Genomic DNA, 288358 nt, shown 5'->3' with positions numbered 1-288358 from the left:
AATGCTCAGTATTTGTATGCTGAAAGGTCAAAGTGCAAACTGCTCTACCTGACTGTGGACTGGAAAGAGGAAGAAAGTGTCACGGACTCCTCAACAGCTGCTTGTAGTTAGTCATTTTTACTATCAGACTTCTAGGGGATTGAATGGTGACCCTAAAATGATATGTCCAAGTCCTAACCCCTATAACCTGTGAATGTGACCTTATTTGCAGAAGTAATTAAGGATCTTAAGATGAGATCATCCTGAATTATCAGGGTGACCCCCAAATCCAATAATAAGTGTCCTTAGCAGAGACAGAAGAGAGTCCATGTGAAGACAGAAGCAGATACTGGAGTGATGCCACCACAGACAATGCCAACAGCCAGAAGCTGGAAGTGGCAAGAAAATACTCTTCCCTAAAGCCTCCAAAGGGAGTGCAGCCCTACTGACACCTTGATTTCAGACTTCTGGCTTCCAGAGCTGTAAGAGAATACATTTCTGTAGTTTTAAGCCACCCAGTGTATGGTGATTTCCTATAACAGCCACAGGAAACTAACATAAGACCTAACATGTTTCTCTAGCAGCAGCAACATCAAGAAGTGCTTACTAAGAGTTTAATTAATATAACTCTGTGTGGGTCCCACACAAACTAAATTAGATGAACCAGGCCCCAGCCCTCAGGAAGCTTCCATGGAAAGCCATGAAAATGCTAACATGAACAGCAGTAGGCAGGTCTTTGGAGTGAGACAAATCTGCATGTGAGCTCCTATCAGCTACTTATCAGCCATGTATAAATTTAAAAATGTCATAAGCCTAAGACTTAATACTCTCATCTGCACAATGGGAATTGTTATACACATTAAATATGATGAAGGACCTAGACTACCTAGCATAATGGCTTGCCCACAGTAAGCACTAAGAAAATGTCAGATATTGTTATTACTAGTGTAGGCACAAATGAATACATGTGGCCAGCTGAATAGAAACCCTAATCAGACAGAGAAGCTCAACTAAATTCAATTCTTTGGATCTTACTTCCAGCCCAATTTCAAATCTTCAGTTAACCTCTCTTCCTCGTCACGATGACAGCACCTATTGCTACCATCATCAAAAACATCCCATAGTTCTGAGACCCTGTTACTTGCAATGCCCAATTTTTCTCACAAAAGATGAGGAAATGTGCTGTCTAAAACTTGTTGTAAGATTATTAAAGTCCTTCAGTCCAAGACTTTATCCAATTCTCTTTTTCTAGCATGAAAATCTGTCTATGTCTATCTTCTTCCCCACCTCATGTCCTTCTGCTCTTTTTCACTAAAAACCAGTGCCAGCACTGTTGCTCACAAGTGATCACCCCTTCTTATGTCCATCAGCCTACCATTCTTGTATCTTCAAGTTCCTTTCCAGTAGTTCGTTCATCTCTACCCACAAACATCTTCCCTCAGCCTTGCAACCCAGGCTCTCATTCTATCTCCTCCAGGATATCTTGGCCAATCTATCCAAATTAAATTTACTACCTCTTCCACTGCCCAACCCAGCCCAAATCTACTGCCTAACCCTGCTGCACTTAGCTCTTCCAGTTTAAGGCAGATACCACCATTCAGACACTGAGCCCTGAAACCTGCTGGTCATTTCAGGGCCTTTACACTTACCTCTCCAAGTTGTCTAGGACACTTCTCTCAGACTTTCACTTAGCTGATTCCTTCTGATCCTCTCTCACCCAGACTCCCTTCTCTACGGGGATTCCTCCCCTGGCTACATTAGCAAAAGAACCTTCCTCCCAAATCACTCTCTACCTTAAACCCAGATTCATTTTCTTCATAGAACTTTGCACTATCTGATATTAATCTTTTGTATTTTTTGACTTATTTATCTTAATCCACACTCTGTGAGCTGCTTAAAAGCAGATACCTATATGTTTAGCATAAAACAGGTGCTTAGTAAACATCTTTGCATGAGTAATTTCCCTGGATTTCTATTTTCCTCCACATAACCACTGCTCTTGCACAGCCCTACAATCTGAAAAAAAAAAAATTTTTTTTTAAAGAAACATAGCTTGGACCTCAGCCTCTTGGTTGGCCTCCCTTCTGTCTGTTTCCTCCTCATCCAGTTCATCTTACATCCTACCTGCTACAGGATTATCCTAAATCACAGCTCTCAACTTGTCAATTACTTCTTCAAAATTCTTCAGTAGCTACCCACTGGGTACAAAATTAGGTACAAACTCCTTACCTAAGATTTACTATTCTCTTCTGGCTCTCCCCTATTTTTTAAAAAATTAATCTCCCTCTTTTTAACCACTTATTTTTGAAATAATTAGAGAAACAGTAGGTTGCAAAGAAATGTACAGGAATTCCCATGTACCCTTCCCCCAACCTCCCCAACATCAACAACTTAAACATAGCTCTCATACAACACCACAACCAGATCTCACTAGTTACGCGGACACTTGTCCACGCATGTGTAAGCATGTGCTCGCACTCGCGCACAAGCACTCAGGCATACTTGCATAGCTGTGTGCAGTTTTATCGTATGTGTGGCCATGGGTAATCACCACCATAACCAAAATACTCAACTGTACCATCACCCAAAACTCCTCCTGTTCCCCCTTTATTGCCTTACTCATTCCTTCCATCTCTATCCCTGCTACTACTATTCTTCATCTCTGTAATTATTTCACGAATGTTACATAAATGGAATTCTTTATTTTTATTGGTAAGTAGTATTCCATAGTATGGATGTGCCACCGTTTAACAATTAATCCACTGAAAGACATTTGGGTAGCTTCTGGTTTGGGGCTAATACAAATAAAATTGCTATGAACATTCGTGCACAAGTCCTGCATGGATATAGCCCTAATTTCCCTAGGATAAATTATTTAAATTTAGAGTGCAATCACTGGCATCTTACTTTTGTAGCCTGATTTCCCCCAAATTCCTTTCCTGTTCCCTTTTTATAGTCAAGTAGGGCCATTTGTACTGTTCTTCCTCTCTGGTTTCTAATCCTCTCATCATTTGCATATTAATAGCTGCCTAAATCACTTTTTGAAAGTGGATGAAGAAATAAAACAATGTAGAGAATAGGGACAAATGAGGGAATAAATAAGAGATGATAAATAAATAGATGATAGAGTATCTTATCAATCCTGCCCCAATGAAATGCAATCTCTTTCCTGTAAACCTACATCATATTTGCTAAACTTCTCTTACAAAATACATGTTCTCCTAGTCTCATGTATGCATACATGCCCTATACTTTCATTACAACTGTAAACTCCCTGGAGACAGGTCATTTCTTATTAATTTTATATTTACTTGGGCATCAAGAACAGTGCTTCTGTTAGAGCAGGAGCTCAAGCAAAACAGAATCTTCATTGTTGACTGAATGGATGAATTAAATATATCTGCCCTAAGAGGGCTCTGATCTAACCAGGAATCCAGGATGTTATATTTGTATTTAAAAAGACAACTAATAATATAAGTCTATACAGGCTAAATGCCAAAGGATAATAGAAGCAAGAAGTGTTAGAGAAATGCAGACAAGTGAGCAATTTTTTCTGGGATAGTTGGGGAGTGTTTCTTTTTTTTTTTTTTTTTAAAGATTTTATTTACTTATTTGACAGACAGAGATCACAGAGAAGCAGGCAGAGAGAGAGGAGCAAGCAGGCTCCCTGCTGAGCAGAGAGCCCGATGCAGGGCTCAATCCCAGGACCCTGGGATCATGACCTGAGCCGAAGGCAGAGGCTTTAACACCCACTGAGCCACCCAGGCGCCCCTAGGGAGTGTTTCTTAAAGAAGGCTACATTTGGGGGAACCCTTGAACAGATGGGTAGACCTCAGAAAATTAGGAAAGGGAGTCTTTTTTGGAAAACATTACGTAAAGAACAGTAGATGGGTTGATCTCCTCTGTAGCTGCTGGACAATATTCCATAATACAGATGTGCCCAAATTTTTAAACCATCCTCCTAATAATAGACATTCAGATGTGCATCAGTTAGGATTATGTTTGGATCCATGTCACGAAAAACCCAAATAAGAGTGTCATGAACACAAAACACTTTATTTTTCTTGTATGAAAGAAGCCCAGAGGCAGACAATTCATTGTTGGTAATGTGGACTCCATGGTCCTCAGATTCCACACTCCCTTTTTCAGCTCTAACACCCTAGCATGTGACTTTTTTCCCCTAAGGCTGCCCCATGGGCCTAGCCAGCTCTCTTTAGGCAGCCTTCCAGAAGTTTCATATAGTACTTTCAGTTCTAACTCATTGGCCAGAACTTAGTTATATGGCCATACCTAGCTGCAAGGGAAGCTGAAAAACTGTGGTCTTTTACATGAGTGTATCCCTGTCTCAAAGAAAACTTAAGATTTTAACCAAAAAAAGGATAATAAATATTGGGTAGCAGCCAACCGTGAGAGAACAAAACTGAAATCTTGCCCTGCCAATGAGTAAGCACACACATCATCTTCCATAGTCAGGAAAAAGAGAAAGGAAGCACTTCACACCCTGACCTTGAAATAAACAAACAAGCAAAAAAAAAAAAAAAAAATGGTGGTGGGGGGGGGATTACATCTGGTTCTACTTCCTAAAATAGAAGAAACCTTAATCCTGTTTGTATAAATTACTAACTCCTTAACAAAACAAAAATTTTCCCTGAAGTCTGCAATATTCTTTTGATAATCACATCTGATTTTCCACCATGAACAATGTAACTATAACCTTTAATCCTGTGGGTTTTTACTTTAAATACCTGTTGTATTTTTCAATCAGCAAGCCAGTCCTGAATTTGGACTCCCTTGCAGAATTTTGCAAGTAAGCGATTTTTCTTTTCTCAAGTGATTTTTCTTTTCTTAATAGTTTGGTGCCTCTAAGTCTTCCTTTCACACAGTCTCAGCCACAAGATTCTTTCTCATTTTCCCTATTATAAATCACACTGCAGTAAACAACTTGTAAATGTCTCCGTGTATACAGAGTGACAATTCCTCAAACACAGATATCTAAAAAAGGACTTGCTGGGACAAATGATATGCACATTTTTAATATAGTGTACCAAAACACTATGTGAAGAGCTGTGCTAGTTTATATTCCCAGCATCATTCTACGAGTGTCCCTGATTCCCCACACATCACCAACACATGAGATTATCACTCTTTTCATTTTTACCAAATATGACGAGCAAAAACATGTCCTGTTGTTTCAACATCCATTTCCCTAATTACCACCTAGTTAGTAATTATAGCCTATCTAAAGTTGAATATTTTTACTATGTTTATTGGCCATTTGTATTAATTATCCTTTGAAGAACTGATTCTCATCTGCCCATCTGGATTGTCTTCTTATGGATTTACAGAAAATATTTGTATATTCTGGTTATTAATCTTTTGTTATACATAATATTACTGTTTTCTTCTAATCTATCAGTTACCTTTTTACTTTGTTTATAGTATCATGTGGTTTACAAAGTATTAAACTGTGATGCAGTCAAATTTGTCACTTCTCTGACTTCCAGGATTTTGTCTTGCTTACAAAGACCATGCCACCCTAAAATTACAAACATACTGTTTTCTGTTACTTGTAGGGTTTGCCTGTCACATTTAAGCTAAACAATATTTATCTTTATATATGCCATGACATAGGATTTTTTTCTAATTATTTTGCTAAAGGGATAGCCAGTTGTCCCAACACTATATTCTGAATAATCTGTTCACTTCCCTACATTGAAATGTTATCTTAACCACATGTTATCACACAGAATTACCACTATTTGTAGACTTTACTTTTCTGTTCTACATATCTATCTGTCCATTTATACACCAATACTACAAAGTTTTAGCTACCAAATCTCTACTATTTTTTGGAGGTGCCTGGGTGGCTCAGTTGCTTAAGCGTCTGCCTTCAGCTCAGGTCATAGTCTCAGGGTCCTGGGATTAAGCCCCACATTGGGCTCCCTGCTCAGTGGAGAGCCTGCTTCTCCCCCTCCCTCTATTGCGCCCCCTATTTGTTCTTGTTCTCTCTTTCTCCATCTCCCCCGCCCTGCCAAATAAATAAAAATCTTTTTTTTTAAATGTAGTTATTTTTTGGTATCTGGTAAGTCAGGCTCCTCCCTATTGTATCTTTGAAAAAGAAAAAAAAGTTGGCTGCTCTCATAAATTTTCTCTTCCAGATGACTTTAAACATAAGTTTACTAAATTCTACTTAAAAATCCTACAGAGATTTTTTTTAAATTGAGATTACCTGATTTGTAAATTAGCAATTTTTCATTTGCTTTTTTAAATTTATTTCATTTATTTGAGAGAGAGTGAGCGAGCAGAAGCAGGAGGAGGAGAGTGACAGAGACTCTGGAGCCGACTTAGTGTCCAGCACTGGGCTCCATCTCACAAACCCGGTATCACCACCTCAGGAGTCGACCTCTTAACTGACTACGGCACCCAGATGCCCCCAGCAATTTTTCTTTTTAGGAGAACTTGCACGTTTTCAAGTAAATATTTTTAAGAGCACTTGCATGTTTTCAAATAAATATATGCTTTCAAAATCAGCATATATTTACCAAGTACCTACCCTGGGCTGAGTTCCATGGGAAATTCAAAGGATTTTTAAGACAGTCCTTGCCCCACCAAAATGTACAACCTGGCTGAAAACAACTAGTGCATTAAAGGACAAATATCTAAGAACGAAACTTCTGGCTCACTTATGGTCACTATAGTATGCACTCTGAGGCTTATTTTTGCCTCTCATCTTCTGTTTTTGTTTTTTCTTTGGCCTTACTTTTGCTTTTATTTTTTTCTTTTTAAACACCTGACAACTGGGGTAAATGTTTATAAACATAATCAATTTCTATTTTACAGTCATCCTAGGGAAGAAGTTCTATTATCATCCCCAGTTTACAGATAAGAAAACTAAAGCTCAAAGAACTTAAGTAACTCTCCCAAGATCACAGAACAAGTAGGTGGAGGATAGCTAGGATCTGAAACCCAGTTAACCTGACTTCCGTCCCCATAGTGTCACCTCTTCTCCCCCTCCCCTTTTAAGTTCCTGCTACTCTATCGAATCAAAAATCATCTCTGAAATAAGGATAGGAAATGAATGAATAACATTCAGCTTTCTTTCCTGTTTCATCCTCTCTACACATGTCCAGCCAATAATAAAAGTGCACATGGGGAATGAGGACACATCACCCTCTGCCACTATCCAGGTTGGACCTGTCCAAGTTCCTCTCCCTCCTTTCCCTTAAGCTAAGCACAGGACCCACTACATAATTTATAGGGCCTTGTGCAAAACCAAAACGTGGGACCCCTTGTTCAAAAATGATGACTACCTTCAAGGAGTAGAGAGACCGTTCAACGAAGCCCAGGGCTCTTCTAGGCACAGGAGTGGGGAGGGCTCAACCATACAGATCCTACCCCATGAAGCAGGCCCAGGCTAAGAGTTTCTTTTCTAACCCGGGTCTCAGGCTTTGCAGATTCACAGCCCTGTTCTGATGAAGAAGGCTGCTCAGAAGTCTTCCTCCCCACCGACAGCGACTACGACTCCAGTGATGCCCTGAGCCCCCGAGACCTGGACCTGGTGTACCTGTCATCACACGACATCGCCCAGCAAGCGCTAAGCGGCCTAAGTGGCAGTGCCCCCGACGTCCTGCAGGTGCATGACATGAAGAGTCCTCTGGGGCCGGGTCAGGACCCCCAGGGCCGGGTCCTGGGGCCAGACCCTGACCACTCGTGCGCCGAGGTCCTCCACAGCCTGACGCTGACGGGCTTGGCGTCCAAGAACCACGCCAAGATGGCGCCAGGCTCGCGGCCGGCGCTGGGCTTCCTGGGAAAGCGGAAGCCGGCCAAGCACCAGCACTATGGTGGCTTCAGCCGCCACCAGCGCTGGCTGCGCATGCACAGCGAGACGCAGTCGCTGTCGCTGTCCGAGGGCGTTTACACGCAGCACCCGTCCCGGGCCTGTGGCCTGGCCCACGATCCTGCAGAGGCGGAGCGGCTGGGACCAGCCCCCGATGGGCCCCGGAGCCTGATTCTAGCTCACACCGCGAGCCTCCCTGAAGAGGGGAAGAGCAGCCTCCAGGACCCGAGGCCCACCGTACGCCGCATTTACGTGGAGCCCTACTCTGCGGCGATGGTGAACGCAAAGCCCTGGGCTGCCTTGAGCCCGCCCCCGGGAAGCCACTCTGGCCTGCCCTGCCCCACGGGTCCGGAGATGAGCCCCGAGGGCCCAACCACATCCCAGATGTCAGAAATACTAAGCAGCATGCTTTAGGGAGGGTCCCTTTAGGGAGGGTCGCATTTTCCATCACCCTCCCTCCATCCCGCTCCCACTGTGTCCCCATCCCTTTTCAAATGGTTTGAATGTTAAAACTCCAAAAGTTACAAGTTCAAGGCCCTCTTTTTTAGGAAAGAGTTGGGTGGAGGTGAGAGTTGCCAGTGTTCTTCCCAGTTCAGGGCATAGAAGAGCTTTTGTGTCAACATGGAGCCGTAGACACAAGGGTTCAAACATGTCGACCGGTTGGGAGGCACTCTTGTTGGAGACAGGGCTACCTAAAAAACCACCCTCAGTTCTACAGCTGGATCTGTAATCTGACCTTTGGGTTTAGGTATCTTTCATGAATTTGTGATTGGTGGGGAGTTCTAGAGATGAAAGATTAGAATTATTTTTCCTTCCACTGCGAACCTTTAGAAGAGTGTAAGGGAAAGAAGCCCAGATCTTCAGGGCACAAGGTCAGGTGGACTTGTTCTAGGTTCCCAGTTAGCTAAACCAAGTCATTCTAAAGTGTAGAGTTCTCAGCTGGTCACCAAATCAAATTTATCCATCAGCACTAATATACGATTAAGTAGGCAGTCGTTTTCTTCATTTAGTGCTATGTGGAAGCCACTAGATGCAAAAGTAGAGGATGTTTTGCTTCTAGCTTTGTCGTGCAAAGGTAAAATAGGGCACAAAGCAGCCCTTCCTACACATCTCCCATTGAAGCATGGACATGGGCCTTATATTATTCAGGTGTAGGGACATAGCTAAATTAAGTAAAAACCTAGGTTAAAAACAAGACAAGGAGGAGTAAGAGAAAGATGAGCATTTCCTCTACAATCCTAAGATAAGTTAGTCCATGAGTCTTTGTCTCTGAAAATGATATTGGGTCTGCTCAGATTCTTAGGTGTTGGAAGGTCATTGAATGAGAAAGTGCCCTTCGGATACGGCACAGCAGTTAATGGAGTCCTTACAGCTACGCTGGTACATCTGTGCACCCCTACCTCAGTGGTTCCAAGGCTATACTTTGAAACACCTGAAATTCGTGCTTTGGTCTTAATGCCTCTCACCTGCCTTTCTCACAAATGAGAAACCCAAATCAAAGAGAAATCACACTGCATATTCAAAAAAGGCCTGAACCTTCTCTTATTTCCTGGGGCCAAGACTCATTCAGTTTACTGATATTCTAAATGGTCCTTTTCTGCTTCACAGGCATTTGGGTTAAATATTGCTCTTTACGGGCCCTACCCCTGTCCTCACAGTTCTACCATTCCTCCTCATGGGAGTTCATACAAAGTCCCCTGTTCACAATGTTATTCCGATCCCTTCCATTTTTAAAACATTTGATTTAAACATAAATAATTACCCTGGCGGAAAGGTACAGATTTGGCCCATGGCCTATGGTCATTAGAAAACTAAGGCCCAGAGCTCATTCTTTATTTTTTTAAGAGATTTTATACTCAGTGAAACCACCACCACCCCCCCCAACCCCCCCACCCCCCCGCCAACACACACACACAAAGATTCTTGAGCAGAATCACTGTGGCTCCTTTCCCATGCCTGCAAGGATTTTAAAATGCAGTTTTCTTCTGTTCTGAGTGAACTTATGTATATGGAGTGTTAGAGCTAGAAAGGACCATAAAATTAGTCTAAGTCCTTGTATTTACAGATGAGATGATTAAACCCAAGAGAGGTTAAGTGACTTGCTCAAGGTCACAGAGCTAGTTTAATCTCAGGGTCAGAACCCAGAAGCATTCCCTTTATAGTAGGCTGGCCCATTGGGAATCGGTACACACTAACAGTCAACTTTTGACTGCCTACTGGCTACTTACCTAGTTTGTAGATTATCTTTTAATTCCAAATTCAACTCCCTTTCTCAACTTTTACGTAAAAGATTTCCATTATCACAGAGCTCCTTGTTTCCAGGAAATACAAATTTCACATAGTTAATATCTAAGTTAATTAAAAAGCAAATTGGAGAGAAATGTCATTTAATATTACACACCATATGACTCCCCTTTAATAATAAAAATGACAGCATCATCTGCATTCAGTTTCTACTTATTTCTAATTATGGGACAGATTATATATGTTGAAAGCTGGAATTGTCCAAAACTAAGAAACCAAGTGATTCTCGGACCATGACCTTTCTGGTGGCATGGAAGGAAGCTTGTGACTGTTAATTGGATGAGAGGCATTCAATAGGCAGCAAAAGCAGAGACTGACCCACCCTTCTGGCCCCTCATTTGGTCGGCAAGTTCTGGCACTTTGCACCAAATAATGACTCATAAAGTAAAATTGCATTAAACCCAAACACACTAATTTATATTGAGATCATGGGTTATTTTTTCACCTTCTATGAGGAAAAGAGGTGAGTGCCCATGAAATGAATACTGCACATTTCTATTTCAGTGGGCACAATGAGTTGGTTTGAAAATGTATATTCCTAGCAATATTCCTATGTAGAAGTGGATGTTATATCCTCAGTATTTAGCCAGGATTTGTTCAAGTAGGTACCCTCCACCTGTACCTACACTTTGCAACATCTTGTGAGCCTCATTTAAATTAATAGATTCCCATGAGAGACAGTTATGTTCTCTAATTCACAATCCTTTATTTGTTATGTCCAGGCATGGAGACTTAACAATTTCTGAGGATTTTTTGGTTTGCTTTTTTGTTTTATCTTGATGGTTTTGTTTTGTTTTGTCTTGGATATGATGAATTTTTGTCTTTTTTTAAAAGATTTTATTTATTTATCTGACAGAGATCACAAGGAGGCAGAGAGGCAGGCAGACAGAGAGGAGGAAGCAGGCTACCTGCTGAGCAGAGAGCCCGATGCGGGGCTCAATCCCAGGACCCTGGGATCATGAATTGAGCTGAAGGCAGAGGCTTTAACCCACTGAGCCACCCAGGCACTTTTTTTTTTAAGTCCAATCTGGGGGCCTCTGGAGGAAACTCTCCTGTCCCATAATTTTTCTACCATGCTTAACTCTCACTTGTATTAACCCAGCTCTCATCATTGGTGAAAATCCCCAAAAATCAGTGACCAAGGCCCTCCCATATGTCTGTCTCTATTCCAAGTCCCTTGGAAAAACAAAAGAATCCAGAACAAAACACATTCCTGGGCCAGAAGGAGTTCACAGAGTATAGCCATTATCACTGTACATCTTCTCATTGATGTTTTAGAAGAGGTAAAAGCCTATCTCCTCAGTCAGGCCATCATAGGGCGTGTTGGGCTAGACATCACTGACTTCCTTCTTGCTGGCGATTCATAAAGGAAGACAGCCCGGAAAACACAAGTCACCAATGTGTATGCTTGGCAACCATTTACAAGGCTATCACATCCTCTTAATTGGTGAGGGGAACTGGGAAACACTAATTAAAAACATTTACTCTAGGGAATGGGTATTTTAAGAAGTGGATACTTAAAGATGAGACCCACTCCATTTTAAGAACATTCACTAATGCTCAAAGCAATAATTACACTGGATAAAATGGTTCCATTTGGTTTGAAAGTTGAAGCCAGTTAGTAATAATATTCCTCCAGCCCCCATTTCTGAAGGATCCCAAAGCACTTTATGAAAAGCAATGACTGAAGCCTTGTTGTACTCCCCTAAAAAGACCTTGTCTGGGAGCCACCTGGCAAACACCTACTCTATCCTTGCCAGGAGATCGTGCCAGACAAGTGGGAAAGAGGACTGGCTTCTCATTCATTGTTATCCTGCCATGCAAAGGTGCACTCTGGTGAACATTCAGCTCTTCCCTTGAAGATAGCAAATTTAGACAAAGAGGAGTACCAGAAAATCCCAACTCCTTTCCCTCCCCACCTTGTTCTTCATGCTCTACCCAAGACGTACTCACTTTCTCTTGGAGAACTATCAACTCGAGCTGTTCAGGGGTCTGCTGTGGATTTAAGTTCCCTCGTTCTGTCAACAGCACACAGAAGTCACTGGCTTCTTAAAATCGATCCTGTCGGAAAGATGATGGCATTACCTTACAGTACTCTCAAATTTGTATGTAGCAGAACCACAGCAGAGTGTGTGCCTCTCTTGCTGTATGTGTTGACTGAATTATAACAAACCAGCTAGAGAGGGTAGTTATAGGTTAACAAGAGAACACTCCCAGAGAGTTGCAAGTCACTTTATAAAGTCGAAATACTTTCCCAGATGATTGAGTGACTCAAGCCTGAACCTTTTGGGGTCCCTCCCCCCCCCCCCGGTTACACCTTGAAGGAAAACTGTAAGGGAGCTCTTTGGAAAGCAGCGATACCTCTCCACAGGTAGTAGAGGGAACAAGGGAAAAACTTGTTTCTTTGCGGGTCACCACTCATGAGATGTTCAAACACATGGCTTACGACTGTTAAGCTCAACTTCAATGCGGCCTTACAAACAACAAGGGTAGTGTATTTGAAGCTATGTTGCACAGCTTGGAAACTTATTCTAAGATCCTAATTCAGAGTTTTTCTGAGGTGTTGAACTTTGCCATTAGCAAAAAGTATTTTTAGAAAAATCCATTGACTGTTTATGAAGCACTGATTTTGCCATATTTTGGGTCTCTGGTTTCTCCATCACTTTTGCACCCAGTGGGTTATATTTGTTGTTTTCAATTTCTCCTATCTCCATTATTAATGAATTTGTAAAATGATCTTTCAAAAAGACAGTTGGTTTTGTATAACAACCAAATAGGCAGATGGTGAAAATATTCTATTTTGATAAAGGAAGGAGGAGGTTTGTTGTGGTTGTTTTAGATATAACCCTATGGTCCTTCCCCTCCAGATACATATTTTTTTTATTTTAGTGAAATCCAATATTTAACTTAGTGGCAAATGTTATCAAGCTATTAGTTAACGCTCTTTGGTCCTCTTCTTTCAGCCCATGACGTGGAAGTCTGAATATGCTTTCACAGTAACCACTATACAGTAGCTGATTTATAAAAACCAAGTCTGGCAAACTGTTGTGTTAAGTCAGTCTGAGTTGCTGTGTTGCTTCTTGCCCTGTGATCAACCGGATTTTGGGGGATATCCCGTATGTGTGGTCACAAGCATCAGTTTAATATTTGTGATGGAAAAAGAATTAAAGAAGTGTGTGTGCGTGTGTGTGTGCGTGCGTGCGTGTAGTCAGGGAGAGATGTTTCATAGAAAAAGTAATTTAAGTGGCATTCTATTAGGCAGTGTTTAATTGCTTCCTGCCTGATGTGTACATAGTGATTTGGCTGATTATTGGTTATTTGTTCAAAACTTAATGTATCTTGTTGCTATGTATGCAGCTGAGTGTATGTAAAAGTTTAGACTTCAGTACATTATCCGCACAATTTTGTGTGCTTTAAACCTCTGTAAATGTACAGATGAATCATGTATGGTGTATTAAATGTGACCTCCACTCTTGAAACAATAATATTTTGTAATATATACTTTTGCAAACTATTTGAACATTTTAAATGGATATTGTAAATGGCCAGTACACTCAATCATAAACAATACTGGTAAAACGCATGCCTCTTCAACCTCCCAGTTTATAAGAGGTCAGGGGTTAACAAGAATTAAGATAATTTTTCTAATGGCAAGTATTTTTGATAATTTCCTACCTGCCTAACTGTATTTGGAAGAAAAACTGTCAACAGAAGAAATCTTAGCTAGCAGAGGGAATGACTTTATTTCATAAGCATTAAAGAATACTAATAGGCTTTATATCCGACCTGATGTTGTCGAAATACAATTCATGCGAGGAGAAGTGAAAAATATTTTTGATTCTTCATAAGATCTTTTGCTGTTTCAAGGACAGTTTCCAAGCCCTCCGTCTTCAGTGTGGAGAAATGTCAATTAAATAAAAAACTAAGAGAATGGTCAGCAGTTGGCTTACCTGCTGGTTTTTCCAAGTCTCAGCAAAGCCACACGTTTTTCAGCCTGAGCTTTCAAAATCTTCTCACTGAAACTTTGGAAGAGTTACTGTTTGGGGTACTGGTTTAACAGTTACCAGAAATATCTCACCAGTTGGCCCTTGGTCGATCAGTGGCACTTGGGTTATTTCTTGGGCATAACTGCTTATTGCCAAGTACTGAAAATAGAGGAGGGGCCGCCATGGCAAGTGTTCTCACCAAGTTGCACCCAGGAGCTTGGACATCTTAACCTTGATCGTTCCTCCACTGCGTGCTTGTTTAAATGTCTTCAGTGCATCTCTGCATGTGCTGTCCTATTTCTCTATCCCTTTATTTCCACACTCACAACGCTCCTCCCTTACCCCAACCCCCTCCAGCTAAGATTTGAGATTTCTTCTGATTTTGAGAACACTACAAAGAGGTTGCTTCGATCCCAGGAACCTGCACGAAGGTTCTCCTGAATTCCCAAGGACAGGAAATACGCTGCTTTAGACCATGTTTTTGTCTTAGGCTATTTTACTGAATTCTCTTAAGTACACACGCGCGCGTGCGCGCGCACACACACACACACACACACACGCGCGCATTCAACTCTTCATTGGCATGTTTGTGGTCGGCTTTCCTGACAGCCTCAGAGGGCTGTTTTGTTGTCCTGGCCAAATGTGCTGTTTTCCCTATGTAAATTGTCATCTTTCTAAGCAAACCATTACTTTCTTTTCCTAATTCTGTCTTTGAATAAAAGTTTACCTTCTTTTTCAAACCAAACAGATGACCTTGCTCTTTAATATCCTCTTTCTTCTATGAACACTCCTGGGGAGGTGTTGGGGGAGGGACAGAGGGGGTGGCCTTTCTGAGTCAAGCTGCTGGGTAAGATGTGAGCTTCACTGAATGCTGTGCCTTTTGATAAGCTAGGCCAGGTAACAACACCCAGTATTTCCATCTGCCAATGAGAAATAACTCCTCCTTCTCTCGAACAATAATTTAAAAAATTATGTTAGGGAAGTAGGCAAGTAGGCAATATTGCCCAACATTACCTGTCTAGTAAGTGAGATCTTTGTCATAATTTCTTGACTATGAAAATGCATTTCTTCCTCAAGTAGCCTGTGGCATTCTCACATTTGCATTGTGCTCCTTGTTCTGTCAATAATAATAACAGTAATAATTACAATGCTGCTTATTTGTCGTAGTTCTGGCAATTACCGCGTTAAGTTACAGGCCACAGGAGGGAACTGACCCTGGTATTAGACACACAGTAGAGGAAGTTAGACACCGGGGATACACTCCTTTAGATCAGAGGCTCTAAGTCAAAGGCAACTGCCTCCTTTTTTCCGCCATTATATCCTCCACATTCCAGAGCTCCTAGCACAAATGCCCGTGAAAGGGTGAACAACTGATGAAGAGATCACTTAAAATCACGTTAATTTCCACACATCGTTCAATTGCTCTGTAAAGATGTGGACTCAAAGGCCTTTCCAAATGCCTGCCAGCCTAGGATTCCTCTCTTAAACGGCTGGGGTGAAGCTCAGTTTGTCCCTTCAGGGTTCCTCGAAAGTATTTCTTTAGGACATCATGCAAAGTTCCACCAGCTACCCGCACACCCATCTCCAGAAGGCTGGGGTTAAGGTCAGTCCCTCAGTAGAAGGAAGCGAAGGGCCTGGGACGAAACCCACTCTTTGCATGTGGGGCAGCATGTGCTTCCAGACTGTTCCAGCCAGCACTGACCCAAGTGTCACCAGAGCACGCCAGTGATGGAGCAGCGCAGAGACAGATGTGCACATCACCTATCCCGGCTGTACCCGCTGAGGTTTCCAGACCCACAAAACCTTCAAAAGTCTGGTCCCCATGCCCAATAAGGCCAAACTTTTGCACACACCCTTTCCCCATCAAGCTTTTGATAACTGCAATGTCCTATATGTTTATAAAACACTTTCCCAAGCACCATCCTGTTTGAGTTTGACAAACAGCCCTGTGAAGTGATCAGAGTGAGCACTTTTATCTCTGTTTTACAAATAAGAGACTTGAGGCTCAGTCAAGTGAGCTCTAGGGCCCCAGACTCCTAACTTCCCAGGATGCCATATGCCACTGACTTAGGAGCTATGGGAAAGGAATGCCCAGATTGGCCAGTAGAAGCTCTCTCTCTGGAACAGACCCCCTGCATAGACAGATATGCAAGGGAATTCACAGATAATGACAATCAAGCACAGAGACCCTCTCCTGTGAGGCCCGTGTTCTAGCTCTGTGACTGCAAGCAAGACACTTTTCCTCTCGGAACTCACAAATGAAAACATCCGTCAAATGTATAGGATCTTTTCCAGCTTTGAAATTCCGTGAATCTAAAATAGTCACACAGAGTCCCTATCAGGGATGAGCAGAGATTTTTCTGAGAGCCCTTCTGTTTTGTGACGTGTTTTGTGCTGTCCTTAGTCTTGTCAGTGAGGGCAGGTGGCCGCAGGTGGGTGGCAGGGAGTCCACTGTAGCTAAAGGAAAGTGGAGAGAGAAAGGGCGGGTCTGCCCTCAGCATCCCTTCCCAATACCACCGCTCGCCACAATTCCTCCTCCTGCCTCACTCTGACCGCAGTCGGTCTCAGAAAACGGTCCCATCTATTTCACTTCCTGTGTCCGTGGCTGTCCAGGCCATTGCAGAATCACAGTGGATGGGGTCTGGATTATCTCTTGGCCCTTCCCTGGCATCCTGACTTGGCATCAGCACCACTGTCCAGCTGTTCTCTCAGATCCTGCCCAATCACTACCGTAAGATCCCTTCCCTGGAGTGGCCCGGAAGGGGCCAAGGCACCGCACAACTCCAGGAGGCACTATTATTAAGTATAGCATGGACTCCATTAGCCATGCCCCAGAATGCAGGAGGGAAGCAAGCAGACCTTTTTGCCAGGCAGCAGGCCTGCAACGGGCATGTCTTTGGGGGTAGAAGGGCCAATGAGAGATTGGCAGAGGACGCAGCCTGCGGCCTCCCTTTGTGTAAGATGTTCATCATACCACCGTGGCGCCTGCTTTGAGGCATGATACTGGACACACATTTTACTCTCTCGAGTTTGGGGCAACTTGAGCACCAGCTTGGCCCTCCCTCGGGCCATGTTGGTCTGGCCGGAGCCACGTGCCAGGCATTGTTCTCCCCACGTTCTCAGAGAAGTCCATGAAGTCAGGGCAGCATCATTCCCTGACAAACATTCAGTACATTTCCTTGGGTCCCAGGAGGCCTGATATTGAAATGTTTTCCTCCCCATAGTTATATTTTCCTTGGTTGAAAAAGTTTTGTTTTGGAAGTTGCTACCCTGTCGAGGTAATGAGTCAGTTTGGGAGGCCGGTGCAGAGGGGAAAATGCACATCACTGGCAGAGGCCGAAAGGATGGGGGTGAGAGAAAATGGGAGATTCCGGGTGGGAGAGAGAGGTCCACACCCTCTGCCCCCTCCTGCCCTTTTAGGAAGAACACAGCCCCTCCTTCTCAGCTGGGGGCTTCTTCACTGAGGTCAGGGACCAAGCCCCACGGCTGCCTTTCGGGCTTGTTCCTGGGGAAGGATAGGCAGGCACAAAAGGAGCTAACATTGTGGGTCATCTTTGGAGTGCCGTTGTAATCTTCTACTTTCTGTGGAAGTTGGTAGCATTGTCATCCACATTGCACAGACTGGGAAACTGAGGCTCAAAGGAAGGGAAACTCGCCCAGTAGCCCACAGCCAGCAAGTGGCAGAGCTGGGACTGGAATTCAGAGTCCTGTGCCTATTATACCACATGGTCTCTCTACAAGACTCCTTCCTATCCAAAGAATCAGACCCAAGTGACTTGAGGGAGGGACGAGAAGACCCAGCTGGAGGGACAACTGAGATTATCTGGCCTGGAGCCAGGGGCATATTGTTGGGAGAGGGAGGAGGGGAGGTGTAGGGACTTAGACCACCCTTTCCTCTCCCCTCCATCCTCTTCTCCCCTCAGTTTTTCTACCCCGTACATTTTCTCTACATGGGGAGAAAAGTCCTAGAGATACAAAAACACATATAGACACACCAGCACGCTCAGATCCCCCCCACGCACACACTCACACCTACAACACAAACACACCAGTCCACACAAGCACAGAGGCACACACATCTGGAGGTAAAGCTCAGGATTCAAGGGTTGGCCTCATGCCAGCTCTGAGCCCCAAGTAGCCCACTGAGGAGCCCTGGTCTGCCTCACTTTGGGAGGTCAAATCAATGAAAGAGCCTGGTAGTTTAAAAAAGAGAAAGGGAGGGAAAAAAAAGAACACCAGCACCTCTCATGATGGGAGGTCAGAGCAAATGAAACCAGGAGGAGGGGGTCGCGGTATGGGGGCTGGGGCGAGAGCATGGGGGTGGGGAGCCTGGGGCTGGCAGCTGAATTCCTACCCTGGCCCAGCTCCAAAAGATTAAAATAGAGCTCTTAGAGTGTCCCCTCCACAGACTAGCCTGCCAGGGGCCAGACAATACGTGGGTTTGTGCTCCAGCTCAGGCCTCCAGAGAGGTGATGTTTTTACCCGGACAGCTAAAGGCACAGAGGCAGGTCTAAGCAATTCCAAGGCTACTTTGGCCCGCAGTCCCAGAACAGGCCACAGCAGAGGGAGCACAGCGGGCTGCTAGGACGCACACAGATCTGCTCTTCTCTCTCTTCACCCCGGGCAGGCCACCGCACTCACACGGCTTCATTTTAGCCACCCGCCCACCCCCCCACCCCCGCCCAGACGCCCAACTGGCAGGGCTATGTGGGACGAAGTCTTAGCAAATTTGTTATACTTTAATTGGAAAAAAAAAAAAAAGTCTCAGCACGCCTGTAAACAGACGGCTCTACTAATGAGGGACGGACAGGGCGTCCCTTGGGGTTATCTGAAGTGCTCAGATGAGTACAGACAACTCATTTTCCTACTCAAGGAACACTGTTTCCCCAGAAGGAAGCCCCACTGGCCACTTGAGGTTGCATCTACTTCCTTGGAATTCTCAAGGACTTTAGGCAGCTGGGAATCAAATCCAGTATTCTGGTCCCCTAACACGGAAGGAGGAAGATCGGTATATGTCAGCTAAGCACACAGCTGTGGGGTTTGCCAGACATGGGTTCTAATTCCGACCCCATCACCTAGCAGCTTATCGAACGTGGGCAGATTCGTCTTTCTGAGACTTCAGTTCTTTATTTCTTAGTAGCATCGACGAATGGTCAGAAGGGTTAAATGAGAAAAATGCGTAGAAAGTGGTCAAGCCCACGCCTGGCATGTATCTAACAAATGTTAGCCAAAAACAAAACAAAATAAATTCCTTCCTACCAGGTCCTCTAGAACGAGGATGAAAATATAATTTACCACCAGAACACTTTTGATAGTGAGGGTAGGCACTAAATGGACAGAGTCTGGGACACTGGCCAGCCAGGAGCTATCCCGAGAAAAACTGAGATGTGTGACCCCCACTTTGTATAACTTTCTGAAGGGTCCGTACATAACATTCCATCAAGATAATCCCTTTAAAAATGGCCCCGAAGTTTACTCTATATCATGAAGTCCACTGGGAGTCACGATACTTCAGAGTATACCTATGATACCCGTATGGAAAATTACCATTTAAAATAAAATTTTATTATATATCTGAAAGTCATAAAGTTGTAACCAAGTGATAAGACACAAGAAATGTTTGATCTGGACGGAGGTCTGAAAACTGGTAAAAATTCTATGGCCATCTCAATTGGTTCTTTTCTGCTTACTGGGCAAGGTAGCTGTTATTCAATTTTAGTGGAAAGACTCCTCCTTCCAGCTCACAGAACAGCAATATTCCACGATAGCAAAGTTTGAGAACCACAGCCTTAAAGAATCCATATCCCTTAGGGGGACTGGCAAAAACGGGCGAAGGGGAGTGTGAGATAACAGTTATGGAATGAATATGTCACGGGAATAGAAAGCACAGCATAAGGATATATGGTCCATGCCACTGTGGTGTGTTGGATGGTGACAAATGGTAGCTACACTTGCAGTGAGCATGGTGATGTGTAATGTATAAGCTGGTCAGATCACTGTTGTACCCCTGAAACTGAGATAATATTATGTGTCAACCATACTCAAATTTAAAAATAGTAAGAAGAACACCCAGAAAGTGAAGGATGGGGGCAACTTTCATGGTCATGACGTACCTTCTTTTCTTTTTAGCCATTTGAGGAGAGCTGTCACAATGTAGGAAACCTCAGTTTCTCACCTCATATCTCACCATAGGGTTGCTTGAGTGCCCTCAATGGGGCATGGCAGCTGGCTTCCCCCAGAGCAAGTGATCCAGGAGAGAGCAAGTCTATCCAGTGTGCCTAGGATTAAGGACACTGGACTTCCCGCTTTAAAACCAAGACGGTCCCGGGTGCACCACGGAGCCGGTTGCCTTGAGGGAAGAAGAAAACACCTGAGAAGTATCCAAGGGTTTCTCAGCAAAGGACTGCAGCCAACAGCTTCAGTCTGTCGAAAAGAATCTTTACACCCAATGCCAAAACCAGACAACTCTCTGAAAGAAAGCAATCATCATCAGTCAGGGGATATTTGGGTCTTCAAGTGCAGAAAATTCTTGAGCAGCTTTTTGTGTGTGGCTGTTTTAAAATACACCCTTGGGTGCCTGGGTGGCTCAGTGGGTTAAGCCTCTGCCTTCAGCTCAGGTCATGATCTCAGGGTCCTGGGATCGAGTCCCACATTGGGCTCTCTGCTCACGGGGAGCCTGCTTCCTCCTCTCTCTCTCTCTCTCTGCCTGCCTCTCTGCCTACTTGTGATCTCTATCTGTCAAATAAAAAAAAATTATAAGGGGCGCCTGGGTGGCTCAGTGGGTTAAAGCCTCTGCCTTCAGCTCAGGTCATGATCTCAGGGTCTTGGGATCGAGCCCCGCATTGGGCTCTCTGCTCACGGGGAGCCTGCTTCCTCCTCTCTCTCTCTCTGCCTGCCTCTCTGCCTACTTGTGATCTCTGTCGAGTAAATAAATAAAATCTTAAAAAAAAAATTATAAATACACCCTTAATTGTAAGCCTCTGGAATCTCCCATTCGACCCAGCCAGCCCCTCTCTAGTGGGTGACATTGGGATTTGCCTTCCTGGGTTTCTGAAGACCCCTCCAACATAAGGTCCTAGTAGTGTCTCTCTGACTGTGTATATCTGTTGGTTTGCTCTTTGTTAAAAAGAACAGCATCTTCCTCTAAAGTGTTTTTCTTGCATTAAATACATTTAAAGCACATTTGGAAAGCTGTACAGTTTACAATGTGTTTTCTCTTTTAATTCTCACAAACTGTAAGGTGGGCACTGTGATGGTGCCTATTTTTCTTCTGAAGACACAACATCTAAAAGAACATAGTTGGTAGAGAACCAGGAAACTCAGACCCAGGTCTTCTGACTTGAAATCCTGTCTCTCTATACTATATCACACCTCAGCAGGGCAAACCATTTATTTGATTTAACACGGAATGACACCTAGACACGGTAAGTCCTTGCATTTCAGCTGAGTCAGTTAAAACATACAGACACACATTTACACACATACTCACCAACACACATAGACCAACTTCAAAACTGGGTCCCTATAGATGAACTCACCCTACTTCCCCATCCAAACAGTGAATGGATACATCTTCTGGGTTTTACCTCAGCCACATTGCCACCTCGGGAAACCAGCTACTGCATAAACAAAATAGAATAATGGCTTAGAGAGTCAATTTAAGGGAGAGAGGACAGCACATTGCTTATCATACCAATACCAGCATACAAGAATGTAAAACTTGCTGTCAAGTAACCAATACCCCACTTTGGGAATCAATCTAATAGAAACTAAAGCACCAGTAAATAAGGATATTAGTACAAGATGCTTCATTGCAGCTTTTCTGGTTATGGTAAAACTACCTGGGAACACTCTGAGGGCCCACAAATAGAGAACCAGTTGGCCAAATGATGCTGCATCTATAGCAGTATTATAAAGGATGAGTGAGAGTCGTGTTTACTAACCTGGAAAGCTCCAGGATGGATTGAGAAGGAAGGAAGGAAGAAAAAGGGGGAAAGAGGGTGAAATGATAAAATGGATTTAATTATCCAGCCTGCTAAAGGTGATTTTTAAAAAATTCTATCAATGCATTGTATACAACCACTCTGTACAGATCCTCATAAAAATAAATGTGGAGGGGCGCCTGGGTGGCTCAGTGGGTTAAAGCCTCTGCCTTTGGCTCAGGTCATGATCCCAGGGTCCTGGGATCGAGCCCCACATCGGGCTCTCTGCTCAGCAGGGAGCCTGCTTCCCTTCCTCTCTCTCTACCTGCCTCTCTGCCTCCTTGTGATCTCTGTCTGTAAAATAAATAAATAAAATCTTAAAAAAAAAAATAAATGTGGAAAGAAACACAGGTTGTAACTTCAAAGTTTGGACTGGGAGAGGGAAGGGGGAGATTATTAACATTTTTGCACACTTCTGAATTATTTGACTTGATAAAAAAGAGTACATATTATTTCTATAATTTAAAACAATAATAAAGTAGATCAAGATAAAAATAAACTACAGCCAGAATTTTGCCAAGCCCGAGTTGAGCAAAGAGAACTCAGATCCCTCCCCTTACGTCTTCGAGTTCATCCAAATGCACTCTATTAATCGGCCTCAGACACTAACATCTGTTTGGAACAACTCCACTCTCTACTCTCTACATTGGTCTTCAAAATGGCCACCTCTGCGGGATGTTCCAGCTTTCGCTGAGACCAGTCCTCCCCACCCCCACATCTCCCTGCACCCACTCATACTCAAAAAAGACTTTGGTCCCTGCATAAAAGGCCAAGAATAAATCCTTTCCACCCCCATTATTCTGCCAAGACAACATCCACCCTACTCTTTTCTCCCTAACCTCCAGGCGGAGGCCTCTGGAAAAGGGGGACTGTGGGAGCCGTGGAATCTCCCTTTCTAAAGGTCTTTACCAAGAGACAGAGTCACATCTGTGGAAGATGGCTTGGATTTAAGTGCAGTTAGAACAAGTTAGTTATGGGTGGTTTGCCATTTGGGGAGTGCTGATTGCATGCAGAGCTCAGTGAGAGGGAGAGACAGGAAATCAGGAGCCCTGGCAGCAGAGCAGATATACACAGATGAAATAACTTGGTAGCCTGGAGCAATAATTCGTCAATTACATGTATGTACAACTCCCAGATTACATTTTTGCACCAATCTAGGAGAGAGAAATCTAGGTGAGATGACATACTAAGTGATGGGCTCGGGATTCAGAATGACCTTGACCAGCAGACATTATTTTGTAGGGATTCAAGTTTCACATCCAGGTTAAAAAACCCAAGAACAAAATGGGAGAATCTTAGCTGGGCAAAGGACCATAAAGAAGTTGACGTGGGCATTTTATTTAATAAGCTCCAATAGGCATAAGTATAAAATGCTGCTTGAAACAAAAAGACCAGGGGCACCTGGGTGGCTCAGTCGGTTGAACGCCCCACTCTTCCATCCAAGTACTAACCAGGCCCGACCCTGCTTAGCTTCCGAGACCAGTGAACGCCCCACTCTTGATTTCCACTTGGGTCATGGTCTCAGAGTGGTGGGATCAAACCCCGCGTCAGGCTCCATGCTCAGTGGGGGAGTCTGCTTGAAGATTGTCTCTCTCCTTCTCCCTCTGCCCTTCCCGGGCACTCTCTCTTTCTCTCTTAAATAAAACAATAAATTTAAAACAACAACAGAGAAAGGTAAACTAATGCAATCTCCAGGTATTTGAATGCAAATAAGTCTATCCATCTAGTCATCTACTTATTCATTCTTTCGGTAGCCAACATTAACGGACTACCTACCAGGTACCAGGCACTGCACTGGCACAGGCTAATGAGCTCTAGGATTACACAGTCCTCTGTATTCTTATTTGGAATCTTATGCCAAATCCGAGCTGCCACTTTTCAGCTTCATCAGCACACTATACAAGGATAGTAGAAAGATCGATACTGACTATGTGATGGAATAGGCAAAGGAATTGAGGATATCTAGCTGGTAGGAGGGAGGGGGCAGAGGAATGTGTTAAGATACCCCCTCAGTCAAATATCTGGAGGGCTCTGGTAATATCTAAATAAGCTAATTTTTATAGCACCATTTAGAAGAACTGTAACTCTGGTGGTTTCTGAATATGCCCGCAAATGCTTCTCTATATGCTTCCCTCTAAAACGTGGAGTCTAATCTCCCTCACCTGGAATATGGGCTGGACATAGAGACTCACTTCCAATAGAATGTGACAGAAGAGACAATGTGTGATTTCCAAGACTAGGTCATAAACATGCTGTGGGTTCCGCCTAGCGTGTGCGCACGCTCTCTCTCTCTCTCTCTCTCTCTCAATCACTCACTATGGGGGAAACAAGCTGCCATGCCCTGAGGACATGCAAGCAGCCCTACAGACAGGTCTACCTGGCAACAGCCAGCAACGGAGTCCTTCTGCCGATAGCCATGGGATCGAACCATCTTGCAAGCCGACCGTCCAACCCAGAGGACCGCAGCCCTGCGTGCTGGCTTGACTTCAACGTCATGAAATACTCTGAGCCAGAAACACACAGCTAAGTCATTCCCAAATTCATGACCCTCAAAAACTCAAAAGACATTAAGAAAATAAATGTCTGCTGTCTTTAAGCTGCTACACTGGGGAGTCATTTGTTATGCAGCAATGGATAACCAATAGAATGAGCAAAAGATCGATCTGGTGAGGAGATCAACTTAACACTTGATCTTAACAGAAAAAAATTCAAATTATCACCGTTGTCTAAGAGGAAATGAATGTGCCACCTGGAGCTGAAGCAGTGAGTTTCGCGTTGAACCAGACGGACAACCGCCTCTCAGGGTTAGTGTAAAGATGATGGTTACAAATTCTTCCTTTCTCATCTTTATTCCTCATATTCCAGCCAGCTGCTGTTGATTTCCTGACCTTTACTCACCTCTCTGGCTAAGAAAGTAAGATCACCTTCATACTGTGTCCTGGTGACTCGGGATGATTTTCCTCTGGGTGTTATTTGGGTCTCAACTGGCTTGTCCCCACCAGGAAGGAACCATCGCGGTGTTTTTACAAGGCCATCTCTGCCGTGATTTAGAGACCCACCAAATGGAAATTGGATTTAAGACATCATCAGTCCTGGATTGCACCAAAAGCACAGTAATCTCTTCAAAGCCCAGTGGCAGCAGCCAACATTCCCCCTGCTGCTACTGATAATTTGTACCATATTGACTAGGTCACTTAGCATTTGCAAATAGAATTCCATAGCGGCTGGACGTCAAATACAGGGACTAGCTCTTCATCAGCCTGGAGCCTGGAGCCCACCCTCTTCGCCCACCCTCTAGCCACCAGAATGTCAGGCAGCCCAGGCTGTCCTTACCACCCACAAACCCAGCTCCCTGCCCAGTTCCCACTAGGGGTAGAGACCTCAGTCGCAGTGCATGCTGCTTGCAGGGGGGGTGGGGGGGGGGGAGGCGGAGAAGGAGGAGAGTGCAGAACTGATGGGGACTAGGGAGTCCCAGAGAACAAACACAGGGCAGGTGAAACATGCTCGGGTCCTGAAGGATCCAATTAAGCCCAATTCACTGGGACCCAGAGTTTTCCTACCAAATTCCTGAGGAAACCAAATCGAATAATGCGTGGCTTATTCAGAAACACACATCCCGGTGTTGTTGGCCAAGGCAGGGGCAGTGTGGTGGGGGGCTTGGGCTAGGGGTGCAGGTGCACCAAAATGAAAACAACAGACTAAAACAACAAGCTCCCTGGCCTGTAAAGAACAGCTCCGTGTTTTGCTGGAGTCCACAGTCAGAGTGTGCGTGTATATAGGTGGGTTCTTGTGTGCGCGTGCAGCTGGGCCTGGGGCCAGGGAGGAGGGGGCCTTCCCCGGGAGGGAGCAAGAACATGTCTACATATTTTTTAAATGGCAATTGCAGAGAAAACTGTCAGAGGTGCTCTAACACACATTTGGCACTGCCTTTTGCCAGCTCCTACAATAACTTCTGAATCTCCTCCCTCATTTCATAAACATTTTATATACATTTTTAAGTGGGAATATTTTTGCTCATTTAGGAAGAGAGTGCCTTTATGCAGTTGAGTCGGCCCAGTTTGTGCCTTTCACATTTTTTTCAGGGATGGGAAGCTGGGTGCTGAACTGTGCGGTTGGGGGGCGGGGTGGGTTGAGACGCGGAGAGAGTTTGGGGACTGGCAGGAGGAAGATGGTTCTATGAAAAAGGAAATTTTGTCATTGTCCTACTTTGGGTCTGTTCCACACCTTTCCATGGAAAACCTGTTTAGCCTGCTTCAGGAAAAAAAATAAAAAATAAAAAATAAAATAGCAGCAATTGGAAGTTATGAGTAAGGGTTGTGTTGCCTTTCTGTTCGCCCTCCACTCCTGCAGACCCGAACAATTCAATCTCTCTTTCCCCGGCGTACCTGTGGCATGGGGGGCCTGCTCAGCTTGAATAAATGGCTGTTTATGGATGATAGCATCTGGTATGCCCCTGATGAGGTCACCTTGTTATGTTAAATATTTCTACCTCCTGGTGGAGAAACTGAAGCTGACTGCTCTCAGGACCACCTCTGCCCAGAACAGCAGCACAGGCGGGAGCTACACCTTTGAAAGGCTGGTTAAGCCCTCTGAGAACGTGAAGCACTCCTTTCAGGCTCCAGGACCAAAGCAAAGGCTTGCAGCTTTGGCCTAATAACGCCAATATTCATCTTCTCGAGGAGAACCTATCCATACAGGGCTCTGAACAGCTTGTCTGGTGTCCTTCTCCTGACACCCCTGGCGATGTTGCTATTGTTGCTTGGCTCAGTGTTCCACAGATGAACAAAAACCGAGGCGTGAACTTGCCCAAGGCCTCGCCTGAGGTAAGCAGAAGACCGTAACTGGAATCAGGTCTTTCTGGTTTCCCCATTTATAATTCTCACACTTTAGATTCTGGAGAAAGAGAAGAGTCAGAAGCGCTGTGTGGTCTGATTATTCAATCTCACAGTGCCTCAGTTTCCTTGGCCATAAAAAGTGAGGGGTGATCCCCCTTCATACGATGTCATGGGTCAGCTGAGGTCTTAAGAGATTGGACATTTACTGAGGACCTCATGGCCAGTTTGTTGACTGAAAAATGAACAGATGAATTAATACATGGATAAATATTTCTGTGCTTCACGTCTCAAATGAATGCCACCATTACTCAGAAGAAGAACCTAATGAGGCCTCCTGTTAGTCCGGAGTTCCTAAACAGAAATGGCAGACTTGGGGCTGTAAGTCCACAGAGTCTCCTGTAGGAGGCAGAGAACTGAAGCCCTCTCCTCCCCACAACTGTTGACCAACCTAACCCCCAAAAGACATGTTTTTCCAATGTTCTTTTAGTAGCTCTTCTAGGATGTGGAGGAACATGTGAAAAAAACCAAACGGATTTGTTTTTTAATAAGGTCGGAAAGGCATACCAAATATTTCAGAGCTCCAAGGTGTCCACTCCCGCCAGCTGTCCACGGTTTTCAGCTGGGGCTCAGAAATGGAGTTCAGGACACCCAGACAAGTAATTCTAACCAGCAGTGCCAGGAAAATATTAGAGTTAAAAAAATAAAGCAGAGATTCATTTACGTTTTAAATATATACATGTCCTCCTATAATGTCCCTCACGCCAAAGAACCCTGGACAAGTCTGCCTTCACCTGACTGGAATTAGCAATTTCAGAGCTAAATCTATTCGTGTCTTGCTCAACCCAACCTTACAAGACTCACCCCCAACCTCTTTTTGCCTCCTAATGCTCATCTTCTAGAGTTCAGTCCCCTGTGGGATGAATTGGTTCTATTCCGAAGATGGTGGGGGCGTTCTGCTGTGATGACGCTGTTGTGGTAAGCGAAGTCTCCAGAACTCCTGGTCTGAAATCCTCTCCATCCCTGGCCTTTAGATGGCCAGTTCCCCAGATGGGATAGCCATGGCCTGCTGCCTCCCGCCTTGACAATCAGCCCAGGGGTCGCAGAAGGAGACCCCAGAGAGCTGTAGTGTTAACCAACCAACCATAAACATTACCTCCTCTGTTGGTCTTCAAAGGCTTGGGGAAAGCAAACAAACCATGTAAATCTTTATCAGGGCTCCTTACAACTGCCCCGGGAGGTGCCTTCAAGAAGAGCTGGGTGGTGACTCTGTACAGAGGATAAAAATTATTTCAGTCAGCAGGGCCAGAGCCAGAAATGGATTTTTTTTTTCTCTTTTCTCCTCTTCTCGTTTCTTTTGCTCCTCGACTCCTCCTATAGGAATGACTTCTTTTTGTTATTTTCCACCCAGGAGCTCCATAGTGAGAATCCTCGATCCTCTGCTGGTTTCCTGGTTTGCATTCTAGAGAATCACCCGATAATTCATAACAAAGGGGAGACTTTAGAGCTACCATGTTTGGAAACCAAGGAAGGTGGTGGGGTCATGTCCATTTTAGAAGTTGACCAGGTAAGTAATGGGGTCACAAAGTAGGAAGTATGAAGTGGCCACCCTCTGCTGAAAATCTTTCAATAACACACCTTTCCATCTAGGAAAAACTCCCCAAACCCATTCCAAATTCCCAAGCAGATACCAAGGTGGTATGGCCCATGCTCATGAGCACAGGTTCCAAATCCTACTTCTGACTCTCTCTGGGAACCCGGGCAAGTCATTCACCCTCTCCAGGCTTCATCGTCTTGTTGTGATGATAGCAGTAGTCATATTTACGAGGCCACCAAGTCACCCCAACTTAGCCTGTTGCTTAGTGTGTTACATGTTTTTAAGCATGTAATCCCCACCGTAAGTCTCTAAGGTTTGACAAATCCCATTTTACAGATGAGGAAATTGAGTCTTAGAGAAGTAAAGTTAATTCATCCAAGGTCACACAAAAACAGAGATTATAGCACTTACTTCATAAATCAGTGAGGAATGAATGAGATAATGTCTACAACGTGCTTAGCATGATTCCTGGCACCTTGTAAGTTCTCATTCAGAGAGTGCTCCACCTCTGGAAACCTTCCCTGAACCCCTGACCTTCCTCCTCCCACAGCCTCCCATACCTCTCTACCAGGTCTCTGCTCCTGGACCCTTGGTGGTCTCCCCGCTGTAACTCAGGGGCAAAAGCGGGTCTTGTGTCTGCAGTGCTGGTCAGTGTCTGGCACACGGTAGGGCAGAGTATGTGAGAGTCAAAACAACGAATGATTCAAGGAATCAGTGAAATACTATGAACAAATACCTAGTTAAGTAGACAAATTATTTTTTAAAAGAAGTAAGAACAAATAATAATAAAATGACTTGTTATAAAGATGGTTGAAGATCCAAAATTTCCTGGAGGAGCCTGTGTACTAGTGGAAAAATGTACAAAAGGGAATGAAGAACGAAGTCATCCTCCTTTTTTTAAATACCAGCTTTCACCACAGTTTACGGGCTTCATAGACTTCCCCAGTATGCCCATGAATCATAGGAAGAGAACTCAAGAGTCCTGAGTCCCAGCCACTCTGACTAACTTCAGCAAACATCCTCCGGCTCCACGGAAGGCAGGCTGGTGTGGAAACCACACCCATGTCCACCTGCGCACACACATCCCCATGCGTGCGCACACACATGCAGAAAGACAAACACCACACCAACAAGTCAGTCTCTTGGCATTGACCGAGCACCTACTCCATGCAATGCCACTTACAAAAGTCAGAAGAAATAAAGATCCTAAAGACCCAGGACGCTGAGCATAAAAAATGCACAGTCTAGTTGTTGAATGGGGGCTACAGCGAAATGAGCAAGTTTATGGTGGTAATAATAATACTTGCTACCATTTTCTGAGTCGGTGCCAGAAAACCAGAATCCTCAGGGACATGTGTGTAGTCTGGAGAAGTATATTCATTCACTTAACAAATGTTTCTTGAGCCCCTACTACATGCCAGGCATTATTCTAGGTGAAGAGGATATAATGGTGAAAAAGACAAAGGCCCTGGGCTCATGGAGCTTCCCTTTTAGTCCTAGAAATTAAGAAATTAAAAATTTATTTGGAAAGGACAACAAAATATAAAAGAAACTTACAGAAAGTTAAGTGTGACTCAATGCTTCTCAGTTCATGAGAATTAAACAGAAGACGGTCATTCCGTGTAGGGAAAGGGCGAGGGGCCTTGGCAATATCTCCCAGGGGGTGGGGGGTGGGCAGGTTTTGTTTCTCAAAAGACAGGAATTGAAAGAGGCCTCCAGAAAGGTAGGACACCTATCTGCACCCCAATGTATATCCCAGGGATGTTTCCACTAGTAAAATCCCAATTTGTTCACATCCTAAACCTCATCAGCAGGATGTGGTAGGGAAGGGTCCACTGGCCTGGAAGCCAGAGGGCAATCTCAGGACAGTCACTCACCTCTCAAGATGGTTATGTGATGAGGAGCCTGAGCACGAAACTCCATAAATATCAGAACTTATTATTGTTGCTGTCGTGATTGGCATGGCCTTCAAACTCGCCCCTAGCTCGGTCTGTCTCTGCTCCAGTCCATCCTCTGCTTTGAGGTTTTGAATAAATGATGGCAGTTAACACCACTGACTGTAAGAGAGCGTTGGGTCCTATGCAAACACGATCTCATTTCATCCTTGCAGCACCCAGTGAGGTACTCTGCCTGATGACTGGCACAAGGTCCCACACCTGGGAGATGGCTGAACTGGGCTTTGACCCCAAGACTCCAAGCACTTAACCACTGGCCCATACTGGCCTCCTGGGCTCCTGAAAGCCCTGCCTTGCTCATGCTCCCCTCCAACTCCAGCACCTCCCCCAGCCCAGGTGATGGCCATCTGTACCAAGTTCAAGTGCTCTCTCTGGTTGACCATATCTCCCTATGAGCACTGCTACACTATTCTCCTTCCCATGTCTGTGCTTTGCCTGTGTGGTTTTCCTACCCTGAGTGTCCTTTCTTCAGTCCTCTCTCTACTGAAATTTCCAAGGCTTACCTCATTTCCTTTCTCTTCCATAGACCTTCTGTGGCCTCTCTCTCCCTCGTGGTGCTCCATCTTCTCTGGATGTCTGCTTCACCTTCATGGTCAGAACCAGCCAATGTAGCACCTACACGTTCTCAGTCCCACAAGCATTTACTGAGCCCGTTCTCTGTGCCAGGCACCATTTGCAGGCCTGTGAGGGACACTGAAGTGAAAAGATCCTCAAGGATCTACAGTCCGTCAGGGAATGATCAGGCAGCACGTGAACAGCCAGGCAACACCATGGTATGTCCATTGGGAAGACCCACGTGGTTCCACATCGCCTTGCTCAGCACCATCAGCTAAGTGTGTCTTATACGAAGTGAAGCAGTACAAGGTGGGGATTAAGAATGCAGATCTGGGGGCGCCTGGATGGCTCAGTGGTTTAAGCCTCTGCCTTCGGCTCAGGTCATGAACCCAGGGTCATGGGATCGAGTCCCGCGTCGGGCTCTCTGCTTGGCAGGGAGCCTGCTTCCTCCTCTCTCTCTCTCTCTCTCTCTCTCTCTGCCTGCCTCTCTGCCTACTTGTGATCTCTCTCTGTCAAATAAATAAATAAAATCTTTAAAAAAAAAAAAAAAGAATGCAGATCTGGGGGTTGCCTGGGTGGCTCAGTGGGTTAAAGCCTCTGCCTTTGGCTCAGGTCATGATCCCAGAGTGCTGGGATCGAGCCCCACATCAGGCTCTCTGGCTCAGCGGGGAGCCTGCTTCCCTTCCTCTCTCTCTGCCTACTTGTGATCTCTGTTAAATAAATAAATAAAATCTTAAAAAAAAAAAAGAGTGCAGATCTGGGAACCAGAATGTTGGGGTTCGGGCCACCAGCTGTGTGACTTTAGGTAAGTTACTGAACTTCTCTGTGCCTTAGTTTCCTCATCTGTGAAAATGAGGATTAAAAATACTTCCTGGGGGGTGCCTGGGTGGCTCAGTGGTTTAAGCCTCTGCCTTCGGCTCAGGTCATGATCTCAGGGTTCTGGGATCGAGCCCCACATCGGGCTCTCTGCTCAGTGGGGAGCCTGTTTCTCCCTCTCTCTCTCTGCCTGCCTCTCTGCCTACTTGTGACCTCTCTCTCTGTCAAATAAATAAGTAAAATATTTTTTAAAAAAATACTTCCTGGGGGTACTGATAATAGGGAAGCTATGTATGTGTGGGGGCAAGGGAGGTGTGGGGCATCTCTGTACCTTCCTCTTAATTTTGCTGTGAACCTACAACTGCTCTTTAAAAAAAAAAAAAAGGCAGGAAGGGATTAAGAGGTCCAAACTTCCAACTGTAAAACATGTAAGTCACAGGGATGACAAGTATAGCATAGGAAGTAGAGTCAATGGTACCGTAATCATGTTGTGTGGTGACTACACTGGTCATGGCGGACATGTACAGAATTGTCGAACCACTGTGTGTTTAGTGTGAAACTAATACGATATGTCAACTCTACCTTGGTTAAAATTGTTCTTAATTGTGTTAAGTCAGAAAGAAAGAAGGAAAGGGGAAAAAAGAGAGAGAAGGAGAGAAGAAAGAAAAAGAGAGAGAAAGGGAAGGGAAGGGTAGGAAAAGGAAAGGAAAGGAAGGGAAGGGAAGGAAGGAAGAGAGGGAGGAAGGAAGGAAGAGGGAAAGAGGAAGAAGGAAAAAGGAAAGGAATAAAGAGAGAAAGGAAGGAAGGAGAAAGAAAGAATGACAGAAAATGAGAGAGAGAAAGAAAGAGAAGGAAGGAAGGAGGGAGGGAGGAAGGTGGGAGGGAGGAGGGAGGGAAGAAAGGAGGGCTGGTTGTGAGGACTGAATGAATACATATACATGAAACTCCCACTTAGTTCTGTGCTCAGTACATAGTAAGTGCTCGGTAAATGTCTGCCTTGATCATATCAATATTATTACCCAAAGGGAAATTCCTCAGCTCCACTGTTGGTTTGTTGTCATTATTTTTGGTCTAGGAAGTTTTTTGCAGTCTTATCCACATGCTACCGTTTTCAGACTCTGTCCTCTGAAGCCCCAACAGAATTCTCTGGCCGGTGGCTGAATGGGGCTCTTACGGATTTCAATCTAGTAGTCGTCCCTTTGCTGCCCCCCACCATGTTAACAGATTGCTATTGTTTTCCCTGTCCGTGGAAGGAAACGCGGAGTGCAAGTTTCCAAGCCAATCAGTGCATAAAGCAAGGGGCCCCGGCTTCTTTCCACAGACACAGCCCTGCCAGCTGCCGCGCGTCCCTCGTTCACACAGGCAGCCCCTCTGGTTTATGCCTCCCAGCGGGATGGTAATTTTCGGTTCAGGACGAAACGCTTTGTTTAAATGTGGCGCTTATGTGGTAATAGAGCATATTGCGGGGGTTGTTTTTTCTGAAGGTCAATGTTGAATTTAGTCTCAAAATAAACAAGTCTATCCTCTTGCCTCCTCTCAGAGTTCTGGGTGGGATTGAAAAGGGGGCTGAGGAAGAAGTAAGGAAAAGAGGAGACAGGAGGAGAGTCCAAGGGAGCTTAGAGAAGGGGGAGAAGAACAGGCACCAGTGTCCTCTGCAGGCAAGACTAATCCACCTCCTGTCTGCCTGAATGATTTTCTAAACTAATGAGGGCAACCGTTCACTGAGAGTCTGTGGTGTCCCAGTTTAGTCTTTCCTAAAAGACCCTGTGGCATGTATATGATTGTGTCCATTTTACAGATGAGGACACTGAGGCTCAGAGAGGTAAAGTAAACTGTCTCAACTGCACAGCTAGGGAGACTGTCCAGCTGAGGTGGGAACCCAAGTTTCTTAGAGTGCACTGACTACGTTCTGTCTACCCTGGCAGCAACTGAGGACTGTTCACTAACAAAACTGATGAGAGGAGGGCGCCTGGGTGGCTCAGTGGGTTAAGCCGCTGCCTTCGGCTCAGGTCATGATCTCAGGGTCCTGGGATCGAGGCCCGCATCGGGCTCTCTGCTCAGCAGGGAGCCTGCTTCCCTCTCTCTCTCTCTCTGCCTGCCTCTCTATCTACTTGTGATCTCTCTCTGTCAAATAAATAAATAAATAAAATCTTTAAAAAAAAAAACTGATGAGAGGAGAATTGTGTGACTGCATATTAAAAACCAAGAATTGATGTAGAGCTTGACATGAACTATAGCAAAGCCGTGTAACATCTGGTATTGGGTCTGCCTCCAAATATGTCAAAGTAAATGGTTGCCCTATGGGAGGATAAGGCTGGGGCAGGAGGCAACAGGACAGGTGGGAGATGATATGGGTCTGGTAGAATGGGACCTGGGGAAACATGAGCCATTGGAGAGTGAGAGGAGGGAGATCCGGGTACTGGGGAGACAGGGGAGCTGATGGGATCTTCCACTGGAGAGTGAGAGGAGGGAGATCTGGGTACTGGGGAGACAGGGGAGCTGATGGGATCTTCCAGAAGTGAGCCTAGAACTAATGGAATATTGCACAAAGAAATCAAAGAAAGCCATGAACTTGTTGTGTTTGGGGTTGGAACAAGGGTGTGTCATAGGAGCTTTGTGGCTATTGACTGTCACAGCCACCCCCCAGGTCTCCCCAAGTGCTGGTAGTAGACTCTTAGCATAGAGGGGTCTGCAGATTTCCCAGCACTCCTGTAAGAAAAATTTTGAAGAGTTTACATTTTCTTTCTAAGAACCTTGCGTAAGACCACCTCTCTGCCTGAAGTGCTCTCCAGGAATTCTTCTTGCCCCGTTATTTTATGATGTGAACACCCTCATCTTGAAACAAATTGAACTGGGTAAAATTGAACATCTGGATCACCTCTCCAGTCTGTTTCTAGAGAGACTTGAAGAATGAGGAATTAGACAAAATTAGACAATATGGACACTCTGCTTCCTTGACTGGAATTTTGTAAGGACTTAAAAACCAGTCCTTTGGGGCACCTGGGTGGCTCAGTGGGTTAAGCCTCTGCCTTCGGCTCAGGTCGTAATCTCAGTGTCCTGGGATCTAGTCCCGCATCCGGCTCTCTGCATGGCAGGGAGCCTGCTTCCTCCTCTCTTTCTGCCTGTATCTCTACCTACTTGTGATCTCTCTTTGTCAAATAAATAAATAAAATCTTTAAAAACAAAAAACAAGAAACAGTTCTTTGTCACTTCAAGCCAGTGACATAGCTTTGGGCTTGTTGATGTATTATTCATGTTCTTGCTCATCCCATGTAAGTAGTGATATAAGAACGAAATAGCAATTCACAAGAAGAGTAATGGCTGGTGATTTAGTGTTTGCATAGCCTCACAACCATGATGCATGCCTAAGGAGTCAAAAGTCAACTCTTATTAAAGTACCACAATCCACATTAATATGACAGATCAGAAAAGCTCTGAAGGAGCCATTATCATCCATTACGAAAATAACATTCATTTGCAAAATGAGGAACATACCAAAATGCAAGTTGTTCCAGTTCTTTCAGCTAAATTACACATTAAGCAAGCAGACTTCCTCTTCCAACATTTTGAAATGGTTTAATATGCACTTGGGCTGGCCAAGGCATGGATTTTCTAAGACCGCCCCAAAGGTGAAGAAGCCTGGAAAAACAGGGACCCATAATGGCCAAGGAGACATTCTACCCTGCTGGGGGTGCTAATCAGGTGGTCATGATTATGCTCTGGAACTTCTAGGAGGATAAGACTGACCCCCACAAGAAGCTGTGAATCCCAGCTGACTTCATCCAAGAGCTTATTGGCTGCTGACCTCCAGTGGTTTGTTGGATAGAGCTTGGGAATGAACTATAGTGGACGTTTGTTGCTTTTGCCTTTCAAGCATTCATTCATACCCTCTTCTGGTAACAGTTCTGTGAGTTTCCTTTGGGACCCATCGCTTCCCTGTTCTTGGTCCATGCAATAGTAGTGAAGAATGACAACGAATATGCATTAAGCCCTCACCATGAGCAAGACACTGGTCTAAGCATTTTGCATACATTAACTTTCAATACTTATTCGAACTCTATGATGGAAGAGCTATTATTATCCCCATTTCAGAGACATGTCATCCAACATAGACATAAATATATACTTTTCTCTCAAGCGGCAGAAGCAAGACTCACAAATCCAAGCATTTGGCGTCCAGTGTCATGGCCCGCCACCACCCCAATTCCATGGACAGGACCATGAAGTAGGCCTGGTCGGTCCAAGCATCATATAGATCTCCCTCCATCAGTGATCGATTCAGAGAGGAACATTTCAGCCTTGCGAGGCCAAGCCTGTCACATCAGTGCAAACCCAAGGAGTGATGCTTCAAGAATCAGAAAGAGTTTCACGTTTGTTTTTTATGAACATGAACCCGAGAGAGGGAAGCTTTGAATGTCTGGGAACCACCGTGTAGACAGAAGCCAAATGAAGCCAATGCAGATGAGATCAAAGAGAAGGTCTTGATCATAACACTGGAACCCCTGAAGTGACTGTACTCCCTGGCCTTCTCTGCTATATAAGCCAATCAGTTGTCTTCTTATTTAAGCCAGTGTGAGTTGGGTTTTCTGACGTTTGCAACATAAATCGTCCTAACCAGTAAAGAAATCAAGTGTTTGTCTAAGAATAATATTTTCCATTTATGTAGCACTGTACAATTGATGAGCTTTTTCATATATGTTGCCTCACCATTACGTTGATTTATTCATCCATTCCATTAATAAATAAACATTTCCTGTTTATCTAATTACAGTCACTGACATAAATCAAGGGGATGCCCATCTCCTCCCCCTTCTAAATGTAGTTAGTTCCCATAATTTTGTGCCTATCATTCTTGCAGCATTTACCTATAATTACTGTATGTGCTTATGTATAACTTAGTAAAATATAAGCTCCCCTGAATTAACAATCTATTTATCCAGGAATCCCTGATGTCCTCCTGAGTCCTTGGCATATACTCATTCATTGCTTTACCAACACTTACTAAATACCATGTGTGCCTTCCTTACCATTCTGGGTATTTGTAACTGGTCATCTTTGGTAGTACCCAACAAAAAGCAATTCTAGCTAATGTCCACAAAAAAATGAAATTCCTGGAGGGATATCAAATAGCTCAGAGAATCACCAGCAAGTCTGGGGAACTAATTTGTAAAATGGATGGGCAGGAACCATGGGAAGCAGGGCGGCCAAAGCACAGACTTAGTTATACCTGAGAAGAGCTGGTTCGGGCATCCAGGCTGCCACTATTGGACACGAAAGGCTCTGAACAGAGCCAGGAGGATGAATCCTAATCCCTCCCTACTTCTCTGCATTACTAGCTGCAGGTTCAGAGACCCAGGCAGGAGCATCCAGTTGACTGGACTGAGGGCACATCCTGTGCCCCAGCTGTCTCAGAAACAGACAGGGAGTATTTGACTTTCCAGCTTTCTTGCCGGGAGGCAAAACCCTGCCTTCCCTGAAACTCATACCATGGCCGTATCCCCAAACATGTTTTGGAGGCCATGAAGTACCGACTGTCCACTCCAAATGGTGAGCCAAACAGAGAAAACAAATATACCAAAAAAGACATGGCCAAGATGGTCTTTGCCCTCATAAAACTTATAGACTACTGAGAAAGAGAATCATTAAATAATCAGGCAAGGAGCGCAATTACAGCGATGATGAATCCAGTGAAGGAGGGGAATGATATGCCGAAAGGAACATGATGCTATAGTGTGTTTCAGTTGTCTGTTGCTGTGTAACAAACAACTGCAAAACTTGGCAGCATAACACAAACAATTATTTTTGTGTCTCATGGTTCTATGGACTGACTGGACTCAGCGAGGTGGTTCTGGCTTGAATGCCATCATATCATATCGAGGTGGAGTCATGTGAAGGCTCAAGTGGGCTAGACATCCAAGGTACCTCATCTGCATGATTGTCAGTTGATGCTGACTGTCAGTGGGGCCTTAGGATGAGAACACCTACCCACTGCCTCTCCATGTAGCCTGGGCATCTCACAGCATGGTGGCTGGATACTGAGAGTAGTATCCCCAAAGCAAGAGTTCCAAAAGGCCAAGGTAGAAGATGCAAGGTTCTTATGATCTAGTCTCAGAAACTGTACTATGTTACTTCTGCCACATTTCATTTATCAAAAAGTGAGTTCCAGGGCCAGAGTAGATTCAAAGGGAGAACACTAAAAAAGAAGAGTGCGGATGCTAGGAGGTATGATTTATAGGGCGCCATCTTTGCTCCCACAAACAGTATGTACTAGAAGAACCTGACATAGTGCAAGGGGTTGGGAAAGGTTTCCAAGGAAGTGCCATTGATCTAAGATCTGATAGATGAGTAGACGTTGATAAGGTAAAGATAATACATCTGTCCGGAGCAGAGGAAACGGTATATGTAAATGCTCTGTGGCTGTAAGAAGTATGGCACATTTGGGGCGCCTGGGTGACTCAGTGGGTTAGGGCCTCTGCCTTTGGTTCAGGTCATGATCCCGGGACCCTGGGATCAAGCCCTGCATCGAGCTCTCTGCTCAGCGGGGAGCCTGCTTCCTCCCCTCTCTCTCTCTCTCTCTGCCCAGTTGTGATCTCCGTCTGTCAAATGAATAGGGTCTTTGGAAGAAAAAATAAAGAAGAAGAAGTATGGTACATTTAAGTACCTAAAGAAACTGGGTATGGCTAAAGGGCAGAGACTAAGGCACAATGTGAATCAAGACAAGACAGGAGAGACTGGGTAGTTACCAATTCTGGAAACCCTTCCATAATTTATGTTAAATATTTTGTTCTTTATCTTAAGAACAATGGGAATATTTTAAAGTGGCCCTCAGAAAATACTAACCAATGAAATGAATTAGTGAATGACTTCATTCAATCATCTACAAAAAACTGTTGAACATTGACTATGGGCAGAAATAATGAGTGCTATGAATAAAATCAACTTGATAAAAGTGGCTGAAAGCAGAGGCTGTTTGACTTCTTTAGAGTGGGTCATGAGAGATGACCTCTCTGAGCATTTGATATTTGAACTGAGATGAATAAGAAGGCACCAGTAGTGACAATTCTGAGGGAAAACATTCCCAATAGAGGAACATAGCACATGCAAAGGCCCTGTGGTAGAAGTGAGCTCGGTGTGCTCAAGGAACAGAAAAAAATGCCAGCACATCTAGAGCACTGTTGGCCTTACAGGGAAGAATTCAAAAGTGGCTTTCTAAAAATGGCAGGGCCACCAGCAATGCTTTCATATCAGGACAGCATATCACCAAGGCTGCAGCTTCGGTGACTCTGGAATGTCTCTTCCTGCTAGAATGTCTGGAATGCTCTTTCTCCCTGGCCTGGCTCTGCCTGTCCTCGGCTATGAGACTCATCTTTCATCATGTACTTCCAAAGCTCAACAACCCCCAAGGAAGCAATTTGGCAAAATGTTCAAAGAAGCTTAAAGATGTTCATGCCCTTTGATTCAGTGATTCCCTGTCTAGGGATCCAGCCAAAGGAAATAATCATAAATATGGAAGAAGATTATTACATGAAGAAGCTCATCTCAGCATGATTTATAATAATGAAAAATGATAGTAAATCAAATATTCAACCATAGGGGAAAGATTAAGTAAATTAATGTATCTCTCCTAGATGTGAGCATTAAAAATTATATTCCTGAAGGACTAAAATGACATCAGGAAATGCTTGTGTTATAATGGCAAGATTAAAAAACAGGATATAAAATAATATTTTTGTGATTTTTTTTCTTCCACAACAATTGTAAAAAATACATGCAGAAAGAAATACTGACAGTAATCAGTTCTTTAAGGGGAAATTACAGGTAATTTCTTCTTTTTCTTTTCCAAGTCTTTCTACTTCCCGTAATGAGTTATTACTTTTAAGATGGAAAATAGATTATAAATCTTGAAAAGGGGGGAAAAAAAAACCACCAATAGCTCCCTGCTGCCTTTAGGATCAGATACAAACACTTTAACAGATATTCAAGTCTTCTATAATCTGGCTACAAATTATATTTTCTACATTAAAAATGTATACCTTTTTGTGTGTCCAAAATTTTGTTTGCTTATTTATCAGAATTCAATATCCCAGCTAACACAAGTTTGCCCTCTTTGCCAGTGGACAATCCTTGATGGTAGGCATTTGGGCATGCTATCCTCTTCCAACTCCGGGCTTAAGAAGGGGAGCGAGGGACAGAGGGAGACCTATGCAGCCTCTGTTTGCTCTCATCTAGCTAAATCCTATTCATCTTTCAATGCGCGCCTGGAGTCAGTTATTCTCCAGAGACTTCCCTGAGCATACACTCACTGACCCCTTTTTCTAACCACTGATAGCATTACCATGTCCGTCTACACAGTTCACACCGGGGCCTGAACGCCCCTGGCCTCAACCTGTGCTAGCGTCAAGGTCTGTGTCATTGTCCCCATATGACTGCTCAGCTCCTGAGCGTCTCCCTGCCTTCATACACCATTCCACATTGACCGCCAGCACAGAATTATCTTGCCCATCTCACAAGAGTAAATCAGCGCCCCATACATGAAGGCATGAACAACCGTATTTGAACAAGTCTAAGAGACAAACTGTCTTTGGGAAATTTCCCACCACACCTAGCTCAGGCCTGGTTCCCGGTGGGGATGTCCTTTCTCTGGCGGCATTCCCCCTCCCTCCGCTCTACCCTGCTCTCCCCACACACCCACTCCCAACACTCACCAGCTCCAGCTCCAAAGGATGCAGAGGGCAGCGTCAGAGTAAACTCTGCACAGAAACTATGCACACGCCCGCCTACTCTAGAAAGGACCCTTTTGTTTTCTTCCCAATGGGCCCCCATAAATTATGAGTCACAGCCTTTCCTTTTTTAAGTGAGCCTAAGGTTTGTGTAGAGAAGCTGTAGCTCACCTCCAGGAGTGCTTTCCGTGGAAGCAGATTTTCCCCAGTTTTGAGACATCCCTGCCTTAGGGCCCGCGGCTGTGTTTTAGCAAACCACTCCGCTGCTGCGCAGAGCAAACCGACCGCCCGCCCGCCCAGCTTTGTGCTCTCAGGGCGCACACCTCCTACATTGCCTGCAGTCTGTGAGCTGCCTGCACCGACAGAGCTGAAATGACTCTTACTTCCTCTCCTTTACTCAGCACCAAGAACAGTGCCCGGCACACAGGGGCCCTGACTTGTGTGTTTGTGGAGCAGAAAGCAAAGGAATGAATGAAAGGCCTCCAAAAGCTCAGAATAAGCTGGTTTCCAAGGATGGATTTCCAGAATAAAATTACTAGCATGTGCCCTGCATTCGTTTCCTAGGGCTGACGTTACAAATTACCACAACTTGGTGGCTTAAAACAACAGAAATTTTCTCCTTGACGTTTCTGGAGGCCTGAAGTCTAAAAGCAGGGCGGTCAGCAGGGTCACCCTCCCTCCAAAGGCGCTAAAAGAGAATCCTTATTCGTCTCTTGCAGCTTATGGTGGCCGTGGCTGCATAGTTTCGTTCCCCGCCTCCGTCTTCATGTGTCCTTTCCCTCTTCTATCTGTGTGTCTCTTCTAGGGACACTGTCATTGGATTTAGGGCCCACTCGGAGAATCCCGAATGATCTCATCTTGAGATCCTCAACCCAATTACCTATGCAAAGATCCCTTCTCCAAAATGAGGTCATATTTGTAAGTTCTGGGGTTGAGGACACGTCTTTATCTTTTGGGGGGAGGTTACCATTCAACCCAGTAAATGCCTTTTTTATGGTACAGCCATATCGTATTTCTGTTTACCCCAACACCTACTATTTAGTCAATTTTTAAATTAATTTTATTTTTTTTGCACTTAGTCCATTTTTGAAATGGGACAGATGGCTGGCTGGCTGCCTGGCTGGATGGCTGGATAGATGGATGGATGTTCTGCCACAAACCACAACCCCTAGCACATTTAGTTAGTACCTGCTGCACAGTGTGGCTGGGAATGTCTTCTCCAAGCTGGAATGCCACCTCCTGGGAACTTTTCTCCCACTACCGAAGACCGATGCTCCTGGGTTCACACATACTATCCCTTCAGCATATCTCTGCTGACAAAAAACACTGAAACAGCCATCTGAAGAGAGGATACATCATTTTACAAAGACATCTCAGTGTACTAACTACACCGAAAGGTTTAGTCTGTGTTTGTTGAATTAGGTCGTGGCAATTTAAATCAGAAGCCTTAATGATGCACCTGAATTCTGCCCACAGGTTTTCCTGAATAAAATATTACAGGCAAACAACCGTAGATCAGTGACCCTGAGTTGCCCTCCACTATGTCTTGAGTTTTTCTTAAAGTCAGCCTTCAAGCAGAGCATCAGGCCCCACGTCCGCTTCCCAATTTGGCCAGCCCCTCAGGTTAACAGGTGCATAGCCAAAATCAAACCTCATTTGTACTCTCGTTGACCCAAACCCAGTGAGGTGATATTCAGTCTGTATTTTACTGTTGAGAGAGTGGAAGACAGCGGGTATGTTATGCTGTTCCTTAAAAATGCACTATTCTGGGGCAAGTGTTCCAATGAGCAGCACTCATGTAGACCCCAAGGACACAGGTACCCACAAAGCTTGCGTGTCACTTGGAAATGTGCGAGCAACGGGCATTTGGGGCTCGGCCGGACACACCCTGGGAACGCAGCTATTTTGGCAACTTGAAACCCGTTGTCGGTAGAGGACAGAACAAACTCAAGTTAACCCTAGTTACTTCCTTAGGCTCTGCTCTGGGGGAAGGAGTCAGGAAGGCAGACAGCTGCCACTTGAAATGCCACTCCCCGGGAACAATGCACTTTATTTTTGGAAAGAGGATAACACAAAGGAGAGGAGAGCAATGCCGACAAATATACATTTGCTCTTCTATTTAATGCAAAGCCCCTGCCTCTTCATCACCTCAGTTACCAGTTGTTTAGAGACGCATAGAATATAGAGACTTGTAAACAGTCACTGGCCCGCATCCCTACAGAAAACCACCCAGGTCAGCTTTCAAGATGTCACAGCCCACTGCTGTACAGAGCTCTGTAGAGAGCACGATCGTTTTCATGCCAGGCTGTTGGCCCACATGGTTACAATTAATGCTTCTATACACCAAATATTCTTCTGGATCCTTCCTATGTAAGAGTCACTCTCTATAGCAATAGTGTCCTAATTATGGCTCTTCATTCCCACAAGAAAAAAAGACTAGAGAAAGCTACCTTCCCATTATATTGACATCAAAGTCCGTATCTCTGAGTTTGCTACTTCCCCTACAATTTCAAACATCGCCTTAATCATGCTTACTCACTATAAAGCAAGATCCCACATGGAAAGCCCACTAGTGGAAAAAGAAGCAGAGATGGGGCGGAGGGGGGGAAGAGGAAGGGACAGAAAGGAAAGAAGGGAAGATGGAGGAAGGAAGGAAGGTAAGAAGAAAGGAAGGAGGGAGGGGAGGTAGGTATAGAGGGAAGGGAAGAATGACAGGAGAAAGGAAGGAAATGAAGACAAAAGACAGAAAAATTTACAAACAGTTCTATAGGGGCAATAGCCATGTTTACCCACTTACCACCATACGTCCCTAACCCAGCACACCTAGTAGCCTGGCATATAGTAAGACCTTAATTATTTAATGAATAACTGAAATAAGAGGGAAAATTATCTAATAACTGAATAGAGTGACAAGCTTAGTTCAAAACTGTCTAACAGTTTCCTTCTTCCATTATTTGGTTCAGGATCCATCTTGTCACTTACTTATTCATTCTTAGGGAAAGGATTGAAATTTTTTTTTAAGATTTTATTTATTTATTTGACAGACAGAGATCACAAGCAGGCAGAGAGGCAGGCAGAGACAGAGGAAGGGAAGCAGGCTCCCTGCCAAGCGGGGAGCCAGATGTGGGGCTTGATCCCAGGACCCTGGAATCATGACCCAAGCCAAAGGCATAGGCTTTAACCCACTGAGCCACCCAGGTACCCCTAGGATTGAAAATTTTTAATGAACACCTACAACGTGCCACATATTTTGACGTGTCCACTCCTGTAAAGCCACATAATAAGCCTAACTACTTGGTAAGTGATATGTACATGCCGGAGGAGACTGAGGAGCCTACCCATGGTAACATAGCTAATAAGCAGAGGAACGAGAATCTAAGCACGGGCCTGACTGACTACAGAACGGAGCAAATCCAACTATATCCTGTTGCCTCTCGGGAGATTACCGAAGGCTATCAGCTGCATGACAGCATCAGCTTCTACGATGGGACTGGTTTTACTAGTCTCACCATAACTGAATTTGACTGTGATAAACCCACTGGCCTATGTGGAGGAATTCTTCACAATGAGATCTCATCTGTAATGTATACAGTAAGAAGCAGTTTAAAAAAAAAAAAAGATACTAGCCCATCTGATTTACTCCCCCATGAAATTTCTAAGGAAAAACTGCCTAAGTTAGAATCTAATACTTATTACTTGTTTATTGACTGCTTTCCTTCCAGATTGTCAGCAACTGGCAAAGAAAAGGCCACATATTTTTTGCTCACTATTTTAAGCCTAGTCACTAGAATTATATGGTGGCACTCACTGTTTAATGGACACACGTGCTGGTGACGGATGCCCTATTGGATAGTCTTTTGCTTCCCTGGACTGGGGCTCCAGGCAGGCCAGGATGGTATGTGTGAAACTGTGGGGTGTTGATGAATCAGAACCATGGTCCTGGGAAACAGCTGGAGAAAATAAATCCAGGTTATGGAGAATTATTTTCTCCCACTCAGTTTTATTCCACATTCCTCCCACGTGAAAGATCCCAAATCAGATGGAAAGTAGCATTTACTAAAATTTCAAGCCCTTTTTAGCTGCAACCCAGCATCCTACGGTTTCTCAAACACTGCATTCGGTGGCTCCTAGCATCAGGAGATGGTAAAAGGGTCTTGATCTACCTCGAAGGACTGGGTCTTCAGAGGTCTGGGACCCTGAGCCAACACCAGTTAGCTTTCAGAATTGGAGAGAAGCTGAAAGAACCCTGTTTTCTTTGGGGCATGACCTTTCAAGACGGAAAGAAGCTTGCATATCCTTCTCATCTGTCACTTTAAAAAGCTGGCCTCAAGTCACCCATCTCATTGTGAGCAGAGATGAGACTTGATCTGAGGTCTTCCGACAGCCTCTAACCCAAAATTACTTTTACCACCCCAGAGGTAGATATGTGGCACAGGCCAGCACAACATGAAGAGTGGAGCAGAGAGCCCATGATCGCCACCCTCATGAACTAGATGGTCCCTGGTATCCGGAGCTAAGTGGAGGACAAAGAGAGGTGCACACATGTGTGTATCAGGCCAAGGAGGGCAGAAAGGAGAGTGTTTTGAGCTCTGTCTGAGCCAGGCATAAGTGGAGTTCAGGAAAGACATGAGAAGTAGGATGCTGAGAAAGAAATGGTAGAGACATGGAGTCAAAGACAGAGGTTTGAATACTGAGCCAGCTACTTGCTAATTCCTGACCTCTGGCAAGTAACTTAACCTCTCTGTGTCTCAGCTTTGTCTTCTGTAAAAAATGGACAATTCCTGTATCACAAGGTTTTGTCCTCATCCCATGAAATGACGGATGCAGAATATTTGGCAGAATTCTTGGCATATGGTGTGGACGTAATAAACCTCACATCTACTCTCCTCCATCACTCTGGGAAATAGGGACAGTGGATTAGTTTGTATGAAAAAGACTGGGATATTGGCAGGTGGATGACAACATTTCATTTGCCGTGATTGTGCTGCAGAATGAGAACAAGACTTTCTAAGTGTTATGTCTTCAACAATGAAGTCATGGTTCTCCCCCAAGGGAACCGGGTACACTGATTGCCTCAGGAGGAGAGAAAGCCTTAGGAACATAGGTGGAATCATATGAAATCTACCCAACCTTCCCAGTTGACTAGACTGGGACTTTTGAACAAAGACCCCTCAATCCAGCACCAATAACTATGGACTGTCAAAAAAGAAGACCAGGGACAACCATATTTTTTTCTCTTTAGAATTTGAGCTGAGAAATACCAAGAGGGGGAAGGATTTAGCAGCAAAAGACAAAAGATTGTAAGACAGAAATAAACCAGAGGGATCATGCTGTGACCAAGGTGAAGTTACGAGGGTCAGAAACTAGGAAGTCAAGAAACTATAAACAACAGAAGTTGAGGAAATCAGTCAGTAGGAAGAGGAAAATAAGCCATGGAGAAGAGATGAGTCATGAAAACGGTGGAACACCAGAGTCAAGGTCCATAAGCTCCTGAGGCCAACATTCCTGGAACCACACAGGATTCCAGATGACCTTACAATTCCACTTTCAGTCTCTGTGTGGCCCAGATTCTGGCTCTTCCCAAGACCGGCTGAATAGCTTTTCCTAAACTCCCAGGCACATGTAATCTTGTGACAAACTTATGAATAACTTGAATGAATCTGTTTTTGCACCCAAACAAGCCTGATGTCAGCCTGCTTGCTATATTCAACACATAGCATGGATTTCCTGGGATAAGTCCAAGTTTCATTAATTTGCCCTCTATCTTGAAAGGAGACTCATTAAAATCATAATGAAATGTGATTTAGCTTTCACATTTTCTTAAGACTTTTTCTGTAAATAAATTTACAAATCAGAGTGGCCTGGTTTCAGGTTTAAGAAATAAGGTCATCTTAATGCTACACCACACAAATGGCTTGGCTCTGTGGAGTAAGGAGGTGGGAAGGGAGGACATAGAGCATGATAAGTCTCCCTCCCTCCACTCAAAAGTGCTTTCGGTTGAGTTCATTCAACAGAATCCTACAAAAAAATCATAAAGAAGAATAAATAATGAAGTTCCATAAGGGTAGGTAATATTTCTGTCTTATTCATTCTATGTCACCAGTACCTGGCACCAAGACTAGAGCTTAAACAACACTCCAAACATCTTAATTGAAAAAAGAAAAGAAGGGAAAAAAAGGAGAAAAAGGAAGGAAGGAGGGCAGAAGCCATGAAATATGGCTCTCAGATCTCCTGCTACCAAAAGCATAATTGACTGATAGCTCCAGCTGCTGGGATCTAAATGCATCACTATGCAAGCAGAGAGACCATGCATCCCACAGCCGCTCTCAAAGAGCAAGCTTGGCAGGAGTACTAAGGCACAGTTCCCATAAATTGTGAGACTCTTCTGGTGGGGATCTCTGAAGGACTCCCCAGAGACCTAGCTGACAATTTGTTAGGACTGCACTGCCACCTAAGACTCTACCTAGCCAGCCTTCCTTCCTCTCCTCTTCATAGGTGTGAGACCTGTGTCGTGGTCTAACATCTCTCCCAAGATCTAATGGCCTCCTCTCCTTTGTTTCCTCACAGGTGTTTCTCCCCATAAATCTAAACCATCTTAGCATCTACATTCTAAAAACCTAATCAAAGCAGGGAGGGAAGACATGGAGCACGGCTATGTTTGGAACTAGCCTATCCACAGTTCTTGAGGTTGGAATCATGAGGCAGGTTTCACAGTTCTGTCCCCAGCAGTATGGCTGAAGTTAGAATGACCTGCTTGACACACACACCCACATCCTGTCTCTGCCCTGCTCTGCCTTACTCTGCATCCAGGGAGGCTGACCCATGTGGTCTTTGTCTTCTGGACTCTTCCATTGGCTGGCTTCAGGTTGGGTTTGGCCATTGGGAGGCCCCAGGAGGAGACTGGAGGTCAGGGAGAGAGGGTGAGCAGGACATTTCTTTCCTGCTCCTCCCTGCTTCACTTCTGCCAATAACTGCTTTCCTCATGAAGACAGCTCCTAGCAAGTGACTGCCATTCTGTTGTTCCAGCTAAGATTTCAGCAACCATTTGATAGAAAAGAGTTTGGTTTATTGTTAGGTTGATAGCATGAATGGTCAGTTATTGGTCTCCCTGTGTCCATCTTTTGCCGTGCAACTTCATGGTTGCCTCCCACGCTGATGCTGGTCATGGCCATGTAGTCTGCTTTGGCTGGTAAGAAAGCAGAAGTTTAAACAATAACACTGGGATGATTCTACTTCCTCTGTTCTTCTGTGCTTTTACCATGAGATGGTAGCAGCCTCACACCATGGCTGGCTTAGCTTGCTCGAGGATTACAAGAAGAGTCCAGTCTTCCCAGAGCTGGGAACCAGCCAATGACCAGCCAAACCCCTAACATATGAAAATGCTTGACCAAGATCAGCAGAGTCACCTATGAGATCCACAGCTGACTGCAGAACATGTCTGAGGCCAGCTGAGACTTCAAGAACTACCTGGTAAACCCTGGATTCATGAGCAATAATAAATATTTATTCTTTCAAGCCAGTGAGCTTTGGATGGCTATTTACATAGCATCATTATGGCAACAGGTAACTGATACAATTTCTTAATTGGTTTTCATTGGAGGAAGTAAAACTGCCCAGCCAGACTGGTTTTGGGGTTGGGGAGGAAGGGAACCTGGGGAAGGAGAAGTTGGCAAGGACTTCTTGCAGGAGACAAGTTGCTGGTCTCTTAAGAAAGACCAACTATCCAAGGATCTCTTCCTGACTGACCTTCCTTAGCCCAACCAGAACTAAGTCAAATGTCAGGGGCCCAAGGAAATGAAGGGATGAGATAAGAACACAACTCTCAGGCTATAGGACAGAGAAGCACTGAAGGCCAAATTCCAAATGAGGATAGAATTCCACCAATTCCAGAGAATCCCATCAATGCTAGAGCAGGATCCAGGGGGCTGAGGACTGGTAAGAAAAAATATAGTGGGTCCACTGGCTAAGGACCTAGAAAAACCTCTATATGGTCCGCACCCTGAGGAGGAGACAAAGCCTTGGAATTGAGAATCACCAGGCAGAATTGCACCTAGAACAGGGGCTACAGATCCAATCCAGCCTTAAGCCTGGGTATGACAGAATGGTCGTATCTCCCTGTGAGTCAGAGATCTGGAGTTTTGCTAGTGATGCTCTCTTCCCCCACAGAGGGCTGCCATAATCTATCAACGCTCCTGGGAAGTACATTCAGAGTTGAAAATGAAGCTAGGAAGGAATTCGCCACGAAAAGTCTAGAGGGACTACATATTCATCTAGCTGAAAAGGTGACGTCTCACGTTCAGGTTCTCTGTGGCTTTGTAACAACCAGCCTCCAAATGCAAAGTCCGAAAACAATACCATTTTATCATATCTCACATGTCTGTGGGTCAAGATTTGGGGCAAGGCACAGCTGGCTGGTTAGTCTGTTTCATGGGATATCAACAAAGGCCACTCAGTGGTATTCACCTGGTTGGCAGAGATAAGACAGCTTCACTTCCCCATCTGACCCCTGCATGGGGATTGCCAGCAGGCTGGGCTCAGCACCGCAGTACCGGGGTAACCAAGCATCCAACATGGCTGCTCAGGGCTCCCAGAGAGTGGATCCCGAGAAGTCTAGCCCAAAGCCTCAAGGCTTCATATGAATCAGCTTTCAAGAAGGAAAGAATTTGTAGCCCCCTTTAATTTACCTCACCGTGATATCTCCACGGTTGGTTTTCACATTCCGGAAGATGTATACAGTAATCCCTAGGATTGAGAGAAAATATTAGCATTTCAATGCATATTTATTTTCTCTTAAAACATAAATTAACTTTTCTATTTAATACCCACATCGTCACTGGCAGTATTGCTTGGTCTATACGTTACACGTCCCATAGCACAAACAGCACAAAGCACACTGAGATTGCATGGGGACTCCCACACCAAGGAGCTCACAGTGACACCCTCCCTGGTTTGCTTGATTTCAGAGCATCGTTGTGTATTATAATTTGCATGTGCCTACTTAAGTAGACTAATGCTTTCTATTACTGGTTTAGGCTGAATATTTGTGTCCCCCCCATTCATATGTTGTGATCTTAATCCCCAATGTGATGGTATTTGGAAGTGGGGCCTCAAGAGGTGATTAGGTCATAAGGGGTCCCAGAGAGCTCCCTCTCCCCTCCCACCATGTGAGGGCAAGAAGTCAGCAGGGTGCAACTTGGAGGAAAGCTGTCACCAGAACCCGGCCACGCCAGCACCCTCAGCTCGGACTCGCAGCTAAAGGTGGGAGAGAAATTCTGCCATCTATAAGCACCCGGTCTGGGTGGTACTTGGTTATTGCAGCCTCAACAGACTAAGACAATTATTTGATTTTAGCCAAACTCATCTCCACAAAGTGGACAGATGGCTTAAAAGAATTCTTGCAAAAATGTATAAATGGAGGGCAAGTCTGATAGTGCAAGGGAACAATCAGAACACGGGAGATGATCCCACTGATCCCACTTCTAGTAGGAGCTCTCCACCAGCTGCATCATCAAACATGAGGAAACTGTCAAAAAATCAGATTACTAAAGACACTATGTGCAAAATGAGTGGCTGTAAATCTACCTTTGTTAACAATGAACTTTATCCCAAAGGCATATTGGCTAATGTGTATTTAGCTAGCCCTATTAGCAAGACACATAAAACACGATTAATTTTATTTTTATTCGTAAATTTCCTATTTCTGAATATATTTCTATAATTGTGTAATATATTTGCACAGTGGCTATATATATACATACACATACATGTAATTTATAAGTATGTGAGTAATACACAAATGTGGTGATATACACAATTAAAAAATTATTTTACTGATAAAAGGATGATCAAAAGTATTTGAAAACCACTACCGGCAAAACCAGACGGGTAGCAAAGTTAGTGGTCAAAAAGAGTGGAGAGAATATGGGGGGGAATGAGGACAAAGGAGGTGAATTTTTTTTTTTTAAGATTTTTATCTATATGACAGAGAGAAGCATGAGAGAGAGAGAGCACAAGCAGGGAAGGGGGGAGGAAAGGAACAGAGGGAGAGAGAGAAGCAGAATTCTCCCTGCAGAGCAAGGAGCCTGATGTGGGTCTCAATTCCAGAACCCTGAGATCCTGACCTCAGCCGAAGGCCAATGGTTAACCAACTGAGCCACCCAGGCAACCCTGGAGCAGATGAATGCCCCTAGACAGATCATCTCCTGATAGGAATATTTGAAACTCTTTATGAACATCTATAGCTTCAGATGGGAGATCAGTGGTGGCTCCCATAGCCTCACTGGCTAATCACATGTTACCGTGATTTCTGGGCTGGTCTCATCCCCAGCCCCTTCCAGCCCAACCCCCGAACAAGAGACTCAGACCTGGGATCACCTACTACTCACCTCCACCCTAGCAGAATCTGCTTATAGCTTAGGCACTGCTTCATCTGGGAGTCTGTCCCCATCTCCCTTCACTCCTGGGCTGCCTGGCAACCTCCATGTTCCCAGAGCACTGGTCTCCCATCCCGGCACTGTATTCTAATCCCACTACTACACAATCTGGCACTGTACTTCCACTGTCTTTTTTCCAAATAGACTATGAGCTCCTTGAGGTCACCTTATTCATTTTCATAGCCCCAGGGCTGGCACCTGATGGGAGTCCAATAAGTGTGTGTTGAATAAACACACAAGAATGACAGAGGTGGGACTGAAGACCACCATCATGCATGATGTTCATAAAACGGTTGTCCCTGATTCCCTTCCTAGTTCCTGTCTTCTCCTCAGAAACACCCATTTGGTTGTCCAAGGCTGAGCCACGAGCCACTACCTTTATTTTAGAAAGGACTCTTTCAGTAAGTGCTCAAACTAGTTTAGAATTTAAAAAGAAGGGATAGCATTGGTGGTTCAGTGGTAGAGTTCTTGCCTGCCATGCGGGACGCCCGGGTTTGATTCTTGGCCAGTGCACAGCCTCACCTTTTGGGGCACGTGGTTGGCTCAGTGGGTTAAAGCCTCTGCCTTCAGCTCAGGTCATGATCTCAGGGTCCTGGAATTGAGCCCCAGATCGGACTCTCTGCTCAGCAGGGAGCCTGCTTCCTTTCTCTCTCTGCCTGCCTCTCTGTCTACTTGTAATCTCTGTCAAATAAATAAATAAAATCTTTAAAAAAGGGGGGGGGGGATGAGGGGACTCTTTTGACTTATTTAACCAGGAAATCTAAAGATGAACCTGGCTTCAAGCATAACTAGATCCAGGAATTCTGGCGTGATCCACAGGCCCCTTCTCCCATTCCCTCCCCCATTCCCTGGTGATGACACCGTGTGTCACCTTTATTCTCTCTTATTCTATAAATAGCTCTGCCCCAAACATAAAGAAGATGCCTATCAGCCATCCTCAATTCATACCCTTTCAGGCCTTTGACCTAACCACAAGCCACCTTCTCCACCATATCCAAAGTCCCAATGGGAAAGAAAGAAAATAAAAGTTCTAGGTAAGAATCCTGATAGGTCCAGCTTGGGTAAAACGTCCATGCTGTGAAGGAAATGGAGTTCTGTGATTGGCAGATAAGACTATGTCCCGCCCCTACATCCAAAGGCAGGAGAGCCTGCGATAGGCTGTGCCACCGAATCATGTGATTGGGAAATGGGAGCAATGTTTTAAAGGATGGACCAGCATGGAGGGCAGGGGCGGGGCGAGGTGAGGGCAGGGCGAGGGCGGGGCGAGGGCGGGGCGAGGGCGGGGCTGGTGGGGAGGAGGAGGATGTGCTGCTGGACAGACAGAAAAACAGATGTCTTCTCCAAAACGCTCTGGAAATTGACCTGCATAAACCCCACTACTTCCTGGAAAATTCAGGCCCAATTATTGGGCTAAGGGGGGTGAAAATCCTTGGGACAAACCACTTTCTCCCTGCCCCTGCCCATAGCCTTCTTCAAAGGGGATTTTGTTTCTCATTTAAGTTCCTACCAAAATGATGCTGGGTGGTCAAGCTTTCAAGCCCCCCTCAGAGCCTGCAGCCAGACCCTGACAAGCAAGCCCAGCCCCACTCTGGGCCCAAGAAGCCTCTTACCACAGGGCCTCAGTTAGCTACGGGATGTGTTGTGCCAGGCCCCAGGGCCATTCTGAAGGCCAGCACCGCACGGCTCCAGGGGGCCGTCTCCTGCCAAAGTGTGATCGGCAGGCCTCTGTTCCCAAACGCTTCGTGGCTGGAAGACGGGTCTCAGCCTGGCTTTGACAGCCGGGCCCCTAGCCTGGCTGGGGGCTGCGGATCAACAGCACTTTGTCAGCCCCAGCAGGCACACCTTCTAGAAGCTAAAGTGCATAGTGAATGGGGGCGTCTGCAGAGCTCCTGGCCTGGGCAGGCCCTCTGCGTGTTTGGGTAAAGAAATATGCAGCTTGAGCTGTAGCCATTGCTGCCTGAGCCGCCGAGCTGCAATCAACATCAACACCACAAGGACACAATATTTTCTCCCAATTTACAACACGTTCATTTATTTTGGAATTTCTGTGCCAGCTGAGGCTACAGGGCGGTGACAGTGGAAAAGTTGTCCTGGGGCCAAGCAAAAGAGAGGGTTGCAACTGAGCTCCTGTTCTGAAAAAGGGTGCTCGAAAGCAGCAAAAAGCAAGCACGGCTAAGAGGATGACCTTCACCAGACAGCAGCCCACAGACCACGGTGTCCAGGAGGCGGGGGAGACTACTGATCGCGAGCACCACTGTTGCTCCTCACCAGGAAGGTCTGCAGAGGGGTGACTGGACCTCAGGGGTCCCAGAGAAATTACTGACACCTCGGGGGTTTTTCATTATACAACGTGATCTGCCTTCTCTCTTAAAGTTCTCTAGGGAGTCAGAGATCATGCGATTTTGAAGGCCAGCCTGTAGCCTCCAAAAGCAGGCTTTGCTGGAAAATAGCATGGGATTTGGAGGGAGAAAGAAAGACTTGAGTTTGAACTGTTCACACTGCTCCTTACTTACGAAGCATCTTTGGCCAAATGTTTTACCTCTTGTAGCTTCCATTCCACATCTGTTTTTAAATGGACATAATAATATCTCACCAGCAAAACTGTCGTGGGAAGTTGGGTTAATTACTGAAGGACACAGTATAATGCCCAACTCTCTGTGGGCACTCAGCCCATGAGAGTTCTGACCCCTTGTCTTCCTGTTTTTAATTGACCTATTTTAGATGCTCCTCACTTAGCATACTTGTAAAACAGACAAAGATGTTCCCAGGATATAAGGCTGGTTTGCTGTGCTCCCTGTGATGAAGAACTTCTCCAGACTGCTGATGCTCCATAGAAGGAGGCAGTGGTGGAGAAGGGGATGGATTCCACTATGGTGAGCAATGACCTTGCCCCCAACAATGCATCCCTAGGAGAGACCCACTCCAGTTACTGTCACAAGAGCCCTCAACAGAAAGGTCAGTCTGAGACACAGGAAGGCTGTCATCTGGAGCTGCCTTCCCCAGAGAACCTCTCCAAGCAAGTAACTTGCTTCTCCTCAACTGAAAAGGGAAGGGCACCTCAAGGGCACCATTCTCAGCCTACTGAAAGAAAACTGATGTCTGCCAAGGGAAAGTGACTACTTAATGTGTTGTAGCTAGTAAGGAGCAAGGGCAGCTAAATAAAGTTGACTCTTAGTATCCATGGTAGCTGTGATCTAGAAAGACACCTGAATTAGCAAAGACTGAACCATCGCTCTAGAGGAAATGAGGGTTAGGTCCCTGTGAACCTCTATTCTGTGAACCAGTCAATCCCTAACCTTGTTTTATGAGTGTTTCTGTTTAACGTTTTATGTAATATACGTTGCTGACTCTTTAAGACTGAACTCATGCCCAACAGGGCCATAATTCATACCGGAACAAGGCTTATCCAATACATGCCGTTTCTCCATATGGCACCTCACAGCCTTCGTGTGCTTAGGAGCACGAGAGAACACTTGAGCACTATGCCTGAGGGCCATTTTAAACAGCACAATCACCAAAGAAAGGCAAGAGTGCAAAATGTGGCAGTAAACAGCCTATGGAAAGGACAGTCTCGAGAGCTAAAACAAGAAGGCAAAGAACCATCTTGTTTGACTTCAGCTAAAACATGTCCATTGGGCAACTCGATCTTCCCCTGCTCTGTGTATGTCCACGAATGACCACCAAAGTGCTGGAGTACTGAGACATTTTGATGAGCAAAAACAGTTGCTATTAACAATTACACCAGGACAACAGGTGTAAACTAGAAAGGTCCCAAGCAAATCAGGATGTGTGATCACCCTAATTTTAGCCTTTGAGGGCCCTTTGAGAATCTGATGAAAGCCATGATGGCACACATTCTTTGCAGACATTCCCAAAGAAATCAGACCTGAGGGTTCCTCAGCCTGAGAGAACAATTGAACAGAATAACACACAGACTGCAGTGTGGTAAAGATAGGCCTAAAACTTGAGGCCAAAGTAAGGATGAGATGAGCTTGAGGAAAGTAGCACTCCTCAGGGACCCTAGGCATTCACAGACGAAGTCACTATTGACATACATCTGTCAATCAGGGCCACTGTCTCTTTGTCCTAGATACAAATTCATTCTAAATTTGAATTCAGACACTAAGAATCTAGACAGGGAAGGGAATGAAAATAAGCCATGGGGAATCCTGAAAGCTCGACATGGGTGTGCTCAAAGCCTATCCATTATCCCCCACCAAAGGCTCCCTGCTCAGTACTAATGCAAAAGGTCAGGCACAGAAAGTGTCTTCAGCAGAAGGGGGAGCAGCCAGGAACTAGTTTGTCTTACTTAGTAAAGCACCCAAAGTGAATGCCCCCCCCATCACTTGGGACCAGGAACCAAGGGCCACCCCATTCCCATCCAAACCTCACCTCCAGGGAGGAAAAAGAGGGATCAAGAGATAGCTCTGAAAATAGCTCTGAAAACTGACAATTCCCCTGTGATGGGTTGTATCCCTGTGGGTTGATGGGGGCTGAGGGCTGCTACCTTTAATCCCTGGCCACACTCCTGCCCCCTTTGCTCACCTCCTCACTTGGGAGAGCACAGCTGCCCAGATGTGTGTTTCCCATTAACTCCGCTGGCTCTAGCCTGAGATGAAGGAGACATTTTCATGCCAAATTAAGAACGACTTGGAAATGTGCATTGTGTTGGGAGAATTGGCCTTTTCAAAGGGGTATAAAAATGAGGGAAGTTGATTTCATCACCCTGCCTGCAGACAGGCCATCAAAGCATCCTGCCTCTGTGAAGCAGGCAGGCCACCTCTGCTCTTTCCCCTTTACAGACTGTGTTAGCATCTCCATTATTTACCCCCAGGGTGGGATAAAGGCGCCATGCAAAGGCTAAGATCTTTAAACTGCCTTGAGTGCCCATTAAGCACATTAATAACATCCACCATCATGAGTCTTACCAATATAATTTCCGACTTCAAGCCGGGTGTGAAAAAAAAAAAAAAAAGAAGTCAGCTGAGTTTATCAACCGAGAAGTCCACCTTAAATTAGAAGAGATTCCATGGCAATGGGAAAAGGAGAGAGGTAGCTGAGAAGACAGGGAACATTCTTGGTCATTATTTGGCTACTATTTACCCTCCCCTGGCCCTCCTACTCCCTACCCTACCTCCCACTCACTACCCCAGCCTCCCTCACCTCCCAACCTGCCCTGTGTCATTGGAGGGAATGGACTGAGCCCATCTTAAAAGCATTTCATCAGTGAAGCTAATGTTTCCATGCGGTTGGGAGGGGAGGGGAGGGTACCCACACTAAAAGAAGTCATGGAAGGATCAATTTTAAAAGAAAAGGAGTGAACGCGTGTTGGGTGTGTGTCAGCCCTGAAATTGTCAACTCTCACATGTGTGTGTTGGTCAAATAGGTCAAGGGAAAAAGACTTCGAAAATAATAAAGGACACTACTTCCTGAAGGACCAGGTTCCAGGCAAGTCACATGTCTGAATTCATCTCTTTTTCACAGCCCTCTGAGCTGGGTGTCAGTGTGTCCATCCCACAGATGAGAAGACTGATGCTCAGAGAGATCAAGTGGCCCATCCCGGGACCCATGGCTCTCTGTGGACAAGCTGAGATGGAAACTAAGATCTCTGAAGAATGCATTCCTAAACTCTCCTCTGCTCTGCCTAATCTAATGTGGGAAAGTGTGTGTATGGAATCGAGGGATGGAGGTTTGAGAGAGAGATCTGTTTATTTACTACCTTGGAACAGATAAAATTTTAGAAAAGCTTGATCTACTGGCCCAGGGCATGAGGCCTTGGGCCTCAGAACTGTAAGGGGTCAGAGGAGGGCCTAGCCAGCCGCCTCCTTCTCCCCTCCTCTCAAAGCCCAAAGCCACAGGACACAGCCTGCCAGACTCCTCTCTTGCTTTCCTCATTAGCTGGGATTGGGACCAATTTGTGGATGCCTTTGGTGCCCTAAGGCAGCGTTTGAGTCATCTTCCCTGATGCTAAAGAAAAAAGAAAGGAGGAGACAGCCATCCCCCAGGAGACTGGAGACGCCGGGGAGAGGAGCAGTGATGGATGGAGGCCAGAAGGGAGAGGCGAGTGTCCGGAGGTCATCCTTAGTCTGGCTTTCTTTAACCTCACTTTTCCCTGGGGACCTGCTCCCCCATGAGATCATCTCCCACCCCAGACTTCAAAAAGATAGGCTCCTTTGGGGATGGGCCCTATTTTAAGGCTTGCTAACTTAAGGACTCCCCACCCTTCCAGCTCCCGGTCCTCCTCGGGCTCTAGGAAAGAGTGCAGGTGGAACTCAGCAGGATTAGAGCCAGTAAGGAGCCTAGATCTGCTCATACTCACCCAGATGATAGGTTCCATTGGCGTCAGAACTTGACAAATGCCCGTGGACCTGTGAGGCTAGAATAGGAGCCACGTCAGGAAAGCCCCCCAGAATTAGGCCCAGGGAGGTGGCCTGGGGCAGAAATGCAGCTCTGCCACTTCTTGGGGAAGCTACGTCTCCTCTCGGGGACACGGTTTCCTGACATCTTTTTTTTTTTTTTTTTTAAGATTTTATTTATTTATTTGACAGAGAGAGAGAGGGAGAGAGATCACAAGTAGGCAGAGAGGCAGGCAGAGAGAGAGAGGGAAGCAGGCTCCCTGCTGAGCAGAGAGCCCGATCCCAGGGCTCTGATCATCCCAGATTGATGTGGGGCTTGATCCCAGGATCCTGAGATCATGACCTGAGCCGAAGGCAGAGGCTTAATGCACTGAGCCACCCAGGTGCCCCCGGTTTCCTCACCTCTTATAGGAGGAATAGCATTAAAGGGGTTACAGGGGTTTGTAAGTTGGAAAGCACCAAATGTTAGCTGTTGCTGTCATTAAAGTTCAACTGAAATGATGTGAAGTAGGACAATCCAAAGCACGTCACTGCAGTGGGTCATAAACCCCGGAGTGGTGCCCTGCACCGTCATTTTACCGAAAGCTCAGAAGACCCCTAAGACTGAGTATTAGGTCTCTTCCCCAGGGGCGGAATGCAGTGCTGAGCTAGGGTGAGCACTCTGTCCGCTATCAGACCACAAAGGAGGTGGCAATGGGAAAATCAGAGCACGGTTGTGTCTGCCCGCAGTGATGATACAGGACTGTTCCCTACGCCACATACACATACACCCCAAAAGTGGGGGAGGGGCAGGGGAATCAATACAAACTATGCCACAAAGGGGGGCGGGTCCAGACACAGAGGGTGGAGGGAGCAAAACGGGAGCATTGACTGTGGACTCCCTGTAAGTCAGGCACACAGTGCTAAGCATCAGCATGCATCATGGCATGAAATCAGGGAGCAAAATATAGGGGGCTGGCGCATGGTCTGCAACTCAAGGTCAAAGGCGCGCTCATGCTGTTGGGTTGTAAGCAAGCACTGTTTATGCATCCATTCCATGTGCCTTAAGGGCCAACTATGTACCAAGTCCAGCAGACACAACCATTGATCTAATGGTCTTGGGCAATTACACACCATTCTGTCCTTCTCCCCGCAGCTGCCTCATACCATTATAAAGGAGCTCCAGAAGGTCCCCACTACTCATCACACTCTCTGAAGCTTGAAGAAACATGGTTTAGAAACTCAACCCAGGACACTCTCCCAAAACACTTAGAGTCTCTTTCTATTGCCATTTGATATCCATGCATAGACTTAATACTATCCACGTTGCTCTCTGTATCTGTATGGGGACAGTAGTCCTCCCTGCGGAGCACCTTCCCATACTATAGAGGATACGTTTGCTTCTAAGCCACCCTGGGAGGGCTGAAGAGTGCAGGGTGTGATCTTGCTCACCATGTTAGGGAACTGGGGTCCCGGGATTTCCAGGTAGTGACCTGCTCCAGGTGACACTGCTAGTTAGTGGCAGACACCAGGTGGGAGCCGGCCTTCTCAGCCCTCCTTCTAATCTACTTTTGCTGGGAATGATTGTTTTCAGGGAGACTTAAGAAAAGCTGACTTCTTAGAGCACTCTTGGTTTGACTTTCCTCCCCCACCGGTAGCTCTGTCATTGAGCCTGTCCCATTGGCCAGCTCCTGCAGCGACCTTCATGAACATCGTAATAGGTGTGGGTCGAGGTCACTCTTCCGTTTGGTGGACAAACTGGTATGTGTTTTAAGGGAAATTGGCAATATCAAAATTCAAAGGCATGAACCCTTCGATTCAACAATTCACTTCTAGGAATCTATCCTAAAGAAATATCCACATGAATAAAGCAGAGGACATGTATCAAAACTGCTCCATGGCAGCTTTGTCTAGAATAGCAAAAGAAGAAGTGGGGAAAACCCAAATGCTCCTTGTTAGTAAAACATTGTTTTTTCTAATCGTGATACCTCATGGAAGAGCATGCAACCATTAAAAAGAATGAGCTCTTCTGATGGTAGTGTGTCATGGACATACATCCACATTGCCAAATAAACAAATATATCCATGGTGCAAAATAACATGAATAAGGGGATCAAACACTTCTATTTTGTTTTGTTAAAAAAAAACAAAAACAAAAAAAAAACGGGAAAAGAAAGGGGGTAAAAAAATTAACTCAGATTGAGGCCCATCCTTTGGGCCTCAAGTAGAGGTTTAGGCTGTCCTGGACCTGGGATTTCAGGAAAGGTGAGTCAAGGAGAAAGGGCTGTAAAGTGTGCCTTGGGCTCTTCTTTTCTGAGCATTATTAAAATTCAATTTTGAAATTTCTGGTCTCTATGATATCCTGAGAGGCCTACAAAAGATGCCAGCAGGTGCAGACGACAAAACTATCGTTGTGGTTACCCTGCCCAATGACTGAACTGTTGCGGCAGCGTACCTCCACTTGAACTTAGGAGTATATACTACGTATTGTGTGGCCACTGTGGATGCATACCACAGGGGAAGAATATACACCACCAAACCATCAAATATGCTGGCCACTCGAGGAACAGATAGGGGAGACTCTCGTGGTTTTACTTTTTATACTTCTGCATTATTTTATTTTCTTACAAGGTATTACCTTGTAGTTTTAAGTTTAAAAAAAATTTAAGGCGAAAAATTTATTTAGGCATAATAGAAGGAAATAAGAAAACAAACAAATGAATGAAAGCATTAGATGCACTAATTGCCTCCAAGTTGGAAAAACTCAACTCAACTGGGCCTCTCTCCATCCAAACCTCACCAAAAATAGCAATATGGCACAGCAATACCTCACAAAACAAGTTAGTGGGGAGGAGAGTGGGGAATTGCCTGTTTTATTTATAATCAGGAATAGTGCCTGGCCCATACGAGGCACTCTATAAAAATTACGACTGTGAAATGAATGGAGAAGAACTCAGGTATACATAGAAAGGTGATTTTACCTGATTTAAGCGATTGAGATTAGCAGATCAAACTGTGACCAAACACTGACACTCTGGAGCTCACTTAACATGGGTCTGTAATTAACATTACAAATGTTTACCTACATGTTACCACTGGTAAATTGCTTTTACACATTCAGTCATCAAATATCTATTAAAGCCCCTAGAATCAGTCTTTGCCCTAAAGGGCTTCAATCAAGTTATACTAGCAGACCTATAAATCTAATGGTAGGGAATTCTACTTGCAGAAATGGTCCAGGGGCAGAGGTGTGATCTAGGTTGTGACTTCACCTGCCATAACTGTGTGACCTTCTTTGGTGCCTCACCTTGCTGAGCTATAAATGGTGAGGCTTGAGCTAGAAAAAACGTTATTCTGCTCCCAAGAACAGGTTCTCAGAAGTCCAGGGGCCCTGGACCCTAGTTTGTGACACCCTCCACTAAATGTCGCTCTCAGGTCCCTTCAGCTCAGAACTGTTGATTCTAAGCCTGTTGAATGAACTTTGTTCTCACAGTATCACCAGTATCTGTAGTAAGACTAGCAAGTCTTCAGACTTCAGACTTTAGATAGCCTTGAGACTTCCATCTGGTTCCAACCCCAGCTTCCCCACTTACCCACTGGGTGACCTTGAACAAGTCAGTGAATCTATCTCAGCCTGTTTCCTCTTATATAACCTAGACACAGTGATAGCACCTACCTCATCTTCAGCCCATGGGAAGCCCTCCACCCAGTGGTTGCTGGGTAGGTGTTGTAGAAATGGTTGTTCTTCTTAATGAGTGAGAGAGGAGAAAGAGACAAGGATTCTGGTTGTAGGAGGGGACACGAATTGAGGTTCGGCAAAGCAAAGGTGACTTTGTGAGCATCCTCTTAGGAACTGTAGTCCCTGTTTCCTCCCTGGGCTGGGGGCCAGGGGAGGGCAGGAGGCCTGAAGGTGCTTCCCCCAGACTGACTTCTCTCCTCTGATCACCTTGTACTTCTCTCTTGCGCCCACCCCCACACGCAGCACCTCTTGAATCCATTCCCCTGAACTCCTGTGTTGCAACAGTGAATGAAAATCAATACTGCCCTTGTTATGAATTCCCATCTGCATAAGGAAGTCTGAGGCCCTCCCAAATCCCAAACCAAAGCCTGACTGTGAAGGAAGGTCACTCGGGAATAGACCAAAAAAAGACTCTTTCCCAATAGTTTTATAACCTTGGGGTCCTAGGCTAGGAAAGCAAGTTGACAACAGAAAATGTGCAGAAGTATGATGACCCAAGTCACCAGCTCTAAACTCTGGGAAGCCCCAAGCCTGCCTTAGAGCATTGCCCCTCCCACCCATGCGTCTACCCTCACAATTTCATATTGCATCTAACTTACCCTGCAAGGAAATGGGTGTATTGGACTCAGGCGGCTTGGGAGCATTTGGAAAGACAAGATCTTTTTGCTCTGTGTTTGTTTTAATTTTCCGGAGCAGCTCAGATCTAACATAAAAAGTGTAATAAACTGGGAGTATCAGTGCACGCTGAAAATATCGCTTCACAAGTGAAAATATATCCAAACAGCCAGTTGTAGTTGGAGAGGCTCACCCTCCTCAAAAATGCAGCTGTCACCGAAAATATATTGGAAATGTCTCCCCCTCTCTCCTTTTCTCTCTCTGTCCCTCCCTCCCTCTCTCAATCTCTCTCTCTCTCCTTCCCTTCTTCTTACTCTCCCTCTGTCTTGCAATTTAGCTTTAATTGCCCTGTCAGCTCTAAAGGCTGCTAATTGACGCCTTTTATTCCGCGTTACAACTCCTGGGGAAGAAAGGAGCTCGCGGGCCCCCAGAGCTGCGAGCCCGGCCGATTTGGCACGCCTGTCTCCCTGCGGATTGAAGCTGGGTGCTTCCAGCGCTGGGGGCGGGCGTGGGGGAGTCGCGGAGGCGGGGAGGGGGCTGGGCAGGGGTTGGAGCGTCTATTTTTAGTGAAGGTTTTATAGAGTGGATCCCTGTGGCTTGGCTCCACACTGAAATATTGTCCTCGTCTCAATGACATAAACACAGGGCAACTTGGAGACCTTGGCGCCAGCCCTGGCCGGAGCCTGTGAATGGGCAGAACGCGATGGGAGCGAGAAGCCTACTGTAATTACAAATAAATCCGCCCCCCCGCCCCCTCCCCTGGCTCTCCGGGCTCACTTAATACCGCAAAAAGCCTCCGCTTTTGTGTAAATAAGATGAACTAAAGTCACTGAAAGATCTACCAAGAGGCAGCTAATGGAATAATGACCTGGGTAAGCTCAGTAAAAAGAAGGGGCATTGGAGAATTAATTAAACAGCCCTGATCATCAGATGTGTGGACTAGCCAAAGTATGGAAGAAGGCTCCTTGGGCTCCTGGAGGGACTCCAGCGCGTTGTTCCCTCAGACAGCATGGAGATTTCAGATCTGGCCCTGCTGCATGAGAAATTGGAACTGATAAATTGGAACCAATTAGCACAAGGTCTCAAAAATGATTCTTTGGAATGTCCCAGGCCAGGCTGGATGAAGCTGTGGCTCTGGACCGCCTCAGACACGGAGCCACACTTTCCAAAGCATATTTAAATATAGCCTTGCTTCCCTCCTAATGTAATCCCAACCCTCATTTTTATCCCTGGAAGCGGGGGGATGGGGGGCGTGGTGGAGGGGTAGGGAGTGCTGGGTGAGGTGGGATTTTCTTAACCTCCCTCCCCCACTCCCACAACCCTGTAAATAAATAAAAGATTACACCAAATTCCATTTGAAGTTGTCAGTCCCAGAATGGAACTTTTATCCCATTATGAATTTCATGGGTGAGACCGGTCCGCCTTTGAATGTGGCTGACACCTCCATTGAAAGGCCCTAATTGCAGTTGTAGGAATTGACGGCAGACACCACACTGTACACACCATCGCATTCCTGTGAAGAAAGAGCATCCTATGAGAGTAGCCCCAGGCCTCCCCTCAAGTCGCTAGGACTGTCAAGGTTTCACTTAAACTTTAAACCAAAGTTGCCCTATCGAAGGGCCAGGTGCTAATTTGGGATTCTGAGGTCGGACGGATTTGCCTTGGCTGACAGGGCTGTTACTATACTCAGGGGGCTGGCTTCAGTCAAGCTTCTGCCTCAGAGTCCACCAGGAAGGGAGTCTTTCAGTCCATATGGACCCCTGAAGGACTGGCTTTATTTTCAGATGAACTTCCTCTGAGCCTGAAAGTGCCCAGTGCTTGGTTGAGCAATGGAAGAGGGAATGGAGAAACGTGCTTTGCACCAAACTCCTTGCCCACTTGAGTCAAGAGAGCTGCCTGCCCACAGTCCCCCTGTCCCCGGGGGAGGGCTTCTCACTTCAGTCTGGGTCCAGTGTCCCCTGATGGGGACCAAGCCAAGGAAAGACTGTACACAACAGAGACTGTTTATAAAGTTCTTCTACTCGTCCCAGGCAGGACACCAAAGATTTTTATTTTTTTTTAATGGTAGAATAGACATTGTGTGAAAATCCCCATTTTAACCACTATAAATGTGCCATTTGGTGGCGTCAGGTACAATCCCATTGTTGGGCGACCATCACCACCACCCATCTCCAGAACTTTCTCATCTTCCCAAACTAAAACTCCATGCCCATTAAGCACTCCCCATTCCCCAGGCCCCAGCCCTTGGTACCTAGCAAGCTACTTCCGGATTCTATAAATTCTATTCTATTCTGAGTAGCTCATAGAAGTGGAATCATACAGTCTTTTCCCTTTTGTGATTGGCTTATTTCACTAAGCACAATGTCTTCAAGGTTCGTCCATGTTGTCACATGTGTCAGGATGTCCTCCCTTCTTCAGGCTGAGTCATACTCTGGTTGTCTTTATGTCCCACTTCTTGCTCATCCATTCATCTGCCAAACACGTGAATTGTTTCCACCGTTGGCTGCGGTGAAGAATGCTGCTGTGAACATGAGTGTTCAAGTATCTGTTCAAGTCCCTGCTTTCAGTTCTTTTTTTTTTTTTTTCAGGGAAATTGTTGGATCTTGCTGTAGGTCTATATTTTATTTTTTACCACCCTGTTTGTTTGTTTGTTTTTTCTGTGACTGTATTGTTTCCCACCAGCAATGCACAAAGCGGGGGTTCCAATTTTTCTACATTCTCATCAACACCTGCTACTTTTTTTTTTTTTTAAAGATTTTATTTACTCATTTGACAGACAGAGAGTACAAGTAGGCAGAGAAGCAGGCAGAGAGAGGAGGAAGCAGGCTCCCTGCCGAGCAGAGAGCCCGATGTGGGGCTCGATCCCAGGACCCTGGGATCCTGACCCGAGCCGAAGGCAGAGGCTTTAACCCACTGAGCCACCCAGGCGCCCATCACCTGCTACTTTTTTTTTAATAACAACCATTCTGATGGATATGACGTGGTATCTCACTGTGCTTTTAGACACCAAAAATTTTTATTTGTTTTATGTTTGCTTTGATAGCTCTCTCTGGAAAACAAAAGAAAAGAAAAGAGAAGAGAGACAAACCAGAAAACAGGCTCTTAAACACAGAGAACAAACCAATGGTTGCCCGAGGGGAGGGGGGCAAGGAAGGGTGTGTAAAGTAAGTGAAGGGTGTTAAGAGTATATGTATCATGATGAGCACTGAGTAATGCATAATGTTGTTGAATCCATTATATATCTGAAATAATATAACATTGTATGTTAATTAACTGGAATTTAAAAAATAAATAAAAATATTAAAAAAGAAATGTTCTAAAGACACATAAACATCTACGGAGTATTTGACTCTCTCTTTCCCCCAGAGGCAACCGCTGTCCCCCACCTGGTGTGTATAATTCCCATTCATTATAAGCTTTACCATGTATACTTGCATCCATTGATAACTTATACATTTTGTGTGTCACCTTGGATTCCAATTTTGTATCTCTCCCCACTCCCACCACCACCTTCCTTATTTGTTAGTCATATAAAGAACACAAGAAGCAGAATCCCAGATGAAACAGAAAGAAGCCATAAAGAATAGACCAGAAGCCTTGGGCTAAGGCAGAGAGTTAAACTGTAACTATGCCCCTGTCTGTTTGGGGTGACCTTGGTCAAGCCACCTGACCTCCCCAGGTTGTAGTGTCCTTGCTTATAAACTCGGATGTTTGGAGGGCTAAATGAGATGACAAATATAATGCCCTGTACCAGGCACAGAGCAAAAAAGTGTTGGTCAGAAGGAGGAGGTGGTTGGTAAGAAGGAGGAGGCTGAGAACAAAGAGGTTAACATTCGTTTTCTTGGAGCTGCTGCCTGTGCCCAGCTGTCCTTATCTTGCACTCAGTACTTGTACAGTGGGTACTCACTCATAGTACCCACGAGCTATTCTTGCCTGCACCTTCACGTTGCCACGGGGGAGGACAAAACCTGTACGGAAGTGTGAGAGAAGAAATGTGACTCCGTGTACTCTTTGCTAAGACGTTGATTGAAGTCATGGGGGGAGGGAGGGTCCCCCTTAGACCCTCCCTCTGGCTGGAGGGCAACGGAGACCTGAGCAAAGGAAGGAAGGAGGGAGGGAGGCCTATAATGTTCTGCCAAGTCACCCTACTTGGGGGAGGACATTCAGCCCAGGCCCTGAGCCCGGCTACAGAAACTGTAATCCAATACCTTAATCCATTTCTTCTTCAAAGCGTTGCCCTTTGTGCCAGGTGGACAGAACCCGAGTGATGTCGCACTGCCCCTGAGAAGTTCTTGCACTGGGCTGTGTCACTCGGGCTGAGAAAAGAATACCCAGAGGGGCACCTTTGACTCGGTTGTCTGGACAATCGTGACTAAGGCATGACAGCTTAGAGCACCAAAGGTTGTTTTCGGAATTGTGCCTAGTCAGTGTTGCCAGTGAGCTGAATCATTGATCCAATCACCCTGAGTGAGCGGAGTGTGCCAAAGAGTGTGCAAGGCTCTTTGACCACGCAAAGAGGAATCGTCCACCAAAGGAAGCCTAGCCCTCAGAGCGACTGGGGCTCTTCTGCCTTTTGGAAATGGCTTCTGAATCCCCCTTTCCAAGAAGACAACAGGGCCTGGGAGCCGGAGGGTGGAAGGGAGAGAAAATCACTCCATCGAGGACTGGATTCTGGGGTCTCAGGGATGGGGGTGGGGATTCCACGTCCTTTCCACGTCCAGGGGCTGAGGCTAGCCTGACGCGTCACAACAGCTGTGCCTCCCTAGAATGAACTGGGATAATTCGACTACTCACCGACCCCCACCTCAAGCTGCAGCTTCCTGGGAGAGAGCCCACCACTCTTCACCACCCCCCCAACCGCTTGCCCTGGCTTGTTTCTGCTGCCCAAGTCAGTGGACCTTGAGGTACAGAGCTGCTAATTTGTGAGAGCTCCAGCTACCGAGAGGGTTGGTAGACAACAACCAGGCCTTCTCCAGTTCAGAACGGGTAAGTCACCTGTGTGTACCAGTTACATTGTAAAGCATCTCTTTTGGTCAAATTGGTGTTTTTATTTTCCACATACCTCTAAGGGATCTGATTTCTAAGAAAAGATCCAATATTATAAGCTATCACTGTCTGGATCTGCATCAGTTAAGAGATGGGCATCGTTTTAACCACCGTGGTTTCTCCTCCCCTCCCCCACTACTTGCATCCCTGACAATCTCCAAAAGCAACTAAACAAGCTCAGGGATTCCTTCCTTCACTAGCCATCTGCTGTAGACACTACTAGGCACTGTATGCAATGCAAACACTGTAGACAAGCACAGAACTAGGCACTGGAAATGTGGAGGATTCCATGGAGAGCTTGCTGTCTGGTGGTCGAGAGAGACAACTGCCCAGAATGTAGTGTGGCCATTGGTCAGGCAGAGGAAAGTACAGAATGTGGTAGGATCTGAGAGGAGGGAGCAACTAATTCCACCCAGATGGAATCCAGAATGGAAGAGGTGATTAAATTAAGCAGAATTTAGAAAGTTGCAAATAATTTTGCAAAGGGGAGAGAGTGAGTAGAGAGAACACCCACAGGGAGGAAGGGCAGGCTCTGTGTAGACACCTCCCAGCAGTTCGAGACAAGCTAAATATTAAGGTGAAGAGCCAAGAGTGGAAAGAGGCGACGGGTGGGAAAGGTAGGTGGGAGCCACATTGGCAAAGGCATCCAACATCACACCTTCATCTTGAGTGTGACCGGGAGACTTCTTAGAGGTTTTTGACCAATTGTAAATAATCCCCTTTCTGTATACACATTTATTTTAGCCCTTTTCTCCTTCAGGAGTACTAAGATTTGGAGAGCAAGGAGGACACTCCAGAGCATGTCAGCTGGAGCTCTCTGGCCTTGGGCAGGCCAATACTACCTGCAAGCCCTGTTTCTCAGCGGCAAATTTAGTTCCCTCTGGTGAAAGATGAGGGCATCCCCTAGGACCCCAGTAACCACGGGATGAGAAAGCACTGCTCTCAGGGACGAGTCAGAGACCACACCAAACCCCCATCCCACAACCAGTGACAACCCCGTAGTCCTTAAGAGAGGACAAGTGCCACAAGGTTTGCCTGGCTGTCAAAATGTTTAGAAGCATATTGAAACCACCTCCAATAATAAGGCTGCCTCAGAAGTCAACATGCGTGCCTTGAAGAGGGCTAAGTCATAAACATTTAGTCTCAAATGTGGCTGCCTACTGTCCTGAGCTAGAGCCTTGAGAGAAAAGCAGAATTCTGTAAAATGTGATCTGCCGGGATTTTCTTACCCCCATGGCATGATAATTATGATGCCTCTTATTACGTTTAAAGGCTCATCTGTGGTGACTCAAATCCTAAAGGAGTCGAGGGAGGCAGCTTTGCATTTTTCTCAACGTATTTTGCTGAACCACCGCAATCAGTCACTTTTGAAACAATGCAAAGTGAAAATGAGTTTGGAATCACGACCTTGCTTCATTACCCGCCCACCCCCTCCCTGCCACCTCCAGGCACTTCAAGGGCCCTTCTCCCAGCATTTTAGGGATTATCTTTGCGAGTTTAATCAAGCTTTACATTAACTAGTTAACATGGTTAAGCCTTTGCGTGAGGAAAGAAACACTTGTCTGAAATTGTAGTGCACCGTGCGTGGGGAGGGGACCAAGGGGCCTCTTGTCTCTCACCTTATCCATTCTCTTTCTCTACCATGGGTGGAAAAAAAATTTTTTTTAATTTTATTATACAAATATATATAAAAAGAATACATATAAAACTATTTTGTTTCTAAAACTCCTACAAATAATAAATCATACCTTAGAAAAATCCTGTGGTAAAACACGATTACACCCGTCACCCGTGCTGGTAATGAGCTAATTGCTGTTACATTTACCTATATTTGTATTTCAACTAATACACTTCCTTATGAATTTAATTTACTATGCAAAAGAAAAGACTGGAAAAGTGTCCCGGTTGGACGGAGGGGCTGCCTGATGGGTTAGAGGGACTACGACAAGGATCGCCTTCTAGAAATTTAAGGTGGTTCTTTATCTAACTTTGAAGCCGCTTTCATTCTCTGATGGTATGTTTTGTGAATTACAATAATGAAATGCCGTGATTTTTTTCCCCCTCAATTGAAGACATTTTTTAAATGAAGCTGGGTAAAGACACTAAGGTGAAACCTTAGATATAAGAAAAATAAAAGCCATTGGGGGTTTCTGAGACATTGTTTGTCTTGAAAGTGATGTGGAGAAGCTTGATCAAAAGCCTCGTTTTACTACAGTCATGCTCCATTATGGAGGGTGGGACCATGGGCGGGGGAGGAGATGAAATGGGCCCTTGCCCAGACTTGACCAGGTTGCCAAAAGTCACTGCCCAAAGTAAATCTTCCTGGCCTGCTCGTGCCCACGACCTCTGAGGTAAGTCAGATATGAATTCAGATCAACAGAACAGTAAGAGACCAACTAAGATCAGTCCTTTCAGGAACCCCCTGCGTCCACACCTCTGAGCTAAAATGCCCCTCCCTGCCTTCTTAGATGATCCTTAAGTCAAAGAATGTGGCCCTGGGACGTTTCCTCCCCTCTCTGAACCTCAATTTCCCTATCTATAAAATGGGGAGATAAGTATCCCTTCTCCAGAAGCTCCCAGATGATGTAGATAAGGTAATGCTTGCAGGGCAGCCGGTGAATTTGTCTTCCTGTTTTTAAGTCTGGCAACTGGGAAAGAAAGCCCCTCCAGCACTTGTTTGGTGACCCCATCCCCCAAACCCTCGACTCAGGTGACTGACGGCCAGTCCTCAGCCCTACCCCAAACTCATTCCAGACTGCAGAGTTTTGATCCAGCACGAGATTGGTTTTTGATGCATTTTAGGTTTGTTTTCTTTCTCAGTTCCGTGGTGGGTTTTGACGTGGGTATCACTTTATTTTGAAAGCAATCTGGTTTCTCCGTGGATGCATAAGACGGGAGATTAAAGTGTCACGAAACCATGTTTGTCACATATTTCTAGGCATGCACAGCAACACACTCCCCCGCACACAAAAGCCCCTCAAGTGGGCTTCTCCCTCACCTTACAATCCTACAGGAGCGCTGAACCGATTCACCAGCCTGAAACAAAGATGCACTAAGAATACAGGTTGGTCCCGCCCTGCAAACCTGTGCTGGCTTCAAAACTCTCTTCCGCATGAAGAACTTTCAACACCATCTCCAGCCTAATGGTTACTTGGGGGCAAGTTATTTCCTCTCAAACCTAGGTTTTAATTTTTTGTTGATTTTTCCTTAAATATGAAAATAATGAGTGCTTAGTAAAAAATCTTTTTTTAAGATTTACCTCAGGAGAATGGACAGCAAAAAGTTATTTTCTCTCCCGTTTTCACCCCACCTGCTTATCTTATTCTTTGGGGTTAATCATTACATGTAATAATTAAACAATTTATAATCATCGTTTTTGGACTTTTTCCATGCACACAAAATAATCCCTGCACAGACATTAAAAGCAAAGGTTCTAGGGCTGAACGGCCTCGATTTCAGTCAGAATCAAGTTTTGTTTTGTTTTTAATAGGTGCTGTCTTAAAATATTGAGGACCTGTAAACAGCATATTAATATGGTTCCCCAGGTTTCTTTCAAGGATTTCTAAACTTAGGTTTAATTTTGAATTAGATTTCATAATGCTTAAGACCCTCAGGGGCCCACCACACAAGGGTCCCCTGGTCTTCTAGCCTCTAGACCTCAAGCCCTAACACAGCATTGCCAATTGTCTACAGGATTCGGGTTATGTTGTCTACTCCTTCCATTGCCCAAAATGTGATCTGGCCAGTGCCCCTTCCTCAACCCTCTAGCCTATGACCTCCTATGGAACACATCAAATTTCCTGGGAAGACTTTTCAGATCCCCACCCCCACCCCCCAACCCTACCCCAACATTCCTATGCTTCATCATGGCAACTGACATCCTAAATTGTAATCGTTGGCTTGTTTTTCCTCTTTTCCCCGGTAGTCATTGGGCTCCTCAAGAGAAGAGACGCCATGTATTCCTTGGCAAACAGGGCATCTGGAATCAGCGTATATGGCTGGTGAGTAGATGGAGGCATGAGTGATTGGTGACAGGAGCTGGTCACAGGGAGTCCGTTCCAAGCTTGCACCATAGTTGGAGGGCGAGGGGCCAGACTTAGTGGCTAGGAAAAAATTTCAGAGATGTGATAATGTTGCATTAGGTGGATTCAGTAGCTGGAACCTGCGAATCAACCCCGTCCGCCTGAAATGGGGTAAGGTGCTTTCCCCCCTCCTTTTCTATGCCATGGAGCTCCTATCTCCTTGTTCTCTTGAGTCTTTGAGGGGGTCAGGGAGACTAGACTATATTATCTCAATAAACACCTATGTGAAGTGGCAGGAAGAGAGGATGTGGGGGAAAAGTGAGCCTAGGCTGCAGTGGGTGCTTGTGTGTTTGGGGAAAGGACGGGGCTGTATGCGAAGTCCTCACGGCAGGGGGCTAAGGAGGGCTGTTTCCAGAAACCTTTACCACCCAGGTGGAAAAGGGAGGGGCGGGAGGGTGCGTGAGTGGTGTATCTGTGTGGGAGGAGGGGGTGTGCCTCCAGGTGTGCTTGCCACCCTTCCACCATGCGTTGCTGGGGGCACAGAGGGGCAAGGAGGCATACGTCCCAACAAATGCATCAGTATCTGTACAAGTGTGCTTCCATCCGGATGACTGGTGGGCAGTGGGAACAGGTCCCCAAGCGCGTAGAGTTTAAATTTCTAGTAACTTCGGTGACAGTTGTCTTTTCAGGGAACAGCCCTCCATCATTTTGGAGAATCCTTTCCCATGCTAGCAATCCTGGAGCTGCAGCATTCTGTTCATCTTCCTTTGGAGATACTGGGTCACACACGGTCAAGTCCACAAGTTAGAACCCAGTTTTGTTTAAATTTATTGAGAGAGAGAGAGAGAGTGTGTGTGTGTGTATGCACGCCCTATGAGCGGATGTTTAAGACAGTTGGCTGGAGAGAGAAGGACTGCAGAAAACTTTCCTTTCCAGAAGAAAACCTCGAGTCCACCCTGGCCCCAGCCTCCAGCAGAGGAAAGGCAGCAGGAAGCAGGAGAGCTGAGGGCCAAGCGCAGAGGCAGCGTGGGCCTCGAGGAAAGGGCGGAAGATCAGCCTGCCTGTGTCGCCACCCCCCCACTCCCAGGCCCCCCACATCAGGGCAGGCTAAACATGAGGAGGCTTCTGTCTCCACGGCTGGAAGAGAGGCGCCCTCGTTAAAACTCAGATAAACAGTTTATCAGGAGATGAATGAGCCACTGGGCTCCAGAGTCGTCTCCCCTTCCCCAGCGTGGAGCCGACTGGGGAGGGGGCCCGCAGGCGCGGGGGAGCCAGACCTGGGAAGGGAAGGGGCTGTCGGCGCTGGAACAAGCTAGCCAAGCGCCTTTCCTCCTTTGGTCTGTAGCTTTGTCTCTATTCCTGGAAATTCATTTCCCATTTATTTACCCATTTTCCCAGCCCATGACGTGGAGTTATGTCCCTTCCCTTCTCTTTATCTCCTCCTCTCCCCCCTGTCCCTCCTCCCCGTGCTGTGCCAGTTAGGACTTCACTGTTAGAATACCATCACCGATTGGACATGCCAAAAATTAGAATACAGTGTGAAGCTGAAGGGGCCCCATCCTGGCCGTGCGTCCTGAACTGGCAGGGGCTCCCTCAACCCCTGGGAGGCAATGGGGAGTCCACCACCCTGGCCTTGGGAGCTCACATTCTTCCAGCAGTCAGGAGAGGAAAGTGACAAGCCTTGTGGCTGATTTTTCCTCGCTTTGCAAAGTTGGGTCAAGTCCAAAAATGCCATTTTGGGTCTCACTAAGAAAAAGCCCATCAAATTTGACATTTATGGGACCCATGAGACAGAATCAGAGGGGGATGATTTTCATAGGCCTGGGATGATGCCAGGCCTAAACACTGGCAGCACTACAGTCGTCTTTATGATATGTCATGGTCCCCCAGCCTCTCGGCGTCAAGGAAGCCCAGAGAGGTAAAGTGACTTGCCCAAGGTCAAAAAGCTAGTAGGATGCAAGTTTTGTTTTTTTTTTTTACATCAAGCCATGTCCTTCGCAGATCACCGGTAGCAGCCTCAGGTCTGTGTTTCCAGGGCCAAAGAAGCAAGAAGATGGACTTGTTCTTAGGTCTGTGCTTAGAATCAGCTGGAAGTAGGAAAGATACATAAAAGCACCCTCAGGGTCCTCTTGCCCTGACCTGGAAATGCTGAAGCTATTGTTCAGAGGAGCACTTGAGTTTTCCTTGCCCAGAGCGTTTTGCAGCCACAGACATCATGGGATGCGAATAGCCCAAAATGGATCTACACACCTGATTCACTAGACTCTTCCCATGTGTCTGCCTGAGTCCCTAGCCCATCTCCACACAAGTCCAAACACCTCCCACGGCTAGGGCCTGATCAGAAAGCTGAGCATATAGCCATCCCTCTCCGTACAGGTCCATCTCCCTCCCCACCGCTTCCTTGTAAAGAAATACAACCCACTTTGTCCAGCTTGTCAAGCTCCTTGTTTCAATAGGGCCTCAAAGGTATTGAAATGGGTGGGTTTTGGAGGCCCCCAAGAATTTCCCGTCTCTGCCCCACCCCCAAACTCTTGAAGGCCAGCAGCCGCTGAGAATAGCTCAGTTGCACATGCTAAGTGGACAGAAAGCAGGCTCAAAGGTGCTGGAGTTATTTCCACAGCATCCCCAGTAGTTTCCAGCCTCTCTGGCCCAAACCTGAGATGGCTGGTTAGTTGAGGGCAGTGAGGTTGTCCTGATGAACTAGCATTTGTGGAAAGAATACTGCCCACTATGCACTCTGCCCCAGGTGCTGTGCTAAGCTAGACATTCTCTACCTCCTCTACGTAGCATGAGTCTCGGAGGTACTTGTCATCCCCACTTTACAGATGAGGACATGGAGGTTTGGAGGTCAGATGCCTATGCTAAGAAGGTAACACAGGTGAAAGGCAGGGCCAGCATTCCAACCCAAGACACCTCCCCCCCGCCCCCCACAGGGAAAGAGGCTAAGTATAGTTTGAAAACACGACAGTTTGTATTCTAATTCTTTTGGCTTTTTTTTTTCCCAGTCATCACAATATATTACAAAATTTGAAACAACAAAGGAGGCCATGAAATTGTTATATTTATTGAAAGTGGATTTGGGTTTTAAAAGTTGTGAAACACTGGTCTACAGTCTTATGGGAATTTATAGATTTCCCCCCCCACACACACACACACTCTTTGGATGTTTTCTTCATATGCTTGTCATACCCTGCTTAACTGGACTGCAAAAGTCTAGGAGGGTGGTGATCGACCGTGAGTTTCTCCCTTTTGTGTTTCTCCCGGTTGTCTTTACCCAGTGGACACTCTATAACCAGGTCACCCAATCTATTGTCTAACGTGGTTTGTTTTTCATTCCTGAGGGAACGTTTTTGCTGTTCAGTCAAACTTACCCAACCTAAATAAAGGACTGAAGGAAATGGGTTGGTTTTCAAACAAAAATAGGTGATCTGAAGGAGAGAAGATGGATGAAACAGAAAATAGAACAATAAAATGTCACGAAATTGGAGCCTACCATCTCAGGGAGACTGAACCAGAACTTAGGTTTTGAACTCTTCACTGAAAAATTATTTAGCCACTTAAAAAATCACAGCAGTGACAAAATCGCTCTGGTGACTGTTTCTTAGGAAAACAAACCAATACCAAGCCCCCATATTGCACACCAGAAAGAAGGGGGTACGGTGTACCTCCTACGTGCTAGCTTCTAGTCACACCGTCATTTCCCAATCAAATCAATTCAAACCACCAATGAGTTGTTCTTATCTCCAGTTCATGTGTCTCTGCGTGTGTGTTTTCTGGCTTGGAAGTTTGAGAATGTTTAAGAAAATGTTTTCAGCTGAAACTGGCCATCCCTCCTAACTGCTGAGGCTTTGCAGAAAGACTGTTCTGTGAAAGAAAGTGTGTTTTCTTCCTTAGACAGATTATAAATTCGGGGTGGGGGGGGCTGGGGCACAGACAACACAGGTTGAAAGGAAAAAACTGATCTTTGGGGAAAGAAAGTAGAGTGATTTAGGCTGTCACAATGAGACCTCCTAACTCCACTCCGTGGAATGCTGGTGAGTACTTGAGTCAGCTCCTCCAACGCCTTCTTCAGCTTTTTCCAGACTCCAATCACATCCACCACAAAGGAAACCAAGTTTGAGTTTTAAAGCTTAGATTCAGTTCTTCATCCAAGAGAAAATTAACCAGAAGTGTCATTTCAACATCCATCTCCCATCAATATGCTTTAGGAAGAGAAAACATCATGCAGCTTGATTTAGAATCACAGAAAGGTAGGGCTGGAAGAGGAAGGCAGCTATGTCACTAAGGCAGAAAGTAAGGAATATGGTGCCACAAAAGTGACTTGTCTAGGGTCAACATATGAGGGCAGACCCCAGCCAGGACTCAGGGCAGACCCCAGCCAGGACTCGGGGCCCCCTACTGCCAGTTCACCTTTCTTAAGCTTTAGGTCTCTGCTCTTGCCCACTGAGGCCGATTTAGCGGAAGCAGAAGGTGCAGTATATTCTTGTGACATTTGCGGGGGGGGGGGGGGGCGTCCAGAGGAATCTAAGGAAGTTTGTTTACACTGAGGGCCTGGAGACCTTGGAGAGAACGGACGGAACCAGGACAGGCGCAGCAGCGCGCTCGCGGACGCAAACACACGCACACACGCACGTCCACACAATGACAACGACACAGAAGCAGAAGCTGAGTTGGGCAGGGTGGACAGCGGATGAACCCACCTCAGAGGGCCGCCCGCGCCAGCGCCAAGTGCAGGACTTGCTGGGCGCCAGCAGAGGGCGCGCCGCCCCCAGGGAGCCGAGCAGCAGCGGCGCGGAACCCGGCAGGCTAGGGGAGCCCCGGGCGAGCCGGACGCGCCCCTGCAGCTCGGCCACTCAGGGTGCAGGACCCGGCCAAGGAGGAGGAGGAGGGTGAGGAGCGGACCCCCCTCGTGGGCCCGAGTAACAGACGTGCAGGAGTGCTTCCTAGGAATTACATCACGCCGCGGAACGCTGCGGCTCTCGGAGTCCTTCTGCTCCAAGTGTGTCTGTGTGTGTCTATAGTGTGTGTGTTGGGTGTGTGTGTGTGTGTGTGTGTGTGTGTACGCCCTGGGGGGAGGGGACTTAGACCAAGCTTGCAAGAGAGGAAGGCGAGACGCGCCCGGGGAAAAAGGTCCATGCACATGGAGAAATTCCTTGCGCCAGACTGCACGGAGAAACGAGCCCCCAGCACCTCCCCGCTGCTCCCCTCCCAGTGCAAAGCACCCAGCTAGTGAGAACCCTCACAGCCCCACCTCGAGCACCCCCCAAATCCGGCCCTGCACCCTCCAGCCCGGCTCCAGCGCCGCCGAGAGCTTTCCCCAGGACTGGCCCTGGCGGGGCGCCTAGAGCCCCAGTTGCATTGCTCCAGGAGAAAGGAGGGGGGCGGTGCATTTTGCAGGAGGAGGAGAAGGGGGGGTGGGTGGTGGGGGAGAGAGAAAATTGCGCGGAGACCTGCCAAGCGCCACCGCCGCCGCCACCGCCGCTGCCGCCGCCGCCGCCGCCGCCGCCTGTGAGCTCCGGCGGGCAGCCGGACTGTCGGCTTCCCGGGGCATCTGGGTCCGGCGGGGCACAGCCCTGGGCGCTGCCGAAGCCGCCGCCGCGGCGAGTGCAGGCGGCTTCCCCCAGAGCCTGTGCCGCTCCAGCTCCTCGGGGGTGGAGAAGTGGGGGGTGGGGTTGTTGTTTGGGGGGAAGAAGGGGGAGGGGGCAACGCCGAGAGAGTCAGTGGTTTCCATGGTGATGGAGCTGAAAGTGCAGGAAATTTAAAGGCTTGGACCCTGCGAGACAGACAAACCGGTGCCAACGTGCGCGGACGCCGCCGCCGCCGCCGCCGCTGGAGTCCGCCGGGCAGAGCCGGCCGCGGAGCCCCGAGCAGGCGGAGGGAAGTGCCCCTAGGACCCGCTGGGCCAGCGGCGCTGCACAGAGCGGCAGGACGACGAGCAGCAAGAGGAGGAGGAGGGGAGAGCGGTTCGTCCACGCGCCCTGCACCGCCGCCGGCCCGGGAAGGCAGCGAGGAGCCGGCGCCCCCCGCGCCCGCCGTCGCCCTGGAGTAATTTCGGATGCCCCGCCGCGGCCGCCTGCCCGAATAGACCCGGGAGAGGAGTTGCGGCCAACTTGTGTGCCTTCTTTCCGCCCCGGTGGGAGCCGGCGCTGCGCGAAGGGCTCTCCGGGCGACTCATGCTGCCGGCCCTGCGCCTGCCCAGCCTCGGGTGAGCCGCCTCCGGAGAGACGGGGGAGCGCGGCGGCGCCGCGGGCTCGGCGTGCTCTCCTCCGGGGACGCGGGACGAAGCAGCAGCCCCGGGCGCGCGCCGGAGGCATGGAGCGCTGCCCCAGCCTGGGGGTCACCCTCTACGCCCTGGTGGTGGTCCTGGGGCTGCGGGCGGCACCGGCCGGCGGCCAGCACTATCTCCACATCCGCCCGGCTCCCAGCGACAACCTGCCCCTGGTGGACCTCATCGAACACCCGGACCCTATCTTTGACCCCAAAGAGAAGGATCTGAACGAGACGCTGTTGCGCTCGCTGCTCGGGGGCCACTACGATCCGGGCTTCATGGCCACCTCGCCCCCCGAGGACCGGCCCGGCGGGGGCGGGGGGGCGGCAGCGGGCGCCGAGGACCTGGCCGAGCTGGACCAGCTGCTGCGGCAGCGGCCGTCGGGGGCCATGCCGAGCGAGATCAAAGGGCTGGAGTTCTCCGAGGGCTTGGCCCCGGGCAAGAAGCAGCGCCTGAGCAAGAAGCTGCGGAGGAAGTTACAGATGTGGCTGTGGTCGCAGACCTTCTGCCCGGTGTTGTACGCGTGGAACGACCTGGGCAGCCGCTTTTGGCCGCGCTATGTGAAGGTGGGCAGCTGCTTCAGTAAGCGCTCGTGCTCCGTGCCCGAGGGCATGGTGTGCAAGCCGTCCAAATCCGTGCACCTCACGGTGCTGCGGTGGCGCTGTCAGAGGCGCGGGGGCCAGCGCTGCGGCTGGATTCCCATCCAGTACCCCATCATTTCCGAGTGCAAGTGCTCATGCTAGAACTCGGGGTTCCCTTCCAGCACCCGGACAATTGATGGAACCCCACTGACGCCCTCCCCCCGCCCCCCGCACCGTCTCCAACCAGTTCCACCACCCTCTCGAGAGGGGATTCAATGAACTTTTTTTTTCTTTCTGGCTACAGAGACCTAGCTTTCTGGTTCATGTAATGCACTGTTTAACTGTGTAGGAATGTATATGTGTGTGTATATACGGTCCCAGTTTTAATTTACTTATTAAAAGGTCAGTATTATACGTTAAAAGTTACCGGCTTCTACTGTATTTTTAAAAAAAAATAAGCAAAAGGAAAAAAAAAAGAACAGAGCAAGAGAGACTTATTCTGGTTGTCGCTAATAATGTTAACCTGCTATTTATATTCCAGTGCCCTTCGCATGGCGAAGCAGGGGGGAAAAGTTATTTTTTCTTAAAGTACAAAGAGAGGGGAGAACTTTTGTAGAAGGACTTTTAAAAAGCTATTTTCCATTCTTCGGAAAGTGTTTTGGTTTTCCTTGGACCTCGAAGAAGCTATAGAGTTCAATGTTATTTTACAGTTATTGTAAATATAGAGAACAAATGGAATGACTAATCATTGTAAATTAAGAGTATCTGCTATTTATTCTTTATAATATCCCGTGTAGTAAATGAGAAAGAAGTGCAGAGCAGGATTAAAGAAAACCACTAAAATCGACTGCGCTCGACACTGCGATTCTCTGTGTTGGTGATTGATGGGGGGTGTGGGGGCTGGAGGGGGCGGGTAGGGGTGCCGCTGTGCTTACGATGCCTGTTGGGAGAAGGGGCTCATCTCTTCTTCTGGTGTGATGGAGATGACCGCTCAGTTTTTCATGGTGGGGGGGCGGTTATTCTCAAACCCCTCACTCGAACATCACGTGGCCTTCGCCCAGTCTCCCGGCTCTTTCTCCCTATGTCACCAAAGCTCCGGCCCGTCCTGACCTCGACACCCAGCCGGCCCCCTGGAGCTGACCCCAGGCTGGGCCAAGGGGCGGTTGGGGGGGGGGGGGGGTAGAGGGAGGGTGGGCGGCCGCTTTGTCCTGCCTGACAGGCCCTTCACAATGGGGACACGTGTCTTTCACACCTACCCTGGGGGCGGAGTGCCGCTGAAACTTGACCCCCGAGGAATGGGGGGGGGGGGGTGGGAGAGATCAGAGCGCGCCCACCCAGATCCCGCCACCCCTCCCGCCTCGCACTGCCCCCCCCCCCCCAATCAATAACCAGCCTATGTTAACCCTTTGCACGCCCGGAAGCTGCAGTGATGCAAGCTGAGGCGATCCGGTCCTTTGGAATCAACACTCAGGCTCCGGGATCCTGCAGGTCTGAGACCCCCAAACCCTAGGCCCTCAGCTGGAATTACTGGGAGCAGCCGGGTGACTTGACACTCGCCTCCCCCAGCACCGCCCGCGTGCCCCAGGACCTAAGGAGGGCTCTGAGGGTCAGGATTTCGGAGGGGTCTGAATTTGGGTGAAAAACGCCGCCACTGGGATCTGCAGTCGGGAACGGGGTGCGCCCCCCACCCCCACTCCGCTTGGGGGTGGGGAGGGAGGAGAACGCAGAACGGGGATCTTTGAGCTTTTGGGTTAGAGAGGGGCAGAAGACGTGTTACCCCTTAAAGGAACATGCAAAATATCACCCTCACCCCACCCCTTAAAAAGCCAACTTCTTGGGGCTGGCACTCGACTCGCGTGCGTCCCTCAGCCTCAGTCCGCGGTGGCGCCCATCCGCGCAGCTCCACGTGGGCCGGCTTCCTGACACTGCTCAGCGCTCCCTTTATTTATCTTGGACTCCAAAGTCGCTCTCTTTTGCTCCCTCCCCGCCCCCCTGCCACCTCCCCGAGCCTCCCTCCCGGCATCCCCCCCACCCCACCCCCGGGGCCGGAGTCCCAGCGAATCTATGCTAATTATTTCAAACCTGCGCCGGGTCCCCAGCGCAGTCTCAATGCCCCCGGCCCCGCCCGCCCTGTCCCTCCAGCCGGGCGCTTTCTTCCCTCCCGACGCAGCCTCGGTGGCTCCTCATTTCAATAGCCTGGCCCGGGAGCCCGGAGCCCCCTCCCCGGCGCTGCCTCCGTCAGCCGTGGGACAGACGTTAGGGTATTCATTAACTGAGAGCCGAGGAATAACGGCATTATTCCCCCCAGAGAGGGCACCCTGCCCCCGCGACTATCTGAGGCTTCATTGTAAAAGGATTAAAAGTTAAAGACCTCCATCTTATGATTCTTTCATTTAATCTTCCTGGCGCCTGGGAGACATGCTCGATGGATGATGGCTTTTAAAATATTCCTAATGTCGGCTACCTTAAGACTCCAAGCCCGGCAAACAAACGTAATTTATTTCCAGAAGAAAGGGGATATTGAGATGTTTAAGTTTATGAACCGCCGTCCCCATGTATATTTGTTAAGTTCTGACAAATACCCAAATAACGTTAAAATCAGCCATTCATCACTTATGAATTTATGCAAAACTTTCTGCGCCCCGGGCCAATATTTTTTTAGACAGAGTTTCACTCGCGAGGGGCGGAGGTGGTGGGGAGGGGGAAGGGGAGGGGGCTTAAGGGGCGGGGGGGGGGGAGCCGAAAGCAAGAATTTTCATGCCTGGTAAACACGCGAATTATGCGAAGAGAGTTATTCCCAGCTGGGCGGGCAGCCAAAACTCGGAGAGCGCGCTGAGGCCAGCGCCCCCACCCCCACGTTGGCAATGTCATTGGATTACAATGCGAGGTCTTCCCCTCCGCGACGCCCCCTCCTCCCTCCGCCCGCCCGCCCGCCCGCCAGCGCCCCTCCTCCCCACCCCTGCCCACTTGGAAAACCCGCTCGCAGCCGGCGAGCTTCTCGGCTTTCAGAGCCAGAGCGGGTGTGAGCTAGGAGGACCCGGGCTACTGCAGACGTGATGGGCAAGAGACAGACCACCGCACAGACAGACCAAAGGGCAGGGCCCCAAGCCGCTCCGGACGCGGAGAAGAGGACCCAGCAGGATCTAGGCCGACCCAGAAGAGAAGGAAGGAGGTGCTGGCTCCTGGAACATTGTGACTAATGCACAGCCGGTTACGTCTCCATTATTATTAATGTTGATAATACTAATAATAGCATCGACTCGGAAAGGAGTAGAGAGCTCTGGGCAGAGATGCAAGAAAACTGTCCTCTGCGGTCACCTAGTGTCTATCTCCTGTAAGGAGGAAAATTGATCTTGGTGTCTTCTGCGGTTTTGACAGCCTGTGCTTATGAATCGATGCAGCTGCTGGGGCACCGTGCCTCCCCAGGATGGAGATTAGAACCATTACAGAAACAGACTCATCCACTTTTTCAAAATCCTGGAAGAGAATGGCAAGGTGTCCGGCAGTCCAGCCCTCCTGCCATGATTGCAGGAAATCAATCATCAACCCTCTATTTTCAGCTCTTCCCTTTATTCCTTCCTTCCGCTCTTCCAACACTCCCCACCCTTCATGTACAAGTATACCAAAGCCAAATGTCCACGGAAAGCCAGCACCCTCAGGGGAGGGCCCTCTGGCCCCCAGAATCTGGGAACCAGATCTGGTTCCCTGTTGAGATGGAGAAGGCCAGGGGTCCATTATCAGTCTTGCTTCTGAGACCCCTGGGAAAGGGGGTTGAAGTTTGGTGGCAGCTGCAGGGTTCGGAAGCTGGCTGTGTATTAAGAGCTCTTAGCTGTGCTGGATGGGGACAGCAGGGGGAGGGCCCAGCCCATATTGGTATTTTGAAGGGGTGATTCATCCTTTTTCTTTAATGCTCTTGGAATGTCAGCGCTGGAGGGGAGCTTAGATTCCAGTGCCCACCGCTCAATTTCCAGATGAGAAGACTGAGACCCTATCAGGGCAGACTGATCACATGGATTAATATAGTTGGGCTTGGCCAGGTGGCCTCCGCTGTGCCTTTTCACTCTTCTCTTGTTCTTTGCTCTTTGCTCCTTCTCAAAAATTTTTTTTTAAACTTATGTATTTTCAATGGGCCACAATTGATGTAATAGCAGTTGAGCATCAGGAGGTTCTGATCTGCTGTGTCTACTTAGCAAGGAGTCGTCATCACAGGCCTGTCATGAGTCAAGCACCGGGCTGGGCCTTTACACACCTTCAGATCAGGTCTCTAGTATCCAAACGAGGAAACTGAGCTCAGACAGTTTATGGTTTATGCATCTTGCTGAAAGCCACACAGTAAGTGACACAATTATGATCTAAAATCTGAGCTTACGCCAAAGCCTATGCGTCTTCTAAATACCCTTCCTCCTTTCAAGCACTTGAACACCTGGCTTGGGGGACACAATGTGCTAGCTGATGTGTTGGCAAGTCCCAACTCAAGCTCTAGGGGATTCATGCCTGGTAGGCCATATATACATGTTTGTATGCCTCCTTATGTGCCTGGCCCCACTCCCTAACCTCCTCCCTACACACACACACACACACACACACACACACACACACACACCCCAGGAGGAAGAGGTAAGAAATGAAGAACAGGATAAATGAAGGAAGAAGAGTTAGAAAAACATCAAAGTAGGGACAGAAAGGGGAGGGCTCACTTCTGGACTGAGCAGCCAGAGAAGGCATCTGACGAAGGTCTCAAAGGACAAGTAAGATGTTGACATCCTGAGGTGGGAATGTGGGTGGAAAGGACATTTGAATGGAGAAAGCTGTACAGGTAAGTTAAAAGACATGATGTTGGAAAAGTATCTGGGAAGGTCTGAGAAGCAGGCTGATGCCAAATTATGGAGGACCTTGAATACCAACTAAAGGCACTAAACATTGTTTTTCCAGTATTAGGGAGCCGTTGACATCATTAGCACACTGATTCCTTCATTCATTCAATGAACAGTTTTGATCAGGTCTTGGTTATCTATTGGTACATAACAAGCTACACCAAAACTAACAATCTTAGAACAACAATTTTATTTTGCTCATGATTCTGTGTGCCAGGAAGTGGGAAAGGGCTCAGCTGGGCAGTTCATCTCTGAGACTCATGGGATCAGCTGAGTCCTGGAGATCCACTTCCCAAATGGCTTCTAGCCATCTGGGGAGCTCAGCTGACCTGTTAACTCGAGCCCCTGCAAGTGGCTCCTCCATGAGGCTTGGGTTTTCCCACAGCCTGGTGGCTTCAGAATAGTCAGACTTCCTGGACGGTGGCTCCTGGCTCTGACAGAAAATACCCCAAGAGACCTAGATGGAAGCTGCAAGGCTCCTAGGGCATGGTCTCAAAAGCCCTGCAACCTTGTTTCCACACAGTCTGTTGATTACCCAGTCTTTAAAACCAGCTTAGATGGAAGAGAAAGGGAATTAGACCTCACCTCTCCATGGGAGTAGGAGCAAAGACACGAGGGGCATCTTTATCCTACCACAAGCACTTTCTATAGCCTGGCTCTGTATCGTATGCTCAGGACACAAAAATGGAAAGGTATAGTCGTTTTCCATTTAGGTTTGGTGCCAGTGTCTAGGACAGATTAGAAATGGGATAGCGGCCCCCGGGAGGCTAGTTAACAAGGACCTTGCTAGGAACCAGGAAGAATCAATAAGGGTCGGTATTTGAGGAGTGTCCAGGCCAATGACCACAAAAATCACTTGCCAAAAGACCAGAGAGGTCTTGGGGACTGACTGGATGTGGGGGCTGATGGCGGAGTTGGAAAGTCACCTGATGTTTCAGGCCTGCAAGGGTCCGTCCACAGAAGAGGTTGCTCAGATGAAAGAATGTCCTTCACTGCCCCCTCCAGACAGGTACAGAGAGGTTCCAGGCTTGTCCAGAAGATGGAGGAGTCTGAGGAGCCTGGGGAAAATTTCAGGTCATAATTGAGTTGAATGGATGAGTACGTGGATGGATGGGTGGATGGTAGAGAGAGAGCCAGACAGGGAGGGAAGGGACAAACAAGCACTCTGAGCTTGGGGACCAGTGAGATTCTCCCCAGCAGACCAGAAGGGTATGGATGAACTTGCATTTGGAGACTGTATGAAGAAAGGGAGAGAAATCAAGGTGTAAAAGTGCAAAGAAGGCACCAACGCTCCTTGAGGGACACTACCAGCCCACTGCTTCATAGTTGCCGCCTCATTTCACCCTCCCTGAGAAGTGAGCATCATTGCTATTACACAGATGAGAAAAATGGAGCTCAGAGAAGTCGAGGGACTGGCCCAAGGACACACAGCTGTCAGTGAAAGCACTTGGATTCAAATGCCGGCCTGTATGATTTCCAAGTGACATCTGATCTGCTCCAGAAAGACTTCCCCTGGCTGGAAGCGAACCACCCCCTTTTCTGTTCTCCTCATCACACTAAGACCTGAGTGTTGCACCTTCTCGAAGAAGGGGGTGCTTAACCTGCCAGGCTACACGGAGGCGGGCTCTGCGGAGTGTGTGGAAAATGTGTTTGCGCGTGTTTCTTCTGGGAAGAGTCCATCATTCTCATCATATTCTAAAGTCTAAAGTAACACAAAGATTAAACTCTGTCCTAGGCTGTGAGAATTTTTAAGTGACGAATTTTTTCATTGTAACTCATTTTTTTTTAAAAAGTCTCCACAGGGTGTAGTGCAGTGCTTACCCCTAGTAAGTGTGTTCAATAAACACTGGGTAAAGGGAAATGGATGGGCTTGGGTTTCCCTAAGGAGCATTGTAGGTTCTTGAAGAAGGGATGAGGTAGGAAGATTCTTCTGGATTAGAGTCGTGTAAAAAAAAAAGTTTAGAAAAATATGCCTGCAGGCCAGAAGGCCACAGAGAGGAGACTGCAACCGCCACCTAGTTCTGGGGGACAGTGGGACCAGGAGGGAGGGAGAGAGGAGGGCAAAACCCAAAAAAGGAAAACAGAAGTTAACCTGTATTTCTATACAGAGCAATCATTTGGGGAGCGGAAAAGCAGCTGTCTTCTTTAAATGGAATACACTTCCTTTCTTTTACCAAGGTCCTCACCTCTCCCTATTGTCCCCTTCTCTCATCCTATCACCCACCAGAACTGTTGTAGCATCTGTGGTTGGGACCCCTGGATTTGCTATGAGGAGGGGACTGAAAGTAAAAAGTCAAGTTTGAGTCTTCAAAATAAGACAAAAAAGAAGGCCCAAAGGAAACTATATCCAGAACTGGGGAAGAGGATCCAGATTTTGAAGGAAAGATGATAGAATTACAACATTTAAAATAAGATGGCCCGAAAGTTCTTCACTCCTTCATTTGACTGCAGAAACCAAGGCTCATCAAAGCCAATTGACTTGTCTCTGTTCTAGTTCCTTGGAAACAGAATTGGCACCGGGAGCAGCATTTCCAGATTTTTAGTCTACCATCCCTTTACAATTATCATAAGTATAAACAGTGTCAGAATCTTAAAAGCACTTTCAGGTATGTCGTTTTAAGTACAATAAGACATGAAAACCTAAGGGCAGGAACTAGGTCAGTCTTACGTCCCCAGAACCTAGCACGGTACCTGAGATGTGGTGGCACGTCACTAATATTGACCGGGCGATAAATGGCCATCAGTGTGCTTTATAGATCGGAAAACAGAAACCAAAGAAAGGATGGGTGGTCACAGAGCTCACTCCAGATGGGGGAGGCAGGAGTAGCTGGTGCCATAAGGAATGGGAGCTCCAGCTGGGGCTACGTCTCCCTGGTCAGGCTCGGGCTTAGGAAGCTAACCGCACATCTGCCAACTGCATCCAGTGAGAAGAAGGACGGCAGCGGTAGTCTGCACCTGCCAGGGGACACAGACACCACAGTCACTGGGTTTGGAAGCCTCTACCCCAGCCTGGGTTGTACAGGACTCTTGACAGGTGTCCGATTCATTCGACGAAGGGAACAAAATTAGTCAAGCTAGGGAACTAGTTCTTCCCCATTTTACAGATGTGGAAACTTGTATAAACAGCAAGCCTGGGTGACTCGCCCAAGATCGCACAGCTTGCTGGTGGTAGAGCTGAGATTCAAATGGCACCAGCCCTCTGACAGGCTTTGGGAGAAGCAGAGGGTTTCGTGCTCCCTGAGTTTATAATCCCAACCAGTCTCCCTGATTCCATGCTCGCCCCAGCTCCAATCCATTTTCCACGCTGCAGCCTGAGTGACCTTAAGACACACATGTGGTCTTGTCACTCCCCTGCATAAAACTTCTCAATGGCTTCCCATGGCTCTGAGGATAAAGGCCAAAATCCTTACCAGACTGAGGCGTCTCTGCCTGCCTCTGGGTTCAAGCTACACAGTCTCACTCCGGTTCTCTCATGCACCAAGCTCCCCACCTGCTCCAGGGCCTTTGCACATGCTGTCTCTTCAGACTGGGATGCCTTCTCTGCCACCAGCGCAGCCACGGCCACCCTGGCTTCAGATCTCGTTCATAGGGAAAGCACCAAGTCCCCTCTGATCCATGTTCTCTGGGCTGTCAGGACGTTTTCTTCACCGTTTGTAACTGATATTTATAATTTTCAGATGTTTGTACCCTCTATCTCATCCATTGTCACCTTCCTCCATTTTACTCACCACGGTACCCCTGGGCACTGATGCAGTTTGGGACAACTATAGACATACTCAGTATATATGGAAGGTGGACGACTTATACATTGAAGAAATGAGGAACTATTAATTGATCAGATTCCTACTATAAGCCCTGAGAATGCTGGAGAACAGAGTCCAGCTTTTATTAAATAGTGATCCAGGGAACATTTAAGAATACACCCAGATGTGAGGGGCACCTGGGTGGCTCAGTGGGTTAAGCATCTGACTCTTGATTTTGGCTCAGGTCATGATCTCAAGGTCGTGAGATGGAGCCCCAGTTCGCCCCAGTTCAGGCTCTGTGCTCAGCAGGTGTCTGCTTCAGATCTCTCTCTGCCCCTCCATATCCCTCTCCATTGGCCACCCCACCTCCCCAACCCAGCACAAGACTCACTTGTGCATTTTCTCTCTCTCTCTCAAATAAATAAATAAATCTTAAAAAAAAAAAAAAAAAAGTACCCAAATGTGGATACACAGCAGGAAGCCAGGGCTAGTCAGATGACCCCTGAGTGACTCTATCATTCTGGGGATTACAGTGACTCCCAATTTACTGACTCTGAAGGTCTGGGTCTGCTTGAGTTGGTGGGGAAGGGTGGCTGAGTTGCAGATAAACTCTTTTAACAAATCAAGGAACCTCCTAGTAGAAGGGAATCTACCACCTAGAGAAGCCCTCCCATCAGACGCTAGATAGCATTGACTGATTCAATAGAGAAAATTCTGAGAAGACTCTCTCAGGGCTGAGTAGATTCACCTTTCCCCACATCTGAAATCCTTAAAAATGGCAGAGATTACCTTATCTGCTGAACCATTAAAGCTTGATCCTTCCTGCCCAGGGAATAATAAAATTAAACAATGACTAACTCATGCCTGACGCTTTCCAGTTTAAAAACCACTTTCACATTCATTATCTCTTTCAAACCCACACAAGAGCTCAGAGCCGGAATTTTGATTATCATTTTAAAGATAAGGAAACTGAGGCTTGAAGAATAACTTGCCCTGGAGGCAAAAACCTTTCTGCTGGAAATGGAATTTGATATTTGGGGGGTGGGGGCTGGGGAAGAGATACCCCGGATCAGCTTGGGTTTGAACCCTGGCTCTACAGCCATTAGCTATCACTTCCCTAAGATGTTGTTTCACCTAACTAAAATGGACATAATGATATCTACCTTACCAGCCAGTTGGGAAATGCCAGTGTGTTCCATATGTGAAGCTCCTGGTAGGATATAGGAGTCCAGCCTACCATGCTTTCTTTCCCTCTTCCCAATTCCCAGGTCTATTCTGTACCCCCGTGGTCTGGAGGTAACCTGATGTCCCACTACCCAAAGGCAGTGACTTGCTACATCCTCAGGTCCTCATCCCTGCATGGTCTACAGGTAGAGGAAAGAATCCAGTAGATTCTTTTTTTTTCTCCACTGACAAAAAGTCTTTGTATTTACTGCCATTTGATTTCTGGGTTTTGGCTGTAATTGTTGTTTAAATTATAAGCCAAAGGATGCATGGAAGTGGGGAAACCGATGACTAAAGGCAAAGCTGAGAGAGGGAAAAAAAAAAAAAAAAAGGTTAAATCAGGATAAAAGGAAATTGGGAAACCAGGGCGTCTATTTTACATAAACAGAGATAGGAATCCAGCCCAGGTAAATTAGCTCTACTTTGTTCTAATTCTAGGAATTCCTCAACCCTAGTTATTGGCCCTTAACCAGGAATCATCTAGAAGTGACTATCTCCCAGAAACAGTCTTCACTGGTGTCATTCTAACCTCACTTGAGGGGCAGAGACCTGGCACTGAGAGAGACAAGCCTACCCTGGTAGGCTCAAGGTCCCCAAGAGGGTCAACAGGCAATGTCAGCAATGGAGATCCTTAAAAGGCATCCACCCACTTGAGCCCAGCACCACCAGGGAGCATGAAAAAACAGGCCCAGAGATGCAAAGTGACCCAATCAATGTCAAGTCTCAGATTAGAGACGAAGACTAATGGAAAAATTCTGATGGGAGTAAGGGGCAGCGGGTAACTGATCTGTGGACCCAAGCACCTGTCACCCCCAAGGTTAAGGCTTCCTCCAAATGCCACGATCCAAAGCAGATTTCCCAAGGGCCCAGGCCTCTGTTGCTGTCTGCCTTCTTCCCATACTGTAGTTCCCTTGGACCCCTTGGACCCCCTAGGGGACATGTTCACTGTGAGTCCTCTCTCTGGCTGGACCTTTGGAGATGGGATGCTCTCCTCTCCTTCCATGTTCCCTGCCTGACAAGACACTCTGGGATTCCCACTGTGGAATGTATCACATCTGTATGGTCAGCACCCAGATCTTTGCCCTGGGCCAGACGTCTCTCCTACTTCCTACACACTTCCGGTATCTCCCCTTTGCTACAGAACCATGGTTAACTTCCTTAGCACGGCATCCAGGGTCCTTTATGGTCTATGACGCCAACTTTCCATTGTAATCTGCCACCATTTTCTGCTCCACCCCACCCCTACCAACCAGCCACACCAACTTACTCATGGCTACCTAAACCTGCTAGGCCTTTGATGCTTTTGCTTACACCATTTGCTCTACCTGAAATGCCCCCCTGCCCCACCCTTACCCCATCACCCCAAGCCAGGGTTCCACCTAGGGAAAACCTACTCATACTTCAGGGCACAGCTCACAAGGAAACTCCTCAGCCTTTGGCCAGGGTGGAATTAATCAAGTCATACTTTTCCTCCCACGGTGCCGATGATTAATAATAATAATAATAATAATAATAAATAATAGATACTAACTTCCCATAAGCGATCGGCACTGACACAAGTCCTTTATGTGCATTGTGGCATGTCAACTCCAACAGTAATCCTATGTGGTATTGTTACTGCTATGTGATAGGTTCAGGGGGATTTGCTGAATTACCTGAGGACTCTTAATTAGTTTGTGGCAGAGCCAGGACTCAAAACCAGGATTCAAATTCCAAAACCCATGTGCTTTCCCATCTGCAGTCCGCTGCTTATCACACCAGCACTTAAAACACTGCGCTCGCTGCTACAGACCCATATCTGGCTGTCTCCGGATTTCAAAGCCCTTCCAGGACAACCACTGTGTTTGAGACTAATTTTCAACCATATTATCCAAAATAGTGCCTTATGCATAGTAAGCATTTCATAAGTTTGTGGTGAAGGAGAAATTGAGTGACTGGATATGAGAAGGGGCTCTGTTTTTGTTTTTTGTTGTGGGTTTTTGTTTTTGGTTTATTTTTTTTTTTTAGATAAAAATCCAAATAGAACCTGTTGGTTTGTTTAATGAATGTTGGTTACTTCCAACTTCAACTGAGGTAGCTCATTTGAAGGCACAGGTAATGCAGGGTGGTTAAAAGTATAGACTTTGAAGTTGAACCTAAGCTTTTTGCTCTATCCCATCCCATCTATGGGACTGATAATATTAATGCCTGTGTAAGCTCTCAAGCCTTGTGCAAACACAAGTCACCATCATTAATAATTTGTGCTTCTCCAAAGAGCACTTGGGCTGTCCCCACCCAGACCAAGAAAAAAAGCAGAGAGAGGTCACCCCAAAGATCATGGGAGTCTCATGGGAAAGTCCTGTGAACAGCAAGTAAGGATGGTTTTCTCTAGATACTGCTTTTTTTTTTTTTTTAAGATTTTATATATTTAGGGGCACCTGGGTGGCTCAGTGGGTTAAAGCCTCTGCCTTCGGCTCAGGTCATGATCCCAGGGTCCTGGGATCGAGCCCCACATCGGGCTCTCTGCTCGGCAGGGAGCCTGCTTCCTCCTCTCTCTCTCTCTCTCTCTGCCTGCCTCTCTGCCTACTTGTGATCTGTATTTGTCAAATAAATATATAAAATATTAAAAAAAGATTTTTAAATTTTAAAAATTTAAAAAATAAATTTAAAAATTTAAAAAATAAATATATATATTTAAAATATTAAAAAAAGATTTTATATATTTATTTGACAGAGAGAGAGATCACAAGTAGACAGAGAGGCAGGCAGAGAGAGGGAGAAGCAGGCTCTCTGCTGAGCAGAGAGCCCAATGCGGGGCTTGATCCCAGGACCCTGAGATCATGACTCAAGCTGAAGGCAGAGGCTTAACCCACTGAGCCACCCAGGCACCCCTGGATACTGCTGTCTTGTGAGGAGTTGGGTTGATGGTGAAAGATGGGACAATGAGAAACTGTGACCTACTTAAGCCAGGAGAAACTGGGGATAAAGTCAGAGAGGACCAAGATGGAAGGGATGTTAGAGCAACACGACTGCTGCTAGTTCCAGCCCTCTCATATTAGAGGCAGGGACACACAGGCCTGGAGAGTTGGGGTCACTTGCCCAAAGTCACAGAGCTGGTTAGCACTGGGGCTGGGATTAGAGTCTAGTGACACCCATGACATGCCAGGTTACTATCCTCCCCAGATTAAAATCATGATTTTTAAAAACATGATACGATTTTCTTTTTTCTGTACTCCCGAGTGAAGCATTTAGTTTTTAAAACATGCCCAATAGACCCATTATCCCTCCATGTCAGAGAAATACTCCTATAGTCTTAAAAGCCCTGAGAGGTGTGTGGGAAAGATGGGGCAGGGGGGATTGAAAGGGCCAAGGTCACAGGATCCCGGCTAGGCTAGAGTCCGGTCCTGCTCTCAGAGACAGGCCACTGCCACTCCTACTCTTAAATATTTCCAGAGACACGACCCTCTCAGATTGGAAAAGTCAAACCAACATCTGAGTCAGATGACCATGGGAAGGAAAAAGAGGTCAGGTGATGGAGTGAGAGGGATCTGGAGCGGCAGCCCCCTCCGAGATCCTAGCCATAACCCATCCAGTCCTACCGCGTCCCCCACAGTGGCACACCCATCACGTTATCCTTCGATTCCTGTGTGGAGCACATATCCCCTGGGAGCTACTATATAGTAACAAAGACTTTAAAAACACCTTCCTTTCCACCTGTCTGGGAAAAAACAGCGACAGCAGCAATCATTCATGGGGCACTGTGTTGGGCATTCCACGTGCCTCGGCTGACCCCTCCCCCCAATGCCTGGATCTGGACACTGAGACACAGGGCAATGACGAGGAAAGAGGGGTCTGTGATTCACTCAGGCATTCTGAATTCTCAATCTGCACCTTTAACCTCTTTAACTGCGCACCCCCCAATCTATATAATAAGAGTAGCATCATCTACCCTGCGGGGTTATTGCCATGATAAAAGCAAAAAAGAAATGTCGGAGCCTAGCACAGTGCCTGCCACATAAGGCACTTAAGAAATGCATTCTTTGTTGCTTATGGGGATTGAGGCAAACGGTAAAGAACAGGAAGAGAGACAGGGGCTAGGATTCTGAGGCCTGTTCTGACTATGTAGCATCATGTAGGGGACCACCTAATATGGTGAGTGGAAGTATTAATCCACCTTGGACAATTTCAACCTAATCGTTAAAATGTCAGGGCTCCTCAGAAATGACCACCTTTCCCTTTCCTCTGGCTGTCATACGGGAGAGTGCAGCCATGCACATACCACACACGAACACATAAACACACACATACTACGGCTTTTATTTTTCTTCTGCTTCTTCTGTTTTCCTGCCTTTGGTATCCATGGCAACACATCCCAGCAGCAAAGAGGAGATGGCATAGCTGCCCTTTCCTCCAGCCCGCTATCCTGTTGATCAAGGCTGTCCATCTAGCTCAAAGGTATCATTCGGAAGGCCAGGCTAGCCTGCCCCAATAAGCAATGGACATGTTCCCAAGGAGGAGGACAAAGGGGAATTGGGTGGAAAACCTCCTCTTTGACAAGAAACAAAACAACCCTCTGTCTAGCATGGCAACAGAGCAAAGGAACCCAAGCCCCTGGCTATGCCACACAAGGCTTTCCCAAGCATGGACCCTGGCGAAGCTAGTTCAGGACTTCAGCCCCTGTGGCATCTACGACTAAGGGAAGTTAGCTCATTTCCAGCCTTTGGGGCTAGAAGGCTTCCCTAGATGGAAAATTCAAGCCCAGTCGCTCTAAGTCTGGGACCGCAGAATCCATACCTTGTACCACCTATCAGAGGTTGAAACTCACAGCTCATTTGAGTCCCTCTTATGGGAGACAGGTCACTAAGAGCCATTCCCTACAGTTACCCTAAGCATGAGGATCCGCAAACCACATCACACACAGCACCCCGCTTGATTCTCCCACCAGCCCAAGAACAGCCTTTTTATTACTGCTGCTTTTTGAGGCAGAAAAACTGATTCTCTAAGAGAACATCAGTCAGTTGTTCACAACCTCTTCAGCAGATGTTAAGTCTGGTTTCTTGACCACCATGCTACAATGGACCCCCAAAGCTGCCTTTGACATACTACGTCATATCACAACGGTGTGATGTTACGTCAGTGGAATTGAGGTGGGAACTATGGTACATCATTTAGAATTTGAGGGGACCTCCAAAATTATGTACAGTAATTCCCCTTCCTCTTCCACTTCACAGTAGAGGAAATTAAACCTTCTATCATGTCTACATGTAGTAGTTACACAATATATTTCTACTGAGGTCTGAAGAAGGAAAAGGGTACACTTAAGACCGCACAGCTAGTAAGATTAAAACTCCTCTTTTAATTCCAGATAAAGTCTAATTTGACATATATTGGCTAAGCACCTGTTAAACCAAGTGTTGGAGCTATATAGATGAGCAGAACTGGTTTCTGACCTTGAGGTGGGCAAATGTTGTTATGTGAGCTCTTGGTCCAGCCCAGGATGAGCCCAGGGTGAAGAACAAGTAAGACTGAGTCAAGCAAAACGGGGAGGCAGAAGGGAAGAGAAAAGGCATTCCTGGTAGGGGGAGTGGCATGGCCACATGCACGGAGACCTGAAATAACTTGGTGTGACCTGGCAACTCTGTAGAGTTTAGTAACAGAGAGTGAGCCTAGGAATGGTGGGGAAATATCAACTGTGGTGCAAGTCAGGGGCCATGCAATGGAAGGCCCCTGTAATCCACATTCAGGAATTTAGACTCTATCTCCAAGGCCATTAGGAGCCATTAAAAGCCATTCATGTGAAGTCACTGAAGGGTTATATATATCACATAGAGGATACATAAGAAGAAGAGATCAATTAATAAAAGTTTACAGTGTCCGGGCTCAAGATTGGGTGGTCTTTTGTCATGGAATGATTAGGGATGGAGGGGAAGGAATTGATGCAAGAACTTCTTGGGAGTTAAAAGTGACAGGTTTGGGTGATTGATTGGATATGAAGAAGGGGAGAAGTCAGGGTAGCTGCAGTGTCCTTTCCATTACATCATCTGGAGTGTCCTTTCCATTACAACATCTGGAGTGTTCCCAGCCCAAGACTAAGGTACCTAAATATCTAAAATCATTCTGAAATTACATAGAGACCACAGACTGGGAACAAATAGAAAAACAGTATTGAACCAATCAAAGGTCTGTGTCCAGTGTGGCTCTGCAAGGAAGAGACAGGACGACTTTAGGACTGTTATTTAATTCTTAGATTTTCCATCATCTGAAATGGAGAATTGGCTTGGACTACCTCTCAGGTGTCTTCCAGCTCTATCTGGCTTCCTCATTCCAAGTGTCATTAACGTCAAGGTCATTCACTCATTCATATAGCAATATCCATTGAATACCACCCATGTGCCTAACCCTGTTCTAGGCTCTGGAAGTCCAAAAATGAACAAGTGCCAATCCCGGGTCTCAGAGAAGGAAGATCGGGAAAATACAGACACATTAACAGGCAGTTACAACATGAACTATGGGATGAGAAACACTCAGAAATCCTCTTCACTCAGGGTGGAAGTAGAATGAATCAGGAATTATTTCCCTGAGAATGAGATATTTAAATCGATATTGAAGGATAAATAGTCTAGCTAAAAGGGGGAAGAGATAGCCCAGGTAGCAGTAACAACATGGTACAAAGCTCAGAAAGTAAGAGAGTGCATCATCAACTCGGTGACTTGAAAATAAGAACCATATGTGGAAGCGTGCTGTCAACAGCAAAGTACTATGGCGCGATCATCGTCATCATCACCGTCTTCAAAAGAACCTGGTGAAACACCCAACAAGCAGGACACACAGCACTTTTCTCCTGACCATGTTGTCCAAAGCCTCTCTCCTCTGGCTTGTGCTGGTGATGCAGAGAAATAGTCTCACTCACCAATTCTTTTTACTATTCTCCATGGCTCTTCCTTAAGAAAAGAAAATTGGAGATTTTGTGCAATACAGCTTAATCATCCATTATGCCTTTAGAGTCTCAAACAATTCTGTGGTAGCAAAAGAAAGAAGAAAAGGAAGGAACGAAGGAAGGAAGGAAGGACAGAAAGAAGGAAGGAAGGAAGGAAAAAAAAAAAAGAAAAAAGACATTATTGTCCCCAGTTTATAGATGAAGATGGTTAGGCACAAAGAAATTGAATGATTCAGCCAACAGTGGAAAAACCAGGACTTGAACCCCATTTCTCCAGCTCCAGGTCACCCTCTCTTTTCCAGAATCCATATAGACCTTCTGACTGCACTTATCATAAAACCACACCCATCATTCTCCCAGACTTTGTGGTAGACTGCACTTGACAAAGTCTGCGATCCCTTTCTGTTGATTATCTTGTAGGCGGGTCTGCTTCTTAAATCTCTGGAGTTAAGCCACCTCCAAACTACTTTGGCTAGAAGATAGGATCAGTTTATGTCTGAGAAGGTTTCCTGTAGACAGCAAATCTTATCCATAATGGGAAGATTTCCTACGTTTAATCAAGGAAGGTGATATTTCCTGTCTCTGGGGTTCTAGCTTTTTAACCTTATTATATAAGTCAATGCTTGCTTAGAATTTGGAATCCAGCTCACTTGAAGGCTTAACCCACATGGTGGGGTGGCAGAGGACTGGATCTGTTCCTGAAGACTACAGTTGGAGCCTTCCTTGGCTGTGCCCCTTACTGTCTTATGACCATGGGGCAAATCACTCCACCATGTCTGGAGTCTACACATACCTTGGTTTATATCCCAGCACTGCTTATGACTGGTTCTTATGACCATGTGCAAGTTATATAGTTTTTTGGAGCCACAGTTGCTCAGTTAAGAAAATGAAGATAATCCCTTTACCCCTCAAGATAATGTGATACTGGAATATAATAGCTGCTTAGCTTATATTTGTTGAAGAAATGGGGAATTTAAAATACTTCCTGGGGCCCCTGGGTGGCTCAGCAGGTTATGCCTCTGCTTTCAGCTCAGGTCATGGTCTCAGGGTCCTGGGATGGAGCCCCATGTTGGGCTCTCTGCTCAGCAGGGAGCCTGCTTTCCCCTTTCTCTCAGTCTGCTGCTCTGCATACTTGTGATCTCTCTATCTTTGTCAAATAAATAAATAAAATCTTTTTAAAAAATAAATAAAATAAAAATACTTCCCTTCACTCTTCTATCCCTCTCCGGCTCACTTTCCCTCATCTGTTGAAGGGACATAAAAATCTCTCCTCTGTATACGGCACTGGGCCCCTGAGCAAATCCCATACAGTCATGTTTGCAAAAGCTCTTGTAAACTGTGAAGAGCCCACAATGGCCAAAGGTATAATTTACTCTAAGGAACCATGCAAAACTCTAAGGAACAACGTGAATGGTATTTATCATTCTATGAGTGTCCTATGGGGTGGATATCATCATGATTTCCGGTTCCCAGATAAGGAAACCAAAGCTCAGGAGGGGAAGTGGCTTCCCCAGGTCCACAAGATAGTACCCGCAGGAGTAGAGATTAGAAGTCAGGTTGGTCTGACTTTAAGTCCAGTGTGCTTCCCATGATAGTCAATGATCCCGTTGAGTCTGGGGGTTACAATCCTGGTCTCTGGAGCCCAGCTACCGCAGTCCCATTATAGGTTCACCTCTAATGTGTCATGGCGCGGGGGTGGGAGGGGCATGGGAGAGGGGGTAAATTATCTTCTCTATGCCTATTTCCTCATTTGTGAAAAGAACATATTAGTAGCATCTAAAGGGTGGAAGTCTCTTCATTTCACCTACCTACAGTTTCTCTAACTCAAAGATGAAAAAAATAACAATAATCGTGCTGTGGCAGACTGGAGGCTAGGGGCAGACCTCCCTCAGGTCTTGATTCTAGCTCTAAGATCTGGGATGCTCTTTATTTGAGACTTATGTCTCACCTTCTCTGGGGAGCCCTCCAGGATTCCTCAGGGACTGTGTTTAGAGTCCTCAACATGCATTGGGGCATCAGTTAAAAATTCATTTGTAGGTTGCTAAATACATTTATTGGCATATCTTTCATACCTTGACTGATACTCGAAATTCACAGCTTTTTAGGCTCTACTAGTAACTATCATTTCCTGGGTACTATCATGTGCCTGAAACTGGTCAGTTAATCCTATGAAGTGAGTTTTATTATTCCTGTCAAATAGAAGAAAAAAAAACAAAACTGAGGCTTGCAGAGGTTAACTTGTCCAGGGGCAGACAGCTGTTTGCATGGAAGATACTAAAAAAAAAAAAAAAAAAAAGTTTGTAGGAACAAACAAATGAATGCAATGATATGTCCTCAAAACCATTGATAATTTGGAAAACAAAGCCCTCAGCATTTACGCTCTGCCCTCACAAAATCCTGAATAGAACAGACTACATCATGACGGCGTACTCAGACTTGGACAGAGTTGCGGCCAAGATGTCTGATGAGTTTTCAAAAGCCTCCCTCCAGTGGACACAATTCATGAACGGCACAGCAGGGAGCACACACACACACTGGGCCAGATGTGAATCTTGCCGTGTGCAAGGCCAGGAGCTAACTCTCCTGCCTAGTGACCACCTAAATTTTCTTCTCTTTGGGGACGCTGAATTCTTGGGCCATTCGAGGAACCAGAGCCAAAATCTCCCCGCCCTTTCCTATCTGTGATGCAAATTGGATTCTGAAAGGCCATTCCTCTTGGATACCAATGATCCTCTATTCTCCATAAGCCATGCTTTAAAAAATAAGATGAAATTCTCAAGGTTCAACAAGGCTTCTCACACTCTCCACAAATCTTTTGCCTTCTCTGCTATTTGGCATTCAAAAAGGACATCAAGCAAGCAGGAGGAAGGATGGGGGTGGAGGGCTGCCCAGAGACTGGGTACCAGAAGAATTCAGCGTTCTTACTTTGTCCAGGCGTTCCACAAACATTTAACAGAGGTCCACCTGATGAGGTAGGAGCCATTGTTCCTATTTACTGGAAAAGAACCCTGCAGCTCAAAGATGCCCATCAAGATGATTATTAAGATATGGTCCCTGCCCTCAAAGAACCCCAAGTTCAACAGAGGTGACAGACATGGAGGCCACGACCTGTGACCCAAGAAGAGTGGGTACAAAGTACTCAAGGTGTGTGGAGGAAAGCACAATTATCTTAAGAAGGAAGGCCTCCCTTTGGGAAGTATTTGCAAATGCAGTGAAGTCGTGCCTGACAATGAATGACATTTGGCAATGACATCGGACTTTTCCTCAAATCCATTGTTTCGTAATAATATGATAACATGCATCCTGAGGTACTTTACTTCATCAAGCATGTGAGGAGTGCCCAGCTTTTGGAGGCTTTGCTGTGTGACGTTAGACAAAGAACCTTATATTTTTAAGCTCCAGTTTCTTGATCAGCAGCGCAGGAATAATGACAATCGTAACCCTTTTTAGGGTTATTGGGAAGACTGCTATTTCCCTGGCTTCCCCAGAGCCTTCTGAGGGGGTCTCAGAGCGTAACGTACCTCCCAAAACCCTGAAGCCAGCACAGCCTCCTGTGCGTGTGTGGGCGACCATATTCTTGTTGTTTCTGCTGAAGAGTGGATACTCTGTATTGATTCTTCAGTCAGTTAAATCCTGTCACAAAGATGAGTCGGCCCCCAGACAGCCTCCCTTCGCGCATGTCAGAGCAATCTCACACGTCAGGGTTTTGAAAACTTGGCACCAGGGACATTTTGAATCAGACCGCTCTCTGGGGTGGGAAGCTGCCCTCTGGCCTGGTAGGATGGTCAGCAGCACCTCTGGCCTCCTTACTTTCGTATTCCCACCCCGCCCCAGGTTGTAGGGATCAGAATGTGTCAGCACGTTGCCAGATGTCCACGGGACTAGAGGACACAATCTCTCCTGTTAGGAATCCCGTGACAACACATCCCTAAGAGGCCTCCAAGCTGGGGTTTCTGCCTCCCTGTCGCAGGTGAAAAATGATCTGAGACCCAGAACTGGAAGGAATCACACTCACAATGGAGCCTAAGAGCCAAGAGTTCACTTTGCAGAAGACCTCCTTGGTAGAGCCGAAACGCCTTCCACAAAGGATTTGCAGAGAGGGAGGGATGTGCAGGTCCAGGGACTGGTGACTGGATCTCTTCCTTCCCAGTCCTGCCTGGACCCCTCTTCACCCCTGAGCACCCCTGAGCACCAACCTATAAGAATGCCTGCTCCTCCCTTCCTTCCGCCCTGCCCTCAGCCCTTGCACTGGTATTGTGGGAGGGGGTCACCCCCAGGATGCCAGAGAGGCACGGGGCCGTCAGTGCAGGGAGGGTGACAAGATGACAAGGAGGATAAGGCCCAGACTTAGCCCTGCCCCAAACTCGAAACTGCAGGGGGATGTGCTGTCACCAAGAAGCAAACATTAAAAAATATTACACCTCAAATGAGATCCCTCCAGTGCCTTGGAAGGGGAGGCCTTGGCCAGTTCTGTGTTACCTGGGAGGGTGGGGGTGGGGGAAAGCAGCACAGAGAAGTGTATTCTGGTTCACTCCCGAGTCCCCACCCCCACCGTGGCCCCCTCCCCCTTTGCATCTCTCTTGGAAGGGCCCCTTAGAATGCACCAAAATAACCCCTCCCTCCTCCTTCACCTCCCCGTCCCATTTGCCTCGCTGTCCCCCCTGCAGAAGGCCGGCATGCAGCCTGGTGCACGGGTTAGGGGTGTGTAACATTTTGTCTGAATAGGCCCCTATGTTCCCATAATTTATAGTGGTAAGTAATCTTATTTGCAAAGCAAGCCCTTACAGTTATAAAAAACAAGTTAATTGACTTGCATAAAAATCAAACATGTAAAAGTTTTCCATCTTAACACAAACAGCACACTGAGCCCATTTGTACAATAGCTATGATGCAGGGCGGCCGTGTCTGGACTACCTAGGACCCGGCCTCTTTCATAACCCAAAATGGAATCTTAAACCCTGACAAGGCCACATACCAATGGGAGTTACTGAATTTAGAGTCAGTCACTCAACTAATTATACGACGTTTTATTTTTTTCCTTGTGTCAATAAACAAACTTGGGTCTGACTTCTGACACTGAGTCCTAGAAGCCAATTAAGAGGCGTTCCCAATATATTACAGGGTCTACAAACAAGGATGGCTTTTCTTGGAAAAGTGAACATCATGTTTCTTTTAATGAGTGTGAAAATATATGAGTTTCTTAATCACTGGCAACTTCGATGGAATCCAAGACAGGGAAATCACTGACTCCCGGCTCAGGAGTGAACAGGGGCCAGATTCTTGATGGGGTTTTTACGATGGGATCCTCCGGTGGGAGACCCCTGGGAAGGCAGCATGCAAGAAACGCTGCCTTGAGTTGTCACGTGACATACAGTTGGTGGAAAATGACGGCTTCATCAACCCCAGAGAGGCACGGAAAGGAGCCCCTCTATGGTCAGGGTCTTCTGCAGAAAAGCAGTGGAACCCCAGTTTGGTGGAATGGAGGAAAGATCACAAACTCAGAGACGTACATTGTAAAGGGCTGTTCATGGTGCCTTCCGATGATCCCTGTCCTCTGCTATCCTGAGAACCCATTTCCCAAGTAAGGGGAAAGGAAAGGGATGTACGAGTATTTATTAAATACCCATTGCTGGGTGCCTTTGCTTTCTGTCTCCTCTTTAACTCTCAGAAGAACCCTGTCAAGCAGATACAATTGTTCCAGTTTTGCACATGAAAAAAACTGAAGCCGGTAGACGTAGTGTGACTCAGCCAAGGTCACACAACAAGTCAATGGCAGAGCCAAAGTCAGTTCCAATCAGTCTTGTCATTTGCACACTGCTCTGATGGGGCAGGAACAGTCATGGCTGGAGCCCTGGGGGACCCAGGATCAGACATGATCTGAGTGTTTACCCTTTCTAGAAAGTGGTTCCACCTACCCACCCACCCACCAATATCTTCACAGTCCCCAAAAGGACCAAGAATAAGAGGGCGATGTGTGTTCTCATGGAGGGACTCCCAGAAGAAGGACATCCTATTCATCTGACAGTAGGGTGGGGTGGGGTGAGGTTGACGGTCAGGAGATATTCCTAAGAGTGAATAACCCTTTACCCGCAACCTAAAATACCTTGGTATTTTAACATTTACTAGGGGGACAAATGGGAAGAGCATTTGGGAGGACAGACTGACATGAGCAAAGGCACGAAGATGTGAGAATAGAGCAAGCAGGCCCATGGGGCACAGTACGTGGGGCTGGCAGGATACACAGGGACTAAGGCGAGAGAGAGAGAGAGACAGACAGAGAGAAAGAGAGATATCAGGAGACCCCACTGGGGGAAAGTAGCAGGCAGGGAGGACTTACGCAGGGAATGTTCTCTGGCCCAGATAGAGCTGGTCAAGTCAGAAGCTGGGAGAGACTGCTGCAGGTAATCAGACCTGAGGAGACGCGTGGGACTGGTCTCGGGGTTCGCGTCCAACACGCTGATGCAGCACAGAAAGACAGCCTGCCTGGGCCCAAAGTCTGCCTCTGGGCAAGAGACTTAACTTCTCTGGGCTTCAGTTTGTTCCCTACAAAGTAGGATGGTAAGAGGACCTCCCTCACAGATTTGGTGGGGGACTTGAATCAGTAGATTGACATAAAACTATTAGAATGGTACGGAGTACAGCAAAGGCCTCATGAATGCAAGAGACTCAAGAATTCTCCCCCGGGCCTGTCTCACTTCCAGACTCTCATCCTTAAACAGGTCTCCAAAATTCCCAGTAATAGGAGATTTGTGGGGTCTTGGCACATAGTAGGTACTCAACAAACACGCAGCCAACGTTGTTGTTTGCGCTCTCGTATCATGAGAGAACGTCCCGGGGATCCCCTGCCTTCCCCAGTGAAGTCACGGCCACCATTCCCTCATGTGACCTGTCCAGGCAGGCTGACATGCCACCCAGGCAGGCAAGACAAATGGACTAGCCACCTACACCAGGGGCACGTAGGCCGGCTGGCTGGTACAACAGGGCTCCCTTCTTCTCTGAGCTGCCTCTCTGCGCTGCATGTGCTCAGCACTGAGTGGAGGTCCCCGTTATTTATGTTTGGAAAATGCATTCAGGGCAGTTCCCAGAAGCACTTACAGAGCTCTTATTTAATTGCTACTTTATAAACTCACTGCTCCGAAGAGTGAGGGATTGATGGCCCGGCCTGGCACCTGGAGTGGCCTCGCTGCAAATGCTTTTCCGAGAACGGCCTGGGAGCCGAGGTCCCAGGAGCCCAAGGCCCCGTGCAGCTCTGGCCTGCAGCCAGCTCCAGAGGGCCCTGCAGGCCTCGTCACCCTAATCCTCAGCTTTGGGAGGGCAGCAGCTGCCGGTCAAACACACAGACACACACACACACACACACACACACACACACATGCACGCGTGCAGCACGAAGACCCTTCATCAGCTCAGGGCCAAGGGCTGTGGGGCGTGCAGTATAGGAGAGGCCCTGTTGCTCCCCCATTCACCCTCCCCTTGCCACCCAGCTGCAAACGCCAATGCCGAGGATGTCCCAGGATCCAGCTATGGATGGGAGGGCCATGGCTCAGGTCCTGCTAAGCCTGTCTCTCACTTGCCTCACTGCTATCCATGTGGGTCAGGCAGGCCTGGGCTTATCTCCCCAGATGCCCCACTTTCCGGGCAAGCTATGGAACCCCAATGAGCCTCAGTTTCCTCTTTCTGAACAGTGCAGTTTGGGGACCCTATTTCCCAGCCGTTGAGAGGATGAAATGACATTATCATTGTGTCACTCCTGGCATGTGGAAGAGAAAAACGAAGATCACTACAAGCTATTTCTTGGATGTCTGCAGCCCAGAAATAAAGGGCAAGTGTCTCTCACATGGGCCTTCTAGATTCCCATCCAGAGGCAACGCAGAACTTCACAACGATGGCTGCTGTGTATGCTGTCACTTCATATAGTCCCCGACTGTGGGGCTTCCTGAGTTCCCAGAGCATCCTCCAAACCTCCTCTCGGATGGCCTTCACTGCCATCCCCCCGGGACTGGAGCATGAGCTACGTGTCGTGGGTGAGGAACCAAGGCTCACCTCAGAATGCAGGCTGGGTGACAACTCGTTAGCCAGCATCTGTCCCCCAGGCCTTACTCCCTTTCCGTCACGACACACCCACTCTGCCCCAGTCAGCCCCAGGCCTATTTGTGCCTCCAAGATGGCTCCCGACCGTCACAGGCACCCACCCCTGCCACGTGAATTGGGCAGGTGTGCATAACCAACGGATACTATGGAAATGCCCAGACCAAGGTGAGGCTGTCAAAGACATTGCTACATCCACCTGGCTCCCTCAGATGGCTCCCTGTGCAGGAGCCAGTCACCAGGACATGAAGACATTCGAGTAGCCTTACGGAGAAGTCCTCCTGGGAAGGAACTGAGATCTTCTGCGAAAAACCAGCAGCGACTTGCCGGCCAGATGAGTGCTCTGTGCTTGCAACAGGATCCCCAGCCCCAGCCAATGCTTCCGCCTCGTCCTGGCTGCAAACTCATGAGAGAGCCAGAGCTGAAACCACCCGGCCATGCCACTCCCCAACTCCCGACCCACAGATGTGGTGAGAGAATCAACGTGCTTCACGCTGTTGCCTCCGGGGCTTCTCTGTTACGCTGCAACCGATAGCTAGTACACCATTCATCTTGCCCCTGACCCGGCTGCTGCCCTTACCTTCCCTGCATGCCGCCATCCTGCACAGCTAATCCTACCAGTGACCCACACTACAGTTGTTATGTGCATTTGTTCCCTTTTTGGAGACTTTTATTCTATTTGTCTACAATGTGTGTGTATGTGTGTGTGTGTGTGTGTGTGTATAGACGTGTGCACACTCCCCAGATATAGGTCATGCTACCCTTATTGTGTGTGTACAACCTCTCCAAATGGGGATCATAAGAACCAAGCTGTTCAAAATGCAGGTAATTAGTGCATATTTTAACATTTCTTTTTTTTTTTTTAAGATTTTATTTATTTGACAGAGATCACAAGTAGGCAGAGACAGAGAGAGAGGAAAAAGCAGGCTCCCTGCTGAGCAGAGAGCCCGATGCGGGGCTCGATCCCAGGAGCCTGGGATCATGACCTGAGCGAAAGGCAGAGGCCTTAACCCACTGAGCCACCCAGGCGCCCCATATTTTAACATTTCAAGACCAAGTCTTCTTGGTCTTAGGACTCACTTTCCCCTCCCCCTCTCTGCATCCCTAGCTCAGTCCCTCATTATTTCCCACCCAGATGACAGCAATAGTCCTAGTTAGTTTCCCCACTTTATGCCTCACTCCATTTCCTCCACACTGCTGTCATGGAAATACTGCCTCATTAAAAAAAAAAAAAAAATCCGCTTAAAAAACCCTTTTTTCTATTTCTATTGTCTCCTAGGAGAAAGCCAAGTCCCACAGCATGCCCTACAAGAGCCTCCCTGATTGCCCCCCACTTGCCACTTGTCCCCAGTGAATTGTGGATAGGTCCCTGACATTTGCCTCCGTGCCCTGGCACAAACTGTCCTTCTCTCTGGAAGCCCTCCCTGCCTTGTCTACCTGGCCAGCTTCAAAACCCAGTTCAGTCATTGCTCTTCTGAAATCCTCCTCCACAAATCCAGACAGAGTTAGGTCCCCCTGTCTTCTGGACTCTATGTCTCTGATAACACTGTGCACATTACTAAAATTACATACGCATCTGTCTCCCCTGCTAGCTGGGGACCCCTAGAGTTCCATTCGTTTTTGTTCTCTTGACATCTACTTCAAGGGCTTGGCTCATAGTAACTGCTCAGTAAAAAATATATTGAATTAGAAGGTTTTGGGAGGAAGGAGGCAGTTTTCATTCTGTGAGCTGGCACAAGTGAAACTCGATGGCATGGTGTCAGGCATACAGAAGGCAGACCGTAAATATTAATGTTGGTGCTTTTTTGTCCTTTGTTCAGAATGCAGAAGGGCCAGCTTTGTATGCTTAACTAGGGTCCTACAACTTCTTCGAGCACTTTCAGGAATTCATAGGACGGTCTTGTTTTTTCCCTTTCTTTAAACTGTCCCTGAACTCCACAGCCTCCATCCCTGCCGGGTCCCTGGAATCTTTGTGCTTCTCTTTTGTAAACCCTACTAATGGGTTTCATAAGGTCTTACAGCATTTGCCTTTCCTGTCCTCAGTTCATAGAACTTCACTGAATTCATTCGTTCATACGTTTGTTCATTCATGTGCTCACTGTTAGTGCAGGAATTAGAGCTTGAGCTCCTGAGCCTTAACTGCCAGGTTCAGATCCTGGCAAGCTCTGTGACCTTGAGCAAGAGACTTCTCAGTGTCCTCGGCTGCCACATCTGTACAGTGGGGATATATCAGTGCCTATCCCACAAGGCTGCTGTGAGGATTCCAAGAGTTACTATCAATACAGAGCAGGAGCCCAATGAATGTTCGTGTTTATTCATTCAACAAACATTCCTTTAGCACCTGTGTGGGCCAGGCACTGGGGGATGCTGAGGAGAGGGAGAGAGACTCCTGCATGCTGGAGTTCACAGACGGGGAGAGGGGAAGGGCAAGGGCAAGGAAAGACACACACAATTACAAATGATGCCTTGTGCCTGCTGCACTGGAGGCAGGCCCCGAGGGCTGTACTGGGAGCAAAGAGGAAGAAGTAATAAGTATCTTTGCTAATGAGGGAGTCAAAAATGTGGAGGTGAAGAGGTAGCAGTTTCCCAGGAGCACAAGTGGGAACGGCCTGGGCAAGGGGACCAACATGGGTAAAGGGTAACATGTTGGGACAGTGAGTGGCAAGCTTGGGAAACTCAGTAGTCAGTAAGGACTAAAATACCAGAGAAGGTGTTCTTTGCTCCATTTTCCGGATGAACTGAGATTTGAGTATTTGTGGGGCACACAAGTAAATGAGAGTGGAGAGAGGGCTGCAAACAGCCTGAGGACTCGGAGCAGCTTAGATGGCAAGCCACTCACACGGTAAGCCCTAGGAGAAACGGAAGCACGTGAGGTTATGCCGTTATGTTTCCATCAAAGAAAGCTCATACCAACAGTGACCAGCTTGCTGGCTACTGCAGTGGTCCAGGTGAGACAAGATGAACTAATAGGGAAGAAGAGGAGAAAACTCAAAAGACAACTAGAACAGAAGTTGGCACCCTTTGCCTGTAAAAGGGCAGATAACAAATGTTTCAACTTTCGTGGGCCATACAATCTGTCGCCACTACTATAGTTGCAAAAGCAGCCATAGACGATCTACAAATGATCATGGATGTGTTCCAATAAAACTTTATTACAAAAGGAGATTACAGGCCAGGTTTGACCTATAGGCCAAAGTTTGCCAGCTCCTGGTTTCAAAGATGGATGGACGGGGATTGACATCCAGAACTGTAGGGAAAGTGCTGAGGAGGAAGAAGGAGGAAGATTTCAAGAATTGCAAATGGTCACCAGGTCCAGCATTCAGCCTCTCTGCCAAGGTAATACCTCATCAAATTATTTGCTTCCAAAACAAAGTTTGAGATTCAACAGGGTCCTCTGTATCTAAGAAGGTTCTCCTTCCTACAATGGTCACCATCTAATGCCCTACAGGATTCATGATCTTGCACCAATTTTTAGACAGGTTGGAGAGAAATGGTGAAATGTTGACCCATGGGATAGCCTTCAAGTCTCTGGCTCCCTGCTGCTAACCCAGAGCCACCCCAAGCCCCTAATAGGGAAAGCGAGAGCAAGCACTGCCCCGCTGAGCTCCACAGCAGGGAAAAGGACTGACCCAGGGGGCTACACACTTTCTGCAGGCAACTTGTCTGGATCTGGCCAGTAAAATGACTGCCCAGAAGTGGCGCATGAATCATGTAAGGAAATCACACGTACCAGGAAAGCTGGCTCTTTCAAGAATTCCTGCAGATAATTCAACGGAAAGTATGTCCCATCGTATCCTTCTACACGGCTGGTGGAAACACGAATTGCCAGAAAACTTTTGAAGGCACTTTGGTTCTAGCTTTCAAAATGTATGTTTGAAAGTGGACCTTTGGAAGGTAATGAGGGGTAGGTGAAGTCATGAGCGTGGAGCATCCGTGATGCGATTGGTGCCCTTCTAAGACAAGGAAGAGACATGGAGCTCTTGGTCTCTCCATGAGCACACACCAAGGAAAGCCTTGGGAGCACACAGGGCAAGAGAGAGTGGCTGTCTACCAGCCAGAAGAGAGCCCACACCAAGAACTGAATTTGCCAGCACCTTGATCTTGGATTTCTCAACCTCCAGATCTGTGAGAAAGTACAGGTCTTATTTAAGCCACCCAGTCTAAGGTATTATGTTATAGGATCCCAAACTGACAAAGATACAGGTAACTACAAAATTAAATTTAAATGTTCATTAATACAAAAGTGGCTAAAGATTCATTCATAGTACAAAACACTGCACAACTATTAAAAGTTTGATATAGATTTATAGGAACTGACACACATGGATCGGGATTCATTGTTGAATTAAAAAAAAGTCACAAGTGAGGTATCTAAGGAGCAAAATTTAAGGAGGTGTTCCCCCACCCCGGGGTCATGGAGGTGTCCACCCTGCTCTGCACAAAGCTGAGAGCAAGCACCTCTTCAAATTTTCCACCCGAGGCACTTCTTTGCCTCACCCTAATCCCAACCCCCACGCACAGAAAAAAGTTTGAGGCTGATCTATAGCTTATCTCAGGAGAATAGTATTAAGGGATGGCTGTAAAAAATCTTGATTTTTTTACCTTATACCTTTTTGTAGTGTCCATTTTTTTTCTATAAAAATTCATGAGTTAACTGGGTTATTAACATAGTGGAATTTCCTTTGAAAATTTTTCCATCAATTTATTTCATTAAAAAATACAGGTTTGCATAAGTTGAGTGTTTCTTAAAATGTGTATCTGTACATCACTCTAATAATTGCTGCCATTTATTGAAAGTTTATTAAGTACCATGTACTTAAGTAGTTTCACTATATTTGATAGAATTATTGGGAGCCTGGGTGGCTCAGTTGGTTAAGCGACTGCCTTCGGCTCGGGTCATGATCCCGGAGTCCCGGGATCGAGTCCCACATCGGGCTTCCTGCTCCACGGGAAGTCTGCTTCTCCCTCTAACCTTCTCCCCGCTTATGCTCTCTCTCACTCTCTCAAATAAATAAATAAAAATTTAAAAAAAAAAAGAATTATTATAGCCACACACATTATATAATAGCAGATTAACGAAAGACAAATTTTGTTTTCTTGTGTAGTAAGAAGCCTGGTGACATGTCAGTTTATTTTGGGACCAGCTAACACCAAAAACCATCCCCCCCCCCCAAGAAAAAAACTGCTGAAACTAGAGAAAGAGCAGGTAAAGAGGTGCAGAGGTAGAGCAGAAAAGATAAAAAAAACTTGAGTGTAGGGCACCTGGGTGGTTCAGTTGGTTAAGCAACTGCCTTCAGCTCAGGTCGTGATCCTGGAGTCCCAGGATCAAGTCCCGCATCGGGCTCCCTGCTCCATAGGGAAGTCTGCTTCTCTTCTTCTGCTGCTTCTCTTCTGACCTTCTCCCCTCTCATGCTCTCTCTCTCTCAAATAAATAAATAAAATCTTAAAAACTTGAGTGTAAATCCCAGCTCTGCCTCATGCCAGTTACTTAAAAACAAACCCATCTCTATTTCTAAATCACTCCTCTGACCTCGAAGTGGTGCTGGAAAGATTCACTGAAATAATACAAGTACAATTAGCTAACCCAGGGAAGGTCTCTCCAGAAGCCAGTTTTCTCCCTTCATGAGACTGTCTTATAAATCAAACCCATTTCTTATCAACATGCATGCTCATCTCAGAGCGGTCGTGCCTTCATTCCTCATGGGTTTCTGGTAGGCGGAAATCCTCAGCATTCTTGTTTTGCCAGCCCAAGACTATGTCAGACTGGATCAGGTTTTCATAAGACAGTCCAGATGTCAAGCCTTGGAAAATTAAGAATATCATGAATATTGTTGGATTATCTGATGCTCTGACCTGATTATTATTTGGGGAGAATCCATCCTAGCCTTCTCTTCATTCATCTTATAGGTCTACACCAAAAGTCTCCTGCAGTGGAGACCCTTACCAGTGAAGAAACCCCACCCCAGCAGACCTGTGACCAGCAGAGTGTGTTTGGGGCTGAGTAGTACATTGGAACATAGGTTTCAAGCTAAGTTTGACATCTGTTTTGAAGACTTATAGGAAGGACACTGTCCTAGGTGCCAATGAGAGAACCAGTGAGTCATAGCCTGGGCCCACAAGAGCCCATAGTCTTTTGAAGGAAACATTTGTGGTATAGGAGAAGAGATATAAATGCATTTGTTTACTGTTCCTCTACTGAGAGAGGAACTAGGTGGGGAAATTCAATATACTGTGGCCAGAATGAGATGGAGAGGAACTAAGATGGAGAGAAACTCTCACTGCTTTATTGATACTGATGGAGAATTTAGTGTCTGTTGGGAAGGCAGTGGGTACTAAGCCTGCATGCCATTTGCTGTTGTTAATGCCCCAGTTACATTCTGAGGAAGTACGTCTCCCCTTAGAAAGGGTCCAGCTTCCCAACAATTGCTATGAATGGAACAGGTGTGCTGAGGTGTTGAGTCCCTCCGCTCCATCCGGGGAACTGGTGTGCAGCAAGAACTAACTTCCATAGCCTCATCCAAACCCCTCCCCCCCATTTATGTCTATAAGTACCACTTTTTATATGTGTTGGGATGTGAAAAAAACTTGAAGAACAATGCAATTGAACCTTGGGAGTTTTTTTCTTTTTAAAGTTTTGATTTATGTATTGGAGAGAGAGAGAGCATGAGCAGGGGCAGGGGAGAGGGAGAAGCAGGCTCCCTGCTGAGCAGGAGCCCAATACCAGGCTCAATCAACTCAGGGCTTGATACCAGGACTGAGAGATCATGACCTGAGCAGAAGGCAGACGCTTAACTGACCAAGCCACCAAGCACTCCGCCTTGGGAGATTATTAGTGAAGGCCATTTGTCCTCCCCTGATCAGCAGGGAGGTACAGACCCTATCAAAACTAATCAGCAAGTTCCTTCCTGGAACCTGATTCATAAGCAAAACTTCAGAGACTGAAAATGCTAGAACATTCTTTCCAGTGGCAGCACTATCTTTTCCAAACCCAGGTTTTCAGCCTTTCCTCTTGCTCCCCTTACTTCTTTCAGTAGAAGGATCTGTTGTTTGCAACCAAGGGAGGCTACCCAATACCATGGCTGCTGTGTGTGATGCTGTGCGTTTGTGTGCATGTGTGTGCATCTGTGTGTAACCGTGTTTTGTGTAATTTAAGGTCCCCATACCTGTGAGCCTTCCTTGCCCTGGACCCTGACCTGCCCCTCAGAGGTGTGCAGGCTGGCTTCTGAGTACAGGGGAGGGTAGGAGCAGGGCCCAGGAGCGCAGAGAAACAGGAATACATTTCCAGGGCCTGGGGGCTACCCTACACACCATCTCAGGCTGGTCTGCCCTGGGGTGGAAGGGGGACTTTTCTTCACCAGGGGCCAAGTCCTCTGCTCTTGGCTCTGGGGTGGGAGGTCAGGAAAGGGTTCCCACCCATCCTTGGAGAGGCCACTCAGTTCACAGCAACCAGGGGCAGGCCCAGTCAGGGTGATATAAGGAGATGGGCATTATAGCTGGTATTTACTATTAAAAACAAATAAGGGCAAATATTCGGCAAAGTGCTTATTTGCTAGTGGAACTTTTTAAATGGTTGAACGGAGCCCAAGCGTCAGCGTGGGGAGTTTGATTAAAAACAAACTGAGTGTTTCTCCACAGTTGTGAACTTGGAGAGTTTCTGTTTCTTTGGCTCTGGAATGCCCAGTGTGCTCTGTCCCACGGTTCCAGACAGTGGGCTGGGAGTCCCAGCCCAGCAGCTTTCCTGCCCCTGCAGCCAGGGCCTCGTGTCCCCTCAGCAAAACTGGGTCCCACCACCCTTCAGGCCCAGTGCAGGGCTCGGCGTGACAGGAGGAACATTCTCCGTAGCTCTGGGCATGATCTGTTACTGAGACTTAATCCCTTCACCCAGAAGCCAGTTCATGAGGTCAGCTCTGAGCATCACTCTGGTGATGACTAAGTGTTTGCAGATCTGTCTTTCTCCCTTTCTTGTTTTTTCTCTCTCCAAGTGACATTTAGTGCTTATGAAATGTATGTCTCTTGCTATTAACTCTGAACAGCTGGGGGCAGAGAAGGGTGGGATGGTGCTTTGCTCCAGGGTCTCCAGAGCACACATCTTCCCTCCCACACGGAAAACCTCTGGCATCCCCTAAGTTCCTACACTGTGCTGACTTTACTCCAGGCTCTTCGTTCCTTCCTCATCTCAGTTCATCGTGTGGCTATGGGACTTATCATCCCCATTTTACAGATAAGTAAACTGAGCCTCAAAGGTATACCAAGTTTTATCCGAAGCCACATTGTCAGGACGCGATAGAACAAGATTTTAGCCTGGATGTGTCAGACTCCAAAAACCCACACTGTTTTTTATTTCCTCCTCCTCACATTATCTCACTTCTCCCCACAGCCATGGAGCAGAATGTCCCAGAACATGGAAGGAAGCAAGCCCTGGGAAATTCAAGAGAGGAGACCAGCAGAGATGAATCCTCTTCTCCAAAACCGTGGTTCATAGGAAGAATGGTCATCCATAGAGAGAGTGGACCCCATGGCTGGCTTCCTGAATGGCAAACCCCCAAATCCCAAGACACTAGATGGGCACAATCAGGAGTCAGGCCACTGTCCTCATCCCCTTCTCAAATTTATTCTGCTCAAGGAAATGGGTGAACAGGAAAGAAAAAGCTTAGACCCTCAGGAATTTGACCCGTTACCTCCTGGAAATATTTCTCCCTCCCTCCCATATTCCCACCTGTGCTTTGGAGACCACAGATGTATCTAGGTGCAGGTCCTACTGGGCATGAGACAGAACAATTAAATTCCCTCTCTGAGCCTCAGTGGTTCCATCTGTAACATGGGGATGATCGCGCACAGCATAATTAAACATCGATGTCGACCAAGATAGCATCTAGCACTAAATAGTCTCCCCTCCCCCAATATTACATGCCCTCCCCACAGCCCACCCCACTCACACACGCTTCCTCTGAATCCCATAGGTGAATGGCCTGAGTCCTAAAAGAGAGGGAAAATTCACACCTTTGGCTCCAGGCAATTCCCCACTCCCAGCCGCCTGATTGAATAGTCAAAGCCAGTCCTTTACCTTCACGACTCTGCAAACTCAAGCAAACAAGACTGCTCATGATAGGCAGCCCTGGAGTTTGGCCAGATTCCTGAGGGTGAGAAAAAATATCACACTAAATCTCCAGGAGACAGTCCCCAGAGAGAAACTGTTCTCACCAAGGGGACCCCTGCCTTGCACTGTGGGTCTGAGCAGAGCCCCATGGCCAGAAACCCCTTCAGGATGAGGGATGCTTATCTCTGGGACCTCATCTCCTCTCCACAAGCCCCATAGGCTTCCAAGGAGGCATCCCTGTCCATCACACCAAAGGGGAAACTGAGACTCAGAAAAGGTGGGTAAACAAGCCAAGGTCATACAACAATTTGGGATAAATTCTCTATCCCCCAAGGCTGGGGCAGATCCACATTTGGGGGGAGAGGGAGTTTGAGGAAACATACTGGATATTGCAAAATAAAATTATACTTAGAAATAAAGAGAAATCAGTTTTGTTTTAATTATCCAAATTACCAAAAGTTAGACAAATGTTCAGTTGGGCATGAGTTAAAAGAAAATTAAGAAATATTCCCTTAGACAGTGAGGGTGAGCAATCCAACTGGAATTATGTAAAAACCACCCTCCTTTTTCATAAGGAAAACACTACCCCCCCTTCTCTCTCTGCCCCTCCCCCTGTATATACACATAATTGTTCTGCAGTTGTTTCAAATAAGAGGGTGGGAGTGAATAAAAACCTTAAGTAAAATAAAGGCTCACATTTGTATTTCTCCTAATACTCTTCTCTTATTTGAGCAGCACTACATTCCTATGTAGTATTGTAGGTTTTATTTTCCACATGAAGAAGAAACAGAGACATCAGATAATTTTCCTAGGGTCACACAGCAACTCAGTATCAGAAAGAAGATCCTAGCGCAGGTGATCTTGAACACTAGAAGCTCGTGCCTTTGTGGGGTTGTAATTTCCCAGTGCATTCTACTGCCAGCCCTTGAACTTTCCAGTAGGGCCAGGGCCAGACTTTGATCCCAGACCATCTGGATCTCCTACGTTCTTAGCAGAAGGGCATATTTAGAAGCGTGATCACACTGGCTTTATGTATGGATGTGTGTATGGGTGTAGATGTATGTGCATGCACATATATGTTTATAAATATCTGTATATATTTGTACATATGTAAATATATATACACACACATAACACATAGTTAAGTAATCTTACATCATATACACATACCTACATATGTGTGTGTATAGAAGACAACTCCTTTGAAATCCATGAGAAGGAGAAAGAAACAGAGACTGCATAAGAGGGGGAGGAATATGGGGCGTCTGGCTGGCTCACTCGGTTAAGCCTCTGACTCTTGATTTCAACTCAGGTCAAGATCTCAGGGTCCTGGGACTGAGCCCTGCGTCAGGCTCCAGGCTGAGTGGAGAGGCTGCTTGGGATTCTCTCTCCCTCTCCCGCTGCACCACCTCCTGAACTAACTATCTCTCTCTCTCTCTTTCTGGAATAAATAAATAAATAAATAGTTAAAAAAAAAACAAAACAAAACAAAACCCGAGGAGGAGGAATAGGGTGTGAAGGAGGAAGAGAGGAATAGGAAATAGAAGGAAGAACAGGAAACAGAAGGAAGTAAAAAGGGAGCAATCGGAAGAGGAGGAGAAGGCTGGCTGGGTATAAGAACTACTGAAAGAGGGGCAGCTGGGTGGCTCAGTGGGTTAAACCTCTGCCTTTGGCTCATGATCTCAGGGTCCTGGGATCAAGCCCTGCATCAGGCTCAGCAGGGAGCCTGCTTCCCCCTCTCCCTCTGCCTGCCTCTCTGCCTACTTTTGATCTCTCTCTCTCTGTCAAATTTAAAAAAAAAAAAAATTGCTGGAAGAGAGGAAGACAGCTCTCTGAACAAGATATATAGTCGTAGCACTCCGAGGCCATTCACTGGCCAGAAATTCACAGGATACTCCTGGGTCCCAAAAAGTGTGTGTTGAGCTGGGGAGGACTCTAGAGCCTACCCTGTCTCAGCAGCTGGACACACTCGGAGACCCTGAATGTGAACGGACATCAGGGAAAGACAGGTAGGCCTGGGGCTGATGGAGGTGGGGGTAGGAGGAGGTGGTCCAACCCTAGGAATCGTCCAACACTGGACAATTTCCTGCTCTCACCCTGCTTCCTGCTGCTGGTCAGGACCTCCTCCAACCCAAGGCACCTGCTGGCCCCACATGCAGGTGCCCACAGAGCATCAGGTTCTCCCTGGGGCCTGGCCTGAGGTGGGCCTTCCCCTCCCACTTGTGTGCCTGGAGGTGGACACTGGCAACCGCATTGTGCCTTGGTTTGCTCCTCGGTAGGCTGGCACAGCGAGAACACCCATGTCATCAGGAGTCACGAGGACTAAATGAACACGCAGCTTCCTGGGCCTCAACAGCTACCAGCCATGGTGGTTTTTACTGTGACCTTGGCTGAGTCCTCCTAGCTCACACCACTAAGGCTTTTATTATGGAGTGTGGCTCCAGGACTGTCAGTCGGAGGGCCGACCCTGCCCTGGAGACATGATGTCTTAAATTCCAGGGAACCAACAGCAGGATCTCTGGCATCGGGGAAACACCTATGGGAGAGAGAGACTGTATCCGTTTAGGTGCCATATGCTGCCCACCTACTGAAAAGCATGTGCTTGGCAGCACAGGGCATGAAAGAGAAGCACTCGGCATTCCTTCTCAAACTTTTCCTCTTCGTTCTTTTTGAAAAACTGTTGCTCTATCTCCTGAACAAACTGTCGGCTTCTTGAGGACGGGGGCTCTGCCTGGCTCCTTACTTCGCACAGTGCTTGGCATGGAGTAGATGCTTAATAACCACCCCGAGAAAAAGCCAACCGCAAGACGATGAGAGTCCGAAGGCCCAAGTCTCCAAGTGGGGAGGGGGAGGCCCCCCAGCATTAACTGGTCACCATCAGAAGCTGTGAGTGGCATCTTAGTCAAATTGAAAGAAGTTGAAATGTGGAGCCCCAGAGACAGGAGCTAGGCTCTCTGAGTCACTCTGCGACCCAAGACACACGGCTCAGAATGTCTGAGTTTATTTCCTCCTCTTTCAAACAAAAATAAGTGCCCTACCTCCTTGAGTTGCTGGAGGATGAAACCAGAGCATTAAATAGTGGCACGGGGCCCAAAGAATGGCTCAGCCATCCCTCTTGCCTGTGCCTTTTCCCTAGATAGCAAAAGATTTGCAGCAAACTCATCACCATCAAAGGACCCAGGTCACCCAAGCTTTAACAAGCTTCATCCTACAAGAAATATAGCACATGTAATGTACCATTATGTGGCAACTATACTTCAATTAAAAATTTTTTGTATATATTTATACCTGTTCATGATGCATTGACAATCCTTTGGAAGCATATTGTTTTCGATCAATGGCATTGTCATAAAACAACAACAGTATTATTTTGGTTGCCTTACATATATATACATCATATCTCATTTGACCTTTATATCAGCTTTCTAGAGAAAATGTCCACAGCCCCATTTCACAGATCAATACTCGCCCAGACTTGCCTGGCTCATGGGGAAGGAGCCAAGATGTGACCGTCCTCCTGTGGCTCTGTCTAATTCCAATTATCCTCCTTAATTGTAATTCTCCTCTACCCCATGGCCTCTGTCCATACATGTGGAAAGAACTTGGTTCTCAAGAGAAGCTACAGGCAGAAGAGGAGGGAAGAAACAAGTGTTGTGGGGGCGGGGGGGGGGGGTGTGCTGCGGGAGTTGGGGGAAGGTTGAGAATCCATCTCCTTTCTGAACCCAGTAGAAACATTCCAATACCATTTTTCACTGTCTATCGCATCCTAAGAACACAAAGGCCTCAGCCAAACCCCTAAATATTTAAAGAGTAACAGAACTCCAGATTAAATGAATATCCACGTTCAAACAGTAGCTGCGATGGGGCAATTGCCAAGTTATTTCTACCCTCATGAGAAAGGAGAGAAAGCAAATATTAACCAGGACCTCGGTCTGGAGCAGTGAAATCAGATCCCACCAGGGTAGTGCCATGCTGGGGAACTTGAACACAATCAGATCTTTCATGTTTCCACCCAAATCTGTCCCCTTTTCACTGGGCTCTCGCCTAACGGCTTCCCTCCAGCGACCATGAATTGGTACCAGAGTGATCCGGACTGTTTTGACACCAAGCCTCCATTCCACAGCCTCGGTTTTTATCGACAAATCAATTATTCTAGCTCATTACAGGGCCCAGGGGAGTTTTCCCATCAGAAGGGAAACTTTCATTCACTCTGCCTTTCATTCGCCCAGGAAGGAAAGACAAAGAAGGGAAGGCAGGAGGGAGCTGTGCTTGAGTTCTTAGAGAATGCCCACGTTTTCCCCCCAGGACAGAACCCAGAGAGATGCTTCTCCCTGAGCCAACCACAGGGAGTTTCACAGGAAGAAGATTCGAGTTTCCTGAGAACAGCCCGATGGGTCTGCATCATCTCCATTGCAGAGGTCCTGAGACGTGTCCCCACGAAGCCTTCAGACAGGCGGGGAGAGAGGAGCAGGCTGGGTTTGCCGGAGGTGAAGTCAAGCCACAGGTCACAGGAAGTGGGATAAAAGCGACATGAGATCACCCACCAGCCCTTCCCCTGAAATGAGCAACCTCCAGAAACACTGTGTGAAGCCCAATGGAGAGGGCACCCCCTATGTGCTTGGGCCCGAGACAGGTGCACTGTAGTCTCCCTATACCTGCTGCTGTCCGTTTATTCCCACTCTGCATCCGCCCCCTTTAAGAGTACCCCTGGGAAAGACGATGCCAAGGAAAGCTGCTCTCCCGAGAAACCATTTCTTCGAAATACACAAAATGAATTTTATAAATGATGTCTTCCACTTTACTTTGGCCAACCAGAAGCGCAGAGACAAATTTACGGACCAATTTTAACAATCGCGCAGGACTCCCTGCGGTGCATGTTTGTGCACTAACACTGCCCTACCTTCATAATTCTGTTCTGCTCTTCCTTTCTTTGTGCCGTGATTCTTTTAGTGTACTGTATGGCTTTGAGGGAGCAAGCAGTCTTTATCCTTTCTGGAAAAAGAAAAAAAGTATAGGGGACCCAATCAGTGAGTCATCAGATAAGTAAAATGTAAAATTCGGTTTCATCCTCACAAAAGCCTGTTAGGATAGTGATCACAGTCCTCACATTTGGGAAAAGGAAATTCAGGCACAGAGAGTGTAAGGAACTTACCAAAGTCACACAACTAGTGAGGGACATAGGCAACCAAGTCTGTCTGACTTTAAAACTCATGCTCTTTCCACTGCCCAGGGTTACAAATATTTGGTACTTCCCCCATCCAGGAGGTCTCAAGACCTTCCAGAATCCAAGGGTAGAGACACAGATCCAGCCACTGCTCCCATCTTCTCCCCTTTCACCCAGGATAGGATGAGAGGACACAGGTGCAGGCTCTGTCTCCACATCATCCTCCCCATCCCAAGCCCGGTCAGTCCTAAGACAGCATATTAAGAACTCAGTGCCCTCAATCCAGAGGCACATGTGCGGGGAGGGAAGACTCATGCATGTGTTTCTTATTTGCATGCATCCCCCTGGTCTCCACAGAACCATTCCAAGTCCAAGAAGCCATGGGAGCCTTTTTTTTTTTTTTTTTTTGCACTCCCCGCCTCTTCTCTCTCTTTCTCTCTCCCCACCCCACCCCCGCCCTCTTTCTCCCCTCCTCCTCTCTCTGACAGATTTTTCTCTTTGCATCTGAGAACCAACTCTGCCAAGTGAAAATGTAACTCAAACCTCAAAGGACTCAGCGGCTAGAAACTCACGAGGCACCACCGCCCCAGAGATGCCGCCTGGCTACAGGCCTCCCGCTGGGCACGGCTCTCCGGCTGCCAGGAGGGGAGGTGCTGCTGGGGGTCTGGGTATTTTTAGCTGATAATGTATCTAAATGCTTTGTGCCTGACCACCTAGAGGTAAGGGTGATTTCTCCACTTCATAGGTAAGGATGTGAAGCTCTGAGTCAAGAAGACCCTTTCATTATTTGATGCCTACTGTTTGCTAGTACCTTCCATCAAGAACTCACTCTGTCCTCACAGCTACCCAAGGGAAGTGGGAGGGAAGCAGGCACCCTGATGCTCTTCGAGGCTGCCATCTTCCTTTCCCCACTCAGCTTGTAAGAAGTGGAAAACTCAAGCCCAGGCCCATGTAATTCCAAAGTCATTTTTTCCCACCATGCAGTGGGACTAGAGGCAATAGCAAGGAAATGGGTACTCCCACTTGAAACCACTCGACTTCACTACGCACTGCCAACAAGGAAAAAGAACTGCCAAGCAGAGCCTCCTGTCTGCAGACGTGCCTGGGAGGAGTTGAGTGATCCTGGCAGGTGGGCTTTTTCAGAAATGGCTTTCTCAAGGAGGCAGTGCTGAGCTGGATCATGAAGGACGGGGAGCAGCAGCAGCCGAGGCAAGCTTGTACAGCAAGCAGTGTGTGTCCTCAGGTCCCTTTCCCTGAGTCCCACTTCCCCACCAAGACCAGCTACATAATTTGCCAGCACAGCACAAAATGACCCCGTGGCCATAAATCATTCTTTGTAAGATGACAACAGGAGAGCATTAAACCAAACACGAGGCCCTGTGCAGCCACTTAGGTCATGTGTCCACAGAGCCAGCCCTCAGTGTCTCCTTTCTGTACCCACTTCAGTCCATCAAGCTCCAGAAGCCCAGAATGGGAGCTGCCTGTGCAAGGCTCGGGAATCCACACATGGCCCAGCAGAACCATTGCCAGCGTCTCCTCCTTCCCTATCCGGGAAACATATACCATTGCCACAGGCTGTTCCCACCCCGCATCTGGCCTCATGAGTACCTGTTGATTCAATTCCACTGAAAAAATAAGTGACACTCATTCATGACCTGTTTAAACTATGACCCTCCCACAGAGAGATTTTCGTTTTCACAGGGATCACAGCCTTAAGCTCAAACTTACTTGGTAGCCATCTAGGCATCCAAGAATAGATGGAGAGCGGGTGTTGGAGACAGAAGGGAGAAGGCATTTACCTGCCCACCTATGAGTCAGGCCAATCCCAAGGCCAATCCTATAGAGAGCCTTGGCGCTGGATCTTAGGGACCCCTCCTGGCCTCTCACAGTGGTTCTAACAAGTTCTTAATTTCCATTATGTGGGTCTCACTGGGGCAATTGAACACCGCACTCTCTATCAGGGTCAAAGGTCTCTCTGGAGGAAACTGGGTCCACCACAACTTTGTTTTTTTCCCCTAAACTCATGGTGGAGTCAGTTTTTCCCCAAAACGGGATCTGAAGGAGAGAGGGGAAGAATAGGATGAAGGGCAGATGGTGGGGGGAAGGAAGGAAAGAAGAAAGAAAGGAAAAACGTTGAATTGCTTTTATTGATTATAAGCTTTATGAGAACAGAGACCATAGCTGCCTTTTTCCCCTAGAGCCTAAGGCAACGAAGGCAGCCAGTATAGTTCTTGGTATAGTATAGGGGCTCAATAGCTATTATAGATGGATGGATGCATGGATGGACAGACGGATGGACAGGTGGATGGTGGTTGGGTGGATGAGTGGTTGGATGCATGAATTTATGTGTAGTTGGACGGACATGTAGCTGGGTGGGTTAATGGATGAAATGAAGTGTGGATGGATGGATAGTTGGATCCTTGATTAAGTGGAAATACATGTAACTGGGTGGGTAAATGGATGGTGGATAGATGAATAGATGGATGGATGGATGGATGGAGGGAGGGAGGGAGGGATGGGTAGATGGATGGATGGATGGATGGATGGATGGATAGATGGGTGGATGGATGAATGGATGGATGGATGGATGGATGGGTAGATGGATGGATGGATGATGGGAAGGTGGATGAATAGTTGGATCCATGTATAATTGAATATACATATAGCTGGGTGGGTAAATTGATAGTGGATGGATGAATGGATGGATGGATAGGTGGATGGGTGGAGGGTGGATGAATGATTGGATGCATGAACACATGAGTAGGTGGACAGACACGTGACTGAGTGGGTGAATGGGTGGGTGGATGGATGAACTGATGGAGAGCGGATAGCTGGATAGATGAAAGGTGGCAAACAGCTTGAGAGATAGGTGGGTTAATGGATGGATCAGTGAGTAGATGGTTGGGAGGGGGAGAGAAACGCTACACCTGATGGTAGATGCTTTTGTGTTTATATCTTTTTTACTTTCCAGATGCTACCATGAATCATCTTTGAACAAAGTGGAAGTTTAAACAAGCAAACTGTATCTCATCAGCCCCGTGAATTAAATTTTGTGCAAGGTCACCTCTCCTCTAGCTGGAAAGGGGCTCAACTGGGATCCAAATCTCAGTTGACCTGAGTCAGCCCAAAACTCTCTCCACAGCACTAGCACACTAAAGAGGCTGAGGATTTGCCCAGAGGACACCCTGCAATTTTCTCTGCTCACCCTTCATCTTAAGGCCCCGGCACCATCTCCTCTTCTTCCACAGACACAGACACACTCAACATCTTTTCTAACAACATTCATTCAGGCAACTTCATGGATAGCATCTTTCTTTTCTGGAATATTCCAACAATACCTCCTGTCTCTCAGAGATGAACTGACCAGGCTGGGTCAGGCAGGGCATGAAGTCCCTCCGACATGAAACCAAACCACACAAGGGCAATGTTCCAATGAGTTGTCAGCTTAGCTTTCTGTAGCCTGATCTTGCATTTGCAATTAGAGTCTTAACATTTCCCCCACCCTGGTCTACTCCACCCTTTATTTTAACTCTCCAGAGTAGTGCCTTTTTGGAGGTCAGGAAACCTGAAGAGAATGTGATGAAGGCTTATATTTTTACCCCACACCCCAAATGCATATAAACACAAAATTATATATACACAGGCTCCCACTGAAGGACACTGACCTAATTCGTTGTATTATAGGACTCACAGGACTGCGTGAGTCAACTTCTCATAGTCCAGATATCTAGCATGTGAATTATCCAAAATGGGCAATGTTCCCATTTCTTTTTATCAATGACAAAGAATTAAACAAGGCGCCATGAAGTACACAAACCAACTCTATCCTCTGTGAGTGTGGTAGGCAGCTGCTAAGATAGCTCCCAGTGGTCCCATACCTGGGTAATTTCCCTCCCCTTGAATGTGGGCTGGACCTAGTGATTTTCTTTGACAAGTAGAATTGGGATGTCCCTTCCAAGATAAGGCTAGAAAAGATCCTGGCTCCTGTCTTGTTTGCTCTCTTCTGCTTGCTTATTTACTCTTCTGGAGGCAGCTGCCATATTATAAATTGCCCTGGGCAGCCTGTAGTGATCAGCCAGTGAGGAACTGCATCCTGCCAGCAACCTCCTGAGTGAGACTGGAAGCAGAGCCTCACCTGTTGAGTCTTGAGATGAGAGTAGTCCCAGCTCTACCCCCAGCACCAGAGACCCTGGGCCAGAGGACAGCTAAGCCACACCCAGATCCTGGCTCCACAGAAACCATGAGAAACTAATTGTGTCTTGTTTTGACCACTAAGTTTAAGGGTAATTTACACCTGCATAGGTAACTAATACAGTTATCTGACATCCTAGTGAACATTGCTCTTTGCCGATGGTTCTACGGGAAAGAGATAAGATGCACTCTGTGTCTTCTAGTAGCCTCAATCTGTGAGTCAGCTAGTGAAAACAGATCATCATAATTCATGTAAATAAATATAACAAAGTTATTATACATTGACACAATAAACAAACAATAAAAATCCAGTGGCCAAGACAAGTCACATGGTCAAAACCAAACAAGTGTGTCTATGGGGGGGTATACACTCCATTCCCTCCTTTAGCAGGAGGAAAAACTGCAAAGTCATATGACAAAAGATGTAGATACAGGAAAGGATTAGGAATTAGAGCCCAAAGTGCAATCTACTGCTAAGAAAAGATATGGGAGAATCCTTTTTTTTTTTTTTAGATTTTTATTTTTAGGTAATCACTGTACCCAACATGGAGACTCAAACCGATGACCCAGAGATCAAGAGTCACATGCTCCTCTAGCTGAACCAGCCAGCCATGCCAAGACACAGAAGAATCTTAAATGCATATTACTAAGTGGAAAAAGCCAATCTGAGACGGCTACATATGGTCTCATTCCTAGCTATATGACATTCTGGAAAAGGCAAATACAATATAAAGATCAGTAGTGGCCAGGGTTTGGGGGAGGGAGGGATGAGCAGGCAGAGCACAGAGGATTCTGAGGACAGTGAAACAATTTTGCATGTTACTGTAATGATAGGTACATGTCATTATGCATTTGTCCAAGCCCACAGAATGTACACCACCAAGAGTGAACCCTAATGCAAACTATGGACTTTGGGTGGTTATGATGTATTAGTATGGGCTCATCAACTCTAACAAATGTCCCACTCTGGGGCAGGATGTTGACAATGGTGGGTGTTGGAGGGCCAGGGGGCACATGGGAAATCTCTGTACCTTCTGTTCAATTTTGCTGTGAACCCAAAATTGCTCTAAAAAATAAAATCTATTTTAAAAATACAATCTACTAGAAAGAACTACGGAAGTTTAGAAAAAAATTAATTTTGGTGGCTCAGTCCATTAAGCAGTCGACTCTTGATTTTGGCTCGTGTCAAGATCTCAAGGTCCTGGGATCAAGCCTCATGCTGGGCTCCACACTCAGTGGGGAGTTTGCTTAAGATTCTCTCCCTCTGCCCCTCTCCCCACTCATGTGCACTTGCATGCTCTCTCTCGCTCTCTCTTAAATAAGTAAGTAAATAATGAAAAGAAAAAAAAAGAAAAAATACCTTTAACATATGCCTAAAGAAGAGACTAGAAGGAAATGTATCAAATGTTAACATTGGGTGATGGTAGATTGCACATGAAGTTTATTTCCCTCTTTACATTTTTTTCTACCTCCACATACTGTACAATGGACAATTAAAATAAGAAAAAATGTTACAAAAACTATGAAAAGGGTTCATGGAGCATGAAGGAAGGAAAAATTATTTCTGGATGAGAGAACCCTAGAAAGTACCTAAAGTAGGTAACATGAAGCTAACACTGAGGGGCACAAAGTCCTTCAGCACAGGGAACATACAATAAGAACATTTTATTGTTTTATTTTTTAATAAGAACATTGTAAGTCCAGGGACACCTGGGTGGCTCAGTCAGTTAGGGATCTGCCTTTGGCTCAGACCATGATCCCAGGGTCCTGGGATGGAGCCCCACACCGGGCTCAGCAGGGAGCTCAGCAGGGAGCCTGCTTCTCCCTCTGCCTGCTGCTCCCCCTGCTTGTGCACTCTCTCTCTCTCTCTCTCTGACTCTGACAAATAAATACTTAGGAAAAAAAAAAGAACATTTTAAGTCCAGAAAACAGAATATGCCCCCTAATCCCAGAGTAGGACTTGCCCGCAAGCAGTCATGACAGTAAGTGCATCTTACTGGGGCCAGGCCACAGTGCAGTGATAGGCAAGTGACTGGTCATGGAAAACCCACCATGTGGAGGAGAGGGGACAAAGGACACGGGCATTTTTAGGGAGTCTCAAATGTGAGCGATCAAAGGAACTTTTGAAAGCAGATCAGCCCCTTCCTTTCAATGACCTAAAAAAAGTAACACTTTCATATGGTTCAGCTGAATACCAACAGGGGACCTGAAATTGCTTTTCCCACGGTCACAGACACAGTGAGTGGCAAGGCCGGCATAGATCCAGTGCCGTTTCAAGAGCAAAGGTAGGATAGATGCAGCAAGTCTAAGCTTCTGCCGTGAGTAGTCCAGACACGGGTGGATCTGTCCAGGCGGCTTTTGGGTTTTGGGAAATGCCACCCATGGTGGTCCTTACTGTACACATGCTGTGAGGCTCCAAAATGGAAGTATGTAGTATCGCCGGCATCATCATCAAAGCAGGTGCATCTGGCTCAGTCTCTAATGACCTTCTACAGATAGGCATGAGATGAAGAGTCTCAGAAATTCTTCCTGGGCGGAGACAGCATCTCCCTCTGATCTGCAGTGCCCACAGGTGTGACACCATTGCAGGTACACGGTCCTTGTTCAGTAATGTTTGCCAGATCCGGTGCCTGCGGTCTCTTCTTTCCCACCCTCCCTGGCTGTGGGCCTTGAGCCAGCGGTCACCCCTTGGTCTCCTCCTCCCCCAGGGTCTCCTCAGTCCTGTTCTGTAACTTCTATTTTTTAGTGAAAGAGCTTCGGGTGGCAAGAGGTGGGGCAGAGGGGAGTCGGGGGTGGGGATTAGGTGGTCATCAAGGGGTTCTGGAGCTCAGGGGTGGCTCCACTGAACCACATTTTGTATTGCATCTAGAGACCACAGGTTTTTATAAGAAAAAAAGGGGCAAATCCATCCCTATGCTGGGGGGATTTGGGAGCAAGCTTTAGCCTCCTAAGAGGGTTCACAAGGTTATACTTAGTCTCTCTCTCTCTCTCTCTCTCTCTCTCACACACACACACACACACACACACACGCACACATGCCACTCATTTCGTATCAAGCACCAGGTTGAGTAGGTCAGAAAGGAATGGTACCATTGTTCCCTATTTATGCCTGTTTTTCAAGAGACTGCCCCAGAAAGTCACTTCTCTACCCTTCCCCTACCTGAAAATGAGATTAGAATTTGCCCTTGATTTTCCCCAGGACCAGTCCAGCTCAGAATGCTCACAGCAGGGCTATTCAGTGCGCACTAATCATTTCTTCCTATCTCCCCATGAGATTAGAATACTCTGGGCTCTGGCTCCTGGTACAGCCTGACTGTGTTAGGCCCCGACACTCCCCGGCCACTGAGAAATACCCTGGAGAAAACAGGCCCTGGAAGAAAAGATCTCCTTATGGAGCCACAGCCTCAAACTCTGCTCTCCCCAGAGTGCTTGGCAGAAGTGGGGGCAGGGAGCATGGGGACTGAAACCGCATGTTTCCGGACATCTCTGCCCCTATGGGTGAGGCCCTTGAAAATTCCTTTTCCCCCTTGGCAGGTCCCCAGGGTAGGGCCCAGCGGTACCCCAGTCCCTCAGGAGCCTCAGTTACCAAGTCTGCAGGCCTCTCCTGAAGATGAACTCCTCAGTTTCCCCTCCTGATCACCCAGGGGGAAGAGACTGCCCACCTGGATTTCCCTCCAGTCAAGCTCCAGGTTTGGGACCCACTTGCCTCTCTCTCTCCTCCCGGCTCCTGTTTCCACCCAACAGAGCTCCTCCTGCATATGGCCCCGTAGCACAAAAGCCCAAAAGCCTCGGAGGAGCAGCGGCTTCTCTGACTCTTTCCAGCTGTCAAAGAGGCCCGCTAAGAATAACCATGCCCGAAATAGCACTTGGGATCATTTAGGTGTGGCTCAGCCCAGAGGCAGGTGGATGCACTAGATGACCTTTGGGAGTAACTTCTACTCCTTGGACAACCCCATTCATTCCACAAAAAATTCTACAGAACACCTACTATGCTCCAGGTACTATGAGAGGTACTGGGGATGCAATGATGAATGAAACGCCTGACTCTTGTCCCTACAGACGTCTGAGCTGAGTAAGTTCACCAAAACCCCACCTCTGCCTCCACCAACTTTCCTGCCCACCGCCCCCCCGGGGGGCGGGGAGTCAAGTGAGTTCTGCCTCTGTGCCGTGGCACGGTGTTCAGACCTCTAGCCTAGCTCAGAACACACTGTACTACACTTACCCACCTCTTTGGATGCTGCCTTACTGAATTCTAAATTCTGGAGACAAGAATGTCTGTTTCCCCAGAACGCTGCTTGGCCCACTGTAAATGCTGAATAAAGATTCGTTAAATGGATGAATGATTTAATGAAGGGGATGGATGCATGGATATATGGATGGACCTAAGCCAACTTAGGATCAAGTACTTTGGATCAAGTACTTTATGGAGATATTGGCGAGTAGGTGTTTTCTTCTCTCTGCTTCTTTCTTTAAACCCCAATTGGTTTGGCTCTGCTATATCAATGTGGGCCATACTAAAATTAAATATAAGACATAGGAACTGAACACTTGAGGGAGAATAAGCATGATAAATACAGGACATACATGCTGATGCTTCTTATTCCTATATGAATGGCCTCTCTCCCGCTAAGTCCAGGCATGACCTCAGCGTCCTTCTCAAAACAGTTCCTAGGAAATTAGCAGCCTGCCACCGGAGATGTCAGCTATGTGGAAGCTTACTTGCCATCCGTGAACTGGAAGATCAAGCTTGGCAAGGAGAAGCAGGGGGTTGTTCTGAGAGATGGTTGGGAACAAATGCCAAGCAAGTGTAAAGCTTCTCAAACCAAGGCTTATGATGAACATGACTGTCCTATGGTAACTCATAGGAGAAGCTGTACTTAAAGAATCCATTAGCATTTTCATTCAGATGCTAGTTAATGAGTTTTTTCTTTATATCAATTGCTAAATTGCTTACTCATCTCCATAAGAGACCCCTGAAATTCCCAAGTGCCCCTGAGAATCCCAGAATTTCCAAAGCCAGGTCTAGAGAGGAGCAAATCTACTCATGCCCCCATCTTGCCCAGAACTTCAGTGGCTCTCCATCTCCTCCACAAGACCCTAGCTCCTTCACAGAGCACTCCAGGCCTTCCAGAAAATCCAAGGCGCAACCTTGGTGGAGTCACTGCCCCTGTGCTGCTTCTGACAACAGGGATTTCACCTTCACTGTCCCCTTCTCTGAGAATGCACACGCTCCCACCTCCACCTGGGGTAAGTCTGCCGTTCTTGTGACAACATGGGAAAATGCTCCCAACTGATTTGCTCCTAACAAGGAATGCAAGAATGTATGCTTACTAGGATAACATAATAGGACAATAGCTATGGAGAAGCTGTACCCAAGGGAGAGGCAGGCAAGAAATGCCCCCAAATCCCAATAAAGCTCACATTGGTGGTATGGAACCATGAGTGATTCTTCTCGTTCTTCCTCTAAAGAGTTTCTGGTGTAGTCTTGTTGCTTTTTCAATGAGATTAGCCAACACTCAACCAACATCTACTACTGGGTGGGAACTGAGCTATTTTTAGCCCATTTACCTCTATCACAGCTTTTTCAAAAGCTATCACCTCCAAGATGCTGGCCCTAACAACCTACCCACCAGACTGTCCTGAGAAGACAGGGTATCTTTCCCTCTGTTCCATAGTCTTTCATTATTGCCTCTATTGGACGACTTACCAGGATCTCTCCTGAATCACAGATGATTGTATACATGCCTGTCTCCTGCTTAATGATAGAAGGACATTCTTTCTGAATCACTAAATGAAAGAATGGTCATGTTTTCAGTCTGCTCTAGTGAGAACAGATCATAATATAATAGGACATGAGATGATATAACCCGGAAAAAATTATCCCATCCTCATTACTATTTTCAGCTTCTTCTGTGACCCTTTTCAACAGCTGCCCCCCCCTCCAAATTATTCTAAATCCCGGGCCATTATTTGCAAGCATCTATGAAACCAAAAGGTAGGATCTTTAATTGAGATCTTTGAACACACATCGGCCTTTAGAGCAAGTCAAATCAACCACTTGGGTAATAAATTTGCAGGAAATATGAAAACCCAACTCTTGGTTGCAAGCCGCACACTTATCTGTGGGATTTAAGTATTCAGCCAGTTGGATGGAGAATCAGGTGTGCTGATGTTACCGACAGCAAAGAGGGAATGGGCCTTCACTCCCAGCTGAGACCGTGCAGAATTACCCAGCAGACTCGCACAGGTATGGCGTAATTGGTGGAGGATTATTTGTTTGAACTTGCAAAATGGATTTCTTAAATGTTTGAGCTGGTGCTAGAAGTGTTTTCAAAGTGCCTGCATACTCATCCTAAACACACACATTATTAAGGGATTTTATTTGACATTTAACAATTTTGTATATTAATATTCCCCTCTTTCCCCTAAATGGCCTAATCCATCCAAATCCACAGCATCAAAAGTCATTACACAAAAAGAACACGATGTAGCCAGAGCCACTGTGGCTCAGCAATGAATCTGGGTGAGCTGAGATGATTTGGGCAGATTTATATTCTGTTATTTCCTGGACTCGGAGCTAAACCTCACAGGTTCAAGACTTTGAAAGCGTTTGTCTGAGCAATCTCATTTCATCACTTTGAAAGGGATGGAGCTCTTGCCATGTGTTCGAGCAACAGTGCCTTCTTGGAATGAAGCCTCAGTCTCTCCTTCTTCTTCCTCTCCCTCTCTCTCTCCAGCTGGGTACGGGAACTAACTCCAGGGTGAATTCCAAGGCCCATGGCCACTGGGAAAAGGGCATCTTTACCTCATCTTCCTTTCCCTGGTCAGTTTTCTTTTACGTCTTCCCTGGATTGCTGAGACATGGAAACATATTTGCAGAGAATGTAGGTGGCACTTCAGATCCTGACATTATTACTTAGCTCTTCTCACCAGCAAATGACATCATGGGTTGAGCTAGAGGAGTGGTGTTCAGTCATTTTTGAGGCAAACACAGCTTTAAGAATCTGATGAACGCTCTGTACCCTCCCCCTGGAGAAAATCAGATATGTGCACACATGCAACGTTCTGCTGGCAAATGTAGGCAGTTCTCGTGGTCAATTACTCATCCATCTAAGGGTTTCCCGAGGGTCTATGAACCCCAGCTTAATGATGACTGCTCACAGACACTTGCATGGCCCCTTGGTTTACAAACCATTTTTACATCTTTCTCTCTGTAGACAATTTAGTGAGGCGGGTACCCATTCCACTTGCACAGAAAGATACTGTCAATGTGGCTTCTAAGAAATATATTTTAACTCTCTGTTCTCAAATCTTCATTTGTACCCTCTCCTAAGAGAAAACTTCACTTTTGGGTGCCTAGGTGGCCCAGTGGGTTAAGCATCTGCCTTTGGCTCAGGTCATGATCCCAGGGTCCTGGGATTGAGGCCCACATCGGGGGGTCCTTGCTTGACGGGAAGCCTGCTTCTTCCCTCGCCCACTCCCTCTGCTTGTGTTCCCTCTCTCTGTCTCCCTCTGTCAAATAAACAGATAAAATCTAAAAAGAAAAAGAAAAAGAAATAAAGAAAACTTCACTTTCAAAATTCAGATTCTATTTTTTTTAAGATTTTATTTATTTATTTGTCAGAGAAAGACAAATAGCAGGAGGAATGAAATCCAAGCAGGAGGAATGGGAAAAGGAGAAGCAGGCTCCCCACTGAGCAGGGAGCCCGATGCGGAACTCAGTCCCAGGACCCTGGGATCAGGACCCGAGCCAAAGGCAGATGCTTAACCCACTGAGCCACCAAGGTGTCCCCATTTTTTATGTTTTTAAAACTAGCTTGTTAACACTAATTTCTTTTTTTTTTTCCTATAAATTCTGGAAGATTACAGGTTGGATTCAAAAGGCCTTCCCGAAACATAGCTGTTGCCTCCCCTGGATTTGTTAACTCGTGTTTCTGAGCCTTGGCTTCTTCATCTGAAGAAGGGGCACGACAAAATCTAACTCCCACTGGTCCCAAGAGTTCACGAGTCAGCCCAGGAGCCCCATCAGAGCCACACCTCCCCGTGGGACATGTCAGGATCTCTGAATACATTTGAGGTAAACGATTGTTTCCTTAACACAAACTACAAAGGGTCAAACCCGCAGAATGTCCTTGACTGGGGCGGGGGGTGGGGAACGGAAGGACAAAGTGGTACGGGTAGCAGCTCTGGCAAAGGTGTGTTAACTGCTGAGATCATTATTTCTTGCCTATCCCGACGCTATTTCCCGGCCATCTACCTCTGAGTGGGAGACTCTGACACCAGAGAAATCCATTCTCTCAGAACAAAAGCCTGGGCGCTATTACACACTAAGCATGAACCTCGCCAGAATCAGGCCTCTTGCCACCTAGAGAAACTGACCAGACCACCACTTAGACATTACCTGACACCTTGGCTCAAAATAGCTACCCTTTCCTTGCGCGCTGCCTCCCTGCCTTCGGCCCAGTCAGGCTGTTGGCAGCTGTGGTCAGGGCTAAAGTGGCAAGCTGGCAGGGCAGACAGTGTGAGCTCCTCCTGGCATCTTTGTCCCCAGCCTACGTTGTGGGGGCGGGGGTGGCAGACAGGGCCACAGCTGGCCTATACAGCAGTGCTGTGTGGCTTAGAAGAAGACACCCTCTCTGGGGAGATTGATTGGAAGAGGCGGTTCCCCCCAAGACTGACCCAGCCCTGTGGGCACAAGACTTGGCAATCAGAAGGACTGGGTTTGGCCCTCCCTCTGCCCCACACCGACAAAGAGTATTCCTGGAGGGAGCCTCCCCTCAGGTCTCAGACCTTCTTCTTGCCAAGGACTTAGGTCTGAGAACATAGAAGTCAGCAATCCCACCCAGGGAGGAGGGCAGACGGCCCCTCTCTCCAGCACTGCACTTACTGACTGCCGTCCATTTAACTGACAAATACTTAAAGTCCATTCTGCAGGCCAGCTACAGACACACGGTGCATTCCATAGGTTTCCATTGGTTTCTTATAAAATCGCAACAAGGTAGCAATTCTTATTCCCATTGTACAGGGAAGGCAACTGGGGTTTAGAGAGACAAAGTTATTTGCTGAACATTATCCGGCTAATGAATGCCAGGGCTAGGAGGCAGACACTCTTGTGTCTGAAACCAAGTGTCACTGGGCCCATCCAAGGCCATAGGTCAGTTAAACCTGGATGCATGTTAGAATCTCTCATGGAGCTTTAAAATCACACCAGTCCCTGGGGCCTCCCCACAGAGATTCAGATGGAATTGGTCTCGGGTGGTGTCAAGCATCTGGGTTCTTGTTGTTGCTGTTTAAATCTTCCCTGGTGGTTCTAATCTGGACCCAGGGTGAGGAAGCACAGACGTAGGTGAATTATTCCTCTGGGTCAGACTCAATCCATTTCCACCCAAATATCTGAAAAGACGGATGGTCAACCAGAGTGGGATCCGGGATGGTAGCAGACAATATTCCCGTTTCCCAAATTTAAGTCTACCTCCTGCCCCTCCTTCAGAGGCTGAACTTTTCTAGTGTGCCCCTTCTTAATTTTAGATAATGCTTGTTATCTTATTGCATCTTAGTGGGGACCAGCTGTAACTAATATCGAGAATGGGGTACTGGACGTGTATGCATTTCAATAGAATCAGAAGCACTTTTCATTCACTCCTCACTCCAAGGGTGACTTTGGATCCTGTGCTATTAAGCCTTCTAGATCTTTCTCTGTGCATTTGTCTCTATGTGCATGTGTAAAAATGTATATATGTAGATGACTGAAATTTATACATAGTTCAGACGTGTCAAGCCTGTAGTATTCTGTATCTGAGCTCACATTTCTCTGGGTCTCCATTTCTGTGCAATTAAGAGGAGGGAGACACTTGGTCATTTCTAGTGTAAAATGATGTCAAATTAAATGAAATTCATTTGGATAAATACTAAATCTATTCAAAAGTTTAAAAAAGGGGGGGGACGGATTATTGGGAAGGGAGCCAGTAGGGTGGGGAAACCCAGGAATAGGGAAAGTCATGGTAGAGGAAGTAGGCTAAATAATTAGTAGGAGTAGTAGGAGTATCAAACCTATGCTGAGGGCTTACTACCTTCTTGGTCCCATTCTAAATACTTTACAATTATTAACTCAACAAACGTATGAGGTAAGAGTGTCTACCTCTGCTATTTTACGAGTGAGGCATAGGCAGGCTGCTACATAACGTGCCCAGGATTACCCAGACACCCTGGCTCCTCAGTACATGCCCTTAACTTTGTCCACAGTTATCCTCCAGGCTGGGTCTGACCGTGGCATCCCCACCCCACCCAGAATCGTGTTGTGGGCGGGGGGGGGGGGGGGGAACCCTCGAACCCTGCTTCAGCCTCCTCTATGTGCAGCTGCTTAGCCCCCTCCTTGGCTCTACCTAGCCCAGTGTGTCCGGGACACACTGGCAAGTGGAGGGTGAGGGAGGGAGCTGCACCTGGCTGGGCACAAGGTCTGTAGTCTCTCTGCCAGCTACCAAGAAGCTGTAAATCCTGGTCAAGTTACGTTCCTCTCTGGGCTTAAGTTCCCTTCTTCTAAAGTGAAGACTTTAGAGCAAATCATCTAGAAAGCCTCTGAGAAGTCCTACAACGAAGGAACTAGGTCCATTGGGGTTTCCTAAATGAACAGGCCAACTGGTAGAACCATGGTTCATTCCTAAGTGAACAGGCCGACTATGGTAGACTACAGCAGATTGCGTCAAGCTCCCAGTTCTTCACCCATCTTCATATCCACACTCTTTCCTGTGACTTTGCAGTTCTGGCCACTAGAGATGGCATACACTTCGTTACCTTCTTAACGCTGACCTTGGCCATGTGACTTGGTCTAGTCAGTGGGATGTTAGTGACCATGATGCAAGAAAAGGCTCCAAATACACTTACAGAGGTAAGCTTGCCCTCTTATCCTTCTATCTCCAAGAGAAGACGATGCTCTGAGTCACCTTCTGATCCCAGAAGAATCAAAGGCTTGTGGAGCAAAGGTGCCCCAGTTATCCCACAGGCCTGCGAGAAAAGAAAGAACAAATGGTAAGCATTATTGTTCACGGTTGAGTTTTGGGTGGTTGGTTACCCAGCATTAGTGTGGCTGTAACTGACTACTATAACTACCAAATCCCTTTTTAGTTAACATTCATTAAATCTCCAGTTGAATGAATGTTCCAAGACATTATATATTTTAAGAAGTGCTTCTCTAGGACCAGCTGAGGTAAGCCAGTTTCCCCAACTTCATGTGCCTTCCTTAACCTGCCTGCATAGAAGACCCACTCTTTTTTCATTGTCCATATAAAGGCATTGACTCTCCCCACACAGACTCTATGCTCCTTGAAGGTGGGGACTCTTCACCATTATCTATCTGTCCCCTGTGCCAAGTGCAGAGCCCAGCATACTATGGATGTACAGTCAATGTTGGTTAAATGAGCACATGGATGCAGAGACCTTCTCACAGTTATAACTGCTCAGGCATCTTTTTCCCAAGGAATGTGGACAAGATGACCTCTGAGTATCCGTCCATCTTTAACATCTTGGAGTGAATAAACCATCTGTGGGGACTGGGAGCCAGAGCCATATTCTGTACTCACTTCCCCATGTCCACTCTTGATTTCTCATCTCATTTCATCTATTAATTCAGCCATCGTGTACAGTGCTCTTATTAAACAATGGCTGTTGTGGACGTGACAAGGACAAGCACAAAACACTGTCTACACTGGGGGACCTCAGAGCTACTGCCAGTCTGATTGACACCGAGATGTGGGGGTCAAAGTCCCTAGATAGAGACATGCAGGGAAGGGTCAGTCACCCAAGCTTTCAGAGCAGGAAGTGGCATGGCCAACCTCAAATCCTGGATCTCTGGCACTGTTCACTGCTTTCTCTCCTGGAGTCCGGATCACAAACCATCCCGCCTTCAATGCAAATCCAAGAAAGTCAGTCCCTTAAGGCATTAAGCTTTAACTAATTAAGCATCCCCCTCTCTCCCTCCCTCCTTCCCAGGCAACTCTGAAGGTTCCTCAAGCAAATTTTGGGGGATTTCCTAGAGGGGGCCAGGCTCTTGTCACTTGAGCGATAGCCTTTCCCGCCCTCTAGTGGCTACAGGGCAACCTGACAGCCTGAAGGAGAGAGGTAACTCCCCTGGGCCTATAAAGTGAGCCGGTTACGCTAAACACAGTCCTCCGGGAAAGCAATTTGGCAATAAGTATCAAAAGCCATAAACACAGTCCTACCCTTTAACCCAGTAATTCCACTTCTGGGACTCTATTCCAAGGTGATAATCCAAAAATAAGGGGAGAGTCTGTTAGCACAGTGATGTTCGTTGCCTCATTGTTTATAATACCCAAAATTAGTAAATATCTTAAATGACCCAAAATAGCAGAATGGTGAAGCAAATTATGACAAAAGGGTAAGTATGGTGAGGTCACTTCAAATGATGGGAAGCAGTATGGTTAAAAAAAAAAAAAGGAAAAAGCAGGAATATGGATTTTGAAATGGGAGGGACCAATCTGGGCTCTATCGGCTGGTTACTGCTGACAAACTGCTTAAGCTCCCTGAGCCTTGGTTTCTCCATCTGTAACATAGAACTGATGCAACCACTTGGCCAGTTGGAAAGATCAGATGAGAGACTCTATGTGGAGCCCCAGGCAACATGCCTGGCCCCCAGCGGGATGTGCAGTGAATGGTGTTGTTATTGTTCTTATCATTACTAAGGTTTGAAATCATGTCACAACCAGGAAAGTACATCTGAAATCATGGTAAGCAAAAGAAAGAAAGAAAAGAAGGAAGGAAGAGAAAGAAAAGATCAAAAGCAGACGCAAAATTCTATGTTCCCTATCATTGCAGTTATGAAAGGTGGGGAGGGAGGAAGAAAGAAACAGGGAGAACGTTTTTGGAAGATACACATCGAATGCTGACAGTGGGTTTCTCTCCATCAAAAAGTGGTACCTGAGCTGACTCTTGAAACAGGTGCACTTTTCCCCAACCTTCCAAGAGCAGTGACATCTTATTTGGGGGAGTTTCATTTCTTAATGCTTTCCCTGCTCCACTCCAAGTAATACGTTTGGAAGTGAAGGAGTGGGAGAGCTAAGGGGGAGGGAGGCAGGCAGTGGAGAAAAAGGGCCTTGGCTTCTGCGAGGTGCACCCAAGCTAATTCTGCATAACCTTCCATCCTTCCTAGAGAAGGAAGGGTCCAGCCTAAAAGAGGTGTATCGGCGCCATGAGTGGTTAAGGCCAATCTCTTTTCTCTCACTATATTAGCTACTTAGAATTTTCCAGAGAGATTCACAAGTGTCAACTGAAGTTTTAAATAGTTAGCAAGGTTTTACTCTCTTGGCTGTCTTAGCAATAAGGAAAGGGCCCTCCAAGCCTCTCTGTTTCTGCCCTAAATAGACTAGAGGCAACTGGGGTGCACAACATCTCCAGCCAGGAAGATCCTAGGGTCGTGAAGTCAGGACACTCTCCCTGGCTCTTGCTCTTGAACGAGACAAGCAAGACTGTAACCTCACCCAACCGCCCTCTCTAGACCAAGAGGTTAGGGTCACAGTGCTCTCACGAATTGCTCTCATTTTCTTTTATTCCCAAAGGACCTGTAGGTTTCCAGGTCACAAGAGTAGGACCTAGATGATTTGCGGTGCTCAGAGAAGCCAGACATCATGAAACTGTGGGTCTCATTCCTTGGAGAGCCCCTCATTACCTCCTGAATACCTCAGAGAAGTAGGTGTCTATTCTAGTTACTACTGCTGCTTAACCAAGCTTAGCAATGTTTTAAAAACCCAGTGGTTTTAAAACTGGACAGCTATATGTAGAAGAATGAAACTCGACCATTCTCTTACACCGTACACAAAGATAAACTCGAAATGGATAAAAGACCTCAACGTGAGACAGGAATCCATCAGAATCCTAGAGGAGAACATAGGCAGCAACCTCTTCGATATCTGCCACAGCAACTTCTTTCAAGATATGTCTCCAAAGGCCAAGGAAACAAAAGCAAAAATGAACTTTTGGGACTTCATCAAGATCAAAAGCTTCTGCTCAGCAAAGGAAACAGTCAACAAAACAAAGAGGCAACCCACGGAATGGGAGAAGATATTGGCAAATGACAGTACAGACAAAAGGTTGATATCCAGGATCTATAAAGAACTCCTCAAACTCAACACACACAAAACAGATAATCATATCAAAAAATGGGCAGAAGATATGAACAGACACTTCTCCAATGAGGACATACAAATGGCTATCAGACACATGAAAAAATGTTCATCATCACTAGCCATCAGGGAGATTCAAATTAAAACCACATTGAGATACCACCTGACACCAGTTAGAATGGCCAAAATTAGCAAGACAGGAAACAACGTGTGTTGGAGAGGATGTGGAGAAAGGGGAACCCTCTTCCACTGTCGGTGGGAATGCAAGTTGGTGCAGCCACTCTGGAGAACAGTGTGGAGATTCCTCAAGAAATTAAAACTAGAGCTTCCCTATGACCCTGCAATTGCACTACTGGGTATTTACCCCAAAGATACAGATGTAGTGAAAAGAAGGGCCATCTGTACCCGAATGTTTATAGCAGCAATGGCCACAGTCGCCAAACTGTGGAAAGAACCAAGATGCCCTTCAGTGGACGAATGGATAAGGAAGATGTGGTCCATATACACGATGGAGTATTATGCCTCTATCAGAAAGGATGAATACCCAACGTTTGTAGCAACATGGACGGGACTGGAAGATTATGCTGAGTGAAATAAGTCAAGCAGCGAGAATCAAGTATCATATGGTTTCACTTATTTGTGGAGCATACAAAGAACATGGAGGACATGGGGACATGGAGAGGAGAAGGGAGTTGAGGGAAATTGGAAGGGGAGGTGAACCATGAGAGACTATGGACTCTGAAAAACAACCTGAGGGTCTTGAAGGGGTGGGGGGTGGGAGGTTGGGGAACCGGGTGGTGGGTATTAGGGAGGGCACGTATTGCATGGAGCACTGGGTGTGGTGCAAAAACAATGAATACTGTTACGCTGAAAAGAAATTTAAAAAAACAAAAACAAAAAATCCGGTGGTTTTAGTATACTCATGGCTTCTCCCAATCCCAAATGCAATTTGAATTCAATTTGAATCCCAAATTCAAAATGAGTAGAGCCTGCTGCTCCATGCTATCTAGAGCCCCAGCTGGATGGATCTATACTGGAGCTGAGGTGCTAGCAGGGGCTGCAGCCATCTGGATGCTCACTCGTTCACGTGTCTGATACCTGACCTTGATGCAGGAAGTAGGCTGGGACCTCAGCAGAGACTCTCAGCAGAAACAACCCCACCCCCAACACTGCCTCTCCGGGTGGCTGCTTGTGCTTCCTCACACCATGGAGGCCGGGTTCTGAAAGTGAACCTTCCCAAAGAAGCGAGCCTTGAAAGTCACATGCCATGACATCTGCTATGGTCACAACCCTCCCAGATTCAAGAGGAGGGAACACAGCCTCAGTTTCTTGATGGGAGAAGCATCGGGTCTCATTACAAGACAGGCATGTGGAATGGGGGATGCAACCATTTTTGGAAAATGCAGTTTGTCATACTCTCTCTTTCCATTGGAATCAGTGAGAAGATGTATCCTTTCCAGCCTTACATTTTATGCTGGGTCATAAGACAAGTGCAATCTTGAGTCCACTGCTACCACGGAGAGTGAACCACTCTTACTTTCTTCCTTGTTCTCTCAGGTCCCGTCCCCAGAAGATACAGGAACTTGTTCCCAGGGAACCAAGTCAGAAGGCTGAGTATCACGGGCACCCCCGAAACTGGCCTCAAGGATCATCCACACATCAAGTTAGGACATCCTTTCCCACCAGACTGCTCTCTTTGCCACAGCTGGTTACAAGGTCTTAGAAGGAAAAAGTGACCTTTTTTATCAATAGCCAAGAGATGAATATTCAGTTCCAAAATGTCTATTCAGGCAAGCTTTTCCTGTCGAGACAAAACAAAACACTATAGTAACCTCACCTGGCCAGCCCCCGGAGGTACACCAGATATACAAGTTTTCTGAAGCCTAAGCCTGCACAGGAGGAGTTAACTGAGAAGAGAAATCCTCTGAGGGTGTACTGACATGAACCCTAACGATGCTTTTGGTATGTATTACTCTGGAATCCCAAATTGGGAAGGAGTTATTTGACGCATACAAGCAGGCCCCATTTGAAGAAATGTTTGCAATAAGCTAAGGCTTAACAATAAATTTTTTCAAATGCAAGAGTACTTCCTCATTTTCTATCAGATAATGCTTTTATTAAAGGAATTTCCTTGATGGATTTAAGTGTTGGCTTATAGATTGGCAGCAACTAAGAGGCAGAAAAATAGAAAACGAAGGATGGGCCCAACGCCAGGCACAAATCAAGACGAACTTCTAAAGCCGTAACATTCAGCACAATGGAAGCCGGATTCGCTTTTCACACACACACACATACACTTCAAATAACAAACAGGAATCCCTTCACTGCATCAAGTCAAGTATTACTATGACGTGGACCGGAGGCTACATTCCAGGCATGAGGAGTAACGTGAACAAATGCACGGAGACAACAAAATAAGGATGGCATGTTTATGGGAGGTGGAGGAGACAGACATGCCTGGAGACGAGGGTGTGTGTCAGGCAGCAGAAGAAAATAAAATTGGCCTGGCAGGGTGGAGCCATTTTAGCAAGCTTTGAAAGCTAAGCTGAGGCTTTTGAACTTGAGCTTGGGGGCAACAAAGAGCTTCCAATGGTTCTTCCTCCAAGCATGGCATGATCAGAGAGGATTTTTAGGAAGATTAAGCTGGTAGGGGGTCCGAGGATGGAATAGGGACAGGACAGTGTGTGTCGGGGTGGGGGGAGGGGGTCACATCCGTGAAGCTGTGAGGGAAGGAGGGGCTGAACCAGAGGGAGGCATAAGGACCTGATGGTGTATTGCTATAAGAAGGACATCTCTAAAGGAAGACAACACACATCCGTCAAGGCTCTGATTCTACCCCAATCGTCCCGTCTTTGGAACAGCAGCATTTCCAATTGATTTCTTCAGAACCAGACCATCTCTTCCTGGATCTGAAGTCCTTCCGCTTTCCACAGCCTACAAATCCACATTATCAGACTAGGAAGTGGAGTGAGTGCAATCCAAGGTTATTCGATATGTAATCAAAGCTTAAAGAGGACAAGTCATTTTTAAAAACAAATCTATGGGAACTTAAGACTCTACAAGTGGGGTTGTCTTTCAAACTTGGACCCTAAGGAGACCATGCACCAAGGACACACCAAATAATCACATCCCCATGCTTCTTTGGAGACTGTCTTCAGAGCCTGCAATATATCTCTTTTAAACTGAACATATCTTCTTTTGATGATAAAATTAAATTTTTTTCAAGAAATAGCCACAGGTCGGGACGCCTGGGTGGCTCAGTTGGTTGAGCAGCTGCCTTCGGCTCAGGTCATGATCCCAGCATCCTGGGATTGAGTCCCACATTGGTTTCCTTGCTCCATGGGGAGCCTGCTTCTCCCTCTGCCACTCTGTCTGCCTGTGCTCGCTCTTTCTCTCTCTCTCTCTGACAAATAAATAAATAAAATCTTTAAAAAAAAAAAAAAAAAAGAAATAGCCACAGGTCAAGTCTAGCAGAGAATGAGATGATCACTCAAGCTAGGTAATGGCTCTTTGTTTTGTTTTTTTTTTTAACAAATAAAACAGGTGAGACTTCAAAGAATTGTAATAAGATTAAGTGTATATTTTCTTATTATTTTTATAATCTCTGTACATCTATAGTGATGCCCCACTCTTCATTCATATTATTTATCTGTGTCCTTGCTCACTTTCTCTTAACCAATATCACCAGCTTGTCCTACTCTGAAGTATTTTCAAAGATCTAACTTGGAGGTGCAGGGAATGAAAAAGAAAAGAGATGAAATGCAATTGACCTCTTTGTGCAATTTGTGAACTGACTGAATAGGAAATCTCTAGGGAGAAGTTACACAAAAAGATTTTGAGTAAGGATAGTAGCTCAATTTGGCTAACATCAAGTAGCTGTATCTGCAAAGGGACGCCACTGTTTTATTCAACAGGATTGAGACGCAGGTAAAAATTAACAAGAGGGTCCCTGCCCTCAAGGAAGCCATGAGCTTTCTACTTGAACAGCCTCCTGAGTTGGCTACTTTTACAGAGATAACATTTGCTGACGTGCCTCGCTCATATATTTTTTTTTATTTTCTCCCTTTCTCATGGAGACATTAAATTTTCACTAAGTAGCCATATGCTCCCCTACTTTTTCCGGATTCCCTTGTAGTTAGTTTAGAGCCCCGTAACTGGTTCTGAGCACCAGGATATGGAAGAAGACAACATTGGCTTTTCCAAACCTAAAGATGGAAGCCCCTGGGTGGCCCTCCAGCTTTATCTCTCCAGGTTGCGGTGATAACGGAAGACATGCCAGGTCTCGGTGTAGCCACAAGACAAGAGCATCCTAGACCCTGAATCACCATCTGGAAGAGGGGTACCCTAAAGATTCACTCCACTCAATCGGGATGTTGGAGGGGAGGAGGGATAAATCTTAGTAGGGTCAAGCCACTGAACTTTGGAGCTTTTCTTGTTAACAACATTGAGCTCTGTTGCTTGAAATTCTGAAATAGCCACACAGAGGATAATCGATCGAAGAGGCAACATGGCATAGCAGAAAGATCAGGGGCTTTCAAGTGGCCCCTTCCTGAATGAAGCTAGTGACAGGCTCTCTCTTTCTTTCTCTCAAATAAATATTTTTAAAAAGAAAGTGAGAAACAAACTCCTTCTCATTGATCATACTCTACTTACCCAGAGTAACCACACTGAACCATATTTTGGGACCCTTCCAGATTGTTCTTTGCGTATATATACATACAAATTAACACAGTTTTGCTTTGGTATATTTTTGGTCTTAAAATAAAGATGGGCCAAATAGCAAGTATTGTTCTCCTTGTTTTGGTTTTAATTGTTGGCTTTTCCCATTTCTGGCCTTTAGTATTTCCATCATGTTGGACCAACCTAATGCCTTTTCACTGTTGCTGTGTAGCTTTCCAGAGTATGAAGTCACCATAACTTTCATCATCACTTCCCTATCAATTAATGCAAGGGGTATTTTGCAGCTATCATGAACATGCCTGAAATGTCCCTTTGTGCACAGAGGCCGGGGTTTGTCTAGGATTGATACCTGGGAGGTACCTTGCCTGAGCCCCAGAATCCCCATGATTCCCTCTCCTGAAGGGAGATGCTCACTGCCCCTCTGTCTCCCCCTAGCTCCCACCCAACACCCCGCCCCCCCGCACACACACACCAGTGATATCCCCTCCCTGACATCAAGATAGACAACAAAACGGCATGATTCCCTTCACCTTCACCCTAGCCTACCTCTGGGTCAGTTACCCATTTCTCTGGGTCTTTCTGACCAGCCTCTGTAGGTATGCACACAAAAGAAGACCAAGGGGCATGGGTTGGTCATGCAAAATGAGGGCTTTCAGAAGCGTTCTTGGCCCCTATACTTAGAACCTTTGGAGACCTCCAGAGTCTCCATAGCCGTACTCCTCTCTGCTTGGTCAAGGAGAAGGCTGACTGACCACACCAGGCCAGGCCACAGGAGCATGTGGGCTCCTAGGGAAGGAGAGGGGGAGGGACAGAAGCTCCTTTGCCAGAGGGTCACATCATTGTCGGATTCCATCCCTGGAATCTGCCCCTGCCATCCTGTCCTCCTAGCTGAACTTCCTGAACAGCGTCTGTCATCGCTGGGAGGATCACGGCTGGCTGTCTCCATGAATTCACAAATCACCTTCCTGTCATCACCTGGCGTGGTTGGGGGGTATAGGGAGGGAAAGGAATCAATAACCCCATTTTCTGTCACCCAGCCCCTCCTCGCCCCCCTCACCACCCAGGGCCAGGAGCCTTTGCAGGCTAAGTTCACACAAAATGTCATTTGTCCAACCTGCCAGAAGACCTTAGCATTGATATGCCCTCTAGTGGATTTCTTTTTAATTTTTAAAAGATTTTATTTATTTATTTGACAGACAGATCACAAGTAGGCAGAGAGGCAGGCAGAGAGAGAGGGAGAAGCAGGCTCCTCGCTGAGCAGAGAGCTGGATGCGGGGCTCGATCCCAGGACCCTGGGATCATGACCTGAGCCAAAGGCAGAGGCTTTAATCCACTGAGTCACCCAGGTGCCCCTCTAATGGATTTTTTAAAACAACCAAAGCACACATGAGCACAGTCTCAATGACACCAAACAATCATCTGTTACTTCTGGCTGTGTCCACAAGGCCCCCAAGCCCGAGCACTGACATCCAGGGAAGCCAGTGCCCCCTTCAAGCAGCCTTCCATGACTTGACCAGCAGTCTGGGTGTCTGGGGACAGCGAATGCCATTAACTTGCCAAGGAACTGATGACATTGGCCCAAGCTGGGGACCCTCCCCACCCCATGAAGGCCCAAGTCTTCTCTGCCTGGACAGCCTGTAACACTCAAGATTCAGCCCCACTATCTCGTTCCCATCATCACTGTCTCTCCTGGCCAACCCCAGCCCCTTTCTTGGCAGAAATGATCCTTCTTGGTACTCAGTCCCCTTGCTGTCTACTCCATGTCACCGGGTATTGGCTCCTAGAGGAGTTTCTATGCTTACAGGTGAGCTCCCTCTTAGTGTCTATCTCAGGGTTTCTTACTCTGAGCATTTTGGTCCAGATAATTCTATATTGGAGAGGGACTGTCCTGTGGACCGCAGGATGTTTAGCAGAATCCTTGGCCTCTACTCACTAAATAAATGCTAGTAACACTTCTCCATTTGTGACAACAAAAATGTGTCCAGACATTGCCACATGTCCCCTGGAAATGGGGGAGGAGGCATCAAAATCATCTCTGGATGAGATCTGTTGCTCGATCTGTACAGCGTTTTTGGATCTGGGGTGGGGCCCGAGGGTGCAGGAAGTCCTTCTGCCCACCTCTGAGATCAGGGAGCAGCTGTTTACTTCTTTAGGACAAGAAGGCCATTGAGCCTCCAGAGTGTCCTACAAAGGCGAGTCCTCCCCAGGCAGGATCAATGCTAGAGGCTACTGCCTTCCATTCACTGGGAGACACAAAGCCAGGTATGTAGGGTGTGAGGCTAAGGGAGGAGAGGGGAGCAGGAAATGGGGTACTGGGAAAAGAGGGGAGAAAAGGAAGGGTGGCTGCTGTACTGGGGTCCAACCACCATATTGGGTACTTTACCTATCTTAGAGTCCATTTCATCCTTAGAGGGTCCCAGTAATTAATAAATAAATAAATAAATAAATAAATAAATAAATAAATAAATGTAAAGGGTCAGCTTGGGGCCCTTGCTCTATACCAGGCATATCCCTGAGCTCTTGACACAGATTACCCCTGAGGGAGAAACGCATCCCCTCACTTTATAGATGAAGAAGGGAAGGCTTGGCAAAGGGCTGTCATTTGCCTGAGGAGCCAGGGCCAAGGCCCCACATGTCCTACAGCTCCCCACATTGTGTCCCCAGAATATTAAATGTGCCGAGGATGGGTGTTCCTACAGGTGTAAAATCAGGTAAGTCCTTGGCCTGACTCCAGTATTTGCTTCAGGGCTGACCCAAGAGCAGTCTGAAAGTGGGCGGCCTTGATTAATGATTTCTTATTACCCAGGTACTTGGTAAATGCTGTTTCTTCCACACACAGATCCTGTCAGCCCTAGAGGGCAGGGACTCCTTCATTTCTCTGGCATGTCCCCAGAACACCCAGCTCCTGGCTCCTCCATGGAGCCTGACAGACCAGCCTGAAGGTCAAGGAAAACACGGGAGGCCCAGCCCCACTGTCCTACTCCTCACAGGATGCTGTGTCCTCGGCCAAGTCCAGCAAGCGACAGGGGGGTGGGGCAGGGCTGTGTGTCAAACACTGAGTGGGCACCACAGGGCCTGGGTGTGGTCCTCAGTCTGCTGAGTGAACTTGGCCAAGTCATTTCCCTCTCTGGATCTCAGCTGTCCCATCTGCCCAACAAAAAGCCGGTCCTGTCCTCTGACCTCCAAAGACGTACAAGGCAAATTGTTACTCAGGACTGCTCTCTGCCACTGGCCATTAGAACACGAACCAGCCCCCAGAGAGCTCCTGAGAGGCCCTGACCAGCCGGGCTCCAGTCTTGCCACCCCCCGCATCGGCTCTCCTCCAGGCCAGCTTTGGATGTTAAGCTTCTTTCCTCTTGAAACTTGACCAAAAACAGGTGGAAATGGGAAACAGCTCTGAGCAGACCCAAGAGGGAAGGTTCTCCATCCTCTCCAGCATATTGACCCCACATTTGAGAAACCATCAGAGCTTATCACTGATCGCCCAGCTTGACTCCAGTCAAAACAGGCTGGCTTCCAAAGAAGAGGATGGAGACCAGATTGTGAGGTTTCTCACCTTCCAACCTCCAACTTGGCTTCACATCCTACTGTCTCAATTTGCCCTAGGAAGACAAGCATCAAGAGGTTGGGAGGTGGGAGCAGGAAAGGCCCCAGGAGAGCAGAGAGGTGAGGGAGTAGGAGAGACCCAAGTGCATGTGTGAGCAGGTTCTGGGGTTGGGAACACAGATGTGGCTCAGTCTTCTCTCCTATGTACACGTTGACAACGAGGCCAGGGGACTGGGTAAGCAGGGCCTAGCCCAGGCCCAGTGGAAATGTAGCAAGGGAAACTAGGTACATATTGTAACTCTGCAGAGGTACGAGTATGGAGTTCTGTCTCCTGCAGGTACAGACGAAGCCCAGAGCACTGTATCTCCTGCATTCCTCCTCCACCACCACCCACCCAGGCAGGGTCCCACTTTGGGCACCCGATGCCATGTCTGATGCCCCATCAGGCTTGGAGCTACAGACTTAGGAGCTTAGACACAGGGGTTGGAATCACCTTGGCATGAAGGAAGGCCCCTGCCCCTAACAGATCCAGGTGGATACAGACACACCTGCCAGGATTTGGGGCATGTTATTTAACCTCCTTCAGCCTGCTCTGTAAGAATCCTGTCTCTTGTGTAAGCTGCTTGAACATCTGATGAGCTCATATATGTAAAACACAGGGTAGCCAGCACAGGGCTAAGACGTGTTGTCTTCCCTGCCAGCCAGACACCCTTTCTCTGGGCTGCATGCAAGCCCCATAAAGGCAAGAGAGGCAGGGGGAGGGGCTGAGGGGCCAGGGAGCCCCAACATCACAGTCTAATATCCTAGAGGGATAAAAATGATCACTGTAGGAAATAAGGTAGGACCAATCCAAAGTAGGCAAAACTCACAGCTCTTCTGAGGCTGCCTTGTTGAAATCACAAATCTCCCCTTGAGAGAGGATGTGAAAACAATGAGAGACTGTCAGATAAGAAACACCAGCCCAGGGCAAGACTTGTTACTCACAAGGCTTGATCATCTTGGGCCCATCCCACCCCCTGACCATATTTTTCCTTCTTTGCCTACTGCCTGGCAAGGCACGGGTTTGTCTGAAGAAGCCCTCAGCTCTGGAAAACGTAGAAGTCATTCCCAGCGTCCCAACCCTACCGAGGCCCGCCTCCCCGCACGCCCACCTTCTACATACAGAGGCCTAATTTGGGGTCAGGAGACAGAAACTTGCTGACAAAGGAATCGGGCTGTGGCAAAGAAGGAATTTAAGCAAACTCTCATACACACGTATGCACGCAAAGCATTTGTACCACCTGACTTTCTGCTCCCAGCTCTGAACGGCCCCTGCCATCTGGACAGTGGGGAGAAAGTGGCCAGGAAAGGTTATTCCTGGCTGGGAGATTCTGAGACCACTCTGGAAGGTGATCCTGGGGCTCAGCCTTTGGTAGCAGGAGGGGAGTCATCTCAAGGCAAGGCAACAGGGTGGGGGGACTGACCAATGCCATTTGGACAGCACATCCCAGCGCCTACCAGGCACATGTGCTGTGGGGGTGGCCCACGTGAGTAAGACATTACCCTGCCCTCCAGGAACCTCGAGTCCAGTGAGAAGCACCCAGAGTTCAACTTTAGTGTTGTCTGGGAAAAAACAAAACAACGACAACAACAAAAAAGAAAACAAAAGAAACTGGGGGAAGGAGGAGAAAGGAGGAGCAATGACCTTTAAGGACTGGGAGACCCAACAACAGTTCCTCCTAGCCCTGATCTGTGTAGAACAAGGTTTAGCTCCACATAATCAGGGTACGCACAAGGCTGTATCTCATATTCATTTGTTTTACTTTATTTTGCTTTTTTCAATTAATAATTCAAGCACCCAACGTCTCAACAACAGAGGCCCAGTATCTCTTTCTCCAGACCCCAATTTGTCTGAGGGCCCAGAGTGCTTAGACAGCCCAGTCCCCCCTAGCTTGCTAGCAGAAGAACCCCAGAATTTGGCCACTTTACTGTCACTGTTCATGCCCTCTGCCCCATGGGGTGATTACTTCTCACTGGACTGGAGGTTCCTGGAGGGCAGGGTAATGTCTTACTCACGTGGGCCACCCCCACAGCCCATGTGGTGAGGTGTCCTGGCTGGTCCGGGGCCCTGTCCACACCATGGTGATCCATGGAGTGACCTCCAGGACAATTCTTTGCAGTCCATACCCCCTTCCCAGCCTGCATTACCTAGAGCGAGCTGCTGCTTGGGGAAAGGTGGGTCAGAGGAGCCTCCTGCGGGGCTAGCCACAAGCTGTGCTGGACCAGTCCTCCCCGAGGACCCGAAATGGTGGTGACCCGGGGCCTCCGGACAGACTCTCTGTTTCCTTAAAACAATTTTATTTTTAGAGAGTTTGTCTCCTTGTTGGCCACTGGAACTTGGTTGGGCCACTTTCCTTTGAACTTAGGGGAGGCAGGGATGACACAACTGTCCTTTTCCATCTCAGAAGGCCATGGGCTTCTTAAGAAATTAATCTCTCTTCTCCTAGCAATCAGATCTGCATACAAAGAAATCCCAGGTCCCATTAACCCCTCATCCCCAGAACAAGGGGGACTAATTGCTAATTGCTAATATTTGTGTAGATGGAGGGGAGGGGACTTTCAAGTGCCTGACTCCTAAATAGTGATGGGCTGAGCCAACGTGATTTGCAGAACCTAGGAAGAGATTTAGGACAGACCAGCATGATTTCTAAACACCCCCACCTCTACTTTAACAGAATTACACAACAGAGTTATGCAATAACTCAATTTTCAATGCCCCAAGTCTGTAGACTACCCCATGCCCCACCTCCTGGCTAACTCCCCCAATCCTGCCGTCACCCCAACCTAGTATCTCCAGACCTGCCCTCTTAAAACCAATTCAAACATCCCCTCCACCACTGTCCCAGAAGAAGGAGCCCTGACCCATGACAAACTCCTTCCGGAACCTTATTTTGCTAGGGTCCCTATTACAAAGTACCAGAGTCAGGGAGGGCTCTAGAGGCTACAGTCCAAGGTCAAGGTGTCAACAGGGCTGGTTTCCCCTGAGGCCTCTCTCTCTGGCTTGTAGATGGCCATCATCTATCTGTGTCTTCTCATTTCTGTGTCTTATTCTCTTATACAGAGACTCCCCCCACCCTGTATGACTTCATTAGAAGCCTCCCCCCACCCTGTATGACTTCATTTTATCTCAATTACTCCTTTAGAGGCCCTATCTCCAAAAATAGTCACGTTCTAAGGTACCAGGGATTAGGGCTTCCACATTCTGTTCCTAACAGTTTCCCATCCATTCTTCAGTGGGATGAAAGGCCAGAATGGCAGGAATTTGTACCTGGTACATGATAAGAGCTCCATAACTACTATTGGAATGAAAGAATGGATGTAGCTCTTGGGGCACCTATTATTTTGAACCCCAGTGTGATGTGGTCACTCATTGACCACATCTGGTCAGCATAACTCACCTCCACCATCTGGAAGATGCTTTCATGCCAGGCCCTTGCCTGCCTCATCTCAGTGGCTCTCACAGGCCCTAGCAGGGGCGCAGTCAGCTGATCCAGGAGCAGCTGAGAACATGAGCTCCATGGGCTCCTTTGCTGGTCCCCAGCGATCGGCCCCTGAGCAGCCTCCATCCCTCCCAACCTCAGCTCCCTGTCAGTGAAACTGGCCAGGCCAGCCTCGCAGGCCAGGAGAGGCCTGACAGGGATCGTTGTGTGAATGCCTTTTGTAAACTCTCAGGTGCTTTTCCAAAGGTTAGCTGTTATTCTCGGGCACTGCATGGCAGTTACTGAGGCTGCACAATAAATTACTCCCCAAACTTAGTATCTCCCAACAATAATGACATTTATTTTGCTCCCAGACCTGCAATGGGTCAGGACACGGCAGGGGGAGCTGCCCTCTGCTCCACTCAGTGTCCACTGGGGCAGCTCCAAGGCCTGAGCCCAGCAGCGTAGGAAGGCCACTCACTCACAGCTCTGCCGGTGGATGCTGTTGGCCACAGCACCCCCACATGGCCTCTCCATGGGGCCCGGGCTTGCCCCCAATGCGGTTACTGGATTCCCTGCCGGAGCCTCCCCAGCCAGAGCCAGGGGAAGCCACACTCTCTTTTATGATTTAACCCACAGCATCACTTCCTCCGGATTCACTGAGCACTCACAAAGGCTCAAGGGTAGGGGAACTAGACTCTGCCTTTTGATGGGAAGTGGTAAGGTTCTGGGAGCCTGTGTGGGCCTGAAAATACTGTTGTGGCTGCTTTGGGAGAATACCCTCTGCCACCAGTACTGGCCATATTGTTTTAATGAGCAAACCCTTCCTTACTGCCTTTCAGCACGGCTCAGGGCTCCCATTACAAGACTCTGTTGGCACAACCTCGCGCTGTAAAGTCTCCCTAACTTCCTTCCGCAGTAACAAGTTCCCGTCCCGATCTCAATCTGTCATAGCCTTACCATTTGCAAGAGAAGCATGGGGTTGATAGATGGATAGTTAAACCAATCCCTGACACTGGCTTAGCTGGGGAACTCCTCTTAGTTTGCAGAAGGCCACCCTCCTAGAGCTAATATACCCCCAAGGGGCCACACACGTTGGCAAGCTTTTCACATGCTCAGCCTCACAGTCTGGGTGACCACCCGGCCTACAGAGGTGACATCCTCACTCCACACCCATCCACTCGCTCCTCCTGTGTCCTGGCTCCAGCTGTTGTCCTCTACTGAACATCTGGTGATGGGTGAACCCTCAGGGCTGAGAAGGGGGCGCTCTGGTCTGAATTAGTTGTTTACAGACCCAGCACCATGAGCCCAAATTTCTTCACCCTACCGTGGTTCCAGAGACTGGTGTGGGGAACCTGGGCAATCCTGAGGAGTTCCCAGAGGCCACTTCATGTTGAAATGCTCCATAAGTAACCTGATTCACAGCAAGAACTATCCAAAAAACATTAACCCTGTTGCCCCAAACCATGTAATTTTCCACACATCCCTTCTGATTCATGTGCATTTGTTCTCTGAGTCATTAGGTCTGTGTTGTCCTTAATTATATCCTGCAACGATGATGAAATCATTGTCATTATGGTCCTGCTGGTCAGGCGGCTCCAGCTCGTGGCACAGAGCTGAAAGGACAGCCGCTGGGAGGCGCCACCCTGCTCTCACGCTTTCGCACACACACACTCCCTCTGGTGGCTTCTCATTGCCTCAGGATGAAGCCCAAACTCCTTACCCTGACTTAAAAAGGGTTCTGAGGGTCTGCTCTACCTGGTGGTCAGGCTTCATCCCTGGCCACTGTCTCTTTCATATCAAGACAGGCCGAGCTTCCTTGGGTTCCCTAAAGGGTCCATGCTCTTTCTTACACAACCCTCATTCACATTATTCCCGCTACCCAGAACATTCTTCCCCTTTCTCCTCAACCTTCAGCTCTCCATATAGACGACTTATTCATCACGGCATGCCCGGGCCCAGCATGGTGCTTGGCACACAGAGACCAGCATGAATGAAGGGGACTGGAGGAGGGATGCCACTCCTGAACAGGGTCAGTGACTTCCCTCTTCAGCCCCAAGTCCCAGAGCGAGGCAATGTCTCTCAGGCTGCCAGGGACAGGGGGATGAACAGGAGCCATCGAGGGGAAAGAAGGAAGAAGTGGAGAGAGAAAGCAGAGCAGAAAAAGGATGTGTGCAGGGCACATTTCTTCTCAGACCAACATGCATATGGCCCTGCGGTCCATGCCAGGATGCCAAGAGCAATTAAAACCATAGAATAAATGGGACCACTCTTAGAGAGTCAATTTTACTGGATGGTATGTCATTCAAAAATTACTCTTCTATTAAAAGATATTTATTATAGAGTCATATAAAAAACCCACATTAATTTTTAAGGAAATAAATGAAACATCAAAGACACTTCATGTGTTTGTGGTAAGATGTTTCTACTACTCCCCCACCTCCCTCATGGGAGAGTCCACATTTCAAGCTCTTGCCTTCTGGTTCTTTGGTTAAAAGGTCTGAGAAGGACTTCCACACAGTATAGTGACTGGATTCAATACAAGACAAAGAGAGAGAAAGAGAGAGCCAGGCAAAGCCATATTGTCTTTTATGACCCGGCCTTGCAACACTGTTTCCTCTGTAGTTTATTGATGAGGAATGTCCAGGGCCTTTCAAGATCCCCTGAAAGGCATATATTTGCAAAAGATAGAATCAGGAAAGATCATTCCACTTTCAGATCTTACACCTTGTTCCTTGGCAACCGAAGGACCTCACTGAACTCATCTAAAGATTGGACATAATGACAATTTTTGTGTGTGAAGCGCTCATGCCATGCTTCAGTGATGCCAAGATGCCAGCAGCTAACATGTATGGATCCCAGATGTCAGGCACACAAAATGGATTATCTCATTTAACACTCAACAGCAATTTCATGATTCCCACCATCTTACAGATGAGGTTAGAGCTATTAACTAACTCACTCAAGATCACACAGGACTAAGGGGTGACACAGGGACTCGGTCCCAGAAAACATCCCCAGAACCTGTACTCTTGTCCCCCAAACTCTACTTGATGAATGGCTCCTCTACACCCAGCCACTTGGGGAGAAACCTGTAGAAACTGCCAGCAAATCTTGCCTTGCCTGTGAGCTCTGAAAGAGGGAGAGTAAGAGAGTTTCATGGTCTTTGTCTCAGTGTGTAAACATGCACACTTCCCTTCCCCTTGGGGTTATTACAGATCACAGGCACATTTGGGGATCACACTTCACAGGTGACAAAGGAAACACAAAACTCAATTCCTCCTCCAGATGGTGACGTGTTTCTTGGAGTAAGATCATGTGGTACTGCAGGCTGTGCCAGGAACAGAAACTATGCCTTTTCTTCTCTTCCAGAGACAGATGATTCACACTCTCTCTCATCATGACCAGCATCTTCCTTCTCTGCCTGGTTGAGCAGAGTAGGTTACATCTGGAAAACTAAAGTTCTAGACCAAGTCTTTCTACTACTAACATTTGAAGGAGATAGTTCTTTGATGTAGGGGGGCATCCTATCCCTCTGTAGGATGTTAGCAGCATCTTTGGCTTCTGTATATTAAGATGTCAGTGGCACCCTTACCCTCTACCCTCTGCAAGTCCTGACAGTGAAGAATACCTTCAGCAATTGCCCAGTGTTCCCTGGAGTACAAGATCCTTGGATAAGAACCATTGGTCTAAACAAATGGGCCATTTACATCAAGGAGCTTTCAAGGAAAGTCAAGTCCAAGAATATTTATTGTTGGTGGCAGTGACAATTTCTTACCCCTGGATAGGATTTTAGCTTTTTCCCCTCTCATCGACGCGTTTCCTTCATGGCATGTATCACAGTTTCTAACTGTAGCAGAAGCTCTCCGTACCCCAGCAATATCCTTAAGGTTTGGAACATAATTCTGACTGTGTGTATGGCATGGAATTTATTTAACTTGTTCCTGTACCACCCCCAAAGGCTCTCGGGAGCTGAGTTCTTTATATGCCAACTACTGAATAAACAGCCCAGCTCCCGGAAGAGCAAGATGGCGGAGGAATAGGAGACCTAAATTTCATTTGGTCCCAGGAATTCAGCTAGCTAGTTTTCAAACCATTCTGAACACCTGCAAATGCAACAGGAGATCAAAGAGAAGGACAGCAGCAACTCTATGAACAGAAAAGTGACCACTTTCTGGAAGGTAGAAGGTGCAGAGAAGTGAATCTGAGGCGATATATGGGAAGATAGACGACGGGGGGAGGGAGCTTCTGTCAGCCACTTACCGGCAAGTAGTGGAGCAGCGGAACACAAAATTGGAACTTTTAGAAGTCTGCTCCATGAAGGGATGTCGCTCCAGAGGCTAAACAGGGGCCGGAATCCTTGCTGGGTCAGTGTGGTCTCAGAACCCACGGGGTCACAGAAAGACCAGGGATGCCAGAGTATGGCAGAGCTCCTAAGTATCAGAGTGCAGAAGCTGGCTTCAGAGACGGAGCCGAGGAGGGGGCTCTCAGCTCAAGGTTACCTTAAACCATGATCTAAGCCAAAGTTGGCCCACGACTCTTCAGGCAGGACCTCACAAGAAGCAGATCTGGGGAGAGCTCCCCTCTTCGTCCCCTGAGAGGAGTAGCACAGGAGTGTGCGGCAGGAATCTGCTGGCTTTGGAGACTCCAAAAAGGACGGTGTGCCATAGAAACTCTGGGTCACAGCCCTGGTGAGCTCAGAGCATGGCCAGAGACCAGGGAGACAGGAGGGACTGACTGCTTTTCTCTGAGGGCGCACTGAGGAGTGGGGGCCCGAGCTCTCGGCTCATCCGGACCAGAGATTGGGAGGCCGCCATTTTCATTCCCATCCTCCAGAGCTGTACAGAAAGCGTTCAGGGAACTAAAGCTCGGGAGAGCAAACCCAAGCAGATTACTTAGCCCAGCCCCTGGCAAGGGCGGTGCAATTCTGCCTTGGGCAAAGACATTTGAGAATTACTGCAACAGGCCACTCCCCTAGAAAATCAGCAAGAACATCCAGCCAAGACCAAGTTTACCAATCAATGAGAACTGCAGAACTCCAGAGAGAAGGGGAATATAGCACATAGAATTCATGGCTTTCTTTTCCCATGATTCTTTAGTATTTCAAAGTTAAACTTTTAAAAATTTCATAACTTTTTTCTTTTTCTATTTTTTTAACTTTTCCTCTTACCTATTTTAACTATTTTATCTTATCAATACCTTTTTTAAAAAAATATTTTTTAATCTTCATTTTTATAGTCATATTCTATCCCTTCATTGTATTTAGCCTTATTTTATTTATTTTTTTTTTAAGATTTTATTTATTTGACAGAGAGATCACAAGTAGGCAGAGAGGCAGGCAGAGAGAGTGAGAGGGAAGCAGGCTCCCTTCAGAGCAGAGAGCCCGACGTGGGACTCGATCCCAGGACCCTGAGATCATGACCTGAGCCGAAGGCAGCGGCTTAAACCACTGAGCCACCCAGGCGCCCCTAACCTTATTTTTTGTATACATATAAGTTCTCTTTCTTTAAAATTTTGGGATACAGTTTCTTCTAACAGACCAAAATATACCCTAAATCTAGTGTACACCAGTTTGATCACATTCTCTCTTTTCTTTTTTCAACCAACTTTATCTTATCAATTCCTTTTTTTAAATCTTATTTAATTTTCATCTTTACAGTCATATTCAGCGTGTTTTACCATCCATTCAGTGTGTTTACCCTTATTTTTGTATATATATTTTTCTTTCTTTAAAAATTTGGGAGGCAGTTTCATCTAACGACCATAATACAACCAAAATTGAGTGTGTGGCTCTCTTCTATTCACTATCCTACTCATATTTTTTTCCCCTTTCTTCTCCCCCCAGTTTTGGGTCTCTTCTGATTTGGTTAGTGTATATTATTCTGGGGTCGCTGTTACCCTTTTAGCATTTTCTTCTCTCATTCATCTACTCTTCTATGGACAAAATGAAAAGGCAGGAAAAACTCACCTCAAAAAAAAAAAAAAAAAAAAAAAGAACAAGAGGCAGTACCAACTGCTAGGGATCTGACCAATACAGACATTAGTAAGATGTCAGAACTAGAGTTCAGAATGACAATTATAAAGATGCCAGCTGGGCTTGAAAAAGGCATAGAAGATACTAGAGAATCCCTTTATGGAGAAATAAAATTCCTTTCTGGAGAAATAAAAGAACTAAAATCTAACCAAGATGAAGTCAAAAAAAGCTATTAATGAGGTGCAGTAAAAAATGGAGGACTTAGTGCTGGGATAAATGAGGCAGAAGAGATAATTAGTGATATAGAAGACCAAATGATGGAGAATAAAAAAAAACTGAGAAAAAGAGAGATAAACAACTACTGGATCACAAGGGGAGAATTTGAGAGATAAGTGATAACATAAGATGAAACAATATTAGAATAATTGGGAGCCCAGAAAAAAAAGAAAGAGGGGGCAGAAGGTATACTGGAGCAAATTATAGAAGAGAACTTTCCTAATTTGGGGAAGGAAACAGGCATCAAAGTCGAAAAGGCACAGAGAACCTCCATCAAAATCAATAAAAAATAAGTCAACACCCCGTCATCTAATAGTAAAACTTACAAGTCTCAGAGACAAAGAGAAAATCCTGAAAGCAGCGCAGGCAAGAGGTCTGTAATCTACAACAGCAGAAATATTAGTTTGGCAGCAGACCTATCCACATAGACCTTGCAGGCTAGAAAGGACTGGCATGATATATTCAGGGCACTAAATAAGAAAAATATGCAGCCAAGAATACTACAGCTAGGCTGTCATTGAAAATAGAAGGAGAAATAAAAAGCTTCCAGGACAAACAAAAACTAAAAGAATTTTCAAACACCAAATCAGCCCTGTAGGAAATATCGAAAGGGGTCTCTAAGCAAAGAGAGAGCCTAAAAGTAAGAGAGCAGAAAGGAACAGAGACAATATACCATAACAGTCACCTTATAGGCAATTCAATGGCACTAAATTCATATCGTTCAATAGTAACCCTGAATGTAAATGGGCTCAATGCCCCTATCAAAAGACACACGGTATCAGAATGATTAAAAAAACAAGACTCATTGATATGCTGTCTGCAAGAAATTCATTTTAGACCCAAAGATAGCCCCAGATTTTAAATGAGGGTGTAGAAAATAACTTACCGTGCTAATGGACATCAAGAGAAAGCTGGGGTGGCAATCCCTATAACAGATAAATTAGATTTTAAGCCAAATACTATAATAGGAGATGAGGAAGGACACTGTATTATACTTAAAGTGTCTGCCCAACAAGAAGATCTAACAATTATAAATATCTATGTCCCTAATATGGGAGCAGCCAATTATATAAGCCAATTAATAACAAAATCAAAGAAATACATCAACAATAATACAATAATAGCAGGGGAATTTAAAACCCTCCTCACTGAAATGGACAGATCATCTAAGCAAAAGATCAATGAGGAAATAAAGGCTTTAAATGACACAATGGACCAGATATATTCAGAACATTCCATTCCAAAGCAACAGAATACACATTCTTCTCTAGTGCACATGAACATTCTCCAAAATAGATCACATCCTGGGTCACAAATCAGGTCTCAACCAGTACGAAAAACCTGGGATCATTCCTTGCATATTTTCAGACCACAATGCTCTGAAGCTAGAACTCAATCACAAGAAGAAAGTTGGAAAGAACTCAAATACATGGAGGCTAACAGGCATCCTACAAAAGAATGAATGGGTCAACCAGGAAATTAAAGAGGAATTTTTAAAAATCATGGGAACAAATGAAAATGAAAACATAACTGTTCAAAAATATTTGGGACACAGCAAAGGTGGTCTTGAGAGGAAAGTATATATAGCAATACAAGCCTTTCTCAAGAAGCAAGAAAGGTCTCAAGTACACAACCTAACCGTAAAGGAGCTGGAGAAAGAAAGGCAAAAAAAGCCTAAACCCAGCAGGAGAAGAGAAATCCTAAAGATCAGAGCAGAAATCAATGAAACAGAAACCAAAAGAACAGTAGAACATATCAACAAAACTAAGATCTGGTTCTTTGAAAGAATAAGATTGATAAGACCCTGGACAGATTTATAAAAAGAAAAGAGAAAGGACCAAAATTAATAAAATCATGAATAAAGGAAGAGAGATCACAACCAACACCAAAGAAATACAAAAAAATTTAAGAATATATTATGAGCAACTATACGCCAGCAAATATGATAGTCTGGAAGAAATGGATGCATTTCTAGAGACGTATAAACCACCAAAACTGAAACAGGAAGAAATAGAAAACCTGAACAGACCCATAACCAGTAAGGAGCTCGAAGCAGTCATCAAAAATGGTCCAAAAAACAAGAGCCAAGGGCCAGATAGTTTCCCAGGAGAATTTTACCAAACACTTAAAGAAGAATTAATACATGTTCTCCTGAAACTTCCAAAAAACAGAAATGGAAGGAAAACTTCTGAACTCATTTTATGAGGCCAGCAATAGCTTGATCCCAAAACCAGACAAAGACCCCATCAAAAAGGAGAATTACAGACTAATATCCCTGATGAACATGGATGCAAAAATTCTCACCAAAATACTAGCCAATAGGATCCAACAGTACATTAAAAGGATTATTCACCATGACCAAGTGGGATTTATTCCTGAGCTGCAAGGTTGGTTCAACATCTGCAAATCAATCAATGGAATATTATTAATACATTAATAAAAGAAAGAATAAGAACCATATGATACTCTCAATAGATGATGAAAAAGCATTTGACAAAGTACAGCATCCTTCTTGATCAAAACTCTTCAAAGTGTAGGGATAGAGGGTATATACCTCAATATCATAAAAACCATCTATGAAAAACCCATAGCAATATCATTATCAATGGGGGAAAACTGAGAGCTTTTCCCCTGAGGTCAGGAACACAGCAGGGATGTCCACTCTCACCACTGCTATTCAACTTAGTACTAGAAGGCCTAGCCTCAGCAACCAGACAACAAAGATAAATTAAAGGCATCCAAATCGGCAAAGAAAAAGTCAACCTCTCACTCTTCGCAGATGATATGATACTGGAAAAACCAAAAGACTCCACTCCAAAACTGCTAGAACCCATACAGGAATCAGTAAAGTGTCAGGATATAAAATCAATGCACAGAAATCAGTTGCATTTCTATACACCAAGCGAGAAGAAAGAGAAATTAAGGAGTTAATCCCATTTAAAACTGCACCCAAAACCATAAGATACCTATAAATAAATGTAAACAAAGAAGCAAAGAATCTGTACTCAGAAAACTGTAGAGTATTCATGAAAGAAATTGAGGAAGTTACAAAGAAATGGAAAAACGTTCCATGCTCATGGATTGGAAAAGCAAATACTGTGAAAATTTCTTTGCTACTTAAAGCAATCTACAGATTTAATGCAATCTTTATGAAAATACCATTAACTTTTTTTAAAGAAATGGAAGAAATAGTCCTAAAATTTATATGGAACAAGAAAAGACCCTGAATAGCCAGAGGAATGTTGAAAAAGAAAACCAAAGTTGGCAGCATCACAATTCCAGACTTTAAGCTCTATTACAAAGCTGTAATCATTAAGACAGTATGGTACCAGCAAAAAACCAGACACATAGATCAATGGAACAGAATATAGAGCCCAGAAATGGACCTTCAACTCTATGGTCAACTAATCTTCAACAAAGCAGGAAAGAATGTCCAGTGGAAAAAAGACAGTCTCTTCAACAAATGGTGTTGGGAAAATGGGACAGCCACATGCAGAAGAATGAAACTGGACCATTCCCTTACACCACACACTAAAATAAACTCAAATGGATTTCAATGTGAGATCTCAATGAAAGACCTCAATGAAAGACCTCAAGGTGAGACAGGAATCCATCAAAATCCTTGAAGAGAACACAAGCAGCAACCTCTTCAACCTCAGCTACAGCAACTTCTTCCTAGAAACATCGCTAAAGGCAAGGGAAGCAAGGGCAAAAATGAACTATTGGGACTTCATCAAGATCAAAAGCTTTTGCACAGAAAAGGAAACAATCAACAAAACAAAAAGGCAACCCACACAATGGGAGAAGACATTTGCAAATGCCTTATCAGATAAAGGGCTAGCATCCAAAACCTATAAAGAGCTTATCAAACTCAACACCCAAAGAATAAATAATCTAATCAAGAAAAGGGAAGAAGACATGAACAGACATTTCTGCAAATAAAACATTCAAATGGCCAACAAACACATGAAAAAGTTCTCAGCGTCACTTGACATCAAGGAAATACAAATCAAAACCACAATGAGATACCACCTCACACCAGTCAGAATGGCTATAATTAACCAGTCAGGAAATGACAGATGTTGGCGAGGATGCAGAGAAAGGAGAACCCTCCTACACTGTTGGTAAGAATGCAAGCTGGTGCAGCCACTCTGGAAAACAGCATGGAGGTTCCTCAAAAAGCTGAAAATAGAGCTACCCTACGACCTACCAATTGCACTACTGGGTATTTACCCTAAAGATACAAATGTAGTGATCTGAAGAAGGGGCACATGCACCCCAATGTTTATAGCAGTGATATCCACAATAGCCAAACTATGGAAAAAGCCCAGATGTCCATCAACAGATAAATGGATAAAGAAGATGTAGTGGATATATATATATACAATGGAATACTATGCAGCCATCAAAGAAGATGAAATCTTGCCATTTGCAACAACGTGGATGGAACTAGAGGGTATTATGCTGAGGAAAATAAGTCAATGAGAGAAAGACAATTATCATTATCATATGATCTCACTTATATGAGGAATTTGAGAAATAAGACAGAGGGTCATAGGGGAAGGGAGGGAAAAATGAAACAAGATGATAGCAGAGAGGGAGACAAACCATTAGAGACTCTTAATCTCAGGAAACAAACTGAGGTCTGGAGGGGAGGGGAGTGAGAGGGATGGGGTGGCCAGGTGATAGACATTGGGGAGGGTATGTACTACGGTGAGTACTGGAACTGTGTAAGACTGATGAATCACAGACCTGTACTCCTGAAACAAATAATGCACTATATGTTAATTTAAAAAAATAGTCCAGTTCCCTCCCACCTTAAGGAATAACTCTGGGGTATATGTTTTACCTTGTTTCCCCAGATTTCTCCCATGGAATTAAGTTCTAGCCACCTACACTGATAACTAGCTCATGGGAACTTAATAAATACTTCTTGAATAACAGATGAATGAATCTAATCTGAGAGGTTTCTTCCAACAAGGTAACAATCTGCCACAGGCCCAGAGAAGGGTAACACAGCAGGTCTCTGTAAGAGCTCAGAGTAGCATACAACCCTCCTGGGGTTCCCACTTCTATGCTCTGTCTCCTGGACCAACATGGCTGCAAGACAAGCATAAATAGTAGGAGCTTCCAATTCTAGGGCCCAGAACGTCCCAACTCCTCCTCAAACCAGACTCAGCTCAGCATTTCTGCACTGGTAAGCCCCCTCTGACCTATTCCAGCAGGCTTCACTCTCTCTTGGTGTCCTCACCATTGGTACAGAGATGTCCATCATAGCACCTACAGCGGGCCATTCAGTGTCTTTGCTCATTGCCTTCCCTGAACCTTGAGTTCCTTAAGAGCAAGAAAGGATATGTCTTAGGGTTTTTCCGTTCTTTGTATCCCCATTATGTAGCATAGGGCCTGAGTAGGTGCTCAATAAATGTTTGTAGAGTTACTCTACAGTTACGGAACTCAATTATGTAGTATCATTTCTGTGCTACAAGAATTACAGGAATCTTGGTGCCTTTCCAAGATGTCTTTCTAATCTTCACTTCTGAAATCATCCCTTTAACGTTTGATTGCAGAGAAACTCTGGAGGTACTACAAAGGCAGTGAGGGAACAGAGAAATATTTGCTAACATTTGTTGAGCATTTATTGCATACTAGGTATCTTTCATGCATTATCCGATTTAATGTTCACATCAACTCTTTGAAGGGGACATAATTATTAGCTCCCATTTATGAAGGAACCAAGGTTCATAAAGATGAATGTGTATTGCTCAAGTTCAGTCAGCACTAGGAGGTAATGCTGTGAACCCAGAGACCCTGACTTTGGAGCTGGTGCTCTCCACTCTCCTCTGCTCTACCTATCCCGGAGCATTTTCACAATGGGATGCGACAAGTAACAAGCAAATATGTGAAAATTCTTGCTTATCTGTTGACATAACTGTCTCCTTCCAGGGTCTACAGTTTTATGCAGGATAGAGACAGTATCTTTCTCATACTATTTCCTCCATGCCCAGCATTGTGCCCAGCATACAGTAGTAAATGTTAGAGGACTATGTGAATGGATCCCTTACACTCTCAGGGGAGAGACATGAAGTTAAATCAGGTGAAGGCTGTTCATGATGACTCGTGGTCAGCATGTCTGTCCGGAAAGGCTCTGATTGGGTCTGGCTTGCTACACCCTGACAAGATGCTGTCCTGGCCTCCCCTGGCCAGGAGGCTTTCAGCTAGGACACAGGTCAGCGCTTATTTCCTCCATGAACACTTCCTTGATGGATCCCACCTGCTCTGTTTAAATCCCCCTGCTTGGCAGAAGAGAAGGTCGAGATTCCGAGGTTCAAGATAACTGGGTCAAAGGCAGGCAGATGAGGGTGAACTTGAGCACAGAACTCCTCACTCTCATCCTCTGTTCCTTGTGCCCTGGGCAGTCCTGCATGCAGTTATACAGGAGCACACACTGGTATTCATGCCTTCATTCTCCTCTTCATTCAGCACACGTTCACGATAGGACCAACCGGAGGCTTGAGAGATGGGAAATATGGAACAGTTAAAGTCTTTCTGTTGACACTCACCTGGAGTGCCAGGAAAACACTTACCCTGTTTCTCCCCAGAGATATTTGTGAATCAGGATTTCTAGCTAATCCAGCACCCAGCGGTTTATGTTTTGGTGTGCCTTTCAAAAACCAGAGTTGCTTTGGGGTTTTGTTAACAAAGAACCCTGAGAGTCTGCAGAGAACACAGACAAGTCCTATGGTATCAGAGCATTTGGGTTCTTCGTGTCCGGCTGATGTAGCAAAACAGTACTCAGCACCATTTTCTAGGCAGGATACCTCTCTGCTTGAACATGGAATCAGACTGAACAGAGGCCCTTCAGGGGTGAAGCCAGAGTCCTCAAGCTGGATCAGTCCCTCATTGGGGACCTCACGGTAGCTAGTGCATAAACATTCTTGGACTTAACCACGTTGCAACATAGCAGCATCCTTTTCTGCTCTCCCTACAGCTCTCAGCCCACTTTACCCTTGAGTGTGAACTCTCTAGGGTTAGGCAGTGATTTTAATAATCTTTCTAACCCGGGCACATGGCACAGTGCCCGTATAACAGATGCTCAATAAATGATCCATAAATTAAGTTAGAATTACACAGCAATCAGAGCACAGGCAGGAGAATGTGCTTTCCTTTGCACGTGAAGAGGCAAGGACTTGCTGAACCCGGCACCATGGAGGGCATCGGGCTTTAACAGTGAACAGGAGCCACACAGCCCCTGCCCTTCCAGAGTTTACAGCCCAGTGGGGGCGTTGGACAAGTGAACAGACAAATACACAATACAGAGGAGAGGTATCTAGCCCAACTGGGGAGTCAGAAACATGGAGGGGAGCATTCATTCTACCTTTAAGAGTTTGGTGCCTTTTTTTTTTTACTAGTCACAGTAAAACTTACCCACTCTCTCCCTTGGTCCCCACCGTGGTCAGTAGCATCCAACTGCAGGCGAACCCCCACCTAAGGGTGGAGAACCGGGAAATGCAGCTCTTCCTCACCAGAATAAAACTGACCCAATGAACACCCAACAGGATCTAACACCAGGAATGTTTAAAGAATTAATCTGGAACCAACCCCATAAGCATGGGCTGGGATGGTGCGCTGGACTGGTGGTCTGTCCACACCCCTGCTGGTGACTAAGGAAGTGCAGTTTGTGTTTGGCACAGACACCCGGTGGGAGGGTGGGGGGGGGTGTGGCAGAGGGAATTCAACCTGTGTTTTGATTGACAAGCTGAGTGCGGAGCTCAAAGCTCTATATGGGGTCAGAAGAAAGCATCCTCCAGGGGCCAAAGCTCAGCCCTTACCTGCAGGGGCTGCCCCGCCCCTAAACGTGCCCTAGAGGCTAGCAGAAGCCCTGTCCATGCCCCAGCAAGTCACCTGGTTGGCTAGGTGATGGGTTACAAGGAAAGAGCAGAAAGCACAGAAACAGCATCCTCCCAAGTTTGAGAGCTTGGCGGAAGGTCTAGGTAGGGCACCCATGCCAAATGGCTGGAGCTGTGGCGTCCAAAACCCAAAGCACAGGTGCCCGGGGTGTGGCATCAGCCTTGTCTACAGGTCCTTCGGACCACCCCCACATCCCCTCTAGCTGGGAACGAGAAGGAACCCCTCTGACCCAGGACAAACCTGAACCTGACCCCACACCACCCGGACCCCTTCGAGCGTCTGGCTATCTTCCCCCCTGTTAAAAATAACCCCCCAGTAAGTGGTCCACGTGCTGCTAGCAGGAGTGCCGGTGCGGCCCACTAAATCACTGCCGGCATCCACATTTCAAAGTGGAGCCGGAGGAGTGCCGGTGATTTCTGGGTGCCACACATATCACTCCCAAGCTCTGATCTATGGCTTGTTTTGATTTCCTCCTTTGAACTCTTCCCTTCCCATCCCGCTCCAGCGGCAGACAGAGATACTGAATTAAGCGACAGACAAGTTGGAGACAATGAACGCCGGGGGCCTCCGCCCTCCGCCTGCTCCCCTCCCTCTCCTCTCCAAAATGTGCAGACATCTGCTAGCTGGAGCCCAGCGCTGGAGTCATAAAGAAGAGCTGGCAGGAGAGTGATGTACAGCCCTGCCCTCCCGAGTGACTGGCGTTAACCTCCAACGGAGAGAGGCTCACCCCGTTTACGACAGAGCCCTTTGTTTTACACCACTCAGCAGAGGTGCCTTGGCCATGCTGAAGACTTAACCAAATTATAATGAATGATCCTCAGCAGTGCGGTGCCCCTAATTAGAACAAGTCGCGCAGACATATTGTCTCCCTGATTTCCTCTGTTCCATTTCTCGCACTCTCTTTCTCTGCTCAGGACACATGGGCCCCATTAAACATTCTAGTATTTAATGTGGTTCCCTTAAATTACTTCTCAAGTTTTCGAGTTCCATTTAGAATTGGATTTTACTCTTTGGACTGTGTTTTTGATTTGGGGCTTTGTACATTTCTCAACCGCTCTTTTTCTCCACCTAGTGGAGACGGCGGACACCACTTACTAGCACAGCCGGCTGGAAGACGGGCAGCCAAGCCTGTGCGGGTCCAGTCTCAAGGTGGAGGCCCCAGGACCCTGGGTTCCCCTGAGGCTCCTTCTGCACCTTTCTTGGAGGAGAGAGAACTGAACACAAGCATCAGCGAATTTTGTCGATTTCATCGCCCTCAACCCAATCACCTAACCCCCACAGCTGTTAAAAGCGGGGAAGAAGGGGCGCCTGGGTGGCTCAGTGGGTTAAAGCCTCTGCCTTCGGCTGGGGTCATGATCTCAGGGTCCTGGGATCGAGCCCCACGTTGGTCTCTCTGCTCCGCGGAGAGCCTGCTTCCTCCTCTCTCTGCCTGCCTCTCTGCCTAGTTATGATTTCGATTTCTGTCAAATAAATAGAATTAAAAAAAATTTTTTTTAAAAGTGGGGAAGAACCTTCCAGGCATATCATAATTTATACTGAAACGAAGAGGACTAAACACTTCCTTTGGTCCATCCTGGGGGTCCATATAGAAAGAGCCCGTACTTGGATTTACCTAAGGTTGATCATGGGCCTCCATTCTTGCAAATTCTCGTTCTTCAGGCAAGGACTCTCTCCTCCCTTACTGAAGCAGCAAAGAAGACTCACACTTTTTAGAGAGGTTGGCAACAAAAACAGAAATTGAAAGCATACCTCGGGCAGTTCAGTGAGCTGAAATTCCATCTTCCCTGAGCCTTTGTCTGTGTAAATTTTATCCTGGATATAGAAACACTGGATATACACAGCCGTGCCCAAGGTAGGGATCTATAGGGAGAGCCACTAAAAGGGTTCCAGGAGAAGATAGCATCCACCTCGGGCTGGCTGGGTCTGTGTGAAGACAGAGTCCACGCCCTGCATGTATTTTCCAGCAGCAAGCTAGTGTTCCTTGGATTAGGAATATTCTGCATGAAAACTCTGAATTGGAAGGGGTTTTGAGGTCCTCTGCCCTCCCCCCACCCTTGTTGACTGATGCCAGAAAGCCCTCTAATGCATGCCAGCCAGTGTTCACGTGGTCTCTAATGACAAGAACACCTCGGCTTCCCAAGGCAGCCGTGGCATCTGGGAGTTGAGGCAAGGCATGTCATGGAGTCAGGCATCCATCTGTGTGTCTTCTGGAAAGACATTCAGCCTCTCTATGACCTTACTTATTCAACAAATATTTACCAGGGGAACATTCTAGGCTAGGTCAATATACAATTCCTTGATCATTTCAAACAATGATCTTATTATCTATGACGTGAAAACAAGAGCTCACCTCACCAATGAACTTGTGTTTTTGAAACCTGTGTTATACAATGGTCATTATTCCTCTAGATTACAATAACTGGGAAAGGTCTCTTTATCTGAATGTAAATGGGCTTCCCAATTATCTTCCATTCTTTAGTTTTCATCCTACCTCACAGAATGGACCAAATTATTCCTCAGTGACGTGCATCTCTCACAGATCCTCTTGTTTTTGCTTCTCTAGGCAGAATGTTCTCTGATCCTTCAACCTCTCCTCCCATCAAATAATTTCTGGAACCTTCGCCATTTTATCCCATCTTCGAGTACCCTCTAATTTGTCAATGCCCTTTTCAAAATCTCATGCCCAAAAGCAAACATGATACCCCAGGTGTCATCTGACCAAGAATGTAATGAGACCCCTCATTCCCAAGAGTACTGGATTTCTATTCATTCTTCTAGCTCAACATTGTGTTGGATTGTTAACAATCACATCACACTGTTGGCTTATTCTGAGCTGGTGGTCATTTAAAAGCCTCAGATATTTTTCACATGATTTCCTGCCAAGGCAATCTCCCCCACTCTATATTTTTGCCATTTGTTTTTTGCACGTAAATGCCAGACTTTACGTTTAGGCCCGTTAAATTGTATCTTATTGTTTTTGACCCAGCATTCCAACCTGTCAGGCTCACTCCGGGTCCTCATTCTGTCACCTCTGGTATTACCTCTCCCTCCCAGATTTGTGACATCTATACCTTTGATCAGTATGCCTCCTGAGTTTTCATCTAGTGATAAATCAGACAAGATCAAGGATAGAGCCCTTGGCACGCCACAAGGAACCTCTCTGGAGGTTGACAACCATTGTCGTGAGTTCCACAGGGCCCCTCCAAAAATGAAGACATGGAGCATAGAGCAGGGATGTATACACATGCACTCACGGGACTGCCTTATTCTCCCTCTGCCTCCCCACCTGCTTCTGCCTTCTCATCCCTCCCTTCTGAAACCTACCTCTTTATACACATCTCCCTCTCTAGGTCTTCCTGATGACCCTTCTTTTCATTCTTGCCCCATCCAGTATCTACCTGAACCTCTCAGCTTCACCCACGGTCCCTAGGCAACAGGTTCAGGCGTTGTTGGCACTTGTCCTGCCCTTCCTAAGGCTGTTGCACCCAGAGTGTCAGACTTCCGCTCCCAGGCAAGCTCAGGCCAATGTGTGACTTCTCTCCCTACCACCCCAACTGAATTTAGCAATGGGCTGTGACATCCATCCAATACTCAACACTCTTTGGATTCAGCTGTTGAGCCAGCTGCAAATACATAAAACCAGGACTCCCATCCAACCCACATGTCACCATGTTAGCCACAAGGAAACCATGAGAGGAACTGTTAACCCTAAGCTGAAATCAAGACCTACAATGTTTATGGCATACACCTGATTCACAAACATAGTAACCTTATCAAGAGAGGAAATGAGGTTAGTTTGGAATAAGCTGTGCTCAGTGAAGTCATTTTGCTTTTAACTGACCACCACATTCCTTCCTAAATGCTCACCCACCATCTGCTTCTTAATCCGTCCTGCTTCCCTGTTGTCAAGGATCTACCTCAAACTTACTTGTCTAGAGTTTCCAGAAACAATCTTTCTTCCCCTTTATAAAAATCAGGATAATCTCTGCCCAGTTCCTGATCCTGGCACCACCTTCTATTCTCCACAAAATTACTTAAAAGTCATTGACAGTGGCCCCCCCATCCCCACCGGAAAGTTCTTTCCACACCTCGGGATGTGAGTCACTGGGTCAGATATTAGACCCATTTGAATCAGCTCCTTGTCCCCTTCCTATCTAATCTTCTCATCTTTCTTGAGCTCTGAGCCTGTCAGGACACCTTGAGTGGCAGAAGCAGAAAACACAGGTTTCACTGGCTTAGCCAATAAGGAAAATTTGATTATCCCATAAAATGAGAAGTGCTAAGTAGAGGGCCTTCGGGATTGGTTGCTTCAGTCGTTTGATTTCATCTTCAAGGATACCTTTTTCTAACCTACATGGCCATCTTCAGGGTGTCCATTTGATTCCCTCATGGTCACAGGGTGGTTTTGCATTTCCAACGAGCCTATGCCTACAAAACAATGCCCAGCAGTGAAAGAAAGATTGTTCATTCCGTATCTCTTTTCAGAAATGAGGACACATTTTCAGAAATCCTGATAGACCAGTTCTCACCTCTCATTGGTCAGAATTAAGTCTCTTACCTGTCATTAAACTAATCAGTGATGAGGGGAAAGGAACCACAGGGATTGTTTGGACTATTCAGAATTTCCTTTCAGACATGATCAGGGGATACCCACACTTAAAAAAAATCATCCATTTTCCAGCAAGGTGAGAAGAAGTGACCATTGAACTGGATTCAAATCTCTATATATTGCTTGTTCTTGGCTTCAAATCTCCATATATTGTTTGTTCTGCCCTTTTTGATTTGACATATTTTCAACTTCCATTATACTTTGCCTTTTTAAATAATATTATTTCCTTTTGCCCAAAAAATGGGTCTACACTTGCCCTGTTTTTCTTTTAAAACAGAGTCCAAAGGCCTTTTGTTGATCTTAGAATGCTTCCTTATTATTTTTTTAAGATTTATTTATTTGAGAGAGAGAGTGAGCAGGAGTAAGGGCAAAGAGAGAGACAGACTCTGAAGCAGACTCTCCGCTGATCATGGAGCCCGACATAGGACATCTCATGACTCTGAGATCATGACCTGAGCCGAAACCAAGAGTGGAATGCTCAATCAACTGAGCCAGTCAGGTACCCCTGAGTGTCTCCTTCTTCAAATCTGAACTTATTCTAACTATTCGAATCTGAACTTAGCCTCACTGTCACTCTTCCCACAGACCCATTCTACTCTTTGGCACTCAGCTTCAGGGTCCTGCTGGTCATATGTCTTTTTAAAGCCAGAGCCCACCCTAGAGCACCCTGCATGGTTCCAGTATAGTTTTGGTCACTTCCCTGCACCCCCTTGCCTTTTCTCCTCATTGGGATCAATTCTGGCTGTAGTGCTATAATGGTTTTTCTAGGAACATTCTTCCTTTCTTGATGACATCATTGTCTACTGGACTGACTTTTCTATGAACATTTAGAACATGTTGTGTTAGACATCACTACTCTTGTCCCAGGGACCGTATTTCCTTTGTGGAGCAGCTTCCCACACACCATACCCAACCCAACCTCCATTGCCGGGTGAAAGAGCGACCAGGGCCAGGTCAGCCATAGTATGGGATCCACCTTGCAATCATGATTAGTGCAGACATCAGCATGAGGCCTAGCAAGGCCAATTAGACATCTTGCTTTGGTTGAAAAAGAGAGACTGAGAAAGATAAAAGGCATTTTTCCAATCTGGGTAGCTAAACTAGGAAGATACAAATCTGAATTTATAGACGGCTACCTTCCCTCCTGTCTACGGATGCAAAAAAATAAAAGGGGGTTGGGGGTAACTAAAGGATGAGACAAAAGAGAGAAAGTAGTCCTAACTGCCTTGTTTGAGATCCTGAACGGAGCCAGCAGCTTCCCAGTTGCAAGCGCCAATTTCTCTCTTCCTTCAACTGCCAGTGAAAGTGTTCTGACTAATATGTTTACCCTCCCAATGTCTGGGGCACATGTTTAACTGTGGCCAACGCCCTCCTCCTTCACTATCACAGCTTCCAAAATGACATAAGCTCTTTTTCCCAAGGTTTCCATAACACTCATAAGATCAGCAAGTTCATCCCCCTGTGCACAAAATGCAAAGGGACAGTTTTCTTCCTTATCTCCTTAGTCTTTTCAGAGATGATGACATTAGCTCTGCAAAGTGCAAGGCTTTTGTCAGACATTGGACATTAAGGATACTAAGACCCGCACCCCCAGCAAATGACTGGTAAGTTGGCAGCCCTTCTGATTTCTTTGCCTTCGTATCTGTGCTAGAGAGGGAACCAGAATTCTTTTTAAAACACCTGTACTGGGGCACCTGGGTGGCTCAGTCATTAAGCATCTTCCTTAGGCTCAGGTCATCATCTCTGGTCCTGGGATCAAGCCCTTGCATCAGGCTCCCTGTTTGGTGAGCCTTCTTCTCCCTCTCCCTCTGCCTGCTGCTCCCCCACTGCTGTGCGCTCTCGCTCGCTCTCTCTCTCTCTCTGTCAAAAAATTTTTAAAAATCTTTAAAAAAAAATCCAAAACGAAACAAAAAACCACCTTTCCCTTCTGGCTAGTCCAGGTTCATATGTCCACAAGAGTGTAGACCCTGCAGACTTCTCAGGTCTGGATTCTCCCTCCACTTTCTATGTGGGTGGCCTTGGACAATTTCCTTGACCTTTCTGATCATTGGTTTTTCCATCTATAATGCGGAAAAATAATAGCCTTTCCTTTTAAGATTGCAATGAAATTTAAATGAGACATTGCATGCAAAATGCTTTGATGGTGCCTACCAAGAGAGGGAAAAAAACCCACAACAAATGTTAACAGAAATCATTATTATTTTTATTATTTCATCACCCAAATTTTCTACTCTGACCACCCTTGTTAATCTGTTGTCCCACTCATTGCATACACTGGGCCACTCCTCCCTGCCTTTATTAGAATTTCTATTTCTTGGGGCATCTGTGTGGCTCAGTCGCCTGGATGTCTGCCTTCAGCTCAGGTCATGATCCCAGATTCCTGGGATCAAGCTCCACGTTGTCGGACTCCCTGCTGAGCAGGAAGCCTGCTTCTCCCTCTCCTCCTGCCTCTCCCCTTCGCTTATTCTCTCTCTCCAATAAATAAATAAATAAAATCTTAAAAAAAGAAAGAAAGAAAGGAACCTGCAGCATCCTTTCACTGCCAGACAAGTGCCATCCCACCAGGTGGTCCTCTCTGCAATTACATTTGCCTCTTCCTGTCACCTGTCGAGTTTGCTTTGTTTCCCTATGTGCTGGAGCACAGGCTTCTAAGCATCTCTGCTTCCCTGTCTGCACCTCTGCTTCCTCTTGCTTCTGCCTAAGACGCTGGCTCTGAGCTTGTGCTCATGTCTTGTGCCTTCAGTTTATGGATCATCCTGCCTTCTTGTCTGCATCTTTCCCTTGCCATGTCACATGGACCCAAGGGGTAAAGCCAAGGTCTTATCCTTGGTTTCTACAAGACAAGCACTCATACAACGCATTTATGAGCACAGTAGAAACACAACTTTTCAAACGAGCACAGAGGAACCCTCCTTCATCTGCCCTGCCATGATGCTTTACCTCATCCTCTCTACCTTCTGCTCTCTTCCAGGCTCTCTCTCACTTGCCACCAATTTTTGTTCTCTACTAACAGTTTTAGCTTGTTCTTTTTTTTCCCTTGACTCATGCTGTATTGTCTCTATGGGGTCATACCTTCAATCCCAAACTGCTTATCTGGGCATTTTCCTGAATAAAACAATACCTTTCTTTTTTTAAGATTATTTATTTATTTATATTAAAAAGACCATGGGGGGAGGGCAGCAGAGGGAGAGGGAGAAGTAGACTGCCCACTGAGATGAGAGCCCAACATGGGACTCTATCCCAGGACCCCAAGACTTTGACCTGATGTTTAACTGACTGAATCACCCAGGCACCCCCAAACAATATGTTTCTTAAGAGGACTTCTGGTTCAACACATAAGGATTTCTTTTTCATTCATTCATATCACTTACACCATTTTATCTGAGATTTTTTTTTCCTCCTTTAATTTAAAATAATTCAGGTAGGCAAATCTCCTTTGTACATGTTCTTCTTGGTTTTTATGACAGACACTCCACACCCAGGTCATCCTTCTGTTATCATGTACCGTAGTCCCAGGCAACAAACCCTGGTTTATTTCTCTAATTCAAAGAACCCTGATTCCTTCTAGTTGAAATCTCTATTTTCAGGAGAGAAAAGAAAAGGAGAGAAATAGAGATGAACATGCTTCCTACGCCTTCAGGTTATTCAGTCTCTTAGCTACGGTATTAAAAATCCAAATAGTTTCAGTGGTCCAGACATCTACGCACTCCTGCAGTCATTCCCAGGGAACTCAGTAAAAGCAGGTAGTTACTGGTCATCCTGATGATGACTGGCAGGTTCTTCACCACACCTGACACACATGTGCTAGACAGAATGCTTTCCAGTTAAGTCACGTCAGCACTACTCAGAAAATCCCGTATCATGTCTCAGGACAACAGTGCTCATCTCCCCAGGGAGGGTAAATTTTGAGTTAAGATTTCTTCAGAACACCTAGAATTTTTTTAGATTTTTTATGCCATACAGGTGCAGGTAGAGAGGCAATCTGAGGCCAAAATGGTAGAGTGTAATCAGGTTTCATCACGGTGTGTAGTAAAATTGGGTCAAGATCCAAAAAATCTCACCAAAAGTGAGCCATGGGGTCATTAATAGGTGTATTCACTCACAAAGAGTACCTAGGATTATTCCAGAAAGAAAGGACTAAGCTGAGAAAGAAATCAGAAACCTTAAGTCTGGGAAAGGAGGTCACAGAGGAACAAGGACCCAAGGAATGGATACAGGTGCAGGGGATCAGCATAGGGCAGCCCAGAGAATCTTATCCAAATCTTTGCTGCTGGAGTGGATTCTTATCGTATCGGCTAACTGTGGATGTCATGGCTTCTGAACCCATAGGTCAGAGCCCTGTCTTGGGTCTGTGTAGAACTTTTCCAGGACAATTTCTGCCTCTCTTTCATTCCTAGGTCACCTTACACTATCCCGATTCTTGACTTTTTCAGTAACGTTTCAGCCTAGGCTGAGGCTATATGTGTTACCTAGGGACTCTGATCTGTCTCCAAGATGTTCTGGAGTCCCACGAAGAGTTTACTTATTTACATGAGAAGCAGAGGGGGACTTGTAAGAAATAACTCACCCTAAGAGAACAGGGAGTTGGGCAGAGGAGCAGAGCCTAAACAAATCCTCATGTTCAGAGGAAGGGTGATTCTGACTAGCATAGCATCTGCCTGGATTTGTCTCCAGGCCAGCCTCCCTCATAGTCTCATGCCTAGATCTCAGGAAATGACAGATTATTTGAGTAAATACAAAAAGAACTAATGTTGCTGAAATTGTATATGAAGTTAGGGCTTCTGTCACAAAGCATAACAAAAATAGATCTCCCTCCCCTTCTCATAGTGCAACACACAGCAGTATTTTGCTTACCCAGAGAGATGATTCAACAGAGGTACAGGGTAGCCAGCTTCAAGATGGTTCCCAATGATCCCCCACTTCCTGGTATTCACACCTTTGGGTAGTCCCCTCCTACGTTGGAGCAGGGTTGGTCTGTGTGACTAATAGAATGTGACAGAAGTATGACCTGTCACTTCTAAGGCACTGCAGTTTCCTCTATGCTCTCTCTCTCTCTCTGAATCACTCAGTCCAGGGGAAGCCAGCTGCCATGTTATGAGAACTCTTTAGGAAATCCGTAAAGAAGTCCATGTGGTGAGGCACTGATGCCTTCAACCGACATCCATGTGAATGAGCCATCTTTGGAAGTGGTTTCTCCAGCCCTGAGAGACTCTGAGAGACCTCATTAGAAGCACTGGGACAGAACCATCAGACCAAGCTGTTTCTGGATCCCTGGCCTTTATAAACTATTGAGATAAGAAAAAAAAAATGTTTTTTTAAACTGTGAAGTTTGGGGATAATTTTTTATATGGCAAAAGATAATCACTCCAGATTTTAGTACCAGAAGTGAGATGTTGCCATAATAAAAATGCAGGAGAGGCTTTGGAATCGAGCAGGAAGCAGAAGGTTGGAAGGATTCTGAGGAGAGTTTTAGGGAAAGTTTGAAGAGCTTTGACAAAACTGTTTTCAGAGGCATGATGACCATGAAGGTGAGGGCATACAGGAGAGTGAGGAAAATCTTACTGGAAGGTGGAAGAATGGGGGATCCTTGCTGTATAGTGGCAGAAGGGTTAGCAATGCTGTCACCCACAGGTATGTAGAAAGAAAATGTACCTAATGAACAGGATCTAGCTCGGGAGATTTCTAAGCTATGTGTCAAGTTGCCACCTGGTTTCTTCTTGTTGTTTGTTTATAATAAAAAGTGAGAGGAGACAGACAGGCTCAAGAAAAAAACCACTAAGCAATGAAAGAACCAGGGCTCGATATTTTTCAACCTCTCAGAATGGCAAATACTGCTAACATTAAGAAATATCTTCCAGGGACATTTCTTTTTTTTTTTTTTAAGATTTTATTTATTTATTTGACAGAGAGAGAGATCACAAGTAGGCAGAGAGGCAGGCAGAGAGAGAGGAGGAAGCAGGCTCCCTGCAGAGCAGAGAGCCCGATGCGGGGCTCGATCCCAGGACCCTGAGATCATGACCTGAGCCGAAGGCAGCGGCTTAATCCACTGAGCCACCCAGGCGCCCCTTCCAGGGATATTTCTTAACGTTAACTGAGCCTGCATGGCTCAGTCGGTAGAGCACAGGACTCTTGATCTCAGGGTCATGAGTTGAAGCCCCACATTGGGCATGGAGCCTATTTTCAAAAACAAAAAAAGAGAGAGAGAGAGAAAGAAAGAAATGTCTTCCTCAAAATGATCAGTTCCAGGGAACTACAAGGAAAACATGCCGAAGACGAAGCCAAGGGAGTGGCAATAAAGCCCTTTGTAAAGCCCTCAGGAAGCTCTGAGGTGGTAGCTCAGAGGGCTGTTCAGTCAGACAAAAAAAACCCCCCTAAAAAGTAGAAACGTGTGCCTCCCAGGTACTCTTAATTAAACAACAGAGCTTCTAAGAAGCTTACGGATGTTGTCTTAGCCATTTCAGCAGAAACCCACAGGCTTATCTCAAAGAGATTTCTGGGTGTGGCCTTTGTGTAATGGAGTGAACCCAATATTGTTCACCGAGCCTCAGAAAGTTTTTAAGGTGATGGTATTTGTAGAAACACAGCCTGCCGAGACTGAAAGGGACAGAAACCCTGCGAAATGAAAAGGACCCATGCACCCTCCCCTCCAGATTCCGGCAGGAAACAGTCTAAGAAAACTACGCAGCTGCAAACAAGACTACCTTTCACGGAAAGGCAAGGATGACTCAGAGGAAGAGCCACGACCCCAGAGGGAAGGGCAAAGAGCCAGGGAGAATAATTCCCAGTCAGAAGGAAGACCAAGTTTTAGTCAAAGAACTTCCAACATTTGTCCAGCTGTGCTTCAGGCTTGCCAGTGGTTATCCTTTGCCTGCCCCGTCATTATACGTTGGGTGAGTGCATTTGCAGGTCTTTATCTTTGAGAGGAACTATACTTAAGGAACTGAACTGAAGGTATGACACCCCGGGATCCTCATTGCCTCCAGATTTAGATGACACGATTCTGGAATTCAGACCGGTGCTCTGGTGGCACAATATCTTAGGGCCTTGGGAAGGAGTGAGTGTATTTTGTATACGGGAAGAACATAAAAAGTTGTGGCCAGACAGTGAACTGTGCTGTTTTGTGAATGTCCACAGTTTCTTTAACACTCATCCCCTCAACGATTGGAAACCGATTTCCCTCCCCTTAAGTGTAAGCTAGACTTAGTGACTCAATTTTAATGACCAGAAGAAAGTGGTGGAAGTGATGTAGATAGTTTTGAGTGCTGGGTCATGAAAGGCACCTGCCTGCTTGCTCATTCCCCTTTAGATCCTTTGCTTGGAGAAAAGTCAGATAAACTGTCATGGGGACATTCAGGCCACCCGTCAAGGCCACGCCCACATGATGCCCCTGCCAGCACCCACGTGAGAGGGCCATCTCAAAAGTGTATACCCCAGCCCTGGTCAAGCCCTCAGAGGATGATGCCTCCCACTCGTAAATCCTGACTACAGCCTCATGAGAGAGCTGGGGCCAGAATCACCCAGCTAAATCACTCCTGAATTCCTCACCCACAGAAACTGGGAGACAATAAATGATGAGTATGCACAGACCCACGCCGGACATGCAGTATGAGAGAGAAATTAATAGGTAAAGAAGACGTGGTTCATATATAAAAATGGAATAGTACTCTGCCATCAGAAAGGATGAATACCCACCCTTGGCACTGACATGGATGGAACTAGAGGAGATTATGCTAAGTGAAATAAGTCAAGCAGAGAAAGACAATTATCATATAGTTTCACTCATATGTGGGGCATAAGGAATAGTGCAGAGGACCACTGGGGAAGGGAGGGAAAACTGAATGAGAAGAACTCAGAGAGGGAGACAAACCATGATAGACTCTGGACTTAAGGGAAACAAACTGAGGGTTATGGAAGGGAGGGGGTGGGGGATGGGGTAACAGGGTGATGGGTATTAAGGAGGGCTCATGTGGTGATGAGCCCTGGGTGTTACACGCAACTGATGAATCGTTGAACACTACATCAAAATTTAACAATGTCCTCTATGTTGGCTAACTGAACACAACAATAAAAATAAATAAACAAAATTTTAAAATAAAGAAAATCAATCTTTCTTGTTTTAAACAACTGATCCTGGCGGGGCCAGGTGGGAGTCGTAATTGCAGCATGACGCAATGTTGGCGAACTGAAACACCAGGCTTTACCTCATGTTAAAGCCCACATCCAGAAGACAACTCCAAAGTACTGTGGTGGATGACCCGCAGAGGCACATTCGCTATCGGTACGCCAAGTAGAGGCAACGGAACCCCATGGCTAAGAGCGTGGCTGCCGCTCATGGCTGGGTGTCCTGCCAATACTCCATAACTGCTGGTTCTCCTAGGGTCCACTCCAGCAACACTGCTGTAGTTCTTACACACAGACTGTGCCTCGTAGACTCTTTCTGCGTTTCCAAGTTTCCAAACAGCATGCACAATGTCCTGCTCCTGATGCCACATACATCTGTGCCATTCCTACACTAAAGACCATCACGAACACAGACTATAGCCAATTAGGGATAGAAGGGATCCTCAAGGCCATTTAGTCCAATACCCCCCACACCCATTTTACGGAGGAAAATGTTGAGATCTTGAAAGATGAAGAGATGTGAGAAAACCCTACACGTAGCAAGTGGCCATGCCAGGCCTTGAATCCTCGTCTCTCAATAGCCGGGCTCTGGCTCTTTCCTTCCTGAGCCGTAGAGTACTGTACTTGTGTTTGCTCACACATTTGAAAACACCAGGCACTGAGAAAGGGATCGATTTAATGAACACAGAGGAGGCCTGGAGTGGGAAGGTGGGGGTGAGGAGGGAGTTCCAGGCCATTGCCTACACCAGGCTCCAAGTTCCAGATGCTGTTTGTCATCAGAGCCCATCCACATGACATCTGTCACCACAACATTGGCTGGAGACCATACCCTGCCTGGCCAACATTTTAGGGGCTGGGGGAGGGGTGGAAACTTCCTGGAGAGAGACAATTCTGTGCCTAGATCCACTGGGCATTCATGGAGAAACTAGCATGAAAGGCAGGGTGTCATGGGACACCCACCAGACTGAGATTCAGCTCAGGCTTTGATTCTGCTACTGATTTGCTGTGTGACCTTGAGCCTCTTCCTTAACCCCTCTGAGCCTCCGTTTAAAAATAATTCACTTGCTATTCTACCTAGTCAACATTAGAAGAAGCTTCAGAATCTAATCTAACCCCTTAATTCGATAGATAGGGAGCTCACAAATTCATCTGCATGAAATCCTAGACCCATGTGAGAAAATAGTGATAAAGCTCACACAAGCTGTGTCTAAGAATCAAATTACGTGAAGTGAGCCAACTACGTACTACTTACTAAGAGCCTAGAGGCTGAAGACCTTTTAGTAGCATCCATCTTAGGGTCAGTCGGATTCTTGAAGAGGGAATATGCCCTCAACTCCTCTGTCAAAGAGTTACATCAACAGATGTCCTGGAGGGGGAAACCCAGGATGCAGGATGGGAGCGCGCCCACGCAGAACAGAGGCCCTGAGCGCCCTGGGAGCACTGAGGCCCAGATCTGCAGCCTGAGTTCCAGGGAGAGGCCAGGAGGAAGACCATGTCTAGGGTAGAAGCATGTGCAGAGAGGGAAGACAGATTAGTAGGCTCTGGAGATACACCCCAACCATGCAGAACCCATTGCTCGAGCAGGGCACAGGGCTCCAGAGACATACTGAACAGAAGACAGGGAGGGGGGACTATGTTTTATTTTTGGATTTTGCCAAATCAAAAGAATTTGGGAAATTGTGGAAACTGTTGTGTTAAACACAGCCTCTGCCAGGTTGGCGCAGGCCTGTTTCTAAGTAATTCAATCTGAGGCAGGGAGGAGCCGTAAGCGTGCATGCACGCACACACTCACATGCTCACGCACGCATACACACACACACACACACACACACACACACACACACACACACACACACACACACGGCCTGCAGGGGCCAGCGGCAGCAAAAGGCCTGATCTTCCCAGGCTGATTCCTGAGAGAGTGGCCAAGGCCCATGGGCTCAGGGCCAGGATCCGTTCACCCATTCACTCTGGTATTTACTGGGTGCCTTCAAGGCGTCAGGCATGTGGTAAGCTCTGGGAATAAGGTGGGGAGCACAGCCGAGGGGGCCCCTCCCTTCCCAGTACTCACATTCTAGGGGGCTACCCAGCTGATGGGAATGCAGCTTCTGTGCCGTCTTTTCACTAGCCAAGCACGTGGAGAGCCGTGGGGGTGCATGAGGCAGAGATGATTAGGGGAGGAGAGGAAAGGGTAAGGAGACGTGTAGCAGACCCTACCTGCTGCTTGCCCAACCCTTCCCGCTTTTGTTCTTGCTCAGGCAGCTTAACTCAGGGTTCCCTTGATCTTGGGGAGGGGGAGACCTTCCCCTGACCCAGGGGACACATCATTACAGGTGTATACCAGCCCTGGTCAGCTCATTACCCTTGGCCAGAAATGGGCTCAAATGTATAGATATGTGACCCAATTCTGGCTTCACAGCTGTGAGAACTCTCCCGGAGAAGGTTTCCTTTCCCAAATAAAAAGACAGAGCCCCTCCGCCTTCACACCAGAATGTGAAGAAAGTGCCTGGAGGCAGTGTAGACAATATTTGGAAACCATAAGGCCACAGGTCAACAAGCAAGGATGCCAAGACTGAGAGAAGAGTTGAGTGGTTGACGTCATGGGCCACCACCAGAGCTGTCCTCTAGACCCTCAGTGAGCAGAGAATGAAAAAAACTTAGAAATAGGCTCTATTTGGCAAAGTTGTTTTTTAACTGGGTTTTCTGTTGCTAGCAGCTCAGGCCATTCCAAAAGGGTCTGACATGCCACATTACTAGTACTGTTGAAAAAGCCAGCTTGTGAAGGATAAGTGGACCCCAGACTCAGCAAAGGCCATTGGAAAGAACCAGAAGAAGAGCTCAACCAGATTTCTATTTTAGATAAGATCTCCTGGGGACGCCTGGGTGGCTCAATTGTTAAGCGTCTGCCTTTGGCTCAGGTCAAGGCCCTGGAATCTCAGACCTTGGGACTGCTTGGGTTGGTATTAGGCTCTTTGCTCAGTGGGGAGTCCGCTTCTCTGTCTGACCCTCCCCACCCTCGTGGTCTCTCTCTCCTGGGCAGTCTCCTGTGTGCACTGGTGGTCCTCTGAGGATGCATGGTGGAGAACAACCTCTCCTCCCCAGTGGGATTTAAGCACCAAAACCCCCTTCTGAAGACAGCTTACCGGATCATCCCAACCCCAATTTCTTAATCTTTAATGTAAGTGGGTATTGTAATTGCATTTGAAGGAACCAGTAGAGTAAGGACTTTGAGATCCCATGGATGTGGGTATGGAAGAGAGAGACAGAGGCAGAGGCAGAGACAAAGACAGAGACATGAAGCTCCTATGTTAAAGTTTCTGGTAGGAGGGGCATTTGACTACCTGAGCTTGAATCCAGCTACTCCCTATCTATGTGCCATTAAAGCTATGTACCAGCATGTGCCTCACTTTTTTCATCTGGAGAGTGGGATTATTTAAATAGCCTCTACTTCAGAGGGCCATTTTGAGTAATAAATAAATCAGTTCATTCAAAACTCTTAGGACAGGGGTGCCTGGACGGCTCAATGGGTTAAAGCCTCTGTCCTCGGCGAGGTCATGATCCCAGGGTCCTGAGATTGAGCCCCGCATGGGGGGGGGGGGGTCTCTGCTCAGCGGGGAGCCTGCCTCCTCCTCCTTCTTTCTCTCTCTCTCTGCCTGCCTCTCTGCCTACTTGCGATCTCTGTCTGTCAAATTTAAAAGAAAAACCTCTTAGGGGCTCCTGGGTGGCTCAGTGGGTTAAAGCCTCTGCCTTCGGCTTGGGCCATGATCCCAGGGTCCTGGGATCGGGCCCCACATCGGGCTCTCTGCTTAGTGGGGAGCCTACTTCCTTCTCTCTCTCTCTCTCTCTGCCTACTTGTGATCTCTGTCTGTCAAATAAGTATATAAAATCTTTAAGAAAAAAAAAGAAAAGCCTCTTAGGACAAACACCAAGTGCATGGTAAATCCTCAAGGAATATTAGCTAATATTTGAACAATGTGACTGATTCTGAGATGCATGAGATTCCACATTTTTATCATCTCTAAAATCACGATGTGTCTTTCAGAGGATGGTGTGTCATAAGTGATCGGAAGCATTTTTTCTTTCTTGGTGAAGCACTGACTAATGATTTTTCTTTTACAGACTGCAACGTCGTACATTCAATGAAATGTGAAATTTTATTGTCATTGGAGCAGACCTCCCTATTGTAAAAGCGACGGCTGGAGTAGTCCCATCAGCATACAGATATATAAAGCAAATAGGCACTTCATTGTCACAGAGAAGAAGCGTTGGAGGCTTGTCCCAGGCCACCCTCCCCGATATCCTTCGTTAGTGGAACTCAAGTCGTGCTGTGAAGGGATGGGCAGATCTGCACAGGGGACAAGCAGACCCAGATGGAGACTGGTGGAATTTTTTTGGATTCAACGTTATTCAAGCAACCGAAGACTTGAGACTGTATAGAGAGGTCATCTAAACAGAAAAGACATGAAGGGCCTACCAAGAAGGAGTTCTCCAATGGTAAGGGTCAGGAGGGTTGTGACCCCAGCCAGACCCGGAGTTGAAACTTTCAGTAAGGACACCTTATTAGGCAGAGGTGGCCTTAGGGTATCCAGGGCCTTCACCTTCTCTGCCCCCTCCCCACCTCCAGGAGGCGTTGAGAGACCCCCAGTGGAGCTGGGTCTGATACAAATAAGCATTCAGGGAGTTGTAGCTGATTGTGGGAGGGGAGACACAGAAAAGAGAGAAGGCCATTTCTCTAATGGAGACACGGCAGTTACAGTTGTTTCAATTCAAATAATAAGAGAAGCCTGGTCTTTTTTTAGCTTAAGTAGGTGAAGTAAATCATCTGAGCAAAACTATTAGTTATTAGTAATTATATGTGACATTGTTACTAGCAGCAGCCAGCAGGGACCCAGTGCCTACAGGGTGCACTGAACTACAAGGCACCACGGACACATTATAACATTTACTCCACACCACTGCTAAGTGGCAACAGTGATTCATGGGACAGGCAAGGAAATGAGAGGAGAGGTCAGTTAACTTTGCCACTGTCCCAGAGCTGCCTTGCGGCGGAGCTGAGGTTCAGACTCAGCTTGTCTGACTCCAGGGCCTGGGTTCATCACTGCTAAGGGTAGAAAGTAGACTTTCTGATCTTAAGGGCAGCATGCCAGTTGACTCCAGCCTGCAAGGTCTGGACGGGAGCGGGCGGCTTCTCTCTCTGCTCGAGGAGACTCCATCACCACTCTGCAGCTCAGGAAACATTATCGAGGGCTTGTGTGGACCCCCGGGCTCTGTCTCTGTCCCCCTCTCCCAGAGTAGCATTTCAGGCATCTCCGAGGGTTTCCCGGTGAGTGAATGCCATACACCAGGGGGCTTACAGAGCAAAGTTATTTTTGCACAGTTGGGGAGGATGGAAAGTCCAAGACCAAGGTGTCTCGCAGGGTTGTTTCTGGTAAGGACTCTTCCTGGCTTAGAGAGGGCTGCCTTCTCATTGTTTCCTCCTGTGATAGGGAGGGAGAGAGAAGGAGAGAGATCTTCCTCTACTTATAAGGCCACAGTCCTACCAGATGACATGTACCATCTTATTAACCTTCGCAATAGCCAGTACAGTAGACAGACAGAGGAGTAAATGAGGCTCAGAGATGAGACACCTTACTTAAGCTCACGGAGCTGGATGGTGGGCAGTGCCAGAGTTTAAACCCAACCTTGGATCGCAAGTCCATGCTCCTTTGTTTTCCCTCTTCTCCATTCCCACTGAACAAGTGGGCACCCGAGTGGGGCCCAAGGTAGTAGCTCTGTGATGATGAGCCAAGGTTTGGGGCCAAATCAAGGTTATGGACTCAGGAGTAGCCCTAAGGATCAAGGGGCAGTCAGGAGAGACGGAACGGAAAAAGGAAGGAGGGAAACAGGGACAGATCTTGATGGCTTCCCAACATTGCCTTTGTCGGACTTGGGGAGCTCCAGTTCTGCTATTTTACCTAAGAGGAAGTGGCTAATTTTCCCCCTCTACCTTCAAGCTCTACATCTCTTTACAGGTAAACAAGCCTTGCAGACAAGTACCAACCAACCGTGCAGGCCCACCCTCCCCTTGGGCTGCAAAGGAAATGAACTTGGAGTTCTATGTCCTCACCTGGCGGGCATCACAATGCAGCAGCCCAGAGGGACTGGGCTGGGTGGCAGGCTGCTACACTATTGTCTAGAGCCTGGAGCAAGGCAAAAAAGAAGCCACCCTGCAGGAGAAAGGTGCACAGGCTGGCCCCGGCCCAAGAATGACACAGGCCCCTTGCTCCCGCTGCCCCATCTCTGTTTCCCTGGCTGCTGAACAATAAGGAGGTGCTGTCAGGAAGTGACACTGAAACGCCATTCCCCTTATACCTCCTTCAGCCGCTGGCAAAAGGAGGTTCCCGGAGGGAATATTTTTAGTTTGACAAATGAAAGCCTGGGACCGAGGACAGGAGGGATTAAGGGAGCTCTTCTCTGACACTCCTGGAGACGGGGAGATGATGAGTCAGATACAGAGGGCTTAGGCACGACTTCTCAAGACATTCCTCAAGCATGAGCACAAGCCAGCCGCTCGAATTCCTCCTGCCCAGCAGCTAGCCGGCACTCCGGGAGAAGGGGCCACTGGGGAGCAGCGCCTCTCCTCTGTCTTCCCTTCCCTTGGCACATTGTTGGACAGCAGCTCCGGGAGATCAAAGCAGCCGCCAGGGCTACTTTCCGGAATTGGGAGTCAGGAGACCCGGGTTCGAATCCAGATTTCCCCCGCTTGCTGGCTGGTATTTAGGGTGTCCTCGTTCCTCCGTCTGTGCCTCAGTTTCCTGACCTATGAATTGGAACTGTTGTAATGCCTCAGAATGGTTATTATGAGGCGGGACTTTTGAAAAAAGCACTGAGAATGCATGCATGGTGCTGGAGAGACCTGGTTTTTCTGTATTACTCCTAGCACCCCATATAGAGATGCATTCAAAATCTCACATCATAAAGCAAACCAGCGTTCCTCAAGTGCTTCCCACGAGCCAGCCTTGCGCTAACTCTCCCTAGTTTAACCCTCTTCATACCCCTGACAGGTAGAGCTCATCACCCACATTTTACAGATAAGGAAACTGAGGCTCAAAAAGAGGAACGTGACTTCCTAAGGTCACAGAGCTAACCTGTAGTAGGTTGGCATTAAACCCGACATGCCTGGACTCTGAAGCCCATGGCCCGAATCCCTGCTCCAGGGACTCCCTGGCTGGGTCTGTATCTGGCGGGAGAACGTCTCTTATCAGAAGCCACAAGCGACGGTAAGATCAAGGCAGGGCTCAGAGCCTGGTGCCAAACAGAGCTAGAAGCGGTAGAACAGGCTGCCAGCCGGAGGAGAAGGGCCAGAGGAGACAGAGGCCAGAGCCCAGAGCTAGGACTTCATGCCAAGCACAGGCTGGAGGAGGGCAGCCACTGCACTAGAGCCTGGGCCCCTCCCACCTGCCCACAGTTGGCTCCACCCACTCTAGCCATGCGCTGGGATGGTTAAGCGGCTTAAAAGTCAGAATCTCTTCATTTGGTTGGTTTATTTCTCACTTTCCAAACAGCTGGGTTGGGTGGGTGCTCCCGGGACGTAGTACCCAATCACTAAGTGAATTCCACCCAAAGCAAGTACAGCCACGATGAGCAACCCACCAGCAGACCCCACATCGCCTGTGCACTTGAATTTCATTGGCTCACAATGGAATTTCAGGATGAATCGTAAAAGGCCATCATCGATGAGTGCTGCTTCTCAAGAATGCCAAGTGATCATTCTGTTGCTAAAATTAGTGTTTTTTCACTCATTAGCATCTCCCTCCCAAGTAAGTGATCTAAGTCTTGAGAAGTCACTTTTTCCCTCTCATGGTATGTAATCGAGCTATTTTGTTGTAAACAGCAAGCACAAGGTGGCCCATCAGTTCAGTTATTTTTTTTTAATTTTGCCCCCAGGAATAAAGGAAGGAGTGCATGAGGAAGGAAGAAAGGAGGGAGGGGCCTCTGCTTACCCCACAAGCTCTGCTCTCTGTGTGCTCATGTGAAGCATGGCCCACCACCACTGCCACAAAACTGAGGTCAAGAGACTTCTAGTAGCACCTCTCCCAGAGTCCAGACTGATACGAACCCATAACTGACTGTGTCTTCATCTTTGCTTTGGCCTCAAGAAATGCTCAGAGTTGATTGTGCATCTTTCCTTCAAGCCACAAGAAATTTGACAAGTCACTTAAACCCCAGGAACCTGAATTTCCTCATCCGTAGAATGGGGTTCATTGCCACCTGTCTCATAGGGTAATTATGGAAATAAAATGAGAGAATATAATATAATATAACATAATATAATATATAATATAATTTATTGAGCATATATATTACTGAGTATTACGTGCCAGGCACATCACATGCTTTATTTATGTATTTAATATGTTTATAAATAGTTTATATTTATATATGCTTTATAAGTATATATATATATTTATATCATTATTCCATATATATATTTATATTTACATACATAACATATATATGTGTATATCTGGGAGTTTGTGTGGGAAGGAGTTATAATTCACCTCAATATCAAGGACTAGAGCAGGTAAAAAAACAACAATAACAAATAATGAAATGAGGACTTAATTTGTTCTTCCTGGACTCCACACCTACACTGGAGTGTGTTTTAGCCCAAGTTTCTTTGGCTGCAGGATCAGAAAATCTTTTAAATACTAGGAATGCAAGGGGTGGGTCTAGGAGACATGGGTGCTGGCAGGTCGCCAGCAGGGACAGAGGGGTCTTACTAGGGCGCAAGAATTCAGCTTCCCAGGGCTGGGTGGGGGAACTGTGCCGAAGCCAGAGCACTTGCTGGAACTGATGGCTTTGTCCTCCTTGCAGAGCCCTGACCGGTTTGCTCGGAGGGGCTCCAGCACCACAGGCACGTGCTAGTCTCTAGCTCCCAGCTGGCCTGCCCTCGCCAATTCTGTGTGCCACTTCTTCTAGTGGCTTCTGCTTCTAGAAGGCTCTGTGCCCCTCACCACCTTCCCTATAAGTCATGAGCTTTCAGCTTCAACCTCCTGCCCCAGCTGCCTCATTCTCTCGTCATTTCCAAGGTCAAATTCCCCAAGGAGGAAATCTGATTGAACCAATTCAGCAGCTTTCTCTAAGATGAATTCCAGAAGGGATGCCACCGAGTTCCACCTCTGGTGGATCCTGTGGGGCTGAAGGGCTGGGATAGGGGACAGGACACAGAATACACTCTGAGCCACCTACTTAGCTGCCCCTGAAGCAGAGAGGTGGTTGACATATGGGTACACTGATGCTTTCCAGTTAACTTCTTCTTGTGGTCTCAGTCTATAATTACTCTTTGGCCACAGTTTCTAACATTAGGAAGACTGGGGCCCGAATCCCAGCCCTACCACCAACAAGCTGCTCTGTTTTGTTTTGTTTTTTAAGATTTATTTATTTATTTATTTGAGAAAGAGAGCACATGCACACATGTAGGGGAGGGGCAGAGGGAGAATGGGAGAGGGAGAGAGAGAGAGAGAATCTCAAGCAGACTCCCCACTGAGCATGGAGCTCAATTCAGGGATGGATCTCATGACCCTGAGATTAGGACCTGAGCCAAAATCAAGAGTCAGACACTTAACTGACTGAGGGACCCAGGTGCCCCACACCTCCTGCTCTATTTTGAACAAGGATCCTCTCAGACCCTCAGATTCTTTTTCTATAAATGGTGATCCTAGTAGTACCAACTTCATCCGGTTGTGATGTGGAATAAATAAGATGATTAGGACAGAACCTGAAACACAGTAAACACTGAGTACCTGCAGTTGGTCTTAAGACTATGGCTGCCATTACTATTCAGAGTTGGATAGAATTGGCTCACACCTCATTTCTTTCACCTCAGAAGGCACTCTCCATCTACATCACAGGCATCTAACCCCGACCTCACAGAGCTGGTGCACGGAATCTATGTGTCAGGAATGTAGAAACCTCAAGCAGTACTTGGTAGACACTAGACATCAACAAATGCTTGCTCTCTTTCTCTCCCTCATTCTCCCTTGTGGGTGTTCCTTGAGTGTTTCCCTAAGAAGTCAGTGTCCTCTCTACACCATACCTCTAGAACTATCCTATAAAGACCTTAGCCCTGAAGGTCTAGATCCAATCAATGGTTAGAGCTCACCCTCAAAAAGTCATAAGACAATAGAAAAGATCAGAACTATGGAGACCAGCTGGTTTAAGAGTTTCCAGAGGGAAAAACTGGGGCCCTAAGACGAGAGGTAACAGACCTATGTGGAAGAGTGGCCAACCCAGAAAGAAGACTCTACCTTTCCTGGTTTCCTGTCCAGTGCTTATGCCACACTCTCTTTGCCCTCAGTAGATTTTTCCATGTGGGGTTCCCTTTTTCCAAGTCACGTCTGTGCCCCCAGAACTGTATCTGTGAAGAATTAAAAGCAAGGACCTTGAGACAAGCTGGAAGGGGGAAGACAACACACCAGACACGGCAGGAGAGTGGCAACAGCAGACCCACAGCATGGCCCTGGCAGAGCCGAGCCCTTGGCTTAGTCACCAGAACAAGAGTGACTCCGAGCCATGACATCATGAGAATGGCGGGTAGTCTGTGGGCCTTGAAAGTGAAAGGGGATTAGGCCAGTGCTCTGGGGCTGGGCCATCCTGCCCTGAGGGCCCACAAGGAGACCACCTGCCCTGCCTGAGAAATGTTCACCAACATGAGAAATGAATTTTAAAGTTTGACATTATTGAAAACAATCAGCTCTGATTTCAAAGGCTGGCCAGCTTGCCCCAGTGCCTGCACCCACCCAGGCCCAGCCCACCGCACCAAGATAGTGCACCTGCAACATCAGAGCCTGCCCTAGGGAGAAAGTCTGGTGAATTAGTAGCACTATCCCCAGAGGAGGAGGACGGAGTTACAACTGCATGAATTGGGGAGAATTTAGGAACCCTTCCTGGCTCAGCTCACACTCCTAAGGCTTGTCAAAATGCATATGCTTGGAACCGCCAGCAAACCCCTTGCCTCCTGAATCCGTGTGGGAGCCCCAGCCCCCGAGATGAGGCCAACGGCTCCCTGGGGAAGACAGGTACGGTCCCAGCCCCCACCGTCTCCCCCGCATCACTCTCTCTATCTCTGTCTCAGTCAGTTCCCTGCTATTCTGAGTTCAGGCTATATCACCCCCGAATTGTAGTAAGACACAGTTACGGCCTCCAGCCACTCTTCCCCCATAGTACAGCGCCCCCCCCCCCCCACCTGAGCTAAACAGCTGCATTCTCCCCGAGTCCCATCTCATCTTCCTGACCTGCTCAGGAGCAGAACCTTGACCTTGGTGTTTGTTAAAGCGCTCCCGTAGACACCAGTGGGTAATAGGGATGGAACGCCTTTGCTGCAAGTCGTCCTTCACAGTGCAGCCCGACTGCTATCCCCAAAACAGATCTGCAGTCACTTCCAAGAGGAGGGGTCCCAGCCCATTCCCTCAGGGTGCCTGCCTCCCCTTCACCAGCCCATCCTCCTTCACTCTCATCTCACCTTCCAGTCACTGACACAGTGTTGCACGCTCTAGTCCAACCGCCCCTTTCCACCTTCGGACTCCAACTCTTCCCTCCACCTGTGCCCAACCCCCACCCATAACTGGAAGTTATTTCCTTAACCTTCAAGGGCCAACATCCATGTCACCCCTCCTCAGAAGACATCCCTCACACCCCGCCCAGTATTAATCACTCGGCAGTGAGAGTGGAAGCCGATGCTTCAATAGCACTGACCAGGCACCACACGTAGGTTTGACGTTTCCTAATTTGTTCCCTCCTCACCCCAACCCTTCAAGGTGGGTATTATTATCATCCACATTTCACAGAGGAGAAAACAGAGGCAGGGAGGCGTGAGGTAACTTGCCCGCGAGGACATAGTTACTGACGAGGAGGGATTGAAGCCAGGCCACATCTGGCTCCAGATCCACGGGGTTGGTGACTGTCCCCTGGTGCTTCCTTCTCTTTCCTTACTTATCAGCCTGTCTCACCCACTTGACGCTGAGCTCCTTGAGTGCAGGCTTTGGGTCTTACCATAAATGTTGTAGTATTGTGACTATTATCATTAAGTGTTACTTGCTAGATTACTATATTGGTAGAAATAATAGCCATAGCTCTCGTGTATGATGTAGTCTACGTCCTGGGCTTTCTATACGTTATCTTCTCCCACACTCAGCAGTCATATGGGGATGTGTATCATCTTCCCTTTCTAGATAAATCATCTGATTTATCCGTGAGGCTCTGTGAGGCTAACGTCCAAGGTCACCCCTCTGTCTCTGCCCCTGACCTCCTCCCCTCACTTGGTACGTAGCCAAGACACTAAGTCAAGACTCAGTGATCTGGTGAGTGAGGCCTACCTGTGTCCTTTGTAGGCCTCTACCTTTGATTTCTAAGACCGCAACTGACTACTGTGACTGACAGCTGTCTCTTCCCTACTGTGTGCCAGAGGCTCCAGAAACATCACTTCCTTCATCTCCCAACCCCCAAGAGGCCCCATTTTTAGATGCCTCAGAGAGGTCGTGTGACCTGCACAAGGTCACAGAGCTGGTCAGGAGCAGAGCTGGTGGGGAAGCGGAGGCTGGCTCAAAGTGTGGTGCTCCCGAACCCTGTTCTTTGGTGCCTCTTGGGAACAGGATCCCCAGAGGCAGAGTGAAGAAGGTCCGCAGTGAGGGGGGGGTGAGCTGTAGGGTACGTTCCACCAGATATAATTTCCTCAGACATTTGAGCAGATCCCTCACTCTCTGTAGGACCAGACTGACTCTAAGGCAAATGATGAAACAGACCGTCCAGTTGCTCCCAGTGACATCTTATTTCTGCTCCTTCTGAGCCCCTGTGCAGGCCCCTGTGCATTCCTAGTGACGTCACCCAGCTGTGCTCCCTCATCTCCCGGAGGAGCTCTGTCACCGGAAGGGGGAGGGATGGGCGGGGGTGCGGAGGGATGACACAGAGACAGGCCGCCTCGTGGCGCCTGAAGGAATGCGCTCCTGGCATGGCCCCACGGCCAAATTTGGGGAGGGTCCCCAAGCAGGGTCACTTCCCCATGATCAGAAAGTGGACGCCAAGGTCTGAAGTGCCCAGGCTAGAGATGAAAAGTAATCCAACTGAATAAATAAATCACCAAAGAGAGCAACAACCACCGTCTGCCAAGAAATTTAATCCCAAATGTGGAGAGAGTTGGTAGGGGGTGGGGGTGGGGTGGGGGACAGGGAGGACTGAGGCTCTGAAAAGATTTAATTGGTGATAGGGCCCTAAGAATATGTAAATAGTCTCTTGGTTTCTGTCCTAAAAGGAGAAACAGATGCCAAGGACTCCGAGTGGAGTTTTCATATGAAAATCACTAAGACCCGAGAATGCCATTTAAAATGTATATAATTCGATTGTTATCTCCTATGGGGAGGGCTGCCTGTTTGAGGTTTTCATTTCCACCAGCCCCCACCCTCATTGTAAGACCCATTTTCTGTACCCCCTTCCACTTTCCCTCCTCCAAAGCCCGATGGTTACTCAGCCAAGATGGATGAGAGAGAACTGGGGAGGTTCAGTGTGGGGGTCTGCTCTCTTAGTCTTGAAAGCCTGTGGCTAAACCTTTAACTCAAAGATTATCTAAATAAGTTAACCATTTCCAAGACCAGCCTCTCCTAAGGACCGTCCAGTGACAAGGAACTGGTTCCCAGTTTCTCCTTAGGCAGTCAATCTGATCAGTTTGGACAATACTGAATGTTCCCCCACCTCCCCCATATGTTGAACTAAATTTTGTCTCTGCAGAGCTTTTTACTTGTGCTCGACACTTCACAGAACACAAGGGATCATTCTTCCCTGTAGCAGGCCCTTCCAGAAAGGCTCTGGGAATTCAGACACTTTGGACCCTTAAAAATAAAAAGAAGCTTGGAAGCTTAGCAGAAGGAGTTTGGGGTAAGGAGAGGTCAGAACGCTTGAGCTCTGGGCCTGCTTTTCCTCCCTGACTTTCAAAGCCTCCACTTCCTCATCTGTAAAATGGGAAGGTTGATACTTGTCATTTACTAAAGGGGCCACAGAAAAAAATGAGCAAAGGGGCCATGTGTTCTGAAGGTAAAACAACCCTATAAAAGTGAGTTATGATTAACGCCCAATGAAGCCATAGAAAGGAAGGAGTTGAGATGCTTTCCTCCTGTGCAAATTGAGGGAGAAGAACCTGTCCTCTCCAAAGTCCCTCCCTCACTCCCCTGCACACAGAGCCTCACCGGAGCAGAACAGGGTGGGAGTTTCCCAGTGCCGTGAAGTCAACAGGACCTCTAATCAAGGTGGCTCCTGTGAGCGGATATATTTCCAGAAGAGCAGAGTAAGAGGAGTAGAGGGGCAAGAGGAAGTGAAGAAAGGGGCTCTTCTTATTTATTTAACCATTCTGCAAATGCGATGGGGCTCCCGGTGCCCACAGCCCATTGGGGAAATCTGTGCAGGTGAGTTCACCAATGACCCGCACACGACAGTCTGACACGGTGTGCGTAGGCTAAATAAGGTCCCCCCCAAAGACGCTCACGTCCTCACCCCCAGAACCTATGAATACGTTACCTACCAATGCAAAGGGGACTTTGTAGATGTGATTACATTTCATAACCTGTTGTCCTGGATTATCCTGGTGGCCCCAATGTATTCACAAGGGTCCTTATGAGAGGGAGGCAGGAGGGTCCGAGTCAGGGGATGGGGTGTTATGGCCAGGGCCATGAGGCAAAGAATGTGGGCAGCCTCTAGAAGCTGGAAAAGGTAAGGAAACGGGGGGTCCCTGAGAGCTTCCAGAAGAAACACAGCCCTGTCACCCCATTTTGGAAATTTGACCTCCACAACTGTAACAGAATAAATCTGTTGTATTAAGCTACTAAATTTATGGTGATTTGTTACTAAAGCAGTAGGAAACTAATGTACATGCTCACAAAGGAAATTTTCTATGTCAGTTCTTATGTAATTATTTTCATGTGTATTAGAATACGTGCTGGACCATGTAAAATACACACACACACACACACACACACACACACACACTCAGCACAAGCACATGGAACCTAAATTCAGTCCAGCTCAAGGTCTTTGCACTTGTTGTTCCCTCTGCCAGGAATGCTATGCCTTTTAGATCTTAACGTAGCTCCCTCTTCTCAGCTCTGTTGCCTCTCTCAAGCTGTCTCTGGCCATCCTTTTGACATGCGACCCTCCACCTCTCCGGTGGTTTTACAGCACCAGACTGCAATCCATTAGTGCCTCAGTTTTTAGCAGCTCACACACATCATACGTAGAAATAAAATGGGAAAGAAGAGAAAACATCACAGCACATTTTGCATGTAATAAAGGTAAGTAGTGCTTCTCCACAATTTCGTGCTGTCTTGTGTGTGTCTGTAATTTACCTAATACATCATCGCCATGCCAATTTCCTCCAGAGGTGTTACCATCATCTGAAGTCCTCTTGCATGTGTGTTGATTCTCCAGCTCCTCCAGGAGATATAATCTCCATAGGGCAGAGATCTGACCTGTTTGTTCTCTGCTATTTCCCCAGGACCTAGAAGAGCCGACCACCCCACAGGCGTTCGACCAAGTCTTGTCAAACAAATGGATAAACGAATTGAACCCATGAATCCATAAATATTCTGGTTTAGGACAGGACTCACTTTCTGAAAAGTCAAGTTAATTTCAAGGCTCATATTCAGTATATGGGAATACAAGTGGTATCCACTGAGGCACAAATCTTGAAGAGGATACTGAAAGAATTAAATGTGGGTACATAAGACAAAAGACTTATTCCCTGCTCCTGAGGGGCCTCCAAGCAAGCTGGGGTGGTGAGCTGTAGGAGGCCAAGGAACAGATGAATCCCATCCTCGAATGTTGGGGATCAGGTCCATCTCCTCGTGTTTCACCCGCAGGAATGCTGCAGCCCAGGTCACAGAGCGTTCTCTCCCCCATCAGCCTGAGTAAAGGCTCTGGTCATGCTGACCTCCCAGTTTGTTTCCTTTCACTCCAGCCATCCTGGGGCTCTGGAGCCCAAAAGTCCTGAATGAGAAGCTTCATCCCAACTCTGGCGCCACCCTCCTTCTCCCCTCCCCCATCCAGTGGTTTTCTCCTTCTGCAACACACTGTCCAGGAATTTGGAGGCAACACCATGCAATGGAAGGATACCCAGGGGAATCAGAGAGAACTGGCTTCCAATAGACCTGTGTCCATTGCATAGTAGCTATTAAAATTTTGGGCACGTTTCTTTTTTTTTAATTTTTTAATTTAAATTCAATTAGTTAACATAAAATGTATCATTAGTATCAGAGGTAGAGGTCAGTGACTCATCAATCATATATAACACCCAGTGCTCATTACATCATGTGCCCTCTTTAATGCCCATCATCCAATTACCCCATCCCTGTCCCCTACCTCCCCACCAGCAACCCTCAGTTTCTTTCCTATGATTAAGAGCCCCTTATGGTTTTTTTCTCTCTCTGATTTCATCTTGTTTTATTTTTTTCCTCTCTTCCCCTATGATTCTCCATTTTGTTTCTTAAATTCAACCTATGAGTGAAATCACACGATAATTGTCTTTCTGTGATTGATCTATTTCACTTAACATAATACCCTCTAGTTCCTTCCACTCTGCTGCAAATGGCAAGGTTTCCTTTTTTGATGACTGAGTAGTATTCATGTGTGTGTGTGTGTGTGTGTGTGTGTGTGTGTGTGTGTGTATATTTTAAAAAAATAAATAAAAATAAACTTTAAAAAAAAGCAAGAACATGCTATGGGAAAAAGATAGTCTCTTCAGGAAATGGTATTGGGAAAACTGAAGAGCTACATGCAGAAGAATGAAACCAGACCACTTTCTTACACCCTACACAAAAACAAACTCAAAATAGATTAAAAACCAAAACATGAGACCTGAAAACATAAAGATCTTAGAAGAAAGCACAGGCAGTAATTTTCCTGAAATCAGCCATAGCAACATTTTTCTAGCTATGTCTCCTGAGGCAAGGGAAATAAAAGCGAAAATAAACTATTGGAACTATATCAAAATAAAAATCATCTGCAAAGAGGAGAAAACAATCAACAAAGGTAAAAGACAACATGAGGAGCAGGAGAAGATATTTGTAAGTGAGATATCTAATAAAGGGTTAGTAACCAAAATACACAAAGAACTTGCACAACTCAACACCACAAAATGAATAATCCAGGGGTGCCTGGGTGGCTCAGTCCATTAGACATCTGCCTTCAGCTCAAGTCATGATCTCAGAGTCCTGGGATTGAGCCCTGCATCAGGCTCCCTACTCAGTGGGGAGCCTGCTTCCCCGCTCCCTCTGCCCCTCCCCCACTCGTGTTCTTTCTCTCTCTCTCTCTTTCAAATAAATAAAATCTTTTTTAAAAAATGAATAATCCTTGGGGCGCCTGGGTGGTTCAGTGGGTTAAAGCCTCTGCCTTCGGCTCAGGTCATGATCCCAGGATCCTGGGATCGAGCCCCGCATCGGGCTCTCTGCTCGGCAGGGAGCCTGCTTTCCCCTCTCTCTCTCTGCCTGCTTCTCTGCCTACTTGTGATCTCTGTCAAATAAATAAATAAATAAATCTTTTTTTAAAATAAAAAATGAAGAATCCAATTAGAAATGGGCAGAAGTTCTGAACAGACAGTTCTCCAAAGAAGATATCCAGAAGGCCAATAAGATACATGAAAAGATGTTCAACATCACTCATCTTCAGGGAAATGCAAATCAGAACCACAATAAGAAAACACCTCACACATGTCAAAATGTCTAAAACAAAAAACACAAGAAATAACAAGTGTTGGCAAGGATGCGGAGAAAAGGGCGCCTGGGTGGCTCAGTGGGTTAAAGCCTCTGCCTTCGGCTAAGGATGCAGAGAAAAAGGAACACTTGTGGTGGGAATGCAAACTGTTACAGCCACTATAGAAAAGAGTATGGAGGTTCCTCAAAAAATTAAAAAAGAGCTACCCTAAAATCTAGTAATCACACTACTGGACATTTATTCAAAGAATACAAAAGCACTAATTCAAAAGGATATATATATATACAACACTATATTTACTGCAGCATTATTTACAATAGCCAAATTATGGAAGCAGCCCACGTCCATCAATAGATGAATGGATAAAAAGATGTGGTATAGATATACATTGGAATACTATGCAGCCATAAAAAGGGATGCAACAACATGGCTGGAGCTAGAGAGTATAATGCAAAGGAAAAGAAGTCAATCAGGGAAAAACAAACACCATGTGATTTCACTCAAATGTAAGAATTTAAGAATTTAAGAAATGACACCAACAAAGGAAAAAAAGAGAGAGAAATCAAGAAACACACTCTTCACTATAGAAAACAAACTGATGGGGCGCCTGGGTGGCTCAGTGGTTTAAGCCTCTGCCTTCCGCTCAGGTCATGATCTCAGGGTCCTGGGATCGAGCCCCACATCGGGCTCTCGGTTCAGTGAGGAGCCTGTTTCTCCCTCTCTCTCTGCCTGCCTCTCTGACTACTTGTGACTTCTCTCTCTCTGTCAAATAAATAAAATAAATAAAAAAAAAAAAGAAAACAAACTGATGCTTGCAGAGCCCGGCGAAGCGGACACCCAGGACTCCAAGATGGCGTCAGTTGTACCCCTGAAGGAGAAGAAGCTCTTGGATGTGAAACTAGGAGAGCTACCCAGCTGGATACTGATGCGGGATTTCACCCCTAAGGGCATTGCTGGCGCATTTCAAAGAGGTTACTACCGGTATTACAACAAGTATGTCAATGTGAAGAAAGGGGGCGTCGCTGGGATTTCTATGGTGCTGGCAGCTTATGTGGTCTTCAACTACTTTCGTTGTTATAAGGAACTCAAACACGAGCGGCTACGCAAGTACCACTGAAGAGGGCCCAGGGTGGAGGCACGCACGGCATTACTGACCGTGACCTTTGCTTGGCACCCTTGAATCCTTTCATATCCTCATTCAGACTTAACGTCCAATAAAAGATGACTGGTACTCAAAAAAAAAAAAAAAAAAAAAAAAAGAAAACAAACTGATGGTTACCAGAAGGGAGGTGGGTAGGGAGATGGGGGAAATAGGTGATGGGGATTAAGGAGTGCACTTGTCCTGATGAGCACTGGGTGATGTATGGAACTAATATAACACTGTATGATATCCACTCTGGAACTAAAACTAAAAACTGGAAAAAATTAAAATAAAATTGTAAGCCATATTTTACTACTGCTTTGGTATAGAGACTAATATATGAAAATGACATAAGAAAATATTTTCTTCAATTCAAAAGTCCCTTTTTTCCTTTCTTTTTTTTTAAGATTTTATTTATTTATTTGAGAGAGTGATCACAAGTAGGCAGGGAGGCGGGCAGAGAGAGAAAGGAAGAAGCAGGCTCCCTGCCAAGCAGAGAGCCCAATGCGGGGCTCGATCCCAGGACCCTGAGATCATGACCTGAGCTGAAGACAGAGGCTTAACCCACTGAGCCACCCAGGCACCCCCCAAAGTCCCTTTTTTTCTCATTTTAAAAGCAATTAAAACATGTTCAGGGCCTCTACGGTATTATTTGCCTTGTGGCGACCATACCAAAGATAAATCAGCCCTGATTTTCACCTGTAAGGACAGGAACTTGCTGCCTCCATAGGTGGCACATGCCACCTCGCTTCATGCTGACTCACCAGAAAGTTCTTATTTACAATGAGTAAAAAGTTGTGTCCCTTAAGTTTCCACTCCTTCTGGCCCCAACCTTAGCTGTCAGAGCTCCAGAGACAAGGGAACTCCTGCTTTCCCTATTGGAGGATGGCTGTCTGTAGGGGGTTGAATGGTGGACCCCAAAAGACATGTCCACCTCCCCAAACATCTGAATTCTGCCGTGTTTGGGACAAGTGCCTCTGCAGCTGTAATGAGGTTAAAGATCTCCAGATGACATCATTCCAGATTATCCAAGTAGGCTCCAAAGCCAATGACAAGTGTCCTTATAAGAAACACACAGAAGAGAGACAGGGAGAGGAGAAGCTCCCACGAAGGCAGAGGGAGAGATTGGATTGGAGTGATGCTGCCTTGTGCCCAAGAACCCCAAGAGCTGGAAAAGGCAAGGAAAGGTGCTCCTCTCTAGCCTTCAGAGGAGATGTGGAACTGCTCACATCTTGATTTCAGACTTCTGGCCTCCTGAACTGTGAGAATACATTTCTGTTGTAAACCACTCTGTGTGTGGTTAATTTGTTATAGCAGCCACCAGAAACTGATACATGATGTTTCCACGACCCCCTCCCACCCGGGGCTTCTACTCAAGAAGCAGTAGAAAGAACAAGGACTTTAATGTCTGGATTCTGATTCTGACTCTGCCAGTTAGTATCTGAGAAAACTGGACAAGTTACTTCACCTCTCTGCACCCTATTCACTCATCTGTAAAATGGGCACAAAAATAGCAGTTTTGCAGGGTCATTGTGAGGATCAAAAAATAAAAACTAGAGAATGCTTAGCTCATACTTAGCCACACAGGGAGTCATCACTTCCTGCTGGGCCCTGGTGATGACCACAGAGCCCAGCACAGGCCACTCCCTGGCCCAGATTCCTGAGCTGGCTGGTCCAGGCATTCACGGAGAAGATAGGAGGCCTGGAGTCCCGTGGAGAGGTGCCAGCTCTAGAGAGAGTGACTAGGAATATTTCCAACTGGGAGGCAGTATTCGTCTTGGTGGAGGGCCTGGAGAATCCAGCTCAGTTCTTATACTTTCAAAAAACTTGGGGTCCACTTTCTTCTAGAAAACCAAAAAAAAATTTTTTTTCAAGTTATTTCCTATTTGATTATTTAGGAGAATGTGGGAGGATGAACAGAGGAGGAAGGGCTCTTTGTGAAAAGGAGTAAGTCTTCACAGAAGATTTGGGTCCACGAGGAGGCGACGGGATGGGCACAATGATGTGAAGTCACTCTTCCTGAGCACTGGGGAAGGGTAAAAAGAATAAGGGGTTATGGGGCATTCCAGGTGGTTGGAGAAAGGACTTGGGGATCATCTGTTTGGGCAAAAGACATAGTGAGGGAAAGGACTGAGGGGCCCCAAGAGATGGGAAATGTGAAGGCTACAAAGCAGGTAGCCAAATGTCCCAGATCCCAAAGTCACCCTAAAAAACTCTGCTTGGGTGTTTTGCAGGCTTGACTGCTCCCTCCATGTGGGCTTCCCCTTCCCAGTACCATCCTTGAGGCTCTGTGGGTCCCAGGCAGGGTGAGACACCTGCAAATACGCAGATGCATCTGGTAGACTCAGACCTGTAGCTCCATGGAAGAGGGAGGTTTTGATCTAGGGACCTGACACCGGAGACCATGCTTTGAGCCATGATGCTGTGTGTTCCTCCTCTATAAAATAAAGACAATGACATTCTCCACAATTGTTGTTTTGAGGGCTAGATCTAATCCACACCCCAGAGCATACACGGAAGCCTGTATCATGGCCAACGTGACTCCTCCTGGTCCAGACTCTCATCAGCCTCTCAGGACATTGGTAGTTGAGCAATCGTTTTGTTAATGAAGTACTGATATTCTTGTTTCAATCAATGGTATATGCCTCCCCTGTATTTCCCCTTGTCCTATGTAACCCTGTTCTTTATTGAATTTGTTTCTGTTCTATAATTACAACTTTCAATACAGATCAGGATGTATCTTCTTGAAAAATGAGGAAAATTTAAAAAAAATTAAAAAGCTGACTTGTAGGTTCAGAAGCAGGAAGATGCAAGATGGTATTTTCCAGAAGGTCACATGAATTATCCATACTTCCAAGCTGAACTTGCAGTTTCCACCAAGAGAATGAACACACGAAGATGTGAAAACGCCAGGGACTAACATCACTTGTCAAGAAAAGAAATGACACAGTGTTCTACGGGGTGCAGAGATGTCTGTGTGCCCCAACAGAACCCCCTGTGGATCCCAGTTCTTTAAAACTTGGCCAGGGGTCTGACACAGTGCAGCCATTTCCCAGATAATCCACTTCCAGCTAGGCCAGGTAAAACAGAGGCTGGCCGGTTGCTGTGAAACTCACAAGTCAGGTCTTGCCTTCCTTTATATTCCAAGAATCCAGAGATTTGGAATCTAACAGACCTGGTTTCAAAGCCTGACTCTCCGATTTGTAACTCTGGGAATTTCACTCCAATTACTTAAATTCTCAGAGGTGCCAAAGAATGGAGATGCCAACACCCTTGGCAGTTTGGGGGCTCAAATGAGGTGACTTATGGGAACACGGTCAAGGACCAGAGGCTCTGATGACATTGAATGCTTCTTTCTCAAAGCACCTTGGCACTCCCCACAAGGCCAGTGTAGTTAAGATCATATGTTGGGCCAACAGCACCACCTGGTGGTCAGCTGTAAGGTGTGGCAGACATCCCCTCCATCTTCCAACTTTCTCAGCCTGGTCCTAGGGAGGAAAAGGAACACTGTCTCCAAAAGGCCACCTGGTTGAAAAAGGCCCTGTGGTCAGGAAGGGAGCATAACTTGATCTACTTACAGTTCTCCTCTGAGGGAAGAAAAACGTAGTGGTCAAGAAGGTGTCCATGGACACTGGGTTCTGTCTACCTTACAAGACAAGACAGTCAGGAACTCCCCTTCTCTGAGCCTCTGCATCTTTATCTGTGTGATGCAAATGATGATACCTTATTTGTAGGTATCCAGAAAAATGAAATAAATATAGGTCCGGTGATGTATTTAGCAGGTTCTCAAGGCAGTTGTTTATGTTTAGGATGTAACTGCATGCGTCTTATTTCCCCGAGCTGTACCTGGTCTTTAGACAATGAGAAAAGCTGAAATATAAACCCGGAGGACCTTTCCGTGCGGAATTATCCCACAGCTAGCCCTCTCCTGGGCCAGGCTCTCCGCTCTCCATTTGCTCTTTCACCTCCCCACCTCTGGGGGGCACTGCTCCAAAGTCAGACCTGCTAGGGAAGGAAGATCATCCATCCACTCATTCATTCATTCATTCATTCATTCATTCATTCATTCAGTTAACACAAGTGCTCAACACTGAAGATATAAAGACGATTGGGGCATGGCCCCTGGCTCCAACAAGCTCGCAGTCTAACTCAGGAGGTAGAAGAAGAAAGAAATACTTCAGTGCAATGGGCCTGCAACTGTGATAGAAGTGTGTACCGTTTAGGAAGATAACACAGAAGACAAAGTAGCCAACTCAGCCTGGAGGAATCAGAGGAATTCATCAGTTCAACAAGCATGAGAAAAAAATCTACTAAGTGCCAAGAACACTATGGGGATGGGACCAAGGGGTACAGGCTGAAAAAGTCCCCATCCTTGCCCCCAAAGAGGGTAGGAGAAGAAGGCAGAGGACACCACATGTGGTTTGGGGCTGCAGGGGGTGTGGGTTAGGGGAAATGGATGCAAAGGGAGCAAAGAAAGGCTTAGAGGCATGACAAAGCAGGATCAGCCAGTGGCTTCCCCTGCTTTGAGATTTAGGAAATGCAAATATTATTGTTTCATTCAATGCCATTTTTAAAACTTGCTTATCCTCCACTGTAGTCCCTTATCCCAGGAGTCCCAGGTCGGAGAACACTTCACCAAGTTGACCAGAACATGCCCAGGCAGGCCTCCTCCCTGCTCCTGCTGCCTTAGGACAGAGGATGGCCTCCTTTCTGGGGCGACCTTTTCAACATTTTCCTTGGTGTCTGGAAACCCTGGGCTTCCCCCAACTCCCAACACACCTGAGGCTCCAGAGTCCCTCTGACCTACCAACTGGTAGGGATCATGGTACTGTGGTACTACTAAGGTACTATGGAGATGCCATAGGACGGGGTGGGGAATGACCCCAGGTTCTGAGTTCCCCTCCTCTTCAGTCCCAAGAGAAGCAAGTGGAAACCACCCCCCACACACAGCTCCATTTCCTGAGAACCGACTTTGTCCATTCACTCTTGAGTGGTGGCAGAGCAAGGATATTAAGACCTGAGGACCTGAAGTTCACATCCAAGTTCTACCACTTCCTTGCTGGGTGGCTTTGGACAAGTTACTTAAGCTCCCTGTGCCTCCATGTCTTTGTCTCTAAGGTGGAGAATAGCACGTACATCATAGGTCTGTCTGAGGATTGAATAAGACAATACAGCAAAGAACTTGGAAGGCTGCCCGACACCCAGTAAGAGCTCATGAACTATTAGCTGTTATTCAACAGTGACTCTTTATTGAGTTTCTACTGGGTGCCGGGACTGGAGCCGCGGGTATGAGCCAGAGACACCTGGCCCTGCACTCAGAGTTGACAGTCGGCTGGGGAGGCTGACTGCTAATACTAAGCAAGGACACAATTATATAATCACCCACCGTGATGAGTGCCGGGAAGAAAACAGAGAGTACGAGTGGGAAGAACAAGAGAAATAGGAGGAGGCACTGGAATTAGGTTGGCGGTAGCGACACTGAAGCCGGGACTGAAAGGAGGCACAGGAATGAGGTGATGAGCCGAGAATTGCGTGCCAAGGCTCCGAGGTGGCCATGAACACTGTGCCATCGGAAACTGGAAGGAGAGGGCCAGGGTGGCTGCAAAGCAGCAAGCTTGACAGAAAGGGCCCTAGGGAGAGGTAAGGTGGCAGGGCGGCAGGGGGTAGGGGGGGTGCAGGGGGTGGAGAGGCAGAAGGCAGCTCCCACTGGACCCCATGTGCCACAGGAGGAACAGAGCACCTCCCTCCAAGTCCATGGGAAGCCAGCAGAGTGTTTCAGGCATGAGCATATGGTTCAGATGTTATTTAATTTACATTTCAAACGACTGCTGTGCTGATAACCTGAAGAGTAGAACGGAGGACCTCAGAAAGGAAGCGATAATAAGCAGGGAGGAAGCCCGTGTGGGGACATCAGAGATTCTCCTGCAAATACAATCAACACGACCGTAATGGAGTGAATGTGGGAAGGGAGGGAAGAAGGAGGATGAAGATGACAGTTAATGGAGATGGGGAAAGAAACTGAAGGGGGAACAGGTGTCTGGCAAGATAAAGAGATGTCTTTGGAGATGTCATGCAGGCTGTTCCCTATGGAGATCTGGAATTCCAAAGAAATAAGCATTTAGGAGCTATCCATTTGGGAACGAGAACATATAGATGTCATGTCAAGTCATGAGAATGAGTAAAATCACTTGGGAGAGATTGTGGGGAGAGAAGAGAGGAGGGCTCAGGACCAGGGACCCCAACATTTGGAAGGCAGGAAGAGAAATAAGAGCAGGCAGAAGAGATTGACAAGGAACTGCCCAAAAAATAGGAGGAAAACCAGGAAAAACTAATGTTTTATAAAGGAAAGAAGAGTCCACAGGGTCCATAGCTGTTTTACTGTTAAGTCGGATGAAGACAGAGAAGGAGACCTTGTGTATGGCATCATGGTGGCGGTTGGTGACCTTGGCAGGAGAAGCCTCAGCAAGTTGTAGAGTGGGTGCCATATTGGATTAAGTGGGTGCAAGGGCAGCGTGTGCGGGCAGTCCTTTTCATCACTCATGTCTGGGGTGGGTGCGGAGTAGAAGAAAGGTAGGATCTGGAGCAGGATGGGGGAGGGGGCTCAAGGGATGTTTTTCACCCTTTTAAAAAGTCCAAAAAGGGGCGCCTGGGTGGCTCAGGGGGTTAAAGCCTCTGCCTTCGGCTTGGGCCATGATCCCAGGGTCCTGGGATCGAGCCCCACATTGGGCTCTCTGCTCAGCGGGGAGCCTGCTTTCCCCCCTCTCTCTGCCTGCCTCTCTGCCTACTTGTGATCTCTGTCAAATAAATAAATAAAATCTTTAAAAAAAAAGTCGAAAAACTCAGGCAGTTATTAGAGTCTGATTGGAATGATCTAGTAGGGAGGGCCCAAAGACAACAGTCAGGAGAGGGGATAAAGATGAGGAGAGGGCCTTGAGAGGTCCTGGGGGCTAGGGTCCAGAGCACGTGTGCAAGGATGAGCATTGAAGGAGACAGAGGAGAAAATGAGAACAAAGAGAGAAGGGTCTATACATTTGTTGCAGGGAAGTGAGGACAGCTCTGTGCACGACCCTTCTATGTGTGATCCTCAACACAGATCCTGAAGAGTTGGCTTTATTTTCCTTGCTTTAGAAACGAGGGGGATGAAGCCCAGGAAATGTAAGTTCCTTTGCCCACCATCCTGTACTTGAGCCACCAAGCCAGAATGCAGATTCTGGTTTGTCCAACCCAAAGATTACATTCTCTGCGGCATGTCACCCTGAAAAGCTCACAAAACGGTGCCTGTTACAGAGGGAAGTGCTCAGTAAGTGTTAGTTGAATGAGGCGTTGGGTGTCAGTGTGGGTAAGATGACCCAGAACCCAGCTTAGATACCGATATGAATCTCCAGCAGCAGCAGCAGAGCATGGAGCCCTGGGGAACAGGAGGCGTTGATAAGGTGGGGGCAGGGTCCCTTAGAAAGGAGTAGAGAGAGCTCAGAGAAACTGGTGGACAGGCAAGTAAGAAAGGAATAGGAGGAAAGACATGATCAACATAAATTCACTGTGATGCAGATCCCTACCCAGATTCCTGGAAGGTCTCAGCATCTACTTCTTCAGGGAAGAAAAACTACCTCGGAAGCAAAGAACCAGCTTCTTGGATTTCTCAAAAATAGAAACCCTGGGGTCTCAGGACCCAGCAATTATATGACGAACTGGAATTAGGTTGCTTGATCCAAGACTGATTAAAGGATTCCCCTTGGGGTGCCTGGGTGGCTCAGTGGGTTAAGCCTCTGCCTTCGGCTCAGGTTATGATCTCAGGGTCCTGGGATTGAGCCCCACATTGGGCTCTCTGTTCAGCAGGGAGCCTGCTTTCCCCCCTTTCTCGGCCTGCCTCTCTGCCTACTTGTGATCTCTCTCTGTCTGTCAAGTAAATAAACAAAATCTTTTTTAAAAATAAATAAATAAAGCTTACCCCTCATATGAGGAAGAAATGGGGTGGCAGAGACAGGCTAGCTGTTAACCAAGCTCCTCACCCCTCCATCCTGGGCCTTCAGGGAGCCTGCCCAGCAGGAATGTGTAGCCGCGCATCTGAGTCCTAGCAAACAGAATGTGCTCGGCAGTGATGTGGGGCACTTCTAGGCCTGGCCCGGAAACACATGCCAAGCTCTTCCTTTGTCCCCTGTCCCAGTGTCAACACATCCCCGCAACTCTGGAAGCCAATGCTGAGGATGAGTGCACTCCAGGAGGAAGGGGGCCTGGAGAGCCACCTTCTGAGGAGGAACAGCCATCTGTCAGGGGACTGACAAACTTCTACGGCATCTGAACTCTCCTACCTTTGTCGAATTAGCAACTGGAGAAGAGGCTAATGATGAATAAAGCCTTCATTAGCTGGTTGTGGTGGGGGTGGCATTGATCCCATTGATGACAAGTCCACAGTGGAGTGGCTGTGTGCATGTCCAGGAAAGGAGAACCCGGGGGAGCCTCGCTGAGTCAAACACCACCACAGTGGCAAGGGAGCAGGTGGCTGTTTCCGGTGTAGCTGAGGAGGCCCATGTGTTACCTGAGAGATAGCCAGACGTTTTGCAATCAGGAATAAGGAACTGCAGATGCCATGGTGACTGCGCTGACCGAGAACCAGAGAGGAAAAGGGACATGTCAGCGGAGACCCGTGAAGACAAGTCTGTCTCTCGGAACTTAGACAAAACGCCATAGGAAATGCCACAGGGCACAGGAGAAAGAATGGACCAAGCATGAAATCGTATCCTCCCAACACGATGGGAGCAGGAAGCAGAAATTTCAGTTGAATACTGGCACATCTGAGTTTACGAACTGAGATTTCTTACTTGCTGCTTCTCCAATACGGAGGCTGAAGTTCCGGTCCTGCCTTCTTCCTCGGAGAGCTGTGAGAACCAAAACCAAAGAACATGCTTCACAGAAACTGCACGTGGCTCTGGACTAAAGCTTAATGCTACTGTCATCGCGGCTGTCGTCGGAGAAGGTGGCCCAAGCCTCCAACTTGGGGAGTTTTAAAGCAAGAGAGCCGTGCCTTTCTGATAGCCCTGAGGGGAAGAAGAGGGGCAAGCACTCCAGAGCTCATGCCCATAATCCCAACCTTGTGTGTCCCCAGCCCACAGGCCCTCCTCATTCCAAACAAATGGCTCTTCCTCTGTCCCTCAACCCTCACCCCCTATTTTAAGTGAACTAAGCCCTGTTTCCTAGAGGTTCCTCAGCAGCAACTGGACTCACTCTGCAGCAGATGACAAAAGAGAGAAGGCCTTTGGATGAAGGAATGGAACTCAAGAAGGCTGAAGAGCGTCATCACTTCACCCAGGTGACACTGTGGAGCCCAGGGCTGCCTGGGATCCCCGTCCTCCCCCTGTCCCGTGTACGGACAAGATGACCTCCTGCTCTGAGAAGGCTCTCAGCAAATGAGCCTTCCATCTCCTCACAGCCACTTACATCGTCACTATGTTTGCCCTGTCGTGAAGACATTGCTTTATGGAAACAAACATTATTTCACATCCAAAATAATAGCTAATAATAATGATACACATACCAGGTGCAGGCTCTGTACTAAAAAGGTTAATAACCCATTTCATGTCCCTCTGACAAAAATGATCATCCTTGCTACAGAAAGGAAGCACCTAAGGCTCCGAGAGGCCAAGTAAATGGTCCAGGTCCCAAAGGTGGAATGTGGCCAAGTCAGAATTTACACCTAAGACTACCTGACTTCAGAGGTCAAGCTCATACTTACTAAGCCATATGGCATCCTACTTTCTATGTCGTCATGGGCTTCTGGTGCTCTACATATGTTGGGGACCTGATGCTTTTTAGAAAGGAAATGTTGGGGGCGACTGGGTGGCTCAGTGGGTTAGGCTGCTGCCTTCGGCTCAGGTCATGATCCCGGGGTCCTGAGATCGAGCCCCGCATCGGGCTCTCTGCTTGGCAGGGAGCCTGCTTCCCTCTCTCTCTCTCTCTCTGCCTGCCTCTCTATCTACTTGTGATCTCTCCCTGTCAAATAAATAAATAAAATCTTTAAAAAAAAAAAAAAAGAAAGGAAATGTTGGGGTGCCTGGGTGGCTCAGTTGGTTAAGCATCTGCCTTCAGTTCAGGTCATGACCCTGGTCCCAGGATTGAGTCCCGCACGGGGCTCCCTGCTCAGCAGGGAGTCTGCTTCTCCCTCTGACCCTCCCCTCTCCCATGTTCTCTCTCTTCCCCCCACCCCATTTTCTCTCTCTCAAGTAAATAAATAAAATCTTTCTAAAAATAAAAAAATAATAGGAAATGTTCGCTGCTATAAAGAATAGAAAATATCCATAAAATGTTAACAACTGAGATGCATGTAAGCTCTTCATTAAACATTTCAGGAGGATGACTCAAGGAAATGCCACACTCTGTGGCTGAGGGGTGAATGGAAATTGATTCTATGGCAAGAACCCAGACTATAAAGAGGAGGAAATAAATTATTTACAATTGTTTCTTGCTAACTCTGTATTTCTTCTCCTTTAAAGCTTAAGAGCAAAGATAAAGGACATAATAGAAGGGCAATCCTCTCTGACAGGAGAAAGAGAAGGAGATAAGGTCCCCTCCTTTAAGAGGAGTGTGGTGACAGGTTGGCAAAGTTTCCATCCCAATGGCCTCTGTTTTCGCAGGAACATGGCTGGGTAGGTCATCCAGTGTGACCAGGGGATTAGATGAGAATTAAGGAAGTGCTATGGTCTGAAAGTCTGTGTATCTTCAAAATTCCTATGTTGAAATTCTACCACCCAAGGTGATGGTATTACGATGTGGGGCATTTGGGGGTTGGTTTGGTCATGAGGGTGGAACGCCCATCAGTGGGACCGATGCCCTTCTAAGAGACCCCTCAGGACTGTAGGCCTCTTTCTGCCACATGAGGACACAAGGAGAAGTCTGCGACCCAGAAGAGACCCCTCCCCCCTACCCCATGCCAGTTATCCCAATTGTGGACTTCCAGCCTCCGCAAATGTGAGGAGTACGTTTCTGCTGTTAATTCTTTTAAAAAGGAAATTTATGATTAATTCTTACAGGCCATCCTCAACTTTGCACGGTACTATATTAACTGAACCATGTGGGCATCAGAACCAGGTTTTCACACTTGCCAATCATGGCTGTCACGGAAACAGGGAGAGTGAGGACTGCCTGTGTGTGCCATCCTCATATCAGGGTGTCAGACCAAACAATGCTACATCACAGCACTCCCCCAAACTCAGTAACCTACAACAACAAGCATGGGTGTCCAGGTCAGTTCTGTTGCCTGGAGTGGCTTTATGACAGGCCCTAGATCAGCTGTGCATGGCTCCAGGCTCTGGGGGAGTGCTGGTCTACCCGTGTAGCTACACATTCTTGGACCAGCAGCTACTGGGACATGTTTTCACGGCACATCTTAGGAGCACAAGAGGCCAAACTGTACAAGCACTTTTAAGGTCTCCGACTGCCTCTTTAGCATCTCATTGGACATAACAAGTCAGGATGGAGGAGCCAACACCAACCGGGTAAGGAAGTGATCTCCGCCTGCTGTGGGAGAGCACTATAAAGTCACACGGCAGTGAGTGGGGATGCATAACGCTTTTCCAGGGGCCAAAAAATTAAAACCCAGGGCTAGAAGGCCATAGTCAGCATCTTCATCATCAAGACCAGCAGGCTTCTGGCTTGGTTAAAAGAAGAGATTGGCAGAGAGCAGTCCTGAGATCCTCTGGAGCCCTGCACAGGGCACATCAGTCTGGCTGGTGGACACCGGCCTCCCCTTCCCCTCTGCCCCTTTTTAATTCCCAGAGGCATCTTGGCTCCTCCCACTGACTCCAGGTACCACCCCCCTCCACTCTTCCTGTTTCCCTGCCCCTGACTTTTGCAAAGACAGATTTCTCACCAATATCCAACTGAGCCAAGATAGGGCTTAAGCAAAAATCAGAATCAAGAAGATTATTATAATCAAAATCCCTCAACTTTACAGTCATGTCCCACTTGAACTTGACAGCTCTTTGAAGTCCACAGGGCTAGGCATGTTATCCAGGTGACCACTGCAGAGGTGAGGAAATTGAGACCCAGAGAAATTATGCAATCTGCTAAAAGTCTCATGATAGCATCCCAGGGGGCCTGTGGGAACCTGAATACAAGTCTCTGTCCGGGCCCTAGCAATGGCAGGATCCTGAAAACAGCTCATGTTTGGGGAAGTCAGACTGGGCTGGGAAGAATGTCTGGGGGAAAGGTGTGTCCACACAGATTCCCTGCACACACTTCCCTCCGGAAGCTTGGTCTGCACAGCCGGACACACAGCCCAGCCATCTTCCATCTGGACGTGGCTAGGGATGTCCAGGCCACAAGCATTCAGTGTCCTCCTGAGTGCCTTAAGAAGAGCAGATTTTCATCTAATTCTAGGAACTGTATGGGTTTATTCATACCCGTCACTGAGCACCGAAGAGACATCATTTTCTCCAGGGATTTTTCCTCCAACCACTCTCCCCTCCCTGTTCTCTCTCCACCCACCTCATTCCTGCCCCCACTTTCTTGAGGCCTGAAGATATCTCCTCGTTCGATTCGTTTGGAAATGGGATGAGAAGTTTAAACAAAATCCATTCTGCAATCTTTTTAGCTACAAAGTGGTGTTGCTATGTTTGGGGGATGATAGTAAAATAAGGATTTTTTTTTAAGTTAATGAATTGGCTGACATTATGATGTCAGAAGGACTGGAGCCAAAGGTGTTTTGCTAAAGGGAGTCTCCCCACTGCCCCCCCTCCAGACGACATGGCACCCCTGGAGCCCATAGTACTTGCGACTGTTCACGCTGTTTACACACCCAGCTCCCCTGACTGCCTCTTTGTGGGAAGTTGTTTACATGAATTTATTTTGGGAAAATTCCATTAGACGGGACCAGGATTTCTTCACAAATCATTGCCTCTCACTTGTGTCTTGATCAAATCTGGGCAGGCACTCTTTCTTCAGAGCCCAGACTCCTTGTGTTTCTGGGAGGGGGTGGGGGAGGGGAGGTGTAGAGGGGACACGAAAGAGGGTGAAGTGGCCAGGGATGGGCTTGGGAAAAAAGAGGTCTGTTTGGTGGGATCGGAAGCAACAGCACTGGGAGAACAAAGGAGTCACCACTGGCTTGGGGACTACAGATCCGCAGGGGCAGTTTTCCAGACGACTGCTATGTATGGACTTGCCCATCTGTGCCTGGCTCTGTGCAAAGCTGCCAGGCATCGGTGTGCCTCCCTGATCTCAAGAGGCTCAGATCTAAAGGAAGAGAAAGTGACGGAAATAAACAATTCAATCAAATGGTCTTGGGGTCCTTGGGGGGTCTCCACACCTTATCCCATCCAGCCCGCAGTTCGTCATTGAACACATTGATTCCTTCTGTCCACTCATACTTGCCATTTGCTCTGTTGAACAAGAATCCCCAATATTGGATGCACCCCAGTTTGTTCCCATTGGTTTGACCTCCCATTGACATCACACATGCGCAGACCATCAAGTTGCTTCTTTAGTGCCAAACAACTCTTATTTCCCAAAGAAGGACTCCGGATACCTACTAGGTGTCAGTAAGTAGACATTATCCCTGCCACAGCTCAGCCTAGGTCCAATGGAAAGGGGAAGGGAATGGGGACCACAGAGAAGCCACAAAGTGGACACCTGCTCCTGCACTGGGGGAGCTGGCCATTATTCCAGGTACACTCCAAGACCTGGAAGGAAGCAGGCAGCTCCTGACAATAACTCAGTACCATCCATGGATCAAGGCACCCTCTGCTGTCAACTGCCCAGTAGGTCCGGCTTCCCTCTCTAGAAGTACTTCCCCTGACACGGCAGACAGATGAAGACCATGGTCATAGAGTTCACTGAGCAAGCCCGAGCACAGTCTGCTTCCCTGGGTGGATTTCGTCATCTCTCACATGAAGGGGCTACACCATCAGCTTTGCAGGTCTGTGAACCATGGAAAGCTGTGTGGAAACAAAAGCGTGGGCAGTGTTCATGGCTCATGTTTACTGAGCACTTACTACATACCAGGCACAGGTCTAAATGTTTCACATGCCTCAATCCTCTTGGTCCTCACAGCAACCCTAGAAATTCAGTACTTACTAGAGATGAGCAAACTGGCAAACTATTAATTACAGTAATTTGCTTGAAAATCCAAAATGTGACCCAGATAAAAATATGGTTCCTTTTGTTAGTGAGAGGGTGGGTTTGCTTTGCCCCTACAGATCTGACCATAGACTCTTGGGGTTGGAAATAAAAAAGACTGTGTGCTTTGGAGACCCTGACCCATACTCCCTAGGGATTTAAAAGCCACCCAGCCGCAGGGTCCTGGGAGGCAGAGAAGCAGTGGGGGCAGCGACCAGGGAGCATCCACTTCAGACTCCAATCTGAGGTCATGTTGGCGTCCCACTCCTTGCCAACATGGTGAGTCCCTTCAGTAAATTCCTTATACCTCCCAGCTCTCTTCCCCCCTCATAGAGTTGCCATGAGCCCCACAAGAGAGCATGTGTCCCAAGCACTGGTGGCAGACACTGTCATCCTTCTCCAGATGGGTACAAGAGGTGGGGTACTGAAGGATATTGATGGGACATGTGGCACCATTAAGGGCTATTCCTGCAACCCCAGGCTAGCTATACTGGGGGGATAGAGACCAGAGAGAGGCTGGCCTTATTTTGCTTTATATCCCCCACTGCGCTCCTCAAATTTCCACACGCATCGTAAGTGCTGATGAATGAATGAGTGGTTTAGTGGATGGATGGATGCAAGCTTGGATGGATGGATGGTCCAAAACGGTCAGTTGTCTATAAAAAGCTCCGGCATACCCCAGTACACGTTTCATGTCAACACCTCAGGGAAACACTCCAGTCTTTGACCCCTCCCCACTCTTCCCAAACCTTGGCTCATCTTGCCAGATATTTGCTTGTTGCCTCTCTGCTCAGCCCCTTCACAATAAAGCATTGTCCCACTATCTGCAAGTTGGTGACTCTGGCTTCTGCTCAGAACAGGGCCTTTTGAAGCCACACTCCACAGCCCATGGGCCAACTTCATCCCAGTTCCCAGTGGTGCCCTCCCCAGCCCCAGCCTGTGCACAGTGCTTTCAGGTTGCTGGGGAGGAGGTAATGTGCAGGCATTCATTCCCTGGAGCCCCAGTCCCTCGGGACCTGGGCTGGAACAGTGGGGCCTGTGTGTCTTGGCATTCCATGGCCAGGCTCCAGCCATGCACTGAGGTTGTTTCATGCACAGCCTTAAGTGCTCTGTGCTCTGCCCCCTCAGGAGCCGGGAGCAAGCCCAGCCTGAAGCTCTGTCGCCCTCCTTTGGTGGTGGCTAGAGGTGAAGAGACAGCCCAGCCTCTGGCAGAGCTTCCCCGGGGTGGGGGTGGGGGGGACCGGAACAGCCCTCCAGCTGCTGTCAGTCCAGGTGCAGCTGGCTTCTCCAAGGTCAGGGATGCCAGCCCAGCACACTCATGCACCACCAAGGCCATCATAGTTCCTGTTCTCCCCATTCCCTGATACCTTGGAGAATCTGTCCCTTGCCCTTACAGACACAGGGGTACCAAGAGAACCTCAGGTCCGGGGTCTCCAGCCATAATGCCTATCATCTTCCTGGTTGTGTACCTGATGCGGAAGGAAGAGAGAGCAATGCGATCTCCCTCCCAAGACTGGGGAGATAGATGAGGCCATGTTTAGGCTGCAGGGACCACAGCTGACTCAGGTCAAGGGTCCAGGCAGGAGGGCCCACATCCCAGCAGGGGTCTGGGTGGTGGGATGCTAATTAGCAATTATAGATTTGGTGGGAAGGTGAGGGCTCCCCACTGGCCTAACGTTCAGGTGTGTGCTGGTTGACACAGACGAAAGGCCCCCCGCCTGGGGACAGGGAAGACCCTGGGGGGGTCTCAGCTTGTGACCCACGCCTTGTCCTCCGCAGGGTGTATGGGAAACAGACCCTGGGGCTGCTGTCATCTGCCCCTTGCAGCCCACTTTACCCGTCCCTCACTGGTGTCTCTTGCCCAGAGGCCTTGATGCCACCTTCTCTCCAGGGGAGGCCATGCCCTGTGCCTCTGTACTGCCCTCTCCTGGACCCTACCCTTAACTATAGTTTCCAGAAAAATACACATTTGATGGGGCCGACGAGGAAGGAGAGGCACCGCTCTGGAATCACTTCCATCAGGTTTGGTCTGGATCCCCTGCCCCATGATAAATAAGTCCACGCGTTCGATGCCACTTACAGAGATATTGGTCCCAAGCCCACCCTCTTCTGAGTGGGGCGCTTGCCCTCCGCTTCCTGGAGAGGAAGAGGTGTGGGGAGGCATTCTGAAAGGTGCAGCAGGTGCCTGATCAGTCCAAGCCGAGGGTTAAGTTAGTTCCCAAAGAAACGGTCAGCTACTGGCTGGGACAAGGTGACCGGATTGAACCAAACCTTAAGAGGGTTTTCCTTTCCACCTTCCCTCAACAGGAAGACAGAATCTGTGAGAGAAAATTGTCATTGACCTCTGATTCCACTGCATGTGTGATCAGAGAGTGCAGAAACTCAGGGCCCCACTGAAAACAGACAGGCGGCAGCCACAGAGGGTGGCTGGGAAGATAAAAGGTGGTGATGGGCCCGGAGCTCATCCTGGGGTGGAGCGAGGGCTCAAGTAGTTACTGGGGTTATCTTCTTCAGAACAAAGTTTATCATTCCTACGCGTCAAACATCACAGAGATCAAAAGAGACCTTCTCTCGGCTCTGAGAGACTCTCCTTCAGCAAGGTCTACAGCAGCAGAGACCTGGCCTGCCATCCACAGGCCACTCAGTTCCATGGCGGAAGCCTGATCCCCTCACCATGAAGCAGAGTAAGGTTCTCGTTTGTGGCCTATGGGCCCAGGCTGCACGAGTTGTAGGGACTGAAGAGGAGAACATGGGGGTGGGATGGGGATAGGGGTGACTCTCACTCAGGACTGCTGGCCTGCCCAGATCCCTGGGACAGGAGTTTGGGCTCTGCCACGGGCCAGGCTGACTGAGAGCAAGTCCATTAGCAGTGAGCCAGGGGCCATGCAGAGCAAGGAGGGCCAAGGGCTCTCAGCCTTCAGCCAGGGCAGGCTCTCACCTTGTCCACCAAAGGGCCAGGTTCTAGGTCACTGGCAATGTTCCATCCTTGATCTGGGCATTGGTTAGAAGGTGTGATTACCTGCTGAAAATCCCCCAGGCTGGATGTTTATTGGGGGCCCAGTGTTCCGCACTTCTGGTATACTTTGATTAAGTTTGGGGGTTTTTTTTTAGTCTGTTTTTAAAAGTCACCCCCACAACCAAATGCCCTCCCCCACCCCCTCTGGGTTGTGCACAACACCTGCCTGGGCTGGGCAGATGGGAGCATCCTTGGAACTGTTGTCGTAAATCATCCAGTTTAATCTAAGACTTTGAGAGATTGCATCATGTCAGGGGAGATTTTACTCTTTGGCCACAAAACCCAGAGTCTGACCTTGATTCATTCATTCCTTTAACAAGTTCACAAGCACCACACATTGATACTCGGCATGTCCCAAACATTCTCCAACACCTGTCTGGCCTCCACTAACCCATGCATCACCATGTAGCCTAGATGGACCCCAGAAAATATGCTGCTACCTCCAGTTCCCCTACCGTCCTGGCCTGCAACAACCAATCAGGCACGCTGCAAAGTCTGCTTTGGAAAATTCACCAGACTCCATCTCTTCCTTCCCATCACAGGGTCAGTCCTTGCTCTGTCTCTTCATCTCTCACACCTGGGCCACTACGGTGGCTTCCTACCTGGTATCCTTGTTGCCCTTGAAGCTGACCTCCTAGGCTGTCATCAGAGACTGTGTCACTCTTTACCAAAACCTTCAAAGGCTCCCTACTGCCTGTAGGAAAATGTTGTAAACCTCTCAGCTCCATGGACCAGGCCCTCCCCAACCCAGGCCCACTTCCCATGGCAATTCTCCACTCAATACCACAGGCTGCAATGGACTACTCTTCACTCCCCCGTTCACCTAGTACGTCTTTACTCCCAGACTCCTCTCACCATTATTATCTCTAGCCCAAATGCTCTCCCACTCCGCCACCTTCTGACGCTCCCTCAGCCAGCAGGGTTCAGCTCAGGAGCGACCTGCTCTGAGAAGCATTCCGGAACCCCCCAGTCAGACTTTGTGCCCTCTTCTCCTGGCACCTTCTCCACATCGTTGGTACCTTCATACCATGCTGCCTCATCTTGTCTTGATCATTCTACAATCAGAAAAGCCAGCTGACTCTCCCTTCAAACTGTTTCCAGAATCTGGACATCTCTCACCTCCTCCAATGTCACACCCTGGTATAAGCCGGGATTTTTGTCAGGATTTCTGCAATTGCTTCCTAACTGTTCTTCCTGCTTCCACACTGGTCTCCTCCCACACGAGCTCTGACTGCTCTTCAGTTCAAAGTCATCCTCAGAATAAAGTCCAGAGTCCCCGCCATAGCTTGCCAGGTCCTACAGGACAAGGTGCAGTCACCTCTCCAAAGTCTTATAGGACAGGGTCCCCAGCCACCTCTCTGCCAAGTCTTAATACTTTTTCAATCATGTAAAAATATAAAAACCACGATTGGCTTACAGGCCATAGAAAACCAAGCAGCAGATTGGATTGGGTCCGTGGACTGCTGTTTGCTGACCTGTCTTTAAAAGCCGAACTGGTGAACCCCCTGGGGAAGCTGGACAGACGGGTTAGGGTAGGAGTAAGATGGCTCCACGGTGTAAGTCTTCTCATAGCCCTGAGAACACACAAACGTACAGTCTCTTTGGTCAATGGAAAGAAGCGTGATGTAGAAGCTGGGACCTCAGGTCTGCGTTGAAACTGGCAAGGTCATTGGGGTCAGATGAGGAAGACCTTTCAAATTGCAGAATTCATGTAAGCTTTAAATTGGGTAAAGATATAATCAGGTTTGCAGTTTAGACACTCAGGAGTGAAGAGAGACCGGTGATGGTGGGGCCGGCTAAGGCACAGTGGCTTTGGTGCAGGCGGTGTCCTCGGGGTCCTACCCCTACCCCCATGAACGCTGGTGGTTGAATATTTGAGAATTTTTGTAAACCAGCGGTTGAATGCACTCATGATTTTACAATTAGATTTTCTAAAATGACAACTGAATCGATTATATTTAAAACGATGATGGTAAGGACTCAAGAACTCGTCACTTTCTCCTTCTTTAGGACAGTTTACTATTAGCTTTGCTCTTCTGATTGCTGACATCTGAAGCACCCATGTGCCGGGGATGCTATGGGACGCCCGCCTGGACCACCACACCCCAGCTCTGCATTCAGTGACCTCACACTGCTAGCTCAACGCTGGCCACGGTGGGAATATCTCCACCGCAGAAATGCTACAAATCGGGGCTTTTCTCTTCCCCACACCAAAGAATCCATTGTTAAACATTCACCAGCACACCACTGAGCCCAGGTGAAGGAAGAGGCCCCAGACCCCAGGCCCTGGTGGTGGAAGTGGAGAGGAGGGGCTAGCTAGGGTAGAACTGCTCAGCCAGGTAGCTTTCCGGAGATGAGAAAGACAGGAGGATGAGAAGGATGCCTTGACACCAGAAAATGATCCATTTGTAAAGAAGCCCTTCCAAGCTAAGAATTGGCTGCACCCCTCCTCCACGGGCCTTCTGCCTGGTGTCCTGGGTGCACCGCCCTAGGATAAGCCCTTGTACCTCTTAGCCCCCAGCAGGCCTGTGAGGTAGGAGGAAAGACGCCCTTGCCTGAGATCACCCAGGGAGGTCGCGAGCACCACAGGCCGGCTCCATGTGTTTGTGTCTCCTGCATAGCTGTGTGCAGACCCATGTGGGCACCCTTGTGAGCGCGATTGGGTCTGTGTGTATTTATAACCACATAGCTGTGTGCGGACAGCCCCACATACAGATCTCATCTACATCATTCACAGGTCCCCAAGGTGCCGGGCCTGCAGGCTGACCTCACGTCGGGGACCAGCCGGGTAATTGACTCTGATGGGAACCGCGCTCTCCCAGCCAAAGGCGCGCAGCCCACCTCCCACAGACCTGGGGGGCCGGCCCTTCCTGGTAAAGCTCTGGAGAGGAGAGGCCCCTCTAAACATGCCGAGGGCTGACCTGCATATGGAAATGAGGCTCGAGGTTGGGCCTGGCGCCCAGCCACGGGCCTGTGGCCTCCGTGCCGCCAAGTATGTTTAGCATGAACTTCACTGACATGGGCCTGCCACGGGCTCCTCCTAACTCTCTCCTCCTCTGCCCTGTCTTATACTCAGTTTGTGGTGTCTCTTTCAAGACTGCGGTCTTATCCTCATGCCCACACAGAGGGCTGGGCCCCATCGTCCCCCCATCTGACGATAATAATATAATCACAGCTCCCACTTACTGTGCTGGTGCTTCTGTCTGTTATCTCACTGAATCTGCGTGGAAACTCTATTTGACAAATAAGGAGCCTGAGGCTGGAGAGGGCAGCACCCTCAGTGAAGAGGTCACAGTTGGCGGGGGTGTCTGGGGCTCCCACACACAGCCAGTCCCTGAGTCACAGAGAGCAGGCTGGAAGCACCACTGTGGGAACGAAGGTAAGGCCGGGTCAAGGGCGATGATGGCTCAGGTAGGGAGGAGGGTCAGGTCAGGATGAAATGAGAATCACCCAGGTCGTTTTGAAGAGATGAGGCAGAAGGAAGAAGCCAAGGATGCCTCCTTCTAGAAGTCACCCCCACCCCTGGCCCCACCGCCCTCACAGTCTGCTTCTGGTTGGGTGGGACTCTCCCCTGCAGACAGCACCAGCCTCGGTTTCCTAAGGGGTCTATTCACACTGAAAGCCCTCCTTGAACACAGGGGCCCAATGGCAAACCAGGACCACCCTTCTGGAATGTCAAGATCTCATTTCTTCACTGGCTTTGTAAGCCAACCTTGGGGTGGGGTCCAGTCACCACAGGGAGAGGAGTGGGGAAGGAGACTTTCCTGTTCTCAGCGACCCATGCCTGTGGAAGCGTGTCTGTTCTCTGCTCTCTCTGACACCCCAACAAAGACTGGGGTCAAGTCTCTGCTGGGGCTGTGCTCACCTCCTGCCTTCTATCAGCCTCCTCATTGTCCTTTGCAGATTTGTCTGCTACAGACCACGCATGTGAGTGTGAGTGCCCCACTCCCTGACCCCTAATGTTCTTCCTTCCCCTCTTCTCAGGTCCCACTCTCTTCTTCTTCCTTCCCATTCTCTACAATTCTAACAAGACGGGTCTTTCTGGAGTCCAGCCACCATCAGCCTCCCTGCAGTCTCCACCCACTGCTCCTGCTTCTGCCCTCTGGGGCCACGCAGAACACACAGATACTGAAAACACCACCCACCATGAGGATAATGTCCATGCTGCCGAGGGCTATGGCAAATGTCCTCTGGCTATTATTTTGTACTAGAAACCTGCATGCATGATTTCACTCAGCCCTCATAGCAGCCCCGCAGAACAGGGTCTTCTCCTCTCCCCATTTCAGAAACAGAGAGACTGAGATGTGGAGGTCCCACATTGCAGAGCCAACAAGGGGCAGAATGAGGATCCGGACCCAGGCAATCCAAGTCCAAAGCCAGTTCTCTCAACCAGCAGGATGCATCGGTTTCCTTGTCTTCCCTTTGCAAGCCTTCAAATACTAGAGCATCTCCACTTCTTCATGGGGCTAGCTGGTTTGCTTCGCAGCCACACGCCTGCCAGGTGCCCAGTCATCCGGTCTGGTTGCCCACACTGGGGTGTCACCGTGTCCTCCTGATCTGGACATTCCAGGGCTGAGGCTATGCCCTTTGCCACATGCCCCTCAGCCTTCCCAGAGGCCCTCTCACCCTGCCTGCAGCTTTGAGAAGGAATGCGTTAGCCCTGCATATCCAGCTCCTATCTTCCAGGAACCTAGAAACTCAACCACAAAAGAGATAATGGAATGAACTGAGCCACGGCCACCAGGAACCATGCCCGCCACCTCACGTGAAGTCACTTGCTCACTCGCAGGGGCCCATTTGGGAATTGCCCCTAAATCAACCTCAAGCCCCTCCTACTGCTCCTTTAACACGTCTCCCCGGTCCTGTGCCGTGGGTCCTCGAAACCTCCCTGGTCCTGTGCCATGGGTCCTCGCAGCATCACTCAGGTTGAAAGTGTCCTCTGCCTGCTACACCCCGGGGCCCTGGCCCGTAACAAACACGACTGAAATGCAAGCCCAAGCCCGGCCATTGTCATCACGGTAAACAGCCTGGACACGAAGCCCGCCTCCCTCACTCCACAGAAGATTAATAAATCAGATTCAGACGCCTATTGTTCTGGACACAGTCAGAATCAATTGCAGGATTTTAAATCTCTCAGCACAGAGCAGCTGGCTGGCTACCAGAGGCCCCGCTATGTCTCTGGGAAAGCTGGCTGGGGATGGAAATAAGAGAAAAGAAAAGACCAAATAATCAATAGTTACCACCAGCTCTTGGTCATCTCCACCGGGTCTCCTTCGGGAGGGAGGTCCCCCACCTTACCACGATTCTCACTTGGTGAGGGGAGGGGGTGGGGTAGAAAGTCCAGCTGGGGAGGGAGGGGGCCTCCCCCGAAAAGAGGCAGGGCTGCAGCTCTCTGAGGGGCGGGGTCACTCCCCACCCATCTCCTAATCTCACCCATGCCTATTCTATCTGCAAGTGTTTCACTCTTTCCAAAGTGAGCCATCACTTTCTGAAGCCGTAGGATGCCTTCTAGTTTATCACCCCAGAATTCCCAAGAAGAATTCATAGAAGTCCTTCGATCTTAGACTAGTTACCACTCCCTTGCCATCCCCACCCCTGAGCTCTTGTTGTCATTGGGTTTGGTTTTTTTTTTTAGTTTTTTTTTAATCCCTGACTCTCATGGGAGACACAGCGTGCCTGCCCCTGCCGCCAAAGTGGCTGCTAGCATTTTCCCTAGCTGTTTATGTGGAAAATCATAAAAATATTTGGTGGCCAAAAAAAGAGAGGGGAAATGCTTTGGTGGTCTGATGCAACAGAAATGCTCTTTTAAAAAAAAAAGTGGGATGTCTTATTCTAATCCAAAAGCATGCATAAACGCCGTATTGATTGAGAAGTATTAGGTGGAAGGCACCGTTTCTCCGGGAACCTGCCCCACCCCATCCCCTCCAAGCAGACAAAAGCCCTGTTGGCAGCTGGCAGAGGGTAAGTCACTTATAATCCAGCCACTGGGTTTGGGAAGAGCTGAAAGCAGAAATTCTTGCAGGCGGTGTTTTGCCCTGGGTCTGGTATTATGCTCCTGCCCTGGTGGCCTGATTCTCTGGGCTGAAGGACGAGGCAGTAGTGACAGTGACGACGGTGATGGTGTTTGGTGCCGATGCTGGTGTGGTTGCTATAGCTGCGTCTGACAGTGGTGAAGCCGCCTCTCCTAGGTTCTCACCTTTGACGCTCCTACGGATTTCCAGAGGGAGGTGGGGTAGGATCCATCGCAACATGCCCATTTTATAGGGGAGGAAAACGAAGCCCAGGGAGGCAAACAAAGTGTCTTGCCCAAGAGCATACCATTTGTTGGTGGCCAAGCCAACATTCGAACCTGGCAGAGAAGCTTTATGCCATGTTACTTTGGATTCCCAACAGCGCTGCCCAGTAGAAAGATCGTCAAGCCACATATGTCCTTTGACGTTTTCTAGTAGCCACATTTTTAAAAAATAAAAAGAAACGGTGAAATTATGTTTAATGATATACTCTCTATAACCCCGTATATCTAAACTATTATCTTAACGTGCCATCCATGCAAAAATTACTAAGGTGCTATTTTTCATTCTTGGTTTTCATACTAAGTATCTGAAATCTGATGTGTATTTTGCTCTTTGAACTCACTCTCATTTCACTGGGGCTGGTGGCGACATTACTGGCCAGCAGCAGCCTAGAGGGATTTCAATATGGCTTTGACACTGAGTGTGGTCATGAGACAATCTCAGGCGAAGGGAAACCTCACCAGGGCTTGACTCGTCTTCACTCCTAACACCAAGCAGGCAAAGTGCAAGAGTTACTTCGGCTCACGGCTGTAATTTCCCTCTCACTGTCCTTCTCCTCCTTCTTCTTGAGCATCAGCTGTTGCAACCTCTAATCTAGGTGTTGGCACTGAGTGATTTACTAGTCATCCACAAGCAGCAACACGGTCCCTGCTTTCTGAAGCTTTTCTGACCTCCAGCCGAAGGGTCACATGCCCCACCAGGCACAGCGTGAGAACAACGACCCCTGGGAGCACACTGGGCACTCAAATCATGCGTTGGGAGGCAGATATGGATGGAAGGGGGAAAAGAAGGAAGAGGGAGAGACAAACAGAGGGAGGGAAGGTGGCAGAGAGGGAGTAAAGGAAGAAAGGAAGGAAGAGATGTGTACTGGGTTGAAGAGTATCCCCAAAATATTCATGTTCACCTGGACCCTCAGAATGTAAACTTATTGGGAAGGAGAGTTTTTGCACATTGAGTTAGTTAAGATGAGGTCATACTAGATTAGGGTGAGCCCCAAGCTGATGACTGATGTCCTTAGGAGAAGAGAGAAATTTGGACATGGACGCAGAGGACACAGGGAAGAGCGTCAGGCGGAGACAGAGGTGGGTACAGACGGGGGATGCCTCTGTCAGCTATGGAAAACCGTGGGTTGCCACCACCATCGGAAGCCAGGAGAGAGATATGGAACAGAAGGAACCAACCCTACCAACCCTTCTTTCGGACTTCTGTAACTGTGAGAGAATACATCTCTGTGGTTTTAAGCCACCCAGCTTGTAGTCATCTGCAATGGCAGTCCGACGAGACTAATACAGAAAGGGGGTGGGGGAGCATGCCACACAAGCCTTCTTACGGAAATCAGTAAAGAACAGTAAAGATCAAAAAGAACTTGCAGCGGAGACACTGAACTCGATGCTAGCGTCTGTATCCACACTCATTCCATTCCCAGTGAAAGCAAATCAGTTTCACTCCCTCTCCCCTTTCCCCCATCTCGGGTCACCCATTCTGGTAATTATTCCAGAGTCCCCTGAGGTTTGCTGTGATAAAACCATAAACAGAGGGAAGGGGTGGAGGGAAGGACAAAATGGGTGAGGGGAAAGGGAAGTACAGGCTTCTGGTTATGGAATGAGTAGGGCAAAGGACTGAAAGGCACAGCAAAGGGAATATGGTCACTGGTATTGTGATAGTGTCCTGTGGTGACAGGTAGTAGCTACATTTGTGGTGGGCACAGCATAATGCACAGACTCGTCAAATCACTCTGTCATGCTCCTGAAGCTAACAGGACATTGTGTGTCAACTGTACTCAAATAAAAAAAAAATTAGGGGCACCTGGGTGGCTCAGTTGGTTAGGTAGACACCTTCCTTCCGTTCAGGTCATGATCTCAGGGTCCTGGGATCGAGCCCTACATTGGGCTCCCTGCGCAACAGGAAGCCTACTTCTCCCCCCCCCCCAAATAAATAGATAAAATCTTTTTAAAAATTAAATTAGATTAAACTAAATAAAAATTTAGAGAGAGTTAAACCTTAAAGTGAAGGATTCAAGTATTTCAAATATTTTCTGCTAAAACAGAATCATTTACCCGACATGACTACGGAGGACAGGATACAGACCAAAGAATACAAGAGCATGGGAAGCAAATTTCAGCTCCACCTGTAGAACTCCTGAGCCAGCAGGTATGATGGATGGCCACTGAGCTACCCAATACAGCAGCCCTTGAGAACTCTGGTCTGGGGGATATCAAGAACAGGCATGGAAATTTCATCTTTCTGACATCATCACAGGAATTCCTGCTTAGATCAGAGAATAAACTGGATGATGACAGGGCCCACTTCCAGCTGGAAGCCAGCCCCGTGACCCTGAAGAGGAAGAGTCTGTAGTGGTCTAGGGTGGTACCACTCTGAAGGGGTGGAGGCCTGATGTGGAACTTCTCCAAGGCCAGACACCAATGGGCCCCGAAAGTGGACACTACAGATGAGGTTCTGGGTCTGTCGGGCAAGAACCTCCAAGACCCATGGCCTGTTCCCCATCCACATGGCCCTGCCCCTGGTCTTGGCTGATCAGATCCTCAAGGGTTAGGACCAGTTTGGAGACTGGATGGAGATGGAGGGGCAAGACTGAAAACTTGGTCAGATAAAAAATAGGCGCACAGCAAGTCATCGCTGTGTGCAGGTTAAATTTACAGGGGAGCAGGAAAGGTGAAGAAATAGGAGAAACCCAAAGGTAGGAAAAGCAGAAAGCAGCAGACTTCAGGTGTTCTGCTTAATTATCTGTATCTCTAACTGCTCCAAAATGTAGTGGCTTACCACAAAAGCCATTCTATTATATATCATGAATGCGTGGGTTAGAAGTTCTGGCAGGGCTCCGCTGGCTGATTCTTCCGCTCTGCAGGGTATCCGCAGCAGTTACTGTAAGGTTACACACTAGCAGACGGACTGGGGCAGGAGTGTCTGCAAGGGACTCGCTCCTGTGTCTGGCGCCTTGACAGGGACAGCTGGAAGCCAGTCTCAGTGGGTGTTCTAAACCAGCATGCCTCACTACAGGGTCTCCAGCATGGCCTCTCAGGGTCACTGGGACTTTTTGGAGGCAGGTCAAGGCTCCAAAAGTGAGCATATCAGTGAACAAGCCAGAAGCCGCATGGCCTTTCCTGACCGAGCTTTAGAAGTCACATAGTATCATTTCTGCCCTGTTCGATTGGTGGAAGCAGTCATAGGCCCACCCAGATTCAAAAGACTCCCAACTCTTGATAGAAGGGGGAGAGGTCAAAGCATTCGTAAGTTCAGTTTAAAACCACCACGGCAGGGAGGAAAGGAGTGAGAAGTGTTGCCTTCTAGTCCATAGTCCTCCTCCTCAGCAGTAAACCCTCTTTTTTCTCAGTAAACTTGAGTGGGGTTCTGTGCGTTGCAAGCCAAACGGTCCTGTCTGGGGTTAAATTTTGTCCATCAAAATTGAAAGCTGAAGCCCTAACTCCCAGGACCTCAGAACTTGATTGTATGTAGTGATAGGGTCTTTAAAGAGGTCACAAGTTAAAGTGAGGTCATTAGGGTGGGCCCTGATCCAACAGGACTGGTCTCTTTATAAGGAGAAAGGAAGACAGACACGCACAGACGAAGACCATGTGAAGACCCAGGGAGATGGGTATCTACAAGCCCGGGAGAGAGGCCTCAAAAGAAACCAGCCCTGCCAACACCTGGTCTCAAATGTCCAACCTCCAGAACGGGGAGAAAGTAAGTTTCGTCGCATACACCCCCCCAGTCTGTGGTAATTTCTTAGGGCCACCCCGCAGACTGATCTGAGCCCTAGCTAAACACATGTGCTGGGCGTCGGTGCCCTGGGGCGGACTCATGCAAGGGGGAGTCTGGGCCCACAAGACTGCTGGTTAGAGTGGGTAGGGCCATGGCCAGGCAGCCCCGGTGTGCTGCCAGATCCTAAAGCAGACTCAGAGCACAGATGGCTGCCTCCCCAGTGTGCATCCGCTGGGAGTCAGGACACACGGAACGGGTGACTCATTTCTCCCGTCGCTGCTCCTGGCAAAGGAGAGCATTAACTGACAGCCTTTATAAAGGTGGCCGCAGGCTTTTCTTTGGAAAGAGAAACACAGTCTTGGTCCAGCTTTCTTACAAACCCAGACACATGAACATGAATTCACACGTGCGTGCATGTTGGCACGCACCCCCCCCCCACGTCTACATACTCTACCCTCTGCTTTCCCATTCTGACCCCCTCTCTGCCCCATCCCATCGCAAAGCCTGGCACGACCCAGAGTCAGGAAACCTATGTCCGGACCCAGCTCTGCTAAGCTTCACTTAACTTTCCCAATTTTCTGTTTGCTCGGCTTTAGCACATAAGGATTGGCCTACAGATGCCTTCTAGGACGACTTTCAGCACTAAGGGCTCGTTGTGGTTCCACAATCTTGGTACAGAAAGAAGCCCTAGCCTGACATTAGGGAACGCATTCTCTGCTGCTCATTTGCCATGAGCATCTCACGTCTCCTCTGCTGTCTCAATTCCCTGGACTGTGAAGTGTGCTTAATGGCCTCTGGGCTCCCCTCTAACATTCTGGGGGAAAGGACCTGCTCTGTTCCCTGTCCTTTCACTGTCCAGACATCATTAGTTCTCGCTCTTCTGGCCTAGAACCAAAAAGTCTCTTTCTTGCCATCTCAAGCTTCCCCACCTCTCCTCACAGCTTTGATCTGCCCAACATCTCTTCCCTGAGGGCTCCTCACTCCTACCTTTTCCACTCCATTCCAAGCTCCACCTCCCCATAAGGATGACCCATGCACCACCCTGGCCTCTATCCAATGTCTTTGGCTTCTCTCTATGTCCACCCCCTCCCCCATGCAGGAACCTTCTACTGCCCAGCACCAGTCCCTCAACCCTGGCCTCAGTAGTCATCTTCCTCCTGTCCAGCTACTCCCACAAAGCCCACTTTTGTTCTCATTAACACCCCTGTCTCCTGCACATTCTTAGCTGGCCCAAGGGTCATGATTCCTCACTTAGCCCACTCTCCTGCTGTCACTGTCAACCCCTCCCTGCCTCATCCCTCAGTCACATTAACCCATAGAGCCTTGAAGCTTTGTAGCCAACCCAACAATGTACCCTTTCCAGGCCCAGCTCCGGGCACCAGAATGCCGCTAGAGAAAGTTGTTCAGCTGCATGGACAAGGGCCAAATGAAAGACCTCTAAGAGCAGCTGGCCTCGCCAGAGACTGGCCATCCCTCCACTTATCCCCACCAACCAGCCCCTCTTCTATTCCCTCACAGCACCGTCCAAACCTCCCCCTTGCCCCATGAGCCCCCAGACTGGGACGCTGACCGGCCCGCTCTCATGGGATGACTTTGCCTCCTACTTTGCAGAGAAAATAGAGGCAACCAGGAAAGGCCGCCCTCACCTTCCTGCCACCCCACCTACAAACTCTGCACACTGGCACTGCCCTTCCTGCCACAGGGAAGGGGCTCTCCTCCACCTGTCCGGGGCTAATCCCACCAAGATTCCACCCCACCCCTCACCTCCCTAAGTCCTTGTCCCACCAAGGAGCACACCCCTTCTGCCCTCCATGTCCTTGCCCCAGCCATGGTCACCCTTCTCTCAGCCCAAATGCTTGAACACATCCCTCCTTTCTGGGGAAAAAAAAGAAAGAAAGAAAGTTCTAGACTTTTCTCGTTGCCTTTGGTGGCAACTTATTTCCCCGCTACCTTCCTGGCTGAGAAACCCGCAAGCAAGCACAAATCGACAAGGTCTTCTTTATTCTCCACTCGTGGATGTTTCAAGTTCTCTTTCTGTTAATAAAAGGGGATATGCTCACTGTTTTTGTTTTTGTTTTTGTTTTTTTACAAAAGAGTCAAATCATGCAGGCTCATTGGAAAACCAAATCTCCTCTGCCAGGTTCAGTGTGCCGTTCAGTTGCAGCCGGGCATCTGTCCACTCCCGGTACACACACGAGTCCTGCTCTGCGCAGATAGCGTCAGAGTCAAAAGACTGTCCTCCAGGCTGCTTTCCTCACGATCCACCACCAAGGGTGGAGGTGTTACCAGTAGCAACTGGGACTCTGCTGTCCAGACTCGCCACCATCTATTCAACCAGCCTCTACTGCCTGGACACTTTGTTTGCCATTTACTACCTGGCTCCAACACTGCCCCTGGCCAAGTGAAAGAGAAACCCCTTACTAGCTCGCAAAGACTCCAGGTCAAGATCCAGTATTTGCCTTACTACAGGGGGCAAAGGTCACATCAGCTCCAGCAGGACCCAGGGAAGGTAGCCTGGGGGTGGGAGCAGGTGAGAACCCCCAACACACACACACACACACACACACACACACACACACCCCTGGTTGCTAGTACCAGCAGCATTCAGAGAGGAACTTGCGAAGAAAGGTCAGGGACACAACCCAGCTCCCCTTCTGACTCATGAAAAATGTGAATGCAGTGGCTCCCCCGTAGGCCAGCACGGTGGTGCGAACCAGGCTCAGTATCTCACAAACCTGGGTTTGAATCTTCTTCCCACTTCTGACCTCCGGCCAATAGCTGCCATGGCTCTGAGCCTGTTTCCCAATCTGTAAAATGGGCACAACGACCCGTGCCTTGTGGGGTACAGGCACAGTGCAGGTGGCTGGCTGGCATTGGGGCCTAGGCAAGGAGAGGCAAATGCATGTGGAGGATTCCTTCCACAGGGAGAAAGAACCACAGAGGAGCCTAAGTTTCAGAAAGCCAGGAGCTGGGCTGGACCATGCGGGGCGTCAGCAATGACAAGGAGAAGCTAACACTCAGTGAATACTCCGGTGTCCAGTAACTCTAGGCTCACAAAAGTCACAGGAGGTACCCATTAGGAAATGAGAAATCACTCTGAGCCCTCAACATAGAAAGGGCTTAATGCAGAGAAGAGCCTCAGTGTCCCCAGCCGGAAAGTGGGTTGAGGGAATCTCGCCCAGCTGTCTCCTGCCTAAGCTCAGACAGGAATGCATCAGGCTGAGTGACTGCACCTGTTCTCAGCACAGGCACTCGTGGTGAAGACACATGACCAGTGGGGCTGACCTCCCAGCCTGTACGCTCCCTCAACCCTGCCCCCCAGCCAGGATTTCACTTCAGAAGCAGCAGAGGGGGTCCCCATACAGATCCTCTTAAGTCCATCCGGCTAGCCAGCCTCTCGGGGGTGGTGGGTGTGGGAAGATTCTAAGCCTGGGTCCTCCCTCTACCATCAAAAGCCCTGGGGCCTTAGCAAGATCTGTTACCCTGGGCTTCTGTCACCTCCTCAGCTGAATAGAGGAAGAAGCACCTGGCAGTATCCAGGCAGGGAGCTACAGGGAACAGAAGGCATATTCGGCAGGGAGATTGGAAGAGAACTTAGTGAAGGGAGGAAGCTGTTGCCAGCCCCGGGACTGAGGCCCAGGTAAGAGCTGGAGGCACAGGAGAGGCCCGTCACTAGGAGTTGTCACTGCAGGGACCCAGAGCTGTGGCACCCAGGAGGGGAGGAAATCCCCTGACTTCTCTCTCCTGGGCCTCTGATGTCCTACTGGGATCTCAGACAAGCCCAGGAGTCCAGTCTCCCAGGCACAGAGAGCAGAGCCAAGAAGGTAACTGGAGGACACAGTGGTCACACCCAGAGGTGCCCCTGTCACACTGGAAGCAGCAGGCAGCTCCCGCCCATGGTAAGCACTCCGAGGGTTACCACCATCCACACATGAACTTTCCCCCCTACTCTGTCCTGACCCCTCTTCCTCCAGGCCAGCGCAAGGACTCGGTTTCCTCTTGTCTGCTCAGGGAGGAAATAATTAATGACGAGGATAGCATTCAGCTCCCGATTTCACCTCAGGTCTCATTTTACAGGGAGCGGCAATGCGCCAAAATCCCCCTCTCTTCACCAAAGCTTTCAACTGCTCTGTGCGGCCCACCAACAGGCCAACATCACGCCTACCAGCCAGGGCTTCCATGTGGCATGGGCTCTTTGCCCCCTGGAGTCAAGGAATCAAGGATATGAATCAAACTGAGCCCGCACGGTGTATCTGGAACATTCTCCTCACATACCCAGGGCCGCTCAGCAGTCTGATTAAGAGCATTCACTTGGGAGTGAGGCCAACCCCCCGCAGGCCGGTGAGCTTCTCTGGCCTCACTCTCCTCACTGTAAGAACAATAATGCTGCCCTTCTGCAGGCTGCCACAGAGAAGGAGACCTGGCCCAGAGAAGCCTTCCATAACCTCCTCTTCCCCACGTCAAGCCTGGGGTACAGATGTGACACAGGAAGAAACAAGGGTCATAACCAAGAAGGGGTTTCTCACTGACCCACACCAACCAATTCTTCTCCAAGCCAGGTCTGCCTTTGCCCAAAGGCAGTGGCATTCCACCTCCCACCTTGCCACACCCCTCCCAGCTGACTTATCCCCATCAGGGCACCATCACTATATTTTGAAGACGCCAAAAATATTTTCTTTCTACTCCATTTGAGAACACATTCTGTGGCTTTATTTTTCTGGTAATTACAGTAGTTCCGTCTTATCCGCCAGGGATCATTTCCAAGACTCCCAGGGGATGCCGGAAACCACGGAGGGTACCAAATCCTATACACACTATGTTCTGTGCTATACATACATGCCCACGATAAAGTCTAACTTAGGAATGAGCAACAGTCAGAGATTCACAACAAGAACCCAGAAAAAAATAGAATGATTATAACAATACACTGTAATAAAAGTTGGGAGACGCTCTCAAAATATCTTATACTGTACTCACCCTTCTTATGACGATGGGAGATGCTAAGATGCCTACATGATGAGACATAGCGAGGGGAATGGTGCAGCCATGTGGCATAGCGTCGGGCTCCTGTGGGCCTTCCGATGATCCATCAGAAGGAGGGCCATCTGCTTCCAGACCCCAAGTGACTACGGGGAACTCAAAGGGGCAGAACGCAAAACCGCGGATAAGGGGATCTGCTGTATTTCTTTGCTGTCGCGAACAGATGGGAACTGGGTGCACAGCCCAGGCCTCTGGCCTCAGCGGACGGCCACTACGGAGACAGCGCATGGAGACAGGAGTGGCGAAGGGAAAACCTCACTGTGGTGATGAGGGAAAAACTGGACTCTAAGGTGTCCGACCAAACCAGCGAGGGAGTTCCAGTCGCGTCTCAAAGCCCTTCCGGATTCTTCTTCCCTACCCCTTTCTCCCCCCCACCCCACCCCCGCGCATGCGCCCAAAGTAGAAGTATGCGGAAGTAGAAGGGTATATTATACCTTCCCTGCTTGGGCTCCGGACTCAGACCTTTGGAGAACACTCTCCTATGAGTCCACCAGTGTTAAATAAACCTCCAATCCTCCAAACTTTCTAAGCGTCCCTTGGTTCTTCCGTCAGGATCCAATCCAGGTTCCGTAACAGTGGGAATTCTCCCGAGTGGGGCATCCACACAAGGAAATGGTGCTGCTGATTACGTGTCTGGATTTTTCTCTCACTGAAACCACTGGCGTTAGGTATTTGAGTCAGGACCCTGGGAACCTCAGCCCGATTCCCAACCCCGCCGATACTCTAGACCAGCTCACTCCTCGAGATCTAGAAAATGGGTCCTTTTCCTCTCCGGCAAAACTATGGGGTGAGGTTAGGTTATTAAAAAAGCATGGATCCAGGAAGTTAATATTGTTTAGAAATGAACACTGGAGGAGCACCTGGGTGGCTCAGTGGGTTAAGCCTCTGCCTTCGGCTCAGGTCATGATCTCAGGGTCCTGGGATGGAGCCCCACATCCTGCTCTCTGCTCGGTGGGGAGCCTGCTTCCCTCTCTCTCTCTCTCTGCCTGCTGCTCTGCCTACTTGTGGTCATTCTCTCTCTCTCTGTCAAATTAAAAAAAAAAAAAATCTTAAAAAAAAAAAAAAAAAGAAATGAACCCTAGAGTCTATAGGCTTTGAGTACTGATGCGAACTTTGACTTTGGGCAAATTCCTTTATCCTTCCAGGCCTCAGTTTCCTCATCTATGCACAATGCGGGTAATAATGCATACCTGGCGGTGTTGTGTTCAGAGGGGTCAAGGGAGAGAGCACATGAGGGGGCCTTTGCACAAGGCTGCAAGTGCTCAACAAATAAAAGGTGCGGTTTAGGGGACAAAGCATATCAGCAAAAGTCATCCTCTCCTGCCTGGGGTGCTGAGAATAGCCTCCGGGGTTCCTCAGGCTAAGACTCCTGCCTGCCTGCCTGCCTTGGGCCTCCTGGCCCCTCTTGCCAAGGTTTCCTGTTGTCCTCTTTTACTCTTTTAAAGAAAAGAAGCATCCTTCCCCTGGAGACCTTTGTCCTGAAACTAGCTGGGGAATGCTAGAGACTGTCGCTCCATGCTGAGTATGTTGAGCGACTTTCCGGGCTTAAAAAAATATATTATTGTTTACCTACTGGTTCCTCTGTGAGAAACGGGTGTCTGTTCCTTTAAACAGAGCCCAGCGCGGCAGACAGAGTGGCTCCGGCTGGGGTTGTTTGCAGCCAGAGGAGGGGGAGAAGGAGGGCATCCTGTTGTTGAGTAGAAGACACAGACAGACAGACAGACAGGGAGGAAAAGGTCAGCACAGACCTAAGCAGGGGAACCCAGCTCATTTATTTGTCCTACAGAGAATTTTCTTTTTGAAAAAGAAAATAATCCTCCTCCTTGTTTTTTCCCCCCTTTTTTCTTGTAATTACCTACTCTAACCCAAGATACTGCTGGTTTACTCAAGACGAGGGAAATTTCTCTGAGTGGAGTGGCATTTCAGGATAAAGAAGGTCCCAGCAGTCTGAAATCCTCAAACTCTGTGCAGAAGGTGGCCTATCGGGAGCATTTGGGACTTGGGATTAGGACTTAGGAAAAACACACCTCATTCGCTGAATGGTCATGCTGTCCACAGCCCTGCCTGCCAAGAGAGATTATGCCTCTCCATTTTACAGATGCAGAACCCATGGCTCAGGCTGTTCAAGGACGTACCCAAGGTCAGGGAGAAACACAGGTGGTGAGCTGAGATTTCTCCCGAGTGCAGGCTCCCCTTTCCAGCACAGGACACTGCCTTTTTTGTAAACGCAGCAGCAGGTCTGAGGGTGGGATAGAGGGAAGATGAGAGACAGAGTGGACTTCTGGCTGGGTGGTTTACCAGTCTGTACTTTGAACACCTCTAGCAACCCCTGTTGCTTAGTTCTTAGAGTTTTCCAGCATCAAAGAACAAGCCCAGCATCGTAAACCCCCAGGGGTGTGTGTGATTCAACCACGACCATTTGCAGCAATGTTACAGAGCACGTAGAGAATATAAGAAGCATTTTATCAATTGCCAGCTCAGTCTGTGTGACTCTGCTGCTCCCGTTTAGAAGGTGGCCCCCAAGACCCTGCATGATCCGATCCCTGTCTACTCTTCTAATTTCCTCTCCTCACCTTCATCCTTGCTCTCCACACGTGCTCAGTTCCTTTAACACGGCGTTACTCTAAGGGTGAGCTGTAGCCCACACCAGCAGCACCCACATTGCCTGGGAGCTGGATGGGAATTCAGGAGGTTAGCTCCATCCCAGAACTCCTGAATCCGAATCTGCCTTTTAATAATGCCTCAGGTCACAGTAAAGTGTGAGATGGCACCCCACTATTGCACACCCAGTTTTTCTACCTCAGGACCTTTGTACGTGCTAGATAGTGTCTGCCTGGACAGTCCTCTTATCCTGGCCTGGTTTGGCCCTACTCATCCTGAACTTGGATGTCACTCCATCAGAGAAGTCTCCCTTCATCTCCCAATAAAGGTATTCTCCCTTAACAGTCCAATTCTTTTCTTTCATGCACTTTTTGCTGTGTATAAGTACATACAGATTTATTGCATGGCAGAGTCCGTGAAGACTGAGGCCATGTGTCCCTGGCTGACCAGCAACATAGTAGGATCTGCACAAACACGTGTTGAATGAACAAACATGATGCTATTTCTGCTTCCGGATGAAGAGAAGTCACAGACAGAACCTGCCGGGGGCATCTGTTCTCTCTAGGCATTTTCATTCCACTCCAGCAAATATTTACTGAGTGCTATTATGTGTTCAGAGCTGGAGTCGCATGTGTAAGTCCACTCCTTGTGACAAAGTGGGTCTTAGAATTTTGGCACGGCAATTCTGTTTTCTTGTTTGGGGCATAAGGTCAGGGGCTGAATGAAACTAAGCCAAAAGGGTTCATTCCTGGTGGTAACAACGAGGAACCCTCAGAAGGAAGGATAGGAACTTAATATTTCGGGCCAGACGCCTACACAGCTTGCAAGTATCAAAAGATACACTAGGATAACATATGAACTGCTTGATTAAGACCCATGACTTTTGTCTTATTTTGTTTTTAAGTAAAATGAACAATGCACATACTTAAAAAATAAAATAGTACAGAAGGGCCTCACTCCTCCTTACCCTTAGTTCCATTCTTCTAAGATAACTATTTTTTAACTCTTTCATCTGGTAGTTCTGGTGGTTAAATTGAAATCTCTAAATATACTTATTTGGTTCTTGATTTGCTAATTTTATATATTCACTATTGATTCCTTGCTGTGATATCAAGATGTGAATTTAGTGTTTTACATCACTCCCACCTTCTTTCTCTATTCTCCTCAAATATTTACATCACTGTTAATTAATTATATTTGTAACTCCAAGTCATATATCTCTCATTATATTAATCCCTTAATGAGCGTTAGTGTTTAACTTTCTACCTGATGAAAGTATTAGGACCTCTATCTTTTCCTAGCTCTCCTCCCCACATCTATCTCCTAACTTCTGGCGTATGTACCTGTACGTTGTCAAGGCATTGTTTGGCAAATATAATTAAATCTTCGATTCTTTATCTATAGAAGGATTCTAAAATATGAAAACAAACAGTATTTACATTATCATTATAAGTAATATTCCTAAATAATGTATTAATTAGGCTTTCATTATTCAAAGATTTATGTTTTTTCTTGAGTTTCTAATTGCCTTTTTCTTACATTATTTATCTTTATTATAACCTCTTTTTTTTTTTCCCAAATTCTCCAGCAAAGTATTCAGTTAGCAGCTCTATCCAACACCCCTACCCCAACTTCCACATGTTTCCTTTCTAGTCTTCCTGAAAACTCTCATAAAGTGCTCTCCTGGGTTAATCAACAATATTGTGAAGGCTACGACTTCCTCTTTCTCCATTTACTCCCTCAATTACACGGGAGCACATTCTCAAGTAACTTCCTAAGAAAGAATTTGTAAGAGCTACCTTCTCTAAACCCTTGTATCTTTTGAAAACATCTCTCCCTTCATTGACAACTTTTCTGAATAGAGAAATTTAAGTTGAAAACTACTTCTCCTTGTAACTCTGAAGTCATTTGCTTCATTACATAGTCCAGGATCCAGCATTGCTGGTAAGAAATCTGATTCTTATTCCTTTACAGATGACATGATTCCTTTTCACCCTTTTCCTCCCTTCCTTCTTTAGGATCTTCTCATTTCCCTTTGTGCTCTGAAAATTCACACTAATAATGTACCTTTTTTCACTCACTTTTTCACTAACCTTTCAATTTATAAACTCATGGCCATCAGCTCTGGAAATTTTTAAACATTTCATTTATAAATTCTTCCCTTCTATTTTCCTTATTCTCTTTCTGGAACTCCTATAAGTTGAATACTATACCTCCTGAACTAAACCTCTGTCTTTTATTTTTTGTCTTTCATAACTTGTGCCTCTGTAAACTTCCTGAACTATTTCATTGTCCTTATCAAACAAGACACCCATTGAATTTTTTTGTATTACTTATATTTTTTTATCTCTAAGAGTTAGGCCATGCTGAGTTATTATGGCATAGTATCTCCTCAAATCTCTGAGAACATTAATTAGAGAAGAATATTAATTAGAAAAAAAAAGTTGTAGTTCTTCTCTGCTCTTTAAATTATACCTTCCAAGGTATCTTTTATGAAAGTCTTTCTCTCCACCTCTTTCTTTCTCTCTGTCTCTCCCCTCCCCCCATTAAAGATGTTTCTCAAATATTAGGTGATCCTTAGTTATCCATTCACATTTTATAAATAAGACAAAAGTAATATAAAGATATTTTTCCTAATTTAATATATCAATATTTCAGTGATATTCTCCATATATACACTGTTTTATATGTATTTTGTTTTACATGTATACACACACATATATGTATACACACACACACACATATAAAAAACATACACACACATACATAGAATAAAAGACTAAATTAGCCAAAATAATTTGAAGGAAGAAAAACGAGGAGGAAAGTTTCATGCTATCACATATTACAAATTTACAGTAATTAAATCAGTGTGGTATTGGTACAGAAATTGACAAATAGACTAAAATGGAGAGCCCAGAAACAGACCCACAAATAAACAGAAACTAACTACATGCAATGGTGACATTATATAGATCAATAGGGAAAAGACTGGGTTGTTCAGTAATTGGTGCTGGGCCAACAAGCTACTCACATGGAAAAATTAAAATGAGATTTCTGGCCCACTCTACAAATAGAAATAAATTCCAGATGGATTAAAGACTAGACTTTTATGCTTTAAGTGCTTTACATTTTTTAAGGAGAATAGAGGAGACTATCTTTATTATATTGGCATACTAAAAGAGCCTTAAAAAAATAATCCAAAAAGGAAAAAATGAGTACGTTTGACTGAAGTAAAATTTAAAGCTCTATACAACAAATGACACCATAAACAAAGTTCAAAGGCAAGTTACAGCATAGATGTTTGATTCACATGACTGATTATGGATTGATGCCCAGAATTTATCATAGCACCTACAAATCACTAAGAAATGAGACAAGCAAGAAACAATGAAATAAGCAAGAAAAAAGAAAATAAAAAGGGGAAGGGCAAAGAATGTGAATCATTAATCACCCAAAACAAATAAGTTTATATCTATCTGGAATAGAGTACAGCATTTACCTGATGGGACAAGAGTCACAGGAGGAAAGGAAATAAATAAATGTATGTGGCTTACATGTCATTCTAACCCAGAAATCAGCCCATGCTCTTCCTGACACCCACCTGCCCCTCAAAAAATCTTCACCTCTATCAGATCTTTGGTCACAGGGAACAAAAACTGACTTTGATTAAATAAAAGGAAATGGAACATTTTGGAAGACCCCTGGGATTGCCCAAAGACTCAACAGAAGAGCATAGAGGGAGGCAGGAACCCAGCATCTCTGGGTCCACAGTGTGGGAGCACATAAACAATTTCTTTAGAGCCAAGTTTCTCAGCCTCAGCACTATTGACATTTGGGGCTAGATATTTCCTTGCTGTGAGGGTTGCCCTGTGTAATGTAGGAGGCTTAGCATCATCCCTAACCATTACCCACTAGATGCCAGCAACAGTCCTCCAGGGGTGAAAATCAAAAATGTCTTTGGACATTGCCAAATGTCCCCTGAGGAGCCCCTGGTCGAGAACCTCTGACTGTGGTCCCCTGGGCAGCAGGGGCACCTGAGAACTTGTTAGCTATGCAAATTCTCAGGCCCCGTTCCAGACCTTCCGAGTCAGATACTCAAAAGGTGAGCCCAGCAATCTGTTTTAAGAAGCCTTCTGGATGATTCTGGTGCTTACTCAAGCTTGAGAACCAATGCTCAAGGCTTGGCCTGGCTCAAGGCAGCTGCAACTGCCTTCCATCTAAGTGTGTCACCTTTTTAGATTCAAAAATCTTGGAAGCAGTTACCTCCTTTGTCTAGATTAACTTGCAGGCCCCTCTCAGGCATCAAGAAGCAGCTTCCCATGGAAGAGCCTTGAATAGAGAAGGAAGCAGTTCACCAAAAGTTGGGGGTGGAGACTACTGTTTCCAGAAGATGAAGAGAAGACTTCCAGCTGATCCCCCTCTGGAGCCCTGGGTCCTTCCTATCACTGACAGTGCTGTGGAGCTCCAGGCTGGCCTCCGAGGGCCCCAGGAGACCACTCGGGAGCACCATCAACTACAAGGGAAAGGACCTGAATTCACTCCCTCGTTCTGCTCCTTGCTGGCTGCATAATCCTAGGTCTGAGCCTGTTTCCGCATCAGCAAATAGGAAGCATCAGGTAAAACAAGGTGAAGGTGTAATACAAATATGAACTGAAACAGGAGAGACACAGGTGTGCAGCAACGATCCAGGTGGGCAGCCCGGGGATGCAGCACAATGTCCTTTTTTCCACATTTTTATAATAATCAAGTGGCCTGCTCTCTCTCTGCCTAAAACATCAGCACCAAGAATTCTCTTGTTTCAGCGGCTATATGATACCTGAGGCTTACACACTAGGTCAGAGTTTGCAGAGCACTTTTTCATGCATCATCTCATTGGACCTGATCCTCACAATATCCCTGGGAGATAATGGGTACCAGCTTTCAAATTCAGAATTATTCAGGAGGAAGGTAAGGGTCAACATGACCAAAACTTGACAGTATGACCCAGGCCCTGGGAAGGAGCATCTAATTGTCTGAACCAGGAAGGGTAGCTGTGCCCTGGCTGCCATGGACAGGGAAGAGTTCCACAGTGGGAAACAGGCTATTCCATAAGGGCCACCCTGTAGGATTCTGTACTATACAAAGGTCAGCTGACGGAGGTGAGTGGGGGCTGGAATCCAGCCCATCTCTGCTCCCCAAGTCCAGTGTCCTGGCCCAGGACTTGTTAAGTGGAGTTGGGACTCTATTTCAGTCTCCAGTTGCCCTATCAGCTGAGCACTCTTGTGCAGTGTACAACCTGCACAAGCATCCGTGGCAGCCCTGCTTCTCAGAAACACTCAGATTTAGCAACACTAGGACCCGTTCCCATACGGCAATAGTTGGAGGGAATCAACTCAGAGCTGCCTGCCTCAGACAGGGCACACACTCTCCCTATCACCACAAGGCTCCCTTGTTTATGTCACCTGCCTGACCCCTAAGGCATTTGAGTTTATGACCCCTGTCTCAAACAATAAATCTGTTTACATTGGTTTATCCAGGTAATTAGTTTCATGGTTTATTTCTGAATGGCATTTTTTTCCCTTTCCCACCCAACCCCCTTTCCCAGCACTCCTGGTTAATCTATTTATTTTTACTCTACCTCCTTCTAAAAATACATACAATACAACAAGATTAAAAAAAAAAAAAAGTCAAACTCCTAGTAATCTCTGGAATGTGGGAAAAGCACTCTTACCACAAAGTTATATTAAGAAGTTTAATTATCAGAAAATGACTATATAACAAATATATCAAACATTAAATATGTCCACTGTATATATGCACTAAGATTCCTGGGCAGCCACAGTCCATAAACCCAATCGCCTCACCCCACAACCTCAACCAGCTCTTTATTCCTTTCCTTTGACCAGCATGGGAGACTTTGAGGTGCATTTGCTTCCGTACTCCTGATGTAGAGTTTTTCAAATCAGTCAGAAGAACTTTCTCAGCTCCTCTCAAGAATAGTATTGTTCCTCCTTTTTGTTGGCACTGACCCATGCCCCATTTGTCAGGCATGTATTGGCTCACTTCTGAACTTTCAGGAAGCCCTGAGGTTCCAGGTGGGTATTGTGGGTTGTCTCCATCAGCTCTGGCTGTGTAACAAGCACAAATATTACAGGGGCATGTGACAATAAATGTTTCTCACCCAAATGTGGGAGGGTCAGCTGGGGTGACATTGCATCAGGCTACACGTCTGCAGGTCACCTGAGGCAGCACTGCCCCACATCTCTCTCATTCTCCTGGGCCCACGTCATGTTTTTCTCACTGCATGACAGAAATGCAAGACAGCGAGCTTGACACAGCAGACATATTTCAAGTCCCTGCTCCGGTCACATCCATTAATATTTCATTTGCCTACACAAGTAAAATAATGAAGCCCAAAGTCAAAGTCAAGTGTATTTACCCCATGGGGATGGACCAAAAGGAGAGGGAATGAATATTTACAGAAAATGCCCACCCTCTGCCCTTTTGGTCACAAACGACCTTTCCCACATGCAAAATACACTAACTCCAGCCCTAAGACACTCCAAAAATTGTATGCAATCCTGACACTGAGACGGAGACCCAGAAACTCACGACCAACATCAGATCTCATTGAAGCTCCTCTTGATCTAGAGACCTAAAAATCAAAAAGACAAGTAACTTTCCCCCATGTACACCCAATATACAATGGTGGAACCGAGACAGAATCGCAAAATATTCCCATTTGAAATGGGAGTTGTCTGGGAGTAGAGAATGTTTCTTGATTTGGACCCTGTTCTACATTCTTGGACCAGCTTCCTAGTCCGTTCTTCTATGAGGCTCCTGGCTCTGCCCTCTGGAGATCTTCCATTTCCATCAGCCTTGGGCACTTCTGAAGCATCCACTGGGGACCATGGCCTTCTTAGAGGAGAGCAGTATTGCCAGTCTGCTTCCTCCCTGAAGAAAGGTGGACAAAGGCAGGGACCCAGAAACTTGTTTACATCACCAAAAGTCTCATTTTCTTTTAGGTCAGTCTGATGGCAGTTTTGGCAATAAGCTCTCTCAGAAGCTTTGTAAGTTTTCTGTGAATTTTATTCTATCCAGTTTTCACACCAAAAACGACATCCACAATTCTTTTGGGGATCTCTCTTGCATTCCTTCTCTCTCGCTATCTCTTCTCATACCTTTCAATTTTTCTAGGAGTCTTTTTGTGCATTTGAAAGGATGCAGGAGATACTGTCTTTGCTCAGAAGAGCTTCAGCTTAGTGGAGAACATGAAGGAGAAGCTGGAAAGCACTCTCCAAGTGTGTGAGAAGTCTGATGAGTGCTTAAGCTCATGCGAAAATATCTAGAATAATTATTATTTCTGTACTATCCCTTCCATTTCTAGAAGGGACACACCAACTCATACCTGGTCCCACATAACTGGGCTTCCCTGACATATACTTTTCATTCACTTCAATGGCCCCCATTGTCCCAGGCCAGCCTATATCAAATTGCAACCTTCCCACTCCATTGATCTCTGCATCTGGTCTCCTCATGATACCTTTCACCTAGTTGTGAAATGTAATGAATGTAAGCTCTTGAAGGCAGGAAATTTTGTCAGATTTGTTCTCTATGTTTCCAGGACCTGGAAAATATGTTTAAAGGGATACATTCTTAATAAATGGAATGATGGGTGGATGGATGGATGGATAATGACTAAATGAATGAATAGTATCAGTGAAATCCTGAATCTTCCACCTGAAAGGGACCTCATACCTTGAGCCCTACCTTGAGCTGAGGGGAACCATTAATTAATTAGCTCCCTTAACTAGAGAGCAAGTGGGAGGAAGTATTCTTTTGCTAGTTCCTTGATTTCTTTCTTCACTGGCTCACCGTTTGTACCCTGGTGACTTTGGGGGTGTTATTTGGTCTGACCATAGAGCTGATGTGGAGGTTCGGTTTTTGATGGTGTTGGAGAGCATAGTTTCCCAGTGCTCCCACAGGAGGCTTGGGAGAGGGTCATCCACTGGTTGGCCGTGGGCTTCATGAGCAAGAAGACCCCGCTGGACTGGAGGAGCAGGGTATGTGTCAGGGAGGGACACTGATGATGTAACTGACAGGAGTATGAAAGAGACAAGCTTCTTTTGTTGAAATGCCCTTTACCTCTCAGAATGGAATTTAATTCTTGGGATAATCAGTTACTAAACTCATTGCTGATTCATGACCTCTATAAAACAGGGTCAAACCTGCCCTCCCTCCCCAAGGCCAGTAGTTTACACTATTACATTTTCTTCTAGAAGCCAGGTTTCCAAGCTCCAGGGGCTGCCTTGTCAGGGGAGGACAGGGAGATGCAGACTTAGTATTTATAGCACATCCCTCCTTAGGAATTCCAGGAAAGTAAGCTGACCTCTCAGTTCAGAGGACCTTGAACTTGCCACTATTCTCCCCAGTTTGGCTCTCTAGGCTTAAGGCAGATGTGAGGGCTCAGGGAAGGGTAGAAAGAAGAGTTTCCTGGATCCTGAAGGTGGAGTCATGAAACACCTTGGAGCGGATGCCACCAGTACAAGAAGTGGTTTTTGTCTCCTCGGCCTCTGTCCTGCCTGGTTCATGGCTGAGTGCCAAAGCCAAAATTTGGTCAAACTCTTTCCCGGATTCCCAGCCGGGTCTTCCCTGTCCTAGGTTATGGGCAAATTCTCTACTTACTAAATGTGCTTTGTGATCTCAGTTACTGGGAGGCAAAAAAAAAAAAAAAAAAAAAAAACCAACCCACTGCTAAACAGGGATAAACAGGGAAGCAACTGAAAACCCAAAATGCCAACATGTCTAGTCTGGTACATGGTGAGGCACTATCCTATTCATTCATTAACACCTCCATTCACAAATATCTATGCCCTGTCCACTACACGCCGCTGTGATGCAAGGGCTTTGGGGTCTAGAAGATTCCTTCAAAACAGGACAGAAGAAACAATGGTGGTTGGAATGGTTAGAATAGGGGAAAGTGCCCTCAGTCCACAAAGATACTGCTCAGTACAGCCTGGAGGCAGGGTCTCCATGGAGATGTCTCTCTGGTGGGGTATCCCAAAGAGGGGCGTGAAGGACGAGATGGAGCCAGGGGGTGAGTAAAGCAATTACAAATACTGTCAGCACTGGCCCCCGAGGAGGGGTGAGGACTGGAAGACAGAGCAGCAACCCTCCTCTGCACCTCATCTCCGAGACCATCCCCGGGACCCGACTCCACTCCATGGAAGCCAGGGCCGCCTCCCCGCTGTGGGGCAGGCAGTTCGGAGAGCAAGGAAATCATCAAAGGCTCCAGCAGCAGGAACACTCCAGCCATTCGACAGTGGAAGACAGATTTCCTCTAAAATGTCCCTTTAAAGGCGGCTCATTTACCTTCATGGGCCCCAGGAAAGCCCGAGATAGGTGCCATCCAGGAAACCCGGAATCTTTAAGATCAACACAGTTTAATGCAGCATCAGAGCCGTAGGTCAGACCAAGAAACGACTTCCTGACTGTAAGGGCTTATTGGACCATGAAAGAGGACTCCCAGAGAGACTGTGAAATCGCCTTCTCTCAAAGTGTTTAGATTCCTGTTTCCTTGGGCAGCGGACGGACGGCCAGCCCAGGGGCAGCGCTAAGAGACTTGATCAATTCTCAGACCCTTCCTCTTGCTCAGGAGGCACATCCCAGCTGAAGAACTGAGCCTCTCCACCTCGCTAGTTGGAGAGTTTTGGAAAGCAGGTGAAAATAGACAATAATATGTTCAACATTTTTTTTTTGCTCTCTATTTCTCATCGGCCTCCCTATATTTGGGGGTTTTTTAATTGAGGTATAATTGACATAGAACATTATGTTAGTTTCAGGTGTGCAACATAATGATTTTTTATTTTTATATATTGCAAAATGATCACCCCAAGAAGTCTACTTAATACCTGTCTTCATGCCTCATTTCAAAGTATTGGTTTTCTTGTGATGAGGACTTTTAAGATCTACTCTCTGAGCCATTTCCCAGCAGGGGACACAACATTACTAACCACAGTCCCTGTGTTGTACTTAAATTGCTCTTAAGTACTCAGGGGCAACCGGTATAGGATGAAAACCTTCACGTTTTATATTTTTTTTATTGTATTTTTAAGAGATGGGTCAACCAAATAGCAGGCTCCAGATCTTCAAATGCTGAAGAAGAAATATTCTCAGCCTAGAAGCCAGTTCACTATTTTAAATATGTGGGGTTTCTCCAGCTTTGCAACAGCTGTAGGATATAAAATAAAATCTCTCCAGTTTCTCTCTAGTCCCTGGGAAACCCGAAAGTATCAAATGGTAAATGAGGATGGTGGGTGGTGGGCGGTGGGAGTGGGGGAGGGGTGTGGCATGTGGGAGGGAGGCAGAGTACACTTTCTTTTCCTTGTGGGGCGTTTTCTAAAATATCACTTGTAAACCTGGGGGCCCCCGGAGACCTCTAGATTTTAACATCAGCAGAACATCTGAGAGCTTTAGAAATGCCCCCAGAATTTGAACGCAGGCTTCCTGGGTGATGTGGTCAGATTCGAAAGGGTTGTGCCTCCCTGCAGCTGGGCACTGACCCTCTCTGGTTGAAGAGGGAGAGAGGGCAGGAAGGTGGGGGAGGAGGTGCCCTTTCCTCTGAGCTGTTTTGGATTTGTGACCCTTCTTTAGGATAATTCTTATTGAGTTTATAAGCACAATGGCTACACCCGGGCAGATGCCACAGCTGACGGGGTTACATGAATTCATGTATTTAGTGTCTATTTTAGGGGGCACTTACATTGCTCCAGGGTTGGTGCTGGGCTTCTGACAATGCAACCGAGTGGCCCTGCTCTTGCCTGACCTTCCTTCGCCGCTAGCTACATCCCCACGGTTGGAGCCTTAGAGAGCACGGAACTATTCCCTCATTCATTCATCCACTCTTCCATTCAACTGGTCCTCCATTGTATTCAGTAAGTACTCACGGCTCTCCTCCCGAGCATTAAAAATGCAGCAAGACACAAGACACCTAACGTCTTGTTTCCATGGGTCTAGTGACAGGAGACTCATAGACAAAACCACAGATAGACAAAATGCTTATATTTACTTAGAAAGATTACGTTGTATTTTATATACAAGTTGTGTGTATATCTATAATATATATGTAATATGTACTATATATATTTATATGTATATACACAACTATATACATATACACAATATGTATGTGTACAACTGTATACATATATATTATATCTATCTATATACACAATTTCAAATGATGATAAGGTCTCTGCTGCAAACCAACCAGGCCCAGGTGACAGAGTGACAGCGGTGGCACCCGCATTAGCTCAAGTGGGTGGGAAAGGCCTCTCTGTGACACCTAAGCCGAAATCTGCATGCCAGGGAAGCAGCTGGCCCCCTACAGATCAGAGGAGGACGCTGCTCCAGGCAGAGGGCCTAGCAGGTGCCAAAGCCATGAGCAGGAAGGAGCTTCACGTGTTCAAAAAGCAGGAAGAAGGGCAGCATGGCTGGGGCAGGGGGAAGGACGGATCTAGAAAGAACCACGAAGATACGGTTGGGACGTAACCCAGCATCAGCACCTGGGAAGAAAGGTAGTCATCACTGCGTGCGATTTCCAGCTTTACAGTTACAGCAAGTGTGTCTCCATAGCAAACGTGACTTGTTCAGAACGACACAACTATTAAGGGTAGAGCCAGGACAGGTCCCTGTGCCTGCGAGTCTCTCTTCTGTGTTCACTGCACGTGTCACCTCCGTCACAGCTCACATATGAGCAGCACGGGCCCTGCGCGTGTCCTACCCACGAGGACAACACAGCACATCATGGGGAGAGGCAGGATTGGAAAAAACAAAAGCAACCAGGAGTGGTAAAAGAGCAATGAAGACCACAGACTTCCGTGCTAGCCAGAGCTGGCTTCGAGTTCAGAGCGTCCCTTAGAAGACCTACGACCTTGGGGACATTCCATCATTTAGCCTTCCCGACCCTCAATCTTGCCATCCATCAAGTGGATGGACTGTGCGGACAGTGCGAGGCAGCACAGCTGGAGGGCTGAGCACCACGCCTAGGACATGCAGGAGTCCCTGGTACATGTTCATTGTTAGAGGGTAACTACAGTCCCCGGCCTAGGGGAGCTTCCCCGATCATGCTGGAGAAAACACCCACACTCAGACGCTGCAAACATGACGCTTCTTAGTGCCTCACCGCCTATTGACTGACCACCTCTCCTGTGGCAGGAACGGTGCTGCTCACGGGCAACGCCACAGGGAACCAAACGAATGTGATCCTGCCGGCGTGTGAGACGGGCGTCTATTGATGTCCCCACACAAAGTGCAGAGAGTTGCAGTCGCAAGAAGTGTTAGGACAATGAGGCTTGCGGGCTTGGAGAGAGCTTCAGGAGGAGGGGGTCTGGGTAGGGAGATGAGCACAGGCCTCCCTGAAAAAGTAAAGCCTGAGATGCAACATGAATGACAAGGTCACCGGGCAATGGATAAGAGCAAAGAACAGAGTTCCAGGAGGAAGGGAACAGCATGTGCCAAGGCACTGGGGAGGCGGGGGTATTGTGGATGGGAGTGACCAGAGGAAGCCAGAGTGGCTGCCAGAGGGTAGGGATGTCACAGGAGAGGAGGACAGAAGCAGAGGACTGACCACTGAGGGTCTTGCCCCACGACACAGCTCAAAAATGAATGGTAGGGAGCCTTAAAGGTGATCGAAACAGGAACATAATCTTGCCATTCTCTCAAAGGTATTCATTCATTCAACAAACACTTACCGGGCACCTGTATGTACAAAACACTGTTCCAGGCAGTGTGAGGTCAGGAAGACTCCCCAGGCTCGAAAGCTCTCAGAGAACAGTGGAGCAGACAGGCACCTTAGTGAGAGTTGATTATAGAAGGAAGAATGCTGGACTTGGATACTGTTGGCATGGGTTCAAATCCCAGCTCTGCCCTTTGTGGAAAAACCCAGGGTTCCTTAAGGATGGTGACCAGGTTTAATCACCTTGGGGTCCCCAGGTCCTGGCCTACAGGAGGATGGACAAACCTGAGACCATCGTGTCACTTCGGGTAATCTCCACAAGGCCTTACATTTCGTCAGTGCTTCATCATCTTTAAGGACTTTTCACATTCTGGATGTTCTTTTGTTTTCACACCATCCCTGTGAGATGGATTCAGGATTAGCTACATAATTTATGAGGCCCAGTGCAAAATGAGAACGTGGGGATTTGCATGCAAAAATTTGTACGAATTTCAAGATCGTGACAGCAGAGCGTTAAACCAGGGGCAGCATCGTTGCGAGTACAGGGTCCTGGGTCTGCACAAGGTGCACATCCATGAAACCAGCCCTGGGTAAACTCAATTTTACTCACGTTACAGGTGCAAGTAAGGGCTCTGCCAGTGTCACTCCGGAGGCAACGGAAAAGGGCAAGCTGCAGAATAAACCCCGGTCCTCTAATCCAGGTCCAGGACGCTTCCTGCTGAAGTAGGGCTGGCCTGGTTTCTGCTCTAAGGGGCTAAGGTAGCAGGGTCATTGTAAGCATCCACTTAAAAAGCAGTGTAGACAAAGAAGCGGAATGCCAATCTGCAGGGTGCTGCCTGGCAGGAAACCTTTCTCTCCGGACAGAGTCCAAAGGTTTGGACTGAGGGATGGAGTCCTTTTGTGGTCTGACCCCTGATTAAAATTCCCCAACTGCACCACCCACCTCTGCCCCCTCCCTTAAAATATGCTTCCCAACCACACACATCCACACACCCTCTTGCAATTTCCCAGCTGGGCCTTGCTCCCTCGGGCCTCTGAGCCTTTTCTAGCACTACTCCTTCTGCTTCAAAGTCTCTGTTCTAAAGGATGACTTCAAGCCAGCCGGCTGAGGAATGAGGAGGATGAGGAAGGCATCCAAGGCAGAAGAAAAATCACAACTAGTCTGTCCACGTGCTTAGAACAGCTACCCACACACCCATCCATCCGTCTACTTACCCATCATTTCTTCCATCCATCTACCCCTCCATTCATCTATCCTTCCATCTGTCTACCCATTCATCCATTCAACCATCCCTCCATCCTTTCTTCTTTCCATCCACCCATTCTTTCCTTCCATCCACCCATCCATCTATCCATGTCTCCAAAAACTATTCACTGAGCCACTGAAATCCGTGTGCGTGTGCCAGGTATTACGTTAGACACTGGGGACCCGGAAATGCATGAGCCATACTTTCTGCCCCCCAAAGAGCTCATAGTCCAATGGCAAGACAAACAAGTGTTATCCATAGCTCAAATCCCCAATTTCATAACCTATAAGAATCCAGGCCCCCTTCCCACAATTCATGCAAATTCTTTCTTCGTCCTGACCCTAACTCCAGTAAGTTTTATCCTGATCCCAATGTGGTCTTGAGTCCATTGGGATGAGGCCCTAGGCCCCTCTACCATTTTCCACAGGAAATTCAATTCCAGGGGCATGTGGGTGGCTCAGTTGTTAGGCGTCTGCCTTTGGCTCAGATCATGATCCCAAGGTCTTGAGATTGAGCCCCGCATCAAGCTCCCTGCTTGGCGGGAAGCCTGCTTTTCCCTCTCCCACTCCCCCTGCTTGTGTTCCCTCTCTTGCTGTCTTTCTCTCTCTGTCAGATAAATAGATAAAATGTTTAAAAGGGGTGGGGGGGGGCGCCTGGGTGGCTCAGTGGGTTAAAACCTCTGCCTTCAGCTCAGGTCATGGTTTCAGGGTCCTGGAATCGAGCCCCGCATGGGGCTCTCTGCTCAGTGGGGAGCCTGCTTCCTCCCTCTCTCTTCTGCCTGCCTCTCTGCCTACTTGTGATCTCTGGCTGTCAAATAAATAAATAAAATCTTTAAAAAAAAAAAAAAAAAGGAAATACAATTCCAACGGTGATTTTGTAGATTCAGCGACCTTACTGAAGACCTGAGGAGTCCTGGTGAGGGATTCCATCCCACATTCTATAGACTTCCATCAGCTTGCTAGTTTCCCACCAATAATCCTCCACTTTCCAAAAGTGGAGCACACGGGCCCCTGGAAGTGTCATCTAGCCCTGACTCCCTAATCTGACATACCCGGGACAGTTGGCTGTCCCCAGCATCTGGTGACTCTAATGTGCTCCAACTTGGCACATGCATGCATAGACCACTAGAATATAGACAGTGGTAAACACTACCACAGGCTACGTTTAGGATGCCCGTGTGAGGTGGCACAGAAGATGGCTGGGTTCTGGGAAGCACTCTTGAGTAAAGAGGGAGATGGGAGGAGGCTCTTTCAAGCAGAACAAGCAACAAGGACAGAGAAGCCAGCTCACTGGCACTCATGATGCTGAGGGGGGCGGGGTGTGCAAAAAAGTGGGTCAGCAGAGCTGGAGAACCAAGGAGGCAGATGGACAGGGGCAACCCGGAAAGTTCGGGTGGGCCATGCTAAGGATGGTGGACTTGAAGCTATCGCTGCAGAGACCTTTAGCTTAGAAGTGAAGCAATTAGAGAATCTGGAAAAAGTGGATAGGGCCACACGACTGTGGGAGCCTCAGGCTCGGGGCCAAAACCTTTGCAAGGCAGCAGTTCCTTTTCCTCCCGGGGAGTAGGGACCACAGAGGGTCAATCCTGAGGATGAGGCGTTGTGATAAAGACAGGCAGGCAGAGCCCCGGGTGGCCACCCTTAGGTGGGAGAGGCTTCATGTCCCCTCTGTTCTCCAAAATCTCCTCTTGGCTATTTGTTATCAGACCAAAAACAGAGTCTGCAAAATTCTTGGCCTGTCAGGACCTGGCAGAAGGATTCAAACTCATTTTCAAACGTCTTCAGGTCAGCAAAACCTCAAAAGCACTTTTTCCAGAGTTCTTTCCTACACTCCACACCCGCCCCCCACCCACTACCACCGCTTAATTCGAAAAGCCTCATGATGCTCAAGGGGAAGGGAATCAGGCTCGTCCCATTCATTCACATCTGAATCCTCAAACAGGCTGTTTTGCAGGAGACCCAGGACTTCCAAGACACCTCTGCAGGCTCCCTTGGACAGCATCTTGTTTTGAATCAGGAAATTGTATCTTGCCAGAACTTTATGTTCAAGTTCAATATTAATCTCAGAACCCACGAAATGTGAGTGGGTTCTAAATTTGGAAAAACATGTTCCTCAATCTCTCCCCAAAGCATTCCTTCAGCTATTGACTTTGGAGGCAACTTCTCCATAACGTGTGGTTATCCGAAGTCGGCTCCGAATGACACCCTGGGGCTTGGAACACTTGAGGTGCTTTCTCAGCGGATCAATATATCAATAATTGGCTTTGGGGGAGCACCCAGAGCATCCAATACCCAGCCAGCCTCCTTTCTTGGCAGAGCTGTTGGGTTGGGTCTCGTTTCCAGGCAAGACGTCTGCCCTGACTTAAACTTTGACTCCAGTACCAGCGTCTTTCCTGAGCTATTTGCACTGTGAACATAGCGCCTAAGAAGATTTATTTAAAAAAAAAAAAAAAAAGAACTGAGTGTCATTTTTAGAAAGGCGAGACACCCAACACATCCTACTATGAGTAGATTTCTTTGATGGCTTGTGATGTTGTCTCAATGGTAAGTATACCCTCAGACTCCGAGTAAATAGTCCATGGCATGTAACGAGGGTATAAAAGAGGAAATTTTACACAACCTGGCCACAGACGCCTTGTCATTTCCCAGAAAATTAGAGGGTCTTCCAGTGACCCTGTAAATTTATCACACGAGTATTCTTCCACGACTTCAGGAACAGATGGGGCCTGTTCTAATATTGTTTTCCAATCCCCATAGATAACATGCTGGGGGAGGGGGGCAGAGGAGGGGAAGGGGAGGGCAGGGGGGCGGGCCATTGCCCCCAGGAACGGGAAACCAGTGCTCAGCCGCCACCACGAGCCCTGTGCCTCTGCTGTCTGAAAGACACTTTGTTAACACCCGGAGCATTTCAGTTTTTGAAGGGAAGCAGCAAGGCATCTGTGGGAACGCTCATTCCTGTATCTGGTAACCCCTCACTAAAGCTCCAAGAGTTAAAGGATTAGCTGAAAGAGATACTCAGACCCAGAGGGTGGGCTGGAATCAAACACAGGCTGTCAGGGGTCTTGAAAGGCAGCCCTCCACCTCCAGGAAGGATGCCAGGGGTTCTGCAATCAGAAGGCGATTTCACAACCTCCTTACCGACTCTTTTCAGCGTCCCAGTGGAGATGGAGCAAGCAAATCAGCATCTTCCCTGTGGCGACTGTTGGTTCGCTTTAAAACAGGTCCTCCTACCACTAATCATAATCGCTAATATTGACTGAGGGATTCCCAGGTGCCAGCACTGTGCAGAGCAGGTAGGGGTGTTATTTCATCTAATCCTCGCCACCTTGAATGCGAGAGAAGACACACGAGGCTCCGAGGGGCCTCCGGTCCAGCCCGGGGGACCACAGGTAAGGGCGGGGCTGGGAGGAAACGCGGGCTGACCCCTGCGCAGGTGTCTGGGCGTGCGTGGTGGTTTCCTCACCTGGGGAGCGGGGCGCGTGCCAGCAGCGGGATTATGGGTCTGTCTTCTATCACCGTTTCCCCCACGCTTTGCTTTCCAGCTCTCACTTTTCCTTTGCCCCTGCATTAGTGTTACTGAGCACCTACTGTTTATGTCCCTGCCATACAGACTTGCAGCCAGGGCCTTTCTTGTGAGCCCACCCACTGCCTCTTCACAGCCCAGCATTATCGTGCCTTTAACAAGCATCTCATTGGGCCACTGCCTATCTTAGAAACTAAGAATATCTGTTCTGTGTTCTGCTGTTGACAAAGCCCTGTCGCACGGACTTACTTCTATGTGATCCTTATGACAACAGAAAAAGCAGATGAGATATTATTTGTGATTTTCCCCTCATCTTACACACAATTAATCCACTTTAATTGTGGATGCTGGAGCCAGGATTCAAAGCCCGATCTCCTGATGGCTACCCCTGAACACTTTCCAGTATACCATACCATGTAAACTGGGACATAGCCCTCTGGGGTTTGCCATCTCAAATAGGCAAGATTGAGGGGTGCCTGGGTGGTTCAGTCAGTTGAGAATGTGACCCCTATTTCAACTCGGGCTATGATCTTGGGGTCGTGAGATCCAGCCCCGCTCAGTTCTGAAGCTGCTTGAGGCTCTCTTCTCTCTCTACCCCCCTTCTCTGCTTGCACGTGCTCTCTCTCAAATAAATAAATAAAATCCTTAAAAATGAAAAAATAGGCAGGGTTGGTCAAGCCCACCAGCTCAGGGACAGGGTAGCCTGCTGGTTATGTGCATGGACTCCTGAGTCAGACAACCTGTGTTCTAAGTCTTGCTTCTGCCACTTACCAGCCAACGGCTTTGGGCAGGTGACTTCACTTCTCTGATGCCTCATTTTTTCGGGGGTAATGAGACAACAATAGATCGATGACCAATGAAGATCAATGATCAATATATAGAAAGCTCTTATGACAGTTTCTCACACACATACCATCTAATTGTTCATTGCTGATGCGATTATAGAAGCATCTGAAAGCCAACAGAGGTAATGGAGGGAAGGCCAGATTAGAACGACGAGCTCTAGGGATGCCTGAGTGGCTCAGTCAGTTAAGTGGCTGCCTTTGGCTCAGGTCATGATCCCAGGGTCCTAGGATCCAGTCCCATATCCGGCTCCTTGCTCGACAGGGAGCCTGCTTCTCCTTCTGCATCTGCCTGCCACTCTGCCTGCTTGTGTGCTCGCTCTCACTTGCGCTCTCTCTCTCTCTCTCTCTCTCTCTGTGACAAATAAAATCTTAAAAAAAAAAAAAGAAAAAGAAAAAAAAGAACCATGAGCTCTAGCTTGGGATCCAGAGAAAGAAAGTTAACAGAAACTAACCATCAGGAGGTGTGGTTCTATTCTGCATTTGGCCACTTACTGTCTCTGCCACCTGCCACAAATCAGTCACTTTACTATCTTCAGTTTCTTCGTCCATCTGATAAGAGACGCAAACCATCTTGTATAAGGGAGGCTTGATAAGACCCACTGACTCCCTCATCTGACCCAGCGCCCCCTGGAGGCTCTGCTGAATAAGGACACCAGTCCCTCCACCTTAAGACAGACAGGTAAAAAGGATCAGTTAGTTTCCCGTGGGACCAGGCTGACCAGTCATCCCAGTGTGCCCAGGACTTTCCCCGTCCTAAAGTCAAAAGTTCCACCTCCCAGAAACACAATCCCAGGAAAACTGAGTTGGCCAATCTCCCTAATGAGGTCACACACACACACACACACACACACTCACACCTTTTTTTAAATTCTTGATCTCATCCATCATTCTCCAAAATTGCCCCTCATCCTCTCACCCTTATATGTTTTGCCATAGCTGTGTAAAATCACTCATATGCTTTTATTTTGAAAGACTAGGTTACATCATTCCAGCAGCAGTCAGGATAAGCCAGGTTCACTGAGGTAACAAAGAACCCCATAAAACAGAGCTAGAGCCATGCAGCAGACAGCCTCAGCTGTGACAGCAAACCAGCAGCTCATGCCATAAAGAGAAGGAAACATTAAAATCAATGAAAATAAAGCCCACTAGAGAGTGGGTCCTGCTGAAGCCTCTTTCTGGCCCCAGGAACCTATTCATTCTTTGTTCAATGGAAAGATGAGAAAAAGTTAAAAACATCCTGGGATTTTTCTCTTTTCCATAAACAGGATTGAAAATGAAGTCAGCTTCTCACTCTTGGATTTGATGGTACTTAATGTCATGTCCCTTTACCAGGTAAAATCATCCCCCACTCCACTAGCAGAGGACATCACCTCCCCTAGGAAAGAGAATCAGAGTGTAAAGGTAAAAGGGCAAAGGTCAGGTCACATATCTAAATGCTCAAATCTGTGAGTGGCATGCACCCTTCCCTCCAAAGCAGCTGACTCCTGGTCAACACCAAATCAGGAAATCAGACAGCCTGCCGGCTGAGAGCAGAAGCCCCCCACACCCTGCCCCCATACACAAGCCTTTCCTTTATCAAGAATCCCTCCCTTGCCCCAGCGGCTGCCTAGAACGGACCAAAAAACAGAAAGCGTGCCCAAGAGAGGTCCTTGCTCTGGCAAGATCAGGTGGCAAGAATTTCAGCAGAATAAAAAAAAGTAGCAGCGGGCGCCTGGGTGGCTCAGTGGGTTAAGCCGCTGCCTTCGGCTCAGGTCATGATCTCAGGATCCTGGGATCGAGTCCCGCATCGGGCTCTCTGCTCAGCAGGAAGCCTGCTTCCCTCTCTCTCTCTCTCTCTCTGCCTGCCTCTATATCTACTTGTGATCTCTATCAAATAAATAAATAAATTCTTTTAAAAAAAAAAAGGTAGCAGCAAAGACCTGTGACTTTCAGATCCCAACAAGGTGTAGGCGGCTCCCCCAAAACAGACTAAGAAATGACCATAAGTTCTCATCCTGTGGCTGAAATTCCCAGGGCCCATGTCACTGCTATTTCTTCCGAAGCCAAAGAGTGCAAAATCTGGTTTGCCCCCTAAGCTGCCTTACCCGGACAAAAGCCACACTGGGTGCAGGGGAGCCCAACCCCACCATTGACACTCGCCTTAGCCACCTCTCCAATGCCCCAAGTGCCATTCACTTTCCTCATCCCAGGACCGACCTGCTCACTCAGCTAGACCACCTCATCCACTCGGGGCCTTTAAATGTCAGCCATGGCCAATGGCTCCCAAGCTGTGTCACTAGCCCAGCCTGTCCTTGTACTGCAGACCCTACCCAGACCACCACTTAGATGTCTCACCAGGACCTCAAACTCAATATTCCCAAAATCGAACATACAGTCTACTCTGCCCCAAACCTATTCCCCCTCCCATCCACTCCTTTACTCAAATTCACAACCTGGGAGTCATCCATCATTCCTCTCTCCCCCTTGCCCTGCCCCGTGTGTCCGATCCTATCAACTTGATCATCTAAGTGTTCCAAGAATCCGTCCGCCTCCTCCACCACCAGCCCTCCAGCCCTCTGCAGACAGCCCCCAGCTCTTGCCAGCCCTACAACAAAGCCTCCGAACTGGTTTTCCAGGGCCATCTTTGCTTCTCTCTAATCTTCTCCAATCCACACTGCAGTACAAGCAACTTTTTAAAATATATATAAATTCTAATACTTTATTTTCCTTTAACTGTATCCTATTATTTTGTCATGAATCCTCAAATCCGTAACATGGCCCCGAGGCTCCATCCTCCCTGCCTCAACTCACGGACCCTGCCCTGTTCTCCTGCAGCCCTACGGGGCTTCCTTCTCTTCTCCTCCCCTTTAGGGGCTTGCACAAGCTTGGAACAAGGCCCTCTTCCCTTTCTGCCTAGCTTCCTCCTGCACCTTCCTTATCCCTCAGCTTGGTCAGTGCCACCGTGGGAAGCCCACCTGGATCCCCCTCACCCCCACAGAAACTCCACAGCAGCCTGGCCTTCTCCTGCATGTGCTCGGTGTCATAGTACTTCTTGTCTTTTAGTTGCCCCCCATCAGGTGGCCCTTCCATGGAGACAGGGACCCACCAATATCCCCACACCTGGTAGACGGCCCAATGGTAGAACACCTGCTCCCTAGATAGGGGGAGACCGGACGATAACAAGGAGGATCACCCCCAAGCAGTCTGAGCACCCCAACCCACACTCCTCTTGGGGCACCTTTTGAAGAAAACTCAATGGCGCACATTCTGGTCTTAGAGAACATGGTATCTGGTGACAGCACTGGGAACACTGGGAACAGTGACAAAAATGTGGCTGTTGTGGATTCACCCAGCTCTCAGGAAGGAGCAAGGACCGAGTCAGGCGGCATCGTACACAGGAAGAGCCTGAGCTGGTGCCGCCGCGCGGGGTGTCCTGAGCCCCTGGTCTTGGGTTTCTCTTTCTAGAGTATTTATAGCCATCCGGAGAAGCCGGCTGGCTTCATTAATTGTAAGCGTATGTCCACCCAAAGCAGCCATATGCTGAATGTATTGAATACCAGACCTTATATGGGCATCCCTTGTTGCTTTCTATGTTGTTCCGAAGTGACGTGAAGAGGATAGCTAAGGCAGAATGCCAAGTGTTCCTCTCTCCCCTGTCATCTCAAAGGCGCATGTTGGCTGTTGGCTTGGCATATTGTTTGCTTATAATGGAATGACTACTTTTTAAATGAAAAAGAAAGGGTTGTGAGGCCCAGAGACACTGGGGGAACGCCACAGGGACAAACCTCCAGCTCAGAGGTGGCAGCAAAGAATGCAGATTCCAGATCCATGCGTCAGACAGGCGGTCAGGGTTGGCGCCAAATACCGTTACACGAACTCACAGAATCCTCGCCACAGCTCGATGATGTGGGTGCTACCACTGTCCCCATTTTGCAAATGAGGAAACCAAGGTTCGGGGAGGTTAAGGGACCAGCCTGGGTAGTAGCAGCAGAGGTGGAACTGGAACCCAGGGAGCCTGGCTCCAGCGTCTAGAAGTCGTGGGGGCCCCCTGGAGACACATTTGGTACAAAGCAAAGCCGAGCCCAGGGACCCACTTCCAGAGGGACCCACTTCAGACCCCGTCCTGCTTTGGTCTTTTCTCTGCAGAAGGCCACAGAGAAGCTGGAAGCACAGCCCGGGCCTCAAGGAGCACACAGCTTGACAACAGCACAAGTTAGCAAGCGCGCAGTGCCACGCAAGGGTCCCATGCCGCACGCCGAGGCAGGGACCTCCCAGGTAGCAGGGGAATCCTCCCACTCCCCCCAACTCCCCCGTCGTCAGAGCCACCCTGCTCTGGTTGCCAGATTCTGTGGGTGTGGGCAGGTCAGTTTCTTCTTCTGAGGCTCAACTCCCAAATCCATAAAATGGAGATGATGATGAGGGTGATGATGTCCCACTCGCTCCTAGCTCACAAGGATGGTGTAAGGATTAAATGAGAAAAAGCACACGAAGCGTTCAGGACCAGGAATGTGTTCCATCAACACTGGCCATTTTAAGTTTCTAGCAGAGGGCTTTGGGACACCACCACGCATCCCCTCACAAACATAGATCAAGCACCTACGAATGTGGCAGGCGTGGCGCTGGGTGCTAGGCATACCAGGAAGCAGATAGCAGCCAGGCCTTCAAAGAGCGCTTTGCCCAGAGAGGCCATGTGATGCAGGGACAGCAGGGACGAGGCAGGGAGGGTAGGGGGCCTGGGTCCTTGCAGAAGGAAAAGGAGAAGGTGCCGTGATGGAAGGTGGCAAGGACGCAGGAAACGGGGTGAGGCTGTTCCCTGCATTGCAAAAGCAGCAGTCAGGGGCCCCTCCAGGGTACCCCATCTGCAAGTCAGGGGACTTGGGAATAGGTGCTACTGCTCCCAGATGGGAACTGGGTTGCAGGCAGGTCGCTCTGATGTCATAGTCTCCCTTCAAGTCCTGAAATCCTCTGTTTCTCCAGATTCAGCCTGAGACATAACTAAAGGAATAACTAAATATCTTAGCAGGAATCTAAGTGAGGGTTTTTTTTTTCCTTTTTGGTGCCCAATTATTTGCCCGTTAGCCAGTCCCAGGATGGGACTGAATTTATGTCTCACCAAAGAGGCACCAGAAAGGGAAGAGAAGAGAGAGAAGGGGGAGGGGGAGATTATGCAGGGTGGTTTTTTTTTTTTTTTTTTTTTTTTTTCTCTTCAAAGTGTCTCCTCTGTAGAATCCTGCTGCTCTGTCTCCGGGGAGCGGTTCACCCTCCAGAAAATATGACACTTTATTTCCTGCCCTTGTTTGTTAACACACCCCATTACCATCCATCTCAGTTTCATGTAACTGCCAGCCGGCATTAACGCCCTCCTCCTCGCCCAGGCAGAAAATAGAAAAGGAAGAATTCAGCAGATTTTCCCCCGTGGCACCCTCGGCGGCACCAAGATAGCCAGAGCAGAAACCACAACTGGATTCTTAGTCCTTCAGCCCAGGAATGCGAAGGACGGGGCGGGTTAACCACCTTCTGCATTCTCCTGCAAAAAGAGTCGGCTTGTTATTTCGGTTGTCTGGGCTCCCTTCTCTGCTACGGAGAAAGATACATTAATTAATTTTTTTTTTTTAACCTTAGGCAGGAGATGTTGCAAAACTGTCAGGAACTGTCAGTGGGCGCCCGCCCCAATCAGGTACGCAGCCCGCAGCGCCTGCGGCGGAGGCACACTGACCCCTAGTGGCCGGGTCGGCCCTCGCAGCCCCCAGCCCCGCCCCCAGCCCCAGCTGTGGGCTGGGTCAGATCGCTGGGTCCTCCTGGCAGCTCTGTGCGGGTTGGGGTTGGCTGGTGCCCCAACACGCACGCGCACACACACACACAGACACACACACACATGCACAGACATGCATACAGACACAGACACACGTAGACGCAGAGACATATGCACATACACACACACAGACATACACAGATACACACAGACATTCACACAGAGATAGACCTGCACACAAACACACATAGACGCAGGTGCACGTGCAGACATACACAGAATCACACACCCCACCTCATGTCCAATTTCTCCTCCTTTTCCAGCTCCATAAAACAGCGATTTTCTGAGAACTGTCAGGGTACCGGCCTTGGGCTGCAGATAAGGCCTGTGTCTCTGGCCTTGAGGAGTTGAGGGAAAGACAGATAGAGTCCCAGCGGGACTCAGGGGTGAGAGGGAGGAAGGGAGCTGGAGTCTGTGCAGACTCACCAGGCCCGGGCACTATGCACACCTTATCCCACCTCACACGAGGAGCCTCACGCGAGCTCCAATGTGCAGATTTGCAAAGCGGGGCTCTGGTCGGCAAATGGCTTGCCCAGGCCGCAAAGTTAATGTGATGTTATTTGTTTTAACAAGCAGATATATATACAGCACTTTCCTGCCAGGCATTCTTCCACTGCTTTACCTGGATTCAAATTATCCCACGGATATGACAGCCCTGTGAGGTAAGGACGACTACTGCCTCCATTTCACAGATGAGGAAACTGAGGCACAGAGAGGTGAAGTAACCAGCGAGTGGGGGCTCCAGCATGAGGCACAGGCAGTCTGGCCTCGGAGTACTGTCTGCCCCGACGCTGGGTTGCCTGCAGCCGGGATGCTGCCTGAGAAGAAGGAGACCAAGTTTCCAAGCCCCAGCCCCTCCCCATACTTCCTTCAACCCTAAGGATTTCCACATCCCCTGTGTGCTGCTGCCACACAGGAGGAGGGGCGGTCATTCTAACTGCCTCCGAAGGAGGATGCCTCGTGGATGAAAGGGTCGAGGCTCCTTGAAGTCACAGACCTTGTCGCTCACCTCCACGGCCTCATGTCAGGCACATGGATGGGGTGTGTGTGTAGGGTGTGGGGGGTTGCTCAGTAAAAGCCTAACCGGACTGGACCTTGAAGGAAGCTTCAAGGAAGGTGGGAAGCCAGGAGGGAGGCGAGGAGGGCTTATGAATCACGACCACCCCCATGATAAAGTATTTTCAAATGCACCCACACTCTGCTGGGCAGGGCATGGGGCTTAGCAGTGTCTCCCTCCTGTGATTAATACCATGTCAAATGTATGTGTCTGTCTGTACTTCATCTCATTTGAGCTTCAGAGCAGACCCATGAAGTAGGAATAACCAGCCCCACTTTTACCGTGAGAAAACGGAGGACTTTTCCAAATAGGCTAAGTCACTCGTCCTCTGTTTCCTAACCAACACGTGGAGAGACCTGGACACCCAGGCTTCCTGATGCCAAAGCCTTCGTCCTTTCATTCTGGGCTGCCCCCAAGACCGCACGCAGGGAAAGCCCAGGCCCCCAACCCCCACCCCAGCAGCCCTGTCCTTCTCCCAAGAGGCTCCTTGAACGGGCCGGCTTGTTCCTGTCTTAAGACTTCTGCCCTGGCTGTTCCCTCAGCTCTTCCGGTATATGAATCCTCAGGCAGTTGGCTCCTTCCTGTCATCCCGGTGTCAGCTCAAGTGTCACCTCCTCCAAAAAGCCTTCCTTGTCCATCCAACCTAAAATAGCCTTCCAGTCACTCTCTGTTGCATCACGGTTTTATTTTCTTCCCAGCAGTCATTAATCTCTGGTAACTTCTTGCTCCGTTACTATTGTTAGTCTCATCTCAGGTGAATAGGAAGGACTGTCGGTTACACAGCACAGAGCCACCACGTGCCACGCAAAGTCCCATTAGCTGTACACACAGCAGACTCCTCAGTCTTTGCGGCCATCCTTTACCCCAGGTTCTGTTACAATCCCCACTTTTTAGAAGAGGAAACGGAGGCTGGAGAGGCTCAGAATTGTGTCTCAGATTCTATTAATAAGCTCTGCTCCTAGCTCCTCAAAAACATCATCCCTTCAGCAACCAAGGCTTTAAATGGGCAAAAGACTTGGACATTCCTCCAAAGAAGATATACAAATGGCCAATAGACACAGGAACAGACGCTCACCATTAGTAGCCGGTAGGGAAATGCACATCAAAACCACAATAAGATACCACTTCACACCTTCTAGGGCGGCTATCATTAAAAAAAAAAAAAGAAAAGGAAAATAACAAGTGTTGGCAAGGACGTGGAGATATCGGGACCTTTGCGCACTGCTGGAGAGAATGTAAAACGGCACAGCCCCTATGGAAAAGTTGGGTGACTCCCCGAAAGTCCAAGATAGAGTGACTGTATGACACTGCAGCGCTACCCCTAGGTATAGTCCCAAAAGAAAGGGAAGCAGGTATTCAAACCAAAACGCGCACCTGGGTGGCTCAGTCGGTTAAGCATCCAACTCTTGATTTCGGCTCAGGTCATCCTGAGGTCCATCCATCTCAGGGTCCTGGGTGCAAGCCCCCCCATTAGGCTTCCTGCTCAACAAGGAGTCTACTTGTCTCCCTCTCTCTCTACCCCTCCCCTGCTTGCTCTTTCTCTCTCTCAAATAAATAAATAAATCTTAAAAAAAAAAAAACCAACAACCTTGCACACAAATGTTCACAGCAGCACTATTGACAATAGTTAAAATATGGAAGCAACCCCAACGTCCATCAGCTAATGGAGGGTGAGCAAAATGTAGTCTGTCTACACAATGGGTATGACTCAGCCATATCAAGGAATGATGCATGTCACGGCACGGATGACTCTTAAGAGCATATAAGAAGTGAAAAGTCAGACACCAAGGCCATATATGTATAGTTCAACTTACATGAAATGTCCACAATCGGTAAATCCGGAGAGACAGAAGCAGACTGGTGGTTGCCAGGGGCCAGAGAGAAAGACAAATGAAAGTGACTGCTTCGTGGGTCCAGAGTTGCATTTTGGGGTCATAAAATGTTCTGGAACCAGACGGTGGTGATGGTTGCACAATATTGTCGATGTACTACCACTAGCTTGTATGCTTTAAATTAGTTAAGACGGTGAATTTTATGTGTATTGATTCCATAACTTTTTTTTTTTTTTTTTTAAGAATCAGCCTTTCTCTGTCTTGTTCATCCCTGGGTCTGCAGGACCTAAAATAGTGCAAGGCACACACAGTAAGCACTCAAAACATATTTGTTGGAGAAATGAGTAAAGGGGACCAGAACTCAGGCCTGCCGTCTCTCAGTCTCGGGTTCTTTCCACAACATTGGGAAGCTTCAGGAAGCTCCGGGAAGCTCTAATCCAATGGTTCGCAAAGTCTTGAGTATGTCAGAATCACCTGGAGGGCTCACTAAAACCCAGATCACTCGCTGGGCCTCAGCCCCCGAGTATCTGATTCAGAAAGTCTAAGTGGGGTCTGAGAATTTGCATGTCTGACAATTTTCTGCTGGCCCGTGGGGACCATACATTAAGAACAACTGTTCTCTGCTACTATTAAACTGCAGAGAAGAAGAACCTTGACATGACCCAGAAAGAGGAAAGGCAGGGCCCACACTTAATTAAAAGAGAGATTTGAACCACCTGAAACCTGAGCCACAAAATGGAGTAGCCATTTTAATCTGTTGAAAAAAATCTCTGAAGCAGAGACTTGTTTTCCATCAGATAGATGAGTTTGCAGGTTTGAGGAGAAGGTTAACTGGGCTATATGAGATTTACTGGCTGCCTCCTTGGGGCCAACACTCTCCCTCTATCTTCAGAAGTGAACCCATCCTGGCTCTGTGGGAGTTCCTCAAACAAACTGGCTCCTTCTCTACCTCAGGACCTTTGCACTTGTTTTTGCCTCTTCCTGCAACAATATTCCCCATCTGCACACTCACCTTGCCCTACCTCTCATCCCCAATACATTTTTTTTTATCCAGCTAATTCCTTCACAATCATTGATGGCACCCCGCTTCTAAGAAGCCTTCCCTGACAAGCCACAATGAGCTCAGGAATTTAAGGACAGCTTAACATTAGGGAACTCACATTCATGTTATTACAATTAATATTGTCATTTCAATTAACACAAAAGAGAATTCAAAAAATTAAATATCCACTTAAAAAACTTTTTTCAGGGGTGCCTGGGTGGCTCAGTGGGTTAAAGCCTCTGCTTTCGGCTCAGATCATGATCCCAGGGTACTGGGATCGAGCCCCACATCGGGCTCTCTGCTCCATGGAGAGCCTGCTTCCTCCTCTCTCTCCCCGCCTGCCTCTCTTACCTACTCGTAATCTCTGTCTGTCAAATAAATAAATAAAATCTTTAAAAAAAAAATTTTTTTTTTCCAAATCAGGAACAGAAAAGAACTTCCCTAACTTGATAAAGCTTTCTACCAAAAGAGTACAGTAATCATATAGATTCCTTTTAAAGACAGGAATGAAGAAAAAAAAAAAAACAGACACACTATAATGACATCTGTTCACTATTCTAGATGTCCTAGCTATAGCAATAAGATAGGAAAAACTAATAAAAGGTGTAAGGATTATACAAGAAACAGTATTGTCATGGGCAATTATTTTTTTAAAAGGGAATACAATGAAATCTATAATATGGGAAGGGCATTTACTTCATGTTTCTTCATGGTGGTAACTGCATTAGAGTAACACTGCTGGCCTCTCTTTGCTCTCCCATTCACCTTCAAGAGAGTAATTTGTTGAGTCTGCAGAAGGAGCTAGACCTGCATAGCTCATTTCTCTCCGCTGTCCTGGGGAACAAGTCCGCCCCTAGAAAGTACTTATTCTCTGCTCCTCCATTCCAGGATTTTTACAAGGGTAGCGCCCATAGGAGATGCCTGCAGTTTTCCAGCCCTGTCTGTGACTGAGTACATTAATCATGGAACGGAGTATTAAAGAGCCTATTGTAGCTACAGATCTAATCCATATTTTCCAAAGAACCGTCCTGGTAATAAAGGTGATCATTCTTATTCTAACATGCTCCTATGTCTACTTCTCAATTTGTTCTCAACTTGGAAGAGAAGTCAAGGTCATATACAGTAATTGTCTCAAAACTGTAAGAATTGGAAAAAAAACTGTAAGAATTGGTTAGAGATATCAGAGAGATGGCTAGATATAATCAATATATAAATATCAATTTTATTCCTATATGCACCGGAATAACCAACTAGAAAATGTAATTGTAGGAAAATTCTGGTTATAATTTTGAAAGTCCTGCACGGTATCTAGAGACAATACTGACAAAAGATATACACAGTCTTTGCAAAGAAAATCATAAAATTTTAATAACAAACATTTAAAAATAGCCTGAACAAATGGAGAGATAGACCATGCTTACAGATAAGAAGATTCAATAATGTAAACAGAGCAACCCTTTCTAAGTGAAGAGGCAGCCCTTCTCTACTCTGGGACCCCCAAAACACTCTCTATCTTTTCCCTAAATAAAAAGTTAAAAATAAATAAATAAAGGGAGAGAGAGTGAGAGACACTTTATCTTGGTTAATGAAGTAATGCCCAATAAGCTTTGAATCTTTTAAAGCAGTAATAGCTACTTTTATGAAGTGTTTCCTCAATAAAAGAATTATCACAATAATATTTGGAGAGAAGTATTCTTATTATTCCCAGTTTACAGAGAAGGGAGCTGAGGTCCAGAGAGGTCAGTCCACTTGCCTGAGGACACACAGCTTGTCAGTGGTGGAACCAAGAGTGAAATGCAGGCAGTCCGGCTCCAAGCCTGTAGTCTGAAGCACTGTTGTCTGCTGCTGTCAAGATCATCCTGTCAAGCTGTTGCTCTCATTCACGTGCCCTCCAAAACACTGTTGTGAGCAGGGGGAAGGCGAGGTTGCCGCAAGCTCACGATCAACTACAATATTCTAGCCCTTGTGTCTGTGTCAGGGGAGTTTGTTCTGGGAAAGCACATCCATGTGTCAAGGGGAGGAGGTTGAAAGCCAGGCTCTATATGACAGGTGAAGCATCTCTTTTGTTCATAAGGGGAGATTTTGCCCCTGAGAAATGTTCCTAGAAGCTCAACCAGGGCCCTCCTCTGCTCAGACATAAGAACCTGGTTCCCTGTGGGTCCGCTGTATTTTCACTTCTGCCCCAGTCCTTTTCTCCCTTCTGACCTATTAGTCTCAGCCCCCTGCATTCTGGGCCACACACACATACTGAGCTCCTACTTCTCAGCCCCCAAGAGGCAGGCGGCATGGGGCCCTGGGCAGGAGCGTTCTGTCTGCCACCATTCCACAGGCCCTGGGCAAGTCAAAGTCAGAGTCCACGTGTTCAATGTCAGGGTCCGTGAGTTCAAGGTCAGAGTCCAAGAAATGGGTCTGGCACTCAACGGATGCCCCCCTACCAGGTGAGGGGTGCAGCGGTGTCCCAATAAAGACACATCCTGAGCCCTCAAGGAGCTCAGTTGAGAAAGTCACTGAATCCAAGGCAGAAGGATTTCAGGGTTAGGACAAAGGGACAGAGCATGTGGGAAGCCCAGGGCAGTGAGGGGCTTCCTACCTTCAAATCCCTGCTGCCTAACCTACCAGTTATGTGGACTTCAACACACTGCCTGTGGGAGGCAGACTAATGCTCCTCCACCCCTGCAAGATACCCCCGTCCTAATCCCAGGACACTGTAAGCACGTTACCTTACGGGACATTGGGGAGGTGAGGTCACAGATGTAATTAACGGCACCTAACAACTGGCCTGAAGTGAGTGCGGTTGCCCTGATTTCGCTGGGAGGGCCCAATGTCATCACGAGGGTCCTTAACAGTGGAAGAGAGAGGCAGGAGAGACGTAACGACGTAGTGTGAGAAAGGTGCAACTTGTCACTGCTGGCTTTGACAATGGAGGAGGGAGATGAGACATGCTGGAGCCTCAAGAAGCCAGAAAGGGTGAGGAAACAGATTTACCCATGGAGCCTTCCGAGAGCAACACAGCCCTGAGGCGTGAGACTCGGGTTGGACTTCTGTCCTCGGAATATAAGGTGATGAATTCTCGTTTTAAGCCACGAAGTTTCTGGTAATTTGTTATAGCCAAGACCGAGAACAAATACACTATCAACATTCTGTAAACCTCAGTGTTCTCACCTATAAAATGGGAATAATAACCACATCTACTTAGTGCACAGAGTAGGTGTAATGATTCAGTGAAAATCCTAGTGCGGAAAAATCCTAGTTCAGGGTTTGGCCCTGGGACACTCTGTGACGGCTCCCTAGACAAGCCCGCCCAGGCTCCCTTGGGACAGGGGACGGGGCTCCCCCCACTCTGTAGCCCAGGGTACCTCTTTTTGAGGATGCCCAATTCTCCCTAGAACCCTTCAGCCCACTTTCCCTTGCCCTCCCAGTTCCTGCTGTTGTTGGTCTCTGACCCTGCAACCTCTGATTCTGAGACCTGTGGGCACATGAGGGATAGAGAAGCTACAACTCACTTTTCACCAAAAAGTTTTATCCTTGGCTAGAAGACCAGGCTGTGCACCTGGTAGTTAGTGATGGCTCTATGTCCAGGGCAGGCCTCAGGCAAGTCATCTCTTTGCCAATAAAGATGGCCCTTGTGAAAAACTGCTAGGGGTTTTCATTTCCTCCATCTATTTATTCAAAGAACTGTAAGCTTTCTGATGCTGGTTTCACAAAGGTAAGCAGGGAGGGAAATTACAGATTTTCTTGGAGGGGAAAGAAAGGAGACGTCACAGAAAGCAGATTGAACACCACTGTTTATTAGAGCAGACAAGGTGGGGAGGGGAATGGATGACCAGACGCCTCCACAGCCCCCAGGGCAGGCCTGCAAGACCTCCCAGAGCCCTGAGGGTGGGCAGTCTGCCAGTCGGCTGAGCCCAAGGTGCCCTTGCATTCTCCCGGGCTGAGCTTTCCCTCCTGTCTGCCCCCCCCCCCCCCCCCCCCCCCCGTCCCCATCAAACCTGTAGGAAGGCCAGGCAGGGAGGGGAGTTATACTTTAAGCTATTGGCTTTAACGAGTGATGCAGGTTAGTAAAACGAAGCAGCATATGTATATACATATTTGCTGTTAATCCCCAAGGCAGCCTTTGCCACGCCCGCAGCTCCCGAGGTCTGAACACATCCGTTCCCAAAGCTGAAACACACGTGCAAGAGGGCGCCTCCTCCCATTTTGACAGTAGCCGGGTCGTGGTTTCTCAGACGGCTGGCTGGAAAAGAACAAGGAAAGAATGATCATGGGATGATCAAGTTGATAAAAAGGGGAGGGGAGGAGGGGAAGGAAGAAGCCTCTACGCTAAGCCGTCAGCTCCTAGCACCTCCCCGGGGATACCAGGCAGCTCTGCCTTCCAGACACTGACTTTTTTAATGCTCGGAACAACCCTGTGAGGGAAAAGCCTTTACTACCCTCATTTTGTCGATGAGGCAACAGAGAGAAATTGGGCATTTTCCCCCCATGATGGTTTTTCACGATCTGAATGCTCTCTGAATCCACATTCCAAGTTGGTGGGGCCCCCTTCCCCGTGGCTTCCCCGTTTCTATGTAAGTGCGAGCTGCCTGCCCTGAGGCCTCGGCGGGGGCGGGGATCTGTGTTTTGCAGAAGCCAGTGGTCCCCACCCGGGGCTCACCCACAGGGCCCATCCCCCCCAGAGGCAGAGCCCTCCATCCGTCTGTCTGCCCATGGAGGGTGCCACTGTGGGTGGGGCTCGCTCAACCCAGAAACCACCCCTCTCTCCGGGGCCCACACAATAGCACTAAGTCCTCCCTTTACGGAGAGATGTCAGCCCAACCCACACCCTTGAAAGACGGAACTTCTGTTCCACCCCTCCCCACACACAGAGGACCGGGCAGTGCCATCTACAGGAAGAGTGTGGGACTCGGCGTTGGCAGAAGACTGACATCCCAGCCAATGCCTGGCATGAGTTAGTACTTAATCACGCTCACTTAGCTTCTCCGTCGCATGGGGTTAAACACATGCCCTCAAATGGCACTGGGGGGTGAAGAGGATCAAACAGGAGACTTCGTGGGAGAGCGAGCACTCTGGAAGTTCTCAAGAGCGCCACCCTGGAGGGAGTGACTGACTCATGGCCGCTGACTCATGGCAGCACAGAATCAACGGCAACGCAGATGTAAGATGTCTCTCTCTTAACCACAGATGATAAACGACCCAATTGTATCCTGTCCTGCTTCATCCATAAAAATGACAGAAGAGGCCTGACGTCCACTAGGCTTACCCTCTGAAGGGATTTGCTCCTTTATCTAAGAGGATCTGGGAAGGAGGAGCCAGCGCGGGAAAAGGCCCGCGGCCTGGCGTGGGAGCAGGCAGGGTGCGCAGGCGCGCTGGGAACGCTGACAGGCCAGCTCGGGTGGCCTGAAAGAGCAAAGCCAGAGCAAGAAGGGGGAGGAATGGGTGGGCCGGGCAGACCCCCGGGTTGGAAGGCTAGGGGAAGGCAGGACAGAAGCTGCGAGTCCTGGTGACTCTGGCGATGGTTATGATGGATGTCACTGGTCAAGGCCTCAGTTGCTGACCCCACCTGTCAAAACCCAAGTCTCCACAAGCCACCTTCTCCAGCTTTGTATTCCAGAGTAACCTCTTCTGGACAGCAAACAGGCTCCCATCCCTCCCCTCTCTGGCATCTCTCGGTGAGTCAGAGGAGTCAGGCTCCCTGTCTGTCCGCAGCAACCCCCTCGACCTGGCTGCCACCTCTCTCCCATGCGTGACTCCTGCCACTCCCTCCCTAACCCTCAGCCAGCTGGTTAGCCGGCTCCCCTAAGCCATGGCCTCCAAAGACTCTGAGCCCATGCACGTGCTGTCCACCGCCACCTCCCTAACCCGGAAGACCCGTGGGCGAAGGGACATACCGGAGGCTGGGCTGGAGCCCCTCACACAGGGTGGACCACGTTCCTGTCGCAGTGGGGCTTGCATTGAGGGTTCAGCCAGTGCTCCAGGAACTGCTCCTCGGCACGATGCTCCAGGCGCAGCAGATGGTGCATGTATTCCTGCCCAGACAAACCCACACAGCGGAGACAGTGACAGCTGAGCCGCTGCAGAGCGACGGGGCTGTGCTTCTGAGACAGGGGAGGGAGGCTGGCAGGCACACACGGAGGGGAACCCGTCACGCCCACGCCTCTCTGCAGGGAAAAGCAGTCAGACACAAAAAAAAGAAATCGGACAACCCAAAGTGCTTAAGGGTGTGTACCTACGGGAACTCACACACACAGCTCCTGGCATGAACCTGCAACCACCACTTTGAAAAACAATCGTTTGCCTGCTATCCGGAAATCCCGCTCCTCATTATACCCCGAATGGGGGTCCTCAACTGTGATCAGGCCTCAGAATCACCCAGAGGGTTTGTCAAAACACAGAAGGCTGGGCCCCATCCCGCACTCCCCCAAGAGTTTCTGATTCAGTGGGTCTGGGTGGGTGTCCTGCTCAGCTGAGCAGGGAGCGGGCTTCTCCCTCTCCCTCGCCTGCCGCGACCCTTGCTCGCGCGCTCTCTCTCTCTGTCAAATAAATAAACAAAATCTTAAAAAGAAAGAAAGAAAGAAAGCTGAAGTTGCTCTATTATTATCAAACAAAAGAGACTTTAAAGCCAACAAAATGTTACTAGGGAGATGGGGACCAAATACAACCTACCAGTTCCTCGACATGTCAAGCATCGAGGGCCGGGTGTGACCTGGTGATTTTGCTCCCAGGTGCACGCCCCAGAGAAACGCAGATGTGAGCCCACGCAGACCGTGGGCACCGACGTTCGGGGCAGCATCACTCTCCGCAGCCCAAAAATAGAAACAACCTGAACATCACCAGCTGATGCATAGATAGATCCGATGTGGTAGGTGCATCTGACGGACTATTACTCCTTCGGCCGTAAAAAGGAAGAAAGCACAGACACGTGCTGCAATGTGGATGAACCTTGAAAACATTCCACTATGGGCAAGAAGCCGGTCATAAAGAGCCACATTCTGTAGGATGCCTTTCCCATGAAACGGGGCCGCCCTACGGAGGGACGCGTTCACAGTGGAAAGCAGCTCGCTGCAGGGTGCCTCCCGCCTCCGAAACTGTCTACTCGGGGAAGCAAGCCAGCACACACACCGTCATCACGTCCCTTACCCTCAGCCTCAACCTGACACGGAGCAGCGGGACTGCGAGTCAACTCCTGAGAGTCCCGGATGCACACCCCTCCATCCATGCCACATCTGTAGGTCGGGTCCTCCGGCCTCCCACTCAGGCCGTGACAGCCTCTTCACCCCTCCCCCCTCCTGTAGCACCCCCATCTGTCCACCCCAATATCACACCTGCCCCCAACATCTCCACTCCACCCCGACAATGACCTGTCCAAAATGATGCCTCTTACACTGTTAGTGGGAATGCAAGTTGGTGCAGCCACTTTGGAGAACAGTGTGGAGATTCTTCAAGAAATTAAAAACAGAGCTTCCCTATGACCCTGCAATTGCACTACTGGGTATTTACCCCAAAGATACAGATGTAGTGAAAAGAAGGGCCATCTGTACCCCAATGTTAATAACAGCAATGGCCACGGTCGCCAAATTGTGGAAAGAACCGAGATGCCCTTCAACGGACGAATGGATAAGGAAGATGTGGTCCATATACACGATGCAGTATTATGCCTCCATCAGAAAGGATGAATACCCAACTTTTGTAGCAACATGGACGGGACTGGAAGAGATTATGCTGAGTGAAATAAGTCAAGCAGAGATAGTCAATTATCATATAGTTTCACTTTTTTTTTTTTAAAGATTTTATTTATTTGACAGAGATCACAAGCAGGCAGAGAGGCAGGCAGAGAGAGAGAGAGGAGGAAGCAGTCTCCCCGCTGAGCAGAGAGCCCGACGCAGGGCTCGATCCCAGGACCCTGAGATCACGACCCGAGCCGAAGGCAGAGGATTTATGGAGCATAACAAAGAACATGGAGGACATAGGGAGATGGAGAGGAGAAGGGAGTTGAGGGAAATTGGAAGGGGACATGAACCATGAGACACTATGGACTCTGAAAAACAACCTGAGGGTTTTGAAGGCGCGGTGGGGGGGGGGGGTTGGGGGGGTTGGGGGGGTGGAAGGTTGGGGGAACAAGGTGGTGGGTATTAGGGAGGGCACATATTGCATGGAGCACTGGGTGTGGTGAAAAACAATGAATACTGTTATGCTGAAAAAAAAAATTTTTTTTTTAAATGCTGCCCAAATGGGTCACAGCTGCCCTCGGGCCTTCACCAGCCCTGCACCCCGCCCCGCCCCCCTCCCCCCCCCCCACAAGGAGGAGAGAGTAACAACTCACTCTGCCCTCAGAGCTGGCCTGCGGCTCTGGGTAACATCATGGGACCCAGCAGGCATTTTCTCCCCAAAAGAAAGTACCTGGAGATGGGAGTGATTTTTAACTTGAAGCTATGCTGTGGACACTGCCCTGAATGCAGTCTGGGTGCGGTATTTATGGGATGTGAACCATCGCAAAGTAGGAAACAGATCTTGTATAAACCAAAACAGCAGGGCAACAATCAGAGACGTGGCATCTCACTTTGGGAGAGAGTAATCGTCGTCAGTAATATCGGTACAAGAGTAAATGGTTTTGGTGTGTTTAAATATCATAAAAATCCTAAATCCTGAACTCCCTCCTATGGCATTGATAAAGCTTTAAGAGAGGAATCCAGTTGAGGACTTTAAGTTGCTATGAAACCCTCTAGGAAGTCTGCACCCTGTATCAAACGTAGCATGAAAAAAAAACTTTTTAGTGATGGTGCAAAGGAATGAATTCCAAAGTGTCCAGTCTTCCTGATTTTTTTTCCCTTTCCCTCAGGACCCATGTAGTTTGAATCTGTTTTGTTTATCGTTGTTGTTTTCATCTGACTTGTCAAAGAACTCTTTGTCCCAGGCAGTGGAGTCTCTGCTTTTGGCAACCAAGGAGGAAGGGAAAGGTGAGAGACTCCTGCAGGACCCCGCTGTGGGACAAACACTCCCCACCAGCTCTCAGGACCCATTTGTGATTTTTGGGCTGAATCCTACCCTGGCTGGCCCATCCGGGGAGTCTTTGGGCAGAAAACGAAGAACTGGGGGGACAAGAAAGCAGTGTGGCGTCTTGTGAAAAAAGAACCAAGTCTTTCCAGCACACAGCTTTCCTTATGCTACTGGTCTGGGCAAGCCGCTCACGGAAGGAAGCCCACGTGGCCATTTTCTTGCCTGCCTGTATGCCAGACAGTACGTGGTAGAGAGGCTTAGAGGTCCAGGTATGAGCCCGGGTCGGGGTCTGTTCAAATCTAGACCCTGCCCATAGAGTTTCCCCTCTCCGGTTTCCTTATGTCCATCTGCAAGACGGGGATGGCGCGGGCACTTATTCCACGAGGTTATCAGGATTAAATGAAATGATACGAGTTCCGTGCCACACCTGGAGTCTCCATCCACTCGTCTAAATCCATTCCTGTCCTCCTTCACGTGGCCCTGTGCGATGAGAAGCTGGCTTAGAAGTGCAGCCCACACTCCCCTAACCCGGGGCTTCCAGATGGGTGTGCCATAGATGCACCAGCAGGGGAGAGGGAGGCCACCGGAGGAGTCCCAGAGGGTCTGTTGGCAGCATCCTCTCCTGAGGACCACAGCTCCAGGGGGCTGTCCTCTCCTGTTCTGGGAGCCTGCCTTTCCCCTTCATGCGCAGGGGCTGTTAGCTTGGGATCCTTTATCATCTCTTGCTAGTTGACCTGAATCCTGCCTTGCCTTTGCAAGAAGTCTCTTCCTTAAGCTCTGCTCGATTCCTTGGGGTTATTACTAGATAAGAAAGATCTGATAGTGTGTTAAGGTGGTAGGAGCCTCCCTCCCAGGAATGGTCCACAGGAAACTGATAGTAAATGCTTGTGGAATAAGAGAGAAAGCAGTATCCTCAAAGTGGGGTCTGTGCTTCCCTAGGGGCTCCACAAGGTCAAAACTTTTTTTTAAAAAAGATTTTATTTATTTATTTGACAGAGAGAGATCACAAGTAGGCAGAGAGAGTGAGAGGGAAGCAGGCTCCCTGCCGAGCAGAGGTCCGGATGCGGGACTCCATCCCAGGACCCCGAGATCATGACCTGAGCCAAAGGCAGCGGCTTAAACCACTGAGCCACCCAGGCGCCCCAACACAAGGTCAAATCTTAACCAGAGTCAAGACAGTGACAACCACCATCACTGTCCTTATATCTTTTTTTTTTTTTAAGATTTTATTTATTCATTTGACAGAGAGCGAGAGAGCACAAGCAGGGGAAGTGGCGGAGGGAAAGGGAGAAGCAGGGTCCCCTCTAAGCAGGGAGCCTGATGCGGGGCTTGATCCCAGGAACTTGGGATCAGAACCTGAGCCAAAGGCAGACACTTAACCGACTGAGCCACCCAGGGGCCCCTGTCCTTGTATGTCTCACCATTGCGCACTCACAGTGAAAATGCATAAGTAAACAGGGAATATTCCAAAAATGCCCTTTTCGCTGAAGAACATCCCTGTGAAACAGAAGAAAGTGACCCCATGGGAAGCCTTCAGGCAGCACCTCTTCCTCATGACCAGGTCCAGTGCTTTTCTCTAAAAAGAGTCCTTGAGTGATTGTTGGTGTCGGGGACTGAACTAGCCATGTGTGGCAGGCATCTTTTCGAAAACGAATGAAGTGAACCTGTCACTTCAAGGAAAACAATAGATTGTACTAGTTACTGAACCATAAGCTTCAAGCTTTAAAAGGGAAATTAGAATTTTGGAAAACTTGTATTTATTCCCATGAGCCTGACAGCTTCCCAAGACTTAGAAACTTTTCTGATGAGATCAATGGGGATATTAACAAACGTCACCACTGGTATACAGCATTTGCATGCTCTTTAAAAAAATTTTTTTATGTATTCATTTGAGAGACAGAGAACATGCATGTGAGAGAAGGAGCACGAGGAGGGGCAGAGGGAGAGGGAAACGCAGACTCCCGCTGAGCAGGGAGTCCACCACAGGGCTCGATCCCCAGACCCTGAGATCATGACCTGAGCCGAAGGGAGACATTTAACACACAGTCACCCAGGCACCCCGCATTTGCATGCCTCTTATAATTATATGCTCATTTGCATCCTATTCATTTAATCCCTGTCCCACTCAGACAAACCTCCAAACTTGTTTTTCTTTTTCTTTTTTTTTTAAGATTTTATTTATTTATTTGAGAGAGAGGGAGACAGTGAGAGAGAGCATGAAAGGGGAGAAAGTCAGAGGGAGAAGCAGACTCTCCAAGGAGCAGGGAGCCCGATGTGGGACTCGATCCCAGGACCCATGACCTGAGCTGAAGGCAGTCGCTTAACCAGCTGAGCCACCCAGGTGCCCCCAAACTGGTTTTTCAATGGCAGTGACCAAGGTATGCCTACTATAGGGCTTAGCGCTGGCACAGAGTAGGACCTCAATAAAAATCACTGGAGAAATATACAAATGAGTGAATAAATAGATGACATGACCATTCTTTTTCCGTAATCCTTCTAACTCCCCCTTAGAAGTTTCCTCGACATCTGTGTCGTTTTCTCATTGTAATGACCCACGCCAAATGTACATTAAAAGCATTGAAGAATAATATGTATTTCACACTCCTGAACAGCAGCAGAAATGAGCATTGAAGAAAAACAACCAGAGCAGACACACACATAGAGAGAAAAAGAAATGAGCATTGGTTTCCATGACATTTCCCTATTTATTTAAAATGTTAGGAAAATGGATATGCCACAAAGGCTTAGAAGTAATCATTAGTCAAAGATGAAAAGCCCAACTGCAAATCTGCTGAAAACCACAAATTCAACAATTGCATTGGCTGCGTTAGAAATGACCCCAGCATTAACGATAAACTCAAATGTTCCTGGATCGAGAAAGAAGGAATAGATGGAAAATAAGTTTTCTTTCTCTCTCTTTTTTTTTTTTTGAGATTCCTTTCTTTTAAGGGGAAAAAAAATTAAAGCAAAACAAAAACCAATATCTGCATTCCATGTCCCATCCCAGCTGTAAGGACTTAAGTAAATAATCTCTCGGTAATTAGAGAGGAAATTGGAAATGATCCTTTAGGATGGCAGGGGTATGATAATGAAGTGAAACACTTGCTGGACCCTATCTAAGCTGAGAATTATAGAGTGGACAGTTAATCTATCAAGGCAGCAACTTTTTCCAAGGAGGCAAATCCTTCCTCTGACATTTGCATGAAATTAGCCATCAACATGAGGATGAATCATTTTGCTCATTAATGCAAACAAGGTAATCCTCAAGGCAGAAAGGTAGATGGGAATTTAGCTACACGGGGACCCCCGAGGGCTTAGCTCTAAAAAAATGCAGATCAGTGATGTGTGCAGTTTACATCACAGTCACTCCAAACTGGCCTTCGAGATCATGGGGAACAAAAGGGTAGTAAAGTTACTACATATATTTGTCAAGGGGCTAAACATGAAAGCATATTTTAGAAAGAGTACATACAATAAAGCTAATATGATTTATACTTGCCCAACGAGAACATTCCTTAAAGGAACGCAGGCCAGAGTAGAGTGGAAAGCATATTCCCAGGGCACATGAGCACTTACGAACACACTCACAAAAGACATAATTTTAGGTCCAATGTCATCTTTCTAAAGAATTTCCATGGCCCATCCCAGCTATTGGCAGATAATTTCTTCCCTAAATTCTGGGATGATTAGGAAAAATTTCATGAATTTAAGTGAGGCCACATATAAAAGATTTCTTTGAAATAACCTCCCAGTTAGAGGGTAGAATAATGTCCTCCAAAATTTCTCCCCTGCAGAGTAGCAAAAAAAAAAAGGGAGGGGGATGGAAATAAGTATTATGAGCATCTAGTAAATGTCAAATACTGTGCTTGGTGCTGGGGACCCAGAAGTCCAACAAAAAGTCCGTCTGTTTTAGCAGTTTAGAACAGCCTAGTAGGAGAGACACATTAAAAAAAAAAAAAGTCAGAAATCTCTATCTTGGGGCACCTTGGTGGCTCTGTCAGTTAAGCATCTGCCTTCAGCTCAGGTTGGGATCCTGAGGTCCTGGGATCGAGTCCTGCATCAGGCTCCCTGTTTGTGCTCTCTCTCTCTCTCTCTGTGTGTCAAACAAATAAATAAAAATCAAAAGAAGGAAGGGAAGGAAGGAAGGGAGGGAGGAAGGAAGAAAGAAGTAGCTATCTTGCGTTATGCCTGAGCAATGCTCTAATTCATCGTGGGGAGCCTTGGAGCATCAGGGAGGCTTCCTGAAAAAGGCATCATTGACAGTGAATCTCTATGAGTAAGAGTTAACCAGGTGGACAACAGCAGAAGGCAAGTGCGATCAGAGAGCTTCAAATTCAAACAGCATTATTCGCAGACACCTGTTTCTCCTCATCGGTTTCTAACGCCAATGAATGGCTCCAAGGTGTCCATGGAGACCCCTGCAAGTCTGGGCTTCAGACCCACCACGTGCAGCCGCCTTTTATCACTCTCCTTTGTTGTTTTTGGGAGATGTATACATATGAGTGTATTGAAATGATTCCCCCCAAAATTTGTGTTCATCCAGAACTTGCCCGTGTGACCTTCTTTGGAATTGGGGTCTTTGCAGATGTAACCACACTAAGATGAGGTCACACTGGATGAAGGTGGGCCCTAAATCCAGGTGTTTTCGTGAAATGAGTGCAATTTGGATGTTGGGACACAGAGCACACGAGACCATGGGATGATGGACACAGAGACCCGCCAAAAAACACCAAACACTAAAGCAACCATCAGAAGCTGGGAAAGAAAACCAGAACAGATTCTCCCTCAGAGCCCCCCAGAAGGAACCAAGCCTGCCAAGATTTTATTTTGAACTTCTAGTCCTTAGATCTGGAGAGCTAATGAGAGGGGGAATCAGTGACTGCTGTCAGAAGCTGTCCCATCCAGGGCACTTTGTAATGGCGGCCATGGGAAATGAACGCACTGAGGAATCACAAAAAAGGATGTAAAGATGAAAGTAAAAAATTTGCCCCAAATCTTATCACCGAGAGAATACTGTCACTATCATTTGGCAACCTGTTTCCATACATGCGTACAGAGAGAAGTGTCGATAGGTGACATTATCTTTTAAAACTTCTTTTCTTTCCATTTTGTAAGTTCTGGTAAGAACCAGGATTCTTACACGTGCTCAAGGTCGGGGGGGGGGGGGGTTGGTACAGTTGATCAGGCAATGTGGCCTGATTTAATTCAGTTAAAAGTGCATAAACCCTCTGTCTCAGCAATCCCATTTGTTATCATTGAACTTAGCCGAACACGTGTACAAGGACCTTCTTCACACACTGGAAATACCTAAAAAATGTCCATTGTTCTGGGAAGGGCTAAGTAAGTTGAGTTGAAATGCGCCTTCATCCATTTGGGCTGCTCTAACAAAACACCACAGACTGAGTTGCTTACTACGACAGTAATTCTTTTCTCACCGTTTGGAGGTGCAAGTCTGAGGGTAGGGGCCCAGTGTGGCCAGGTGAGAGCCCCCAAGCCCCCTTTTGGGTCATGGACTTCTCACTGTCGCTCCACTTGGCAGAGAGGGCTAGGGAGCTTGCTGGACCCCGACAGGGGGTTAGGAGGTCGACATATGAATGGGACAGTCGGGTGGGGGTGGGGACACAAACATTCTGGCCACAGCATGATGCATTTAGACTATGTTTCAGGTAAAAATGAGCCAGAACAAGATATACGGTTGAATGGGGAAAAAAAAAAAAAAAAGCAAGCTGCAGAACAAGCCCAACCCCGCTTAACACACAGCCTTATGTCAGCCGTGAAGGGATGGGTAAGGCTGGTGCGGTGAGGGCACAGGGAGGAGGCCCGTGTGCGAAGGGGAGGCTGAGATGGGAGCAGGGAGGGCGCCGGCAGGCCTCCAGTGTCTCGCTTGCCGCAGTCGGACTATGGATTTTATTGGGCATAAGGCAGGGAACCACCTGGGAGCCAGGGAGGGACAAGATCCGGTTCACATTTTTAACATCTGACTCCCGCTGCCATATTGAGAACAGACACAGAGGGATCCGGAGAGAAGGCACGGAGGCCGACAAGAAAGAACTCCTCAGTCTCCTCTAGGGATCCCTGTGGTGGTGGCGGAGGGCGAGGAGTAGTCAGAGTCGAGATTGGGGGCACACAAAACTAGGAGTGGGTGGCACCATTTACCCCGTTGTGGAAAGCACAAGCAGGAGTTGGTGTCAGACCCAACTTAGGGCCATTGGGTCTCAGCTGTCTGGGAAAGGTCGCCAAGCGAGCAGACTGTCACGTAAATGAGTCCGGAGGTCCTGGGAGAAACAGTGTGCAGCCATCACCATAGACATGATACTTAAACTCACGGGACTGGACGAGGTGGGAAGACAGGCCCTAGGGCTCTCCAACATTTAAAGGACTAAGGATCCCGAAAAGCTGGTGGAGGAACAGAAACCGCCAAGCAGGAAGAAAAGTCAGGCAAGGTGTCCCGGAAGATTGGAATCCAGATGAGCAGAGTGCCCAGAAGGAAGAGGGAGAGATGGGTTATGTCATACAAAATAAACGTGGGCTGGCCCTGGGCCGTAGGATGCTGGGAACAGAGGCTAAGAGTCCCCATCCCAGGGAGCTCTGCAGGACAGCACTTAGTCTCTCAGACCGAAGCGTGCCCGGGGCCTCTGGGGCCCGGCAGAGGAGCAGACTGGTCTGCAGGAGGTGCGAGGAGGAGTCTGAGGTTCCAAGAAGCCCCACCAGCCAGGGCTGGGGATCACGTTTTGAGTTTAGACCCAAGCCTCGAAAATCAACATACATGCACAATCACGACTGAGGAAATAGGGAAATCTCGGAACATTTTTCCCACTTTCTTCCCTCTACACATAAACCCGACCTTTCTTTCCATGCATCAATTTCTCCCCAGGTGGGTTTGTTTGTTCCTCCCTGAGGATTCTGAGGCTTCATGATACCAAAGCTCTTCTAACACGATGTCTTTGTGAACTGTCCTTGGGGTCCTCATGTGGGCCCCAAAGTGATTCAGCTGACACCTAATCCAGATGACCTGTCCCCCCTTCAAATTCCAGCCTTACGGGAGAGCCCATCAAACTCCTGTGAGGTCTAGAACCCATTCCCCCCGCCAAATCCCTGAATATGTGAGGGCCATGTTTCTCCCAAATCAGTCTCGTGGCCTTTCTCACCACGACAGTGGCTTCCAGATTGGAGAGATTACCATCTCTTTTGTCCACCACACCGCACATCTCCTACCACCTGTCTTCTCCGGAAAGAACCACTAACACAACGTTGCCTTGTTAGCAGACTTCTCCCAAGGTCTGGGGGTTGCAGAGGGTAATGACAGCGCAGGGCACAGAATAGCGGCAAATTTAACACCGGGCACTGCTGTCAAAACAAGTGTCCGCTATTTGCTATTTCTCAGGGAGGACTTTTCTCCTGAGCTCCCACCTTCCCACATGCTTCTCTCTCTGTTCAACCTCTCTTTACATCCCCCAGCACTTCCTGCCCGGCTGCCTCCATATAGTCAACATCCCTCCTGTTTTCTTCCCCAGAGCTACATCTCCTCTTGGTGTCTGTCCCCATCCCCACCAGGTTCTACCTTCTTCTGTCAAGGATCCCAGCATGATGCTTCCACTCCTCCGGGAGCGGAAACCAGCCCTCCCCACAATGCAGAACCACAGCTTTCCAAGAGCATGTGTCCTTCCCGCCACATGGTCAGAAAAGAACAGAATTTGCAGCGAATCCGCAGGATTTGTGTAGTCGAAACAGTCCAGCCGCTGGGATGCACAGGCACAGCTGGTCTGAACCTGCCTCGGAAAAGCCTGTATGTCCGCAGAAGCCAACATCTGCCAATACTTGAGCCACGCATCAAGATCATTAACATTGCTTAGTAAATACTCATGTAGAGAGGGTTGCTGCAAATCTTTGTACTTGTCTGCATTTGGAATGCTTAATACCTCCCCAAAGCTCCATTCACTCACCCCGATCACTGGCCTCTCTTCTCTCTGAACCTATTTGCTTTTGCAAGCCCCTCAGAAGGGTGAAGCAGGATAAAATAACCCCACCAGGCATCTCTCAGTGATTTTAGCTCCAGAGTGAGCACGAGTTTCAAGGTTCAGCTCCCAAAGGCACACACATTCCCCAGAAATCACTCCCTCTGTTCATTTGTCCCCACCCATCTGTCAGTCTGCTGGGTCCCATGGCAAAGAGGAGCAGTAACCTGTCCAAAAATGTCACTTCCCCTTACCCGTATGTAGTGGTAGTTAAAGGGCAGCGTTGAAGAGTTGTGTCCCAGACCTCTGCACGGTTCCTGTCACCTGGCTCCAGTCTTGTCACTCCCCAACTTAAAATCCCCGGTGGCTCTACTGACTGCAGAACGGAAGTCACCTCTGCTGTGAGAGCCATGGCCTTCCAGCCCGGCCCCCCAGGAACTTCCACTGCCATCGCCTGTCCTTTCATATATTCCAGGGACTCAACTCAAAGTCAAAAATGGAGGAGAGAGAACTGGAATCCAGAACTTCCGAAAAACTACTCTGCAGGGTCTTTTCCAAAACATACATGAATACATTCTCACACAGACACACACAGTCATACACACACCTTACACACTCTCTCTCACACACACACCCCCTCATATATACTCATGCCCTCACACACACACAGCCCTTCACATATATAACACACACTCACACACACACACCCTCACACATACACAGACACACATAGTCTTATACAAACCCGACACACATGCTCTCACACACACACAGCTTCACATACTCAACGCACACTCACATATACAACCCTCACACATACACACACTCACACACAGACACACCCTCACATATACAACACACAGTCATACATACTCTCGCAGACACACACACCCTCAGACACACATACCCTCACATACACACACCCTCACACATACACATACACACACCCATACACACCCTCACAGACACACACACCCTCACATATGTAACACACTCATACACACCCTCACAGACACACACCCCCACATACACAACGTGCACGATATGTGTGCACTGAATACCCAGGACGGGGCACCCACTCTGCCCTTTTCCCTAGCAGATGGTTTGCACAGAGAAACGAGGAGGCTAGAAGGTGATCTGGGCAAAAGGTCGAGAGCAAGGAAGTACGGTTGCCCACAAATCAAAGGGAATTAGCCCGCCTGTCCCCAGGCTGTAGGCTGTGTTGCTGTTCCATCCACCACCCTGACCTCCCCTGCAGCCAGAGGTCCTACCCTGTTGCCTCCTCATGACAAACATGGGGTCACTGTGTCCAATGCTCAGCGACATAGGACCAGATCACCGTGATGTCAGCAGCTCAGCGAGAATGAGTACATGGCTCCTTTTCCATGACAGATGATTGGTATTTATTTTGCCCTCAGTGAATCCATAAGAAGGAAGAGCCAACAACGAGACCTGACCCGACGTGAGGGAAGAGGTCAAAATACAAGTCTAGGATGTGGGACACAGGGGCAACAGGGCTGGCATGAGGGGAGGAGCCTCTGTTTAAAGAAACCCTGCAGGGACCTCTAAGCAACGCCCTCCCTCCCCAGGCTCCTCGCCTGTGGCCGTGCCTGCTGCTGGAGGTTTCTCCCTGAGCTGCAACCTGGCTACCAGAAAACCTGGGTCATCCCCCGAAGCTCTATCTAGAACCCTAAAATAGAGGAACAGACCTCTTAGCCAGATTCTCGGCAAATTCTCTGCACTTGAGAGCTCCAGAGAAAGGAAATTGACTCATCCTGAGCCCAAAGCCCAAAGTCCATGACTACGTAGTGGCGGGATACGGACTGAAATAACCCGGGGTGGACTATTCATCCCGCCTCCCCTCCATGCCTTGCACGGCCTGAAAACTCCCTATCCTTCAAGCCTCAGCTGGATGAACACCTCCTCTGGAAAGCCTTCCTAGCCTCCTCCCTCCTTCCAGTTAGAGCTAGGGATCCTCTCCCCGCAACCTCATCAGAGAACACTCTGACTCTGCGTGTCCTCACGCAACGGACACAGGCACCTGGAACAAAGGAAGAACGTCTGGTTCATTTTCCGTCCCAGTACCCGGCACCTGGTAAGGCCCAGTCAATGGAAAGCATAATGAAGTGCACATCTGGGTCAGCAAGGAGCGCTCTGGGCATGCGCCACGTGACCCTCTCATTCTCGCTGTCTGAGCTGAATGCAAACTGGGGCATTTACTCTCCATACCACTCAGTTCAACCTTGACCTGTTTCCTAAACGTTTCATGCTCTTAGCGTTTGTGGTCCCAACTGGACTATGGGAGTCAGTATGACAGCTGGCAGGTCTGTCCCAGAAGGTCTAGCCCCGGGGGTTCTCAGCCTCGGCTGCATGGTGATACCACCTGGGCAGCTGTGACACCCACCCAGTGCCCCAAGCCACACCCCAGGCCACCCCCACCCCCCCCGGGAGCGGGACACAGGCATCAGATTTTTAACTTCCCCAGCTTGTTCCAGCACGCAGCCAAGGTTAAGAAACACATTCCTAGAGGGGCACCTGGGTGGCTCAGTCTTTAAGCGTCTGCCTTCAGCTCAGGTCATGATCCCGGGGTCCTGGGATCAAGCCCTGCATCAGGCTCCCTGCTCAGCGGGAAGCCTGCTTCTCCCTCTCCCACTCCCACTCCCCCTGCTTGTATTCCTTCTCTCTCTGTCTCTGTCAAATAAATAAATAAAATCTTTTTTAAAAAGAAAGAAAAGAGAAATACATTCCTAGAAAAATGTGATACCAGCAAACCCTCCCTCCTCCCACCCCACAGTTGTGACAACCAAAAGGTCTCCAGACACTGCCAGGTGTCCATGGGGATGAGGGAGAAAATCACCCCTGGATTAAGAGCTACTGGGGGGGCACCTGGGTGGCTCAGTGGATTAAGCCTCTGCCTTCAGCACAGGTCATGATCTCAGGGTCCTGGGATCAAACCCCACATCAGGCTCTCTGCTTAGTAAAGAGCCTGCTTCCCCCACACTCTCTATGCCTGCTTCTCTGCCTACTTGTGATCTCTGTCTGTCAAATAAATAAATAAAATCTTAAAAAGAAAAAAAAAAGAGCTACTGGGGGACACTAGCCGCCAAATAACTTATCGCATCTTTATTTCCCTTGTCAACTGTAGGTCACATAAGCACTTTTCCAAATTTGGCTGAGTGGCAGAAGGTTCTGGACACTGGGGTCCGTGTCTCAGTGAGGGACATGCAGGACTGGGCTGGATGCAGGATGGATGGGAAATGGTTCTGAGAGGCAAGACAGCATCACACAGAAGTCAGATAAGGTAGATTCAAGGCGGGTAAAAGAAGTCATTGGTGATCGGCCTATAAAGAGATGATCAAAAACAGAACAAACTGCTCCCCACAACCCCCGCCCTACCTCTCAAATTCCTTAATCAGAGAGATCATATGATAATTGTCTTTCTCCATTTGACTTATTTTGCTCAGCATAATACCCTCTTGTTCCATCCATGTCGTTGCAAATGGCAAGATTTCATTTCTTTTGATGGCTGCATAGTATTCCATCGTGTATATATACCACATCTTTGTCCATTCACCTGTTGATGGACATCTAGGTTCTTTCCATAGTTTGGCTACTGTGGACATCGCTGCTATAAACTTTCGAGTGCACGTGCCCCTTCGGATCACTACATTTGTATCTTTAAGGTAAATACCCATTAGTGTGATTGCTGGGTCATAGGGTAGCTCTATTTTCAACTTTTTGAGGAAGCTCCATACTGTTCTCCACAGTGGCTGCACTGTGTAGGAGGGTTCCCCTTTCTCTGCATCCTCTGGGATCAGGAGAGAGACAATCTCACAAAACAAACTGAGGGTTGCTGGGGGAAGAGGGTGTGGAGAGGGTGGTTGGGTTATGGACGTTGGGGAGGGTATGTGCTATGGTAAGTGCTGTGAAATGTGTAAGCCTGATGATTCACAGACCTGTACTCCTGGGGCAAGTAATACATTATATGTTAATGAAAACAAAACAAAAAATAGAACAAAACCCAAAAAGCCAGACATTCAGTAAAATCACAGAGTTGGAAGCAAGCCAACAGTTGTCGCCGGTGAAGGGCAGTGGCGACTAGAGGCCAGGAGGAGGGAAATGGTCAGAGAAGGAGCTTTCAGAATTTCTGGGCAGGGAAGAACCGCACCAAGCCATGGTTGGAGACACAAGTCTAGAATGGCATGGAGGCTGACACACGAGGGTCACCAGAGGTAGGGGGCTGATCTGCCATGGTCCAGCCCCATCTACTGCAACACTCCAGACTCACCTGTTGCCTGATGTTTAAGATGCCTTCAGCTCCCATGATGCCAGGGCTCAGAGGAGCCAGGGGCAGATGGTGACAGAGAAAATGCCTCTGTCACCTGAGAGCCTCTCTCCTGAGCACCTGGAGGGAAGCAGCTTCTTCGCTTCTCCCAGCCTCCTAGGCCCCCTGAGGAAGAACCTCTGGAATGGCCCCTCCAGACATCACGCCAAAAGCACAAGGAGCCCGTTAGAGCCCCCAGGGAGCCTGAAGTCAGGCATCCTGCTCTCCACACTCTCTCGGTCTCCCCAGTATCTCCCCGCATTCCTTCTCAGCCCCTTCGAGTTCCTCCTCTTTTGCTCACCTCTGAGCGTCGGCGCTCAGACTTCAATCCTGGACCTCTTCTCTTCTAATCACTTCTCAGACCGTCTGTCTAAAGCTCCAGGGTGCACTCCCCACTTAAAAACTCCCATGGTCTTCCACTGAACATAAGGTACTCCAGCCCTTCCTGATCTCGCATCTGCTGTCCTCCCAGTCCCCTTCTATCCTGCGCTTAGACAGTCCAAGCCACATCCGACTTCAAGAAAGAAAGGCCGTGTCCACTCCTGACAGCCTGATGTCCCTGATTCATTTCTAAGCCACTCGGTATAACAGCCATTCACTGCCTTCTCTGTGTCTGTCACCAACTCTGAGCAGAATTCCAGCAACTTCTGCTCCCAGTCTCTGCACCTTGCCTGGTCCCTGGTACTTAATACTCATAGGAGTCATTACTGTTACCACAATGAACAGTAACAATAATGTAACAGTTACAATAATGCTGGGTATTATTCGAAGTGTCTTACTAGGTATTCCTTTATTTTATCCTCATAAAGTAGTTATTTGTATTATTATTTAGACAATAATATTATGTAGGAATGCAAGTAATATTTATTGTTACCCCCATTTTATAGACAAGAGTACAGAGGCACAGGAGCACAAGGAGAGGTGCCCAAATTCAGGATAGAAAAGGGGGAGCCACGCCCACACAGTCTGACCGAGGGCCAGCACTCTTCCCCACTCTGCAACACTACATCTTTTTTTTCTCTTTAATACTACATCTGAATAAGAGACTTTTAAATGAACTAATCCTGGTAAAAATGCCAGGAATGTCAGTACTCCTGCCACGGGAGGCAGGGGACAATCCAGGCCAGGGCCAGCAGGGTCTGATAGCACCCACAAGTCACAAAATAAAGGCAGGGGCGGTGTCCTGGTTCAGAAAGATGAGGCAGATGGCCACCACAAACCCAGAGGGCAGGAGTGGGACTAAAGACCAAAATCAGAGGTGCGAGGTGAGGGCAGAACCCTACAGGCAGCAGGATAAGGAGTCTGCCTGTCCAGACAGAGTACTGCCAGCTAAGGTTGCTGGTCCGGCTTGCTGGATGCCCAGGGGAAGCGGGGGAAGATGCGGTTGGCACCAGCTACAACACACAGCCCCTAGCATCCCGTTCAGGGGTGACATGGGAGATCTTGGGACTCTGCCGGTCAGCACCACTGTGTACATTGTAAACACTGTGTGCAGAGTAGGCGAGTGGGGCTGGCCCCTCCGGAGGTGCGGGCGACAGGTTGAGATCCCCTTCCACCCGAGACCCTGCAGAACCTCCATGGGGCACTGGCCCTGAGCTGACACCATCACCCGGCTCAGTTTCAGAATGCAGGGGAGCATCGAAATGACGGCCCCTTCCCTTCAGGCAGCGGGAGGCCAGCACTCACCCTCATGGGCTCATCGGGGAAACCGGGTTTGCTGGGCCTGTCCTGGCGTCGCGACCTGAGGAGCTGCTTGGCCTGCTTTTCCGTCAGAATCGGGGAGGACCCTGAAAAAGTCGGGAAGGGGCCTGAGGGACTCTCCGCACACCCGCGCATGCCCCGGCTTACAGGCCGACACCAAGGATTTGCAAGTTCAATTACGGTCAAACACAAAAGTTCTTTCACAGGAGCCTGTCCCAAAGGACGCCGCGTTCCAGAGGGCTCCGGGAAGAATTCTGAATTGTTTCTAACTTGGGAAGCCCAGAGCAGAAGCTGCACGGCTGGAACAGACTTACCCATGGCAAGGGGGCATTTCTTAAAAGTAGGAGCTAGTTTCATGGACATCAGATTTTTTCCCCCTTTTCTTTCTTTTTTAAGTCATCTCTATACCCAATGTGGAGCTCGAACTCATGACTCCAAGACCAGAGTTGCATGCTCTACCAACTGAGCCAGCCAACTGCCCTTGGATAAGTTTTTTAAAACATATTTTCCTCAGTTCTATGGTCAATGTGTTTCTTGTCCCTTAGGTTTGCTTTGATTTTTTTTTTTCTTTAAATCCTCCAAACACTAAATCGACTAAAAGTTGTTATTGGGCAATTCTTCATGAGAACAAGATTGTGTTAAACTTGATAATCACACTTGACCCCTCAAAGAGGATATTATGATAACAAAGTTAATATTGTTTTAATAATCATACATAAATGCCAAATGATATCATCCGATAAAAGTCTGTCAGGTCTTGATGATCTCATATGAACTCTAAACAATGGTAGTTGGGGCACCTGGGTGGCTCAGTCGGTCAAGCGTTTGCCTTTGGCTCAGGTCATGATCCCAGGGTCCTGGAATCAAGTCCCACGTCAGGCTCCCTGCTCAGTGGGGAGTCTGCTTCTGCCTCTCCCACTCCCCTCCTCTCATGGTCTCTTTCTCAAATAAATAAATAAATTTAAAAAAATAAAAGATGGTATAGTTAAAGATTTATCAGCATTTCTAGGAATTAATATTCAAATACATTTAAAGACTAAAAAAATAATTTATCTCTAATGATAGCAATTCTGGGAGCCTGCTCTTGGCGGGGCAAGCATTGAATGATTATACATTACATATTCTTTGACATGAAAAAAAATGTTAATATGAAATAGACTTATTCCAGTTTATCGTGTCAGCAGAGTAATGGGCCATTTCCAGAGTGAATGCTCACCTGCGAAGCAAGTCAGTAAGGTAACGGAGATGACGAGCACAAGTAGCTTCTCCATGCTGCCTTAGTTCCTGTCTCAGCTCCTTGCAGAATGAATGCCGCCCCCAATGGGCCAGCCTACTTGAAGGAAGCCACGTCCGGCCCCAAGCTTGTTTATGCTGGGACTAACTCCACTTACGGTATGATGCTAAGTGCATCTGACTCTGAGTTTTTAGTATGACCACTAAACTATTTTCCTCTGAATCCCTGTCGGTTTTCATCCTGAGCAAGGAAATTACCCCTCTGCGATGTGACGTTCAGAGCATGAATTTGAGAAAACAACATTGATATTCCCTTCATTTAAACAGACACAGCTACGCCCTACGGTAGCTGTTCTGTGTCTGTAGCTTCAGAGTATGCTCCGACTGTTTGCGTCTCTTTCGTTAATCAGCTCTTCCATATGCCCCTTGTGTGGCGTTTCTCCAAAGCCCATTCATTTGATTTGACCTTCCTGAGAGTTTCAGATGTAGGCAGGGAAATTGGCAAGCGGCATCGTAAAGGGGGAATTTTTTTTTTCAGCTGACTGTGGAGCCAGAAAGACCAGGGTTCATGTCCTGGCTTCACCTCTTTCTAGCAACGTAAACTTCAATAAATCCTTACCCTCTCTGAAATTCGGTTTCCTCCCTATCTTGTGGGTGTGATTAAAGATGAGGGTTAAAGGGCAGCGAGCACCATCTCCATTTTACAAGGACGGACATGAGGTTCAGAGATACAAGACCATGATCAAGTCCACACATCACGGATGCGGAAGTCGAGCCAATCTCTTCAGTCTTTAAAGGCCACTGCTCTTCCCGTTACACCCTAAAGGGCCTCCCGCAACATGTTGTCAGAAAGAGGGGTAAGCAGCCCCCACTCCAGACTTCAGATTGTTTTTGTAAAGACAAGAGAATCTCAGTAAGCTGACATCCTTTTAAGTTCAACTCATCTGTAAATATCACCTAAAAATGATTAAATGTCTTCTAAAAATATGTCTAGAAGGCATGTGGCATTTATGGGGACGAAATCCTTAATTCAGAGAAATGATCTGCTGTTTCTGTTCTCGCTTGGGCAGCTCAGAGGAAAACAATGCCCTCTCTGTAGTTGTCCGAATTAATGCTAACGTTGTGTAACTGATATTGAACCTAAATGCTCTGTCCACTCTGTTGGTATAAAGACAGTTTGAACAGATTGTAAACAAGGCAGAAAAATCATGCCTTGTCAGCAAAGTTGCTCAGAGTTAGATGTTTGGTTTTATGTCTCTGTCACTGTTAACTATCCTTCTGTTTTTATATAGTTTTCAATAACTGAGGAATTTTAGGAACATTATTTTAGGACTAGATATTTGTCGTGTTAAACATCCTGGAGTTTTTTAATGTGCATTGGCAAATTTTTAATTGCTTTTGTTCTTTGTGGTTGGAATCGAACACTAACTGTATTGTTTTGTTACATCAAATAAATACATTCAGTGGGCCAGAAAGAGAAAATTTATACCTAGGTAGAAATTTCTAATGTGTCCAATGTAAATTTGCTAGAAAAATATTTTTTTAAATTCAGTAACTTTTGTCCATATCAGCAGTGTTCAAAAAATAATAGTAATAATGTGAGCTATGATGCAAGCCACATACATAATTTAAATTTTTCTAGCAGCCCCATTTTTTAAAGCAAGAAATAGGTGAAAATTTTTATATTCTATTTTATGTATCATGAAATGTCCAAAATATGATTATGTCAATATGTAAGGAAGCTAAGCAAATTATTAATGAGATATTTTGTGAATTGTTTTGTACCAAGCCCTCAAAATCTGGTATGTATTTTTACACTCATGCATTTCGAGTGCTCAGTAGCCACATATGGCTGGTAGCTACCATATTCAACAGCATGGGTCTAGATGCTTCTATCACTATGGCCACCCCCTGGGTCTAGGCTACTGTCACTCCTCACCCAGCTTCCGGCACCAGGCTCCCAACTGGTCTCCCACCTCCCCTTCCTGTTCACTTCGATCCATTCTGCATGCAGCTGTGAAGATGACCTACTTAAAATAGAAAATAGGCCTCATCACTTCCCTGATTAAGAATTCTTTCTTGGGGCACCTGGGTGGCACCATCAGTTAAGCGTCTGTCTTTGGTTCAGGTTGTGATCCCGGGGTCCTGGGATGGATAGAGCCCCGTGTCATCATCATGGGGCTCCCTGCTCAGTGGGGAGTCTGCTTCTCCTTCTCCCTCTGCCCCTCCCCTTACTCGTGTTCTGTCTCTCTCAAATAAATAAATAAAATCTTTTTTTAAAAAGTATCCTTTCTTCTCACTGGACTCAGAATGAAATCAGAATCCTTACCATGCACCACAGGACCCTGTGGTATCTCTACTTGCTGCCCTTTCCAGCCCCACTCTGACCACTCCCCCTCTAGCTCACTGTAATCTAGACACACTCAGTTATTTTCAACTTAACAAACTCTTTCCCGCCTCAGTACTTTTGCATATGATCTTCCTCACTCTTTTAATGGCTGGATCCTTCTCATCCTTCAGGTTTTGATCTGAAAGTTCTCTTGTTCAGGCAAGCCTACCTTTACCAACCTAATAAAAGCTCCCTGCCCACACCCCCATCCCACCACTCCACTCCATTTCACAGCACTTATCAGAATGTGTAAATATTGGTTTTGTTTACGTTTTAAAATCTGTCTCTTCCACTGGACTATAAGCCTTGTGAACCATGTACTACCTTTGTAATTAAGAAAAGGGAAAAAGTAACCTAGAGACAGTCAGGCAACTGTATCTCATCCTGGGATCCTGGCTCAAGGTCTCAGGGGAAGGGGCAGAGGGTTCTCCAGATGTGATGGCTGGGCCATTCAAATGTCCCTCTGCCAACATTGTCTTTAAGGGGTAACTATAGGAAAAACGAAAGAGCAAGGTCGCTTTGTAATTAGCGTCAATCGGGTGAGGAGAATTCTTTTCTGCCCCCTACCCCTGATTCTCAGGGAAAGCATCTGGCAGATTAACTAGATGAATGTGCAGGGCTCTCCGTTGAAGGTGCAATTCCCAAAAGCTCCACAAGGTGGCAGCCTAGAGAACAGAACCAGGGACAACCAAGGTCATGGGGAATGAAACTGAAGGCCACCAAGGTTAGCTCTTCTAAAAATTTCCAGGACTACCAGAGAATCCACTGGAGATGGAGAGATGGCACTGCTGTGCCTCAGACTGTTTTCTTAGGATTTTAATCAATCTCAAGGTTTTCATTACATGCTAAGGGTTAGGAAAGCTGCATTACCAGTTATCCACAGAACGAAAGCTACTACCCAAGTTCTCGGCATCCTAACATAACTGATATTTCCATTTGTGTGGGTTTCCCATCTCTTTGTAGAAGGAATTCCTGGGGTGCCTAGCTAGCTCAGTCAGTGGAGCATGCAACTCTTGATCTGGGGGTTTGGAGTTTGAGCCCCACATTGGCGGTAGAGATCACTCAAAAACAAAATCTTCAAAAAATAAAAAAATAAATAAAAGGAATTCTCAGATCACAGTGATGTATAAGGATCAAGGATAAACCTGACACCGTCAAGCTCCTGACATCATCGCACGGGGGCACCTGGTTGGCTTGGCCAGTTAAGCATCGGCCTTCAGCTCCTGTTATGATCCGAGGGTCCTGGGGTCAGGCTCCCTGCTCAGCAGGGACTCTGCTTCTCCTGCTCTTTCATCCCCTCTCCCTCATGCTCTGTCTCTCAAATAAATAAATAAAATCTTTTTTTAAAAAAAGGATATGATAGTGATGTCTTTATTTTGAGATTTATTTTTTTGTAAATAAGCAGGGGCAGGGGCAGAAGGAAAGAATATCCAAGCAGACTCCCACTGAGCATGAAACCCAGTGAGGGGTTTAATCCTATGAGCCATGAGATCAGGACCCAAGCTGAAACCAAGAGTCAGATGCCCATATGACTGAGGCACCCACGGGCCCCAAGACAGTGATTTCTAATTTGGTCAGCTAGAGAAACTTCAGAGAACGGGAAAACATCTTTAAAAACAAAAACAAAATGATGGAAAGATGCTGAATCTGTCCCAAGAGAATTATAATGTGCCCACATTCTTTAGGCCCAGAGTCAATTAAATAACTTCTAATATTCCTTTTTGTAGTTGTTTTCATTTTTTTTTACTACCTTTCCCACTAGACTATAAACTCTGTATTTTTACAGTATATACACAATTCTCTTGTAATTTTTATTATAGTCCCTCCATAAGCTGCCCATGAACCCTACACAGGTTCCTTGATAGGCACGCTGTGTAGACAGGTATGAAGTATGGGCAGGTGTGGTGGGTGAGAGCGCCCACATTGACCCGTCTCCACCACCGCATACATGTCTTTGCTGTATGACTTTGCAGTCCTGCCCTCTGACCGTGGACTCAACCAAGGGCCTTGCTTCAGACAATGGGATGCTATCAGACACAGCACAAACAAGGGTACATGCCATGTGTGTGTGCCCCCAGGCACGTCCGCTCGCATTGCTGCCATTGCTACAAGAAGAGTTTCCCCCAAACAGCTGCTCCCCACCCTGACCAAGCTGAGTCTCAGAGTTAACTCAGATGGAAGGGATCTGAGCAAGGAGCTCAGCCTACCTAGCGATGGACTCATCCAGCCCAAGCCCACTCACCTTGCCTGGCCTCCAGCCACCACAGCAGGAAGCCCAGCCGCCCATAACCTGTAGGTCCTTAGGATGACATGACTGTTACTTTAAGCCACGGAGTCTAGGAGTGGTTTGTTACACAGCCTCACTCTGACAACAGCTAACCGCTACGGGGGTTCTCAGGAGATGGGTAGTGTGTCCGAATCTGGGTGCTCCTGCCTCTAAGTTCACGACAGGGTCCTGACAGAAGCTTCGCTCAAAAGTAAAGGAGTATCGGGGCGCCTGGGTGGCTCAGTGGGTTGGAGCCTCTGCCTTCGGCTCGGGTCATGGTCCCAGGGTCCTGGGATCGAGCCCCAAGTCGGGCTCTCTGCTCAGCAGGGAGCCTGCTTCCCTTCCTCTCTCTCTGCCTGCCTGTCTGCCTACTTGTGATCTCTGTTTGTTAAATAAATTAAAAAAAAAAATTCTAAAAGTAAAAGAGTATCTACTGTGTAGGCCACGCAGTACCATGGCCAAGATTGTGGAGCACAGAGTCATCGATGAATCCATGCTCCGAGATTAGCACCTGGGTTATAGTGAAGCTGTAATTGGGCAGGTTTCTTGACTATCGAGATTACTGTCTCCTCATTTATAAGAAAAGAATGATAATTATAATATAACTTACCTCTCACTGTGTTTTGAGAACTTAAATAAAGAAAATTAAAAATAATAATCATAAATAGAAAATTTCATTCTAAAAACAAATTAATTGAAAAAGAGAATGTATTTGTAAAGTACTTGACAGATACAGGAAGGATCTAATATTTAGAAATCCCTGTTATTGTTGTTATTAGCAGCATGATTATTATTATTCCTCCTTCTCTTTGTGAATCACCTTCCTTATATTTTCATACCCATTCCATTCTAAGACACGTGACAGAAGATACATAAAACTGTCCTCAGTGACCAAATGATACGGAGATTAATCAAACACATATTAAGAGGGGCGCCTGGGTGGCTCAGTGGGTTAAAGCCTCTGCCTTCAGCTCAGGTCATGATCTCAGGGTCCTGGGATCGAGCCCCGCATCGGGCTCTCTGCTCAGTGGGGAGCATGCTTCTTCCTCTCTCTCTCTGCCTGCCTCTCTGCCTACCTGTGATCTCTGTCTGTCAATAAATAAATAAATCTTTTTAAAAAACACACATATTAAGATACATAATACCGTATATTGTTGAAATAAAACTCCATCTTTATTAGAAAAGAAAATATGGCCCCTTTTCAACAGGAGTTGATGTCCCCGCTCTGTCTCCACACCCCATGTCCTTGGCTTCCCTTTTCATACCCTCAGTACTTCTACACAAACACACACCTTCCTGTTTGGAGCAATAATACAATGGTAAGATGGTTTGGCCTTGGACAGGAGCCTTGCTGGCCTGCTGCTTGCTGCCACAAGTGGGCTATAATTTCTGCTCTGGGTCCAGGACATTGGCCCCAATTTACATCTGCCCCACAGGTAAGGACAGCCAAGGTCAGCGTCAGATTCCCGATGGCCAGTGCCAGGCTGCCCTCCAAGCTAAACAGGAATGACAGGGGCACTGGCAAAGTGTAGGAACGTCCGGTGGTACAAATCAATACACTGGGGGAGTGGAGCACGGAGCAAATAATTTGTGAAACCACTTCTAAAGGCCGCTGTCATATTACACTTCATTCAGGAAAAGTGCTAAGCCTTCAACTGGGAGAGAGAAGCTCAGTTCTTCTGGGGAAAAGATACCCGAAACCTGTGTTGTTTTCTCTGTAGGATTTCAGTTGGGATCATCAGCTTCACAGAGATGAAGAGACCCTCTGGCAGTGGTTCTCTAAACTTAAGCTGCGTAAGAATCCCCCAGAGGTTCATGAGACATCTGTGAAAACCTCTTACTGGAAGATGAAGACAAAGGAAACCAGAAGGAAAAGCAATGTGCAGCAATACAGAGACTGTGTGAGGAGAGAAGGGGAAAAAAAACTATCCAGCACTATCCTCTGTGAGGCCAGAGAACATTTCTGCTTCCACGAAATGTGAACGGGATACTGTTGAAAAAAAAAAAAAAAAAGGAATATTCCAAAATCAAATCAATAAAAGTTCTTAGAAATTAAAAAAATCAATAAAAAGATCCAAATATAGAGCAATGGAAATGTTTTAGAAAAATAGAGTAAAATTGAGAGAGAAAGAATGAGAGAGACAAAGGGGAGGGGAAAGGGTTTAAAAAAAAGCAAGACAGAAAAAGTATTTTTAAAGATTTTATTTATTTATTTAAGAGAGAGAGAAAGAGAGATCACAAGTAGGCAGAGAGGCAGGGCAAAGAAGGCTCCCTGCTAAGCAGAGAGTCTGATGTGGGGCTCGATCCCAGGACCACTGGGATCATGACCTGAGCTGAAGGCAGAGGCTTAACCCACTGAGCCACCCAGGTGCCCCGAAAAAGTATTTTTAAAGAGAGGACATTTCTCCAGGTGAGTTGAAAACTTATGTCCATACAAAAACCCACACACAGATGTCTGTAGTCGCCTTATTCATAATTACCAGTTCTTGGAAGCAAACAAGATGTCCTTCAATACGTAAATGGATCAATAAACTGTGATAATATTCCAGACAATGGAATAGTATTCGGCACTAAAAAGAAATGAGCTATCAGGGCCCCTGGGTGACTCAGTAGGTTAAACATCCAATTCTTGTTTTAGGCTCAGGTCATGATCTCAGGGTCCTGAGATGGAGCCCCATGATGGGCTCGGGGATCAGCGGGGAGTCTGCTTAAGATTCTTTCCCCTCCCTCTCCCTCTGCCCCTCCTCCCCCACTCATGGGCACATGCACTCTCTCTCTTTCTCAAATACATAAATAAATAAAATCTTAAAAAAAAAAAAAGAATGTCTTCCTCAGATTTGGTAATCTCTATTAATCTGTCCTTACACAGATAAATTTCCCAGATGATTTTCACTTAGGAAAGAGAGACTACGATTGTTTTAAAAAAATTCCATAAGCCTTAAACTGTTCATATTCTTTTCCTAAATGTGAGAATCTGAGGAGATAAACTTAAACAGAGGAACTATATATCATAGCAAAATATTAGAGACAAAGAGCCAAAAACAGACGTAAGTTCCCAACAGTGAACTGTCTTCCTAGAATGGAACATTATGCAACTATTAGATATAAATGCATAAAAACGTGTAAAAGTTATTTTGTAAATGAAAAAAATAGCCGGACAGAGACTATATCTACCATATAATCAAAATTACATGTAGAAAAAAGCAAACCACAGTTTTCATAGATATTAATGGAAAAAGATGTGCAAACACGGGTTGTCTTTGGGGTGAGAGAGGGATGATCCTTCTTCCCTTTATCCTTTCTGCATTTTCCAAATGTTCTATAATGGGAATTTTTTTAAACCCTCAATTTTTAAAAGTGTATTCTTTGTTATGTTTTCAAATAGAAGCTACATTAAGGGCTCTGCTTCAACTAGGATCCACAGACATGTGTGGCCAGGATCAATGTGCTCCAAGCCTCACCACACCGCCGGACACTGATCCCACCTCCAACACAGCCAGCCCCCAGTCTTCACAATCCAGATGGTTAAATACTTTCGCTGACTACTCTATGTGTGCCCCGGGAACCCTCAGCATCAGCATCGCTGGACATGTGTCAGAAATGCAGACCCTCATGCCTTTTCTCCAAGAAATGGAATTAGAATCTGCATTTTTAACAAGATCCCTGGGGGCAAGATTCTTCGAAATGAAATACGAGACACTCTGATGGTTTAATTAGGATTAAAGCTAACTTGGATGACCAACTTAAAGATTTTTTTTAATTTATTTGACAGAAATCACAAGTAGACAGAGGCAGACAGGGGGGAGTGGAGGGGAGTAGGCTCGCCGCTGAGCAGAGCCGAAGGCAGAGGCTTTAACCCACTGAGCCACCCAGGTGCCCCTGGATGACCAGTTTAAAGGGATCTCAGTCCCAACATTGACTTTGGAGCATCAAACATGTTTCTCTACCGGTCTATGCCTTGGTTTTCCTCATCTGGAAAATGGGGATGCTAAACTCAGCCTGGTGCTGCGTAGCACCAGGGATGCAGTAAGCCATTTTTAGTAGGTCTAAATAAACGCTTCTTGTCAGGCTTGTTACCACAGGCCCGGCAGTCTGCGAGGGCTAGGACTCCTGGCAGAGTGCGTGGACCACAATAAGCCAACGTGTTTAATAAACTGGCAAGCACTCAGGTGACATCTGTCCATTTTTTACCTGGATT

The 288358-nt window shown here is 47.3% G+C and overlaps 4 protein-coding genes and 1 long non-coding RNA gene across 5 annotated transcripts in view; 3 read left to right on the top strand and 2 right to left on the bottom strand.

Annotated features, from left to right (window-relative positions):
- Positions 1-9102, top strand: part of ANKFN1 (ankyrin repeat and fibronectin type III domain containing 1) — a 160134-nt gene extending 151032 nt beyond the window's left edge. The window contains exon 18 of the mRNA XM_045983860.1: positions 7425-9102. Coding sequence (XP_045839816.1) covers positions 7425-8230 — 806 coding nt within the window. The 3' untranslated portion in view covers positions 8231-9102. The remainder of the gene's footprint in view (positions 1-7424) is intronic.
- A 67367-nt stretch (positions 9103-76469) lies between these two features.
- NOG (noggin) lies at positions 76470-78403 on the top strand. The gene has a single exon (XM_045985580.1). The coding sequence runs from the start codon at positions 77066-77068 to the stop codon at positions 77762-77764; it is 699 nt and encodes a 232-aa protein (XP_045841536.1). The 5' UTR covers positions 76470-77065; the 3' UTR covers positions 77765-78403.
- Positions 78404-116400: 37997 nt separating this feature from the next.
- On the bottom strand, positions 116401-224981 carry LOC123929796. Its single transcript, XR_006815968.1, has 3 exons — positions 224587-224981; positions 131781-131900; positions 116401-116536 (listed from the first exon to the last, which is right to left on the bottom strand). It is a non-coding gene; the product is annotated as an uncharacterized LOC123929796 (long non-coding RNA).
- On the top strand, positions 192159-192567 carry LOC123929795 (ATP synthase subunit f, mitochondrial). Its single transcript, XM_045985854.1, has one exon. It carries the CDS (start codon positions 192184-192186, stop codon positions 192448-192450), a length of 267 nt encoding a protein of 88 aa, XP_045841810.1. The 5' UTR covers positions 192159-192183; the 3' UTR covers positions 192451-192567.
- A 34088-nt stretch (positions 224982-259069) lies between the features above and the next one.
- Positions 259070-278407, bottom strand: C18H17orf67 (chromosome 18 C17orf67 homolog). The gene is made up of 3 exons (XM_045986250.1): positions 278258-278407; positions 261187-261324; positions 259070-259535 (listed from the first exon to the last, which is right to left on the bottom strand). Exons 1-2 carry the CDS (start codon positions 278405-278407, stop codon positions 261208-261210), a joined length of 267 nt encoding a protein of 88 aa, XP_045842206.1. The 3' UTR covers positions 259070-259535; positions 261187-261207.
- Between the last annotated feature and the right edge of the window lie 9951 nt (positions 278408-288358).

Source organism: Meles meles, chromosome 18 (assembly GCF_922984935.1).
Source record: "Meles meles chromosome 18, mMelMel3.1 paternal haplotype, whole genome shotgun sequence".
In the NCBI taxonomy this organism is placed as follows: domain Eukaryota; kingdom Metazoa; phylum Chordata; class Mammalia; order Carnivora; family Mustelidae; genus Meles; species Meles meles.
This window is presented reverse-complemented; position numbering and strand designations above follow the sequence as displayed.

What these genes read in the sequence shown, in the direction of transcription:
- NOG (XM_045985580.1), top strand. Translation starts at nt 77,066, where the DNA reads ATGGAGCGCTGCCCCAGCCTGGGGGTCACCCTCTACGCCCTGGTGGTG.
- LOC123929795 (XM_045985854.1), top strand. Translation starts at nt 192,184, where the DNA reads ATGGCGTCAGTTGTACCCCTGAAGGAGAAGAAGCTCTTGGATGTGAAA.
- C18H17orf67 (XM_045986250.1), bottom strand. Translation starts at nt 278,407, where the DNA reads ATGCGCGGGTGTGCGGAGAGTCCCTCAGGCCCCTTCCCGACTTTTTCA. An exon ending in TCCCCGATGAGCCCATGAGG is followed by an intron (nt 261,325 to 278,257) that starts GTGAGTGCTGGC and finishes TTGTCTGGGCAG; the next exon opens with GAATACATGCACCATCTGCT.